A 288,358-nucleotide genomic window follows, 5' to 3' on the forward strand; every position below is an offset into this window, starting at 1 on the left:
AGCCACTGCACCATTTCTGGCTTTTTCTGTATATGTGACACCAAGGAATCGAACCCCAGTCTTTGTGCATGCTAGGCAAGCACTCTACCACTAGGTCATACCTAGTCCTGGCCCCTAAACAAGCTCTTTATCACAGTTACATTCTCCAGCCCTGTCAGCTGAAGAATTCTTTTTTGTTTTCTTTTCTTTCTTTGCCAGTCCTAGGCTTGAGCTCAGGGTCTAAGCACTGTCCTTGGGTTTTCTCAAGACTAGAATCCTACCACTTGAGTACCACTTCCAGCCTTTTCTATGTATATGGTTATCAAGGAATTGAACCTGAGTCTTTGTGCATGCTGGGTAAGCACTCCACCACTAGGCCAAACTCCCAGTCTTGTCATTTTTTTGATTGAGAAAAATCATGAAGTTTTTCTAGATAGTTATATATTCTACTACTATCTACTTTTTACCAATTGGGCCAATGCCTACAACCTGATTATTTTTAGAGACAGTCTCTTGGCTTGTTTTGGCCCAGGATGGCTTCACACCAGATCACAGTCTCTTGAGTAGTGAGGATTAGAGATTGGAGCCACTAGAATCTGGCTGTATTCCACTACGAGATAATTTTTAGTAGCTCCTTATAAGGAGGATAAGTACCCTATGAACTGCATACTTTATGTAATTAACCCTTAACTGTTGGATATTTAAACTGCTTCCATTTCTCACAAGCACGAAAAAGAAAAAAAAAAACATCCTTGTAGTAAAATATTTGTATTTTAAGGTTAATTCCTTAGGATAAGTTGCATAAATGGCAGCAAGTGAAATTGCTGGGTCAAAGAATATGAAGAAAGTAAATACTTTTCATGGCTAAATGATCCACTTAATATTATCACAATCCATCACCAATATGCATGATATTATTTTTGTAAATTATGTACATATTACTATTCCAATTGTAGGTGTGTGTATGTGTGCGTGTGTGTGTGTGTTTCAATATTCTAGGCTTCTAGGATTTAAAATGATTCAGGTGAGCTTGAGGGAATAATTCAGTGGTAAAGCACATTCTTAGCATGCAATAGGCTCTAGGTTTGGTCCAGGAACTGTAAAAAATAAAGATTCAGTGAAGTATATTGTTGTTAGAGGAGGCTTGAGAAATACATTCTGTTTTGTGTTTTAAGCTTTTGTAAAGCTCATTTACTTTTAGAGATTCTAGGAAATCCTACACTAAAGTAACCCATTTGTTTAGTCAAACATTCTCCATCCTTAACTAAGTTACATTTACCTTCCCTTTTGTCACTTACTAATTTCTGTGAAATTAACCAGGTTCAAGAAGTAATGCACCCTTACCTGACTAATGTACCTGTAATCCCTCTATACATTATCCCAACAATAAAATATAATTAAAAAAATCGATATCAAAGCTGGGAATGTGGCTTAGTTATAGACTGCTTGCCTAGCATGCTTCAAGACCAGCGTTCAATTCCTTGGTACCATCTGCCCACATACATAGAAAAAGCTGGAAATGGTGCTGTGGCCAAGGACAGTGTTCAGGCCCTGAGTTCAAGCCCCATGACTGGCAAAAAAAACAAAAAACAAAAACAAAAAAACTCAGAAAAAGCTGAAAGTGGAGCTGTTGCACAAGTGGTAGAGTGCCAGCCTTAAGCAAAAAAAAAGCTCAGATGGGCTGGGAGTTTGGCCTAGTGGTTAAAGTGCTTGCCTAGCATGCATGAAGACTCGGGTTCGATTCCTTGCTACCACATATATAGAAAAAAGCCAGAAGTGGTGCTGAGTAGAGCTCTAGCCTTGAGAAAGTCCAAGGACAGTGCTCAGGCCCTGAGCTCAAGCCCAGGACTGGCAAAAAAAAAAAAAAGAAAAAGAAAGCTCAGGGACAGTGCCCAGACCCTGATTTCAAGTCTTAGGACTGGCAAAAAAATCATATCAATCCAACTATAAAGAAAGACTCCAGCCAGGTGCCAATGCCCTAGTTACTCAGGAGGTTGAGATCTCATGATTGCAGTTTGAAGCCAGTCTTGGCAGATAAACCCATGAAACTCTCATCTCCAGTTGGTCAGCAAAAAGCCAGATAGGAGGTGTGGTTCAAATAGTAGAGTGCCAGCATCAAGTGAAAAAGCTGAGTGACAGCAAGGGTCCCTGAGTTCAAGCCCCAAGAACAGCATGTGTGTGCATGCACACACAGACACACACAGATACACACACACACACACACACACACACACACACGTAGAATTTGGAGTCAACCTGCCCCAATCCAGTCTCAGTTCCATTCCTTTGTAATAATCTTATATTAAGTAATGCTGGCCAATATTTAATAATAATATCCATAGTTTACAATTATGGAAAGAATAGAGCAATGCATACATATATAAATTGTAGGCACAGATTAAGCCCCAATGAATATTACCAAGAAAAATGAAAGCAACTGCAAAAACAAAAGTTTCCACAAAAAATACATATTAATGGCAGGGGGAAAAAAGCTTTTGCAGAAAATATCTGAGAGGTTTCCAGATGAACTTGACTATAAAGAAAATAGAAAATTATCATTTGCATCTAAATAGAAAACTCTCTCCGCTCAAGAAATGTTCTACTAAATTTTTGCATGTAAGCTTTCATTCCAATTCCCATTCTATCCTGGTGAGCTCCACTTGTTTTCATAAGATTACAAAAATGGCTGCTTCGACTGTGCCTCTTTCCCACATGCTGCCAGAGAGGCTTGGCTGGGGCAAATTAGCCTTATTTGACAAAGAGATGATTTAGCTGTGTCTTCTCTTAGCGATGCTCTATGCTGCTGCCTCAGCAATGTCTCAGAAGAATCCAACCCTGACAGCAAAAGCAATCAGCTAGGTGAGGGACCATTATAGCAAGACAAACACCAGATTGCAAATTGCAGATCACCCGGCTTTGTAGCAGAAGCTCTAGAAATTAAATAGTGGGTTGACTCCCTCCATCTCACCTAGAAACTACTGGATCAGAATTCTCAGATTTAGGTGCAGGAATATGTCTGTCAGTGTGTCTGTGCCCTACCCCTCCCCCCCCCATTCTTTTTCCTGTGTCAAAGCTTTCCAGGTGATTCCTCAGAATGAATCATGTAGGAATCTCAGAACCACCCCCCAGCCATTGCTTTTGCAGCTTAAGCTTAGAGAGCTAAAAATCTTTCATATTCCTTCCTTTGGGAGTATTTGCTGAGTGACTGAGTCACACTGTAGTAACAGAGACAAATGGTTGCTGTCTGCATTAAAGGCTAAGAAAATGGATGCTGAGGGTCAGGACCCAACCCAGAGAAAGAACTACAGTACCTCAGAAGAGACCCTGGGATGGAGCACTACCAGCTAGAACTCAACCATGGGAAGAGTGCTAAGGACAGCAAATGGAAAAGACAAACAAACCGCCAGAGGCTTGGGGGTGTTCTGGAATTTGACCTAAGGCTCTCATGCCTAAACTTTGTTAGGCAAGGAGGGTAGCAGGGTCTTTATGGCTGGAGTTCATCGGATTTCATTCTTAGTGTCCAGGAATCAATAGAGAGCTTTAAGCAAAATGTAACCGGACTGACACTTCTAGGAAATTCCTGGGCTAGAAACAGATTGATTAGAAAACAGATTGAAGAGATAGGGGACAGTCAAAAGTCAACTGAGGAGGTAAGAGAAGACCCTTGTCTTCTGACAGCCCTTCATGATAAGGATGATGTCTGAGATTTCCAGTGTTTTGCTGTTTCAGCCAAAAACAAAGCTTAAAAAGATGCAGCTTCCTAGCAAAGCTCTGATCTTTAGTGATTTCTGTGTCTTGCCACATCCCTCCTCTCCTCCACCAAATACCTGGGGCAGTTTTAATGCTAGAGAAAGAGATGTGGGAATGGGGCACAGGATTCTGACAGGAGGTCACTGCCAAAGAAGTATGACTTCTCACTAATCTCCACAACTGAGATATTCTAATAATATTTTTAAATAAACTGGGGAAAATGTTTCATATTCAGTGATTCATTTCTGGGCAGAGATTAATATTAAATAATATTAGCAACACATTTGTATAGAAAGGTACCATCTATGCATATTTATTTGAAAATACATGAAGTATCTCTGGCAAGATGTGCATAAAATAGTTGGTTACTGAAAAGGGGGATGGCAACAGGACAGATTTAAGAAACAATTTCCACCCAGATTCCCTACAACAGATGAGTAGATCAATGTAAAGTGGTATGTATATGTAGATATGTAGATATATACACAATGTAATTTTACTCAACCACTAGAAAGATTAATCATGTCATTTGCAGGGAAATGTTTGGACCTAGAACAAATCATGTTAAATGAGGTAAACCAAGGTCAGGGAGACAAATAACACATATTTTCTCTCCTCTGTGGAAACTAAATCTAAACTGAATATGATAACCTATACAGGACTCTATGCATTCACACACAGCCAGGCTGAAGGATACCTTTAGGGAAGGAACCCAAAGGTGTAGCTTCTCTGAACATTTAAAATACTATTTATCAAAACCAAATTCCAGGAAATGGAAATGTGATTTGATGTTGGTGGTGGTGGTGGTATATGTTTTTGCTTTTGAGGGTTTTTTTAAAGAGGGAAAAAAGGAGGGGTGCAGAAAGGCAAGAAGGAAGAGTAAACAAATGCAATCATGTTATTTAGTATACACTATGTGAAAAATGAACTATATAACTTGTGGGGAGGGATGACAGGAGAAAACTGAAGGAAAGCGAAGGAATGTGCTCATTACCTGACATAAAATGGTAACCCCTCTGTACTACACCTTAATAATTAAAATAAAATTATTTTTTAAAGAAACACTTTCCATTGATACCCTTTAGCACTGAAATGCTTTAACATCAACACCTTTTTGCCTTTGAGAAAAAAATAGCCTTTCCTCCCTCTAATTTTAGCCTATGGAGATACTCAGTGTGTGTGTGTGTGTGTGTGTGTGTGTGTGTGTGTGTGTGTGTGTGTGTGTGTGTGTGTATGTGGGGGGTATACAGTGGTACTGGGGTTTAAACTCAGGGCCTCTTGTTCTGGCTTTTTCAATTAAGGCCTGTGTTCTGCTATGTCAGCCACAGTTTCACTTTCCAGCATTTGGGGGTGGTTAGGACTTTAATTAATTAATTAATTAATTAATTTTTGCCGGTCCTGGATCTTGAACTCAGGGCCTGAATAGTGTCCTTGTGCTTTCTCAAGGCTAGACCTCTACCACTTGAGCCACAGCACCACTTCTGAATTTTTCTATGTATGTGATACCGAGGAATCAAACCTAGGTCTTCATGCTTGCTAGGCAAGCACTCTACCACTTGGCCAAATTCACAGCCGCAGGTCATGGACTTTCTACCCATATTAGCTTTGAGCCACAATCCTCAGACTCCAGCCTTCTGAGTAGTTAGGATTACAAACATGAGCCATGGTGCCTGCCCCCACACTCCCCACCAACAAAAATAATCACTGTTTTCCTGGATGTGCTTATTAATTCATTCGTTTTTGCAGTATGTGGAACTGAATCCAGGGCCTCAGACGTGGTTAGGATCCATTTATTTTTTCCATACTACACTGATCACCTCAAGGACTGTAGTTAGCCATCATGTTTTCCTTCTTCAGCCTTATCCCTTGGCTATAAATGGACTCAGCTTCTAGACTGGTTTCCACATACACTAAATAAATCTGGTCTGTCCTAGAAGTGGAATACTCTTCTCTTAAGCAACTGCATTTGGACCACAAGGCTCTGCTCACTGGCGGCAAATTGCCTGCAGATTTCATGAGTGCCATAGAAATGCTTGGCTCTCTCCTCAAATTTCCCTGAGCCATGGCTGCAATGCCTCAGGATGGGATTCTGACCTTATGGAACCAGAGTTTCAGTAAGCCAAAATACCTACCCTGTCTTGCTTTCCACAAATCCCGGGGTAGCTCAGGTTGGAAGAGGAAAACCATGATATCGCCTGTACTGTTTTGTATTCTTATTAAATTGGTTTCCGTGTGGTTGAATTTCAAAGGGAAAATAATGGTATAAACTTCTGAAGTATATGATGCTGTCACTGTGTTTCTACCAAGATGGCTACTATGTTAAATTCTTTGGTATGGGAACTGGTACTGGGACTTGAACTCAAAGCGTCTTGCTCTCATGTTTTTTAGGCTTATGACTGATGTTCTACCACTTGAGTCATATGTCAGTGTTTTGGCTCTTGTTGATTAATTGGAGATGAGTGTCTCACAGAAGTGTCTACTTGTACTGAGTTCAAACTATAAATCACTCTTCATATTTCAACCTCCTGAATAGCTAACATTATAGGCATGAACCATGGGTGCCTGGTAAGCTGTGAAATGAATGAAAATTCAAATTTGAATAAAAATAGGGTGGTTGGCCTATAATGCAATGGATTCACTGACTCTGAACTGCGCTTTTTTTTTTTTTTTTTTTTTTTTTTTTTTTTTTGCCAGTCCTGGGCTTGAGCTCAGGGCCTGAGCACTGTCCTTGGGCTTTCGCAAGGCTAGAGCTCTACCACTTGAGCCTCAGCACCACTTCCAGCTTTTTTCTATATATGTGGTACCAAGGAATCAAACCTGGGTCTTCGTGCATGCTAGACAAGCACTTTAACCACTAGGCCAAACTCCTGGCCCATGAACTGTGCTCTTAAAAGTCATCTGAAGCCAGGTATGGTGGCTCACACCTGTAGTCCTAGCTACTCAGGAGGCTGAGATCTGAGACTCATCACTCAGAGCCAGCCTGGGGAGAAAGTCTATGAGACTCTTCAATCCAGTCAGCCACCACCATCAAAAAGCCAGGTGTGGAGCTTTGGCTCAAGTGGTAGAGTGCCAGCTCAGGGACAAACCCTGATTTTAAGCCCCAGTACTAGCACACAGAGAAAAGCAATCTAGTAAATTTTATGTTACATGATACTTGACGACATTAAGGAATAGGTGTGGGTAATAAAATTCATTCAGCAACGTATTTTATTTGGAATAAGTCTCACAGTTTTAGACATTTAAACTGTGTTCACACATTGTTTATAGCAACCTGTTGGGCAACTTAATGTTGAGCAATGATTGGCTGATAAAGATACTTTATTCTGTTCTACAACTTAATACTACACATCATGTTTCTTAAAAAAAGAAAAAAAAACTGCTGGGTGCTGGTGGCTCACACCTGTAATCCTACTCAGGAGGCTGAGATCTGAGGACCAAGGTTCAAAGCCAATCTAGGCACAAAAGGACCTGAGACTCTTATCTCCAATTAACCTCTAGAAAACGGGAAATGGGGCTTGGCTCAAGGGTAAGGCCTTAGCCTTGAGCTGAAGAGCTCAGGGACAATGCCCAGGCCCAGGGGGAGGGGGTAGCCTTAAGCTGAAGAGCTCAGGGGCAGTGCCCAGGATGAGTTCAAGCCCCATGACCCACAAAAAAAAAAAAAATCAAAACCACAGTATAAAAGCAATAGCTGAAATTTAAGGGAGTTGACAATTAGCCTGACAGTCCTTACATTAAGGGTCATCAAAATATTTAAGTCCAGTATTTGTTTGGATCCGCATAACTTATTTGAATGTGTTACTTCCTTCCTTTATTCATGTCAGCAATTCTATATGATAAAAAAGCAACTTTTGCCTCCATATGTAAACAAAATGTGTCAACACGTAGGCTACTCACAGGTGGACACATGAGGACAAAAGTCAAAGGGCATTTCAGCTGATTGAAATGCAAGGGGAACTTTAGATCACACAATTTCGTTACTCTAGAAGCATTCACGACACTGGAGAAAAGGCCAGAGTTCCAAGAAACCTTAGCAGAGTAACCTGAAACTGTCTCAAGAATTTTATCAAATCTTGCCTAGGAACAAACAAGCTTTCTTTCTGGCTCCATTCCAAAGACATGACTGAAAAGTATGGCCACTGGAACAAGTTTATCCCTGTTTTTAAAAATAACTTTGATTTTAAAATATAGGTTATATGTGTCCATTATGTAAAAAGAGGGAGGGAATACAGAATAGCAGAAATGAAAAATAGGATACAAGTTAACATAAAAACACTTCCAATATGTATTGGAAGTTTTTCTTCTGCATCTTGTCATTTTTGATACTGGTCCTGGGGCTTGAACTCAGGGCTTGGGCACTGTTCCTGAATTTTCTTTTTGCTTGAGAAGTATCAGTTGAGCCTGAGCTCCACCCCCAAATGAGGATCCTCAGATCTCAGCCTCCTGAGTAGCATAAGCTACTGCCAGATCTTGGTTTTAGTGCTGTAATTTTTGTTTCTTAAGATCTTTTCAATCCTGTGATCTTGTGTTCATTTTGCAGAAGACTGTGGCTTATCTTTGTTGGGGAAAGAATTTGATCATGCATTTAACATTTATCCATGGTGTGATTTTAAAATGCTTTTCTCCCAAGATGGGGGAGGGGGTGGTGGTGGGGAGGGTAAAGGGTACCAAGACATGTGAAAGGGTATCAATGTATGTGAATTAATGCACCTTCTATATGACAAATATCATGTAACCCTTTAATTAATTACAGTAAAAAATATTTAAAAAATGCTTTTCTCAATCTAGATAAATCAATTGTTATCCAAGACAGTTTTGTACATATGTCTATGTTGTGACTGATGATTTGGTTATATGTCCTATAACTTTGAAAAAGATTTCTCCTAGGAATTTATTCTCAAATACAAAAAAAAAGTCCTGCTTTCTAGACTTGTGAATGCATGACTATAAATCATTGTAGAACTTATTGATTGGTGATTGATTGACTATCCTGAAGGTTTTTCTTAATGTCTCATTTCAACAAGTCCAGACTGCACCTATAATCCCAGCTACAAGAGAGGCATAGGTATGAGAATAAAGTCCAAGACTGACCCCAGGCAAAAGCATGAGGCTCTATCTGAAAAATAAGTAAAGGAGAAAAAGAGGCTCTATTTGAAAAATAACTAAAGTAGAAAAAGAAAAGCTGGAGCCAGGCACTGGTGGCTCACACTTGTAATCCTTGTTACTCAGCAAGCTGAGATCTGAGGATTGCAGTTCAAAGTCAGCCCAGGCACTAAAGTGGTGAGACTCTTATCGCCACTTAACCACCAGAAAACCAGAAGTGGTGCAGTAGCTTAAGTGGTAGAATGCTAATCTTGAACTGAAGAGCTCAGGGATAGCTCCCAGTCCCAGAGTTCAAGCCCAACTGGCTGGCTTTGAACTGTGATCCTCAGATCTCAGCCTCCTGAGTAGCTAGGATTACAGGTGTGAGCCAACAGCATCTGACTTTTTTGTTTTTTAAGTCACTGTGTCTAATCCTGTGACCAATGTCATTCTCCTAAGTGCTTCACATACTTCCTGGTTTGTATTTTTAAATAAATGAAAGTATTGTGTGCTAAATGCTTCAAAAACAAATTTTACACCCACTGGTTTCAGTCTTCCTCCTCCTCCGCCACCCCCTACCTCTTCCCTCCCTCAGCAGCTGATTTAATCATCTCTGTCTTTGTCTGGTTGCCATTCACTGACTTTGCCCAGTCAATGTTTCCATGTAACACAAACTAACATCACTCAAAAAAAAAAAATAGTTGTAGGCATGATAGAGGCTTCTAAAATTGAAAAAGAAAATTTATCTCTGTCCAGCTGCAATCTACTGAAATGTAATCTGGGGATTATAGAGTCAGATGGTGACTTTATAATAACAACCACCCAGCAACCAAAGGAATGTGGAGAGAGGCCCCAGGCAAGGTTAAGAGCCCTTGTATTTCAGTGCTTGCAGTAATATGGCATAGTGTGATTTCATGAGCTTACTCTCTTTTTTCAAAATGTATGCTTCAAGAAAGAAAAAAAACCTAAAAACTGTGGCTCATACCTGTAATCCTATCAATTCAGGAGGCTACAATCAGAGCATAGAGGTTCAGAGACAGTCCAGACAGTAAATCCACGGAACTCTTTTTTGTTGTTGTTCTTTCCAATTAACCAGCAAAAAAACAAAAAACAAAGAAGCTGGAAATGGAGGTGTGGTCAAAGTGGTAGAGTACCAGTTTGAGCAAAAAGTCAAAAAAGAGTGAGGCTGTGAATTCAAATTCCAATTATTAACCACTGTCCCTACCCATGAGAGAGAGAGAGAGAGAGAGAGAGAGAGAGAGAGAGAGAGAGAGAGAGAGAGAGAGAGAGAAAGCACTTCAAAGTTTCATTTTAATATGAAAGTAATGACTAGCATATTTTGATTTAATCTAAATCTATTTCTTGAATTTATCCTAGTAGATGATAATCACCTTTCTTGGAACCAGAACATAGATAAAAGGTTCAAAGTCCTTGTTAAGTGCTCAAATACATGCATACAATGTCACTAATCAATCCCTTGAAATTCATTTTGATTGGTACAAACATTAAGTGTTGTACATTGGGCAAGAAATATAAACAATACAACTGTCCAATGACTACCAAGCTAAACTGCCCCCTGCAGGCCACTTCAGGCACAGCCCAGTAGGACAACGCAACTACTACTAGGCTTCCATAACAGGCCAGGGATGACAAATAGTGGCACTTGCATTGTTACTCACTCCCCCTGTGACACAGATGGCAGGGACCCCCCCCCCCCCCGGGACACTTGGATGGGAGTTCAACGTGGTTAGAGCACTGTTAAATGAGCACCATTACTAATTAGCCTTTATTGTAAGCAACCCCTCTGACAGTTTGCTTTTCCATTAACTCTGCATTGATGTTAGGGCTGAGAAGACTTTAAATCCCTGACTGCCACTTCTATCTAGTAGATCCTCTCTGGATCTAGCTGCTTTGAACAAAGGGCCCCTAGGCAGGCAGCTGGACTGCTCTCATGCTAGCCACAATAGTTACTGTGGGACAAACTGAGGCATATTAACCAGACTTTAGTCACTACCAAAGCCATTTCAATCCAGGCCAGAGGGGGGAGCACTTCCTCCCCTAGGTGGACCAGCAAAAGACTTCTAATTACTGACAGGACTGTGCCACCATTGATGCAGACATGCTTGAGTCCCCTGCTCTTGTCCCCACCCTCTTTTTCTATCTACATAGGCTGATTGTTCAGCTCCCTTTGTGAGTAGTTCAAGACACCCATCCGTGTTCTTCTCTGATATAACTCAGGGACAGCTCCCAGGGCCCATACACAGAGCTTGAGAATGTACAATTAAGAGAACAGTTGCATTCAGGAACTGTTCCATTAGTGAACTGTGAGAAACAAACAGAATCATTTGTCTTTCCTAAAATTAACAAGCAGTACAAATATGCTGTTTAAAGTCATAGTCATAGAGACAAATGGAGCCAGGGACTGGTAGCTCACACCTGTAATCCTAGCTACTTAGGAGCTTAAGATCTGAGGCTTAAAGGCTTGAGGTCAACCCAAGCAGAAAAGTACGAGATAATTTTATCTCCCATTTATCACCAAAAAATCTGGAAGTATTGCTGTGGCTCAAGTGGTAGAGTGTTAGCCCTGAGTAAAAAAGCTAAGGGATAGGTTAAAAAGCTAAGGGATAGGCCTTGAGTGCAATAAAGTCCTAGTACAAGAGGTTTTTGAGTTTTTTTTTTTTTAAAGGATAAGCTGGGCACCATGGCTCACACCTGTAATCCTGGCTAGTCAGGAGGCTGAGATCTGAGGATCACGATTCAAAGGTAGTCCAGGTACTAAAGTTGGTGAGACTTTTATCTCCAATTAACCACAAAAAAACCAGAAGTGGTGCTATGACTCAAGGGGTAGGGCTATAGCCTTGAGCTGAAGAGCTCAGGCAGAGCCCAGGCCCAGAGTTCAAGTACCATGACTGCTTTTGCTTTTGATTCATAAATAGCATATGTTAGACAATGAGTAATGATAAATGATCAGAGATTGGACTAAATGTATTTATATATGTATACATAAAAACTCATATAGTTCTGTTAAGAGTTAACAGTAACATTATTAATGAATAAATTACTAATGAATGATTAAGAGGAGAAAGCTAGATTTGAGCCACAGTTCTACTTGTTAAAAATAGATTGTGATCAGAATCTTGAGGCTCTATGATTGGGTCTATTTTCTTTCTCTTCCAGAGTCTATCTGATTACCTTGTTGGTCTATGCCATGGTAGTTTTGATACTGTCCCCAAAGAGACACTGAGCTGAAGATGTCTTTAGCCCTAGAGATTCTTGGTAGATATCCAGTCCATACTTTATTCTTCTGTTTCAGACGATACCACACTAGAGTCAAATAAATATCAAGCTGACAACCTCTGAGAAGTAGGTTGAGCTTTGTTTGCTAACTCCAGCATTATTTAGGCATCATATTTGTGTATCAAGTCTATAAATTAGCATTTGGCTCTCCTAGCGTTTGTGTTCGCTGGAATCAGAATTTTAATTTTATTAAAGGCATGAATTCCATGTGGCTTTTCCAAATAGGACTTTAGCCAAAGACCCACTAGTTATTTAAGTAACCGAAGAGCATCATTAGAGACAGGGCTCATTTATAAAGTGGCCCAGTGGCATTAATCCCAGAGAGAGGAACCAGAGAGCATAGATCCTCTGTTCTGTTAGGCAGTGGGGATACACACCCAGCAATCAATCAGCTTACAAGTCCTCACTGGAAGAGTGAGGGAAAATGACCTCAGGCAAGCAGTATAAAAATGTATCAGCCTGTTCATGTACACAATGGAAACCATGGTGGTACCTACCTCAGGCTTGTGGTGTGGGGATTCAACCCCTGTAACAGCTTTACAACTCAGAGGCCACACACAGTGCTCCAAAGCCACTGTTCTCAAGATAGTATGTGGGGAGGAGATGGGGGGAGGGAACGATGGACAAAAACATGAGAAGGGGTGTCAAGGTTCAAGAAGTAATGCACCCCCTACCTGACGAATGTAACTCCTATAACCCCTCTATACATTCTCCCCACAATAAAATACAATTTTAAAAAAAGACCAAAAAAAAAAAGATAGTATGTGGTGTGCAAATGCGAGGAAGTCAGGTGTAGCACAGAAATGGACCTTTTCACATATAGCCTAAATGGAGCATTTCATTTCCAGATGCTTCTCCTAGTCCCCCCAAAATAATAAGAGAAAAAACCCCTACCACATCATGCTGTTCTCTAGCATGTTCCCTTCTAATTGTAAGAAAAAAATCATAGTTATTCCAGTCACGCTTGCATTACTTCAAGATATAGAGTCCCCTAGAGGAAGGGTGGCCCGGTGCTACAGGGTTTGGGCAGGAGCCCCTTGCATTGTCTGGTGACTTGCAATGTTAAACACCATGAACAGCTCTCTACTAACTAAGCTCTTAGGGAGCTATCACTCAGTACTGATACTTGGTGATGAGGAAGATGATAACAGTAAAACAAAAAAATTAACAAGAGCTGGATTCTGGTAGCTCATACCCTTAATCCTAGTTACTCGAGAGACTGAGCTGTGGCAGAATATGGTTCAAGAACAACCAGAGCAAAAATGTTCACTAGACTCCATCTCCAAAATAACTAGTAAATATCAAGAGCTGGAGGTGTGGCTCAAATGGTAAAGAACCAGCTGAGAAAGCAGGATTCCTGGAGTTTTTCAGTATCTTAGTACTGCCCTTCCCCTCCCCCCAAATTAACAAGAACAGCAATCATGGGTGTGGGCTTGTTTCATGAAAACAATCAGGATCAGGCCAAGAAAAGTGGGTGCTTTGGGCTTGTGGAGAAGGAATCACTGTCTCTCAAGGGTAGCTCAAAGTGATAGAACTCTAGCCTTGAGCAAAGGAGCTCAGAAATAGTGCCCAGGTCCTGGGTTCAAGCCCTGAGTTCAAGTCCCAGGGCTGTCAGGAAAAAAAAAAAGGAACTAAGGAAGAAAGTTCTGATGATAGCAAAGGTTCTGGCCTGGTGAACCACCCCTCTCCCAGCCCAGCTGTTCCCTCGGCAACATTAGGTGCATTCAGTATAATTAGCTACCACCCCCTTGTCCTGGGACAGCCCCCCAGGGCTATCACCACGCAGGCCAGCAAGGTTCCCCTGAACCTTACTGGTCCTATGGGTCACCTGAGATGATCAGGCCAGGATCATATAAGGTAGCAGGGCCCTCCCAATCCCTCCAGGTTATCTAGGTCAGCCCACACAAGAGTTGGCACTTCTCACTTGCATGAATCCCTTTTCCATCATTAAAATTCTTCCTTGTCCCCAGTACCTGGATATCTGCATGGTTTTTTTTCTTTTTGACAAAGTCTCCATATTATCTAACAGGGAGGAAGGAAAGAAGGAAGGAAAAAGAGGGAAAGGAAAGGAGAGAGAAAGGGAGGGAGAGGGGGAGAGAGGGGGGGAGAGGGAGAGAGAGGGAGAGAGAGGGAGACAGAGGGAGAGAGAGAGAGAAGCTCCTTACCAGCACACTCTGGGAGTTGAATTCACAGTCTGGCAGATGGAAAGGGGTGGTGATGTTCCTGATAAATAATGGAGGAAAGAAGGAAGCCATGTGTGGCCCGTTTGTCCTCGAGACTCTCGTAGAATTTCAGCCTCACCTAGGGACCTGAGATGCTTAGCACTTGGGTTCATCCTCAGCAGTTTCGGTTGCCCTGTGGGCTCTTTGTGTGGACAGACAATCACGGGAACTTTACAAAGCTTCCTGCACGGATGCAACTTGCACTGGTGTAGCTGCTGTGTCTCCTGGGATTGTGAGGTGTGGGGAGGAACAAGGTATTCCTCATTGAGGAGGAAAGGAGAGCAACCTTTTTTCTGGCTTGAGTGAGCCCCGTTGTCAGTTGGGGCTCCTGGGCACAGGCAGATTGTGAGTTACCAGTCTGGAAGATGCTATAGCAAGTAGCTTTCAGGTGGCATTCTTAGCGTTGGGTCCAGAGCCACAGGAGGGCAGCAAAGAGCAAGAGCAGGGTTTCCAGTAGACTTGGGAGGCCTCTGAACCATCTACTGAAATGCAACCCTGACTCTGACTCTTCTTTCTTCTTCTTCTTCTTCCTTTCTCCTCCTATCCTCAGATCTCATTCTTTTGAATAGCTGGGATTACAGGTGTGAGCCATACGCACCCAGCAGCAGTCTTCATTAACAGCCACTCCTCTGCAGGGAAGACCCCATTTCACAAACACTGGGGCTAGGGGATTCTGGGAACCTAATGAACATAGAAGGGAGGAATGCACCTTCTATCTGGTGAATATAATGTAACCCTTCTATTAATTACAATAAAAGTATATGGAAAAAAAGAAGGGAAGGAAAATATGAGTAATGTTCTTTGGGAGTGTTCCAACTATCTTTACTTATCATTGGAGTGATTTTGAGTGAGGATTTGCTTTCTCAAACTATTCCCTCAGAAATATGCTAAGCAGAGATTTTTCAAAACCATTAGATCCTATTAGTCTAGATTTTCAAATAAAACAATAACAACAATAAATGAGAACTTTATTCTCTCAGCATTCTATGAGGCCAGAAGTCTGAAGTGAGGATGATGGCAGGGTTGCTGGCTTCTAGAATCTTCAAAGGAAAATCTGATTCCATGACTCTCTTCTGGAATATCACTTCCCACAATCCTTTGTGTTCTTTGGCTTGAAGATGCCTGGTTCACATCCACCTCTGTGTCCTTTGTCATATTGTAATAACCTGGAAGGCTTAGCTGCCTTTTTGTTTTTGTTTTTGTAAAAATGCTTAACCTGCTTGGTCACCTGAGAGTGGCGACGACCACCTACGTGTGGTTTCAGCCTTGTGGTCGTTGACTATGGGCATCTTAAGGTGACGTCATAAGGTGACTACCACCTGCATGTGGTGTTTACCTTTGAAAGCTCAGCCCCAATGAAGGTGGAGCAGCTTCAGGCTGAGAGCAGCCACTGGGCTGCTGTTAAACTGACTCCTAGCTCCATTTACTGAGTGTTGGTGACTATTGCTGGGGGGGTTGTCCCCCCATAATGGCTGGCATATTACAATATGGCTGTCCTTCTGTGCTTTTGAACTTGTTAGTTTATAATTTGTCTTGTTGCACAACCTTGAATACAGGCCCTGAGTTCAAGCCCCAGGACTGGCAAAAAAAAAAAAAAAAGGCTTGTTGGAGTCTTAACCCCCAGTATTTCAGAACGTGACCTTATTTGGAAAAGAGGTCTTTGCAGAGACAATCACATTAACATGAGGTCATTAGGGTGTGCCATAGGCCAATATGATTATGTACATTCATAGCTAAATCTCAGTGCAAAGGCTACTGCCTGTAGCTTGCCCTGTGTAGGTGAATGCAGAGACTGGGGTGGGGCTTCTACAAGTCAAGGAAACCTAGAGGTGGCCAGTGAACCCACAGAAGGCACAGGTGTGGGATAGTTTCTTCCTCAGCCTTCAGGAGGAGCCAGTCCTGTCAGCACCTTGATCTCACACCCTGAACAAGTTTCTGTTTCTTGAGTCACTCCATTTATGATTCTTTGTTTACAACAGTGTTAGCAAACTCCTGCAATGTGTTTATAGTATGTGATTCCACAAGCTCTTGTTGGACACAGAATTGGCTTTACATTCAAAGTGGGACATGTTTAAAGAAAACTTGGTACCTTAGCCGGTAATCCTAGCTAGATCTGAGCTCTGAGGATCACGGTTCAAAGCCAGCCTGGGCACTAAAGTCTGTGAGACTCTTATCTCCAATTAACCACCAGAAAACAGGAAGTAGCATTGTGGCTCAAGGGGTAGGGCTGCAGCCGTGAGCTGATGAGCTCAGGGACAGCATCCAGGCCCAGAGCAGAGCCCATGACACTCTCTGTCTCTCTGTCTCTGTCTCTGTCTCTGTCTCTGTCTCTCTCTCTCTCTCTCTTTCTCTCTCTCTCTCTCTCTTTCTCTCTCTCTCACACACACACACACACACACACACACACACACACACACACACACACACACACACACATTTGGCATGTAATTTTTAAGATCCCATAGTTTAGGGAGGAGGAATGAAAACCTCTGTCTGTCTCTGTCTGTCTGTCTCTCTCTCTCTCTCTCACACACACACACACACAGACAGACAGACAGACAGACACACACACACACACACACACACACACACACACACACACATACACACACAGAGATGCAATCTTGAAATGGGTGCATGTATAAGTGCTCTGGGAAGAATCTGTTTATTTGGGAGGGACCAGAATGGGCAGGGGATGCAAGGGCTGTTCAAGATGTGCTCTCCTAAAAAAAAATCTACCAAACATGTTTTAATGCTTCATTCTTCCATAATTAAAGGCAACAACAACCCAGTTCTTCAAATTTTTCTGCAATGGTAGCTCATGTTCAGGTTAACCGTGAGTGATTTCTCCAGCCATCATCTGCATGCAGCAGCAGTTTTAGAAGAATACTGGCTGACAATATAGTCAATTTACAGAGCTCCAAGGGGTTGAAACTTGCTAGAACCTCATCTCCAGGTGGGCACCATGATTACTGGTATTTTTAAAGACTGAATTTCATGTGTCTTCAATCATTTTCATTACCCTGTGAATGGGAGCAAATCACTGGAGCTCAAATATTGTTCTACCAGGGAAATAACTTATGTTGCCCAGAGCTAGAGATCACAAAATAACAGATAACATTTGTAGTGCAGACAACACACAAGATCCACAGCATTTTATTTATTTCTTTTTCAACTCAGGCTTGTTATTTCTCACGCCAAAGCAACAGTCAGTTCCACAAAGGGGCTTTGGTAAAGCCTGCTAGAGTCTGGCCTGAGCCTTTGTCTTTAAGCCTAAAATACTAAGCTTTTTTTTTTTGCCTTTGTTATTCTATTAATGCCCTTTGTTATTCCTGATCCATGCTCAGTACAGAAATGGCAGGCCTAATCCAGCAAAGCCAGGCTATTTTGAAATTGTGAGATCTATTTATTAAAATGTCAGGTTCTCAGGGCAATGAAGCTGAGTTGGAGAGTTCAGTGAAATAAGAGACACACATGGGCCAGATATGCACTAAAAACTCTATTTCAAATAAAAATTGAGCCAGGCATTCTTTATTTGCTAAACATAGCGTCAGTAAACTCTAATATAATACCAGTAGAATTGCATCCTGAGATAGAACTTAGCCTGAATCATCTTATTAAGAAAGCATGAATAAGAGAAATGGGTAAAAATATGCATTTGAGGAAGCAGAGCTATGGCTCAAGTGATAGAGTACTAGTCTTGAGCAAAAAAAAGCTTAGGGACAATGCCTAGGCCCTGAGTTCAAGTCCCAGGACTGGCAAAGACCAAAATAATAAGAACAACAACAAAAAAAGCATGTACTTGAGGGCTGGGAGTGTAGCTCAGTGGTAGAGTGTTTGTCCAGCATGCATCAGGCCCTGGATAAACCCCCCGGGGGGGGGGGGACACTGTCCTCACAATCCTTTATAAAAGTGTGTGCTCCAAAAAATGGAATCACTCCAAAACTAATCTCCAAAGAAACAACCATCCCATTAAAAGATGGGCCAAAGACTTAAAGAGAGTCTTCTCTGAAGAAGAAACAAAAATAGCCTATAAACACACGAAGAAATGCTCAACATCTCTGGTCATAAAAGAAATGCAAATCAAAACAACTCTAAGATTCCACCTCTCTCCAGTGAGAATGGCCAGGATCAAGAAATCTAATAACAACAGATGCTGGGGGGGATGTGGCCAGGAGGGATCACTACTACCCTGTGGTGGGAGTGCAAACTCATTCAACCACTATAGAAAGCAGTATGGCAGTGCCTCAAAAGAGTAAACATAGAACTCTCCTATGACCCAGCAATTCCACTGTTTGGCATTTACCCAATCGTCCAGAAACAAGGACAGACTAAATCCACTAGCACAGTGATGTTCATTGCAGCTCTATTTACCATAGCAAAGATATGGAACCAACCCAGATGTCCCTCAGTTGATGAGTGGATCAACAAGATGTGTTATTTATACACAATGGAATTCTATGCTGCTGTCAGAAAGAATGACATCGCCCCATTTGTTCGGAAATGGAAAGACTTAGAAAAAATCATATTCAGTGAAGTAAGCCAGATTCAAAGGAACATAGGCCCAATAATCTCCCTCATTTGTCACAATCAGTAGAAACCTTAGGATCTCCTAGCAGAGATTTACAATAGAGCAAAACCTAGACACATAAGGCCATATAGTATGACACTAATTGAAAGGACCTTCAGGATATAGAAACAAAAGCCATATAATGAGTGATTATTGTCCTTAATGTACTATGTTATCTCTCATCTCTCTTGCTGTCCCTTGGTTATCTCATATTGTTACAATATTCTACCTTGTTATCTGATATATTGTACATGTGCTTATTTGGTTATTTGAAATCGGATAAGGGAAAACAAGATGAGGGGCCGGAGTGGGGGGAGGGAAATGGGGACCAAGAGATGAAAAAAGGGTATCAATGTTTGTGAAGTAATGTTCTTTCTCTATCTGGTGAATATAATGTAATCCTTCTATTAATTACAATAAAGAAAGGGGGGAAAAAAGTGTGAGCTCTACAAGCATTCTCATAAGGGTGTAGCCTGTGGCTAATTATGTGGTCTCTACCAGTGTATGAGAGCATTTCCTGGACTCTCTGTGTGCAGTGTTTGTTCTCTCCTGGTAGTTGAGTTAGCACAGAGCAAGACAATGCCAAGTCTGTGACAAAATCCTGTATAAAATTTGATAGCAGGCGGGCCAGCTTTAGAAAGCTAAGCGCCAGCGGGGGAAGATGGAGGCCACCGTGCCACAGCGGGCATGGACCATGGAACAGTTACTCAGCGAGCAGCTGCCCAAGAAGGACATTATCAAGTTTCTGCAGGATAACGGTTCAGATTCATTTCTGGCAGAGCATAAATTATTAGGAAACATTAAAAATGTAGCCGAGACAGCTAATAAAGACCATTTGGTTACAGCCTATAACCATTTTTTTGAAAGTAAGCGTTTCAAAGGTACTAGAAGTATAAGTGTCTGAGCAAGTGAAAAATGTGAAGCTTAATGAAAATAAACCCAAAGAAACCAAGTCTGAAGAGACTCTGGATGAGGGTCCACCAATATATACAAAATCTGTTCTAAAAAAGGGAGATAAAACGAACTTTCCCAAAAAGGGAGATGTTCACTGCTGGTATACGGGAACATTACAGGACAGAACTGTTTTTCATACTAATATTCAAACAAGTTCAAAGAAGAAGAAAAGGGCCAAACCATTAAGTTTTAAGGTTGGACTAGGTAAAGTTATCAGAGGGTGGGATGAAGCCCTTTTGAGTATGAATAAAGGAGAAAAGGCTCGACAGAAGATTGAACCAGAATGGGCCTATGGAAAGAAAGGACAGCCTGATGCCAAAATTCCACCAAATGCAAAACTCATTTTTGAAGTGGAATTAGTGGACATCGATTTAAAAACCAGTGCTTCAGCTCTGAAGAAATCAAGCAATGATGGGACTTGGCCTTAAAATTCAGGTTGGAATAGTCAACTGGAAAACCCAAGGAGTTAAGACATGTTTATACTTGAGAGCAGTTTTTGAGAAATGCAATCCCATGTATCTAAACTATTCTGGTATAGCTGTGTAAAATACTGGTTGAGTATTTTTTCCTTTTACTTCACATTGTAATCTAAAAGCCTCAATAAAAAGTTACCAACTGTCTTAAAAACGTTTTTGATATCAGTCACAATCTTGATGTTTTGTCTATCATGAATTTCATTTTGATGACTTGTTTTCCTAAAAGATGGCATTGTTGTTTATCTTGTCACATTGTTTTTCACCTTAAAAGGTACCTCCTTCCCTTTACATCAATCTTTTCTTTAATATTCAATGATGATTAAATATTAGTATGGCTGAGTGCCAGGTCCTCAGGAGTAGATAATTCTGTCTACTCAGGAAGCTGAGATTTGAGGATCACGACTCAAAGCCAGGAAAGTCTGTGAGACTCTTATCTCCAGTTAACCACCAATAAAACAAACCAAACAAGACACACACCAAAAAAAAAAAAAAGCCCAAAATTAAGCTGTGGCTTAAGTCTTGAGCAAAACAGCTCAGGGACAATGTCTAGCCACAGGACTGGTGCGCTCTCTCTCTCTCTCTCTCTCTCTCTCTCTCTCTCTCTCCCTCTCTCTCTCTCTCTCTCTCTCTCTCGTATTTACTTATTGTGGTGCAACTGTATGCTAGGAAAGAATCATTTTCCCAGTCCTATTTTTGAGATAGGGCCTCAGTTAATTTTGCCTAAACTGGCCCTGAACCAAAGCACTGTGAGCCTATTTTTACCTCCTCAATTACTGAAATATGTTATTAATACTTAAATATTATTAGCATATATATTTGGTATGTTAAATATTTTGTATTAACCCTCTATCTTCCTATTCTGCTTCCTTGTAGTACAATAATGACAAAATTTTTGAGGGGTTAGTGCCAGGGGTTGAACCTAGGCCTTTGTGTAGATTTTCAACCATTTGAGACATGACTCTAACCCCAGACACTGAAAATTTTTAAGGACTTTCTTTGTCTCTGGCATTGTGTTAAGCTCCTAAATAAAACAGGGAAGTGTACTGAATTCTCATAATTCCAAGTGATTGCTAGCATTATTTCTATCTTACTTACAATGTATATGATATTTGAATTATCACAAGGACTTTGCAAAATGTTTCAGCTCAATCAGACGGTGAGTACCATGCATCTCGATCAATGCCACCTTTTCCATCATTCTCCCCATCTCTTCTAACCCACCCGTAAAAATGGTATTTAATAATGTAAACTAACTCCTCAGGAAGACACCTGGTAAGTAGAATTGTTGGGAATTAGAAACTGACCTTTTTTTTTTTTTTGGTGGTGGGAAGTACAGAATACTAAAACTTGTTTGCTCAGGTAGTATTGAGGGTAAGTCATGATTTCAGCTGGGATCCTGCCTGTAATAACCCATGAAGGCCTCTAGGTGTCCTCATTAACTGGTATTCTAGGTCTGAGAACTCTAGCCTCTAGAAAACTGTAAGGAAGGTTTTCATAGGCAAGCTCTTCCATAACTTCAGCATATCTCGATTGCTTAACAGACCATGTCCTGTATTAAAGATTTTGTTTCATGTCCTGTTTGAATTTTGTTAAGGCTACCTTAAATGTCCTATATTCACTTCTTGAAAAATTACATGATTGTATGATTTGTGTGTGTGCATGCATGTGCGCGCATGCTGGGCTTGCACTAAGAGTCTGTGTGCTCTCCTTTAGCTTTTTCACTCTACCACTGAGCTACAGTTTCACTTTCTTATTTTGGAAATAAGAGTCTCATGGACCTTCCTGCTTAGACTAGTTTCAACTGGTAATCCTCAGATCTCAATCTCCTGATCATAGCTAGAATTTAGAAATGTATGAGCCACTGGCACAAAGCAATTATAGAGCTATTTTTCATATGTAACCCTTACCTTGCATTTTTCATTTGCTCAATCGGTTCACTGGCTGGCTTGTTTGTGTTCTTATGCACATTAAAAAAAAAGACAGGAACTTGTCTTTAAGCCAACAAGGGAGGAACCCAAAATACCCAATTTAAGGTAGTGTTTACTCTCAAGCTCTTAGAGTCAACCCTGTCCTGGCCTTGCTGAAGAACTATGGCTGGGGCCCCAGAAAAACACCCTCATCAGACTCTTTCAGGCACTGTAGAGAGGAAGGGATTCACATTTTACAATATATCTCTGCCTTGCACTCTTGAATGTGTGAATTGGAATCTAAGGCCTGCAGCTACAGATTCAGACAAAAAGACTTCATCTTCCTAAGCTTTTGTTGGGGTAGTTAATAATGGCAAACTTGGGAGAAAAAATCCTTGAGCCTTTTACAGTACCTAAGATGAGTCAGACCTAAGTGATGATACTTTTATTTCAGCACTGACATTTCCTTGGCTAAAGGAATACTGTGAGAATCCTTAGCACCTGGACTTTGGAGATCCTGAAGAGAGGTCCACATTTCTTACTCCCTTTCTCCCTGCAGGAAGTAGTTTCGTAGTTTCATAGGATCTTGGTGTTATATAGTGCTGTGCTGGTTGCATGTATAATCTTGCACAACCCACACAGGTTCATTGTGAGATGGAGACTAAGGAGAAAACGGAAGGCTGGAGGGGTTGTGTGTCAGGCAGGTTGCCCTAGTTTATATGAGCTATAAGTAGGAAGGCTGGACTTGTTTCAAGCCTGACAGTCTCCAGGTTGGCTGACTTCAAAGCTCATATCTTTAACCACTACTTTATGAAGAGGCCATGTCTTCCCAGACACCCACCACCAAAATCCCTATAAGGCTGAGCTGGTGGAAATTGAAAGGCTACTAGAAGTAACAGCGCTTTTTAGCCTGGAGCTGGAACCACCAGCTTCCCCAGCGAGAGCTTTCTCACACTCCGCCTTCCCAGCTTTTGATCTCACCAAGCCAAGGAGAAGGCAACAAAGAGAATGCTTCCACAGATCAGGGCTGTGTGTGTGTGTGTGTGTGTGTGTGTGTGTGTGTGTGTGTGTGTGTGTGTGCTGGCAAGGTCATTTGCTGCCTTGGGAAACTTCTAAGTACACACCGCAAATACTAAGGCTTGTTGCTGGCAAAGATAATCCCAGACCAGTGGCTGGTTCCTGGTCTTTCATCTGAGAAGCTGTCTCCAAGTCACACCCTGATAAGAAAGGCTGATTTCTGCAGCTCCCCCTTGCTTTAGGCTGTCTCCACTGCTCTTTTCTCCAGGCTTACTTCCACCCTTGTGACCTTTCAGCCCTTTCCAGAATTGCCCTTAGGCTCCTTTCCTCCCTCCCTCTCTTCTCCTTCTCTTCTTTCTTCCTCTCCTCTCCTTACCTCTTCTCTCCTCTCCTTGCCGCTCCTCTCTCTTCCCTTGTCTCTCCTTCCCTTCTTTTCCTGCCGGGGTTGGCTTTAAACCCTGATCCTTAGATCTCAGCCTTTTGAGCAGCTAGGATTGCAGTGTCCAGTCTGAGAGGCAAGTTCTACTTACCTCTCAAAGTTATACCTGCAATTCTGGGTATACCATTTTTTTTTTTGAACAAGAGAAGGTTATTTTCACGTAAGATATATGTATAGAAACATTCACTTAAGTTCTTCTACACATCACTTCCTGCCCTGTCCTTTCCACTAGACAGGATATTAAAAGATGGCAGATTACACAGATTGCTTGCCGGTCTGAGAAACCAGGATGAATTATTTGTTGCAAATAAGTAACATTCCCAAGATTAGGAAACCTAAAAAGTCTTTGCCAGTCATTCTCCACAAAGCAATAAAATGCTGTTTCATCTATTCTAGGACAACTATATTCTAGGACAAGGCATTGTTTTACTTATCACAAAGAAAGAAAACAATGCCAATTCAATGAAGACAGGCCATCAGTCAAAAGATAAAGCCCATTTTTAGATGAACATATAAATATGGTGCATCTTGGAATCAATAAAATATGGTGATACTATAAAAATTTGAAATCTTGTTCAACCTATTACTTGAAATAGAGTAGTAAGTCAACTGGCTTCATATGCGTGCTACACACAAACAAGAATACATAAACAGTTTCAGCAACACACCTTTAGTTTATTGACCTACGTAAAAAAATAATAGGTCTTAAAAAATCAGAACAGTAAAAGAATATGTAAAAGAGTATTTGTTTCCAAGACGCTATACAAATATGCAAAAAGGAATAAGTTATTTTTTTCCTTATGTTTTCTTTTCTCCAAATCCCCCCACTTCATTTCTAATGATACAAATGGCTAAGGACCAGTTTAACAAATCATTTTTATGGATATAGTACATGCTTTGGAATATAGATAGAAAATGTGCCAAAAAAGTTGGTCAGAAACTTCTCTATTCACAATATGAACAAGAAACTTGTACAAAAGGGTAAGGGAGAGAGCACCTTTCATAGAATTGTGAAGCAGAATAAAGATGACAGAGAACAATCTGGAAATCCTTTGTTCTAAAAGCAAGACCTGTAGCGAATTATTCTTCCAAGAAAAGTATGAGGTAGTTTTGGCCTCATAATTCAATCTATTGTAGCTTGAAGTCATTTTTTTTAAATGCCAATTTGTTGTTGTTTTTGTTTTTGTTACTTGGTCATTCAGAACTACAAGTAGAATCCAATGGGCTTAATTCCCTAGAGTTCACCATTGTAAGGCACAAAATTCTTCTACAATGAGGTGGCTTTGATTTTTGCTGTTGTTTGGGGTCTTTTGTGTCTTACCTCAAAAGACATTTTAAAACTCACTATTATAAAAAAAAAAAAAAAACAACTTTCAACATTAAGCTTATCGCGTGTGTGTGTGTGTGTGTGTGTGTGTGTGTGTGTGTGTGTGTGTGTGTGTGCGCGCGCGCGCGCGCGCGCGCATGTGCGCTGACACGGGCTTGAACTTAGGGTCTAGGTGCTATCCTTAAGCTTTGTTTCACTGAAGGCTGGTGACTTTTTTTGGTGGTTAATTGGAGATCAGACTCTCATCAACTTTCATGTTTAGTTTGGCTTTGAACCTCCATCTTTGGACATCTCACCCTCCTGTGTAACGAACATTACAGACAGAAGTCACCAGTGCCCAGCTAGCCTATCACTTTAAATGGCAAGCAAGGTGGAGAGTTATCAGCCTGAACAGTTGTTCATCACGCAAGCAACAGAGAAAGAAAACAGGAGCTCAGTGACCTTGTACCTTAGAGAGATCTGGAAGCAGAGTTTGTCTATTATTCAGTGGGCTGCTTCATTTTCCTATACGATTACCATAAAATTATATTACAGAATGCTACAGGACCAAATCTTGTCTAGAACCCATCTTACACTGTTTATTTTTTAAAAAATCACTCTTTGTCATATCCTAAAAACATTTACACTCATTCAGAATTTCATGAAAATCCAACTTCTCTTCAAGTAATTTTCCAATACTGTCTAAATTGTCACATCTGTGCAGAAATGCCCCCATGCTGTCCTTGGTCAGCTTAACAATTCAAACCTCGTGGGAGCTCCACATAGGAGCTTCTCATTTTCTTCCTTTCGCCACTCTCAGCTGTGCTCTGAACTCTCCGCTGTCTTCTTGTCCAGTGGGACCAACTCCCTGAATGACTGTTCACAGTTTTGAAGTTTGCCTTCAGCCATATTGATTTCCTTCCAAAGTGCTTGCTTTGGAGAAAGGTTTCCTGCCGAGTCCTCTCTTGACAATGGTCCCACATGGGGTCAGATCTTGGTGGTAAGTTGGTGCCTGGAGATGGAAAGTCAGGTCCTCATTCAGGGCCAATATGGGGCTTAGAGTGTGATTCCCTTCTAGGGCCATGTGAATCTCCTCTTCACACTTTGATACTTTTAGGGTGCTAAAGCCAACAGCCTTCTGGGAAGACAAATCCCTTGTGCAAGGCACACCAGTGTGAGAACGCAGTGTTTGGTCACGAGGTCTCATTGTATTCAGACCAATGTTCCAGGCTTTGAGTCTTCGTGCCAAAAGAGCCTCTGTTCACTACTCTCCAGGCTGTCTTCCAACTGGTTTCCATCTGTACTGTCCAGTTGACTGGCCTCTGTGTATTGTCTAGAAAAGGAAAGCAGACAAGTTACTTCTTGTGGCCATTCTTTTCTGCTTCATTACAAAGAGGTTAGTAGAAAGCACTGTTAAGAACAATTTTCCAAAATTTAAAGATGAAGCTAAAATTTAAAGATGAGTGCAGTCTTTTACCATGTCCTAATGTCTAAAGGGCCTAGAAAGGGATTGTCTTATTCATGTAATACTCCAAGGAAGAGGGGGTGGCCTTTGTGTATAACTGAACATACTTCTGGTGAGCCTAGATTATATTAAGTTCTATGCTAATTTTTGGGGGGGGGGGTCTTGAAGAAAAACCAAAGGACTTGTGAGAAACAGAAAAGGTTATAGGCTATAGTCCCGTTGCCCCATAAGACATTAAGCAGTTTGGTACCTAATTTAGTATTCCAACATTTTCTTTTTTCTTATCTGGAATTCTCTTTTAAATCAGCATAATCCAACTGTGACTTCCTTATTAGTATATGTACTAAATATTTTGACACAACGGTTTTTAAATTTGAGAATCTTGTAAAAATATTTGTTTTCCCATTTTGAGCCATAGTGTCACTTTGGATTTCTGGTTACCTAGTGATAAGAGTTTCATGGACTTTCCTGCCTGGGGCTGGCTTTGAACCACAATCTTCAGATCTCAGCCCCCTGACAAGGTGGGATTATAGAAGTAAGTCACTGGCATCCAGGAAGATGTATTCTTATGGCAGCATGTTAAGCATTATTCAAGGTAAGGGAATACATATGCTTTCCCCAGGGACAAGGGAAAGGGTTTAAAGGCAACACAGGCCCCTGGGTATCCCAAGGGCTTGTAGGTGAAGTATAAACATGCTATGACAGCACAGTTAAAAATGGCGAGCATACTTGGACGATCTATTCAAATGAGCATAACCTGTTATACAAACCAATTTGGTAAGCCAAATTGCATTACTATAACTATAGGTTAAAGTAGGTTAGATAGTTAGTAGATTCCTATTTTAAACTTCAAAAGCTTTTAGTAGAAGTGTTAAAGGGTCTTTAGGAGAAGAGCCAGGGAATAAATACTATAAAACTCCAGGGTTTTTAGCATTTTCATGGGACTCAAAAGTAAAGACAGATTTCCCAACTTCACAATGCAGTCAGAGCAAGCAAACTCCTGGTATGCAAGAAGCAACACACGAATCTGATGACTATACTTACTACAGCTGGCTACACTTAGCAAAAGGGAATTTAAAACTGATCTCATTTCTGGAGACACAACCATTCTCCTGGTCAGAAGCAGGTTCTGCCTAATAACCGGTAAAGTTAGAAGAGAAGAGGGAAGAGGAAAGGGAAAAGGAAACAGGAATTGAAAGAAAAAAAGTTATTTGAAAATAGATGTAGCAGAGCCAAGAATCTCACTGCATGGTATAACAACGTAAGAGACTTCAACATTTCTACTTTGGAAAAGTTCATTCCAATGGAAAATTGATTAATGGTCCTGGGGTGAAAATTTGATGCTGCTACAAATGTGTAGCTTGCCTAGTCACTTTGGAAAAGAGAATCTCTACATAATATATACTTGCTTTAGTTAATTCGGATAACACACTGACATGTAGCTGAAGATTTAAAACCTTTATCAGTATCCTGAAGCTTTTTTCTTCTTTAAAAGAATGTTTACATAAATACAATGGAAGCAATTTCTGAAAGAATTTCTCAAGATTTATAAGCAACTGATTCTATTTGTTAAGAAATTAAGTTAAAATGATCAGTCTGTATTATAATTAAATGAAATCTTCCAGAAGCAAATGGAAGAGGTTCTTCCATACTTCTGTGCCTGGGACAAATCTATCTGAAAGCAAGAACTTAAAATATTACACTTTGCAACTTCACCCATTGTCTACCTTTAGAATGTATTCTAAGCAAATAATCTGGAATTCAGACCAATATTGTCCACAGAGATGTAGCACTACTAACAGTTAAAAAAAAAAAAAAAAAAAAAGGAAAACCTGAACTCCATCAGTTGTTCATGCCTGGGGGAGCTTTTATACAAAGTCTGGGCTATATAAAGTAAGGTCTAAAGAGTAAAAAAAAAAAAAAAAAATGCTACAGAGCAATCTGTTATTGCCATGATATGGAAATTCAAAGATAAGGATATAGAATTTCATACACAATATAGAATATAAAAATTATATCTACACTATCATTATGACCATGTTAAAAATGGATATAGACAGCACGGCTCTGGTCGCCTCACACCTGTAATCCTAGCTACTTAATGAACCCCAGATTTGAAGATTGAGACAGACAAATACACGAGATTATTATCTGAAACTAACCCACCAAATGCTGAATGTGGAGGGGTCAAGTACCAACCTTGAGCAAAAAAGGCCAAATGAGAATGCAAAGCTCTAAGTTCAAGGCTCAGTACTGGACACACACAGACAAATGGGAGGAGAAATTCAAAGCATTAATAGTTGCTTTCTCTGGAGGAATTATGATTACACTGTCATCTTATGTATTTCTTTGTTATTTCTCAAATCTTCCACCATAATAGGCCTGTGCATGATCATACACATGTGTACACACTAGGGATCTTTAAAGAAAGTAGAACTTCTTGTACATGTTCCCACTGAAATCAGTCTATCAAGCTATCTTAGACTACCTTAAATATATAGGCAACCAAATTTTCTCAAAAAAAAAAGACTCGTTCATTAAACATGTCATTTGAAATATGATGTAAAAATCAATAATAAATTCTTTAATAAAAAATAAAAAAGAAGTTGAGCACTTCCTGAGTTCAATGAGAGCAGTGATAAGACCTGAGCATCTTATGTACTAGGCGACAAAAGGCAATGGAAAACTGTACCCACAGAAAGTTTACAAATGCACTGCACAAAATGACTAAACCTACTCAAAAGATCCAGCCCAGACTTGGGGGCCAGTCATTTGGGCACTTTTCTAATCTCATTTTCAAGCACTATTTACACAAGTCCAAACCATCTGACAATCTGAAGTGTATTTTCACTCCAAGTCTATTTTGAGAATACCCTTTGTGGAGTTGAGACAATTGGCTTAATATTTCCAGCCAAGAAAAACTCCCACTGAATGTGAGGAATGAAAACAAGGCTCTTTTTTTTTTTTTCCCCAATTTACTTGTCACCCTGCCAGCTTTCAGGACTGCTAATCTAACTGCTAATCTTTCCAATTCACCAGCCTAGACACCTGTGTCTCTGCTAGTCTCCTCTACCTGAAGGAGTCATCTGCGTTGAACAAGTCACAATTCAGTTTTCCTAAAAGAATACCAGAATGCTGTACTTCTTGGCAACATGGATGTTGCCAAGAACTTATTTTGTGAGAAAGGAAGAATGACCTCATGGAACTTAATTCTTCCTTTGCCTTAAGAAGAACTGGGGATGGTGGGGGGGGGGGTGTGATCCTGAAATATATAGCAATTCAGAGTTCGTCAGTTAAGAATTTCCCTTTAACACATTATTCCTGTAACGTTTACAAAGAAGTACTTATAAAGACAAGAAGGACAGCTGGCTGCGTTTGTTGCTTCTTAACAAACAAGGTCAGACACACAAGGTAGCACATGGCTGGATTGAGATCCACCAACTGTCCCTGAGCAGCTTTGGAATGAATGGTCTTGCAGGATAGACACTTTTTTTCCCCTCCAAGGTTGCAAAAAAAGAAGAAAAAGAAAAGAAACACTGAAATAGACATTATCAATAATACTGTATCAAGTACTGTCTCAAAAAGATGAAAGGAAGCACACAGAGAAAAGCCCCTTGGAGACAGAATTTAATGCAGACTCTGAAAACAGTGGAATTTGAATGTGCTAGATGAAACTTTTTCTTTAAGGCCATTCTATTTTGGGCTTTGCTGGATTTACTGCTGTCTCTCACTATTTAGCTTTGACTTCATAGCATAGAAACAGCCTGAACTAACATGTAGATGAGTGAGTGTGGACGTTTTCCAATGAAATTTTATTTCCCAAACCAGGAGGCAGCTGGGTTTGTCCTGAATGCTGTAGTTTGCCAACCTCTGAGCTAGAGATGGCTTAACATTCATAATTGAAGGGAGGATTTCTGAATTTTTTTTCTTTCCAGAGAAGACCAAGATTGTTAGAATTTGAGCACTGCTTCTCACCTGCTTGGAGAGGGTAGGGGATTATACAGAGTGCTGTAGCAGCCGGTGTAAGGAGAATATCCTGGGGGCTCATATTCAGACAGCCCTATGGTTAACTGAGTCCTCCAGTTCCCAGAAGCATTTGTAGAAGACACTAGAATAAAAACAGGAAGAAAAACGGAATTAGTTGAAATACCCAGAGCGAACACTGTATAGGTCATTTAGATATGTATTATAATCAGCAGGGCGTGGAGTAACTATTAAAGAGTTCAAGCTTAATTTTCTTGTTTGTTGGTGCTGGGGACAGAATCTAGTGCTTAAATTCTTAGAGCTACACTCCCAGCCAAGCTAAGATTTAGAATCCAGTGATAGCTTACTTCATCTAGTTTGGTTTAAGGCCCAAATTATCTTGGGCAGATAGGTAGCCAAAGGCAATCTTAGGATTAGAGCTTGGGCTCAAGTGATTGGGAATCTACCTAGCAAGCAAAAGATCCTGAGATCTAAGCCTTACACAACCTCCACTAACTAGCCAACAACAAAAATTCAAAAACAACCTATACAACATGGGTTCCTAGCGAGATGAAGGTTTCTTTCTTTCTTTTTTTTTTTTCTTTGTCTTAAAAACAAATGGGGGTGCGGCAGGGAGAAACAACTCAGGAAGAAGAGACTTAGTTTTACGGAAGGGCAGTTGTAGAGCAGGATAAGGGCAGAACTACAGGGCGCAAGTCTGATGAAAGCCACACTGGGCGTTTGCTGTCCCCTGTAAAACCAGTCCTGCTCCATGCCTGCAACACACCGATGGCAGCAATGCCATGAGAGTTGTCCAACAGTCACAAAACCAGCTCTGTTTCCAATCCTTCCTTCTTTGCTCCAGTTCCTGATTCTGGCCTCCAAAGCCCTTATCACCAGGGGCCACAGACTTCAAAAGTCAGCTGTGGTTCTGGGTACATGTGTTGTTTGTGAACAGATGAGGGACCCTGCTGAGCTCCAACAAGAGGCTCTGAGGCTGGGTGGATAAAATCAGAGCTGGGGCAGAATAACCACTCAACCACCTTCTAGTATTTCTCTGAGCCGGAGACACTTGGGTGGCAAAATGAGGATAATAACACATCTAAAGATGGTACTCACCCTATAGAACTGTCCCACACATGAGATGGGAGAATACATTAAGAACAAAAGATACCATGTAAGATATAGCCAGCTGCCAGTATCCATTGGTTGTCATCATTGCTAAAACGGAGTCACCAGGCAAGCCCTCAGTGACAGGGAGGGACTATAGAAACTTTAACTAAATTGACAAATAACCAGAATTGCAGCTCTTCAAGAGAAGGAGACGTGTCTGTTGTAGTACATTTCTGTGGCTACTAGTTGGAGGCAGGAATGAGGAACATTCCAGAATGGATTTCTGGGAGTACTAATTCCATCTACCTAACTCCTGACAAAAAAAGAGGCATTGAGTCTCTGGAGCTAAATAATGGTGGAGTTAAGGGAGCTCTGGCCAGCCTCGAACCAGGATGCATGAACTCCATCTTCACTTTTGTTTTTTTGGAGTGCTTTTTTTGTGGGGGGTTTTAGTGGGTCTTTAACTCCGGGTTTGGGTGCTGTCTCTGAGCTTGCTCAAGGCAAATACTCTACCACTTTGAGCCACATCACCACTTCCAGCTCTGGAGCACTTTTACATAGACAGAATATACCAATAAATAGGAATAGTTTCATAGCACTATTATGGAGCAATTTACTCTTTGCTAAATTGATTTCCTCTTAATAACTCAGTGTATTTCACTTCACAAAACTGTAAGTTTCATAACAGATTGGAATTTTTTAAACTCTTAGCATGGATAGTTGGAGAAAATAACCTAAACTTGTGCTCTGCCTTGGAGAAAGTCATTAGAAAGTTAAGAATTAATGTTGGAGAAAAACTTCTTAGAATCTGGACTCTGTATTGCTTATGCCACTGAAGCTCTTATGAATCAAGAAAGAATTTTGAAGAATTTCAGGTGGAGAAAGAAAACAGCAAGGAAGGAAGAGCCATTTGTAAAATCTACTTTGTAAAACATCTTTGTGAAGTAGGCATAGGTATCCATATAACATGAACCCCAAAATCTATTAGGCAACAAAACAAAACCCCTAAAAACAAACCAAAAGCAGTACTCAGGATATGATGCTAGATTTTGCATTAACTAGTATCATGTATAGAAAAACAACTAAACTGATATACAGTGGCATAACAATTGAGCCCTGTGGAAGTTCTATGTATGTGGTACTGAGGAATTGAACCTGGGTCTAGGCAAGCACTCTACCACTAGGCCAAACTCCTGGCCAGACCCTAGCTTCTTGAGTGGATAGATTACAGAAGTGAACTTCCAGTGCCTGGCTTCCATCTTTACTCTTGTCCCACACACTCAGCCCACCAGCAGTGATGTTGACAATTAGGTTACATCGGCTCCTCCCAGGACACATTTCCCCAACTCCAAGCCCATGCCACAACCACCACCAACAGGCACCTCTGCCCTCCTGTTTGTTCTGCAAAGAAATGTTCAGGCAACACCCTGAACTTGAAGAGGAAGAAAGGTGTTCTCTATGTGAGGCAAAAATAACAAGAAATAATGACAAGGGCCTTTTGTGTGTCAGATATGGGCATGGATGGGACAAGTTGAGAGGAAGTCCAAAGTCTTCCATAAACAGGAGAGAGCTTGAACCCAAATAGAAATCTCCATGGAAATAAGGCTGTCAACACACTTCTGAAACATTTACAGGTACAGGTCATGACTTGGGAATTCCCACACTGTGTCTCACTAAGGTGTCATGGTTAAGGGAGGAGGCAGGACTCATGACCTCAGGTCTCCGTGCAGTTTGAAAATTTGCTCATTTCTTAAGAGTTTGAAACTTGCTTAATTTTCATACATTCCTCTGGCCTCTGACAAGATGCTTCCTTCCAGCCAAGAACTCTTTAGCACTGAGAGCTAGGCTTCATGGGCATATGTGTTCAATTGCTGAATTCATGGGGCCCTAAGCAGGCCCTTCCCCAGGACCCCATTTCTTAAGTACTTAGAGCTGGCATGCAGTGAGTCATCACCAGATGTTGGCAGAGGTAGTGGCCAATCTCAATAGAAAGGCTATATAGAAAATATCTTTTCTAAACAAAATTCCTAGTTGGTCTGTGTGTGTGTGTGTGTGTGTGTGTGTGTGTGTGTGTGTGTGTGTGTGTTTAAGGAGAACAAACCTAAGGCTTCAAGCATGCTAGGCAAGTTCACAGGATTTAGCACTGAACTTACTCCCAGTACCCTTAATTGTTTAAATCATCCATATATATCCTATCTATATCTATGTGTATCTGTTTGTATAAAATTAACATATGCAAAGTATTTAGGAAAGTGTTTAATGTCAACTCCTATTATATATAGATATAGATATATCTATCTATGGAGACATAGATATAAAATTAAGATATACAAAGTACTTAGGAAAGTGCTTCATTAATGTCATCTCCTACCAAAATTACTGAAGCTTGATTTAGATACCTCAATATTCAAAACAATGTTTGATTAAGTTTTGCCCATCAATAGGAACACTGCATATAATTTATAATTCTATTTTTTTCCCTATGTGCCTATTGGATTGCCTTCCTTCTTTCAAAATGCCACAGCTCAGTGGCCTAAATAACATTTAAGAGATGTGGTGATCAACGTAAGACCTAGAAGCAACAAAGTTTGTGAAAGCCCCCAATAGGACAGCATAAAGAAAACTAAGTGTTCTACAAATTCAAGATAGGACTTGAATCTACCACATGCTCCATCAGTACTGCAGATATTCAAGTCGGCAGTTCTTACTGAGGATCCAACACATAGCTTCCATTGCTAATCAAATGGCTCAGGAGTGGGTGGGAAGGAAGAGGGGCATGGACCCCCAAGTTTCATATGCCTACCTGAAGAGTATGAGGATGCTCGGCTGCTTGGAGAACAGGGCACCTGTAGCCCGGCAAACCCCAGGCATCTCTGTGAACCCCTGTCTGAGTCAAAGCTGGTCTGCGGGCTGTGCCCCTGATCCTTTTGCCCTGAGGCCCGCTGGTACCAGCCCCGCAGGTGCTCAGCCACTAAGGCCTTGTGGATGTTTTTGGTGATGTGCTCGGGTTTCACAGCCGTCTTCCTGGGCAGCCGGAGGGTTGCGTAGGGGTTATGGGGCACATGGTCCACCTCGTCTTCATGGAAAGACCTGCTGTAGTCCCTCTGCCGGTCATACCCATAATGGGCAGAGGACCGGTAGGATGGGTTGACGGTGTACTGTCCCTCGGTGTCATTCTCATAGACGTAGCCACCACTGTAATAAAGGTCACACTCTGCATAGGGTGGATACCCAGCAATGTAGTAACTAGAAGACGGCGGCTCCTGGCTCTTGGAGTAGACACCATTCCTCATACTGTCTTTTGGGGCCAGGTTGGGCATGCTTCCTGAATTTGAAGTTGAGGCATTGTGCTTCTTTGACCTTCTCCGTCCCCGGGCACGGGTGTCCAGAGTCTGCGTGCTGTAGTAAGGGCCGGCGGTGGGCGGCACACAGTAGTACTCGGTGCTCGACTGGCTGGTGTAGGAAGACCCATCATCGAGGATCTCGGTGCTGCTGCTTCTTTGGGATTTGGAAAGGGAAAAGAATGGCTTATTGTTGTCCATCTCAGAGAGCAGATGGGACTGGGATTCCAGGCTTCCACTCCGCTGCCGGCAGTGCTGAGCTGAAGATTCAGGTCTGGAAGAAGAAGAAAAGGGCAAAGGGGACAGTAAGTCAGTGACTCCTGACTGTCCTAGCTACTCAGGAGGGTGAGGTCTGAGGATCTCACCAGTTCACAGCCAGCCCAGGCAGGGAAGTCTAGTGAGACACTTATCTCCAGATACCCACCAGAGAACTGGAGTTGGTGCTGTGGCTCACAAATGGCCAGGAAAGAGACCAGGCCCAGAGTTCAAGCCACATGGCTGGGGGTGGGAGTGGGGTGGAGAAAAAATAGAGAAAGAGAAGGAACAAAATAGAATATTACACTGATTGACTTAATAGCTCCCAAATTATAACAGGTGTTTTTGAGTCTCAAGATTGACCATAGGATAGAATCTGTTTGTTCAGATAACACTCTGGTTCACCCATAAGCTCATTGCCACGGGTAAAATGAGAAAGAGGTCATGTTTTGCTAAATCTTTCCTTGAGGGTAGGGCAGATATAAGTAATGATATACAACTTGACTAAAGCCTGAGGACACTCAACATGTCTTGGCTCTCAAAAGTTAAGATATGTTAGGCCAGGACGAGGTGGCATTGCATGACAGAGCAGAACCTGGCCTTGAAGGCACACTGAGTTAAGACATGGACAATTCTAAGCTGTATGAGCTTGGATAAGATATTTAAACTCTGTGACTCTTGCTAATGCCTTTGTAAAATTAGACAGAAACTATATCTGATACTCCCATTTCAGTTAGGCTTATTATTGGCCCTAATTAATCTAGTTTGAATAAAACATTTAACTCAGCTCCTGTCTCTACTTCAGAATACTACTGTTCAGAATACTGTTATCTTCACCCTCACCATGGAATAATGAATGGGTAATATCTGGTTGGGAAGATGATAGGAAAAATCTGGACCAATCCAGTTCCTTTCCTTTATTGACAGACTTGAAATTCTTAAGCAGAAAATGAGGAAGCAGGAACTAAGGCTCTATCGGAGGAAATCACTCAAAATGATGGAGATACACAAGCAAGCAAGACAAACACTCAAAAGGCAAAATGAACACAGCCCACACAATGGGAACAGAGCTCTTACTCCAAGTGGCTGCTGCTGTAGGCGTTTCGAGTCAGGACTGGTGTGCTGGGCATGCTCCGCCCGCCCTGAGGACGCCTCTCCAGAGTTTTGTAAGGGCTGCTGTGTGTCGACAGCATCTCTCTGTGACGATTTAAAAAAGAGAGAGGGAGCGAGAGAAATCAAGTTAAGGATGAGCTTCTCAACACCTCTGGCAGTATTGTCATGTACTGATGGAAACGTGCATTGGAAAGCTGGTGCTGTGTGGCTTACACTCGTCATCCTAGCTACTCATGAGGACTGAGGTTCAAAGCTAGGCCTGACAGACAAATCGGTGAGACTCTCATCTCCAATGACCTCATTAAAAAGCTGGAAGTGAGGGGCTAGGAGTTTTGCCTAGTGATAGAGTGCTTGCCTAGCATGCATGAAGATCTGGGTTCGATTCCTCATCCTCGGTGCCACATATGTAGCAAAAAGCCAGAAGTGGTGCTGTGGCTCAAGTGGTAGAGCCCTTACCTTGAGAAAATCCAGCGACAGTGCTCAGGCCCTGAGCCTAAGCCCAGGACTGGCAAAAAAAAAAAGCTGGAAGTGAAGATGCAGCCCAAGCCATCAGACTTGATCAAAAAAGCCAGGCAAAAATGGGGGGCCCTGAGTTCAAGACTGGGTAGTGGATCTTCAACAATAATAGCAGCAACAACAACAAAACAAAAACAAAGAAACAAAGCCAGCCTACTGGAAGCTGATGGAAAGGCAGTACAGGATAAGGATGGGAAGAGTTTCTCTATGGGTCAGTATCCTGGTAGACCCTAGGTGAGTTTTAGGGAAAAACCATGTGGTCTGATTCTGTGGGTCACAAATATGAATCGAAAGCCCTTTTTACAAAGAGAACACTGAGAAAAATTGACCAGAAACAAATTACAAGTTCAGGAAGTCTTTTCTCTGTGAATGGTCTAATAGGTACTTCTTGGCATTGTGGGCCAGGAAGTCTCTGCAGAGATTTCATCCTCTGTCCTTCTAATGCAATAGCAGCCACAGAGAAGAGATAAATGAATGGGTGTGGTTATATTCCAATAAAACTTAATTTGTGGGCAAGGAAATGACTTCATGTAATTTCCTTGCCACCAAATACTATTGTTGCTTTTGGTTTTCCTTCACACAATTATTTAAGCATTCCATAAACAAAAGCAAAAACAAGCAAAAAAAAAAAAAAAAAGAAGAAGAAAAAGAAAAAGAAGAAATATGGATAGCAGTGTGCTCTCGACCACAACTGTGGTCCGCTGACCCCCGGATTAGATGGCAACATCCTTAAATTGTTTTGGCCACAAGCTCATGTCTCTAATCCGAGCTTGTTCAGAAGAAAAAAAAATCTACTAGACTTCATGTTTAAAATAATTAGCACAACCTGAGCTGGTGGCATAGCTCAAGTGGTAGAGTACCTTACAGCAGGAAGCAATATGCCAAGCAAATATGGGGCCCTAAGTTCAAACCCTAGCATTGAAGGAAAAAAAAGGAACTTTTAAAGGAACTAGAGTATCGTTAGGCGCCTAGCTTCAAATGTCACCATCTAACACCGTAGTTTAGGATGACGGCATGTGGCACCACGCTTAGCCATTGCTCAAGGCTTTGGGGAGCTGCTGGAACCATTAAGAGGAAGATCAGCTTATTGGGGTATGCCCTGAATGGTGGTGCTGAGACCCAGCCTATTCTCTTTTTTTTTTTTTTTTTTTGCCAGTCCTGGGCTTGAGCTCAGGGCCTGAGCACTGTCCTTGGACTTTCTCAAGGCTAGAGCTCTACCACTTGAGCCTCAGCACCACTTCCGGCGTTTTTCTATGTATGTGGTACCGAGGAATTGAACCCGGGTCTTCATGCATGCTAGGCAAGCACTTTAACCACTAGGCCAAACTCCCTGCGCATCTTTTCTTTGCTTGACTATTATGAGGTGAGCAACTTTTCCCCATCACGTCTTCCTACCATGACATTCAGCTCCAAGTAAGAGAGAGGGCCAAGTGATCATGGACTGAAACTGTGAGCCCAAATAAACCTTCCCTACTTATGAGTTATTTATTTCAGGTATTCAGCACAGGGCCGACTAACACAATACCCAAACTAGATGAGATGGCTAAAAGCACTATAACTTAATATAAAACAGACTTTACTATCAAGGAAAGAGAACCAACATCTTTCTAAGAAGGCCATTTAAAAAGCACTTCCTCTTGCTGTCAACAATGAATGTCTGGGTGAGTTTCTATGCCTCTGTCTTATAGGAAAGCAACCTCTTCTGAAAGCGTAAATAATCATCACCACAACAAGAAACATATCACCCATGTGGAGGAAAGATTCCTTGGCTACAGGAAGTTAGTTAACTTACTGTGGTATGCTCTCACCTGGAATGCCTGTGATCCACAAATGGTTCATTGATGGATGACTTTCTGAAATGGATTCTTTCAATACCAAGAGACTTGGGGGGAAGAATTCTTGGAGAATGAGGAACTGAACTTGGTCGTTGCCCAGCAAGAGTGAAGGTGTCATTGGCTAAGTTAAGCAAATAAATGAATGAATGAATCAAGTAGGCAAATCATTAGTATCTTGCTAAGATTTCTAAACTACAAATGAAATTCCTATCTGATGAATAATACATTCTTCCAGAGACCATGTTTTTAGAAATACATCATTTTGAAGGCATTAATTTTTATATTATATCTAGCAGAAAAAGAGAAATGACTAAAGGATACTTAATCTCAACCAGCTTTGGCCATTTCCACAGATGGCATTCTGAGCAAGGAAATCACTCAGGTAGAAAAGGAATTATTCTACCTTTAAACTGTTTTACTTAAAAAATAATTTCCAGTGGGCAAGCAACCAAGGAATGGGATAGATCCTTTTTATTCAGCTTGGACATTCTTTTTGTGTGTGTGCGTGCCAGTTGTGGGGCTTGCACTAGGTGCCTAGGTGATGTCACTTAGCATTTTCAATCAGGGCTGGTGTTCTATCGGTTGAGCCACAGCAGCACTACCTCTGGCTTTTTGGTGATTAATTGCTGATAAGAGCCTGACACACTTCCTGCTCTGGCTACATTTGAACTATAACCTTCAGATCTCAACCTTCTGAAGCTAGGATTACAGACATGCACCACCAATGCCCAGTGCCCTTTAACATTTTTTTTTTTTTGGAGGGACATGGGGCTTGGACTCTGGGCCTGGATGTTTTCCCTGAGTTCTTCAGCACAAGGTTACCTCCCTATCCCTTGAGCCACAGCCCTACTTCTCATTTTCTAGTGGTTAACTAGTCTTTAGTGCCCGGGCTGGCTTTGAACCACAATCCTCGCATCTCAGCCTCCTGAGTAGCTAGAATTACAGGAATGAGCCACCACATCTGGCTCCCTTTAAGGCTGTGTGGCACCTTAAGGGGTTGTCTTTATCATTGAATATGATGAACATTGCATCAGTGGAGACTTGCTATGTCTACCATTGATATTTGCATTTTCAATGACGAATGGCATGTAAGACCAAACTTCAGTTCCAAGGAAGAATCCTCAAGTGGTGGAATGTTATGCACCGTAAAACTTATGGGAAGATTAAGCAAATGGGGATGAGTTGAGGGTAGTAACTTCCCAGAATTCTTCAAATTACATCAAACAGACAGTCAATCATCTAACTAAATACACAGGAACAATTCTCTAGGAAACAGTAATAATCAAAGAACACACTAGAATTTTCTAGTTTGGTCACTGGCTTCCTGAAATATGAAATGTCACCATTGGAAAAACTAGGTGAGGTGGTAGCTCACCTAAATGAGTTAGGATAGAACTCTGAATGATACATATACTTCTTTGTTTAAATTAAAAAGTTATCTCACGTGCATCAGTGATTCACACCTATAATCCTAGCTATGAGGGGAGGCTGGGACCTGAGATCAAGTTCAAAGTCACCTGGTTCAAGTGGTAGAATGCCAGCCTTGAGTGAAAAAGCTAAGGGACAGTGCCTAGGCCCTGAGTTCAAGCCCCAATACTAGTGCACACTGAGTTATCATATTATTTCAGAATATGTAATATTTTCAAAGAAAAAAGGAGCCACTTACAATCATCGTAGGTGGCAGAGTCTGACAAGGAGCTGCTCTCTGATGGGATGACATCTTCTGCGGATAAAAATAATGGCTTTTAGCACAACTGCATATTTACATAACCATAGTGAACTCACTGATGTGATTTTCAATGGAACATATTTTACTCTCATTTAGATAAATATGGCTAATAAAAGTACATTCATAATTAACTGTCCTACAAATTGACTCATTTACTACTGATGACAAAAGTATCTTGTGTTTTAGAGCAAGTGTCTAGCAGCCGTGAGGTACCAAGTTTAGTCTACAGTACCACAAACATGAGCTCCTCCCCCAAAATGATCTGTGCACTGTAAAGACAGCATAATGTATTATACTCATCCCTCAATATGTGTGGGAATCTGGCTCCAGGGCTGTGTAAGGACACCCAAATCTAAGAATGCTCAAGAACCTTGCTTTAAAAAGCACATGCTCTTCGGTGATTTAAAACACCTCTAGATTACTTGTAATATGCCTACGATGCAAAGGCTATATAGACACTCATGATACTGCATTGTTTAGGAAATAATGACAAGGAAAAATGATAAGACTATACACATAGTACAGAATTTTTTCTGATTTTTTTTTCTGATATTTTTTCTTTTTTTTTGGCCAATCCTGGGGCCTGAGCACTGTCCTTGGGCTTTCTCAAGACTAGAGCTCTACTACTTGAGCCACAGCACCACTTCTGGCTTTTTCTGTGTGTTACCAAGGAACCCAACTCAGGTCTTCCTGCCTGCTAGGCAAGGAATACGCCCCGACCAGGACAAGCCGAGAAAGGAGAGGGCCGACTGACCGCCCGCACCCAGCCCTCCCTCGCCAGAGGACAATCAGACGCATCAGGGAGACCTGTCAAGGCAGGAGCTCCTTTATTGAGGAAGTCCATTCAGCTAATATAGGGTGCAGGAGCCTATCAGCACAAAGGTGGGCAGGGCGTAGAAGGTCCACGTGTTTGCTCTCACTATAGGTCTCAGCAGAGAATGATAAAGCAATAAACATTCGTACCCAATGGTAATCAAGTCTCAGCAGAAAGTGATTCACAATACGGACGATATAGCTCAAAGTTAGGCATGGCGTTCATACATGACAGCTCATTTCTTTGTGTAGTTATCTTACTCAGTGATGCAGATTCATGGGCCAGCCTGACCCTGCACTCGGCTCCCAACATACCACCCTACCCCTTGAGCCATAGCCCCACTTCCCATTTTCTAATGGTTAATTAGAGATAAGAGTCTCATGGATTTTTGAACCTAGACTGGCTTTAAGCCATGATCCTCAGATCTCAGCCTCCTGAGTAGGTAGGATTACAGGCATGAGCCACAGCACTCTGGCTTCCTTCTGTTTTTTTTTTTTTTGTTCTTCCCTCCTCTCACCTTGGTCCTCTCCTCCTTTCCCATCCTCTTCTTTCCTGTTCTCTACCAATCCTGGGGTTTGAAGGCAGAGCCAAGCTCTAGCTTAGCATGTTTGCTAGGTTTGTACTCTACCACCTGAAACATGCCTCCAGTCCATTATTATCATGTCTTTTATTTTGGAGTTAGGGGTCTAGCAGACTTTTCTTCCCAGGCTGACTTCAATCTATGATCTTCCAGACCTCAGCCTCTTGAGTAGCTTGGATGACAGTTGTGAACCCTGCACTTTCTCTTATTGGAGTGCAGTCACTTGGTGGTTTTGGGAGCACTCCAATCAGACTACATTCTTCAACAGTAGTACCACTAATCATTTGGAAACTGTCTTTACATTGCAAGAGTTCCACCTCTACCTACTCCATCCCAACCCCCACTATCAATTTTTGTTTTCTTTTTTGCACTGCTGGGGCTCGAACATGGGTATGTATGAATGTCATGTGTTTTACTATTTGAATTATATCCTAGCCCACTAACGGCAATTCTGATAACCAAAAATGCCTGCAAACATCGTAAAATATTCCTAGTGGCTCTTCCTAATTGAGAACTACTAAATTGAGAGACCTGGATTCAAATCTTGGTTTTGTGCTTTATCAACTGTGAAACCTTGGGTACATGTCTTCACATTTCTTAGCATCATTTGACAGACTTTAAGATGACGATATCAGTGGGACCTATCACAAAATACTGAGTTAATTTAATGAAATCACCATGTAAAGATTTTAGCCTTCCTCCTAGCACATGCTAACTGCTCAGTAAATGTTAGTTACGTGTCTTCCTCTTACTATATTATAGAATTAGCAACCGTAACGTTCTCAGTATTGCTGGTACCCATTGACTATTCAATACTGTGTTTGGTAAGAAGAGACATCTCAGGTGCGTTAATCTACTTTACTAAATTGTTCTGTGCTCAGGGCGAGGTGTTTTGGCAAAAAGTTTCAAGGCAAGTACAGCAGCTCAGTGTCAGCTTTGAAGCTATTATAAGGGCCTAATGCCATCCAACCTCAAATGTTAGTCTTTATCACAGTCAGGCTCAGTCTCTCTTCATTAGACACACAGTGTAGCCTGACGGCAAGGTGCCAGTCTAGCCAGCTGTCAGACATACTTTAAAAACAATCTATCCAACGAATGCTTGGTCATTGGAACCATCTGCTGCCTACATGTCAGTTGCTATGAGGGAGAACAGTTGAACTTCGCAGTTTGAGGATGAATGGGTGACAACAAATGGCTAGGAAAGTGAAGTACACTGTTCATCACCCATCTCTGCAGGTCCAGAATGTAATCCATGCCAGACTGCTGGACTGCACATTTACAGGCTGAGATGCTGAAATTCTCCAGCTGTGGTTGGCTCACACTGGTACATTGATATCTGTGTATTTACTTCCCCAAAGCTTATCTCAGCTTAGATCTGATGCCTATTCTAAAACCTAATTACCCTACTTCATCAGTTCTAAAATGCACATGTTGTTTTAGAGCCCAGTGTGGCTCAAATCGTAGCACCTTGAATAGAAAAGCCAAGCAAGAGCGAGTGGTGATGAGTTCAAGCCCCAATACTACCACCAAAAGACTAAACCAAACCAAATCAAACAATCTACACACTATCAAGAGTAATGACTATGAGATTCGAGTTTACAAAAGGCTCTTCTACTCACCTGGTAAGATCGTTGTTGCTTTCTGGTTGGGTTTCTTTCCACAGCGAATCCGGTATTCGTTTATTGCATTTTCAATCTCCTGAAGCTTTCTGACTGCATCTGTGAAATCTTGCTTCCGTTTTTTCTTCACAGTTTTACACAGGTCTGGCTCATTGGCAAGTTTCTTTGCAGCTTCTACCAACTTCTGCTGTATTAGAAAATTACTCTCCAGTTCTTGTAAAGCCGGATCCTGCATTTATGCAATGATATTGTGTTATTTTTATGGGCACACCAAGTCTCTCTCTCATGCTAATAAATACATTTTGTGCATTCTTTTTTTTTTTTTCTTCCAGTCCTGGGCTTGGGCTCAGGGCATGAGCACTGTCCTTGGGTTTTCTCAAGGCTACCACTGAGCCACAGCGCCGCTTCCAGCTTTTTCTATGGACGTGGTACCCAGGAATCAAACTCGGGTCTTTGTGCATGCTAGGCAAGCACTCTACCACTAGGCCAAACTCCCAGCCCCACTTCGTGCATTCTTGAATGAGATGGACTTTGAGAATAAAAATCTTCCAAGTTTTGCCGGGGGGGGGGGAGTAGGGGGGTGGGGGGGGGCAGGGAGAGGGACGCAGTGGCACAGGCCTGTAATCCTAGTTACTCAGGAGGCTAAGATCTGAGGATTAAGGTTCAAAACCAGCCTGGGCACAAAAGAACCTGAGACTCTTTATCTCCAATTAACTTCTAGAAAATGGGAAGTGGGGTTTGGCTCAAAGGTAGGGTGGATACCTTGAGCTGAAGAGCTCAGGGACAACACCCAGGGATAGGGCAGTAGCCTTGAGCTGAAGAGCTCAGGGACAACACTAGAGACAGATAATTTGGGTTTGATTCTTTTTTCTGGTAGTTCCTGGCTGCATGATTCTACACTCTACTAGCAAAGATTATTCTATTAGGATTAGCTCTACTTTTCTTCTAAAACGAAGATGATTTTGTTTCTACAAGAAATATGAGGAGGGTCATTTTGACTGAGGACATGCAAATAAGAAATTACATTCTAGGGGCCAAGAGTTTAGTTTGATTCCTTAGTACTACATACACAACCTTAAAGGGAAAAAAAAAAAAAAAAGGCCTGAAGTGGCACTGTGGCTGAGCGTTAGCCTTGAGAAAGCCCAAAGACAGTGCCCAGGTCCTGAGTTTGAGCTCCAGGACTGGCAAAAAAAAAAAAAAAAAAGAAAAGAAAAACAAAGTATATTCTATCTTGCCTAACTTATCTTTACATGTTTAATTATATTAGATACTATACATGTAGTACCTCCTTTAATACTCACTGCCTCTCTCAGAGAGAAATTCCCTCAATATTCCCATTTTACAGAGGGAAAAACAGATACCTACAAAATGAAACTTTAAAAGCGTTAAACTATTTGCCAAAGGCTAGTTTTTTGGCTGCTATTATCATTTCTAATATATTATAAATTTATAAAACTCTTATCTCCAATTAATCAGCATAAAGCCAGAAGCAGAACTCTGGCTCCAGTGGTATACCTCAAGGACATTGCCAAGATCCTGAGTTCTAGCCCCAGGATCCACACAATAATACTATTTCCAGGTTGAGCAAGACCCTGCTATAGAGTTTCAAGCTGTCCTCCAACTTTGAATCCTCCTGCCTCAACCTCTCAAATTCTGGGATTGTCCTGCAAGAAATCAAATGCAGAAGGTCTTAATTCTAATAGTACTAGTACTGAGTTTATAAATATTTAGAGTTTATGCTGCCTCTGATTTGTGAAATAAACTCAATGCTAATGGGTAAGTGACTTAAAAACCAAGGGCACAGAAAGGCTTGGGATGGATGCTCCTACCTCTTCAGTTGGCAGTAAATTGTCATCTAACTTGAACGCAGTGCCCACTCGCCTCCTGACCTGAGGGGGCTTCTCGCCTGAGTTCAGTGGGTACTCCTTTGGCATTTTACCAGTAAGTTCCTGGAAAACAGGATGGGGCCAAGAGTGGGTAAGTGACACAGACCACAGCTGAGGACGGTAGGGAAAAAGCCCAGAGCTGAAGACACTCACAGCCTCACGCAAGCAGATCTTCTTCAGCTCTTCCACTTTCTTCAGGAGTTTTTCTTGCAACAGCTTCTCCTTCTTTTTGAGCTCCAGGATTTTCTCCCGCTTTTGCTCCTCACTGGCTTCTGAATCTTGAGAGCCTGGGTTGAGGGGAGGGGGAAGGGTGAGAGGGGTCAACACCAGCTGGCTTCCTTCCTTGCAGGAGGACAAAAGCCTGCCCAGCCATGAAAAGCCTGCTATGAAAAGCTAGTTTATTTCTTTTCTCCTTGTTTCTGAATATAATAAGAGGAAACCAGAGAACATTTTCTCAGGCTCTGGGCATCAGACAGAACCTGGTAAGAAAAATGTGCTTTTTGGGCTTGGTCATTTTAGAAGTGATGACAGAATGCTTCATGTTTCACACACACCCAAGAAATAATTTCTTTTCTATCTTTCTTTCTTTTTTTAAAGAAGAAAAGTAAGTTGTACCTTGAGATAGTTGTCAACTCTTTCTTTGAAAGGTAAGCAAAGGAATGCTCTAAGCAGTTTCAGAAACCACATACTAACAATGAGATGGAAGGGCCAAATCATTTAGTAAGTTGACAGACTAAGCGAGGAAAAATCCGCTGAGCACAACTCCAGAACTGCTAAGACATATACCACACAGTGTCTACTGAGGGCAGGGCACAGTGATTATGGTTTTATGGGGTGGGCACTTGTAATTGTGTTTGTAAAAATTTTATATTATGGAATATTGAATGATTATCACATCAAAAACTAGATAATGACAACAAAATAAAACTGAACACTGGGAGAAGTTGATAGAATTGATGGAGAGAAAAATGTCCCTAGGGCCCAGAGTTTGGCCTGCTGGTACAGTGCTTGCGTAGCATGCACAAAGACCTGGGTTCAATTCCTTGGCACCACATACATAGAAAAAGCCAAAAGCAGAACTGTGGCTCAAGTGGTAGAGCTCTAGCCTTGAGAAAGCCCAAGGACAGTGTGCTCAGACCCTGAGTTCAAGGCCCAGGACTGGCAAAAAAAAAAAAAAATGTTCATATCATTCAATGTATTTGCATTTTATGTTATTTATACAGTGTCACCATTTGTGATCTAACTTCATAGTTCTTTTTTCATTATTATCTTTAAGTAGGAGTATAAAGGAGTTGCAGTTGGAAGAGGTGACTCTGTTCAAAAAAATATACTCAATACCTGATTTTCATAATTGTAACCCCTCTGTAAATTAACTTTACAATAATTATTTTTTTGGTCATGGGGCTTGAACTCTGGGTCTGGATGCTGTCCCTGAGCTCTTCAGCTCAAGGCTACCACTCTACCTGTTGAGCCACTAAACCACTTTTGAATTTTTGGTGGTTAATTGGAGATAAGAGTCCCATGGACTATCATGCTAGCTCAGATCTCAGCCTTCTTATAATTTTTTTAAAAAGTAGTTTATGAATACAATGCATCTCATACTCAAAGTTGTCACATACTCTAGCTTCCTAAAGACTCCTTTGTTTCCTAAGCAATGGGGCAAACGATGAATTTGAAGATGATTTAGGACAGAAAAAAGATGGGGGTGAGAGACCAATAAAAACCAGAAAACCCACAAAAAATGTGGTTCAAAGCCAGCTGAGACAAATGTGAAGATTCCTATCTTCAATTAATCACCAAAAAGCCAGTGGTAGGATTGTGGTTCAAGTGGTGGAGCACCATTCTTGAGTCTAAAAAGCTAAGGGACAGTTCCCAGGCCCTGAGTTCAAGCCTCAGTACCAGCACAAAAAATTTTAAAAAACCAACCAAACAAACCATCAGCAAATCCCCACAACACCAAAGCTGTCTTTCCCCTTTCGGTTTCAAGGATTTACCTGAAGATATTAAGCTTCCATTGCTCGCCATGATGAGCTGGCTTTTTGCTTCCAGTGTCATCAGTTTAGAGACCCTCTGTGTTCCCGTCTCTGTCAAATCCATGGCAATATCGTCTAAACTTCTGGCAGAAGGAATTTTTGCCTATGGAGTGGAGCACATGGAATTATTAACAAAATGAAGCACATTCTACTTTAATCCAAACATTAAGTTAGCGTATTGTGAAAATACCCACACAAATAATTATTGAGCTGACAAGAGAAACAAAAAATCTTAATAAGCTTTGCATTCAAAATGTTTTGTTCACTATAAGTGATTTTCTTGTCACAAGAAACACCACCTGTGTGTCTATACGTATGCATGCCAGTGTTAGAACTTTTAAATTAACTGCATCTATTGCCTGTCTTTTAAATGAATGAAAGAAATGAAAACAATTGGTAATGCAGCTAACAACTAAAGGCAAAAATACTTCAAAGGACAAAATGCACCGGGCCTTGCATATTTGCTGAGAAAGTTTATTTCCTAAATAGATATAAGACTTGGTCTGTTCCCCCATGAAAACATGTCTAGTTACTTACTTTGCTCTGCTTCCGGTCCAGGTAGAACTGATGCTGACTAATAGCCATTATCCAGATGGATTTGATCAGAGAAGAGTTTGCATACCACGTTTGCACGTACAGGCCGCTTTGCCCAAAGGTCCTCCGAGACACTGAAATCCTGGAAGATGAAGGAAAGTGGTGGAATCTATAGCTGTGAACTCAAGGACCCCTGCTGTCCTCTTCCTCTTCCTTGTCCCTGCTGGTTACTAGGTGACTGACCCGCTCCTGATTTTTCCCCCTTTTATGATAAAACTACTCGGATCTAGGCAATCTTGCATATTTTCAAAACCACATATGCATAACACTCAAAAGTGGAATAGGCATCAGTCAAAGGAGAGGCTCCACAAAAGTCCTTTAGTTAGAAAAACGGGACCACCATAAGAAGTGGAGGATATGAGGTGATGATTTAAAGAGGACCACATGGCTGGGGGCTCGAGGGCCTGTCTCAGACGAAGAAAGAGCTTGTCTGATCTAGGTAGACCAAATCTACCTAGGATATGAATAGAACATTAGGACATGAATAGAATGATATAAACTGGAAATATCTTAGACTAGAGTATTGTTTGTGCATCTCACACAATAAGGAAAGACAAGAGGGAGAGACAGGAGGTGGTGGGGTGCAGAGGAGAGCTGTGTGTGTGTGTGTGTGTGTGTGTGTGTGTGTGTGTGTGTGTGAGGGGGGGGGGGAGGGGGGAGGGAGGAGGGGGTTACTAATGTTCCTGATAGAAATTTGGCTTATCTCCTCAGGTCATGGTTTCCTTTCTGCAGCTGTTTCCTCCCATCTCTCTGACCTCCAAACCATCCATAAACTTCTTTATCTTAAGAGCTAAGGGAGGGGGGAGGGTAATGGGTACCAAGACATGTGAAAGGGTATCAATGTAAGTGAATTAATGCACCTTCTATCTGGCAAATATCATGTAACCCTTTTATTAATTACAATAAAAATATATTAAAAAATAAATTAAAAAAAAATTTCACGGGCCAGGAGTTTGGCCTAGTGGTTAAAGTGCTTGCCTAGCATGCATGAAGACCAGGGTTCAATTCCTCGGTACCACATATAGAAAAAAAGCCGGAAATGGTGCTGAGGCTCAAGTGGTAGAGCTCTAGCCTTGAGAAAGTCCAAGGACAGTGCTCAGGCCCTGAGCTCAAGCCCAGGACTGGCAAAAAAAAAAAAAAAAAAAAAAAAAAAAATTTCACTACAGGAAAAAAAAAAAGAGCTAAGGGAACCTACATCCTGATTTTCATTCATGCTGATAACTTGACAACTATTTTTTTTAAGAACTAAATTAAGAATGATCAAAGGATTTGAATAGATTATTTCTCTTAATTTCTACCCATGGGCCAATAAACTCATGAAGAGAGACTCTGATCCTCATTAATCCTGTGGGAAATGCAAATCAATTTAAACCAGGAGATAACTTTTTCACACTACAAGGATGTCTTTAGCACTGCAGCGTGTGCAAGCACACACGTGCACACATAGCGGGTGGTAGTAAGGATGTATAGGAATTGGAATCTCCCATATTGCTGACAGGAATGCAAAGCTGTCCAATGTTTTGGAGAGTCTATCTTCCCTGAGGGTTAAAGACAGTTACCCTGTCACCCCCCCCCCCAATGTTAGGTGTAACCTCTAGAAAATAAAAGCATACATGCATACAAAAACCTACACACCAAATATCCACAGCAGTGTTATTCACAGGGAGTCTGGGGCCAGACAAAAAGGTTTGATTCTTACCTTCGTGGATCATGAACCTCAACGGCAAATTTTTTCTCACGGAAATATAAATTCTCCAGCTGCTTCCACTGAAATAACTAAAAAAGAAATAGTAATAAGAGAAAACAGAAAAGTCACACAGCTACTAATTACTCTTCTTTTTACAGAGTCCCCAAATCACCTTAATAAACAAAATGATTTTTAAGTTCTCAGGCATGTAGGCTGATAAAGTTAAGCCCAAATAAATGATTCATCAACTTTTTTTTTAAAACCCAAATCAACCACAACCTGAAAGTTTTTCATTCCTTCCTCTGACAGTTAACTTGTACCTTTTCAGCTTCATCTGACAAATCTTCTTTGAACAATAAAACCAAGCATGGGAACACACATAATATTTTTCCTCTGACTCAACTAAACAATAGGAAACCTGCACAGATTCCAGTAAGCCTAAACCTTCTTAAAGATGTTAATTTCCTACGTGAGTGGAAAGATACTGGATGGAGAATCTTTAAGATCAGAATTACTTTAAGATCGCAGATTACATTTCAGAGGAATGTGAAGTGAAAGTAAAAGAAAAGCCCGCCCTGTCCCCCTCTCCCCCCTCCCCACCCCTGCCCTCCCCTCTTCCTACCCCTAGGCACGAAAGACTCTCAGACTTGGTAGTTTCTCACCTAGCAGAAATGCCACAGTAGCTGATCCCCAGCAACTGGGGGCTGGTGGTAGGAGGGTGCCCAGTTTGTGAAGAGACCCCCCCCTTCCAACCCCTCCCCACAACTTTTCAAGTCTCATTCCTCTGCTGACTTTGTGGTGCTGGGTTCAGTGTGATGTGCCAGCTTGCCAAAATCAAACTTTGTCAGAAAAGTAAATAATTTGGTGCAAAAGAAAAGGAGGAATTAGAGCTGAGGGTGCTTGGCTGTCTCTTCCAGGCGCAAGCCATTCCCCTCTTCTAAGCTCAGGTAGCCTAAAGCCTCCTCAAGGTCTTCCCTTGAACTTAGTGCATGCCACTTCCATGACAGTGGGGGACGTGAGGGCGCAGGGCGCTTGCACAGGAGTCGGGCTGCATGTCTCAACTGTGGTCAGGGAATCTGAACAAGCACATTTTAAATGGCCTCAGTAAGGAGCGCTTCACATCTCTGCAACACACTCCCACCAGAACCATTTCCCGTAAGACAGGGAGACTGCATCAACATGTGACCCTCACAGAGATCAGCAGCACGAGCTGAAAGTTTCCAACCAAGTGCAGCCAGCCCTGGGACCCCAGCAGGAAAATCACCCACAACCCAAGGACGTGGGCTGTGATCAGAACACAGGGCTGTCGACAGCCGGGTTCAAGGAGGAGAGAGAGTAAAAGTTTACATCTACATACCCAGGTCCTCCAGTGTCTGTGGACTTGAGGCTGTCATTTCTTTCAATCCATAAATTCCCAAAGATGGGACAAAATAACGAGAAGGAAAGCCGTAGTGCTATGTACACCCCCCCTTCCGACGGCAGCTCCAGTGCCTTGTGAGCTGAGTTTCATAAGACTAGGTGTAACTTCATTTCACAAACCATGCCTCCCACGGCTGGTCCGCCCCTGACATCAGCAAGTCTGCCCAGCCACACCTCCCATCCAGAGAGGAGGGCGGAGGGCTGGCTTCCCCCACCACCACCCAAGAAGGGAGACTTCTGTCCGTGTGGCTGAGACGAGGGTGATACTTTCCGGGAAATGAGCCACTTGCAGTCCAGGCACCAATCTCACCGGAGACTGTGTTAAGAATTTTTTTTTTTCCATGCCCAAGTCTGCTCACCACCACATGAACAGGTTCTACCGGAAGGTTGAGAAGGTGGCTCAGCTGTGTTTTCCTTCCCCAGTCATTCCCACACACAGAAAAGCCGGGGCTCTGCTTGAAACTTGATCCCTGTTCGCCACCCCTCCCCCTCCAATCACTAGAGGGTAAATACTAGTGCAGCAGCACTAGTCTACATTCTGCATTAGCAAGCAGCCCATGCCGAGGGCTTACACTCCTCTGGAGAACTTAACATAAATTAGGTACATAGCTAATCAGGACAAACGGATGTTGGGGGAACTTGCACTAGAGAAGTTGCTTACCACTTCACACAATAAAGGCACACTGGAAGATGAAGAGGCTGTAAGGAAAACATTCTGCCTTTGAGGGAAGAGATATATGTTGGAAGTATGCTTTTTTCCATTTTCTACATTTTCTATTGGTTGGAGAAGTTATGTACCGTATGAAATCTTATAGGTCATTAACAGTATATATTCATGTACATACAAACACCCTTGAAATTTTCCTAGGAAGACAGAAAAAAAAAGCCTGTTGCTGGTATTAGAGTTGTAATCCTAGCTACTCAAAGAGGCTAAGGTCTGAATATCATGATTCAAAACCAGCCCAGGCACAAGGCTGTGAGGTTCTTATTTCCCACTAAATATCAAAAGGCCAGAAGCAGAGGTATAGTCCAAGTGGTAGAGCACCAGCATAAAGAAGGAAAGCTGAAGGATAGCACCCAGGCCCTGAGTTCAAGCCCTCATACTGGCATGTAGAAATAAAACAAATTCCTGGGCTGGGAGTTTGGCCTAGTGGATTCGATTCCTCAGTACCACATAGAAAAAGCTGGAAGTGGCACTGTGGCTCAAGTGGTAGAGCTCTAGCCTTGAGAAAGCTCAAGGACAGTGCCCAGGCCCTCAGTTCAAGCCCCAGGACTGGCAAAAATATAAAATAAACTAAAAATTTCTCTCTCTCTCTCTCTCTCTCTCTCTCTCTCTCTCTCTCTCTCTCTCTCTCTCTCTCTCTCTCTCTCTCTCTCTCATCAGACATGGGGCTTAAATTCAGGGTGTGAGTGTTATCCCTGAGCTTTTTTGCTCGAAGCTGGCACTCTACCACTTTGAACAGCTCTACTTCTGGTTTTTGGGTGGTTGGCTGGAGATAAGAGCATCATGATGGAATTTTGTACCCGAGATGGCTTTGATCGGTGAGCCTCAGGGCTCAGCCTCCTGAGTAGCTACAATTACTGGGGTGAGCTATCAGTAATTCCTTTGCGATCAACAAACATTTCTTGAACACCTTCAGTGGGCAGGTCCTCCTCCTGTTGTCAAATCATGAGTAAGTCCTTCCTTCTTCCTCCATCCCTCTCCACATGAGCCAAGTCCAGAACAGCAGACTGCCTAGGACTGGATCAGATTGTGCTATCTGGGCAGTTGTTTAACTCCCTTGAGCCTCACTTTTGTCTTCTCCAAAATGGACCAGCAATACCTGCATGCCAAGACAGTCCGAAATTTCAGTAAGACTGTACAGTGCTTAGCCCAGAATACATGTTTACTAAGTGGCAAAGCTAGGTGTACTGCTATGAAAGACTCTGCATCTACAGCTCTAATTTTATCTGATTTTTTTTTCTAATCTCTAATTTTCTAATCTAGTTGAGAACAACCACTTAACAGCAGAAAGAAACCTAGAAACAGCTATCTGAACCCCACATCTGTCTTTCCACTGACGGAAACTTCTGAGTTAATCTGTTGACATAGCTGTGTCACTCAGAACTCTGATTCTATGAGTTTCAGACTCTGTTGATTTCGGGGGTGGTTTCATGATAAACCCTGTAGGTAGGAAATCTGCTCACTGCCCTGCACCCTGGAGGTCACATATGAAGAGAGAGGGTGGGGTACAGACACTGCCCTATGGCAGATGCATCTAAGCAAGCTCCCACCTGTCTGGAGTAGCCAGACAAAAAGAATGGGTCTGAACAGGTAGGAGAATGCTGAGCATCTGGTACCTGTCCCCAGGCAGGGGAACCACTTGGAGGGTCATGAAAGACCCAGGGAAAGCTTTGGCAGAAAAGATTCAGATTAGCTCTTGACAGAAAGTAACAGTTACCCAAGCTAACCACTAAGCAGTAAAAAATAGCTGGGTACTGGTGGCTCACACCTATGATCCTAGCTATTCAGAAGGCTGAGTTCTAAGGAAGGCAGTTCAAAGTTAGCTCGGTAGGAAAGTCTGTGAGACTCATCTCCAAAACTGGAAGTGATGCTGTGACTCAAAATGGTTGAGCACTAACCTTGAGCAAAAGAGCTCAGGGATAGCACCCAGGTCCGGAGTTCAAGTCCCACTACAACCAACATAAAAGAAAAAAAAAAGAATAGTGAAGACGGTACAGTCACAGCAGCTTGGCATTGTAGTTGCACTTGTATTATAGGTTAATCATTTAACTGAGAATGCACCTGGAAATGACTACAGTCAGGAGACTCCCAGCTAAAGTACATCAAACAATGACTCACCTAAGGTGATCCCCTGCTGTAACCCAAAGCAAAACACCGTGATGAGGATTGGCCTATGTTTTTTCATGTTGAAAGGTTATATTTGCTGAACACACTACAACACATAAATATGAGAGTTTGTGTTATGTATAAAACAAATATACAGGGGCCAGGAGTTTGGCCTAGTGGTTGAGTGCTTGCCTAGCACGCATGAAGACCCTGGTTCGATTCCTCGGTACCACATACACATAGAAAAAAGCCAGAAATGGTACTGTAGTTCAAGTGGTAGAGTTCTAGCCTTGAGAAAACCCAAGAATGCTCAGACCCTGAGTTCAAGTCTCAGGACTGGCAAAACAAAACCAAACAAAAAATAAATATACATATATGTAAAGTATGTGTGTGTATATATGTGTGTGTGTGTGTGTGTGTGTGTGTGTGTGTGTGTCTTCATTTTTTACTTTCTGATGATACTTGGGATTGAACGCAGAGCCACAGCCTTGCTGAGCAATTACTCTGCAATTGGGACACAATTGCTCCACAACACCAGTCCTTTTGCTTTTAGTTTGTTTTTCAAATAGGGTCTCATGCTTTTCCTTGGGCTGGACTTGAACTGTGATCTTTCCTACCTTCTCCTTCCAGTTTAGTTGGGATTATAAGCAATGCATCACTATGTCGGGCCATGTGTGGTTGGGGGAGAGTCCTGGGATTTAAACTCAGTGCCTAGGTGCTATCCCTGAGGCTCAGTTGAGCCACAGCTCTGCTTCTAGCCTGTTAGGTGGTTAAATGGAGTTGAGTCTCATGGACTTTGCTGCTTTGGTTGGCTTCAAACCTTGATCCTGGGATCTCAGCCTCTTGAGTAGCTAGGATTACAGGAGTGAGCCACCAGCACTCAGCTTCATGATGGTTTTATTCCATCCACATGCCCCAGGATGCTAGGCATCCTACAGTGTGCAAGACAGATCTACAGCGAAAATGTCAACATTACTTTGATTGACAATTCCTCAGCCATACAGCACAGTATGTAGTGGTGTTACCCCTAGGCTTTCATTGCTAGAATACATTGACTCAGATGATAACACTTTTTGCTCTAAAATAATGAACTTTGGAGTTCTACTTCTCTAGACTAGATTATGTCATGAGGGGTAAATGGTTGTTTAGGCAGCTTCAGACCTTACAAAAGTCACCTGCCAGAGGAACTGACAACAATCAGTGAGCTACAAGTTCCTCACACCCCGGGGAATGACAATTGTCTTCAAATGTGATTTCATTACCTGATAGATGTAAAAGAGCACATCTGAAATGTAAGGAATAAAATACATTGGGTGTTTACAGCTTTAGAAGATACAGTTCTGGGTGTTGGAAAATGTGCATTATAAAAGCTGACATGTAAAGGTGTCATCTCACCCAAGGTTTCATCTGTGGCCAAATGTCTATCCTCCCAGAACTGAGCTAATGACTTCCTGTTAAAACTTGCATGCGACAGCAGACTGTGTGCCTTTGAGACAGCCAGGGCCGGCCTGCTGCACATAGCTGCCTGCATGGTTTGGGGGCTTTATGTTGAAAATCTCTATATCTAAATATATTTAGACATATATATTTATACATATATATTTCCAGATGAAATTCCAGGTCCTTGTTGTCAAAGACTATGGTTTTGTTTTGCTTTTCCTTAAAAAGAAATTAAAAAACAAACAAACAAAAACTAGTCGAGGGACCTTGCAAAAGCAACAGACTAATAAATGTTTTTCTTGGAAAACAAACAAACAAACAAACAAAGAGAAAGTCTAGTATAATATGCTATGTTGCTGTGTTATTAGAAACTTTTTTTTTTTTTGGTTGGTTGGAGCACTTGAACTCTGGGCCTGGGCACTCTCCCTGAGCTCTTCAGTTCCAGACTAGTAGTGTTTTACCACTTTGAGCCACAGTGCCACTTCCGGGTTTTTGGTGGCTAATTGGAGATAAGAGTCTCAAAGACTTTTGTGCCTAGGATGGCTTTGAACTGTAAATGTCAGATCTTAGCCTCCTGAGTAGCTAGGGCATAAGCCACCAGTGCCTCACTTTTTAGAAACTTATTAAAGCCAGATAAACTTTTAAAGCTAGGGGCCGGGAGTTTGGCCTAGTGGTAGAGTGCTTGCCTAGCATGCACGAAGACCCGGGTTCAATTCCTCGGTACCACATCCATAGAAAAAAGCTGGAAGTGGTGCTGAGGCTCAAGTGGTAGAGTGCTAAGCCTTGAGAAAGTCCAAGGACAGTGCTCAGGCCCTGAGCCCAAGCCCAGGACTGGCAAAAAAACAAAAAACAAAACAACTTTTAAAGCTAGATAAATCAAACTCTGCTACCTCTTCTCCCTTATCCCACCCCTTCAACAAAAAAAACAGAAAAAAGAAAAAAAATTCCAGGCCTATTAATCACTGGTCACAAGTATACAGTGAAGAAATCATTATTGTGTATGGCTCTTCATAGAATGATTTGTTGTAGTTGCTAATTGCTTTGCTCTGCATTCAGACTGGTCAGTTCTATTTAAGAGCTACCTTTCATTTTTCTTCATGTGTCAACCATCTGGTCTTTGTTCAATGCCTTGATACATCAAGTAACCGGATGATGAATGACATCTGATGGTTCTGCCTGTGTGCCATTTCCTCCTGCGCTAAGAGCATCTGTCATTACTGTGGGAGAGAAATGTTCTCACTTTGGAAGCTGTGGTTATATAGCAGGCTCTTCTCAGTTTTAAAATGAACTTACCTTCTTCCCGGCAACACACCCTGGGCTTTGACTAGAACCAGCCACTTACTTGATAAGCAGCTCACCTTCCGGTTCTCGGTTTAAATGTAGCCTTTCTCAGGGAAGCTTTCCCTACACATGCAAGTGCCCTCCCCCCACCCCACTAGTTTTCCTTGTCATCTTGTCTGTTTCCATCAGAAGCAAGTCAGAATTTTAAATTATGTTTTCATCTCTTTGCTTACATGTTCCTAATCCTACCCTGAAACACTTCAAAAGGAATAAATACAGGTCTATTTTGATACTTCCACTTGGCATCATGATACCTTAAGTTGTCTACAGCCTTGGCCTTCCAACTAGGGCCAATACTTCCCAGCCTCCTTTGCAGTGAGTCATGGTAGCCTTATGAATGAGAACATTCTCTTTCTATCTTCTCCAGCAATATCCAGTCAAATTCAGGGAAGTTCCTCAACTTAGACTTTTAACTTACAATACTACAATTCCTAAACTTCTTGTGAAGGAGAAAACACCACCCAATTCACTATACTTATAAATCAGAGGGGAGGCAAAACATTTGAACTCAGTGAAAACATTCCCTACTTCACTGCGTCTGAGAGACAGAGAGTAGACAGAATGATCTAAATGGGATGTACGAGAAAATAAAGGCCTAGAAATAATAAGTGTCCTCCAGGGTCAGCCACTGGCCAGTGAGAATGTAGAACTGGTTCTCATTTCAAATCCATGCTCTAGAGTTGGAGTTCTGCTTCCACAGGCTCTGCAGGTTTTAGTAACAATCAGATTGATTATTGGTGTGGCTGGAGCTTAATTATACCCTTTATGAACAGGATGGACAGGTCTCAGGATGACATCTTGTAATCCCAGCTTTCTCTTCCATACCATGCTTCATTTTGTCTTTATGTAGAAAGTGTGATTAGACAGGACATGTTTTCATCTTTCCCACAACTAATATCCTCTATAGTTAAGGCAGTATTAGAAGTAGCTTCTGATCAAGATTCCTGGTATGAAATTGGTGGTGGAAAGAGGAACGAGAGGCTGAAATAGTCAATATGACTAGCATGCATGAAGACCCGGGTTCGATTCCTGGGTACCACATACATAGAAAAAAGCCAGAAGTGGTGCTGAGGCTCAAGTGGTAGTGCTCAGGCCCTGAGCTCAAGCCCAGGACTGGCAAAAGAAAGAAAGAAAGAGGAAAAGAAAGGAAGGAAGGAAAGAAGGAAGGAAGGAAGGAAGGAAGGAAGGAAGGAAGGACAAAACCACTCTACTGTCTTGAAATAAAACAAGCCCTGTGTAGTTTTATGACAAGGGAAGAGGAAAGTCTTTGTGCTTATCCCTAACTCACCTGGCTGTAGGCACTAGAGAATCCCAACATTTTCTTTTTTAATCAGTTAATGACGGCCTAGAACTTTTTCCCACCTTCAATGAGGAAGTTCATCATCAGACTTTCTTGGCAATGCATAATACAAAAAGATGCCAATCTTGAAAGGCAATTTCCTCCTGGGATGGTCTAGTGATGACACCATGACTAGCATGCCATTTTATTCTCCCATCTCTGCCAGCTGACTGGCTCTGGTTTTCCCAGGTGAAATTCTTGCCAGAGGGATAGAAATTAGTCACAACCAATAGTTATACTCCATTCAGCCACTCCTTTCTGAAGAACAGACATTTGTTCTAGAAACACATGATACAATAAAAATGTAGTAGATCCTTAAGGGATTTCCCCCACTATTTTTCTTAAAGTAATCTTTTCTCTAAAGTAATATTTCTCTTCCATACCATGCTTCATTTTATCTTCATGTAGAAAGTGTGATTAGACAGGACATGTTTTCATCTTTCCCACAACTAATATCCTCTATAATTAGGGCAGTATTAGAAGTAGCTTCTGATCAAGATTCCTGGTGTGAAATCGGTGAATTGGTGAAATTGATGTGAAATTAAAAATTTTTAAATGCCCTACCACTTAGGATTTAGTCAAGTTCTGGTATAGTTGCACCATCTATAAGTGTTTGCAAAATACTTTATAGAGAAAGGAAGAATTGAACAATAAAACTGTTGATGAGCTGACACTTTAATGCTCTAAATTTTGTGATGAATTATGAGGAATTTAAATATTTCTCTTCATATGTTTCTCACCTTTGGGAATTATAGTTAATTGGGAACAGAAGGTCTTAGAAATCCCTTACAATAACTTCCTACTCCACCAGGACCATGAATCTGTAGCCATTATGGGTCCCTGTTCTAGCCAGTGACCTAAGAATATTTCTCATATATTCTGATCCTCTGCTTCTTTCATTACCAAATAATGACTGACTATAAGTCATTCACTGGTGACTGGATCAGGATAGTACTAAAGTAGAACTCCATTTAGTTCTTCCAGCCACCCTTTGTGGCAGGCAGTACCACCATACACCAATGAGAAAACCAGTTTGCAAGAAAGACTAAAGGACATGCTCAAGGTCACACAGCAGGCAGACATCCTGAACAAGGAAGGTCTGGGATGTCCCCTAAACTCTTGCCCTACATTATTTATTGTACTACATGGGAGGAAAACAAACCATTGGCCTCCTGGAGTGGCAGAAAAAAAAAAAGCTTTAAAGCTAAATTCCATGAAGAGGACCTACTGGGTTCTCTAGGAGGTAAAACACGGTGGACAGCACTCACAGGCAATAATTAACAGACACTTATCTAGAAAGTCTGGCAGGCCTCTGCTGGCGTGTCCTGAAACAACCTCTTTTTAAAACATCCGTTTGGGCTCAGTCTTTCTTTTGGTATATCTTTGTCCTAGCTTGCTGTTAAACCACGTTATAATAGTATAGTCATGTGGCTCAAGAGAATGAGTGTTTCAGGGCTTCCTTTACAACCTTTATTCAATGAGTGTCAGCATTCGGAAATGTTTAACTTATGCATTCATTTATTGGTTTAAGCTGGATGAGGAGAGGGACTTATAGAACACTCCGCACCCTTTTCAATGAACTCAAATTACTAGGGCATAAGAAAAACTAAGTATATGGAAGCAAAATTCTTTGTCAGATTTTAACAGAAGAAGAAAGCAGAAAGCAAAAGATGGTAGAGGGTAAACACATTCTGCAATAATTGAAAAGAGATTGCAATAAAAAAAAGAGCATAAAAACATAGGAAGTGTTTTTCTGTTTCCTTTAGAAGTGTGTGGCATGTCTTGAAATGACATAGGGAAACAGTGCAAATAAAAAAAAAAAAGGGAAGTGGCTTCTGACTTCAGAATGAATAAGCCAACCTGATTATCATCAGTGTCAGGCAATATTTACTAATTTTTATGAAGCTGTGAATGCAGAGAAGCTGTGAGTCATAAGTGCGCAAAAGAGGAAATTAAGTTAATATTTACTGTGTAGATTCTGACTCAACATTCTTTAGGGGAAAAAAATCTACTTGTTTTTGTTTGTTTGTTTTGCTTTTGTTTCTGTTTTTGTCAGTTGTGGGGCTTGAACTCTGGGCGTGGGCACTGTCCCTGAGCTCTTCAGCTCAAGGCTACTACCCTACCCCTTGAGCCACAGCAACACTTCCAGTTCTCTAGTGGTTAATTGGAGATAAGAGTCTCACAGACATTAGTGCTCGGGCTGGCTTTGAACTGTGCTCCTCAGATCTCAGCCTTCTGAGCTAGGATTATAGGCATGAGCCACCTCGCCGGGCTTGTTTTGTTTTGTTTTTTTCTTTGAGGCATTTCCATTCTGAGGGAATCTCAATCTTTTAAAGTATGTTAGTTGAGAAATTACAAGTTGATTTAAATTATGTGTGTTCTTTTAATTAATTGTTATTACTTTGTGTTAGTCCTAGGCTTAAACTCATGGCCAGAGAGCTCTCTTTTAAGCTGATGTTCTACTATTTGAGCCACATCCCACATATGGCTTTTTGCTGATTAACACATCAGAGATGTGTCTCACTGACTTTCTTGTCCTGTCTGGCTTCAAACCACAATCTGCACTGGATTAGGTTCAAGGGGTAGAGCACTTGTTCCATAAGTACAAGCCCAAGTTCAATCCCTTGTACTACTAATATATCTGATAAACACAATCCTGAGTAGCTAGCACTATAGGTGTGAGCTAGATTACGCACTGAAGTATAATGCCTACACCTGCTCAAATAGGAACATATATGCTCTCTTGATGTCTCTTATATAATTAATAATTTCTAGTAAGAAGCCTCAATGTCCAACTAGTCCGGTCCAAGAGCTTGGGAGGAGGTTGTGGGCAGCTCAAGGCTACTCTTACCTGTCACAACTCTCAGATGGTGACAAGGAGAGGAGGTATATTTTCATGACTCAAGGAAGACCGTGAGCATGGACCCTGAGAAGTTGCAGAGTGCTGTGGAATGATTCGGGGCTGCTTTATGAAGAGTAGAACATGAGACAGATGGGCAGGAGAGGACTGATTTAAGGCTGTGATGTTAGGTGGAAATGATGCAGGTTGATTGAACAGGATCTGCTGATAGAGGCATTGCTTTACTCTTGCATCTGCTTGTGATGGTGGCACAATCAATCAGATAGCATGAGCAAATCTTTTCTGTCCCTGTAAGGATGCTCAAAGGGTTGGAAGCAGCTGGATGAGGATCTATACATAGACTCATCAATTTTTACATAGGCAAAAAGTCTACTGGACACATGCTTTCAGCCAAGAGAGGCAGCTTCATAATCAAATAAGTGGCAACATCCCGGAAAATCCAAATCTCAAAGACTGTGACCTTTCATCTTCATATACAGTGTGGGTTTTTTTTTAAGCTTTCTTTACAAAAAGTAAACATGCTTATTTCAGAAAACTGTGAAATGGCAATAAGGGAAAAATAGAGGCTGGCACTGGTATGGCCTGTACCAATAATCTGACCTGCTCAGGAGGCAGACTGATGTCAAGGGCCAGCTCAGGCAGAAAAGTTTGCTAGACTCTATCTTTGAATTAACCAGCAAAGCGCTCTGCAGGAGTGGCTCAAGGGGTAGAACACCAGTCAAAACACAAGGCCTTGAGTTCAAACCTCAGCGCACACACACACACACACACACACACACACACACACACACACACACACAAAAGATAAGTACACAGTAGAAGCTGTTATAGCACAAAGATGACTATGACCATAGTATCCAGAAGTAACTGAATCCAAATTCTGGATTCAAAATATATTCATTCAGCTACCCAACCCTTCAAATACATGTTTAAATATGCATGTATGTACTCATGTATGTACATATACAAATATAAAATTTATAAAACACATGGCAACTTTCTGCTCATGCAAACAAAACAGAAACATATGCATAGGTGCAGTCTATATCCTGGTAACGAAGCCTCAGTGCATTACTCTGGAATAAATGAAGAGAATCAGGTAGACAGTGTACAAATGAGTTGTAGAAAACACTTCAGCGTTCATTTGAGTCTTTCTAGACCTATGGCTTCCCTAAGCACACTAGTGATTTGCCCAAGGCTCCTCAAGGTCTTCTTGACAAAGGCACAGCCAGCTCTCCATCAGTTCAAGGTCCTCCTGAGTTTATAAAATGAGTCACACTTACTTTCCGAGGCTTCACTTTATCCTGTACATCATACTGGCCGATTCCTTTATAGCTGATCCCAAGCCACCAGGGAAGTCCTTGTTTGTCCTAGAAGAAGGAAAATAGTGAGAAAGAACAAAGACCTAACTGTTAAGCCTTCTAGAGGGCCAGTAGTAGTCACCAGTCTCCTCTCTTCACAAGTATTAACAGGTCCAAGCCAAGTTGTCTTGACAAACCAAACACTACTTAAAAGACTTGTCGTTCAAATGTTATTATCTTTCTTCAAATATGTGTGTGTGTGTGTGTGTGTGTGTGTAAAGAGACCAATACTTTTTATCTCATCAAAAAGGATAAAATATTACTGTTTGGATTAAACAGTTGGATAGAGGCAAGATCTAAGTAATTCACCTGGGAATGTACCCCTTATGGAGCCAGTTATCCATTATTTTGTTATCCATTAATGGATAACAAAAAACCCTCTTGTTCTCTCAATTAGTAACCAGCCATAAAGTTTGGAGAAGTTCCCAAAGAATTACAACAACCAGAAAACTGGTTCCAAGCCCTGACTTTTACAACACAATTAACAATGGACATAACAACATCCCCAAACCCTTTTGGATAAGTGTATAACTCAACATCAGAATTGGTGAGTGATCATTTTGTGATAGAGATGAGGACGGGAACAGCACATTTTTCTTCATAAATCTATGTTCTAGTAGTTGTCAGAGGGAAGGACAAAATGAAAGGAAAATGCAGGCTCCAAAATACACATTCATACAAATTGAAAATCAGTAGAAATTAAATTATACATAGTTTTAGTACAGGGCATCTTCACTATGCAAATATTTATGATCTAATTTCCCAGCATCTTCAATTGTAAAAAATGATAACATTGTTGTAACATAAAAAAGTCACTCAAGGGCCAGGAGTTTGGCCTAGTGGTTAAAGTGCTTGCCTAGCATGCATGAAGACCCGGGTTCAATTCCTCGGTACCACATATAGAAAAAAGCCGGAAGTGGTGCTGAGGCTCAAGTGGTAGAGCTCTAGCCTTGAGAAAGTCCAAGGCCAGTGGTCAGGCCCTGAGCTCAAGCCCAGGACTGGCAAAAAAAAAAAAAAAAGTCACTCAAAAAGTCCCTTGGTTATCTCATAGTGTTACAATATTTCACCTTGTTATCTGATATATTTTATATATGCTTAATTGGTTATTTGAAATTGGATCGGAAAGGGGGGAAATCCAGATGAGCGGGGGGAGGGGAGGAAGGAAAATGGGACCATGTCATGAGAAAGGGTATCAATATTTGTGAAGTAATGCACCTTCTATCTAGTGAATATAATGTAACCCTTCTCTTAATTATGATAAAAAATATATGGAAAAAGAAGAAGGGAAGAAAGCAAGAAGTTAATGAGAGAGAAAAAAGGACAAAGATAAAAAGATAAATGATAACCAGAAGCTGTCTTTTTTCAAACATATGTTTTTGCTTTCTTGTCAAATATCAGATTATGTAAGTATAAGGGTTCATTTCTGGGTCTTCCAGTATCTTCCATCTGTCTTCAGGCCTACTTTTATGCCAGTAAAAAGTGGCTTTTGTTATTTTGTTATCTCTGTAGTAAAGTTTGAGATGTCTCATCAAAAAAAAAAAAAAAGTCACTCAAGCCAAGAGCTAAAGGTTCATACCAATAATCCTAGTTATTCAGTAGGCTGAGATCTAAGGATCAAGATTTAGAGCCAACCTGGGTAGACAAGTCCAAATCTCTGATTTATAAGCAAAAAGCTAGGAAGAAGGTCTGGCTCAAGTGGTACTGTACCAGCTTTAGTAAGTAAAACAGCCTTGAAAGGCCCTAGTAATCTCTCTCTGTCTCTGTCTTTCCCTCTCTCTTTCTTTCTCTCACCCACACATTTACTCAAGAATGAATCAATAAATGACTAATCTTTTAGACAAGACTCCTGACTTAAATATAATTCCTTACCATCAAAATATTTCTTAGTTAACCTCCTTTTGCTGATAAACTCTGAAAATACTATGCAAAATATCACACATATGGTATAATTCTCATACAGAAAAACGGTCAGATGAAAACGTAGTAACAATGGAGGCATGAACAATGGTTTGTGGGGAACATATACTTAGCATGTAAGAACACCTAGGTTCAACCCCTAGCACCAAAGAGGAATTAAATAAGAAAGAATGATCTCAGTACCTTACTGCTAAGAGAAGCCTTAGGAAAGCATCTAATAGGTGGCAAGTATTTGCAAAGAATAACATGATCTATAATTTGTTAAAAATAACAAAGGGAAAAAAACAAGACGAACAATGCCTTTTCCAAACAAAAAGATGAACAATGCCGTTTCCTGAAGATCATGTTTTTAGAATTATAAAATTTTAAAGAAATTAATTTTAATGTTGTATCCATTAGGAAAAAAAAAAGTGCCAGGCACTAGTAACTCATGCCTATAATCCTAGCTATTCAGGAGACTGAGATTGGAGATTCTTACTTGAAAACAGTCCAGGCAGGGAAATTCCATTACATTTTTTTTTTTTTAAACAAAGGTTAATTAGAAAAATTAACCACTAAAAAGCCAGAGTGGAACTGTGGCTCAAGTAGTAGAGGACTTCGGGCAAAACAGCAATAGGCCAGCACTCAGCCTTGAATTCATGTCCCAGAGCCAGCACATACACACACAATAAATTAATTAAGAATGTCAATCTTATAGGAAACTCCGCAATTTCTAAGATAGAATTTGTACATGCATGCATACTGATATATCTGATTTTAGAAAATTAGTATTACTTAGTCATTTTCATAAAAATAACAAGCATTATGAAAGCTTTATAATATAAAGTCTATTTACCTTTACTGCATAATAATGGACTCCATAAGTTGGTAGTGCTTCGACTATTTTCATATACCTAAAGAAAATGTACACATGTACACATCATAATCTCATTATAATAGTCAAAGGAAATGTTTTGGGAATAGTGATGGAAGTGAATACATTTTATTTTGACTTTCCACATTTTAATCAAGATTAATGTCTTTGACCTAAGTCTAAATAGAATAAACCATTCTAGATAGAAATAGAGTTTACACCTCATCTAAATGTTTGTTAGTTTCTAATAAAACCTCAGCTTCAAAAAGCTGTGTAGAAAATGTTGTTTTCTACACAATGAAAGTCTTCATGACTTCAGAATATACTGTCTTATAAACTGAAATTGCAATTTTTTAAAGTAAGCATATAATGATACCAGTAATAAGAATCAATTATTGGGTCATATTCATAAGAAGTAAAAATGAATAAAGTTTTTCCATGTATTGACAGTGATTGACAATATGTAATCCTTAGAAATATATACCTTAAAATAATGAAATTTTATGGTTGCAAATCTGACTTAAAAAGAATAATCCCCTGCAAAGAGACACAGTAATGATGGCATCACTGGCTAGTTTTAACTTACCTTTGACACTCCGTAATGGACTCTACCCTCAAAAAAACTGAGGCTCCTATTTAACTTAAGTCCACCACCTTCTTCCCTCCCTCCCTCCCTCCCTTCCTTTATTCCTTTCTTTCTTGGACTGAAGTTTAAACTCAGGGTCATACTCTTGCTTGGTCCACTTGCTTAGCTGGTAATCTATTGCTTGAGCCATTCCTCCAGTCTGGCATCTTGCTATTAACAGGAGATGGCATACTATAGACTTTTCTGTCTGGGCTGGTTTTGACCATACTCCTCTAGATCTAGCTGAGCAGCTAGAATTACAGATATGAGTCTCCACCACCTGGCTGTCTACCTCCAGCTCAGAGAAGGGGTAGAGAGTGAAAATGTCAAGATTCAACTTTAACTCCACTAACTTGTGATTTCTACCTTAAGGCTCAAAGGTTTTATGATAAAAATGAAATTAGGCCCAAGAAATATGCGCATGAGGAAAAATGAACCATATTTTTCTAACACCAATAGACTGTGCACCCTGCCCAAAGTAGACTTACAAAGGACTGCCCAGCTTGTCTGTGAAACGATCAGAGGGTGAAGCACCATGATGCCTGGGGAACTCTGAAGCTAAGTCTTCCTGCTTCAGCGTAGGCAGCCCTCACCATTCCCCATCCTCCCCAACATCTGGTCTACTTTTCTCCTTTTCAGTAGCTGGCAGGCATCTGAATTAGGGACCCCAAAATACATGGTAACCCAGTACATTTTCTATTTCATGTTAAGACATTTCTAACCTATCTATGTTTACAAAAAAAAAAAAGAATTCCAAATGACTTTTTTTAAAAACAGAAACATTACATTTCTATCAAAGCAAGAAGAACGGAAGATACTTACTGCACCACAGCTTGACCCCTAGTCAGACCTTTAATTTTCAAATAATGCTCTATCACTCTGTCCTCACTGCAAAGCAGAGATGTTAGATGTAAGATCACACATGACTTTAGCACAAGTGATACATGATTTTTTTTCTTTGGCAAGATGACATGATTTTCACATGGGGAACACATGGTTTTCTGAAAGCATATTCTATTTCCAGCTTCTCGGCCCTGCCTGGAAGCTTCAGAGGGCAAGCCCTCAGCAACACGGATGTTTCCCAACCACAGAGATTCCCATGCCCTGCCACATGATCAATTTCAGTAAGATCTTTCATTTCTAGTGTAGTTTTTTAAAAATATATAGATTCTTCCTTTCAAAACTGTCATTTCCTACAGAAGGAAATGACAACATCTCAAAAGGAAAACTAATTTTTATAGAACTGAATAAAATTGAAATAAAAAAGTATTAAACTTATGAATTTATGAACTGGAATTACCATTGAGGTAATTTTGAACCTAAGGCTAACCCTCCAGCCTTTAGTTAAAAGAAGGAAGATCAGGGGCTGGGAGTCTGGCCTAGTGGTAGAGTGCTTGCCTAGCATGCATGAAGACCTGGGTTTGATTCCTCAGTGCCACATACATAGAAAAAAAATCCAGAAGTGGTGCTGTGGCTCAAGTGGTAGAGCTCTAGCCTTGAGAAAACCCAAGGACAGTGGTCAGGCCCTGAGTTCAAGCACCAAGACTAGCAAAAAGAAAAAAAAAAGAAGGAAGATCAGCAACTACTAGGAATTAATGGCTTGCTCTTTAAATTATTCAGAGAAATTGAGAACAATGAAAACTGGCTAAAGTCTGGGTACAACCTGGGATACGCCTTTTATCACCACATTGCTTTAAGAGAAAACTCTTCATTATTGTCTGTGGGAGGTCCAGTAGCTTTTACCATCAAACAAGTCACCAGGGCCAATCAAGGTGCAGCTTTAGAAGACTAAATATTTCTCTCTATGTGACCATTAATAAGTGTATGGTGTGTGTGTGTGCACGCGTGCGCACACACATGTACTGTATACTAGGGGTTGAACTTGGGTCTTCATACTCTTGCCTAGCTTTCTATCATCATGTCCATTCAGTGGACTTTGATGAAATCCTCTCGGTGCAAGAATCAAGCGGCTGTGATACCTAAGATGGATACTTGCTCTTGTTCTCTTCTATATCACTTTTGATTTCCTGACAAGCACATAGAGGAGATGAGTGGAGTTGACGGAGGCCATGATGCCAGGCCAGGCCAGGCATTCCTCTTGGCTTACCAGTAAGCAAGTGAGGGGTGCTCCTGAAGGGTTTTGGTAGGAAAGGCTGGCAGTGTCTTCAAATCTTTCCTGGCATTTTCATCACTAAAAGAAACACAAGATGGTGATGTCAGGCAGTGTCACCAAGGGAATGACACCTGAAAAGTACTCACAGTGACATGGACTCAGCGACATACTGTAGTCATGGAACAACCAAGTCTAAGGACAATCCTTTACAGTTTATCGTGTTTTCTGCGTGGACCTACTTTATGAGCTAATGATTAGAATTGTGCCTTTTTTTTTTTACTGTATTTTTTACACAGCCTTCTTCACAATTTCACTATGTACCTCTCCACATTCCTATAGTATCCTCCTCATTATCTTTAGTGGCTGTGAAATATTCACCAGATCGGAATACTCACAATACCATTCTGTGGAATTCCCTGCAATAGAACAACACTGGAACAGGTATTGCTAGTAAACTGAAAGGATACCTCAAATACCACCATGTAAATTAAAATGTACCTTACAGAAGGCTGAGCCATTCTGATTACGAAATAGTAAAACTCCAATTGTCAAGAAAAAGGTGTGACCTTTGTGAAAGTTTAAAAAGGCTCATGCATGTAATCTTAGCAATTCAGGAGGCTGAGATCTGAGGACCCTGGTTCAAAGCCAGCCTAGAAGGAAAATTGATGAGACTCTTCTCTTCAATTAACCACCAGAAAACTGGAAGTGGTGTTGTGGCTCAAACTGGTAGAATGCTAGGTCTTGAATGAAACACCTCAGGGACAGCACCCGGGCCTGAGTTCAAGTCCCATGACTGACTTAAGAAAAGAGCCATTCATGGCCCGTCCTGCAAGTATTATACAAAACACCCTTTCATTGCCCCAAGTTTTATGTATGTAGGTATGTATGTCATGGGACTTGAACTCTTGGCTGGGCACTGTCTTTGAGCTCTTTTTGCTCAAGGCTAGTGCTTGGCTACTTTGAGCCACAGCACCACTTCTGTTTTTCTTGTGGTTCATTGGAGATTACCAGATCTTAGCCTCCTGAGTAGCTAGGATTACAGACATGGACCATCAGCGCCTGTCTGCTTCAAGTATTTAAGGATCTGGACTATAGAGAGGTCTGTGAATGCCTCAGCTGGGTACATGAAAACTGTTCATTGTTCTGCTCACACTGATACCCGCCCACAGCTTAGTGCCAACTCTTCCTCTCACTATTTCCCACCTCATCCTATTATCAACCACTGGCTACTGTATTTTTGGAAAATGTTCCAATACTAGGCAGCTTGTGGCACATTTATGGGCCTTATTTCCCTCATGGCAGGCTCACCACACGTCTTCCGTGTGTAACACATCAGTATTAGCAATGCTTTTCTAGAAAGTGTGAGGTTTAGAGAGATAAACACACTTGCTCCATTTCTGAAATTCCTCTGTGGCAACTGGAGTTTGCCATCAGGGCCTTACATTTGCCAGGCAGGCATTCTATTACTGAGTCATGTCTTTGAGCTGATTAGTTTTGAGATAGGGGCTTGCTTGCTTCCTGCCTAGGTGTATATTTTTTTTGCTATTTATCTATTGTAAGCTTTTCATCCTAGCAGAAAAGACAGGCAAATGTAACTATATACCTAGCATCTTTTCTGTTGAGATGGAGTCTTGTAGACTTTTCTGCGAAGGCTGCCCTATAACTATGATTCGCCCATATAGCTTTTGATGATAGGCAAGTCCCACAGAGCCAAGCTGTGTGTTGGAAAGGGGAATATCGTAAACTTTTCTGTCTTGGCTGCCCCCAAACCACAATCCTCCCATTCTCAGCCACTCAAGTAGCCAACAGCACCCATGGAAGCCAACAGCCAGAAGCACAAATCCATGCTGTGAACCATCCGTGATTATCTTCTGATTCTCAGAATTCCAGCTAGGGGCCAAGACTGGAACCCTGTCAACTCAGGAGGAGCATTCTTGCCTTTCAGCCCCACCCCCAGCTACAAAAGAAAATGCTGATAAGATTTGAATCCATCACTTGGGTGTCTTTACATGTAAAAGCTTCCTTGGAGATGTATGTACCTGGCCATACATACACACTGCTTATGTGGGTTTAGAAGCTGTTCTTTCCTGTTCTACTGTTGAAATGCTTCTCCTCCAGTACATAGGAAGTTTGTTTTCTAGTTTTGTCAACTCATTTCCTGATCATGCCACAGCCTCGCAAAGTGAACCCACTGAGCAGACATCACATAAATGTACTCTTCTTTTATAAGAAGAGATAATGAGACTTTCTGCCTAGCTTGGGGCCACTGCAATCGGAACTGGTTGATGTTACATTTCGAAACTAGGGTTGTGGCTCTTCTTAAAGAGGAAAGATCTTGCTTTCTAAATACTACAGGAAATCAAAATCACTTGGCTCTGTACTTATATAAGAATAAATCTCTCTATTCATTTGAAATCTGAATAGTGCAGCTTAATCATGCTGACAGTCTTGGGAAACTGGTTTGGGCTTCCGGAAAATCAAAATATATTATGACCCAATTTATTCATATTAAAGGTCAACTGTCACCTCACAGGGTTAACATTTATTTTTCTTGATTTCTTTTGATGCTCTGGCCTTCAAAGCCTACTGATTCTCCCTCCCCCACCACCCCCAGTGTTTAGGATTCAACTCAAGAGTCTCATATTATGGGAAACTAAACTAGGTGAGGGCTCTATCACTAAGCTACCTCCCTAGCCCTTCTTTCTCTTTCTTACTACAGCACTGAAGAAAGAATTCAGTGCCTGGCAGTTACTATGCAGGCGTTCTGCCTCTTGAGCCACACTTCCAGCCCTTTCTGCTTTATTTTTCAAACAATGTCTCACATTTTTGTCTAAGGGTAGGGGCTAGAACTGGATTCTGCTACATAGCTAGGATGACAGGTACATACCACGAGGCTTAGTTTATTAGCTGAAATGGAAACTTATTAACGTTTTGCCTGGGGTGACCTGATCTTTTCTGCTTCCTGAGTAGCTGGGATTACTTCAATGAGCCATTGTACGTTGGTTTTCCATTTTTTTATATTCTTAAGCTATCTATCCATCTATCATCCACGTATTTATCACCTGTTTTTTTTTTAAAGAATCAAATTTCTAACAACATTCTTTGCAATGAGACAAAAAAAGAAACAAGTATCCCGCAGCAGGAGAAATAATAAAAGTGTAGTGAACTCACATAGAATACGAGGCATTAAGAACAGATGACAGCTACATATGACATGGATGAGTCTCAAAAGGCAAGACCCTAAATAAACACATCACAGTTGGCTGGGGTGGCACTTGCCTGTAATCTCAGCTCTGGAGAGCCACAGGCAGGGGTTTGAGGCCAGCTTTTAAAAGGGAATTCTAGCCTGTGCTACAGACTAAGATCCTGTATCTGAATTAAACCCCAGTACAGAATATGTATTATAGTCAGAATATCTCCAAGGACAGAAAAGCCATTGTACTAGCATGGAGGAGGGGACACATGAAAGACAATGGCAGGGAAGGCGGCCTGCACTAAAGCTCTGGCAATATTCCTCTGGGCTGTGCACATTCTATTTCGTTCCTTTTCACTGTACATACATGTTAAAACTTGACAACTTACTGACCACCAAGTGTTTGTAACACTGGCACTTCATCCCAGAGGGCTAATTCCCATCATTCTTGGAGCTTAGGACCAAACAGAATTTCACGTTTCGATGGACAGCCAGTAGCTGACTGATTATCTGTTCTTCCTGGGGAATTTTCCCCGGGAGCCTGAGCACCACTGGATCTGTGGAGTTTGCAGAGGCAGCCAGGCCTGCTTTTAGCACCTTCCCTTCCCCCAACTGGCGGGACAGGCAATATGGTTTATATGAATCAAGATCAACCTCAGAGCCCAGAGGGAGGGCTCCTAAGCAGCTGGGAGGTGAATGGGTCTCCATTGGAGATGTCTCTGCCTTTCACTAGCAATAAATATACTCCTCCTGTCTGGACATTCCTGACCCCAGTGGCAAGGCATATGTTATTGCAAAGATACACTTGACCAGACTGCCAGGAAAGACTGCTTTCTCTAGGCCTTCGCCAGAGGGAATGCCCATAAATCTCCATCCCTGGCTACTACTCAGTGAACCAAAACTGCAACTGCTTTTCTCTATCACCTCAGCAGCAATCCAGATGTCACCTTAAGAGCATGCCTGCATTTTTACCTGATTTCCCAGGCTGAGCTCTGCCCTCAGGCATTCTGAAAAGAAGTAACTCTGACCCAGGATTCAGCCACTGCAACTATATTTTCAGGCACTGATTCCTTGGGGCCTTCTTAAGTGATCTTCCATAGGTTGTGTTTGTCTTCACTGACCTCAAAAGCCCTAAAGGAATGTGCCATCCCCACCCATTTGGGGGAAAGCTACATGGTTGGCAACACGAAGGCTATCCTTTGTATATGCTAGAGCACTTGTGTGGAAAAAGCCACCCACCCCCAGCAAATGTGTGCACCTGCTTGCTCAAAGCAACAACAATCAGCCACCTGCTATTTAGAGGCTGGAGTGGAAGGGAGCGTCAGCAATTAGCAAACTGCACTTGTTAGCAGAAAACACCACCATTGCTATCTAGTGTTGGGCTGTCGAAGGTTTCTGAGACAGTCTACATGGGAGGGGGGGAAAAAAAAGGCCAGGCTCATTCCCAATCTTTACTATCTTATCAATGCCAAGGATGTTTATTAACTGAAGCCCAAAGCAAAGATACAAAAACAGTGCACATTTATAACAAATAAAGTACTTTAAAAAGTTAATTCAGGGGTGGGGAACATAGTATAGTGGTAGAGTGCTCATCTAGCTCTGCATAAAGCTCTGGGTTCGATTCCTCCATATCATATACTCAGAAAAAGCCAGAAGTGGGGCTGTGGCACAAGTGGCAGAGTGTTAGCCTTGGGCATAAAGTATCCAAGGAGGGCCGAGAATCTGGCATAGTAGAGTGCATACACGAAGACCCAGGTTCAGTTCCTCAGTACCACATACACAGAAAAAAAGCCGGAAGTGGTGCTGTGGCTCAAGAGGTAGAGCTCTAGCCTTGAGAAAACCCAAGGACAGTGCTCAAGCACTGAGTTCAAGGCCTAGGATTGGCAAAAAAATAAAGTGTCCAAGGACAGTGCCCAAGTCCTGAGTTCAACAAAACAACAAAGCAACAACAACAACAACAACAAAAGTTAATTCAGGACAGGAGTATTGGGGTTTTTTATGTGTTTTTTTTGTTTGTTTTTTTAAAGTTATACACAGGTAAGACTCAAAACTCCTTATTTCAGAAAAATGTACCTGTAGATGTAAAAAAACTATGGTGGGGACCGGAGTTTGGTCTAGTGGTAAAGTGTTTGCCTAGCATGCACGAAGACTAGGGTTTGATTTCTTAGCATCACATACACAGAGAAAGCTAGGAGTGGTGCTATGGCTCAAGTGGTAGAGCTCTAGTCTTGAGAAAGCTCAAGGACTGTGTTCAGGCCCTGAGTTTAAGCCCCAAGACTGGGGAAAAAAAAAAAAGCTATGGTGAAGTGCCTGCTTTAGACAGCTTTAGGCTTATCACTGAATAGCCTAAATATTATCAGGAATGAATTGAAGGGTGCTAGGTGCAGTACACATGCCTACAATCTCAGCTACACTGAAGGCAGAGGTAGAATTATGGTCTGAGATTAGCCTGGGGAAACTTAGTACCAGACCTTATCTGAAAAATAAAGTAAAAGCAAAAGGATGGAGCTTGTGACTCAAGCATGGAACTTGAGCACTAGTCCAGCAAGAGAGAAATCCTGTGTTCAACTTCCAGTTCTGCCAAAATAAAGAAGGAATGAAAAGGGGGAAAAGGCTGGGAGTTTGGCCTAGTGGTAGAGTGCTTGCCTAGCATGCACAAAGACCCAGATTCGATTCCTCGGTACCACATACCTAGGGGAAAAAAAAGCCAGAAGTGGTGTTGTGGCTCAAGTGATAGAGCTCTAGCCTTGAGAAAGCCCAAGGACAGTGCTCAGGCCCTGACCTCAAGCCCACGACTGGCAAAAAAATAAAGAAAAAGAAAGAAAGAAAAGAAAAGGGGGGAAAAAGAGGGAGAAGGAAAAGAAAGAAGTGGGGAGGACAGGGAGGGGAATTAGAGTGGAAAAGGGGCCTGGAAGGACCAGGGCAAATTCTCATAGCTGGGAATTCCATTAAATCTGTTTCAAGTAAATGAAAAACTTGATTTCTGGTAGTTGTCTAACTTAGCTCTGATGCTCATCCACTTCCTTATCTATGCTTGCTAGAAACCTGTTTTCAACTATAACAGAGGGATAGGGGATTCATGTTCCTAAACAGAAAAGTCCATTTAATAACAACTTTTAATCCATTTGAACGGAATCCAGTATTTAAGGATGACAACTTGCCTAAACATATAATTAAGAAAAGTATCTGGATTACTATGTACAAACACCAGTTTCATTGATTATACTTCAGGTCTATTAACACCTGGGTGGTGAGCAATTTAAGACAGCCTACTTGTTTGCTCAGAGCAGTGTTTTATTTGTCAGATGCCAGATTAACTTCAACCTGCCCTTCCTTAAAAGAAAAAAAAAATCTGTTTTTTGAGTTACTGAACAGCAACTGCAAGGTCCAGTGTTTTCCATCAAAACTCTGTGCCTGCCAGTTATGGGGACTGAAACCAGATCTTAGCTCATTTGGCCACTCAGCACCACTAGCAAAGGCTCACCAGCCTTTGCAAGCCACAGCCAGGGGTTCCTTCAGGTGGGGACTGTGTATTTCTTTTTCAGGGCTAGTGATATGTGGTTGGATCTGTACTTGTGACACTGCACTGTTACAGATATCTCTATAGTCAGTCAGCCAGAGCCAACAATCCATGTTCCACTGTGAATGGCTATTTAGTAGGTTAGGAGTTTAGTAGGATGTTAGAACAGATGTTTAGTAGATTAGGAATGTTCAATACTTTCCTATCTTCTTTCTTTCTTTCCTTCCTTCCTATCTTTCTATCTTCCTTCCTTCCTACCTTCCTTCCTTCCTTCCTTCCTTTCTTTCTTTCCTTCCCTTCCCTCATCTTCTATCCCCTTCATTCCCCCCCTCTCTCTCCCTCTCTCTCTCTCTCTCTCCAGTAGAACTTTAACTTTGAACTCAGGGCCTTATGCTCAGTAAGCAGGTGCTCTACCACTTAAGTCATGCCTCCACCTTACTTGAGTCTTATCCTGTCAACTTATCATGGGTTTACAAGGCTATCACCCCATCCTCCCTGACCACCACCAGCAGTATCAGCATTAAATGAGAACCTATTAGAAATTCTGGCTCTCCAACTCCACTCCAGACCAAATGACTCAGAAAGGTGAAATGTATGTGCCAGCAATTTCTAGTTATCAAATGTTTTAAGAGCCATTATGATCGAATAAACAGAAATAAAAACAGCTCCCTTTCAACACAGAGACAAGAAACCATCATTTTAAATAGGAGAGGTAGTCAGGGAAGCAGGGGGGTGATGAGCTTTTTAGATGGGCAGTGAAGATCAGTTTCAGGAGACTAAGGAGACCTTGCTGTCACTTAATCAGCAAACAGGATGCGGGCATAGGACAATAGCTCACACTCCTGGGCTGTGACTGGGTGGCAGGGGCCATGTCTATTAGACATAGACATGCCTAATTCACAGATGTGAAAACCAACATTGAAACTCTACTGCAGGAAGTAGCCAACCCGTGCTTGAGAGACTTTGCCTCTTTTGTCCATGACTCTACCAATAGGGCGCAGAAGACAAGGAAGGCAGGAACAGAGGAAGCAAGAAGACAGACAGGCCAGCTTCACTTGAGGCTTCCGAAGCCATAATTTTGGTGCACTATAATTAATTCCATCAGAATACGTAGGCTTTTTGGGTGGTGACCATCTGCCTTTCAGAGTAAACTGGATTAACCCAAACTGGATTAGCTGCCTAAATAATGTGAACAGCAACAAGAAGTATCTCTCAGTATTTCTTGAACCAAACCAAACCAAACCAAACCTATGGTCTGTAGCCACCTTCTAGTAGCAAACATATCAAGTTTAGTTTAAAGAATAATATGTGAAAGTTGAGCCAGGGAACTTGAGAGTAGGAGTAGGGTTGGGAGAGATGGGGAGAGATGGGAAAGGATGGGGACGGATGAGGGAAGGACGACATCAACTGACATGCATTGTATTCATACTAATGTGTTGAACTGAAACCTCTTTGGATAACAACTAAAAAGATAATTTGACAAAACAAATAAAAATTGAAAAAAAAAAACTGTTTTAAAATGAGCTACCATACCAAACAGTTCCAATTACTTTAAGCAGAATAAACAGGGACCAAACTGCTTCCTACAGGAAGCTCATCACAGGATCTTTAAATCACAAAGGGCATCCCTGGTGTCCAACCTTCAGGCACAACTAAAGAAAGGAACAAAAAGCCAAACGTTTCCTGCTAAGATCTCTACCCCTCTGACCAGTTTCCATTACTGTTCTGGGACACCAAGCCTGTCACAGGGTACAGAGAGGAAGAAGTAAATTGGCATTTTCGTTTGCCATTGATATTGCCAAAAGCAGGAAGCCTGGGACTAATGCCAACTGATAATTGTCAACTGTGTAGCAATTGCTTGTAGACTGAACTAATTTCTTAACAGCTAAAACGACATACTCTCTTCACCTGCCACCTGTCCAGACAAAAATTTAACAATAGCAGCTGTAACTGGCCAATGCCTGAATTCACAGAGATTGGCCATCTGTGACACTCAGCCACGCCTGGAGATTTACCAAGGCCTGGTGGTAGCTGGTAAGAGGGCCACAAGGCCACTAGGAAGTGGAAAGGGAGAATTCTGGGAGAAATGATAGGGAGAGGAGGTGATGTGGGAAGAGCAACAACTAGAACCACTCAAAAAACCACACATGGTTCCACACGTGGAATTTTCTCCCCATGCTATTTAAACATTTCTTGGTCACAACTTAAGCCAAGTTCTAGGTATTTAAAGAGCACAAAAGAGAGAAGTGGAAGAAAATTACGAAGCCATTGTTGCTTGGCTAGCTAAAGTTACTTCCCCCACTACTACTTCTGGAAAGTCAAGGCTTCCCTTTCAGCTTTACACAAAAGTTCCTTTGGTAGAAGTTGGTTCAGTATGAACACACGAGGTTGCTATTAATCCCTGGCTGCTCAGGACCTCTTCAAAAAAGACACCTGGATAGGGCCGGGAGTTTGGCCTAGTGGTAGAGTGCTTGCCTAGCATGCACGAAGACCCGGGTTTGATTCCTCAGTACCACATACATAGAAAAAAGCTGGAAGTGGTGCTGAGGCTCAAGTGGTAGAGCTCTAGCCTTGAGAAAGTCCAAGGACAGTGCTCAGGCCCTGAGCTTAAGCCCAGGACTGGCAAAAAAAAAAAAAAAAAAAAAAAAAAAAAGACACCCTGGGCATGTGCTGTGTTGAACACATGTTCAGCATTGCACTTATATAAACTCATTTTGTCCTCTTATCAATCTGAGATACATATGTACACACACACATACATGCATGCATAAATACATACTGGAAGGAAGGAAGGAAAGAAGGAACTCAAGTTCCCACTGGCTCATCATCCCACTAGAAGCTAGCACACAGAAAGCTAGAACATACTATTAAAAATCAAAAGGTAACCAAACAGCTACCAACCTGTGATCTGCAGTAATAAGGTTTTGGGATTTAGAATGGATTTAGTTCTCATTTTTCTGTTCTTAGTTTTGTGGTGTTGGCTAAACTAAATCTTCAGGAGCTTGACTTCCATCTTGTAAAAACAGGAATATGTCTGATGGGATTCTTAGGAACAGACTTATGAAGACATCAGCAAATGTGTGCCATGCTTCCCCGTCACAGCACATCCAACCCTACATTCCCCTCCCCTCTCAAAGCAGGCTTCTGGAGGCTTTGACAAATGAGGACATGGCTCTGTGGATGACCAAGGCCAGAGTTTGCCAGAACAAATATGGAGCATATTCTCATACCAATGTATTATTTGTTGTTTATCTGAAATTCAAGTTTAACTCAGCAGTCTGTATTTTGATTTGCTACCATGTTGTAAGCAGTTTCAGAATTGGTTTGACAGACTCTCAGAGTTTATGATAAACAGTGGAAGAACAGCATCTTCCCATGTCATGATCAATGCATGCAGTTCCTCTCTCAGCATGAAGCAAACCTTGGTCCAGAAGCAGGAAATGGAATATTCTAGAAAATTCGGTGTTCTCAACCACAATGCCTGCCATTACATTTTTGTCAAAAGCCAAATTTGTAAAGGGAGATAAATTACTGACATCGTCATGCCTGATGGGAATCAACTGTCAAACTCTTTTTGTTGTTGTCCTTGAAGTCTAAAGAATGTCAACGTAGAATGAAAATGTGAGGAGAGATTTGCCCAAAATGTTAGCCAGCTTGTTGAAGACTTGGATCATTTTCTCCTTTGAAGCTTCAACTCTTTTAATATCTGCTAGAAGAAACACTGTAAGAACGATCTGGGCTAGGAAGCAAAGCAGGTGAATGTGAAAATCCATAAACACTGAACATAAAAATATTTACCTCATCAAATGGATAGGGAGAGAATGTGAACTAGGGATGACTAAGCTATTAAAAATATAAGGTTAAAGCCAGGCACTGATTGTTCATGCCTGTCATCCCGGCTATTCAGGAGACTGAACTCTGTGGACTGCCAGCCTGGGAGGGAATGTCCATGAGACAGAAAAAGCAGTAAGTGGCACTGAGGTTCAAGAGGTAGAACACTGGAGTACAAAGAGGCTCAGGGCCTGGGCGCTGCCCCTGAGTTCAAGTCCCACTACCAGCACTATATAAAAAATAAATAAAATCATTATATAACATTAATTAACAATGTAACATTAATTAAGGCAAGCTGAATTCCAGAGAGGCTGTTGCTTGTAGTTATCTATCAAGTGGCTGGGTCTGGATTTGAACCCAAGCAGTTAAACTGGCTTCCTCACCATTATTTTCTGGGTGATTTAAGTACAGCGCCTGGCCGCTGGAGATAATTATTTTTGTCTTGTTGTAATTGACTTTAAAGGCCATGAAAATGGAATTATACTCAAAAGCTGTTAAGTACTCTAGAGGTACAAAAAAACGAGGAGGGGGCAGATTTCTTGCAAGTCTCTGCTTTGTTTTTTCTTCTCCCTTCAGTAATTATTCTTGGGGACCAAAGAAGTTCCTTTCCCATGGGAATAGCTGTGGTTTTTTTTTGTTGTTGTTGTTGTTGTTTTTTTTTTTTATAGCATCGCTGTAAATTGAGAATACTTTCTTCTCATCTGAAGGTGGGTGTTCACAGTCTTATTCTGACCAAAGAGTGAAAATTGGACTCACTCATTTTGTTTTTCTTATAATCAGAAACACCCCTAATCACACAGACTACTTTCGTAACGTACACAGTTCAAAATCTTAGAAACAAAACTAAATAAAACCCCCTTTGCCGTTTACAGACTCACTAAGTGGCTGGAAGCTCAGTGATAAAGCCGGGTCTCTTTGCTGGGTCAGCTTGCAGGAATTCTCTCTTACTGCCAGGGTTGTGTTACCAGAGTAGCTCGTTATCTTTTGCATGGCAAGAGCTGGCTTGGAAATGCAGACTCTCAGCTATGTAAAGAAAATGGAAGTCCCCATTCCATGATTTTTAATTAATTTCCAGAGAGCAGAGCTTGCTACTGGTTAGGACGGTTAACTTAAAAAGATTGAAGGAAGTGTGGCTGGATGCCAAATGAGAAGCAGGGGGTGCGCGGGGGTGGGGTGAGGGGGCTGCTTGTTTGAACAGCAGTTTTGAAAGAAGAGTATGTATGAGCAAAGCCATGAAGGTAAAAACCGTCCAGGATGTGGTGGGGTAATGAGAGAGCCAGCCCGGACAGTGCAGGGGGCAAGTCAAACTGACAGGACGGGGTGTTGAGACTCAGGTTCCAGAAAACAAGGCTCGGGTGGGTCTTGGGAAGGGAGCCGGTGGTTAGGTTAGAGGACAAAGGAGTCAGAACTGGGATCTGGGCTATGGGGCCTAATCCCTAGGGGCCTGACCTTCACTGCTAACACTTGGTTAAAGGGGGAGGAGAGCTATTGTTGTAGGACTGAATGGGCTCAGGCACCAACGTTTAGATAATGTAAACACTCCCTTGTTCCTGTAAGCAATACTCGCACACTTACTCTCCCAGTCAGGTGGAAAGAAGAATGGGAGCTGAGCAAAACCAGGCTCCCGGGAAAGAGAAAGGAGAGCAGAGAGCTGTGAAAAGGGAGAGAGGGGAAATCCACTGGGAGGGTTCAAGACAGCAGGGTGATGTAAATGAAGGGAGGCCTGGGAATTGGTGAATGAGCTGAGCCTTGGAAATGTTAAATTTGAAAAAGAGAAGAGGTTGGGTGTGGTGGTATGCGCCTGTATAATCACAGAACCCCGCTAAGCTAAGCACTCAGACTGGGACTTCTCAGTGTGGAGAGTAGGCTAAGCTACTTAGTGAGACAAAGAAGGAAGGAAGGAAGGAAGGAAGGAAGGAAGGGAGGGAGGGAGGGAGGGAGGGAGGGAGGGAGGGAGGAAGGAAGGAAGGAAGGAAGGAAGGAAGGAAGGAAGGAAGGAAGGAAAGAAGGGTGAGACTTATTTACAAGGGGTGGATCCGGGGATGGTCCAAGAATTGGGTGTTTAATCACTGAATTGCAAAAGCTAAGTAAGATGTTTAGAGACCTATTTGGTCTAAGGTATTTGGAGATGTATTTTGGTAATGTGTATACCTCCAGGAGAAAACTTAGTGAAGTTGTAAAGTAGTTAAAGCCAAGAACTGCAGCCCCCACATATAAACTGACAGTAGAGAACAATCTGGAATTGCTGTTGAAGTAGTCAGGACCAGAAAATCTAGCTCCCTGGAAAGAGGGTCACTTTTGCATATAGTATGTATCTTCACATCCTCTGTGCCTGGTGCTGCCATAACTCAGGTTTCAGGAGAAGCTTACTGGATATGAAAGCAATCCATAATATAATTCAGTGCTATCAAGATAAATACATCTTATTGGGGGGTGGGGGAGGGAAAGGGGACAAAAAACGAGAAGGGGTATCAAGGTTTGAGAAATAATGTATCCATTACCTGATGAATATAACTGTAACCCCTCTATACATTATCCCAACAGTAAAATTTTTTTAAAAGAATAAATACATTTTATTCTACCACTTTGTCCCTTGAAGAATTTTTTTGGGGGGGAGGCTGGAGGCTGGGGACCAGTGGTTCACATGTATCATCCTAGCAACCAAGAGGCTGAGATCTGAGGATCACAGTTCAAAAACAGCGCATACATACAGTCCATAAGGCTGTTATCAACAATTAACCACCCCAAAAGCTAGAAGTAGAGCAGTGGCTCAAATGGTAGAGCATTAGGCTCAGAAAAAAAAAAAAAAAGGAAAAAAAATAGTGCACAATGCAAGTAAGTCCCCCACATTAAAAAAAAAAAAAAGGTTGCAGCAATTTCTGTATTCGTAAGAACAAGTGAATGATGAGTCCTGTCAATAAGTTTGATGGGATATTTCAGGTACAGCTTAAGGATCTGCTCCTTAAGGTACTACAGATATTATTGCCATTAAGCCTCACAGCAGTCCTGTGGCACAGAGTATGGACCAGTATTCGTACTATTACTCCTCATATGGACTACTACTTGGGGAAGCTGAGCCATTTGTTCTAGACTTGGGTTTTCAATGAGAAAATCATGCTGCAATGTCTCAGTTTTGATTTTTACCCCAGTTTACAGATGGGCAACTGAGGGCCAGACCAGCTAAATAAATGCTGTGTCCAGGTGAAGATGCTGGTTTGTGCAGTCCCCTATTGTTTCTACCATTCAGTGAAACTGGACAATTTCAACAGTGTGTGAAATTTCTTCAGCCAAACAATCCCTGAGGAAACTACCAGGAACCAGAAAAAGTTCAGGAATGGGTCTGGATTAGGCTGGGCCAGAGGTCACTAACCAAGCTTGAAATCCTAAGGCTGTAACTACAAAGGTCAGGTTCCCTCAAGGAAGGTTTCTGAAAGCCACCTTCTGCCCCAGGCAAGGGATGCTCTCTAAAGAATCCAGGTGAAATCAGCCTTTCCCTTTCTAGACTTTCTTCTTCCTACCCATTTTAGTTGTAACACTTCACAGATAGCCAAGAGACCAGCCAGGATTTTGCAAATGATGGTGATGAGGAATGTAATGATGTTAAATTAATGATAATAGACCAGGTGCAATCAGATCTTACTACATCCCAGATACTGCCCAGGGCGATGTTTATACACTTAATTCTTCCCAGTTTCTGAAGAGATGGAGGGTGAGATGTCTGTCACCTGTTTGATCACAAAATAGGGAAAGGAGGATTCGAAATCCACATATTTTAAGAGCCCTTGAGCCTTCAGACCTCATTTACAAGTGAGGTCTTACTAAGTGACATCAGAGTCACACCATCAATGGGGTGTTCCTTGCATGTCTAAGATTCCTGAAAGGGCTCAGTCCTGATCTAGAAACGAATGCATTCTTTCCCACCTTGCCACATTTCTTTTCTTCTTTTTCTCCTTTCCTTTTTCTTTCTTTTTTTTTTTTTTAAATATTTTCATTGGTTTTATTTTCAATTCTAGGATCAGATAATATTTTCCCCTATTTTATTAAATAGAATCTATATTCCTATTTTCTTTTCAATTAAAAATATCAATCAAGGTGTGTTCTTTGCATACATTGACATGTCTAGATCAAACCTCCTTCATAGTTTCATTATCATGTCCTGTCAAGATGAACTTAATTGATGCTAATTTACAAAAATGGGAGAACCAATGCCAGTGGCTCACAGTTGTAACCCTAGCTCCTCAGGAGGCTGAGATCTGAGGGTCACAGCTTTATTGGGTGCCTCCAAAGGGCAGGGTTACTTAAGAGGCTGGAAGCTATCAAACTAGAGGGCATCATTATCGGGTATGTTAAGGAACACTTTATGCACGATTAGAGTAGCAGGTGATATGGAAATCATCTCTGGGTCACAGTTATAGGAGTCTAGCTTTAACATGCTGGAGGTCAGGACTGCAATAAGTCATTAGTTTGTGTGCTGATTCTAATCAGAGATCACCCTTCCACCTTCAACCATTTCTACTTCAGCACCTACAACTAGGGCATTGCAGGGCAAAAATTCACTCATAAACACTCCATGATGTCTAGTTAAAGCAGTAAGTATCTGAGCAGAGACAATACAACTGTTAGGTCAAATGCAGGAAAGGCACTGCCCTGCAGGCAGCTGCAAAAGAAAGCCCTTATTAATCCCTTAACTAAGCAGCTGATGGATTTAATCTTTTTTTTATGCATACATTGTAACTTTGTAGACACAGGATCATTATAAGTTTTCTACAAATCAGCACAAGCTAAGGCAGAGTTTTTTTATTTCTTCACCTCACTAACATGACAAGAACCAGGACTTTGAAAAGGCTTCTGATTAGAATTCACTGTCACTTTGGGTTGAGAAATTCTGAGATTCATTCATTCACCCACAGAATAAGTCTCTTTTGAAGAGGAAGGGGTCTGAACCTCCAGTCTCAGAATCAACTTTCTTTTGCTTTTTTTTTTTTAACATCTATTGTTATTTAAAATAACACATACTTGGAGAGAGTTATTTTGCATAGTAATATCAGAAAAGGAAACATTACCTGGTATAATCTCCTTTAGCTTCCTGAAAATAAAAAAAGACAGACGATTACTATGTATTTATAAGCTCATAAAGTTTTATATGGAAAAACGTGGCTATCACCAAGAAAGTGGCAGTGATAAGAAGATATTACTATACATTAATATATACAAATAAAGGCATACGGAAAGGTATGTATTTCTAAAAATATTTCCATTTCTAAGATCACAAGATTAATATTTTTCCATTGAAGTGGCACTTTTTTTTTTTCTGGATAGACCTTTGAAATCATGACACAAGTAAATCAACATACACTATTTGTTTTCCCTTTACTTTTTAAACCAGTACAGAAATAGACTGCTTTTCCTACTAGTGCTTTTCAAAATTAAAGGGTTTTTTTATACAAACCTCAAGAAAATGTATACAAAAGTTACTAAATTTAAATGAAAATTACAGCTGTTCTAACAACTGCTGTCTTCCAAATTCAAGTAACTCAGAGCAGTCCCTCCAAATACAGTGTGAATTCTTTTCACTCAGAGCAGTCTAAATTTCATTTTTCTTTTGAGATATACAGTATCACACTATATAGCTCTGTAATGCCCAAGTCTCAGGACGACCACCAAGGAGACCACCGAGAGCCAGACGTGCCGAAATGCAAAAGCTCATGCAGATGACTTTAAGACAGAATTTAGTGGCTCACTTTTTTTTTTAAATTGGCAAGCAACTATAGATTTAAAAATCCACTGGATATTGGTACATGCAAAAGTTTCAGAGTTGCAGGCAGTCAGCAAAAAACAAGAAACAGGAAAAGGGCTAGTGAGAGCAGTCAGCTCATTCTTACCTGTAAGATGAGTGCTGCTAACTTGAAGATGGTTTCACTGTCCACTTCGATCTGCCCCTGTTGGTGGGAAAAGAAAACTTCATTGAATACAGCTCTGCCTTAGGCTGTACCAAATGGCTATGGAGTTGGGGAAACTATCACAGCTTGGCACCTCCAGGTTAAGATCAAATGTAGACTATACCACTGCAGAGGAAGAGGGGTGTTCAGAGAGACACGTTGTAAAGATCAGGGGAACTTGTACTCTGTGTGTGTGTGTGTGTGTGTGTGTGTGTGTGTGTGTGTGTGTGTGTGTGTGTGTGTGTGTGATGTTAGCTGTGGAGAATTTTGTTTAGAGAGCAGTACATGGGATGAAACACAATGACTTTAAGGCTGAAAATTCAGACTTCAAAATGAATCATCTTTATCTCTGGAAATTCATTTTTTAAGCTGGGCAGATTTTCTTTGTGAGGACTTCTTTTTTCTCTCTGTATCACAGCATGGCTGTTTCGAGACATAATGCAAATATTATTAACGCATAAATTCCCTTCTGTGCCAATGACACATTATTGAATTAGTATTTTTTTCATTCTAGATCAAATGGAAGGCCTAAAAATGAGTCACAATAAAAGCTTAGCAGACTGAAATTCTGTGGCTTTACACTGAGGAATAATGAACTCTTGTCACATTTTCATCATTTTATTTTATTTTATTTTTTAATCCTTCAAGATCCTAAATTAAAATTGGAGTTCTGGGCCTTAGTTAAGAAGAAAAAAAATATTTTTTCAGTAGCTTATAGGTGATGTATAAGTAGATGTATAAAGACATTTCCTCTATAAATAACATACCCACCTTTGTATCATTAAATACAGTGACATACATAAATATGGTTATTATTACAAATAATAAATTACTAAAGATTTTTTTTTTTGGCCAGTCCTGGGGCTTGAGCTCAGAGCCTGGGCACTGTCCATGACCTTTTTTTTTCTCTCAAGGCTAGCACTCTACTACTTGAGCCACAGCACTACTTCCAGATTTTTCTGTTTATGTGGTACTGAGGAATCAAACCCAAGGCTTCATGCCTGTGAGGCAATCACTAAGCCATTCAGAAATAAACCACTGAAGCTTTTCCTTGCTTGAGTGTAGCATAACTAACACTTGAAAGTGCATAGGATCCAGGGCCTGATGGTTCACACCTATATTCCTGGCTACTCGGGTAGCTGAGATCTGAGGATCAAAGTCCAAAGCCAGCACAGGCAGGAGAGTCTAGGAGACTCTTTAATCTCCAATGAAGTGACAAAACCCAAGAAGTTAAAGAACAATGCTCAGGACTTGAGTTCAAGACTCAGTATTGCTCCTTCCCCCAAGTATAGTACTAGAACTTAGAGCCAGGTACTGGTGGCTCATGATTATAATCCTAGCTACTCAGTAGGCTGAGATCTGAGGATCGAGGTTCAAAGCCAGCCCAGGCAGGAAAGTCTGAGAGACTCATCTCCAATTAACCACCCGAAAACCGGAAATGGTGTTGTGGCTTAAGTGATGGAGCACCAGTTCAAAGACAATGCCCAGGCTGAATTCAAGCCCCACCACCAAGAACTCAGGGTACCTAGTATACTTTCTTCCTCCCTCCTACCTGCTGAATCTGAGCTGAAATATTTCTACTTATCCCAAGTGAATCACTGGGGAGTGATTACAAAGTTTTAAGTAAGAAAGGATTTCTGAAAAGATTAAGCTTTTCTCTCAGGGTTCCAAGTGATTGATTAGAATTCTTAACAAACAAATCTTATAAAAGGCATAAAATGAAACCAAACCAAACCATCTGAGTGTTATAATAGTGTCATTTCCCTTGTGTTACAATGCTAAAACAAATTCTCTTCATTCTCCAGCTAACCAGCCTCCCTTCTGAGCCCTGAGTCAGAGGATCTAGTTCAAAGTTCTCTTTGTTTTAAAAACTGACAGACTTCCAAGCCTTGGAATACAGGGCTCATCTATAATCTCTAGAAACAGATTATAAAAATCAAAGAGAAGCCAGGTTGCTATGCCCATGGCCCCTGTCTTTCAACTAAGAAATGGTGGTTTGTTTTTTTTTTTTTAACCTGATAACAAAAGATGAAGTAGTTAATTCAACAGGAGAGGTAGGGTGTTGACTGGATTAAATTTTAGGACGGTTAAATTCCTTAAATTTCAACATCAACAAAAAAGGAACCAGGAGAGAAGAAGAAAAGAGAAGAGGGGAAACTAGAGAAACATCTGAAAAATATCATTAGTCTTGAAAATAGGTCAGACCTCCAAGTTAAATTTGCCTTGACATCTTATAGAAAACAAAAGGTGCATTTGGTGGGCTGTTGAAAAGTGAAAGACGAATCAAATAAATAGAAAGTTACTATCCCGGGGATGGGAGTTTGGCCTAGTGGTAAAGTGCTTGCCTTCCATGCACGGAGACCTGGGTTCAATCCCTTGGTACCACATATATAGAAAAAAGCCAGAAGTGATGCTGTGGCTCAAGTGGTAGAGCTCTAGCCTTGAGAAAGTCCAAGGACAGTGCTCAGGCCCTGAGCTCAAGCCCAGGACTGGCAAAAAAAAAAAAAAAGAAAGTTACTATCCCTACTTTCCATGCCCAGTAACCTTATTAGCCTCACTAGAACCTTAGATGAGTGCTTTGACAGAAGACATGGGCCTTTTAATTTAGTAAATGGAAGGTCACAGACAGATCAAGCAACCTAAAGCAGATACTCTTCAGAATGCTGCCTGGGAAGGTTCATTAAATATTAAGAGTGATGAAAGAAGGAAGAGAAACATGAACTGTACCAGGCTCAGACACTCCAAGATGATACAAATGTTCAGCTCACCTGTGGACTGGTGAATCTAACTGAAATACTTCTGGAGGAAGAAGCAGAAAATGGGGTGAAAGAGTGGAGTTTCTCAAAATCGTGTTCCAGGAAGACGCGAGACCATACTACTTAGCGGAGCCCCCACATTCTTTTATGGAGAGGGGCTTTCGTACCTCCTCCTCCATGTAACAACTACTGCTCAAGGAATTCAAGGTAGCTGGGCACTGGTGGCTCCTGCCTGTAATCCCAGCTACTCAGGAATCCAGCCTTGACAGGAAAGTCCATGAGACTCTTATTTCCAATTAACTACCAGAAAGCTGGAAGTGGAATAGTGTCACAAAGTCAGCTTTGAGCAAAAAAAAAAAAAAAAAACCCCAAGGACAGTGCAGAGGCCCTGAGTTCAAGCTCTAGTATTGGCATGAAAGGAAGAGAGGAAGAGGGAAGAAGGGAGGGAGGAAGGAATGGACAGAGACAGAGACAGAGATGGAGAGAGAGATGGAGAGAGAGGGGAGGAGAGGGAGATAGAGAAGGAGAGGGAAAGGAGTGGAGAGGAGAGGAGAGGGGGAGGGGGAGGGGAAGAGGAAGAGGGAGGGGGGGAGAGAGAGAGAGAGAGAGAGAGAGAGAGAGAGAGAGAGAGAGAGAGAGAGAGAGAGAGAGAAAAGAAATTCAAAGTAGCACACACTTGAATTCGAATATAGGTTGCCAATGATATCAAGTTGGTTCATGGAGTTCAATCAAGAATACTATTTGTCTGCAAATTCACTTGCTGATATTTAGTTAAGCCTTAGAAAGAACTCTAGAAGTTCAGGCTTGAAGTTTCTATGTTCTTTGGAAGGTACACACTGCCCAGGACAGAAGATTTCGTTTTTCCAACCATGGCAACAGATGTAACCTTATAGGTCCCGGACAAATGAATGCTTCACGGAGGGATCTCCTCAAAGAGAAAGGCAACCCGAGCTCCTCCAGTGGTTTCCACCACTCTTAGGGATGAACAAAGAGAACCAGAGAAGTGAGTCAGGTGATGTGGCTGAATGCACAAAGGTAACGTGAAACAGTGTCAAGTCTCCGTGCTTCACCCTCATGCCTACTTTAGCTGAATTCACTGACCAGGTCAGTGGGTGCAGGCTCCGCCCATAACACTTCATTTCTTTCCTTGTGTATTCAGCTCAGTGGACAGACACAACATGGGGAATTCTAGATTCTGATTCCCAAGCCAAAGAACCCACATAAAGTTCTAGAACTTGTAAGAGACTATGTAACAACATGACCCTTTGCTTTACAGATAGCTGGTGGTCTACACTGGGAAAACAAGAGGTGCTATCTATCATCCAATCTCCCTCCAAATGGCCACTTCAGACATCCTGTCTCCTGCTCTACCATGCACAGATACATGCCTACGATTCTCACCCGAATCTTCCAAATAGGCCATGACTGCACAATACTGACTAAACTGCCACCTCCCCTGGTAATGGGACAATATGCTATCAACAGACACTCTCATGGCCAATGGGACGATTCCTGAAGACTCATTCTGCTCATGCTCTATTGATGCTATACTCCATGGAAACTTACTGTATACAATGGCAATGCATGGCAACCTGCTACAGACTGTGTTTAGAACTACTTGATACACTTTTGGGAGATGACAGTGTGGTTTGGAATCTATCACTCCCTATTTTAGGATTAAGTTTATATATAAAAAATTCACTTGTAGACACCAAGGAAATACAAGAAATGAGTAAATCTGGGAGCTGGTGGCTCACACTTGTAATCCTAGCTACTTAGGAGGCTGAGATCTGAAGTGTATAATTTGAAGCCACCTGAGACAGGAAAGTCCATGAGACTCTTTCTAGAGTTAATCACACACACATACACACACACACACACACACACACACACACACACACACACACACACAAAGCTAGAAATGGAGCTATAGTTCGAGTGTTACAACATTAGCCTAACAACACAAAGGAACAAAGGAAGGAAGGAAAGGAGCAAGAGAAAGACAAAAAGGCAGGGAGGAGCATAAAAATTACCACTTTCAACTAGCACAGTACTAATTCATGCAGGCAACACTTCTATCACTGCTTTTTGTGGCATTGGGAATTGAACCTAGAGCTTCAGTACCACTGAGCGACAACCCTCCTTCTCAACCTTAAGCAATAATCTTTAATAAATAAAGCCACTGAGTGAAAATCTGATTGCATAAACAAATGTATATTCAAAATGCACCACTCCTCTCCATCAATTAATATTAATTATAAAGGGGAAAAGCCTTTCACCTTACATATGAGAAAATGCCCAGGCCTATAACTGGATAGTACAGTACCATGTACCTTCAGATGGCAGGCACCAAGAAGAACAAACATTCACATATGTATGCTGTTGGAATATTTTATCAGTTATATTATGTACAAATTATATAGCCCACATATTATTGTAATATGTTTCTATCATCTTATCTATCGATCTATCTATCTATCTATCTATCTATTGTGCTGGTAAATGGAAATATTTCACACTTGGAAACCAAGGGTGGAGGGAGCTCTGATTTACAGCCTTTAGTGCAAAACACTCGCACTATGCTTGATTTCAAGCTACCAGCAGAACTTCATAGAATGGAGAAGCTGGGAAGCGATGTGAGAATTGGCTCTCATAAGCTGATCTAGGCTGGCTCCAGCACTCTGCTGTGTAGAATTCCTGTGAAAAATAAATCACTCTTTCTACTCAGGAGGAACCACGAGACAAACTTGAACTGAGGGAGATAATCTGTGAAACATCTGTCTCCTATTCTTCAAAAGTGTCGGTGAAGTGAGTGCCAATAAAGCAAAGGAGGCAAAAAGGTCATTATGACTGAAGGCAATGTTTTATTTGGGAGTGGGGGAATGACAAGAGGGTGGGAATATTGAGTGGGTATTAGGCAACATCAGCATGGATTCAGGGTTACATTTTCTGAATATGATCACGGCAATATGGCTACCCAAGGGATCTCCTTGACTTTAAGAAAGTACAGCGAAATATTTAGGGGAAAATTGTTATGATTTCTTTCATATGTCCAGAAGAAAAATTACATATATGAAGGGAGAAAGGAAGTAAAAATGTGACAAAATGTTAAAAAGTGATGGGTTAAGTTTAACAGGCATACACTGACATTTGTGATACTATTCTAACCACTCTTCCATAAATTTGACATTATCTCTAAATAAAAAGTTCATCTTAAAAATAGACCTACTTTCTTCAAGTCGTGAATAATCTATTTTTTGTATGTGTTTTCTGACAAATCTCCCTCTCATTTTTTTTCTGGACAGAATATTATAGTCCTTTGGCAAATGGCTTTTTTTTTTTTTTGCCAGTCCTGGGCTTGAGCTCAGAGCATGAGCACTGTCCTTGGGCTTTCTCAAAGTCAGAGCTCTACCACTTGAGCCACAGCACCACTTCTGGCTTTTTTCTATGTATGTGGGACTGAGGAATCGAACCTGGGTCTTCATGCATGCTAGGCAAGCACTCTACCACTAGGCCAAACTCCTGGTCCCCTTTTTTTTTCTTTGTCAGTCCTGGGCCTTGAACTCAGGGCCTGAGCACTGTCCTTGGGATTTTTCCTCAAGGCTAGCATTCTACCACTCAACCCACAGCACCACTTCTGGCTTTTTTCTATGTATGTGGTACGGAGGGATTGAACCTGGGTCTTCGTGCATGCTAGGCAAGCAAGTATTCCACCACTAGGCCAAACTCCCAGCCTTTTTTTTTTTTTTGCCAGTCCTGTGGCTTGAACTCCAGGCCTGAGTATTGTCCTTGGACAGTATGTGGTACCAAGGAATCAAATCAGAGCTTTGCGCATGCTGGGTGAGCACTCTACCACTAGGCTATGCTCCCTATCCAGAATGATTTTTTTCCTCAGTTGACTCTACTCTAAACACAATCTCTGTTTTTTTTTAGGGGGGGGGAAGGGGCAAGTGATAGAAGCTGGTCCAAAGACTTTCCCTCAAATTGTTCCATATTAGAACTAAGGGAAAGATGTGTCTATGGTCTTTGGCAACAACGTTGGGAGGATGTGACCCAGAGGGGATCAATGACCACAGAAAGAGCCTTCTTGTCACCGTTAGTCATTTGATTCAACTACTGAGTGGGACCAGATTTCACAGTCTGGTTAAAATTCCCCAAGTGGCAAGACTGACAAGGTGGCTATTGCTTAGGATCATATGGATTTATCACAAAGTCAGAAAACAGTGCAACCCACAGATGCTGTAAAGACACAAATGAATGAGAGTATGAAGTCTCCTGGAGTTTCCCTAAGGACACGCCTACAGTAGGGAGGAATCTGCCACTGCAGAGAAGAGTGAGCTGCTTTGTCTAGCAGACAGGCTGGGACGGCCGTGAGAGCCAGGAGATACCATTGTTCAATATCTATTACAGGTAATGCCATGTAGGCAATAGAAACCATCTTCTCTGTGCTAGTTCCTATTTTCTAGAGATTACTACTATACCCTGACATGTCAGGTCATAGCATCTGGGTACATGAGTCAATACTCTCCCAGCCCCACTTTTGTTCCAAACTGGTTGTCCCATGTAGTATTTTAGTGTGATATTCTCAGGGCTCAATTATTTCTGCTAGACCAAGATTTTCAACTTCAGAGCACAAGGTATTTTGAATTAGACAATTCTTTGCTATGGGTGAACATCCTGTATATCACAGGAAGCTAGGCACAATCTCTGGTCTATTTATTATGTGGCAGTGGTCACCTCTCCTTGGCTGTGACAAACCTGTGTGAGTAGTCACAGTGCCCCCTTGACTTTGGCCATAAAGGAAGGCTGAATGCTTTCTTTTCTAGGAGCCATGTTTTATTCTGATGTTGCTCTTAGTAGCACCTGGCTGCTTTAACTTGATTATTCCTCACTTAAAAATAACCCCAAGCTGACACGGTGGCTCACACCTATAATCCTAGCTACTCAAGAGGCTGAAATCTGAGGATCAAGGTTCAAAGCCAGCACAGGGCTCTAAAAAGTCTGTAAGACTCTTATCTCTAATTAATCACCAGAAAACCCAGAAGTGGTACTGTGGCTCAAGGGGTAGGGCAGTAGCCTTGAGCTGAAGAGCTCAGGGACAGTGCCCAGGCCCAGAGTTTAAAGACCGACAACAGACAAAAAAAAAAAAAAGAAGGAATGCTTCTAGTGTTCCTTGGTTCACTATATACTCTATTTGCCTTGATTTTTCAACGCAAGAGTAAGAAATTCCTGTTTCTTGATAGATGATAATCGAGGCCCGTCTTCACTCTATAAGAATAGTAACCACAGTACCTAAACAGAAACTCTACAGGTGTGCGGTGTCAGAAAGTCATTTGCATCTCTGCCTGCATTCTCTGCTATACTTTTAAGAGGAAAGTCATAATCATATCTGTCCTACATTTGTTATGTACTTCCAGGGATGAAGAGAAAATGACACATGAAGATGCTTTGGAACAATGAGTAGCTGTACAAGGATATCAAACAAGTGTGGTACTTAGTGGGTGTGTGTCAGAGTTTCAAAGACATAAGCATAATAACCAAGCATCTGGGCAAACAGCTTCTCAGAAACTTGATCACAATCAGATAGGTGTTGGGAGAGAAAGAGAAAGTACAAGCGAGAGCATTTGTAGTATCTGCATAAATGCTTGGATTGGGAGAATAACACAGGTGAATATATGCATATAGAAATGAGAAAAAAAGGGGAACTTAACCAGAACATATACCCTTTGGTTCAGCCCATCCATGTTTGTGTCATGTGCCTTATTTTTAGGCAGCTAGAGGATGTGAATTATTATTATTATTTTTTGCCACTCCTGGGCTTGAGCTCAGGGCCTGAGCCCTGTCCTTGGACTTTCTCAAGGCTAAAGCTCTACCACTTGAGCCTCAGCACCACTTCTGGTTTTTTTTCTACGCATATGGTACCAAGGAATCGAACCCGGGTCTTTGTGCATGCTAAGCAAGCACTCTACCACTAGGCCAAACTCCTGGCCCAGGATGTGAAATTTTTTTATATATTTTTATTGTAATTAATAGAAGGGTTACATGATATTTGCCAGATAACTGGTGCATTAATTTCCATACATTAATACCCTTTCACATGTCTTGGTCCCCATTTCCCTTTCCCCCTCCCCCACCCCTCATCTTGTTTTCCCCCGTTCCCTATCCAATAGGATGTGAAATTTTTAAAATGGAATTCCAACTAATTTAAGACAGAACCAAATCTGAGTTTCTAGATACATTCTTCCCTCAAAGGAAAAATGGCTGACTTCAAAACTGTGGCCACAAAAGTACAAAGAGAGCCTGGACTTGTCTTCCTCCATCATAAAATGAAGCATTTAAAAGTGACGAGGGGGCCGGGAGCATGGCCTAGTGGTAGAGTGCTTGCTTAGCATGCATGAAGCCCCAGGTTCGATTCCTCAGTACCACATACATTAAAAAAAGCCAGAAGTGATGCTGTAGCTCAGGCCCACAAGGCTAGCTGTGAATGCTAGCCTTGAGGGGAATGTCCAAGGACAGTGCTCAGACCCTGAGTCCAAGACCCATGACTGGCAAAAAAAAACAAAAAAAAAAAAGTGATGAGGAAAGATGGGTGCCAGTGGCTCAGTAAGCAAGAGTTTCAGACCTGAGTTCAAATTCCAGTAATGCTACAACAAAACAACCAAACCCTAACAAAAAATGAACCAAGACAATAAAAACAACAAAAGTGATAGGGATAAGCCAAAGTGGATGCAATTTGATCACCAAAATGAATGACAGAGGACAAGTTAAGCGTCACACAAAACATATGGATACCGTACTCTACTTCTGAGACCCCCTGAGTGGGTCAAGATGCCATCTATGGAGCCATCCTGCAGTGAGGACAGAAGTAAACCACTGATTCTCAAACTTTAGTGGGGTACAGTGCCAGTGTTGAATAATAAAGTCTAGGGGACAGTGCCCAGGCCCTGAGTTCAAGTACCAGTACGGACACCGAAACAACAAGATATAAATAAAAACAAACAAATGAAAAGCCTTTTGATGAGAATGTCCTACAAGTGACACATCATCAGAACTCCAGTCCTCCTTTTCTCAACTCTACTTCCAGTTCTTCCCGCATCTGAGGTATTGAGGCTTTGTGTTTCCCCAGGAGGAAGAAATGGTCACACGGTCAAATGTCAGGGCTTAGCTCTTCTATTGTGCCAATAGCTGAGCCTTCTTTATAAACTCTTGTGCCAACACATTTTCAAAGCAAAAAGAGAGAATGTTTATGAGGCTGCCCTAGAAATTAGAGGTGTGGTGATCTACAGTCAAATTGTTATGCCATGCAAGAGAGGGAGGGATCCCAAATAGGTCAGCCTTGCTAATAAGCTTGGAGGTTCCTGGGTGCTCTCATCTGATACACATGAGGGCGACAAGTGGAGAAGAGACAAAACCCATTATTAAACAAACACTTAGAACCCAGCTCTGCGCTTCTGTACTCATCCTTGCACATTATAAGATTACATACCCAGCAGACTTTAATTACAGTGTTCTAATTGCTTAAATGCACACTGGCACCAATTTACAAGTACAATTTCAATTTGTAGCAGCAGCAGCAGTGCATTCTGATGGAAAAAGTCATTTAAAAAAAAAGGAAAGAGGGCCGGGAGTTTGGCCTAGTGGTTAAAGTGCTTGCCTAGCATGCATGAAGACCCGGGTTCGATTCCTCGGTACCACATACATAGAAAAAAGCTGGAAGTGGTGCTGAGGCTCAAGTGGTAGAGCTCTAGCCTTGAGAAAGTCCAAGGACAGTGCTCAGGCCCTGAGCTCAAGCCCAGGACTGGCAAAAAAAAAAAAAAAAAAAAAAAAAAAAGGAAAGAAAAAGGGGCTGGGAGTTTGGCCTAGTGGTAGAGTGCTGGCCTACCATGCTCGAAGACCAGGGTTCAATTCCTTGGTACCACATACATAGAAAAGCCACAAGTGGTGCTGTGGCGCAAGTGGTAGAGCTATAGCCTTGAGGGAAAAACCCAAGGACAGTGCTCAAGCCGAGTTCAAGCCCTAGGAGTGGCAAACAAACAAACAAACGAAGGGGGAAAAGTACAAGATGCTCACAAAATAATCAAGGATGATTAGAGGGAGAAGAGGATGAAAGAAGAAGCCCTTGGAGTAAAGAAGTCTCACTCAGGTTAGTCTGCTACCTGTACCTTCAACATAAAAATGTAGAGATACTTTGATTTTCTGGATTATTATCTGATGAAGCCTCGTACTTACTAATTTTTTTTTCTAGTAGTACATACCAGGATAAAACTTTTTACTAGCATCTTCCTTTGTGTTGTCAATGTAATTAGTATGCTTAAGAATTTCTAACAGACACAATTTGGTAGATGGCTATAAAACATATAGACATGGAGAGATAGGATGTAAATAAGTCTTAAAGACAGCAGTCAATTAAAAGCAAGAAGCATTTCATGGGACTGGATTTCTAATAAACAGGAAAAACAAAAACAAAAACCTTTCATCTACTGACAATCCAAAGTCCTAGATTTAAATCTTCTCTCCTTTCTAGGACTTATCATAGTATTTCTTTTTTTTTTTTTTTTTTGCCAGTCCTGGGTTTGGGCTCAGGGCTTGAGCACTGTCCTTGGATTTTCTCAAGGCTAGCACTCTACCACTTGAGCCTCAGCACCACTTCCGGCTTTTTTCTATGTATGTGGTACTGAGGAATCGAACCCGGGTCTTCATGCATGCTAGGCAAGCACTTTAACCACTAGGCCAAACTCCCGGCCCTCATAGTATTTCTTTATGAGTTTATTTCTGAACCACAATTTAGCTGTAAAAGCACGTATATAGCTCATTTCTCATAGGCTCACTTATCTAGCTCATTTCTCTTAACATACCAGAAAAACATGAAAACCATTAAATATTTTAGGAGGATTCATATTAGATCACACTACCATGAAATACAAGCCTTTCAACTGGGTTTTTAGAAGCTTTGTCAAGGTAGTCAACAAATATTTAAAGTCTGTTCCTGCTGGTGATACACTAGTAAGCAAATAATTCAGACTTTGTAAATGCACCCTAGCTAAGGCAACTAGAGGGTATTTTTCTTCTTCTACTGTATGATTGGCTTCTTTCACATTGTTGGGCTTCAGGGTTTTATCTATTTCCTTTTGCACAACTCAGGGAAGTGATAAAGACAAATGACCCTGCACAGATGAAAAGGCCCTGAGGAGACAGGGTTCAAGATGGCGTGTGTCAGAAGCTATTATTCTGGAAACTTCTGTTCCCACAAGTGTACAAAGTAGTGTGTATCTGAATGCTTACCACTGAACAAATACAGTTTCAATGTCAGGAAAACATAAAGGGGAAAACCACATGAAACAAGAAAAGGTGAGATCTTTATGACAAAACTTTGAACAGCCCTTGCAAATAGAGTATTAGATTTCTTTGTTCCTTGTAGACTGGCTAGTCTTTAAACCAACTCTGATGTTTCATTTAGTGACTTCACATGGTAAATACAGGTCTCTGGATGACTGGTTATTATTGGCCTTCAGGATTAACTAGATTTCTTGCCCATCATCCCTCTGTTCTGGAGGCACTCAAAAGCTGAAGTCTTCTTTTCTTGGAATGCTAAGGAAAATGGTTTGAATCTAAGAGCAGAGAAGACTATCAGCCTATTTTCTTGTAGCTGATTTTCACAGTGACTCTTTTGAATGTCTCCAAAAGATACTGCTAGTGAGTAAATCAGCAAAGGGTATGGCAAACATGGTGAGATGCCAGCACCTTACAAGCTGGTCATGCAATTTCAAAATTATATTTAGATAAGTTCCATGTATTAAATTTCAAGGTTGAAAGTACAATAGCAACCCTGGAAAATTGAATTGAGGACCAGTAGCTCAATCTTCAGTAGTAAAATCAAAATAAGATTGAAAGCCAAACATGATTCATTTTATCGTTGTTTCTCAGAATTGATTTTCAGTTTGCTTGATTCTTTTCACATGCTCATTGTACAAAATTTGATCCGTTTAGTTGCTAGTGTAAACTACATTTATTTTGTTCACTTGACAAATAGTTACCAAAGGGCCAAATTGTGATGCCAGGCTCCAGGCCAGCAAGAGAGAAATAAAGAAGAACCCTAATCTCAGGAGTTAATCAAGAAAGCAGGGCACAGAACAGTACTCACTAGAACCATTGTCACTGAGCAGGCGCTTCAGTTAGTGGGCTGAAACACTTCCACACTACATTCGCCTGACTTATTCCAGTAGGTTTTTATAATTGGGCCCTTATGTTATTAGTTTCTATTGCTAAAGGATGTAGAGGCATGGGGTAAGCATGGATAATACAGGGGAGGTACCACTGAGTTCTGAGGTATGAGCAGATGTGTAAGAAGGAAAGGAAAGGACAGGGTGTATTGGGTACAGACATTCCCTCCTAAGGGGTCATTGTCCAGGGATTCTTGTGCCCACAGTCAAGTGTAAAAGTCTTAAATAGAAAATTCTAGCAATAATGATTAAGCTTTATTTGAATTTATTTTTGTGATACTAGGGCCTCACACTTGCAAAAACAAATGTCACTTTCTACTTGAATACCAATGCCATTCCTTTTTGTGTCCATTTGTTGACTTCTCAAGATAGGGATTCATTTTGTGCCCGGGGCAGTCTGGGTCCTTACATTTCTGCTTTGCTTTGTCATTAGGATGAGGGGGACACAGCCCCACACAGCTCTGGGTTGAGGTGAAGTCTCATGAACTTTTATGCCTAGGCTGGTCTCAAACTATGATCTCTTGACTCTGTACCACTGTGTTGTAGAGCTCCTCTGGCAGACTGCAGAACAGCTGCATGCAGGCAGAGGTATGAAGCTTTGCAAATTTAATTTTTCTTGGTTTTGGATTTTGGGGATTAAACCCGCAGTCTTGCCAGGTACTCGTAGCTCATATCTGTAATCTTAGATACTCAGGCGTCTGAGGGTCTAAGAATTTTTGGTTTGAAGACAGGCAAAGAAGAAAAAAAACACAAAATAAAATGAAACAAAAAACAACCCCCCCCCCCACAAAACCTCAGTAAGACATTTATGTCTAACTAACCAGCACAAAGTAGGAAGTGGAGTTGTGGCTCAAGTGGTAAAGTGCCAGGCTCAGACAAAAACCCAAGCAAGAGCACGAGGCCCCAAGTTCACCTCCTACTACCACCTCAAAAGGAATAAAGAAAGAAACAGCCCTAACAACATTTTTAACAATAGTAATAAAGTTCTATGCCAGGTGTCTGTTAATAGTGGATCTTTTGCCTTTCAAGAAAAATAGAAATTTCCAACTCTTGCTGACTTTTGACAGTGGCTAAGGTGATAAAATATTGTTCGAAGGAAAAATAGCATTATTTTTATTTTTTTCCATGCATGCTTGAAGAGGTAAGGTAAAGTTTAAAGAATATCCTGATTTTTTTTTTCTGATTTGAACAAATCCCAACTTCCTGCTTACCACACTGGAAAAGCAGGAAGGGACACAGCTCAGTGGGAGAAGGCTTCGTTGTTCTGCTTTAGCAAGGCTTTTCCTACATTTGATCTCCAGAACACACACACACACACACACACACACACACACACACACACACACACACACTTTACAAAGCATTACTTAGGGAGTGAAAGCTTTTTCATTAAACTCATTGTTCTCAATAATAGACGTTTCTACCATCCTACGCCTTTCTCTATTTGTTCTGAGTACATTTTATATTCAGAAATAAATAATGAAGTTACAGCAAAATATGCTATGCTCACTGTTCTGTAGCCTGATCTTATTTAAATGGAACACCAGAATTTAGAAAGGTTTTCATTTCATGTGAGGAAGAGCAGCCACCATTCTTTATTATAGCTACACAATATCCCACCACATGAATGAAGCTTAATCTAAATCATTCATTCTAATGTGCGTCTATGCAGTGTCCAATTTCCTATTCCTAGAAACAGAAGTATGAAGGACTTTTTATTTTTATTTTTTAGAAATGTTTTGCAAATCATTTTTATATGGGTCTTTTCATATCTCAATGAATATCCTGCAAGGAATAGATTCATAGATTTGGTGTAATGCTGAGTGAAAAGATGGACTCTTGCATTTGAATGGAAATAACCAAATTGCCCTCCAAAGCTGCGCAAGCTTTTAAACCAGCTTTGAAGCCTCCAGATTCACACGCTTAAATGCAAATGGCATTAAGATTCTAAGGGCATTATGCAATGCTCCTATCGCTCTAACAGTGGTGAGAGTCTGTGCAGGGATGGCAGGCTCTGTCTCTCACCCAGTCTGCTAATGAAAGGGCACACCTAATAAGAAAAGGGGTAAAAGAGAGGCTAAAGCTAAATGTGATCCCTTAGTCTTGCAATAACTCTGTCTTTTAATAGGGTTACTAATGTTTGCTCACTTGTATTTCAACATTTAGTCAAAGTACAAAGAGATGAACACTAAAGATGTGTGTGTGCGTGTGTGTGTGAGAGAGAGAGAGAGAGAGAGAGATTACAAAGTCATAATTCTGTTTGTGAGATTTCTCATACTGCAGAGCAAAGAAAATGTTCTCACCTTCTTCTGTCATTTTAGGAAAGTAGTATTGGGGGAGACTCAGCCTCTGTAAGGTCTTTGGCATCTTTCAGAAATATTATGTCTTAGAATTTGGATGCACTGCCTTTAAAATAATTATTATACATAAACATACAAGTTTAAAAATCCATATGCCAGGATTTTTAGACAGTCAGAAGGTGTGTTAAACATTATAATGATAAGACAAAGTTCTAAGTCGTCTGATGAGTATTTTAGGTAAGCTATAATTATTTGAATAAATGAATAGTTTCTGGAGCCAGAATGCCTAGGTCTTCTGACTTCATTAGTAGGCCATATAACTTTGGCTATGTATATATTAATGTCTTCATTTCCTCATGTGTCCAAGTAGTAATAAATAACAGTATGAGTGGTTGAGAGGGTAGAGTCATAGTGAGGGTAAAATCAGCTGCATTTGTACCTACTACTTACATAGTGAATTCTCAGTAGTAGTCAATTTTCCACACCTATAACAAAATAGTGAAGAGAATCATATAATAATGAGAAAGGGCTTATTTAAGCTCATAGTTTTGGAGATTCTAGTCCATGACTGACTGGGTTTGTATAAGGCAGCACTTCGTGGCAGAGTAAAACTACTCTCCTTATGGCCAGGAAGGAGAAATGGAGTAGGGGAAGAGGGAGAAAAAGAGAAGAGAGAGGAAAAAAGAGAGAGGGAGAGAGGAAGGGGAGGAAGGAAAGAAGGAGAGAAGAAAAGGGAAGGAGGTGTTGAGGGGAGCAAGGAGTGTTAAGGGGAGCAGGGACTGGCGCCATCCGGAATGCCTGAGTTCTCCGCCCCATTGTGGAAGGTCGACAATGATACAGCCCAGCCACCTTTGCCCTTCCAGGGATGGGCGACCTTGACCTTCTCCCCACCCTCCATGAGGAGGGATATCCGCTTGGATGGGGGTGGGCCTGCTTTGTGTGGTGACCTTCCCAATTTGTGCACCAACTCCAACTAAGGTGATAGGTAAATTCAAACTCTGGGCTGTAACCCTATTGGCTACCTGCGTGTGGCCGGAGCTGGCTATGGTCCCTCTGTGTATGTAACTATCCCATTGGCCACCTATGTGGCAGGCTCCACCGCATGGGTTTGGCCCTTAAAAACCCAGCGTGAGCACTGCTCAGGGTCACAGGGTCAGCTCCCGAGTCTGCAGTTTGTCTCTGGCCGGTCAGTTCACCATCTACTTCCCAATAAATTCACCTTTTTCTATGAGACTGTCTCTGTGTGGTGGACTCTGGTGGGACGTGGAGGGATGTGGAATCCCCTCCTCTTGACCCCATAACAGAGGGAAGAAGAGACAGGAGAGAAAGAAAAAGGAGAGAATGCTGGTGTTTCACAATCCCCATTCAAGGACATGCTTTAACACACAGACCTTTGGGAGTCCAGGGAGTTCTGCCATCCTCTGGGATTTCGCGTCTCTGCAGGAGAGGGGGCCTCGGCTGTGCCCTGGTCTCTACCACAGAGCACCTCATGAGACCTACTTGTTTGTTTCCATTTTCTATCTTTTCGCCATTATCAGAATTTTGTACACACCAAAAGGAAGAAGGTGGCCAATATCCATCCTGTGTTCTGATGATGGATTTAAAGAAAAAAACAAAAATGGTGAGGGCTGCCAGGGTGCCTCTAGGTCAGTCTTAGCATTTCCACCTCATCCCCACCTGGCAGAGGTGGTTGTTTGCGAAGGCAAGGTGTGCCCCGTGCACTCTCACTGGGGAAGCCAAACAGGTGCAAGGGCTGGCACTTGAATGACAGCTCAGACAAGAGCCTGGTTCCTCTGAGGAAGGTTGGTCACTAGGGGCAGTTTCTTCTTTTCCTGTAGATTCTGTGTGAGCAAGAGTGCGAATGCCCCCCTTAACTGCCACTGCAGTGGTGCACTGTCCTGTGGTCTGGCCTAGAGAAGCCCTCTGAGGCCTGATGTACAGAAGCACCATGGACTAAGAGCATAGATGAGAACAATGTTTGCACTGCACCCAGGAAGACAGGGAGCCCAAATTCAAGATGCCATGTGCCTCTCCATGGGGCAGACAATTATTATCCACCAAGAGGCAGGGCGTCTGTCAGCTTAGTGGTTAGTGTCCCTAATCCTAGCCACTCAGGTGGTTGAGATCGGAGAATCACAGTTCTACTGCCTAACAGTACAGAAGAAAATAGGAGAGACTCTTATCTCCCACTGATGAGCAAACTGTGGAGAAACAGTGCCTAGGCCTAGGGTTCATGCCTTAATATCAGCACAGAAAGAAAGAAAAGCAGAAAAAAGATGGAGGAGAGGTTATCTGTCTCATAAGAAGAAGTGTATATAGGGGCTATAAGAGGACTTGGACATCTTCTGGAGGTAAAAACGTCTCCTGAGAAATGTGGGAATGTCCCCGTTCAATCTCATATGTAATAGTCATCCTGAATCCAGAGCGCCTACTACCATCAGTGAGTCACCTTATCATCAATAAATCCACCTACATCTTCTACTGCTGAGCTATGTTCTCATAAAACTTATTTACTCCTATGGCCATTGTTGAGATTACACACACACACACACACACACACACACACACACACACACTTTTTTTCATGCCTGGGGCTGGCTTTGAACCACCATCTTCAAATCTCAGCCTCCTGAATAACTAGGATTACAGGCATAAGCCACTGGCATTGGACAGATGGTATTCTTTATATGGAATATCAGTACATCATTAAAATTTCTTCTAAGCATCCCTGAATAATAGCTGCCTACCTCTGTTATCATTTACCTGATTCTCTAGGATCTGTTTGGATTTTCTGTGGACTGCTGTGTGTTGGGTATAGATAAACTATACCCAACCCTGAGTTCCTAGTACTAAATTCAAAATTTATATTAGCAAGCAATGTGTCTCACAACACTGATGTAGGACAAAAGTAATGTTTTGCGAAATTTGCTGGGCAAAAATTCCATTTATTTTTTGTTTTATGCCAGTCCTGAGGCTTGAACTCAGGATACTGTCCCTGAGCTCTTTTGCTCGATTAGTGCTCTACAACTTAAACCACAGCTCTATTTCCAGTTTGTTTGGTTTTTTTTTTTCCTGGTTAGTTGGACTTAATTGGAGCTCTTAGTCGTACTGACTTTCCTCTGCTTCAATCATGGATCATCAGATCTCTGCTTCCTGAGTAGCTAGGAACTACAGGCCGGAGTCCCCAATGCTTCACATAAATTCTTTTGACATAGGCACCAGATGTTTCTGTTTAGAAAGGAGTTCCTCACAATTAACATTCATAAGAAGAACTAAGAGTTAAAAGGCTGGCTTTTCATTGCTTCCTCCAGGCACAGTTTAGGACATAGAGCTCTAAGAGAAATAGTTAAAAATTTGCCTGCTAACTTTCTTTGTATTTGCAACAAAGCAAACACGCAACCAGGAAGCAATTTTATTGGACCATAGCCCACTACAAAGTGAAAAATACCACAGGGAGGTATTGTATTCCTCTTCATAGGAAAACCTACTCTGGTTGAGGAAATGTTTTCCTGACTCAGAAAGTGTTGCAGCTATGTTGGAATATATTCATCCATCGACCCTTTTAGTTCTTAGGGAAACTTGGCTCTCAAAAGAGTGGGCTATAGGGACCAGGACTGTGGTGTAGGGGTAGAGTGCTTGCTTAGTATGCATGAAGCCCTGCGTTTGATTCCCCAGTACCACATAAACAAAAAAAGCCAGAAGTGGTGCTGTGCCTCAAGTGGTAGAGCACTAGCTTTCAGCAAAAGAAGCACAGGGATAGTGCCCAGGCCCTGAGTTCAAGCCCCAGGCAAAAAAAAGAAAAAAACAGTGGACTATAGTGAAGGCATTGGTGTCTAGAACATTTCCTTTCTCCTTAGAGTAAACTGAAGATTCTGTTTCTGCTGTGGCTAAGATGGAGTAGCAGGGATTAGATATCTTTGCTCATAGGAACATCAAAAAACAAAAAACGAACAACTTATAAATATTCAGGACTGTGAACCCCACAATCCCCCCCACTTACTGTTCCAAGAGGGTTCTAGACTGTGGATGGGAAAAGACAGAGAGGATCAAAAAGAAAAGACAAAAATGAACAGAAATAGGAGAATGTGCAGCACCAAGTATCAAACTGAGAACCTCCAGAGAGAGAACCCTACGTGTCTGGAGAAAGTTTCCTACCTTGTGCACACAGGCCTTGGCATTCAGGAAGAACAGCTCCACCGTGCTCTTCTCTTTTAGAAATGATATGCTCTCAATGTAAAACCTGGAAGACAGTACAGGAGTTTGTAGTGTCCCATTTATCTCTTTCCCAAATGTGAGACATTTTATAATCCTTAATAATTCCTCATAACTAACAGTCCCTTCTTCCCTCCCTTCTGGTCCTATAGCTCTTTTGTGCAATGTAGCACTTTACCACTTGAATACCAGCTCTCCTTCCAATCTTTTGCTGGTGAATTGAACCTAAGGGTCTCACTGACTTTCCTATCCAGGCTGGCTTTGGGTCTCATTCTCTTAAGTAGCTAGGGTTACAGGTGTGAGCCACCAGAGCCTAGCAAGAATGCTTTCTTTTCCTTACATGCATTTCCTCAGGGTCTCTGCTACTTACCTGCACATAAAAGCTCATATAGAATTTTGTGCGTGTGCACGCTCACGCACGTGTACATATGTGTGTTGAATGGTGAGTTAGAAGGGCACTTAAAATAGGTTCAGGGATAGGAGTAGTGATTGAAGTGGTAGAGTGCGTGTCTAACAAACACAAGGCCCTGAGTTCAAATCTTGCATCATCCCAAAGTACAAAATTACTAAATTAAAAAAAATGCTCCTATGAAACATGAATGTATCAGCGTGGCTCATACTCTCACATTCTGGGGACTCTATAACACCCCACACAGCTCAGCCTGGGTGAGCACTCTGAGTTAAAAGCTTTAGGCTGTTGAGCCAGCCTAGCCGGGCCTAGCAGAACTTGGAGCCCTGCTGCTAGCCTAGCACTCTCCAGACTTCTAGGGCTCTTCTGCATCTAACACCTACTTCCCACCTCCTGGGGAATTTCTGTTAAACCATTCCAGCATCCCCTTTTTTCCATAAGCTGTGGGGTTTTCCCAGGCAGGAAGCCAAGTTCTCAGGAGAGAGCCCTGTCTTTCTCATGCAAATCAGAGTATGGGGTAGGGGCTTCCTCCCTTATTCCCCTTGCGGGTTCTTTGGCTGGTCCAGCCTCTGAGTTCACAGGCTGCCAGCCTCTGCTTAAGCACAACTCTGATCCTCTCTCTGGGGTCAGAAAAAACGAGGAGCCTGGGTGTATGACGGCATCTATTTTCCATGGCGGGGGGGGGGGGGGGGGGAGGGGGGGGGAAGCGGGCGGGGGGGGGGGGAGCTTTTTCCTCAGATTCTAGATCCTCCTAATGAATAATTCATGAATAGAAAGAAGGGTGTCAGCCCACAGCTCCCAATTTGCTTTCTTGCTAGTGAGAGTCAGAGTACTCCAGAGCTTGGGTGGAGGACTCTCCACAAACTCACCCCAAGGCTCTGGCATTCTTTCTTTTCTCTTTCCTCAACAACGATATGTTTGGTATGCAAATTGAGCTGATAAGGCTTTGGGAGATTTTTATCTCAGATGAGAAAAAAACATTTGAAGAATTCCACCCCATTAAATGTTGCATCATTAAGGCAATTCTAGAAGTAGAATTCATCATACATATGATTATATATTATATATGTAAATATATATACTTATACAAGGGTTTATCTCCTATATATATATGTGTGTTTTTTTTAACTTACAAGGGTTTATCTCAGTGATAAAGATTAGTGAAGGTGGTAGAAGGTTAGGTATTGAGAAATACAAAATTAGGGAAGGAAATGAGCTGGGTGAATATAGGCTGTGGAATTAGAAAGATCTAGAATGTGAAAGACTATCTTTACCACTTATTAGTAGCTAAATAACTTGTAACATGGGCAAGTTACTTAGCTACAAAGATGAGTGCCATAACTGCACTCAAGAAATAGTAATAGGGGGGCCGGGAGTTTGGCCTAGTGGTTAAAGTGCTTGCCTAGCATGCACGAAGACCCGGGTTCGATTCCTTGGTACCACATACATAGAAAAAAGCCGGAAGTGGTGCTGTGGCTCAAATGGTAGAGCTCTAGCCTTGAGAAAGTCCAAGGACAGTGCTCAAACCCTGAGCTCAAGCCCAGGACTGGCAAAAAAAAAAAAAATAGTAATAGGATTTTGGAAGGATTAACTTAGATAGCATATGTAAAAGGCTTTTCTCTCCTGGAATTCATCAATGACATAGGAAATGTTACTCTTTTTGTACCAAAGGTCTTTTGCTTACAAATTGTAGATAATGTTTACCTAGGAGGTCTATAATGAATTTAATTAATACAAGTTAAATGAATTGTGTTATAAATAAAGTACCAGGTACAATGCCTGGAATATGAAGGAATCCACTAAGTTTTAGCCAGAGACTCAGCAAACCTTACATTTTGTCACAAAGGCTTATAGGTAGGATATAGTAAAATTTGAATTGTAGCTGGAGCTTAGGGTTCTGCTGAATAAAAAGGAATCCAGTTGGTACAAATATTGCAGATAAACAGCATTTGCTTTTTTCCTTTTTTACAGTGGGATAAACAGTTGGCTTTCACTACGACAGAACTTATAATCTCTCATCAGTTGAGGTTGCTTCTACTTTGACTTGGGGTACCATGACCAAAGATAGTTTGTTCAAAGGCAGCCAATAAGCTGCTGGGAGAAGGTGCTATCTAACAAGATGCTTTGGGCATTGGGAGATGAATGGGAAACCAGTCATGTGTGATCTCTTAGAAAGATGGAGAGACAGGTCAAGAGGAACTCAGAGGAAGCAGAGAGGGGCACTAAACAGAATCCACGAAGCAGCAGAGAAAGAGAAGAGCCAAGAAGAGGAACTGATAGAGAAGACTGGAGCGTGGCCAAGCCCTGGTGATATTAGATGCCAAAGGCAGAGGACCAGGGACAAGTTGCCACTTGCATGTGATAGAATGTTCTAGTACAATCTGAAAGTGATGGCTGCTTCTTGCTTCACTTTCTTGCTTCCCCTGTGATTTTTTTTTTTAATTCCCATCCCTGCAGCCTCTCCATGATGTCAACAAACAGGCAAAGAAGTAGACTAGAGTGATCTGCAGTTGCAGGATGACATGTCATGTCATGTATGAAGCATGAGAATAACTTTGATGAAGCTGGAGTAGACGTAGAAGGACAAAGCTTCCCCAGTGGATAGGCCAGAGTTCCCAGCCAGAGTTTGCTTTCTTCTTTTCCTTCTCTTCTTTTTCCTTCTCCTTCTTTTCCTATGTATGGTCTCACTTGGTGGCGCAGGCTGGCCTTGAATTTGTGATCCTCTTGTCTCTGAGATTACATGCACATGCCATCATATGCCTCTTTTCTACTTTGTATGCTTTTTATTTATTTATTTATTTATTTATTTTTTTGTGCCAGTCTTGGGCTTGGGCTCAGGGCCTGAGCACTGTCCTTGGACTTTCTCAAGGCTAGAGCTCTACCACTTGAGCCTCAGCACCACTTCCGGCTTTTTTCTATGTATGTGGTACCGAGGAATCGAACCCCGGGTCTTCATGCATGCTAGGCAAGCACTTTAACCACTAGGCCAAACTTTTTATTTTTGTAGATTTCTTTCTCTATTCAATATTTAATGAATACTTGCTATTTGAAAAAAATGATCTTAGACATGGTTGGGAGTACATCAATAAATATGATAGAATGAACAGACTACTCAATTAATCTAATTATACATGATTATATATAATGTACTCATTCATCAAACATTTACTGACTACCTAATAGGACTCAGATATTGAGATACCAAGAGCATGAGATCCTGAGTTCAAGCCCCAGTACACACACACACACACACACACACACACACACACACAAACACACACCAATGACACACAAATGTACTAGAAAATAAATTAAGAACCCTTTCTCCAAATGACAAGTATTATAAGCCAAGATGGTACAATGCCACCATCACCTATACCCAATACCGTGGGTACCAACCACTGGGCTGGGATGAACTCAAGAGAGCAAATATTGCCCAGATGAAATCCACCACACTGAGTGGTACAGGAGAGAGGAAAACTGAGCTGAGTCTTAAAGAATGCATGAGTTCACCAGGTGACAAAGGTAGGGAGGCCATGCCAGGCAAAGGACCTATCAGTCTGACTAATTCTTTGGCTAATCTTTGAGACAAAACCACATGGGGGTTGCTAGGTGGCCCAGCATCAAAGCCAGTTCATGACTCATCCAATCCTAAACAGATGTCTGGCAAGCAGACTCAGGGTCTACCTGGGTTCTGAAGTCTAGGCCTCTGGCTGTTTCCCAGTTCCAGCAAACAGGTCCCTATCTCATTCCCCGCTATCCTCTGGCCATCCGTCCTGGAGTTTACTTCTGCCTAGGCATCTGATTACAGGCTCTCCGAACCTGCCATTCCATCCCAGAGTCCAGGGGCATGACCTCAAGTTTACTGGGAGTATGTCCACAGACTGAGGCTCTCAGGCCACACCTCTCCATAGGCTTCTGAGTTAAAAGTAGCCCAGGGCTTCTCAAGGAGACATCCCAGGCTCACAAAAGAAAGTCCTTGTGTTTCAGTCTTTTACCAAAGGCACTTTCTTTGGAAAGTGCTTACTTATTGTGAGCATTTTCACTAAGATGCCCTGAGTTAAATCTTCTGCAGCTAACCAGATGTTGGTGGCTCACACCTAGAATCCTAGCTACTCAGAAGCTTGAAATCTGAGGATCAAAGTTTGAAGCCAGATGGGGCAGGAAAGTTCATGAGACTCTTATCTCCAATTAACTACCAGAACAACGGAAGTGGTGATATGGCTCAACATGGTAGAGTGCCAGCAAAAAAAAAAAAAAAAAAAGCCAAACAAACTCAGGGATAGTGCCCAGGCCCTGAGTTCAAGCCCTACAACTGAGCAAAAAGAAAGAAAAGAAAAGGAAGTAGGATCAGAGTTGAGAATGGCTTTTAGAGGATTTGTGTGTCTTCCTTTGAACTCCCATGATCCTTAGGGTAATGAGTTCTCATAGGCGATGCCTCCCCCTGCCCCCACACACTGGGTCATGGCTGACTTACAGCTGCACTTTCTGAGACATTGTGCATCCATCCAGATGGGAGTGTGGTGGGTGGGTAAGGTCTTGGCTGACTCACAGGCCCAGTCCTGTCAAGCAGTCTCTGAGGGGTCCGAGTAGGAGGAATGGGTTATTACTCTGGGCTTTTAAATCACATTCCTCCCTGAAAAGATGAGCTCCTCTGTCTTCTTCTTATTGTAAATCAGCTAAGTTTTGAGGGCTTTAAAATAACTCATGCTTTCCTATCACAGGCATGTGATGGCCTCTTGCTTTTATGGATCTTCATAGCTGCATTCAAAGAAGATTTACTCAAGTAATATGTTCATTTCAGGGGGGAAAAAAGAAGCAAGGAAAAATAGAAAGAAAGAAAACTCATTCCTACAGTCATTCTACTCAGAGATTAATTCGTGTTAACTCTGTAAAGAATTTTTTTTCTCGGCGTTCAAGTGTTTGATGATGGGGTTTTCATGATGGGCACATCATTCTTTCACCTAGCTTTCCACAACAGCTCTCCATTCAATTCTTTACATGTTGCTTGGATTTGGTTCTCTTAAGAAAAATGATGGTAAAGATTGGGGAGAAGGATGGAGGGGCAACCAAGCAAAATGTACTATCCTCATAACTGACATGTGAAACTGAAGGCCTTCATACAACTACTTGAAAATCCTGAGCAAAATGTTCCTAAAAAGGAAAAGTGGTGGAATATGAGGCCTAATTAGTTGTAGTCATGATGTTTCTTTGAGTTAGTCAATTCTCTTATTTTTCCCTCCCTCCTCCCCCCCCCCCCCCCCCCCCCCCCGTCTTTGTTTTTGATTCTTTGTTTATTTTTTGGACAAGGTCTCATATAATCCAGGCTGCTCTTGAATTTAGAACTCATGAATCCTGCCTCAAGCTTCAAGGGCTGGGATTACAGGCAATTACTACATACACGCCCAAGTTAAACTCAGTGTTGCATCCTTCCAGGCCATGGGGATGATGAGAAGAAATTCACTGTTTTCAAAGGCTCCTCACTTTTAGGAACCCCAACAAAAAGGCAGCAATCTGCCTGGTGCTGGAGGCTCCCACCTACAATCCCAGCAACTCAGAAGGCTGAGATGTGAGGATCAAGGCTCCAAGCCTGCTAGGTCAGGACAGTCCATGAGATTCTTATCTTTAAAAAAATTACTCAGAGAAAGCCCAAAGTAGTGCTGTGACTCAAGTGGCAGAGAGCTAGCCTTAAGCAAAAAGAAGCTCAGGGACAGCATCCAGATCCAGAGTTCAAGCCCCAGGACTAGCAAAACTCCAAAACCAAAACAAAACAAAATCCCACAGCACCAAGTATCATAGTGTTTTAGAGGCACCACGGGGTACGGGGTGGACATCTACAGTTCAAGAGCATAGAAATGTGGCCGGCCCAGTGTGAGGAAGAAATGGAAGGAGAAGGAAAACCAAAGGGGGAGAGAATGGCTGAGCTCCTGGGGGATGGAACTGAGTGGTACCAGGCTGAGCCACCCCTGGCTGCCCTCCCAGTGGGAATGGAGCATTTCCAGTGGGGTCAGGCCAAGTCCTGGCACTCATAAGTGTCTGTTTGCTTCCTCACTATCAGGCTTTAAAAATGCTCACATCTGGGCTGCATTACCAAAGAGGCCCATGTGTTTGGTGAAGATAATTTAGAGCTGTGAGACAGCCAACTCCCCCAGCCTGGAGCAGTCCCTAGAACCACGGGGGAGGCGTGGACTCCTAGGAAAATGAACAACTGACTAAGTGAGGGTACAGAAGTGAATTATTGCCTTTATGCACAGATAGCCCTCACAAGTATTTACTGTGTATCTCAGAGATTTTGTAACTGGGGAAAAGGCTGATGTCAAGGTTATAAAGGGAAGGAAGGCATGGCTTCATCTTCAAGGGTTTCCCCCCCCCCCCGCATTGTGCATAAAAGTGCTTGTGTTTCAGAGCTGAAGCCTGTATTATGGGACCAACCACACACTTATTTACCCCTTAGAACAGTAGTATAGTAGATATAGCTCAAAAACTGTCAAACATTCAGTCCAGTACATATTACCATTATTCTACATTAAAGTAGATAGCAAACTTCTTTTTCTTTTTTTTTTTGCCAGTCCTGGGCTTGAGCTCAGGGCCTGAGCACTGTCCTTGGACTTTCTCAAGACTAGAGCTCTACCACTTGGGCCTCAGCACCACTTCTGGCTTTTTTCTATGTATGTGGTACCGAGGAATCGAACCCGGGTCTTCATGCATGCTAGGCAAGCACTTTAACCACTAGGCCAAACTCCCGGCCCCTCCTGGCTTTTTCATTCCAGGCTGAGCCTCTACTATATTAAGCTACAGTTCTACTCTGCCTTTATTTTGGGTCAGTTGTGGGGCTTGAACTCTGGGCCTGGGCACTGCCCCTGAGCTCTTCAGCTCAAGACTACTGACCTACCCCTGGAGCCACAGCTCTACGTCTGGTTTTCTGGTGGTTAATTGGAGATAAGAGTCTCTGGTTCTTTAGTGCCTGGACTGGCTTTGAATCTTGATCCTCAGATCTCAGCCTCCTGAGTAGCTACGATTACAGGTGTGAGCCACCTCACCGGGATACTTCTGCTTTTTTTATGCTTAGTTGGAGCTAAGAGTCTCACAGACTTTCCTGCCCTGGATGACTTAAAACTGAAACTTCACATCTCAGACACATGAGTAGCTAGGGTTTGCAGATGTGAGCGCCACTGGTGCCTAACTTATTTTTGATTTTTGAGCTTGAGCTGTCTTAAACTCCCTTATCCCAGCCTGACCTTCCTAAGTGCTAGAATTACCGGTGTGTGCCTCCATGCCTGGCTTTCACCAATTTATTTTCCTGGGCCATTCCAACAGCTTCCTATCTAGTCTTATAGTTGTCCTCCCATGCCTGTTCCATGCTGTCCTCAGTGTTGAAGTCAGAATGAGTCTGTTTCAAATGCCAACCTGATTACTATCCCCATCTCAAAGCCCTCGTGCTCTGCAGTCCAACCCCACAGTACCACGCTCCTCTTTTACAGATTCTCTCCAGACACATGATTCCTTCCAGGGGCTACTTTGTGCCAGGCCTGGTTCTGCCCCATAACCTGTGCAGGTGCACTGGCTCCTCAGCTACCTCACCTCCTTGTCTTTGACCAGGTCAACTTCTCCATTAATATTTCTGGGACCACTCTACTTAAAATGCCACCCTGGCTCATTTCCTTTCCCAGAAGTCCTTCTTTCCTTGGAATCCCTTCCATACGGCACCTTGTATGTTTATTTCACGTCAGCGAGCCCTCCACAGACTATAAGAAGGATGGGATTCTGTCACTCTCTCATCACTGCTGTGTCCCCAACAGCTACCAGGGGACTAGACATGATCGGATCAGATCCCATTAACTATTTAGCAGATGAATGGATAAACTGAAAGGATAGAAGTTGTGGATTTAGTTGTCCATTTGCTGACTATGAAACAGAGACTTTTGCCTGGTTCCCTATAGATCTGGGACAATGCAGAGATGTAGGTGTCTGATAAGGAATGAAAAAAGGAAGTGAGGAAAGTGAGGGAGAAGTTGTTTTTTTGTGTTTTGTGTAACTTGTTCTAGACATTTTCTCTGCTTTTATAGGTTTATATAGACTTACAAAGCCCCTCAACTTGCTGGGCACTGGTGGCTTACTACTGCAATCTGAGTACTCAGTAGACTGGGTGTGGGTAGCTCTGCCTATTATCCTAGATGCTCAGGAGGCTGATATCTGAGGATCATGGTTTAAAGCCATCTAGGACAGGAAAGTCCATGAGACTCTCACTTCTCCCCAAGCCCCCCAAATAACTCCTACAACCCCCAAAACTACCAAAATCAAAACACATAAACCTCAAAACCCAAACCAAAAAACAACTTGCAAGTGGAGCTGTGACTCAAGGGGTAGAGGCCTGGAGCACAAAAGCTCAAAGACAGCGCCCAGGCCCTGTGTTCAAGCCCCAGGACTGGCACGTGTGCACACACACATACACATCCTCAGTCTCAGCAGTGCATATTCTTGAACCTTGCGACCATGGGAAGGAATCCTTTCTCATTGTGCAGGAAGTACAGGGTGACCGCACGCCTCAGTTGTCCACCAAGGAGATGGACACACATGTGACCCAGCACACTGGGAAATGCTGTACTGCCGCAAGAGGGATGGTGACCACATCTAAAGTAAGTCCTCCAGGCTCCCTGACCAAAGTCAAGACAGTACCCCCATAGGACATGTTTGTAGCTCTTTTCAGCCCATGCAACATGGAGGGTGAAGTTTCCTGACATAGAGGAATCCCTGCAACTTTGTTTCTCCAAGTCAGCTGTGTAAGACCTAGAGAGACGAGGGATTGCACCAGGGTATGTGACAAGCCTAGAACGACTGTCCACTCGCTGACTTGTCAGGTCACTCAGTTCTTTGGTGTGTACTTTTGCTTTATCATATCATTTTATTTAATTGGAGTAACAACAACTGCTTAATTGAAATAATAAAGACTATAATGGACTCACAATCCAGTTGGGAGGAGGAATTAAGAAAATAATTAAAAATAAACTGATAAGGATTTCAAACAGGCAAGCAGTTAAGGGACAGTAATGCCAGTGATGAGGATTGCTGTGGGCATGAGGCTTGGAGGAGGAAATGAAGCTTCTGGGCCAACAGCAGGTTACCCTGGAATTCCTGGAACCTACTAGAAAGATCTAGGGGCTCTGGGAATGTCTTCAGAGATGGAAGACTGGGTTCTATCCCTTAGTATTTCCAAGATTTGAGACAGACCTGACAGCAGCTGTCCAAGAATTAGTTGTAAATCTGGTTGCGAAATCAATGGGCAGGGTTAGTGTTTCAAGGACATACTGCTTTCAAGGAGTCATTCCATGATGGGCAGAGCACACGTGTGCACAAAGATGAAAGACACAGGTCTGGTTCTGTTGACCGAGTTAGCCTTCAACTCACATCCTCCTGCCTCAGCCTCCTGAGGGCCACTTCCAGCTCTTTCTGAGTAATGTATAGGAGATGAACATCTCACAGACTTTCCTGCCCAGCCTGGCTTCAAACTTGTAATCCTCAGATCTTAGCCTCCTGAGTAGCTGGGATTACAGGTTTGAGCCACTTCTACTTCCAGCTTTTTGGTGGTTAAGTGAAGACAAAAGTTTCATGGCCTTTTCTGTCCAAGTTTGCTTGAAACTATGATTCTTAGAACTTAGCCTGAGAAGCTAGCATTATAGGTGTGAGCTACCAGTGTTGGTTTCAGCTTATTTTTTTAAAAAAAATCCTTTGTCTTTAGAGGGTACAGAACTATCACATGAGGAGTTCTCAGCTCAATTGTTAATATTTTGTAATGACTTACTTCTAATATTCTATTTATCTCAGATTACTACTACTAATAAGAAGTACACATGCTGGGTAGACTCAGAAATCACTGATTTAGTTACACACACTCATATTAAAAGGCAAAGGAGTTATATGATCTGAAGAGAAGCCAGAGTATGTACACATTCATTTTAGGATAGAGTTAAGTGACTCCCCAGCAGAGCTCAGAGCCTAAGTCAAAATGAACTCCAAGAATTGGAAACAAGAGGTTATTATGTTTGCAGTTCTTACTGTGTTGGCAGTTATTTCTATTTTTTCTTTCTGTTTTAGTTTTCTGTATCCTTTGTCTTGTATATACGCTTATCTGATCCATGGAAGGGAAAAGGGATCACAGAAACAGCAGGACAAAGGATGAACTAATACAACAAGGATACAAGACACTACATTGGAAATGAGCTTTACAACTTGGGTGGGGGGAGGCCTGGGGAGGGGTTAACAGGAGAAAATGAGGGAGGGATATCAGTGTTTAAAAGAATTATACTCATTAACTTATATAACTGTAATCCCCTGTCCATCACCTTTACAATATTTTTTTAAAGGAGAGCTTGCATTGTGCTTAGATCTCTGAGCTGTTAAGATAATACATTCCCTGATTATTTGTTTACACTGTCTCTTCCTTTCCAGTGAAGACAGTGTGCAAAATTCCATTATTCCCAAGTCTCTAACGAAGTGTTATTCCAATATAAAATGTCATAACAAATGTCTGTCCAATTTCAAACACTTAGCATCCTCCGAATATACTGAATAAGCAACAGGCTTATATATTAAAATGTATTGCTCAGATATTTTAGCCTTAAATTGATGTAAGAGGCACTGAGAAATAAGTGTTTCAATCTTTCATCTTCAAAGAAAATAGCTCCATGTGGTGTCTATGGTAACAGGATCAAGAAAGTAAAGTCTCTTTTACATGATAATGTTTGAACAGGTCTCTTTCTTTTTTTGGGTGGTGGGCTCATGGGGCTTGAACTCTGGACCCGAGTGCTGTCACTGAACTCTTCAGTGGTAAGGCTACTGCCTTACCATTGAGCCCCTCTTTCCATTTTCTAGTGATTAATTGGAGATAAGAGTCTTATGGCTTTGTAGTGCCAGGGCTGGCTTTGAACCACAATTCTCAGATCTCATACTCCTGAGTAACTAGGATTACAGGCGTGAGCCACCAAGCCTGGCTCCTTCCTTCCTTCCTTTCTTTCTTTCTTTCTTTCTTTCTTTCTTTCTTTCTTTCTTTCTTTCTTTCTTTCTCTCTCTCTCTCTCTTTCTCTCTCTCTCTCTCTCTTTCTCTCTCTCTCTCTCTCCTTCCTTCCCCCTTTCTTTCTTTCTTTCTTTCTTTCTTTCTTTCTTTCTTTCTTTCTTTTTCTTTCTTTTGTTCTCTCCCCCTCCTCTTCCTCCTCCTCCTCCTCCTTTTTCTGTTGGTCCTGGGACTTGAACTCTGGGCCTTGGCCCTGAACCACTTTGTGCTCAAGGCTAGCACTCTACCACTTGCGCCACAGTGCCACTTCCAGCTTTTTATTGAGTAGTTTGTTGGAGATAAGAGTATCATAGACTTTTCTATCCGGGCTGCCTTTGAACTGTAATCCTCAGATCTCAGCTTCCTGAAAGCTAGAATTACAGGTGTGAGCCACTAGTACCTGGCTTCTCCTCTCTTTTTAATTCTCTCTCTCTCCCTCCCCTCTCCCCAACTCTGATCACTAGAAATGTAAAAAAAGAAAACTCCGCACAAACTAAAACAAGGAAAAGAAAACAATGAAATGCGAGTCCCAGCACACACCTGACTTCAAAGGACAAAGCGGCTGGGCCAGGCTTCTTGGGCAAGTCGTGGTCAAGAACTCGGTGATCCAGCTGGAGCCAGTTCTGCTGACCTCTGTGGAGCAAAGCAGACATTGAAACCCCAAAACCAGTAACACACAGCTCTGGCAGAGCTTCGGGGTCAGGGAGGGGAGCGGAACCCAAGGAATGGAGGGGCTGCACCCCCCCAAACTGAAGGCAGGAGTTGAACCTGGGACCATCCCTTCTAAGATGCATCTTACAATTTCCATCAGAACTACCTCTGCCTCTGAACCACCACTTCCAAGCGTGTACACCGTAAAAATGATCTTTAGATCAAGTTTCTCACTATTAACTACTAAAGCAGAAAGAGTAGAAATAACCCAAGTGTCTTTCTGTAGGGTATTATCAAAATAATTGGATTAAAAGCTAGACAGGGAAGTACAGTGCAGCCATAAAATAGTCTAGAGAACCTGCTTCAAACATACTTTGGACAATTTGTAAGATGCAATGTTAACATTTAAAAAGTGTAGTATAAGCCGGATACCAGCAGTTTATAGGAAGGAATGTTGTAGAATACCACACACAGCACACCCCAGTTAGGTTAGGCACAGAGCACAGTACTAGTAATATATACAGTACTAGTTTTAGAGAGCAGAAGTAACCCAAAGGATAGGTCTCAACCATGATAATGCTTTTCTAAAGAGATCTTCATGTGTATGTAACATGGTGTTATGTTATAGATGTGATTATCACATGTATTATATTACGTAATATTATCTGTATATACAATACACACTCATATACATATTAGTATGTGTGACACAGGGAGGGTCTCATTGTATAGCCTAGGCTTGTCTCATGTTCTCCATCTTGCTTTCACCTCTCAAGTGCTGGCATCACAGTTATGCATTACTACAATCAGCATAAAGTAACTGTGTATGTATGTGTGTGTGTTTGCTGGTCCTAAAACTTGAACTCTGGGTCTGAGCTTCTTTTGCTCATGGCTAGTGCTCTTCCACTTATGCCACAGTGCCTCTGGCTTTTGAGTAGTTTATTGATGATAAGAGTCTCAGGGACTTTCTTGCCCAGACTGGTTTTGAACCTTGATCCTCAGAACTCAGCCTTCTGAGTGGTTTCATTACAGGCATGAGCCAAGGGACCCTAGCTAACTTTTAAAATTCTCTAATTAAAAAATAGTTTTCAAGGGCCGGGAGTTTGGCCTAGTGGTTGAGTACTTGCCTAGAATGCATGAAGACCTGGGTTCAATTCCTTGGTACCACATACATAGAAAAAGGCCAGAAGTGGTGCTGAGGCTCAAGTGGTAGAGCTCTAGCCTTGAGAAAGTCCAAGGACAGTGCTCAGGCCCTGAGCTCAAGCCCAGGACTGGCAAAAAAAAAAAAAAAAAAAAAAAAGTTTTCAAAATGCCAATAATCAATAGGAGCAAATTCTGAAGAATAGTGAAATAAAAATGGTCCATAATTGAATTATGGTGATAACATGACTGCTAACTGCTCATAATCTGTTTTTTTTTTCATGTATTTTCATTAGCAAATACAAGCATTAATCAATTTGGAAAGATAGGCATATCTACACCAAGCAGGCTAGGCAGATTAATTATAAGCCAAAGTTTTCTTTCTGGCCAGAATTCTATCATCTCCAGCCCGTCAGATGTTGACCCAAAGTCACAGTTGCTGTAAATTCTGTTTGTTATTTCTTCATCAACAAAGCTTGCTCAGTGATGTCTTTCAATGCATAGGAAGGGGGAAGATGAACTTGGGCACAGAGGGGAGTGAGTGTGTGTGTGTGTGTGTGTGTGTGTGTGTGTGTGTGTGTGTGAACTACTGTTGGACAACTAACAGCCCCTGACATAGGAGGGCCAAGACTGCCCTCTAGGGGAGAACTACAGCACTGCATGTAGAAATGAAAATGGTTGGAACCTCTTATTGCATGTGTGTGACCCTCAATTATTTGATTCCTCTCTGTCCAGCAAGGCCATGGATGTTTCCCCCACATTGGTAATCAACAGGACTTTCATTATGTAACTGCAATCTAGTTGTCCACTTCTCTTCTTGCTCAGAGGACTGGGGTGCAGACAGTAGTGAGTCTCATTGTCAAAACATTCTCTTTGCCTTTCTCTGTTTACCGAAGTTCACCCAGAGCGCAGGCTGGAAAATGCAAGTCAGCCAGCACTCTGCCCAGTGCAGAGTGTGTGTGTGTGTGTGTGTGTGTGTGTGTGTGTGTGTGTGTGTGTGTGTGTGTGTGTGTGCGCACATGCATGTGGTGGTGGGGTGTTATACAGAAAGAAAAAACTTTCTAAAAATATTTATCAGACAAAGAAAGAGAACTAAGCTTGTGCCAAAGACATTCCAAGGCGACAAACTTAGAAGCAATTCTGCAGGCTTGTGCTTGAGAAAGGTGGAAATGGCCTAGTTCTTCCATTCCGTCCTCCTCCCCACCAACAGCTCAACTCATATATTTTCTGAAAATAAATGCAGCCAATACCAGAAGGTATCTTTGCCAACTGCTCATCATTCTGAGACAGGCAGTGGAGTCACATAAAGAGGAACACAAGGCAGGACAATCCTCAGATCTCAGCTTCCTGAGTAGCTAGGATTGCTAGCGATGGCTGGCAAGTCACTGGCACCTGGCTGGTTATTTTCTTTTTATAGAAACCAAAAAAAAGTCAAGGGAAGTTCGGCCTCATGCCCTCTGCATGGGCATTCATTAGGATTGGTTTCCCCAAACTTTGTAGAGCTGGTTCTGGCTTTTCACTAGAGAAAGCCATCCTGACTCACCCTGCCTAGAACTGTGCCCACCCAACAAGCTTTTCTTCATATGATCCCTCACTTAGGCTCTGCAGTACACCTATAATTTCCTCTATTTTGTCATTTAGCATTTGTTTGCTATGCTGTGCTAGACAATACCATTGCAATATGGATCCAAGTCGGCCAGGATCTTGTCTGAGTTCTGCAAAGATGAAATGCTGGGACATACAACAGCATCTGGCATTTAGTGGGCATTCACGGAATATTTTTGGACAGATAAAATTACTCCATTATTCATGCTTTTAGTTTTAAATCTATGTGACCTCCTAAATTATAGTGATTATAGCAATTTGAGTTTATACCATATAACTTAGCCATTATGCATTTATGGTTTGATGTTATATATTGCTTGCTATTCTTTGATTTATATCCAGATTCATTGTGTGTGTGTGTGTGTGTGTGTGTGTGTGTGTGTGTGTGTGTGTTTCATATAAACTGTGGCTGTTTCTTGGACAGAACTTGTGGCCAGAGGGCACTTGCATTTCCTGTTCTGTCCAGTAGAGGGCAGATAGAGGAGTCTCTTGTTTCTCAAAGAGTCTGTAAGTGATTCAGAGGTAGGTGGCATGCCCAGTGTATTTTTTTCCTCCTCTGTTGAATCCTTGGAAGCAAACTGAATCTAGACTATCTATGGGCTTTTCTATAATTCCTGACAATTCCTGAGTTTTACCCAGCTCAGGCCTTAAGGATTTGTCCAGCCAGCTTGGAGGTCCCAGGCTGTTTACTCAGTTGAAAAATCACTTTAAGGCACAAAATGTAAAAAAAAAAAAAAAATTCCTTCTTGAGATTATTTTCCACTGGTTGAATTGAAGAACTGAATAAAAACCCCATTTAAACAGAGTTATGGAGAGAATGCTGGATGGTTGGCCAATATGTTTTTGTGTCTGGAGAATATTTTCTTAAATTTAAATATTTAAGGAACAGTTGGGAAGTTTTCTTCAGAAAGAGTAAATGATTTCTCTAATGAAAATAGGCTGCATATAATGTAAACAAATTAGACTGACATAAAACAGATAGATACCTATACACATACATGCACAGAGAAAGAGAGAGAAGAGCTCATAATTCCAGATATATTTACCTATGTAGTTTTAAATGATCATTAATTTATTTTTATATACTGTGCTTATTTCATTTCAGAAAGTGCCTTGCTGACAAAATAAACACCTAACACTCTACTACAACTTAGCACAAAAATAGAAGTAAAAGAAAACAAAATGGAAGCTTAAAGGCTTTCAACCTACGTTGAAATTATAAAGTTCATTCTATAATAACTGATGTATCTTTCACATAGATCACAGATTTGTCCTGAAACTTTCTTTCTACCCACCCCAAATCATAAATTCAGTTTCAAGATATAAACAAAGAGTATTTTTTTTTTTATCATTGACACGGAGCTATAAGTTAGCCAAGCAAGTATAAAAGACAAACTGCAATTAAGAGAAAGGAATTCCTTACCCTTAGGTTTCTGAAACACAAAGAACAATATTTTAAGTTATTCAAACAGTCAGAATTCCTTTTCTTCTTCCTTTTGCAATACTCACAGGAAAAGTACAGAGACACCATGAATTAATAAGCAGGACACACTCAGATAGCTTCCTTTTTGGTTAATCATATAAAGCAACAAGCAGGGAGTTTAAGTAAAAAGGCAAAGAAATAAAAACTATGAACACTTACGTGTCATCTATAAATGTTATCCCAAAGTATTCCTTTTCCTTCAGGTTGAAATGTGAAGCCACCAGGTCCAGCAACTCTCTTGATAAGAGTTTGGGCTGTCAAAATAAAACCCTGATTAACCGTGATACGGCGGATCCTTTCTCTGTTACCCTTTTCAGCCCTCAATAGTTTCTAGTGGCTCTGGTTTGTTCGGAACAACTCTTAAGACCACTCTCTATGAGTTTTGGGAAGGAGAGGAAACAGGAATAGAAGCATCAACAAGATATTTTCACTTTCACATATTATTAATTTTGTGAAATACCTTACATTTTCCTCATGTGTGCTTACTAAGATGTGGATGTTTCAGGAAAGAAAATAATTATATGGATCATAATGCTAGTGGCCAAGAATAGAATATTAACTATCTCACTGCCTAATGGCCTAGGAAACTCTAAAAGATTATGGGAATCATTTTGGTTGGTGGTGACCAGTGGACGAGGCTCAAGGCAGGAGGATGAGAGATAGAATGAACATTAGCACTTAGTATTTACTGTTAACAAATCCTTGCAATAAGTCTATGCAAAGGAGCTTTAGGTTTCTACCTTAATGCACCAACCAAGGAGACATGAAGGGCTCGTGATCACTGGGGTGGTCATTTGTTCTGGGGTTTTCAGAATCCAGTGCTATCCATTTCTCCCTAAGGTTCATTGCTGTGCCTGTCCCATCAACACTCCAGAGGATCTTTTTATGTCTAGGACCTTTGGGGAAGTTCTGGGATTGGTGAGAAGTGTGGCTTAGAATGTCCAGAGAGCTGAGGGATGCTGGATTTGCTAGAAGTGAGGAAGAAACGGGGAGCTGCAGGAGGGTTCTTTCTAAATTGAATCTAGTAATTTAGGATACAAGGTAGAGGTTGGCTACTGGAGAAGGAGAGAGGAAAGGAGGAAAGAAAAGAAGAAGGAAAAGAAAAAGAGAAAAGCAGCAGGCAGAATGGGGCTAAAAGCTGTAGTCTTGTGGAACTCGTAGAGCCCGATCTATTTTCATTCTAATTGAAGCCTAAGCTTAGTGGGCCAGGCACAAGTCTCAGGAGGAAGAATGCAGGTTGGTCTAGAAGTGAAGTCTAGCCTGGCTGGTTTCCGGCCTGAGAGAGGTGTGGTCTGTCTGCAGGGATTGCCATTTCTGACACTTGGTCTGGGGGTGTTGGGGAAATAGAAAATCAAGCAACAAGAGCTAAATCACCATGGTTCCTCCAGTCCCACAATCTAACAATGGAACTGCACTCACAAAGACAATCCAGCTTGACTTTCTTCTCTATGAGAAAGACTAAGGATACTTACTTAGTCCCAGTTCTGCCATGCAGCAGGAAAGTGGTAGACTACAAGGTCTAGCCTCACCACAACCAGCTTTACCAGCCCAGGTTGCCCACAAGGGAGAGCCAGGATGGCTCTACCTACCTGAACCAGCAGCTCCAGTCTTCTGTCATCTGGGAGGTGCACCTGGCAGTGCCGGCCTTCTGTCATCTGTGGGGACAAGGGGAGAGCAGTGTCAGGGCTAGGTACGACAGCCACTTTATTATTTATTGGACTACTTTATTATTTATTGTCTATGAAATGTGTTCAGCCTAAAAATGTCTTCGCTGAGTTCACCAATAGGCATGACAAGAACTAGTCACCGATATGTAAAAGAAGAGAGCGAAAAGCAAAGCCCTCCATACCTTGAAAATAAAATAAAATAGAGCCTATACAGACTGCCAAGTTCAAGCAACACTCACTTGTTTACTCTAGGAAAAATAGGTTTCCTTCCAGAAAAATCAGAAAAAGAAAGCATCATGTTTTCCTTTGAATTAGTATTTAAGAAATATATTGAATTAGTATTTAAAAATACATTTTTGCATTTGATGTTTTAATTTAGTATGAATATATTAGATAAAATGGATGTTCAAATAAACTGTTCATATTTTTTTGTGCAAGTGACCATCCAAAAACACAAGACACATGTGTGCAATACTTGTCTGTTCAGTGTGTGTCTTTTCAATTTAAGCAGGGCCATATTCCATTCACCATTTTGCTTTCTGCATATTTACTTCAGGATTTCTTGGAGCTCTTTTCCATGCCAACACATACCAATGGAGCTCATTCCTTCAAAGGTTCTAGAGCGTCGGCCTTGAGGTTCTATAACGTCAACCCAATGGCTGAACCATAATGCAGTGAGTCATCTGCTGAGAGTCACCTGCTGAGAAACACCTAGCTTGTCTCCCGTGCTGTTCACCCGGCACTCTGAACTCTAAACTCCACCCATGAGCATGAGCTTCGCCCATGATGTGGCAGGCAGGGTCACGAATACACAGCCACTGGACAGTTCACACAGAAGAGAGACACATGCTTGAGTGTGCCCTGATGGTGGCTGGAGGATCATTTTAGCCCAAGAGTCGGAGAGCCCGGTGTCCCCTGAACCTGTCCACTGCAGGGTTCTGGGGATGCTTTGATTGTCACCAGCAACAGAAAAGCTGCCTTTGTTACTTCTTCAAACCAGAGGTTGAAGAGTGGTGGATACATTTTATTCTTTTTTTTTTTTTTTGCCAGTCCTGGGCTTTAGCTCAGGGCCTGAGCACTGTCCTTGGACTTTCTCAAGGCTAGTGCTCTACCACTTGAGCCTCAGCACCACTTCTGGCTTTTTTTTCTATGTATGTGGTACCAAGGAATCAAACCTGGGTCTTCGTGCATGCTAGGCAAGCACTTTAACCACTAGGCCAAACTCCCGGCCCTATATTTTGTTCATTAAACAAAACCTATAAACTGCAGTTGATGATATCAGAAATCAGGAGATTCCACATAATAAAGACTTAGATAAAGAGCTTAAAAAAATTTTTTTTGAATAATGAGACCCCAGATTGTGGGCCTTGATTTTCTCCAGAGCAACATTTGGCCAAGGTTAAAGCAGGAAGGGCCCTGCTTTGATTTCTGAATCCGGGCCATCCTGGCTGTCTAAGCTAATATGTGTGAAGTCTGATAACTACCAATAGCTAAACTTTTCTATAATTTGCATGCTCTTATTAAGACAAACAACAAAAAAAGGCTTTTTCATAGGAAGGATGTAACGCATTGTAAACAAGACGAATGAAAGAAAGTTATAAGCTGGTTACCTAACACATACATACCAGAAAAGTTCTCCAGAGTTGAGGGAATACACACACACACACACACAAAGAGAGAGAGAGAGAAAGAGAGAGAGGAGAGAGAGAGAGAGAGAGAGAGAGAGAGAGAGAGAGAGAGAGAGAGAGAGAGAGAGAGAGAGAGAGAGAGAGAGAGAGAACCTGCTGCTTCCCACCAACCCTCCATGATTCCAATGCTGTGTTGGACACTTTAATAACATTAATAGCAGGCACCCTCTGAAGTCCATGAATGCTCATAGTACTTGTAAACAACGATGGGAAAGCATTTGCACCCTCTTATCTTCGATCTGGCCCAAAGCTACACAAGTTAATGCTGGACCTGGCCTTGAAACTCACAACTCCGTCTCCTGGATCATAGCATGGACAATGTATACAAGGTTACTGCACAAGTAAATACTATCTAATTCAAAGGAACCAATTCTTAAGATGTTCAGCTAAAATTTTTGTTGAAATGATCTTAACAAAGAGCTGGGCACTGGTGGCCTGTAATCCTGGCTATTCAAGAGGCTGAGATCTGAGGATCACGATTCAAAGATAGTTCCAGGCAGAAAAGTCTAGGAGACTCTTATCTTCAATTAACCCTTTCCACAAAAATATCCCCCCCCAAACTGGAAGTAGAGTTGTATTTCAAGAGCACAAGGCCCTGAGTTCAAGTTGCAGTACCAGCACAAACCAAAACAAAATCCTGACTCTCACCCATGCCTTCTCCTCTAGTGCCACACCAGAGTTTCTTCTCCTCAGGGGCCTAGAATGATCACAAGTCTAAACACAACGTAATGTTTGAGTCCCATAGAAACCACAGCAAATTTCATTCCGACCCCTTCCCAGTGCCAGTTTACAGCAGCAACACCTGCACGAAATCGTGTAAAAAGACCCCGCGGGAAAGTTGATTGCACACACCTTCTGCTAGCACTTTTCCAGGGTGGCGGCTGCTGAGGGTTAGGGCTCCCACCTCAGTCTGGGATTTCCCTGCGCTCTTTCTCTGCAGCTGACCAGAGCAGGTCCTCAGAGAGCCAGTCCTGATGGCGGCTGGCACAACTGTGTCCAGCTGGTCAGCTGTCAGATGAGGAAATGCTACAGGGAAGTGACAATTCGGGTTCCTAGAGCTTGTCAATGCAACAACTTACAGTGCAGTTCAAGTTTGCACCCCACCCCCTACCCCTGACCCCAATCCCACCACCTGACTTAGAAGATGGAAGAGGAAAGAATGGGTAGGTGAGAAACCCAAAGGAAATTCCACATCCGAGTGGAACTGGGCCATTCATTAGAATAATGACAGTCTAGTGACAAACAACTGTAAATAAAGACTGAAACCCCCCAGCTTCAGTCATGTCTTGGGAAGAAAGTGGGAAGCTGTAAGTCCTTTTTATATGCCATATTCCCATTTGACTTTCCTGGAAACTCAGCACACGTGGGCCTGCCTGTGAAAAGTGACTCTTCAAGACTTTCTGGGCTGACCCATCCTGAGGTCTCGCACCCATCTTGTGCCAGGTCTCCATCCAGGTCTGTTCGTCCCACAGAACCTGACTGTGGTCCTTCTCACTGCAAGGCCACGCAGAGTGGTGCCTTCCCGACACAGAAAGGGCCCCTTCCCTGTTCTGCTTACGATCTCCAGATCACAGAACCCATCTCCTCATTCTGCGGGCAGACAGTACCCGCATGCACTTCCTGACTGTACTTCACTCTGCTTTTCCTCTCACACAGCTGACCTCTTCTTCTTCCTCAAAATTAAACTGGGTTCCTACTTTGAGAATTTGCATATGCTGTCCCTTCTGACTGGGGACCTTCCCCCTCCTCCCTCCCCCCGCCCCAGATCGCTGTGTGGTTGGATTCTTTCACCTCTTTCAGACTTGACATCCAGTGTCACCATCTTAGGGAAAACAATGGGATAAATCTGGCACTCTGCTACAGCAAACTGCTTGCTTCTGTGAGTAGTATTCTTCATTTGCATTTATATGCCTATCGGCCTCTGTTATAGCCATGAGAATGTGATTCTTCAGGACAAGAGCCCTTGATTGTTTACCATCCCCAGATCTAGGTAGGAATAGGTACTACAAATACCTGTGTGAAGGAATGCCTTTGCCATTCAGAGTCTGGATGTGCACACACCCCAATGACTTAAATTACAGAACAGAGTCCAAAGACAGCCTATCCCAAAGCCCTGGCCCAGAAAAAAAAATCAAGCTATCCACCCAGAGAACAAGGTGAGCTATTAAAGTCCTCATCAGATGTGGAGTTCTGTAGGAACTGGAAGGAGAGGGGATGTATCTAGGCCAGCCTCACTTAGGAATCTATTGAGGGGATGGTTTTATATTTCATTCAAATGATGTCAGCCTGGGCTGAACAGGGCCCTTTTATATCATCTCTGGGTGGTGACTAAGGATGAGCTGTTGTTACCCCCAGACAGAGAATGGCCTAGACTGACACAGATGTCGCCAGATGAGCCAGCTGTGATTTTCCCTCCAGTTCTCTCAAGACGATGCCTGCCCTCCCAGCATGCAATGGACCACTTGGAGTCACGTGAGACCTGGGTGTTTCATGTTTAGTTTCTTCTCGAAGGCCATTCATAGGCTGCTGAGGTAGGAAGCATTAAAGTTAGTTTTCACAGATGGCAAAACCAAGAGGGAGAAAGGTTAACATGAGTCAGAACTCTAATTGTTGAGTAGTTTAGGATTATGGGCATGAGCCATTGGTACCAGCTCCTAATGCTGTCTTTTACATACTTACTCATTTATTTAGTGCTGGTTCTAGGGTTTGAACTTAGGGCCTGTGCTTTTTCTCTTAAGGCTGGCATTCAACCAACTGAGTCATACCTCCACTTCTGACTTTTTGCTGGTTAATTAGAGCTAAGAGTCTCAGATTTGTCTGCCCCGGCTGCCTATGACAATTCTCAGATGTCAGTCTCCTAGCTCTCCAGTGTCCAGCTCTTTCATTTATAGGATCCATTGAAATGAATTTTCACAACAACCTTAGAAGGTGCATTACATTTCTAGCTTCAATCTGTGGATGAGAGAATTCATCAGTAAAGGTTATTATTCGCTCTAGTCACTCTGTGGGGTCACAGAGCTAGGAAGAAATGAAGTAGGATTTTGACTACAGAATCTGTGGCTCTTATTTGCTACATGCCATGACTTGTTTTACAACCTATTTTTCTAGCTATGACATCCCCAATGTATCCCACAAAGCATCTTCATTGTAAGTAGAATACGGCTCTGGAAACTAATATAGACTGAACCATGTTGAGCTGCTTCAGGCTACTCTGGAAATGAGGCCAGAGGAGGCATACAGTTTTTTTTTTGTGTTGTTGTTTTTGTTGTTGTTGTTTTTTTTTTTTTTGCAGTCACTGTTCACTGCTATCTCACGGCCCCACTTTGATAATGCAACAGCTCCAGAAATTGGAGCCTATGTTTGACAGTGGTTTCCACCGAGCAGTTTACGATGAACTAATCTCCACTGGATGGCTGCCTCCCTGGCTCTGTCACACTTACACGGACACACAGGAAGCAGGATGGGGCTTGTGATGTGGCCCCCTGAGTTTGTCCACATTAACCTGGGCTGACAACGTGGCCTAGCACACACACCATTTATAGCACCTGGGAAAGCTCTTTGTCAGGTGCTCTCTCAGTCACTCCACAGAGATCACAAGTAAAAGCCGTTCTAAGTGCTAATGCAGATCAACTGACAAGCCCTACCTACATGTTCACTGGTTCTGGAACTTTTCAAGTTCTCAGTCTCAACATGAAGGACACTTGTGGCTGGGTGATTCTTTGCTGTTCTATGCTTGGTAGGGTGCAATACAATGCTCATGACAGCCATTCATTAGATGCCAGTGGCTAACCTTTCCAGCAATGTGACACCACATACATCAGCCAACATTGCCAAGTGCTCCCTAGGGGGTAGAATCATCCCTCTTAGAAGCAACCTCTCCACGGATAAAGAAAAGAGAAACAATGAAAAAGCAGGCTCCACTCAGTGTGTGGTGGTGCAGGCCTGTGGGTTCAGTACTCAGAAGCAGGATCTTGAGTTGTACACCTTTCTGGAAGATGAAGTGAGACCCTGTCTCAGACAAACAAATGAAAGCGGTCTTCAGATATAACAATGACTATGAATTGGAGTTCCCTGGAAATGAGTTCTTCCTCAGAAGGCACAGGGAAGGGTACCATTGGAGAGAACAGTTAGCGGCCCACTGCGCTTGGTAAGTGGCTACCGGAAGAGCTAACCCTACATTGGGGACATTGGCATTAGATTGTAAGCTTCTTCCTGCCTAGCAGAGGGTGGGACAAGACACATAAAAAAAGGTGGCCAGGCAGGGAATGGTCACTTCTCCTACCAGCATCAACCAGGGAAGCAATTCCAGCCAGCTTCAAGCAGATGCGGTCTGGAGGGGTGATCTCATAAAAGATAGCTCCTTATCAGATAAGATTGGCAAAAAGAAAAGCCATGTATGAGAGGAAGGAGAAAAGGAAGAAGCCAAACTTATTAACTCCAGAGCTAAAGCCCATTTGGCAAGGTCAGGTTGCTGACATAGGAGGATGGCTAAGATTTAGTCAGGGGGATTGAGTTCATCCACTCATCTGAAAGTATGGCCTGGCCTATCAAAGTATCTTTCCAGCTCTCAGTTTCTACCCCAGCAAAAATGGGGATGTTAAGAATCAGTGTCATAAAGCTTTCTGTTGTTTTCTGTGATCACAGAAATTGAACCCAGGATCTTTTTTTTTTTTTTGCCAGTCCTGGGCTTGAGCTCAGGGCCTGAGCACTGTCCTTGGACTTTCTCAAGGCTAGAGCTCTACCACTTAAGCCTCAGCACCACTTCTGGCTTTTTTCTATATGTGGTACGGAGGACTCGAACCCGGGTGTTCATGCATGCTAGGCAAGCACTTGAACCACTAGGCCAAACTCCTGGCCCAAGAACCCAAGATCTTAAGTATACATTCTACCACCAATCTCATTTCTGGCCCATGCCTTTTCTTTCCTTTCTTTCTTTCTTTCTTTCTTTCTTTCTTTCTTTCTTTCTTTCTTTCTTTCTTTCTTTCCGTCCATCCATCCATCTATCTATCTATCTATCTATCTATCTATCTATCTATCTATCTATCTATCTATCTATCTATTTGCCAGTCCTGGGGCTTGAACTCATATCCTTGGCCCTGCCTAGGATTTCTCAAGGCTAGAGTTCTATTACTTGAGCCACAATACCACTTCCAGTTTTTTCTGGATATGTGGTACCGAGGAATCCAACCCAGGGCTTCATGCATACTAGACAAGCACTCTACCACTAGTGTACACTCCCGGCCACTTCTGGCCCCTTTAGGTTTTTCTCCTCTCATAGGAAAATAAACTGGACCTAAAATTAACCAAATACATGAATAATAATCAGATCACTGGTAAGATCCTTAAGTTATGGAGCCCTGCTCAGTGAAACTCAGTGGCAGCCATCCTTATCCACATCATCAGTATATGAGTGCTACGAGCTCTGTTGCTAGTGGAGATGAACTGTAAACTGTTGAGTTTCTTCCCCTTCACCCTGAACAGTTCCATTACTAAAATGCCCCCTCCCTTCCTCCCACCCAAAGGTTTCTTCTGGATCAGAAAGATGCCAGAAAGATGTCACCTTTAGCTGGAAATCAATCCGCCAATTACTCTGAAGAAGACGAGCCAACAGCTGAAGATTCTTTCCATTCTGATTTCCCAGTAATAATCCATGGACAGACAGGAAAGCACTATTTATAGCTGTCTCCATGCTCCAGGTCAGGGAAGGAGACATCAAACTCTTGTTTCTTATCTATTTAGGACAAGATTGCGTCTGCAGCCAGGTGACTGTTACTCTCACCAATAAGAAATGACTATTAATTGAGACAGCTTCGTTATACTATAGGTGCTTGTTTATATATTTTTCATACAGCCACCCCAGGAGATAGACAGTTTTCATTGTCCATTTAAAATGGAAGCACCTGAGCTTCTAAGAGGTTGAGAGTAATTCACTGGAAGTTCTGTTGGTAATGAGCATTTGGCCAATCCCAGCAGGGGCAGGAAGGCATGAGAGGTACAAAAACTCTGGGTAACTTTCTGGAAGAAATTGCAGTGAAAACCAAATATAAAAAAAATACTCTTTTTGTTTGGTTCACTAATGAAAATTGTAAGTGATGTAAAGTCCTAGTCAATCTCACTGAATTCTGTGGTTGAGTTTATCAAATGATTAGGAAAATAGGGATTTTTTTAATGCATTCAGTAAACATTCACGTCTTATCTCAGGAAAATTGTCTTTTCAGTCAATTGTCTATATTTTGTACTTTTGTTCATATTTTTCTCTTTGTTGACTTACAGAATTTTTTTTGTGTGTATCATGGGGCTTGAACTGGGCCTGGGCGCTGTCCCTGAGCTTTTCAGCTCAAGACAACCCCTACTCTGGCCTGGGTGTTGTCCCTGAGCTCTTCAGCTCAAGGCTACCACCTACCCTTGAGCCAAGCCCCACTTTCGTTTTCTAGAGGTTAGTTGGAGATAGGCGTCTCAGCTCCTTTTGTGTCTGGGCTGGCTTTGAACTGGGATCCTCAGATCTCAGCCTCCCAAGTAGCTAGGATTATAGGCATGAGCCACCATGCCCGACCAACTTACAGAATTAAAAAAAATACATTTTACCAATCTATTACATATGTATTTCAGTTTTTTTATCCTGACGCTTGACAAAGACTTAAATGAACAGAATTAATTCATTCAAAACTATTCTATATATTTTTCCTTTTGTTACTTGGGGTGTTAGTGTTATATATTTTAAGACAATTGATAATAACTATGTTGTTATGTTTTAAACCATTTTTCTTCCAAATATTTTATGCTTTGTTTTTATGTTATATCTTGTATTTATTTTAATTTTCAAATATATTGTTAGAACAAAAAAATACTCTATACTTGTTGGGTGCCTGTGGCTCATGCCTATAATCCTAGCTATTCAGGAGGCTGAGATTTGAAGTGTGAGGTTCAAAGCCAGTGTGGGCACCAAAGTCCAGGAGACTTTCATCTGAAATTCATCACCAAAAAGCAGGAAGTAGAGCCATGATTCAACCATTATGCTAGTCTAGCCTTAGCAAAACAAACAAAGAAACAGTACCCAGGTCCTGTGTTCAAGCATGCAAGTGCGTGTGTGAGTGTGTGTGGGGGGGGCGCACCATTCCAAAACAAAACAACAACAAAAAAACAAAGCAAAACAAAACCTCCTAAGTTTTCCAGTTAGCAACACATTCAAATGAATGAATGTCAAACGTACTTTTGTTTGTTTGGTTTTACAAAGCCATGCAGAATATTTCTGCTGCTTCTTTCCAGAAAGAAACATCCTTTTTCTTTCTCCTAAAAACCAGTTGTTAGGTTGTATTTTTAGACATCACAGTACAGTATCAATGAGTCACTCCAAATAAGGAAAGGTATAAATACTGTCAACAAGAAAAGCCATTTAAAAAGAAAAAGTATGACTGAGGATCTGTGGATTGTTAGGTCTTTTCTATTTTTTGCCTGTAGATGGGCTAGTCAGAAATCATGTTTTCCAGTCAACGTGGAGAAAATGGAAATTTTGGCTTAGGTCATTATGGAAGTAACAGACGCCCTGTGGTTTGGAAACTTTCTGCTTTGCCAACTGTCCGTTTTCGCTTTTCCTGTGAAAAGCAGCCTAGAGAAAGGAATAGAAGTGCTGTGTCTTTCAAAAAATTAAAAGTTAAAGACAAGAACAGATTGGACGATGGGATTTTTGAAATAAATTGCAGTAGTTTATAATTTAACGGTATCCTGGATACTATTTCTGAATGGTTGGAAATCCTGAATAGGAGTCACCACAGAGTAAACACATTCATTGCTCTGGGAACTGAAAATGTTAATTTTTTAAACCAACAGATGTTCACCAGAAAACTGGAGTCAACGTAACATGGATTTTGGAGTACATGTGTGCTTGTTGTCAGATTTTTAGTTTTCTATTCTTAATCAACCCCATCGATGTCTCTGATTTATGCTCTTCTCCATGTCTGCTGCATTTTGAGCCCTATGTAACTGGAGGCTGCAAAGGTCTTCAGAGATGATAGGCTGTATTAGGATGAGAGTCTAATTAAAAATGGACATCTATCTTTAATTGATTGGTAGAAATGACATATTTGGGTGAAGGGGTAGATTTAGAAAAACATGACCAAATTATGAGAAGAAGTCAGACTTCGGATATAAAGTCAAATGGTTTAGGGGTGTGTGTGTGTGTGTGTGTGTAATTTTTCTTGATATACTGAGGACTGACTCTGTGGTCTTGTGGGATGGTAAACCCTTTGCAACTGAGCTACATCCCCAGTCTAGAAAGTTCCTGACCTTCATATCTAGCACGTGTCACCATAGAAGAGTCTCCCCTCTCAATCAGTATATTTCTAATATGTGGTCCTGAAGATTCTTCTCCCCCATGTATATTTTATATTTTTGAACACAATTCAAGAATATATGTGCCTTCTGTGTTCCGAGAAGGCACAGGACATGGAGAAGAAGTATGAAAAGGTTAAAAAACAAACAAACATAAAAGGATTCCCTCTTTATCCTCAATTCTATGCTAAGGACCCAGTCTCCTACCAGAAGGACCAAATCCTTTGAGGAGAAAAGAGTGTGAAAAGGCGTCCACACAGCAGCTCCAGTGAGCCCAGCATAGTAGTTTCAAGGTGTCTCCTCTCCCCCAGTGAGATATAATCCATTCTAAGAATTAAGGACTTACAATGATATTACACTTCATTTAAAACAGTCTAGGGGCTGGGAGTTTGGCATAGTGGTATAGTGCTTGCCTAGCATGCATGAAGACCCAGGTTTGATTCCCGGTACCATATACATAGAAAAAAGCTGAAAGTGGTGCTGAGGCTCAAGTGGTAGAGCTCTAGTTTTGAGAAAGCCCAAGGACAGTGCTCAGGCCCTGAGCTCAAGCCCATGACAGGCAAAAAACAAAAAACAAAAAACAAAACAACAACAACAAAACCCAAAGTCTAGTACTTCATACTATTATGTCTGATCATGTCTGTTCATTCTCTCTCTCTGTCTCTCTGTCTCTCTCTGTCTCTCTGTCTCTCTGTCTCTGTTTACGTGCTTATAAACACATGCTTGTGCTTACATGCTAGCTTACATGCTAGCATTCTACCAATTGAGCCACATCTTCAGTTCTGGCTTTTTGGTGGTTAACTGGAGATCAGACTCTCTCAGATTTTTCCCCCCCTCAGGCTGGCTTTGAACCTAGATCCTCCAGTCTCAGCCTCCTGATTAGCTAAGATGGCAAGCTGTTCTCTCTGTTCTTGAAGGTATTTATGTGTACTGAATTGGCATGGAAGCAACAAGTAGACTCAGTACTGAGGGATGTTCTGCTTCAATACTGAGTTCCAAGATGGAAGGATGCTCATCTCTTCCCCACACAGGGGATGAACTGGTAAAGATGAAGCAATCTCATCACAAAAAAGGACTGATACCACAGTCTGTGGCCTGCCCACATACCACTAGAGAAGTTCAGTGGAATCTCTTGAGTCTGGGGACATGCAAGATGCTGGAGCCACTAAGGGGCCATGTGACAGAGATGGAAGATCAGGGGCCTCAGATTTGGGCAAAGCTTATATGTTCAAGTCCTGGCTTACTTTATTTTTTGCAAAGCTTACTGCATTTACATCTTTAAAACTGGGTTAGTAAAAACTATGAGCAGGACTGTTGTGTTCATATATGGCAGGCACATAGCATGGCAAGCAGAGGTTATCCTAAAAAATGAACCAGTATTGGGTTGGGAACATAGCCTGCTGGTAAAATGCTCGCCTAGCATGCATGAAACTCTGGGTTTGATTCCTCGGTACCACATACTCAGAAAAAGCTGAAAGTGGCCCTGGGGCTCAAGTGGCAGAGCACCAGCCTTGAGCAAAATGTATCCAAGGGCAGTTCCCAGGCCCTGAATTCAAGCCCTAGGACTGGCAAAACAAACAAATAAACAAACAAACAAACAAAACCAAGCCATTATCTTGTTTTGTCATACTCAAGAAGGTCACTGACCTAGGGCTCTTCCTTGCATAGCAAATTTTGTGTTTGTCCTTTGGATTCTCCTGCCACTGAAACAAATGTAAATTGTTAGAAGATAAGAATCTATCTTATTTGCTGGGGTATACCTAGGTCCTAGTCCTGGGTGGTAGTAAATACTTTTCTAGTGAATGAATAAATTTCCTATCTATCTCCTGCTTCTCGTCTGAGTTTTCTATTCCTTCTTACAGTTCAAGTCACACTGTGAACTCAGCACTTCTGCTGGTAGCTCACACCTGTAATTCCAGCCACTGAAATCTGGAGGATCACAGCTTAAGGCCAGCTCAGGCAGACAAGCCCATGAAATTCTATCTCCAAAATCATCAGTTAAAAAGCCACACTAGAGGCATCACGTTAAGTAGTAAGCATGTCTATCCAGCAAGTCTGAGGTATGAACTTAAAACTAATATATACCTGCCTCCCCATCCCCAAACAAATTGTAGGTAATCAAGGTAGACAATATTAATAGCTCAATTCCTTTGGCTTGAATGGTCAGAACCCTCCCAGCTGTGCTTCTCCTTCAAAATCCTTCCCTGGCTATCCAAGGCTTTTGTGACCTTGAATAAACTGTGGAAGATGTTTCCAGGTTTTTCATTTGGAAGCAGAATTGAGCATGTGCTATACTGCTCCATCAGCAAGTCTCCCCCACTTCAGTTCTGCCCTGCTCTAGTCTCAGTTCTGCTATGTCTCTGTCAAAGGGACTCATCTTGTGAAAGGAAGTCTCACCCGACACTTGGGGTTGTATCCAGGGAACCAAATATTGTCCCCGTGGCCTGGCCTCAGCTGGGGCAGAGTGTCCTGGATAGAACAGTTATGTAAGAGCACTGCAAACTCAATTCTAGAGTCAGAGTTTTGATCCCACTTGAGGCAGGTTCTTTGGTCAACTTGACCAATTCAGTGGGAGGCTAGTAAATCTGTAACATGTTTCCAAGAGTAAAGATCCGTGGTTATTTGGTCTGTTTATATTCTTCCCCCCCTCTTTCTCTCTCTCGTCCCTCCTTCCCTCCCTCCCTCCCCCTTCTATCTCTCCCTCTCCTTTTTTCTCCCATTTCCCTCCCATCCCTTGCTCTCTTCCTTCTCCTTTCCCTCTCCCTTTTTCTTTCTTAGAAAGATTTCACTGGTAGTCTAGAAAATGAAATTCAGGGAGTACACGGTAATGTAAAACTCAAGTTTAGGGTTAGTGCCATTATTAATTGTGGCCAGATGTGACATCTAGAGACAGGGGACATGTGCTTACAGTTAGGGGTAAGTGTGGGGTTTGGCTTACTGGTGCCTGTGAGCCAGCCACACTCTGTCTTGAGCAGCTGGGACCTTGCTCAAGTCACTAGATCCTTTGAGATCTGTTCTTTATCTGACAAATATAAACACTGTTTCTTCATTTACAGCAGCTGCGATGGGAGATCTTGGGTACTGTATCCAGCCTGCTGTCAGCCATTCAATGTCAGCCTTAATAATTATGATAAATAATAAATAAATAAATATTGATGACTCAATCTGCTGTAGGAAAAATAGCTACATAAACCAGTAAGGAAAATACAGTTTTGCAGGTCTCAATACACACACACACACACAAACACACACACACACACACACACACACACACACACTAGCTTTGAGAAAGAAAGATACAACAGACCAAACACCCCCAGATTAGCATCTCTTTGAATACAGGGTATTAAACTAATCTAAAATAACCTCAGCCATCCTGAGAGAACAACCTTGAATGTCTCCATATCACAGGCACACAGCCTGCTGAGAGCCTCCTTTTGACAAGGGGGCATGGTTAGCTTCAGAACTTAACTTCATCCACTGTGAGCACAGCTGCCATCCCAAATCCACCCTGCCAAGCCTGGCCATGCTGCATCGGATTCCCCTTCATCCCTAGGGTCTTCTTCTATCCTCTTTCCTATAGTAACTCACGCCAGCTAGGGGAGATGCCTAGCTAACCTTATTTATTCTTTTTATTTTTTCCAGTCCTGGGCTTGAGCTCAGGGCTGAGCACTGTCCTTGGACTTTCTCAAGGCTAGAGCTCTACCACTTGAACCTCAGCACCACTTCCGGCTTTTTTCTATGTATATGGTACTGAGGAATCAAACCCGGGTCTTCGTGCGTGCTAGGCAAGCCCTCTACCACTAGGCCAAACTACTGGCCCCTTATTCTTAATCCTTAAAAGTCATTTTCTGGGCTGGGAGTGTGGCCTGGTGGTAGAGTGCTTGCCTAGCATGCACAAATCCCTGAGTTTGATGCCTTGGTATCACATATACAGAAAAAGTCGGAAATGGTGCTGTGGCTCAAGTGGTAGAGTACTGGCCTTGAGAAAGCTCAAGTACCTGAGTTCAAGCCACAGGACTGGTAAAAAAAAAATCATCTCCTTAGAGATACCATTATGGAGTGCTGGTAGATGAAGATTGAAGTCTGATCACCAGCTTCAAATCCTGACTGAGACATGTTGCTGAAGTCACCACAATGAGAAAACTATATCCTCTTTTTGTTTCTTTGTTTCCTAATCTGCTTAACAGAAGTAAAAGTCAGGGAAGTTTAAGTGCTGGAAGACCTTGGGACTCCCTAATTCTCTTTAGGGCTGTTAGGATTTGTTCTCCCTCCCTCCCTCTCTCTCTCTCTCTCTGCTTCTATTATACAACACTGTTTACAACTGTAATAAAATAATGATGTGTTTTGTTTATTTAATATCTGCTTCCAGGTATAAATGCACCCCTAGCTTGTAGCTTGTGCTTTGCAAAAGAGAGACTCAGTAAATACATGTGGGAGGAAAAAAAAATGGCAGTTGCTTATTCTATGTAAATTGGGAAAGTAATGAAATACTCCTCTGACATAAAAATATTTTCAAGTATCACTAGTTGATTTAGTCATTTCTTTTAAAAGGAAGGGAAATAGAATAACATAAGAAAGAGAAATGGTGTTACATCTTTAGTTTGTGTCTAATAATGAAAAGTGCTTAACTGAGCATAATAGTGCATACTTAGAATCCCAGCTACTTTGAAGGAGAGGCAGAAACATGTCCAGATAAACACTACAACAAACAAATAAAATGGGGACCTGGCTCAGTTGGTAAGAATGCTTGCTTAGCAGGATGGAGGTCCAATCTCAAATTCTACAAAACAACAACAACAAAAAAGTACTTTCATCTTGATGGGGCACTTAGGGACTGCATAATTACCATGAACAATCTCCTATTCTTCCCACTCAAATACAAATGCAACAGTTCCTGAGGAAACTCTGCAGGTTCACAGGTTATTCCCCGAAGTAGAAGATGGCTATTTTAGTGCAGAACAGAGCAATTACTTTCAGGTCCCACTAGAGTGACCTTACTCTCAACTCAACACAAGGCCAGGTACCAAGAGAGAACCTGCCTCAGCCTCTCTACCTGGTTACTGCTAAAGGAATGGTTCGGGCTCCCAGAGGTACAGCATAAATAGTTACAGAAGGGAGGAGACAGGGCTTACTGTGAGGTTCCAGATCAGTACTGAGATGCACATTTCTAGCAGGTATGAATAAGCATAGGTGTTGGCTTTCCAGAAAACCCTCATTTCTACGCTTTGCTATGGTTTGAAGGTGTTCTCTCTGCTTTCCAGATGTTGTCCTTGTGGTGAAGGAACAGGTAGCATCTTTAAGAGAGGAACAAGCCATGAGGGCTGGTCACCTCACAGAGTGCCCCTTTGACCTCTTCCATGTAAGGATGCACTGAGCTATTTGTCCTATCATGTGCTTGCCACCTTGACCTTGGCTTCTCAGCCTCCAGAACCAAAAGAAATCCATTTCTTGTCTTTATAAATTACCCAGTTTCAAAGCTGGGTGCTGGTGGTTCATGCCTGTAATCCTAGCTACTCAGGAGGCTGAGCTCTGAAGATCGTGGTTTGAAGCCAGACGGGGCAGGAAAGTCCATGAGACTCTTATCTCTAATTAGCCACCAGAAAACTAAGTTTCAAAGTGGTAGAGTGCTCAAAGTGGTAGAGTACTAGCCTTTCGGGGAAAAAAATGCCCAGGCCTTCACTGACAAAAAATAATAATAAATTACCCAATTTCAAGTATTTTGTTGTACTACAACAAAAGGAATTAAGAAAGGCTTCACACAAAAGTTAAGCAATTACTCATTGTTTTCTGGAAGAGAGATACAGTTTAGTTAAGATTAATTTTCTTTTTCTTTTTTTGTTGGTCATAGGGCTTGAACTCAGAGCCTGAATGCTGTCTCTGAGCTTTTCTACTCAAGGCTACTGTATGACTTTAAGCTCCACTTCCAGTTTTTTGGTAGTTAATTGGAGATAAGAGTCTGATGGACTTTTCTACCTGGGCTGTCTTTGAACCTCAGCATTCTCAGGAGCTAGGATTAGGTATGAGCCACCAATGCCTGGCCTGGACAAAAGTTTTGGCTAGGTGTTGTGGTACGTGCCTGTATTTCTAGCCTATGCAGGAGGCAGAGGTAGGAGAATTACAGGATGAGTTTGACACAGGCAAAAACACAACATCTAGCCTGTAAAATAAATGAAAGCAAAAAGGGTTGGGGGGCATGGCTCAAATGGTAGAACTAGCAAACTCCTGCTAAGTGTGATGCCCTGAGTTCAAATACCAGTACCATTAAGAAAAAAGAAAGCAAGAGAAAGGAAAAGAAATAAAGGAAGAGAGAGGAAAGAAAAGGAAGGAAGAGAAAAGAAAGAAGGGAAGGGGAAAGGGAAGAAGGAAAGACAGAAAGAAGAAACAAAGAAAAAGAAGGAAGGGAGGGGACAGGGAAGAAAGGGGAAAGAAAGAAGAAAGAGAGAGGGAAAGAAAAGAAAGAAAGATAGAGAAAGAGGGAGGAAGGGAGGGAAGGAAGGAAGGACAAACTTCAGTTCTTAAGCTGAGAGTTTTTTCTTATCTATTAAAGAGATTATAACAGTTTGCAACACTCTGCCTTCTCCTGAAACAGAAACAAAACATGCTGGTAGAACTCCTTCCAGGACAGTTTTTTTTTTTTAAATAATCTTCATCAAATTTCTTTTGGTTTCATGTTACTCAAATGGCTGGGAACAGATCTTTAAAACATAAACACCTGACTCAATCCAGGATTGAAGACTGCAAAGGACATAGCCATCACTGGTGAGTGACTTCTGCCCAGTGAATCCATGTGTGTGGGATCAAGCGTCACATGTGTTTCAACTACCAAAGGCTGATGGAGATGAGAGACCTCCAAGATGAGAGACCACAGTCCTGTAAGAGCCACTGGTCCCTATTCATATTCTGTGGACAGTGTGTGGCCTGGAAACAAACCACCTGCTCATCAGATGCTCAGTCTTAGTATGTAAATGTTTTCACGATGTCACTGTCTTCATTTGGTATATTCTGTGAATGTGTGCATGTATATAGGTGTCCTGGGGCTTGAACTCAAGGGAGCTGTCACTGAGCTGTCTTTGTTCAAGGCTAGTGCTCTACCACTTGAGCCATAGCTCCACTTCCAGCTCTTAAGTGGTTAATTAGAGATTGAGTCTCATAGATTTTCCTGTGCAGGCTAACTTTGAACTGCAATTCTCAGATCTCAGACTCTTGAATACTTAGGATTATAGGCATGAGCTAGTGGTGCCCAGGCTTGTTTTGACACTTACACAATCTGGAATTGAAAGTGAACTAATATGAGTCATATCTCCCACTCACACCCTGCTTTCTTTCTAGAGGACATCTCAGCCTCTGGTTGCAGTGAGTAGGTAATCACAGTCATGTCTCCATCCCCAGCCCTGCCTGACTCAGCCTGCTCCTAGCCACACTATGTCATTAGCTCTGAGTCCTGATGGTCCTCACCCTTTCTAGGTGAAAAGGAAAGTCAATGAAAAGGAAGAAAGACAGGAAGAGGTTAAACAAAAAAGAAATGATAGAGATGAAGGTAACACAGAGACAGACCCAGCTGCAATTTAGAGGGTTACCAGCATTTCTAAGCTAAAAATGAACCTTGGCATTTAGTGTAACCTCTACATACATGTGCAAGATGGAGATTGAGTAGGAAAATGCAGCACCTATCTGCGGTATGTGGTAGCACCACACAATTCTCTCTCTCTCTTGTGTGCTGTGTCACAACTTCACAGGATGAATATCCCCCAAGAGGTCAGCTTCTGGACCACTGTGGAAATGCCCGAATCCAAAACTTCTGTCTTAGTCTGTTTTCTGCTGCTATAATGGTTATCTGAGAAATAAGTATATCTGACAGTTCTACTTTACAAGTGGTATCTCTTTCCTCAACCCCTCATGCAAACTCTCTCTGCATTCTTTATGTCAATTGGGGGATGAAGTTCATTGTAACAGAGTGTAACCTAGAATAGCTAGCAGGTTTGAGACTATTTTAGACCCTCTGGAAAGGGATACATCACAAGATGTCTTATGCTAAAGAGACAAAGCCACTCAGAGCTCCAGGGTCACAGTAATTCTTAAGAGTCTAGGCCACAGGACTGCATTATGGAAAAGACTCTACTCCTCTCCATACCTGCAGGTATTAGATTCTTTAGGTAGGACTGACCGAAATACGAGTTCATTTTTCATTTCTCAGGCCTCTTTTCTTTGCCAGTCTTGGGGCTTGAACTCAGGGCCTGAACACTGTCCTCAAGGCTAGCGCTCTACCACTAGAGCCACAGCACCACTTCCAGTATGTGGTACCAAGGAATCAAACCTGGGTCTTCATGCATGCTAGGCAAGCACTGCACTACTAGGCTAAACTCCTAGCCCCTTGGGCCTCTTTTTTGTGTAACTGTAGTGGTGAATTCTGTCCCAGTGTCCACTGCAATGCATATTTATTTCCTTGACCCTCTGTTCTCTTCTAACCCACTTCCTCACAGACTTCCTTCCATCTCCAAGAGTTCTGAGTCCACTCGATGAGACAATTTCCTTTATTTCCTGCAGTCGATACAGATTTCTTTCCCTTCCCCCTTGGCCGACATCTACTGATCAGTAAAGAAAAAGATGGACACCCGGCATTGGACTTAATGAGGTTACCACGACCATATTACAAGGGCGGAAGGAACAAAAAGCTTCCCTTTAATAAGGATGTTGGACTTCCTCAGACTAATCATAAAAGTTTTATTCATTAATTGGGAGCTATTCCCCCAAATGGTATTTCCGAGTCTCTACCTCAAGTGCTACTGAATTGTCCTCACACAGACACTTCACAGCGAGCTAGATCAGCAGCCAGAACTCCGTCTCCCTGTTTTCCCGAGCAAAACAGGGTCGCACATTCTAGAGTCCCCCAGGAAAACTACTAATCAGTTCTGGTACATCAGATCTTGCTGCCAAGCACACACAAGAATGGAGGCAGTTCCTAGGCTGCAAACTTTGCTAATGTGATTAAGAAGTACAAGTCTAAAAGCAATTTAAAAATGTTTGCTACTTACTGATAGCCTTCTCAGATTCCTTTCCACATTTGTAAAGGAGCTGTGTCTTTTCAATTAAAAGAAAAATAATTGAAAAGAAAGAACTAATAGGGGGAAAAGGTGTAGAGGGGTGGTGAGTGAGATTATACACTTCAACAGTAACCGCCAAAGTTCTAAAGTACATCAACAAACCACTTTACTACCTTTAAAAGAGCAAAACTAGCACTTCAGACAATAGCAGGAAACCCCATCCAAGAGATGGGTGTGAAGAAGAACCCCATCTAGGCACCCATCTGTACTTTATCCAACTCTGTTTGGGAAACACAGAAAATAAACATTTCTTGTAACTTCCTTGTTTGAAATATGGTTTCTGAAATAGTAGGCTGAGTTTAGTCCATCTCAGCATAATGTTAAAAACCCGTCCTAGATTTTGCTATGAAATGCCAGTAAAAGCTCCCACAGTCTCGTAAATACAAGATGAAGAAGATAAATTATTCTTACCTCCAAACCATGATGAAAGCTCATTTAAAGGGATGAGAGAGAGACTGTGCAGGACAAAGGATGCATGCAGCAAGCACCATGGCATGTGTGTGTGCTGTGCCTGGGTGTTTTCCAACTCCAAGCTGGTGGAAGTTGGGATCTAAACCCCCTGACGCCTTCCGCTGCCATATAATCTCAAGGAAATGACCTTACTGTTTGTTGCTTTGATTAGAAACAAAAGCCTTCAACATGAGTCAGGGAACCAATGCAGGGATAGGGGAGGGAGGGAGAAAAGCAACTAAAAATGTATTGCTTTTGGTCCCTCAAACTCTTCCTTGATTACCCATTTAAATGCATGATGAAATTATTTGCTGTTTTCTCAGCTTCATTGATTAATGCATGGGAACAACAGGGCAATAATTCACAGGTGGGCTGTGACCTGTACCAATTCTAAGTCTAATGCTGGCTCTTCATTCAATGCATACTCTAGATAGGGATGGGAATTTAGTGCATGGAAATAAATGTAATATTTAACTCAAATTTGTGCCTCACAGACATTTCCTGTCACTAGCTTTTCCACTCAGCAATAAGGTCTGAATCCCATGGGGCCACCTTAGGAAAAAGAGTTAGTACTGTGATGCCAGGCATAACAAAACATTGTGGTGGGATGGCTAGAGGCAGACAGGATTTATTTCATCATTTGCATTTTGCAAAATCATCTACGATTGGAATTACTTGATGGTTTGAAAATTATCTAAATATATTACACTTAGAGGCAGAGTAGAAAAAAAAACAGGGAATTCAGGAGAAACAAAACATTCACTTGTTTTTGTGTTTTGCTAGGCAGGCATTCTACCACATGAGCCCTCCTCACCCCCCCCCCCCCAGCCCTTTTTACTTTTAGAATGGTTAAGAGTGAACTAGCTTTCTTTTGCTTGAAATTAAGAACCTCCTAAAATTTTGCACAAAGAGATGGAATAGGTACAAAGGCATGAGTTCTAGACTAAGCAAAATATGGTATCTTGTAGGTTGTGGTCTTTAAGAAAGTTACTTAATCTTTCTAAGAATTCATTTTCTCCTGTGTGAACTGAAGGAAAAAAATCCCTATTAAGTGAGATCATAAATACAAACACGAGGCACTTGGTGGGTGGCACATAAGCATCTACTGTCTAAAATCCCTAAAACTTATCCATTAGAAATGAAGGAGTGGCTTTATCTTCCAGTCCCTTTCAAAGAATTAAAATACTCCAAAGCACAACCCAGTGTCTGGGAAGATGTGGTCTAAACAGCTTTAATCAATGCAAGGCTGGATACAGACAGAGGCCACGGGGTGAGAGCAGTAAAAAGAATTGAATCCAGGTTTAATTTAATTTAGTAGGAAGAATTTAATCCAGGTTTAGTAATCAAGTGTGTGTCTGTGTCACCACAAGTGCAAGAATGGCTGCTAAGAAACAAGTTGCTTATACACCTAAGGGCTACACAGTGTGGCTGAGCAGTGGAGACCATGCACTTAGAGAAGCCATGAGATATGGTACACAGTACTGTGTGTGTATTTCCAGTGAATCTCCCTCACATGGGCTTCCAAAGTGGTTTGGCTCAAAAGGGCTTGGAACAAGGGTTCTGGTGGGGGGAATTAAAACTCCCTTATAGGTAGGCACTGGTAGCTTGCTCCTGAAATCCCAACTCCCAGCCCTAAATATGTATTAATTATTTGTTCATTTGTTGCCAGTACAGGGGTTTAAACTTAGGGCCTGGGTGCCACCTCTTCACTTCCAGCCTTTTGCTGTTTAACTAGAGATTAGACTTTCCAGACTTTCCTACCCAGGCTGGCTCTGCAGACATCAATCTCTTGAGTAGACAGGATTATATGGCATCTAGTTCTTCTTATTTTTTTTCTTTGCCAGTCTTGAGGCTTGAACTCAGGGCTGGAGCACTGTCCTTGGGCTTTCTCAAGGCTAGAACTCTACTACTTGAACCATAGCACCATCTTCAGTTTTTTTTCTATGTATGTGGTAGCAAAGAATCGAACCTGGGTCTTCATGCATGCTAGACAAGCACTCTACCACTAGGCCAAACTCCCAGCCCGGCCCAGGCACCTAGTTCTTCTTAGCATGCGTGATAATTCCAAACAAGGAGCCCTACATTTTCATTTTGCATGGGGTCTTATGAATGAGATGCTGGACTCTGCTTGGTATTGCTCTAGGTAGTGCTGGGTTCACAGTGATAAACAGGAGAACGAAAAAAAAAAAAAAAAACAAACAAACCCAGAGAGTGCCAAGAAATCATTAAAAAAATAAGTAACACACCAGATAAATTGAGATGAGAGTTGATCTAGGAAGCAAACGAAGGAAGATGTTATGATACAAAAGAGTCCCGGATGGATGCTGGGTGGTTGTAGGAAGATTCGGGGCTGAAATCATTCAGGAAAGATGAAGGTGACCAGTTTAGGGCTGAGCTCAGGGCAATGCTTTGCTTTGTTCATTGAACACCTGCGACACCTGGAAAGCTCCAGCAACTCTTAGGATGAATAGAACTTCTGTTTTAAAAAGAAAACCCACCAATCCAGAAGATTAATTCATCCTTTACTAGGAACTGGGACTCCATGATAAGGGACACTGTAAGCTTATTTCCGGTCTCCTTGCCATTGCATGGCTCAGCAGCTGGATGGGGGACATGATGTCCAGGAAAAACAGCCCACGGAAAAGTCCATTACTCATGGCCCCTGCAGGCAGAAGAAGAGGGAAGTGTCTTGTGCAGGCTGGATTCTCCTGATTCTCTCTCTTTCTGTGTTTGGTGGGTCATGGAGCTTGAACATGGCCTGGATACTGTTCCTGAGCTCTTCAGCTCAAGGCTACCACCCTACCCTTGAGCCAACCCCCACTTCCATGTTTTCTAGAGGTTAATTGGAAATAAGAGTCTCAGGTCCTTCTGTGCCTGGGCTGGCTTTGAAGCTTGATCCTCAGATCTCAGCCTCCTGAGTAGCTAGGATTACAGGCGCGAGCCACCATGCCTGGCTTTCTCTTGCTTTCTTAAACACAAATAGAAAGAGCAAAATGAAAAGATGCTGGGGACAGAGGTGGGGGTGGGGGTGGGGTGTTACAGGGTCAGTGCCTGACTTTTCATTGGCTTCACTATATGCAAGTGTAGCTTCTTGGGTGATGGATACAACTCTATAATCTCTTTCCTGTGTTTAGAAACATAAATGCCAAACTTTTTTTTTTTTTTTTGACGCGGGCTGGGAGGGTGGTGGGTACCAGTTTGGGGCTTGAACTCAGGAACGCTATTCCTGAACTGTTTTGTTCAAGGTGAGTTTTCTATCAGATTTTCCTGCTGGGGCTGGCTTTGAACCATGATCCCCAGGTCTCAGCTTCTTGAATAGCTAGGATTACAGGTATGAGTCACTGGCACCTAGCTGAAGTACATTTTTGAAGTTCATCATATATACAAGACATTGGTTGTAGTGTCTGGTTGTCGTGCCAGGGAGAGGATTAGAAGACTAGGATTTGAACTCAGAACAATGTCTGTCTTTCAGGCAGAGCCTTTGTATTTGGTTGCTGGGGACAGTGTGAAATGCATCATAGGGTTAACACTCAGACATGCGTCAGATTTCCTTCCTGTCTCTCTGTACACTCTGTTGGTTGTTTCATTTCCCTCTGTTTCCCTTTGCATTTCTTTAAAAACAAAGTGAAACCTTCCATGAAGGAAAATTTCCACTACACACAGAAACACAGAGCGGTGTCAGGAACGCAAAGTTACTTTTCACCATGTTAACTCTGCCCGCCTGCATTCCTCTACTCTCCTCCTCTAGGAGGAGCTGTTCTGAAGAAAAGCTAAGACTTCAGGTAATTGTTATAAACATTTCAATCTAAATCATATGAACTTGTTTTTGAAAGACGTAACTCCAAGGTTAATTGGAGATAAGAGTGTCACAGACTTTTGGTTCCTAGGGCTGGCTATGAACCGTAATCTTCAGATCTCAGCCTCCCGACTAGCTAGGATTACAGGCCTGAGCCACCAGCACCTGCTTAACTCCAAATATTTTTTTAAAAGAATACTCTTCCTATCTTCAGGTATATAGGGTTCAGCTTTACCACTGGATTGTTGTCTCTTTTTACATCCAAGTATTATCGATTGATTGACTGATTGATTGTCAGTTGTGGGGCTTGAGCTCAGGACCTGGGCACAGTCTCTGAGCTTTTCCACTCAAGATTAGCCCTCTACCACCTGGTGCCACAGCTACACTTCACGACAGCTCTACCTTTGGTTCCCTGGTGGTTAACTGGAGGGAAGAGTCTCACAAACTGTGCTGCCCAGGCTGGCTTTGAACAGTGATCCCCATATCTCATCCTCCTGAGTAGCTAGGCACTGCTCAGACACTAGAATCCGCTTCCCCAAAATATTGTTTTTTAAAAATGGAATTGGATTCTGAAGTTTATTAAAAGGAAAAACACATTCACTAAGAAAATTAATTAAAGAAGCGAATAGCAAAATCTTATGAGGCTCTGTTGAAACTGTATCTGGCATTAGGACCTAGAAAGTTTAACAGATAAGCCAGGTAAGGTAGCTCACGCCTGTAGTCATAGCTATTCAGGAGGTTGAGATTTGAGGATCATGATTCAAGGCCATCCTGTGCACCAAAGACCTCCAATTAACCACCAGAAAACCGGAAGTGGTACTGTGGTTTGGTACTGTGGCTCAAGGGGTAAGGTGGTAGCCTTGAGCTGAGGAGCTCAGGGACAAATCCCAGGCCCAGAGTAAAAGTCCTATGACTGACCAAAAAAGAAAGTAAGTAAGAAAGTTTAACATGTGAAAGAAGCTTCATATAAGAAAGGGTTTCCTGTGGTAAGCATGAGTTGACAGGTTCAATGCATGCGAAAACGGATGCTAGCTTGTTCATGAAAAGTACATGTAGGGCTGAGGATGTGACTCAGTAGTAGAGTACTTGCCTATCATGCTCAAGGCCCCACGTTCTATCCCCTGCACTGTAAGAAAATAAAGTGATGTATGAACTGTGAAATCTCAACAGTAGTCTAGTAAAACAAAATAACCAAAAGAAAAAACAACTTCATATGAAAGCACATGTATTTCCTCTTCAGCGGGATATGCAGTATAACAGTTTGTTCTAGGGTGTATAATTCCGCCATTATTTGAGGTTGATAATTAAACACAGTAACTCCAAGGGGTCAAGCTCTCTTCATACTGTCTATGCTTGCAGAATTTCAAAGAGCCTTGATGAAGCCAAAGAATTGGGAAAATTAATTAAACACTAATCAAGACCAGAAGAAAAGAGGGTTTGTTTTTGTTTGTAAGATTTCATGCAAATCAAATCAACCGAGTCCTGCAACTCTTTTAACTTTAGGAAATGGGAATGGCTTGAGACAAGGTTTGTATGATAAGCAATGTCCATCAAGTTTACAACCCCCCCCCCAAAAAAAAAAACAACCCAAGAAAAGAAAGCAATGCCTGTCAGCATTGGTTAGGAAAAACACAGCACTTCCAGAGCCTAACCACAGGGCCTTGTCAGGAAATAGTGATCACCTGACATTAAGAGCCCACAAGATCTGCACGACCCACCAATTGTCCTGTCCTGGCCTCGACATGGTGGTTTCTTGCAGCTGACAACATACAAAAGCTGAGGTCCTTGGGTGAGCCCACTTTTAAGAGGACTGAGAATATTCTGCTCAGATAGCTAACTGAGAAGCCCAGCACCTTGCTATTTACAATAATAAAGAGGAATAAACACATAGGCGAGTATAAGTATTTTAATATGCATGACATTTTTCCGGTTTGAGAAAATGCAAATGTTCCCTTTGGACAGAGTCTCATTAATGCAGCTTCTTCCTCCAGCAAATGCTCAGTGTCTTGCTGTACTGTCTGGGCTCTCCAGTTTCCATGTCTCCCACCTGGTTTGAAGAAAGTTTCCTAACTGCTTTCACCCCTCCCGGGCTATCCATCACTGTCTACCAGTGTAAAGCAGGTGAATTCATTTGTTCACTTCGGCCACAAGTATGTCTGCAGATCACAGATGGACACTGTGTTAGGTACTGAGGAGACCATGGCAAAGTTATCCACCTTCCACTAACAGTTTGGCCTGAGAGAGGTACAAACATTCCTATGAACAAAAATATTCATAGTATCAGCTATTCTTAGGGTTACAGAAAACATATAATATGCCAGGAGAAGCGTCATGGATTCACTGTGACCTTGAGACCTTCAGGAAGCAGGGGGAGCGCTTTGTCCATCAAGCTACCTATTATCACACCAACCATCCATCTACCCCACACCCAGCCAGCCAGCTAGCCATAGGCTATGCATCCATCCATGCCCAAGCACCTATCCATATGTCTATTTATTATCTATCCATTACCATTTACCCATCCATCCAACATTATTTCCAGTGTTTGAAGTGTCCATCCATTAAATTCTTATAATGATTTCAGGAAAATAAGTCTTTAAGGTAGATACTATTACTGTCCACATTTCACAGTAGAAAAACAAGTGAGTTTCAGAGAACTCAAATGGCACACTGCAGCTGAATTAGGATTTGAGCTCTTGAAGTATGAATTCACACATACCATTTTTAAGCCAGAGGCTGTTTTCTCCAATGTCTATTGAGTGTGCTTTACACAGGTGGCCCAAGTTTTTCTTAATGTTAATACTGTTACACATGTACTTGGTATAAGTACTAATATAGAGTATTTGCCTAATAATTAGCAGTATTAGTCAAGTTCAGACAGGACAGATCCAGGAAAGCATAAAGAGAAAATAGCTATTTAAGCAAAAAGCCTTCCCAAACACAAAATTCAACAAATGATGAGAACGTGAGGAGAAAATGGAACTATATAATTTGCCATATTTGCTAGCTTCTTTCATAGCAAAAGTTTATTCCAAGGATAGCTTTATGTAATGTGTATGTGTGTACAGTATGTGTGTACATATAAAACACACTGCATACACACATACCTATACACTGAACACACAGTCACATATGGATGCTAGTTTTATTTTTTTCCATAATGGCTTACTTTTTTCCCCCCATCTTTCTACTCTGTAAGTCATATGATCTTGTTTAGAAAATTTAGAACTGCAGATTTTATTCCTCATTCAAATCAAGCTTTTTCCACAACAACCAACCAAGATACCAAAATATAACATTCAGAATAAACCTAAGTAGAGGATGAACAAGGAAACTATTTTATGCTGCAGCTGCACCAAGAAGAAATGGAATGAGCATGCATTCACATTTGAACCATCAGGAGACTCTGCCCTTAACCTAGTGGTTTACCATGTTATGCAACAAAGGTTCAAAAATGCTTTTCAAAGATCCAGAGACTCATCTTGCTAACCCTACATATAACATGGTTCCTTGAGAAATGTATTTATGTCAAGTTATGGCATAAAAAAATAAGATGGGGCTGCTTTTTGGTGTTTGGTATTTGAGTATCTTAGTTCTTTATGATAAAAATCCCAATCTCTAGTCGCCAGTGCACTCTGCTTTCACATTGTAGTCATGTCTTCTGACTTCTCTACTAATTTGTAGCTGATGTCTTATAGGCCTCTCCTCAACCAGAGGGTTGGATGCAGCCAGGTAGGTGACCACTCAGGGTGGTGCCATTGTTTCCAGCTGAATTTAACATCATCCAAACAACATGGTCTCATTCCTCACTCCCTTCCGGTTGGTCTGATTTTTATTGGTCTAGCACCTGCCTGCTGCTGGCTGGCTTTTGTAGAAGATGCTGGGATGAACTGTTCAGAGCAATACCCTCTGCTGTTGGCAGAGATATGAGCTGACAGTGGTCCTCTCTGAGAACTGCCCTTCCTTAAACAGAGCTGTCCCCTCCAAGGTCACCCCTGCCTTTAAGTGCAGCATACCTCTAGAATGGGTTGATGAAAGAGAGCAAGGGCTTCACATTTGCCTTTGGAGTCTGCTGTGGCCTTTGCTGAACCCGAGCTACAGCTGAACTTATGTTATTTATTCTCACTCATCTCTCTTCTGGTGTGCAGGGCCTCTGATGTACTTCCTGCTTGTCGGCCCCTATTTCAGAGTTAGTTTCCTAAGGAGCCAGTCTGCCATTCTATAACAGGTAGAATTGTTTCTCCAAGTCCCTGTGGGTGATGGATGGCTCTGAGAAGTGACACGAGCCCATTAGAACTTGAAGAGCTCTTCGCTTTCTGTTTTCATTTTTATTTTGCTGGTCATGGGGCTTGAACTCATGGCCTGGAGCTCTTTTTGCTCAAGGCTAGCACTCTACCACTTTGACCTATTGTGCTACTTCTGGTTTTCTGGTGGTTAATTGGAGATAAGGGTTTCATGGACTTTTCTGCCCAGGCTGGCTTTGAACGAAGATCCTCAGATCTCAGCCTCCTGAGCAGCTAGGATTACAGGTGTGAGCCATCCATTCCCACCCTGTTGTACTTTAACTTTCAAACTGTCGATGTTCTGGAACATTCTGTGAAACCGAGAGAGGTTGATGAAACAAACTTGCAGCCAACCTGTGATTGCCTCTGTAATATGGGTGAAAACTAAGTGCCTTAACCCACTATGACTCTGAGGCTGTTTGCTGGCATGGCTGAACTGTGCCTAACCTGACTGATACACCATCATCACTGGCACAGCTCACTAACTTCTTTTCCACTTTGGCCTGTGCTATGGCTCTTTTTGGCAAAAGTAAATCGGTTCATCTCACTACTGCCAGAAATGGTCAAAATCAACTTCTCTTCCCAAAGGTCTGAAGTAAAACATTGTAGTTGTATAGGAGTCAAGTGAGTGGGCCCCATGTCTATAATCTCAGCTGTTTTGGAGAATAGGGAGGATTGAGGATTGAGGCCAACCTGGGTATAAAGTTAGTGAGACTCCATCTCAACCAATTAAACAGCTGGGAATGGTGACCCTCACCTGTGACTCCAGCTACACAGGAGGCATAAATGGGAAAGCAAAGTCTATGACTCCTTAGGCATAAACTCAAGAATCTGTTTGAAAAGTAACTAAAGCAAAAGGGCCATAGCTCAAGTGGCCCTGAATGCCACTCTTTGTACTTACAGAAAAATATTTTAAAAATATTCAAAAAGTACAGGCGTCATTCTCTTTCCGAATTGCTACCTATCTCTTTCTCTTCACCAAGTTATTTTATTCTTTTAAACTCTACTCATGTGACAAAAGTCATGCTGTTCCATGGCTGAAATACCCCTTTGCTTCTCTTCAGCTAGGTAGCTCCTACTTGTCCTTCAAAGATCTGCCAGAGAGTCACCTTTTTCTAGAGGCCTCCTTGGCTTTCTCCTTCTTTTTTTTTTTTTTTTTGCCAGTCCTGGGCTTGAGCTCGGGCCTGAGCACTGTCCTTGGACTTTCTCAAGGCTAGTACTCTACCACTTGAGCCTCAGCACCATTTCCGGCTTTTTGCTATGTACGTGGGGTACCGAGGAATCGAACCCGGGTCTTCGTGCATGCTAGGCAAGCACTCTACCACTAGGCCAAACTCCTGGCCCGGCTTTCTCCTTCTTTGTTTCCCTTCCATCTGCTGTAGACTCTGTGTGAGCATAGCATGAAGGTCAGTACTTTCCTAGGTATGGTTTTCTTAACCCTTCTTGACAGTCTATCTGTTCAGAGCAAACTCTTTGACTTGCTAACATGGTGCCACACTAACTGGGATATGATGAATAGCTGAAAGATGTTTTAGGCATGAATGAGTGAGCAAATGAACAAACCAGCCCAGACCAGGAGCCATTAGGCTTGCTGTACAATGAAGGGCTGAGTAAGCTGAATTCTTATCACGAATGTTTGCTTCTCAGTGTCCTCCTAAGTTTTTAATGAAAGAATCCTTCCATGTTTCAAGTTCTGTTCATCTATGACAGAATTGTAGATTTCTCTTCCTCTAACATTCTCTATTCCATTGCCTTTTTTTTTCCTTGTCTAGTCTAGTGGTTGGCAAACATTTTCTAGAAAGTGCAGAGCCGCAAAGGTTTTCAGGTTGGTATCAACAATTCAACTTTAAATGGCTGAGTAGCAATGTTGCGCCTTTCTGAACTGGCAGCATGAAAGCTGCCAGAGATATGTAAATGCATGTGCATGGCGGTGTGCCAATAAAACTTTATTTACAAAAGCTGGAGTCAGGCCAGATCTCAATGAAGAGTCATACTAAGCAAAGTGGATATGCTTTGAGATATTCACAGATCACTGAACAATGAATGGGAAATTGGCTTTTGGGCACATGGCCTCTGCCATCCAAGCTGGTAAGGTATGAAGGTCACATGAGATATGAAGGTCATGTATTACCAGTTTGCAAATCATCACAGACTATCTTCTCACAGCCAAGGGGAAGGTGTTTGAGGAGTTCTAGAGTAAGGCATAAATTAATTAAAAGAAGATATGGGTCTACTGAGATGAACACAGTCCAAATACCCAAGGCCTCAAAGGTCCATTCACAGATGTGGAAGTCAACATGTCTCTCAATCACCATCTGCCCATGGGAAAATGGGAATTTATTTTCCAGGGAGTTGGTTAGTCTCATTTATAGAAACAGCCAGGTGCTGGTGGCTCTTGTCTGTAATCCTAGCTATTCGGGAGGCAGAGATCTGAGGATGGTGATTCAAAGCCAGCTCGGGCAGGAAATTCCATCAGATTTTTATCTCCAATTAACTATCAGAAACCAGAAGTGGCACTGTGGCTCAAAGTGATAGAGCACCAATCTTGAACAAAAGAACTCAGTTCAAGCCCCACCATCCACCAAAACAAACAAACAATAATGATACCCTTAGCTACCATTATCACACACATGTCCTCTGAGCTCAGTGTCAAGGACTTTCCATAACCAAGAGCTAATGTTTATTGAGCATGTATTTGCTTTGTGCTCACAAGATTTCAAGTGTTGCCTGTATTGTCTCATGAATCCCTCACTCCATCCCACAATGCAGCTGTTACTTCTTTCCTCCCCTATCCAGAAGAAAAATGAGGCTCAGAGAAGGCAAGTGATTTGCCCAAGGTCAAAGGTCAATGTCTTTTGGATTGAGACTTCAGACTCTCCTAACTACCAGAGACTTGCAACGAGTACTCTGCCTTTGGTGCCAGCTGCCTGCCTCAGGGGAGCTGACCCAGCCTCTTCTGGTCCCTTAAGCATTCCAGATTCTGCCTCTTGCTGGAGACAATTCAGGGTTTATAGGTAATTCTCTTTCAGACAACGAGGATAAGAAAACACAACCCCAATAACAAACTGAGTACTTTATTATAACTTAATACACCCCCCCAATAATGATCTTTGGGAATAACATCCCCCCCCACACATCATTTTCTACTTCTTTTCTGTGTTAAATCCCATGAATTACTATAATGCCGCTCACCCAGAAAAGATCTAAATAGGATAGGTGCATGGCTAACAAATCAGCTTTAAGAATTCAGCTTCAATTAAAAAATGTGTTCTCATGTCAGCTACTTGGACCAAACTCTTTCATTGTAAATTAAGTCTTTGTTAGAGGCAACCCCAATACAGCCTCTATCTGCCTTTGATTTAGTCGCTTTGCTACAGAAAATACCTTATAGCAAGTACCTTAATTATTAATGGTTTGTTGGCAAATGAAATCACTTGCTGTTCCAATATCTAGGAGGGGAGGAAGAGTTCCATTCCAGAGAAATGAGGCCTTCCCAGCTTTGTTAGCCAGGCTGCCAACATGCCAGACACCTCGTGAATGGGTAGGAGATATTCTTTCACTTATCGTATATGAACAAACAAAATACCTCCCAGGGACTGCCAGGGATTGCGTGTAATCAATACCTCCTGCCCCGCCCTGGCTTCTCTCCAGAGTCCTGGAGCTTTAGATTTCCTTACAACCAAGACTATGCAGAATCCAGAAAAATGACACCTTGGAAAATTTTTCAATAAAATGACAAAAGACTGAACTCAGGAAAATATGTAATTCTCTTGTGTGTGCTTCTAGAGCATCACGTGCTGGGCAGTGGACTGTTCCCTCTGGTGGTTTAATATCCAGAGTCTGGGACAGCAGTATGGTTGTTTTCAGGCTGAGCCTTATACCTGAAACCTGAATTTCTGTGGCAAACCATAAAACAAAACAGTAACACAAAATTTACAATGGCACTTGGGCATTTAGTGGTTGCATTTACCTTGGAAAATAACTATTTATTTAGAATGCTAGATTTGAGATTCTGACATGATTGGTGGCATTATTATTATTATTTTTTTGGTAGGGGGCCAATACTGGTGGTTTGAACCTCCGAATCTGGGCCCTGCCCCTGAGCTTTTTCACATAAGACTAGTCCTCTATCACTTGTGCCACAGCTTCACTTCTGGCTGTTTGGGGGTTAAGTGGACATTGGAATCTCAAACTTTTCTGCTCTGGCTGGCTTTGAACTCTCAGATCTCAGACTCTCAGATTCTCACATCCCAGCCCTCTGAGAAGAAAGGATTACAGGTGTGAGCCAGTATCTGGCTTAGTTGCCTTTTATACCCAGCTTTCATATGCTTCTTCCTTTATTAAGCAGGAAGTTGTGGGGGGTTACTCTCCCTTTCCAAATCATTTTTTGCTCCTATCAGACCTTACCTCTTCCTTAGAGAATAATACACAGAACCTAAAATGCAAGGCCTAAGTTATTCTCTGTGAATTTATCTGGGAAATTTTCTCCATGATCGATAAACATAAAAAATTCTTTCTTTATATATGATAATATATAGATCTATTGTATACATGAGAGATGATACCATGCAAGGATAAAGCGAACAAATAAAAATAGGGCTGAAGCCGGGTGCAGTGGCTCATGCCTATAACCCTAGCTCCACAGGAGGCTGTGATCTGTGGATTGTGGTTCAAAGCCAGCCTGGGCACTAAAGACCTGAGACTTTTATTCCAATTAACCACTAGAAAACTGGAAGTGGTGCTATGGCTCAAGGGGTAGGGTGGTAGCCTTAAGCTGAAAAGCTCAGGGATGGCGCCCAGGCCCAGAGTTCAAGCCCCATGAAAGGAAAAAAAATAGAGCTGAAAGAATTATAGGAAATAAACACATCCTGATCAAACTACACCTATCACCCTAGATGACAAAAATGATAAAACATTAATTGAATACTTTCTAAGATCCAAGTTGTATGCTAATTATTTTGAGTGCCAATGAATCCTGTTAACCTCTGTGATTAGTATTATTATATTCCCCACTTTATAAATGATGTAATAGAAGCATAGTAAAATATTAATTTCCCCATGGTCATATTTTGGAAAAGGGTGGATTCACTCACTTGTCCACAGCTCACATACATTTACTGCCTTTTTAGTTTTATATAACTAAAGCCACTATTTCCTTACTCAGTACTTTTTTTTTTTTTTTCCGGTCATGAGGCTGAACTCGGCCTGGGTGCTGTCCCTGAGCTCTTCAGCTCAAGGCCACCACCCTGCCAAGTCCCACTTCCCACTTATTAGAGGTTAATTGGAAATAAGAGTCTCAGGTGCTTTTGTTCTCGAGCTGGCCTTGTACCTGGATCCTCAGATTTCAGCCTCCTGAGTAGCTACTTACTCAGTACTTTTTTAATGAAAGAATTTATTAACATTGATTTTTACATCATAATTCAAATGACGTATTTAACAAACAGGTATTCAAGAAGGAAATCTCTATATTCAATCACTGGCCTTACTCAGTACTTTTAAGTACTTTTTAAAATAATTTTTTTGGGCTGGGAATATAGCTCTGTGGTGGAGTGATGGTCTAGAAAGTGCCACATCCTGCATCCCATCCCCAGCACCAAAAAAGAAAAAAGTAAAAGTAAACAAAAAACCCCAAACAGATACAAGCACATACACACACTCATATGAACACATATAAACATGCACACACACAAATATATATATATACAAGGATCTTGCACATTTAAGATTATTATTGTTCTTTTATAGCTAAAAAGGTTTCTCCAATTTTTAGAGATTCATTTTCTTCTCCTCATGACTCAGTACCCAAACAAGACATCATGTTAGATGTTCTTTCTCATGACAATGAAAGGGCATGACTCAGTCACCACCCATTTTACAGAAGAGAAAAGGTATTTTAGTAGCTGACTCCTTTCAAACTATTGCTTAAAACAATTACTGATCAACCTTATGATGCCCTCACAGGACCTCCCTCTGTTTTTTGAGAACCTAAAATCTCTGAATTGGCTACTAACAACATTAGAGATAAGCCACAAATCCTCTGAACCCTTGGTGGGGGGAGCAGGGGGAGGTCCCCAGCTGTTCTGGTTGATTATGATATTTGTGTTTTCTTTTTGAAAATTTCTCCAACATGAAGAAGAAAAAGCAAAGTGATACATTATACTATATCCTATAAACCCAACTAAGAGGTGACTTGTCAACAGAAAAAGGCTTAGAAGGCTGACATATCTGTGCTTCCTAAGAACCAGAGGAGCTGTGTCCTATAGCCAGATGGGATGCATCCACACTGCCCTAATCTCCTCCTTCCCCCGAAGGCTGCTGCTCTCGACGTGGCTTTTGGATTCCATTTCAAAAAATGCACGATATGGCAGATGTGTTATACAAAGCAGGAACTATGTAAAAGCAGAAGTTAAAATGTTATAGTTTAACAAGGGTGACAAGAAGACATAGATACTTTAGACTTCTGATAGTCCAGCCTTAGGTTGGATTTTTCATTTTGCTAGATCGATGAAAAAAATAATCAAGCACCGCACTAGTGTGGGTCACAGTATAATGCCATGTACATTCTGCCACGTACATTCTACCACGTCAGGAATGGGGTTGGGGGGTGGGGGAAGACAGGGAGGAGAGCCTGGAACTTCAACAAACCTATTCTGCATCACAAGAATGATAGTGTATTTCCACAAACCCCTGGTATAGTCTTCCTACTTTAACAATGCAATTAGAAACCTCTCAAAGATTTTAAATCAACGCACAGTACTTTCTGCATGTGTACTGGCACTAGGGTTGATTTCAAGCTTTTTCCACTCAATGCTAGCTAGCACACTACCACTTGAATCACAATCCCATTTCTGGCTTTTTGTTTGTTTATTTTTGGTGGTTAATTGGAGATAAGAATCTTGTACACTCTCTTGCCTGAGCTGGCTTCAAACTTTGATCCACATATCTCAACCTCCTGAGTAGCTAGGGTTTACCAGCACTCAGCTAGCATAGTGCTTTTAAGTCTATCAAGTAGTGTTGAGGAAAACAACCCGGGTAAAGTTGCAGCCTCAGAGGGCAGAGGGGGTTAATGTCACCTAGCTGAGGGAAGTAGCCACACTGTTTGGCCTGTAAGATGGGACCCTCCCCCCCTCCCCCCCCCCCCGCCCCCGCCCCCCGCACAGAAAGAGGTCAAGCAAATGGAAAGGTAAGCACACTGCTGCTCTGCCAAGCCACCCTTCCCATCAGCCAGTTAAGAAACGGTCACCAATTGCGGTGGCTCCTTCCAACCCCCCCCCCCCCCCCCCCCCGCCCACACACAATCACATTTTCCTGGCTCTGCCTTTGCAAGTGGAGGCTACCTGACGGAACACTGAAATCAAAGGGGATGAGGAAGAAGGCACCTCAGGAAGAGTCGCTCTGACAGCCAGCGGGGGTGAACTAGCTTTCCTTGCTCAAATGCCACCCCCACTGCCAGGAAATAAAGGAAGAAGCAATCTCCAAATGCCACAGGCAGTCTCTGCAGCAGGGTCTCTAGGGCACAGCTCCAGGCGCCCCCCGGACCCTGTAATCACTGGGTGGAGGGGTCTTCCAGGGCTGGGCGCCCCTGGCATCCCACCATCACTGGATGGGGGGGTCTTCCAGGACTGGGCACCCCCCAGCACCCCACCATCACCGGGTGGGGGGGTCTTCCAGGACTGGACACCCCCAGCACCCCACCATCACCGGGTGGGGGGGGTCTTCCAGGGCTGGGCACCCCCCAGCACCCCACCATCACTGGGTGGGGGGGGGTCTTCCAGGACTGGGCACCCCCCAGCACCCCACCATCACCGGATGGGGGTGTCTTCCAGGGCTGGGCACCACTAGGTAAGCCCTCTTCCCCGGGCGCAGCCACAGGCGCTTGGACCCAGCAGTCCAGGGCGCAGTGGAGCCATCTCCCCCCCCACCTCGGCCCCCGCCCCCTGCCCAGACACCTGAGCGGAGTTGAACGAGCGATGGGGGAGGGGAGCGAGCCGTGCAATCCTACAGGTGGAGCCGGCTTCCCACCAACCCCGCCAGGGCCCCCTGGGCGCGCCGCGCCCCGCTCACCTGGTACACATCCCGCAGCCCGCACCACGTCCGCAGCACCTGGTGGCACGCCCGCAGCCTCTCCGTGTACCATCTCCGCAGCGTGGACACCGTCAAGTTCCACACGAAGCGGCTGCCGCCGAACACCAGGTCCTCCACGCCGCACATGAACACAGAAGCCATGCCTCCTTCCCTCCCAGCCTGGCAGGGGAGCGGAGGGGAAGGGAAGGGAAAGGAAGGGAAGGGGAGGGGAGGGGAGGGGTCCTCAGGCGATCCCAGCAGCTGCAGCCCCAGCCACCCAGCCACCCTCGATCCCCCCCACCAGGCGACGGACGACGCCGGCTGCTGCCTCCGTCCCCGGCTTTCAGGGTGTGCGCTGGCCGGGCGCGGGCGGCAAGCCCTGGGATTGGGCGGCCGCCAGCCAACGGCTGCGCCTGGCACTGGAGCCCGGTGTCCACCCCGCCCGCCCGCCAGCCCGGGGCCTGGAATGCCCTGGACCCTGGACGGCGCGGACTCCCCCGTGGCGCTCCGAGGCGGGGCGGGGGCGGGGAGCCCGGCAACTCCTCGCAGGCAAAAGACTGGAGCTGCATTTCAGTGCACTTGGCTTGCACGTCCCGCGTGCACGCACACACACACACACACATCCTTAGCCACTTAGGAAATCCCCCTAATTTTACCCTACACAGTCTTTGCTTGCCATCTTGCTCCGTCCACATTGGTGAAACACCTCTGGGGATGCCACCGATGCAAAAGGAAAAGGAAAGAAAAGAAAAAATCCTCCAGAGCATCCCTGAGGACTCCCGGCCCCCGGGGAGCTGCGGCGCACGTCGTCTCCTTGGTTCTGCCAAAGCCAGCAGCTAGAGACAGACGCCAGCCTCAAAGCAACAGGGCACTGCAGCAGCCAGAACTTGTCTTGGCGCCTAACTTGGGGGTCTGCGGAGGTGGCCAGGGGAAGACACGACCCTCACATCCCCACCACTGGAGCTCTGGATCTTTTAGCAAACCGCTTGAGGTCCTCATTTGAGACTGTCTGGTTTGTGTCTGAAAAAAAAATTACTAATCCAGCTTCTGGATAAAGCTTGGCTTCCATCAGCTGTCATGACAGACAAACATAAGCAGGTAGTTCCCTGTCCTTAAAAAACCCAACGTGTGGCTCCTCAGAAGGCTGATATCAGAGGATGGTGGTTCAAAGCCAGTCCAGACAGGAAAGTCCAGGAGACTCTTATCTCCAATGAACTAGCAAATAAAGCTGGGAGGTTTGGTTCAAGTAGTGGAGTGCCATGCCAGACTTTAGTTAAAAAGCTAAGGGACAGCATTCAGACCAAGTCCCAGGATCCATACCAAAGAAAACAATGTACCTCAATGTACCAACAAAACACAAAAACATCAACAAGTACGGAGTGGGGGTTGGGGTACAGGTTGGGGGAGGAAGGAGGGGAAGGAGCTGTTTCAAATAACTCAAGAAATTTTCAAGTCCTGCAAGGATCTTAGAGTCTGTCTCCCCCATCCCCTGCTACTTTACTTCTTAGCACTTTTTAGTTCCATGCAAACCAGTGCCATTTCTCAGGAAAAGCACAGTAGGGGATTTCAGGATGGAGCTTCTCCCAAAACCATCTCTAAAACAACTGTTTGGATTTTATTGTTGGTCGCACACCTGTGTTGTTATCTTTGTTATTAATGGTAGAAAGGGAAAGTACCAAAGCCTTTCTCTTTCTAAGTAGCTTGAGAGACTGCAGGACAGAAAAGCAACAAGTCAATCAGGTTTATTTCAGGTTTCAAATGTGCCTTTAGAATATGAATTCTGTCAAAGGGTGAAGGACACACAATCTGTTGTCAAAGTGCCTGTTGTTTTTTTAAAGTGAAGGTAACCAGAATACTTAAATGACGTTTCTTTTACAAGTAAAAAAAAATATTGCTGCCAGAAGTAGGTGGTACAAAAAAAATTCCTAAGAGTTCTTGCTGGATTAGTTTTCAAGCACAAGTTTGGTCAATCTTTCTTTTCAGTAAATCTACTCTACATGCACTTTTAGTACTAGCAGTCGAATGGCATTTTCCAAGACAGAATTATGGCATTTACATAAAATCTAAATACACAAAGTTTTACTGCTTCAAAGGAAAATGAATGATGGTTTGAATAAGAAATGCCATCATGTGGATGGAAAATTACTGAATTCCAAAACGGCTGCTAGGGAGAGCAAGCGGTGGTGGGTACATAGATGGTTTTTAATGATAACATTCTCGGAAGTGTCAGGCAGCCATGGAAATACCAGAATAACACCTCCAACAGGCCAATTATCTGTGTCTCATGGCACCGTTCTCTGAGCAGAGATGCTCAAGAAACACATTGGCAGGACCCCAAGGGGTTTGGGTGTAGTGTGTGAGTGGTCATTTCTAATCTCAGTCAGACACAGGACAGTTCCAGTATCTGTGTTGTACTGTTATGTAGAAAATGGGATAGAGCCAGCAGATCAGTACCTCCTGGGAACTAGAGCATCAAGCCCCCAGGATACTCCAGAATCAGAAACAGTGAAGCTAGGGAAGTTAGCAAGCTGAGTTTTCATGGGACTTGGGAGGATTCTGACTCGCTCCCAAACTGGAGAGCCAGGGAGGTACAAGAAGGAGGCAAGAAGGTCAATCTCCTCACAGAGACACATGTGTTTTCAGTGGCTCCTCAGGACCCATGGGCTCTCAAATACTACTGGGAGGAGGCAGTTTGATGGTACTTTTTAGGCAAGTATTCTGCCACTTGAACTATGTGACTAGTCCTTCCCCCCACCTCCCCAGTTCTGGGCTTGAGCTCAGAGTCTGAACACTGTCCTTGGACTTTCTCAAGGCTAGAGCTCTACCACTTGAGCCTCAGCACCATTTCTGGCTTTTTTCTATGTATGTGGTACCGAGGGATCGAACCTGGGTTTTCATGCATACTAGGCAAGCACTCTACTACTAGGTCAAACTCCTGGCCCAAGTCCTTTTGCTTTTAGTTTGTTTTTCAAATAAGGTCTCATGGTTTTGCTTGGACAAGACATCTCTCAAATAGCAGGGATTACAGACATGCCCTATTACTTCCAAACCCTTGAATACAATTCTTAAATCATCAAAGTCTCAGTGACAATATTGACAAAATCTCAGGGACACTATTAAAACCTCCTACTGGCTTGGAGTTTGGCCTAGTGGTAAAGCGCTTGCGTAGCATGCACAAAGACCAGGGTTGAATTCCTTGGTACCACATACATAGAAAAAGCTCAAGGATAGGGTTCTAGCCTTGAGAAAAAAACCCAAGGACAGTGCTCAAGCTCTGAGCTCAAGCCCTAAGATTGGCAAACAAAACCAAACCAAACACCTTCTACCTTGGTTCAGAAGAAGATAAGGTGAAATTCTTTGAGCCAGATGTTGTGCATGGCTATTAGCAAGAATCAGCCTTCAAGGGAAACCAGCCTCTTGTAACTACTGACATTAGGAATTGTTTCTGCTCCTTGAATTCAGATAAAACAGCAGAAGTAAAACATTTTGTTAAATTCTACATGTTATATAGATCTGTTTTTCTTATCCCTTTCTGTGTGATGGGGGACAAACAATTATTTGGCAGAACTTTAGCTGGTCTTTTTTGAGTTCCCATAAGGCTTTTAGAAGCTCCGTCTTCCTCCCTGGATTCAGACTTTCCTAAGCATTCAGAAAAGCAAAGCTGGATGCAAGACAATTCACCTCAAATCCCCAGGAACCTACATATGGATGCATCTTATCAAATGTCTCTCCTCTCTGGCAGAAGCAGAGGTCTGGGTTTCAAGGGCCAGAGGTTGGAGCAAGTTCAGGCTCTTTCACTCTAGGAACTGCCATGTGTGGCAGGTGCACACAGATGGTCAGCTTGAAGAAGCCAGCACCCTGAGTGTGTATCACCCTTATAGTAGAGGAGTCATAGAGACGAACCAGATCCCCCCACCACAGCTTGAAGCATATGTGAAATTTTCCTTGCAAAGAGAGCAACATGAAGCCAATTGTAAATTGCAAAATCATTAGCACTGTGTTTTTAGAAGAGGATTTCCCTTCTTGCCAGTCTAAGCAGCCTGCAATACACTGTAATTTCCTGCAGATTTCTCTCTCCCTCTCTCTTGATAGATGCTTCAGGTGGCAGCATTACTCATCCACCTGGGAGCTACACTCTGGCTGTCAAAGAGAAACCATCACTCTCCCTGAGGCTCCTGCTGGTTCTTCTTTGGGATCAGCAGAACTGAGAACACTGTGTCAGGAAGGCAGCACGGCCTAGAGCCCCTGGCTCTAGAAAGAGGCAGCGAAGAGACAGCATACAACTTCCAGTGGTTCCCTCTGTCTGTGCCTGTGGTGATGCATGTCTGTCATCTCAGCTCTCAGGAGAATGAAGCCAGAGGATCATGAGTTCAAGGCTAGCCTAGGCTATATGGCAAGACCCTGATAAAATAAAACAACAGACTCCTTCCAATATCTATGGATATTTTTCACCTGTACTGTTGACATGCTTTGAAAACCTGTGAGACTGAATTCTGACAGGCCACAAGCAAGGGCAGCAGGCAGTGGAAAGGGAGGTCTATCTGAATGGTTCCCAGGCAGGAGTACTTCCTGACCTCCAGCCTCCAGCCATTTTGCAATGCAGGAGACATGTTTTGGCTGTCACAACTGAAGGGCGCTACTGGTCGCTCAGGTAGAGGTGGGTGTGGGGTAGTTCTGAATATGGGCAGCACACAGGATAGACACACAGCAAAGGACCCATCTGCCATAAGTGTTGCTGGGCTATAAAGTTCAGGTTTAGTTCATCCAGACACCTCCCTCCTTTCCCTACGACTTCCATCGTGAGAAACACCATTCCCTTCGCCATATCTTTTCTTCCAAAGACACACTGGAGAAGGACTGAACGACTCCCCACCAATGCCTGGTTCTCAGGTTTTCCTGCCCTCACAAAGGACAGGGAATGTTGAGATTTTCCACATGCATTTGCTATTCTCCTCTCTGGGTGCAAGGATTTCCATTGTAAGGTAGTTATAGTTTCATGTTTACTTTTAGCTTTCTCATTTCACATAAAAAGTCCATAGTAGGGCCGAAGTCTTTCTTTGGCATATTTTATGTGTTATTATTTTTTTTTGCCAGTCCTGGGCTTGAGCTCAGGGTCTGAGCACTGTCCTTGGACTTTCTCAAGGCTAGAGCTCTACCACTTGAGCCTCAGCACCACTTCTGGCTTTTTTCTATGTATATGGTACCGAGGAATCGAACCCGGGTCTTCATGCATGCTAGGCAAGCACTTTAACCACCAGGCCAAACTCCCGGCCCCTTTATGTGTTATTTTTATTTTCTCTTCTTTGGTTTTTGTTTTGAGAAGGGGACTCCCTATGTAGCTCAGGCTGGCCTAGAACTCATAATCTGCCTCCCGCTGCCTCCCAAGGACTGGGAGGATAGGTATCCATTACTACGTTTGGTATGTTTGAAAAATACCAAGTCCCTCTATCCTGGCCTAAGGTAGAGTGCTAGTGTCTCCTGCATCCATGCAAGGCTACAAAAGTTCCTTGTGAGGCAGATGAAAGAACATAGCTAGACATGACAGCCCACTTTTCCCCTCACCCCACTTCTCTATCTTAAACAGCAAGCTCTATGCAGAACCCCAAAACATCCCAGAGATGGGGTTGCCTGACATTTATAAAAAAGATTACAAGTCAAGATACAGCAAAGACTCATGTATAGCCATGCTCATTGCTGTACTACTCACCATAGCCAAATCATGGAAAGAGCCGGATGCTCCTCCTGGATGATTCCATCAAAGAAAAGTGATGTGATATGTGATGTGATGTGTGTGTGTGTGTGTGTGCGTGTGCACGTGTATGTGTACATGTACATATATACACATGGAATTTTGCTCATCCCTAAGGAAGAATGGTTTTAATGCCATTTTCAGGGAAATGGACTGACCTGAAGAAATTCATGTTAAAGCAGGTTCAGGGTGACCAAGGATACATGTTTTCTCTCATATGTAGAAGTTAGATCAAAATTATAAATACACATGTAGACATATACAGGGTCATATGCATATATATATGTAAACATTAACTAAAATACAGTCTATTCAGGGGAGAATTCCAATGGTATAACCTCTTTGAACGACTTACAATTTAACAAAACAAAAACCAAGAGGCTGGAAGAGGTCAAGGGGAGGAGAGTCCACGAGTGGAAATGGGGAAGGTAAGGGAAATGTAGTCATTACAGACAGTGAAAATGGAACCAGGTAACTTAAGTGGGTGGGGTGGGGGAGGAAGAGATGAGGAGAATGATGGAAGGGGTGGTATTGATCAAGATGCATTCTCCTCATCAATTGACAAGTTGAATCAAAACCCTTTCTACAACTACTTAAGGGAGATGGGGTTTCTAGGACAGTCCCTCCGCTGGAATGCATCGCATGCAGCAGGCATGTTCCATGACCTGTGCTCTGTTCAGTAAATGCCTGGCTGCCCAGACATGATGCCAAAGGCAACAAAAGGCCCCTCCACCCATTTCTAAGGAATGCCAGATGGGGGAGCCAGCCCTATTCAGAAACCAGTGGTGGAAGTTGGGAGAGGGTCTTAGTCACTCTGTGTGTGGCTGGCACCTCGCAGGCAATCAATAACTACTGATTGCGCCGGACAATGAATGGCTGTGTCTCCGTGGCGAATACAGAAAGTAGTCATCCATTCCTGAGCACACTGGTTTGTTCATGAAAGACGAGGCTCTGTGCTGCAGTGTGCATGGGGCGGGGGTGAAGCGCTCGGGGCTCACTGTGACAACACTGAGCTTGATCTCTATCAAAGTGGGGAAGTCACATGTGGGGAGGGGGCAGTGTCACGGGAGTTATAACAGAGACATGTGATGGAGAACAGACTCAAAGAATGCCCACCCCCCTAGGATGTGATACGTTAAGCTGAGACTTGAGGACTGGATTTAGGTGGGGAAATGACAGAAGAAAGGGAGACTTGAGGGGCAATTCAGGACACAGGAAGCTAGAAGGACTAAGGTCCTGTGGCAGGAAAGATCCCGTGTTTGTGGAATTTCAGGTAAAGGGGAACAGGGGTCATTAGAGGGCGGAGGCCTGGGAGGAGAGTTGGGAGTTTTACAGCTGCAAAGAACAGGCTTGTGGTGAGTTAAGGAAATGTCCCCATACCCGAGTCCACCTGCTTCCAGCCTGAGTGGTTCTACCACGGGCACTCAACCTGAAGAATGGAGGAATGCACTAGTGGGAGGTTCTGTTTCAACTCCCTGCTGCCAGTGGCTACGTGGGCTTGTCCTTCCCTTCCCCTTACAGAGCGCCCGTCAGGACTGGACACAGGCAGGCCAGAGGAAGGAAGAAGGGAAGAGGAGTGGGACCCTGAGGTGAGGGGATGCAATCATCAAGCCCCACAAGCTGAGGCTGGTTCACTTCTGCAGCCACACTCAGGCTTTTGCAGCTTTTGGTCATCACAAAGGGTTCAAAATATCAGGCGCTAAATAATAATATCGGGCCTCGAGGCAGCTATTCAGCTTCTAATATTTGGTAAATTCATTCTACTACTAGAAGCAACAACAGCAACAAAAAGATCAAAAAACAAAAACCAAAAAGAAAGCAAAAGTTCCTTCACTGCTCAACAACTTCATCTGTTATTCTGCCAAAGCAACAGCTTTTTTTATTGCAGGAAGAAGTGCAAAAGGGAGCAGGGGTGTTAGGCTCTGCACTGAATCCATTTTTACCTTGTTTTTTCCTTTGTGTGTGGGGGAAGATGCCGAAGTTTGAACTCAGGGCCTGGGCACTGACCCTTAGTGTTTTGTTTGTTTGTTTTTCCTCCTCTCTCTCTCAAGGCTGATGCTCTAGGACTTGAGCCACAGCTCTACTTTCAATGGATAATTGGAGAGAAGAGTCGAATGGGCTTTCCTGTCTGAGATAGCTCTGAATCTTGATCCTTCTATCTCAGCCTCCTGAGTAGCTAGGATTGTAAGTATATGACCCACCAGTGTCCAGCTTTCTTTACTCCTAGTCTACTGAGCAGACAGTGCAAATTCTGGTCAGGTTCAGGTTTAGAATCCATTTGTATAGATGGAAAGGCATTTGAAGGGGTGTTGATATTCTGGAAGTCAGAGAGGTCGGGCCTTCCTCCAAAAGGAATGGGAACAACTTGTGACCCACCTCTCATCCCTACAATTTGTCGCCTTTAATTCTCACCTAATCTACGAGCACATCCACGATGATAAAAATAAAGCTGCAATGAATTAATCCAGGTAGCACCTATTTCCTAAATAAATAAAAGTGGTTTCACTTACTGATTCCCCTGTCAATATTCATAATATTTTCCCTAGGTCAAGTTGAGAAACTGATTTTGGTCCCATTTCAAGATAAAATGACACATTCAAGGTCCTGAAATGAAGAAGAAAAACAAATGTATACCCCCCCAACCTTTATTTTTCTATTACGCTGGTGTGAAAAATTATAGGTAAATAGATAACAGAAATCAGCCAATGACAAAGGTTTGAAAAGTGTCATGAAACTCACCAGGCCAGGTGTATCTGGCCTTCAAACAAATACGTCAATAGGTCATAAAAAACAGGCTATTTTTTTTTCTATGATTGCTAAAATTGCAGAATGGTTTGGTGAGATGATTGCTAGGAATTTCAAATATTTGGCTCTCAGCAGTCAGAGCCAAAGCAAAGCAAAGCCTATCCAAAAGAAAAAAGACATGAAAGTATTTCTTGTATTGTGCTCTCCTAAAATTAACTTTAGAGTGGATGGTAGCAACCTGCTGTTCTTAAGTAAACACTGGTTTGTCTACAAGAAAAAAAAAAGCAGCAGTACACAGCTGGGCACGGGCCTTGAGGGCCATGGATAGTTTATAAACTTTTGTCCTCCAGCCCCAGTGATCAGGCAGCTACAGACAGTCTTTGAGCCCATGGAAAGGAAGAACCATGCAATCTGATTTTGAGTCAATTACAGAGCGGGAACAGAGATTTCACTTCTGAAGGAGCTAGCAGCTAAGGAATCTAAGATAGGCTTTTGTGATGATTCCAGTCTGATGAGCTAACACATGGTGGTGGGTTACTCCTTGTGTGCTTAAGAGGCTTGGCAGATAACATTGGTTGTGTATCCACTGGCCATTTCCTCTTTTGTAAACCATCTCATCTTGGGGGTGGCCATTTTCTGTGCCAGTGGGGTGAATAATGGCGTATCTAAGGAAGATGTGGTATACTGCTGGGGGAATCAGATACAATGTAAAACTTTTCCAGAGTTCTGGAAAAGATGACCCTCTTTGAGGGGATGGAACAAAACAAGAATTCCTCATGACATGAAGGGAAACAGAATATCACCCGTCATTAGAGCAATGCAAATCAAAATCAGAAGAATGCACTGCTTTGTGCCCATTAGAAAGACTATGAGAGAAACATGAACAATAACAGTTGGCAGAGATGTGGGCAAATGAAAACCACCTACATTGTTGGTGGGAATGTCAAATGGTTACAGGCATGATAAACTGGGACCCCTGAGAAAATTCCATAGGCCCCAGTTATTTCATTCTTAGAAACAAACTATAAGAAGTAAAAAGAGACAGGTGCGGTGGCTCACTCCTGCAATCCTAGCTAATCAGTCTCAGGAGGCTGAGATCTGAGGATGCAGATTCAAAACCAGCCTGGGCACTAAAGGGCCTGAGACTATTAGCTCCAATTAACCTCTAGAAAACGGGAAGTGGGGCTTCAGCTCAAGGGTAGGGTGGTAGCCTTGAGCTGAAGAGCTCAGAGACAATGACCACGCTGCGTTCAAGCCCCATGACCCACAGAAAAGAAGTAAAAAGAGGTGTTTAAAAACACCTATACAGAAAAGCTCGTGGTCCCACTATTCACAGTAGCCTAAAAGTAAAATTAAACTGCTTATCTTCTAGCTTATGAGTACAGTAAAATAGGTGGCATAACCATACAATGGAATATTGTTTAGCAATAAAAAAGGATATGGCATTTACAAAAGAGAGCTGAAAACATGTTTATATAAGAACTTGGACATGCATGCTCACTGCAACATTACTCTTAGTAGCCAAAAAGTAGACAAGTCAAGTGTCTATCACCTGGTGAGTGAACATGACATGTCTATACCATGGAATATTATTCAACCATAAAAAGAATGAAATATTGGTAAGTGTTCAACAGGAATGAAGCACTGATAGTACAGTATTTATAAATTTTTGAAGCACCATGTTACATAAAAGAGACTAGACAAAGCTAAGGGCCTATGGTTTATGCCTCTGATCCTAGCTACTCAAAAGGCTATGATATGGATCAAAGCAAGCCCAGTGAGGGAAGTCCATGAGATTCTTATCTCAAATTAACTACCAAAAAGTCAGAAGTGGAGTTGTGACTTAAGTGGTCAAGTGCTAGCTTTGCATAAATATGCCCAGGTCCTGAGTTCAAGTCTCAGTACTGGTACTGGTGTGCCTTCACACACAGGCACAAAACAAACAGACAACAAAAACCTAGACAAACCCCATATATCCATAAAGACAGAAAATAGAGGGAGGTGGCTGGGAGTTTGGCCTAGGGGCAGAGTGTTTGCTTAGCATGCAGGAAAACCTGGGTTCGATTCCTTTGTACCACCTACACAGAAAAAAACAACCAGAAGTGGTACTGTGGATCAAGTGGTAGACCACTAGCCTTGAGAAAGCCCAAGGACCATACTAAGCCTAAGCCCCAGGACTGGCAAAAGAAAAGAAAAGAAAATAGAGGGAGGTACTCTATTAGGGTTGGGGGACTGGGTGAAACTGATGAAGAATGACCACTAATGGATAAGCTCAGAGCACTCTACTAACTCTGCCCTAACATCTTTATATGTGCACACAGGATAGGCTGAGGTTTTTCTTGTGCATTTCCTGTTTGCACCAAGAAATGAATCAAGTAAGTGAGACATAACTTTGAATAACTTTGAAAGCTTGATTGTCTATGCTTCTGTATCACGTTTGGCTTCATAATCGAAGATTCTACAACTATTCTTTGGGGTCTTAACCCTTCTCCAAGCCGGTTCTTCATCCCAAGATTTTATGTGGTGAACTTACGTTTTCCATTCAAGTCTCAGCTTTCAGGTTGATCACCCGAAGCAGGTGAGCACCCTTCTGGGCTGCCTGAACTTGCCATCACAGGTAGCTTGTTATGTGGCCACCGAATTGTCACAGTGACAATGATCACTGTGGCATGGTGCCTAGCTCCTTGTAAGTACCCATGAAAAGGGCAATTTGAGTAAATGCAAATGGAAAACCTGTTACAAAAAAATTGTTGGCTCTACAACACAACAATGGGTGCATTTAAAGAGAGAGCTTAGAACAGACTGAATGTCAGGAATAAGAAAGCCTGAGAATCACACCTTAGGCCTGGAAGTATTTGCTAAGGAAGAAAGGAATAGAAACCTGAGGCTGCTGCTGCTGCTGTGGGAAAGACAAATGCCCGGATGAACACAGAGTTGAAGTAGTAAAGACCCAGAACACTGACCAGAGATGGCTTTTGTGCTATGTTTCTAGTTAGATGGGCACACGAGGTGCCGAGAATGAAGATGGTGGACCAGATGTGCGGGTCTGAACCACGTTAATCTTAATGTGACCTTGTTCTCATGTAACTTGGTGCTGGCAGCGAGGATTAGCAGAGGCATACTCATCTCCCTAAGTAGCTTAGTTCTACAAAGCATCTTTCCAGAATGCTTTGGGACATGCACTTATTAGATTTGTTTCTATTAAAAGTTGTACTAGGTACAGAATGAGATGGGGTGAACATATTTGCCTTATGGATTTGCTCCTTGTTTTGATTCCTAAAGTAGAATCTGCAAGCCTGTTAACTCATTACAGGAGTGACAAGAACACATGCAGTTAGTGGCATTGTTGACTTTGATTTTCCTTCCTTTTTTCTTTTTCTCCTTTTTTTTTTTTAAAAATGTGTTGGTACTAGAGTTTGAATTCAGGGACTAGCATTTGCTAGATAGGTGCTCTACCACTTTAGTCACATTCCTAACCGTGTGTTTTGCTTGTCTTCTTTTTCTCTTTCAGGTAGAGTCTTGTATTTATGCTTGGGCTGTCCTGGACCACAGTCTTCCTACGTATGCTTCCGGGGTATCTAAGGTGACAAATGAGTATCTGTCATTGGTTGAGATGGGATTTTTAAGGTTTATTTATTTATTGGCCAGGGATGGCTTAGAAATGTAATCTTTTCCATCCCTGTTTCCTAAGTAGCTATTATCACAGGCTTGAACCATTGCCTCTGGTCTGTCTTCCTGTCTATGGTCTCCACAGATGCCAGTTGAGCTTTCAACTTGCTTAAAAGAAAATTCTTGTCTTCCCTAACAAATAGTTATGTCTACATATGACTCTCTGTGCACAGGCAATCCTTCTACAGTCTTCCCTGTGTGACGCTCACCTCCTAGCACTGCACACCACACTGCAGTGACATTTGCATCTTTCATGTCTGTCCATTTTGGTGGCCATAGGTGATGTGCAACTTTCATTCTACTCAAAAAGGTGATCTCAGTCAGTGAGGGCAACCCTGGGTTTCCCAGCCATGTGTCCAGCATAAGGGCCTGCGAGCTGGTCTTTGCTGGTGATACTTAATGGAAAATTTAGTGTGTGGGCTTCACACTTTGAATCTGGTGGAGACATGTTGGAAGCCTGAGTATGAAGCCAATACAGAGCAATGGAGGAGCCAAACAGGCCAGTCTCCAGGAAGGGAGACCCAAGACTTCAAGTCCTGAGTGAAGCATCTGTACCTCAGGCTCCCCTGACACCCTAACTGATCAACCTTGATTGCAGACTCTGTGGCAGGAAGGCTGGTGAGGATTGCAGGTGTCAGGAGACAGTACTACAATGGACCTCAATATATCATTCATTTCCTATTATATGGTGAGCAGAAATCAAAGGGGAAGAAACCAGTGAGTCCCATGCATGAATCTCACTGGCTAAGGAATGATTGAAAAAAAAAAAACAAAACCCACACAGTGATGATTTAGGTTGAAAGAAGTACAGCTCTACAGTTCTGGGATTATGTAACCATTATTCAAATACAAAATGTAGAGGGAAAGAAAAGGGGGCAGTGTGGAGTCTGTGCAACATCCCATGGGTGTGACCCAGTGAGAAGCGGACCCTGAAAGGCTCTGCAGCCCCCCGACAAGGCTCAAAGACTACACACCATCTCCAACACTTACTTCATTTGTAAGACCAGCTCAGAATACGGTGGTGCTCTTGAGCCTTTGCCTGAGTTCAACACTTTCCAATGGGCCCTATATATTTCTCAGAAAAGGAAGATTTCTTACTTCCTTAGCAGCCAGAGCCTCATGTTTATAATCCTAGCTACTCAGGTGGCTGAGATACATTAGACTGCATGATGATGATGCCAGCCCAGGTGGAAAAGTCGCAGAGACTCCATCAAGTGATAGAACACCAGCTAAGCAAGCAAGATGAACCTGGGTGCAAATCTCTGAGTTCAAGCTATCTGAGGGGTGCATGTGCATGCGTGCACATGCACACAGGTGCACACACCAAGAAAAGAAAGAAAGAAAGGAAAAGAAAAGAAAAGAAAAAAGGGAGGAAGGAAGGGAGAGAAGGGAAGAAAGAAAGGAAGGAGGGAGGGAAGGAGAAGAGAGGAAGAGAGAGATGGAAGAAGGGAGAAAAGAAAGGAAGTAGGGAGGGAAGGAGGGAAGGAAAAGAGGGAGGGAGGGGGAGAAGAGAGGAAGGGGAGATAGATCAGGGAGAAAGGAGAGGAGGAGGAGGAGGAAGGAACAAACTGTGTCAGTATTGCCATAAGGGGTTTCATGCCACCGATCCATCTTAATGTTCTTATCAACTCAGTCTAATTGAGTAGTTACTTCCCTGAACTAAGGCATTCAATTAAAGATTAATTCATGGGAGATCAGTTAAAATAGCATTCTAACAGGATCCCACGCTGGCAAAGTAAATGAGTTGGATGATAGGGAGATTTTAGTGAGGAAAGAGAAAGCCCTTCTCATCAGGTGAGTGGAGAAATCTACCCACACCCCACCATTGCTGTTCACTCTTGAGACTTAGAAATGTCACACAGTATTCAAACACGGTCACGGGCTCCTTCCCAGAGAGGAGAAACAGGCCAGGTGAGTTTGCAAGTACACAAACTTTAAACATGTGACCAATGTCATTTCTAACGTCATTTCACCTTGAAAATAAGAAACAAGTGTCTTAAATTTCCTCCACTTGTGAAGTGAGGGCCAGCATTCTCTTTGCAGATTCCAAATGTGTGCATGCGTGTTCCTGTGTATCTTGTTCATAGGTATACACACACACACACACACACACACACACACCCTTTAATATCTTTGATAGAACTCTCTTGGATTGCAAATGATCGAAACTTAACTTTAACTAGTTTACGTGAACTGCCTTGGCTTGCATGGCCAAATGAGGGGACAGGGAAGGTCTAGCTGGCCTTAGGATGTCAAGAGCGCTCTCCCGCCCCTTTTTCTTGCTACTGCAGAGGCATGGCTCATGAACTCTGAGGGTAAGCCTCTAAGTGAAGGACCTCACAGACTCAGCAAAGAAAGGAAATGCCTCCCTGCCAGCTGCTGGGGTTAAGGCCAGGGGAAAGGACCCTGTCTGGCCATCATAAGCGTATGGCCAGATGGAAAAGATGGGGATGTATGTAGTGATTGGCTCATCGAGACACAGGAGCCACCCAAGGGTGCAGGAATGGGTCCTGCAGGACAACTTGGTACGTAGTACGAAAAGGGACATTTCCCCCAGTAGGGCAAGCTCCAGTTCTTAGAAGAGGATGAAAAGAGGTGGAAGGAACAGTCAGTGCTCTTGAATTTGAAGCATTATATGAAGCAACCCCTGCCCCCTTCCCCCCCAGCTCTGGGACACTCACAGCAACTCACTCAGACACCATGTTTCCCCATTTGCACCAGTAATTAAATAACCCAGTGATCAGCTTTCTGATTGGCAGAAAAGGCTTTCTAATTCCTTAGAAGCCCACCCAAACGAAATTTCCATTGGATGTGGTTCTTCTTAGCCAAGCGATACACACGAACAGCAAAAGCCATTTTATTAATATGACTTCAAGTCATTAATCTTCGCATTTTCAGTAAGTTGGCTCTGTGGCACATTGGGTATAATGCTTATTAAGTTCTGTCTAGAACAAGGCCAAAGGATCTTTTTGTCCCAGAGAATGTCAATAACACCATCTGAATTAATTTTATTCGAGTTCCATGAATTATAAAACTTCAAACATAACTTCAAAAGGTGTGCATTTCACTCCACTAGGCAGGGCACATCTTACTCTTTTTTTTTCTCTCCCCCATCAATCCAGCCCCCAAAAGACAGAAGACACTAATAGCCAATGCCTGTTGGGGTCCTTCATCCCCAGTCCCTCTTGAGGAGGAATGGGAAAAACACACCCCCATCAGTCCAAGCCACGAGAGGAAAGGGCCCACTGTCCTCCCGCACTCAGCCTTGCTTTTCCGGAGCACGAACAGAAACGCCACGCAGCTTCATCAAGGCAGGAATCTCTCTCTCGCTAAAACTCCCCTCCTTATATTGGGTGCCGGAGCCTATCAGCACAACAGGTGGGCAGGATAAAGAGGTCCACTTGTTTACCCCTACTACAGGTCACAGCAGAAAGTTATTAGAATGGCGTTACTCGGCCCCCAACAAATGCCTTTTTTTTTTTTTTTTTTTGCCAGTCCTGGGCTTGAGCTCAGGGCTTGAGCACTGTCAGACTTTCTCAAGGCTGGAGCTCTACCACTTGAGCCTCAGCACCACTTCTGGCTTTTTTGTATGTATGTGGTACCAAGGAATCGAACCCAGGTATTTGTGCATGCTAGGCAAGCACTTTAACTACTAGACCAAACTCCCAGCCCCTAGCCAATGCCTTTTGCCAAGATTAGCTTATTGTTTTTAAATGGCCACAGCACGCGCATGTGAGCACATGTGGGTGTGCAGACACACACACACACACACACACACACACACACACACACACACACAAATTTCTAGAGCTCCAGGTTGGATGAACAATTGCTTGGAAAGATCCCTGCTGGATTCGAGCCCACAGTCCCAGCCTGACAACTTGGTTGCCAAGACAGCAACTGCACAAGTCTCCTACCAGGACTCATAGTGCAGCTGGCTCCTCCGTGTCAGAAGTTACCCAACCTGTAGGCAGAGGAGCTCCGAAGGCAGGAAGAGTGCATCTGACTATCCTTGAAAAAGCCTGGATCTATCTCCTTAGTACAACATTTCTTTCTGGAGGAAAAAGGAGCCCCAACTGCTAAGTGAAGCCGCCTCCTCATTCACAGCTCCCCATCACTTCCTCCTCAAAGGAAGCTGTTCTGTCAGCTTTGCAGCAACAAACATGGCCCTGGCAGGACTGTCTCTGTGACTGTCAGTGTGTGCTGGGTCTAGTGAGTTCTTACCTACCACTTTAGTCAAGTTTTAGAGCAAGCATCTGCACCCGTTATTGAGATATGTCTTGGGGTTTGCATAAAGCAGAACAGAGGATGAGAGTGGCTTGGTTTATGAAGGATGGGTGTCCCATGGGGGCTTCCACCCTTAGTTATGCCATGAGCATGTCTTTTATCTGATATGCATGTGACTTCAGCTGTGTGGCTAATTAAAAGGAGGAAGGGCTAGCTAGGAGGAAGGACAGAACACCACCAGTGATCCCGCCTGCGAGTGAGCATTGGTTGGGACTCTAGAGCACTCTTGGTGAGGCAGACATGTGGTCCCAGATCACAAGGCAACTACTTTGTTACGGAAGAAGCAGAAACAGTAAATTAGGTTTTATTGACCGGACTTTACAAGTCTTGACAAACCCAAAGGTTGCATTAAACATGGCTGTTGGCATATGTGATTTTTTCTGGTGTCAGAGTGTCTGCTGGGCCAAGAAGGAAAGGTGATTTTGCACTCAGGTGCCAAGGCCAGTTGCTGGGTAGCAGCTGTTTTGAGGAAGGAATGGAAGGCTTGAGGGGCAGGGGCTGTGGCTGGGGAGAGTCATCTACATGTTTGCTTTGCAGGTGAGCAGAGACTGAGATGGTGATTTCCTCTCCAAACCTCAGGGTTTTATTTCTGGCCAAGTGGAGGTAGAGTAGGAAGGGAGACAACCGGTCATAGAGGAGCAGATATGGAGCTACTGACCTAGAACAAGGATCATCCTACCTTTTTATTCAATAGGTCTGTGAGAAAATATCTTGGGATCGGATGGACTTAAGGTCCCAGTTGTAACCATTCAACTCTGATATTGTGGTAGGAAGGTATCGAAAGATAGTTAAGTACATATAGATGGGCATGGGTGTGTGCCAATAAAACTTTATTTATATATAAAGAAACAGGCTACAGCACATCTCTGATCAAAATTATGGGATATTATACAGATGTAATAGGCAGGTGACATCAGCCAAGCATTTCTGCCTGAAAAGGAACTTAGGAATAACTATGGAAAATGTCTTTTGAAGTGACATAGAGAACCCTGTCATTCTGGGACCTAAAATAATCCTTCCAGCTCACAGTGAGTAATGCAATCCTGGACTCCGCCACATGCACAAAAAGGCTATTGCCCATCAACTGTGATTCAAGGGTTGCCAGTTTGAAATTTCCTCCATTGAGCAAGACTCTTTAGAAAGTCTTTATTGGAAAGTAAACCTGTCTCTGTGGAACTTTCTTAATACTGCAACCTGTCCACTCTTGGAGCAACCTAACAGTTAAGAGAGGGCAGGGCTATGACAGAATCAAATATGGGAGAGAAAATGCTAGAAAACAGCAGACAAAATCTTGTGAGAGTCGCTGCTTGTTGCCTTGGCTGGACCAGTAGGTCTGGATGGAGCACAGATAAATCAGCTGTCTTGTGAAGGGTCAGCAGCATAGGAGAAATCTGGGTGAGTTCCTGGAATGAGGACAGAATTGCTCGTGGAGCAAGAGCGAATAGGTGGCCATAAAGAGGAAAGATTGGATTGGAAAGACAAGAAGACTGAGTCCCAATTTCGTTCCAGCTAAACACCACCGAGTGGAATATATGGATGCAGAAAGACACCAATCAGTGAGTCCAGCATGGTGGCTCATGCCTGTAATCTTAGCTACTCAGGAGGCTGAGATCTGAGGATCAAAGTTCAAAGCCAACTCAGGCACTAAAGAATGTGAGACCCTTTATCTCCAATAAATCACTAGAAAACGGGAAGTGGGGCTGTGGCTTAGGGGTTGGGCAGTAGCCTTGAACTGAAGAGCTCAGGGACAGTGCCCAGGCCCAGAGTTTAAGCCCCATGACACTCCCCCCCCCCCCCCCGCCACACAAAAAAGGCACCAGCGAGGAACTCAAGTTCAAAGATAGACACTGCTTTACTTAAGGCAAAATCCCTCTTCCGTCCTTTCCTGCTTTATGACCTTGACGAAATGACTGAACCCCTGTGAGTTCTCAATAAAATGGAAGAGCAAATACATCCTGTTGTTGGGGTTGTTGGGCTGTGTCTCAGGGGCAGCTCTTGGAGGAACGGTGGGTTCTCCGTAAAGCTTGCCTGTGATATTTGCACTAACACTGAAGCTGTTTCAGCAGGAGGTTCATGTTTACTTGGCTCAGCAATTCTTGGTGGAAGCAGAGTCCACAAGAAAGAGGCAGGTGTAGGCTACTCACAAATTCTGGCTTGATCTTTACCCTGGAGCTACATGAATGAACTCTGCTTCTTAAGTCAGAGAGACAAATCCACGGGGCTGTGCAGACATTTCAAAGGGGATTTCACAGAGGTTGTGACAATGCAGAAGCAGGGGCATTAGCTTGCCATTGACCTGCCCTAACAGGGCAGATGATCCGGAGGAGCTATTATCTCATCTTCTTTGGACAACCAAAGAATGGACCCGGTGACCTCCACCTCCCTTCTAGATGCTTAACATTTCCTATCTTGTCCCTACGAAGTCATGCGCTAACCCACCCCTCATGTCAAGAGCAATCGTCGCTGGCATGAACCAACTGGTTCATGAGTGAACCAAGTCAATGCTTGGGATTAGGCTAAGGGTGCGTCCTCTGCCCTGTGAAGCGCAGGAATGTGAACAGATCTATGGTAGCCACTCTTGCTGTTATAAAGGAAGGCACTCTGATGGCAAAGGCCACAGTGGGACCGACAGAATTAAGAGAACCTAGCTTTTTGATCAAACCTCCCTTGACACTGGGACCGGATTTCATCGTTCTATGAGGCAATAGCCACTACTGTGGAAACCAGTTTGAATTAGGATTTCCATCATATGCATGGGTCCTCCCACTTTCAGGATTCCCAGAATCCTGTACAGTGCCAAGAGCCCCAACCCTCTCCTCAAAAGGGATCACAGTTTTCCCAATACCCAGAGCACACTCCAGCTTGCTGACCTCAAATGACACAGCCAAAAGACATGGGGAAGTTTCCCACCTTCCTCTCCTGCCTATTCCTCTCTGTCTGGACACTTTGGGAACAATTTGCCATCTACCAAGTCTACAACCCCAACTTCCAAAAGCAGGTATGGAGCAGCTTGGAAATTCTGGAAATTCCTATGCTACTGTGTCCATGTTCCTGTGTAGAAGAGTGGGTATGTGGATCTGTGAATGTGAGTGCATGTGCCAACATGTGGTGTGCATGAGTGGGTGAGCGATATGTGCTCTCTCACACTCGAACTCAAGCAAGTGGGAGTGTATGTGTGTGTGAGCACTGGAGTGCATGTGGATGGACAAATGTGTAGTGAACAAGCTGTTTCTGGAAAAGTGCTCCCCCTACTGTCAGTCTGACAAACCGCTGCCTTGTCAAGTGTGGAAGTAGGTAGCACTTGAAATAGCCCATGGAGAAGGTAATAACATCACCTAGCATTTTACAGGGCTCAACATCTTCTTATAATAAGGGTAAAGCATGAAAGATAACAGAATGAAGGAATAACATTTTAAAATAATTATTGAAAACACTGAGCACTTGTTTGAAAAATATGTACTTGGCTTATAGAAAAGGCTGGGTTCTCCCCCTGACAAGCTGGAAGTAGCATTCTTTATGCAAGTCATCAATCTGCAACCTCTGTCTATACAGATCTGCCATTACTTCATTTGCTTCTGTAAAGTTCAACCCAGGACTCATTTTAATTCTCACCATGCTGAGAGTTCTGTCAGATGACTCAACTCTTGCAAAGTACCCTTTGAACACTCTTCACGTTGCCACAAAGTGAGCATCTAGACAATTATAAATGAGCCAAGGCAACATTTCTACCTGGTGCGGAGAATGAGGGTTGGACACCTTTGAACTCCATTTTTCAGCCCACAGAATATGAATCACCCCAGAGCTGATTCCTCAGCAGGGTAAATATCTTTTCAGAAACATAAGGAGGCAGAAATGTTGTCATGTCATGAAAAAAGATCAAGTCCAAAGTAGACCTTGTACACTCTCTTCAGGGGAGCTCTCTCAAAAAAAAAGAAAGAAAAGAAAAAATTCCACTGAATAAAGGAGTGAGCAGTTTTTAATACCCATTTGGGGACATGGTTATAATATAATTTATACTGGAATTAATAACAGACCAACCTCAAATCAAGTTGGGAGATTTCTAAGTGCAGGCTTTGGCAAATTACGTCTATGAAATCAGAACAAACCCCGGATGGACTGATTTTTAAAATTTCATTGTTTTCAATCTGAGTCACAGAAACAGGATGAAATACAAAGTTCAGAAATACAGCAGAAACATCACTCCCTGGTGAGAACTCACATTTCCCTTCAGATGACATTGACAAAGAACGTCTCTGGGGGCCTACACGTACCTGTCTAGCACTAGTTCTAGCCCTTCTCTACTATGCTGTTTTGTAAATTTTTGCCATCTATTATGTTGCCAACATTCTCCTCAACCTTAGTATGTGGGTGCCATACTGTCTCCACTTTCCAAATGTGGCAAAGAGAGATGAAGGAAATCACACAGAGACTGTCTAGTGGGTACATGAAGATACCAGGTTCAAAGTCCTGAATCCTATTTTAAACTCTTTCCAACCTTTTTCCTGGGTGGAGGCACAAGTCAAACCACCTTTGGAGTCAGAACAAAAGTAGATCCAAGGGCAGATGACATCGCAGGCAAGCGCTGCCTAGAAGATGGAAGAAGTCATTAGAGTTAGAGTCCATGCTGGACTCGTTAGCTTTCAGGAGGCTAATTTTATTTTTTATAGATTTCTATTATATTGTTAACTACAGATTTATCAAAAGTTATCCTTCCCGGGCCGAGAGTTTGGCCTAGTGGTAGAGTGCTTGCCCAGGATGCATGAAAACCTGGGTTCGATTCCTTGGTACCACATACATAGAAAAAAAAGCCAGAAGTGGTGCTGTGGTTCAAGTGGTAGAGCTCTAGCCTTGAAAAAGCCCCAAAACAGTGCTCAGGCCCTGAGCTCATGCCCCAAGACTGGCACACATAACACAAAAATGTTATCCTTCCCAGACCCTGTAAGTGAAATGGTAAAGCTTCATACTCAATAGCTAGCGAGCTATGAAGTTCTCAGGGTACCAGCTCAGATGCCACTGTTGTAGTCTCCTGGTATTTCTAGCATAGAAACTCGAATTCCCCTGCCTATCAAAGTGGTCTTGGATACATTCTCATCATTTTTTGTTTGTTTCATTTTTTTCCTGTCTTTGTAGGACTAAGCTCTGAGCTTGCTAGGCAGCTGCTCCACCACTTGGAATGTCTGATATGAAAGGGTCTTTATGATTCCCAGGCTGGATTTGTATTGTGATCCTCTGACTCTCTGCTTCCTGAGTAGCTGGGATGAGAGCCATGAACTATTGTGTTTGGCCAATGCCATATCCTTGAATCCTTACAGTGCCTAATACACACTGGGCACAGGAATCATTTGTTGAATGGCTGCACCTGGTTAGATCAAAAGGTGATACTAGTCAATAATATTATCAAAATGAATTGCTACTATTTACTGAGTACCAATGAGCATACAATAATAGTTATCATGATATGCATTATTATTTCATTTACCATCTCAGTGACTCTATACTGTGGACATTTTTAATATCTTCATTTTACAGTGAAAGAAACTGAGGCCCAGAGAAGTGAAGTAACCTACTCAAGGTTACTTTGCCCAGACTTGACCCCAGGTAACCCCAAGTTACAGTCAGTGATAGCCTCATACTGTCTCTGTGAGTGCGGTGGCTCACGCCTGTAATCCTAGCTACTCAGGAGACTGAGATCTCAGGATCAAGGTTCAAAGCCAGCCAGTGAGACTCTTATCTCCAATTAACCTCTAGAAAACCGGAAGTGACTCTGTGGCTCAAGGGGTAGGGTAGTAGCCTTGAGCTGAAGAGCTCAGGGACAGTCCTCAGGCCCAGAGTCCAAGCCCCACAACCGACAAAAAAAAAATTATTGTCCCGTATGAAGGCTATTAGACATGTGCTCTCACTAATCCTTCTCACATCCTCCCCAAGAACCTGTCGTGGTAGATCCCACTTATAATCTTAGAGCTTCATGAGGCAGAAGTAGGATGGTGGGCTTAGAGTGGCCTATTTGAAACACAAACCAAAAGAATGGAGAGCATGGCTCAAGTGGTAGTGCTTACCTAGTATACATGAGACATGTACTGAAACCCTACTGCTACACACAGACACACACACACACACACACACACACACACACACACACACACACACACACACACACACGATGCTTGAAGTAACAAAGGCTCTCCTCCTCTTCCCCTAGCCTAGGAGTCTCACTTGATTTCTTCATTAAACTGAAGGGATTGTGATAAATGTGCCTTACATCCCGAACCTGCAGAGCCTTCTGAGAAGCAGAAGAATGAAGACATCAAAACCCTGCTTGCCATTGAGCTGCTCAGGAAAGAAAAGAAACTGCTGTAAACTACTCAGAAAAAGGAGAAAATACTGTACTCGCTAGATTCCTGTTCTCCCTGGCTTTGTTAGGATTGCCATAACATTGTCCTTGAGGGTGGCTTCCCTTCAGTAGGGATGCTGTGGACCTGGGAGAAAGGCATGTGTATGGAATGGTGCCAACTATAGTTCTTCCAGACATACGCTTCCATCATCAGAGAGACTAGAAAACATTGTACAGCCGCCTTCCATCTATGCACAGAGCTTCCGGAGGAGCAAAGCAATGGCATACCAAAGACGCCTATCTAAAAGTCCCCACTGGATCTTGTGCAGTCCACCCAGGACTATCCTCTCATACTCCAATGCTTCAGCAATGGAGAGATTCATAGCAGATCAAGATTGCCCAGGAAGCAGACGAGTCGAAAGAAGCAGACTTGTGAAGAGGGGAGGGCATCATAGTTCGGAGCTACAGAAGAGATTGCTCACCCTCCCCTCCAGTGGCTTTCTATTACATCTTAGAAAATAGATGGTTCTTTCCTTCTGGAGGTGGAAATAAGGCTTCCTTTTAATTAGAAGGTGTTCCTCTAGTAAAGAGCAGTGGTGCATGGGCAGAGAAAGTCAATGGGAATTGTAGATCTCCAGCAGGACTGAGTTGATAGATAGTATTTATTGCTGCAGGGGAGCAGTGTCACGAAGCTGGGTTTGATGGTGGGGCATGTCACCCTATTCCAGGTGCTACCTGAGGAACTGGGCTCAGGCAGCTGAGCGCAGCCAGGGACACCTGTGGGAAGCTCTCTTTCTAACCTTGTCTTTTATATGTGTTGAGGTGCTCTGAACGTTGCCTTGTGAGAAAGGACTATTTGACATACTATTATTATTATTATTATTATTATTATTATTATTATTATTTTGTGGGTAATGGGGCTTAAACTGGCCTGGGTGCTGTCCCTGAGCTGGGGTAGCTGACCCTACCCCTGGGTCTGGGCATAGTCCCTAGCTCTTCAGCTCAAGGCTACCACCCTACTCTTGATCCAACCCTACTCTTGATCCAAGCCCCACTTCCTGTTTTCTAGAGGTTAACTGGAGATAAGAGTCTCAGGTCCTTTTGTGCCCAGGCTGGCTTTGAACCTTGATCCTCAGATCTCAGCCTCCTGAGTAGCTAGGATTACAGACGTGAGCCACCGCCCCAGCCCATCCATATTTTTTGTTTGTTAGTTTTGCTGATAGTACCAGAGCTTGAATTCAGGGCCTAGATGCCATCCCTTAGCTTTTTCTCTCAAGATGCTCTACCACTTGAGCCACACTTCCACTGTCTTTTTCTTTTTGGTGGTTAAGAATCTCATGATTTTCCTGCCCAGGCTGGTCTTGAACTGTGACTCAGATCTCAGCTTCCTAAGTAGCCAGGATTATAGACTTGAGCTATTGATGTCTGGTTGGTCTTCCATTTCAGTCTCGTATACCTGGACTTCGAGAATGTTCTGTCCTGTCATCACATCATCATCTCTTTTCTCTTTTCCTCCTGTCCCAGCTGCCTCCACTCACTTCCCACTCCTTTTTTCTTTTCCTCCTCCTCTGCCTCCTCTTCCCCCTCCTCTCTATCTCCTATTCCTTCTCCCTTTCCCTCCGACGCTCTCTCAGGCAGGACCCATCTAGATAAAATAGAGTAATCTCATCATTTTTAAGTGTCTCATTTAGTCACAATCTGCCAAATCTTTGTTCCATAGGGCAATATTTAGAGATTCCAGGAATTAGGATCTGCTATTTATGTGCTTGTTATTCAGACTACTACAGTCTCTACTGATATATAACACAGACATAACTTTAGTATACATACAGGAAACTGTACTAATCAATAAATCACCATATTACCCTTACTAGTGACTCAGGACAGCTATTAGGGAGTTTTTGAATTCAGTTTGGACCATTTATGAGGACAAGGGGAGGCAATAAGCAGAATTCCAAATGGGCCCAAAATCAGTGCAGCCCTGCACACCCTTGCTTCTAAGCAGAGAAGACAGCGGAGATGGTGGATGGCCACTGTCCTGACAAAGGGGAGGGCTTCCTACCTCCATGATGATTCCATCACAGCAGCCTGGGAGAAAGGTGATCTTTTTTTTTTTTTTTTTGTAATTAGTAAAAGGGTTACATGATATTTGTCAGATAGAAAGTGCATTAATTTGCATACATTGATACCCTTTCACATGTCTTGGTACCGAGAAAGGTGATCTTATAGTCACCATGTCATGCGGAGAGAGACCCAGAGGGACTCCAGGTTTACCTCCAGCAGCCGCGGGCCTCCACTCTAGACTCACAGTGAAGCCCATTCTACCAACAGCTGGTGAACTTGGAAGAGGACTCAGGGTGTTAAATGAAATTGCAATCCCTTGGCACCTAAATTTCAGCTTGGTATGACCCAGGGATGAGGACCCAATTAAGCTATGCCAGACCCTCAGCCATGGTGGGATAGTATAGAAGTATGGGTTGATGAAGGTATCAAATTCCTGTGATATGTCATGGCAACCATAAAATTTGAATGCACTTGGTTTGCAAAGCGTTAGTTGTACAGATGGGAGGGAGAGGATGAATAAGGGCAGAGAGCCCAAGGGAAGAATCAAGCACACCAATTGCTCAGACAAAGCACTGGGGAAGAAAACAGTATGGCCTCAGTGAGATGGTTCAGAGCCAAGAGAGGAATTTACATTAACTAGAAAATATACTGGGAAGACAGATGTGAGGGAACTTTAGAAATGAAAAAAGGGAGAGTGTGAGCCAACCCTGTCAGTTACAGAGACAGAAATCCAACTCAAACAGGCTGAAGCCAGCATCAATCACCAAATCCAATGAAAGTCAACAAAGAAGGCCCTGGCTTCAGGCACCACAACCTCTCCATCTCTATCTCTCTCTGTCTCTCGGGGTTTTCCTCACTGATCATTTCTCAAGAGGACGCATCTGACTGAGCCAGGTCCGGGATGACAGCTGGTTCATTATACAACCCATGTGGGAAGAAACTCTCTTTCCCCAAAATTATAGCAAGAGTCCCTTGGTTATCCTTCATTTTCTCTGACTGGCCATATCCTAAGTCAAACCTTGACACCATGAAGGCAGGCAACAGCCTCACCTATGCCCAAAGGAAGAGCTGAAGTCCTCTTCCTTTATCCTGGATAGGATAAAACTGGGATGCCAGTTCTATGCTTGGGAAAATGATGGAAGAGGCATCTTAGGTCAAGAACCCAAGAATTCAGCAGTCAATGAAAATTCCTGCTTGCAATGCTCACAGCAGGATTTGTAGAGCCTGTTTAGAGGTGTAGAGGTAATGGATATGCTGTAATTGATAAAACAAGATTTTTCCTTAGGAGACTTTCTGAATGAATGTGGCCTGATTAAAATGGCAGAGTCTGTTACTAGCAAAGACCCATAAAATCCAGGGAAAGAGAGCTTGGCACCAACACAAACTCAGCCTCCTGAGATCTGAGGATCAAGGTTCAAAGCCAGCCTAGGCAGGAGAGTCCATGAAACTCTTACTGATTATTAACAAGCAAAAAGCTAGAAATGGACCAGAAAAATTCAGAGACAGCTTCCAGGTCTTGAGTTCAAGCCCCAGGACTGACACACACCCCCAAAATTACATGGAAAGGGATGCCCTAAAGAAAACATGAACTCTTCTACCATCTACAAAGCAATTATTAAATCCAGGGCACGGAGTCATCTTACATTCAGGATTACATATATTCCATGCCAATAAGTAGCCCTATGTCATAGGTTGTTTTTGTTTTTTGACATTTGAAGAAACTCACGCTCAGGAGGTTAAGTGATTTTGCTGAGGTCACAGACTGAGCAACTAAAAGAGCAAGAACTCAAATCCACACAAACCGGTCTCTGGAGCTGCAGGAGTTCAACTTCCTCTTTCTGAATTAGTCCTGACCTGAACAGGATACGACAATGGCACAATGCCCAATCAAATTGAATGCCCTTACTGTGAAAGACTATTTCAAAGATCCTTTTGTGGTTTTTAAGGAAGTAGCCTCCTTTTATTTGGACCCAACATTTCACTGCCTTCAGAAGCAAGGCAGAAAGCTTTTTGGAAATAAGAAAAGTAGATGTCAATGAGCAAAGCCACAGCCTCAAGCAAGATGCCGGAGGAAACAGCCAGCAGTGGACCATCAGATGCTCTGTCACCCAGAACAGACGGGAGGTAAACAAAGCACGAGAGGAAGTCAGAGAGGAAAAGGAGTTCAGGACTCTCTCCTTCTCACGCCCTTACTCCTCTTGTGGCTGTCACTGAGTCAGCCCAGAGAGGAAGAAAACACCCCCCAACCAGCCTTGACCAGGAAGTAGGGAGGGGTGAAACTCAGAAGCATAGCTTAGGCACACCTACCTACTCCACCTTCATACCACAGAGATTTTAGCCGCGTTCCTAGGGAGAGAAGGGTCTGTCAGGGACCTGGATACTGGTGCCAGCCTAAGTGTTACAGCCTAGACACTTAATATCTCTTACCTCATGTTTAACGTTGAATTAGATCAGCAGTTGTACATGCACTGGTGGGGAGACCAAGGCAGGTAAATGAAAATATAGCTGGCTACGTATATGCCAACAAGAAGCAGTGGAGAGCAGAGATAACACATCTGGTCTGTTCCAAACATTCCAGGGGATTCTAAATATGCTAGATGCCCACAATTAACTCAAATGCAGACCTTTATAGAAATATCTAAATACTGGGGACAAATCACGATTTCAGGTTAGTTTACGACTTTGAGTTTGTGACCTGTCTAAATAGGTAGCTCCTAGGCCTATGTGGCTCAATGTAGCAAAAACTGAATGGAACTTGTTTTATAAAAATAATTCTGTTCCTCATTTACACAAGGGTAGAACATACTCATGACAGCCATACTGGGAATGAAGTAATATACCGATCTTGATCATTTTCAGCTCCACAGGAAATTCTCTTGAGTAACTCCGGTCTAAAGGATATCTGAGATGAAACGTGAAAACAAACATTGCGATCTTGATTGACAGGAGATCAAGTCCTGGCATTTCACAGAATAATCCCAAGACAAGCAGACAAGGTATCATGGTTTCTACCTGCATGCAGAGGACTTCTATCTGGTTACATTTAAATTGGTTTCTAGATTTGTCAACAGAAACAGTCTGATGCTTTGTCATCTGTTTCAACACACAGAGTATATTACAGGGTCTTTTTTGTGGGGGGATTAAACACCTAAAATTATATTGGGATTTGAAAACCTAAGCTTATGTTAAAAGGGAGAGGTGGAGGGTAGAACATGGAGAAGCCCTGTTTCATATTGCCAAAATTTTGCCCATCGCTCCCTGTGAGGCAAGGTATGACTCCTGCACCATCTTCACCGCAGTCACATGCCTTCAGGGATGTGTGTTTTAGATTGGAAGTCATCAACTTTTTTTAAAAAATATTTTCAGCTCTGTGAGCCCCTAAAAGGTATCTATGACAACGACTTGTCTTAACCTAATTCAACCCCAGGGCTGCATGCAAGCAGCCACTGAAAATAGGAAAACAGATGGGTGTGGGTATGTGCTAATAAAACTCAGTCAAAATTTGAATAGCTATTAGAACCTCCCCTCCCCATCATCTGTAGATGCCCCAAAGTTCTCTGCTGGAGGCAAGAAGTCTTGGCTGAGGTGTGTGATACCTGGGTGATGGCCCAGTATAAATTCTCTACCTAATGCATGTGCTCAAGAATGGAGGAGAAGGATAACCAGGATTTGTGTATATGATGACATTATTGACATAAAAAAATCCTCACCACTTTTAGGTTTTGAATACTTGCTCAAGTTCACTTGTGACTCCAAAATCAATCCTGGAGATCTTTCTCTTATGTATAATATATTAAGCTGTGAAAAATCAGTCTCCTAATACATGAGCTCTCAACTGAGGTATAACAAGGTCACTCTGCCTTTTTGTTTCAACGTTCCTGCTGGATCTGCTTACTCTCACAGTCTATTTAGTGCATAGTTTCTAGCATACTTTTTTTTGCTGGTGATTTTGCTGGCTGTACTTAGGACCCTTAGTCAAGATCATCCCAAAATATGGCACCAGTGCTAAATTAGCGAGGATTTGAATGGTCACGACGCTCTCTCCCCAGTGCATATGCTGGAATCTGATCACCAAAGTGAAGATTGGGTTGAAAATTACTGACCAATGAGGTCATGGGGACAGAGATTTGAGGAATGACATTAATGCCTTCAGAAAGGATGCCAGAGAGTTCCCTTGCCCCTTCTTACAAGAACATTACTGGTGAAGTGCCATCTATGAATGTGGTCCCTTGCCAGACATCACATCAGCTGATACCTTGATCTTGGATTTGTCAGTCTCTAGGACTATGAGAAATCCATTTCTATTGTTCTTAAACCTTCCTTCCAGTTTATGGCATACTGAGTATCCTAAGTGACTTTCTGTGTAAAAGGCCATGACATGCTTGCAAAGAAGGAAGGAAGGAAGGGAGGGAGGCAGGGAGGGAAGGAAGGAAGAAACAACAAAGATCATCCTGGATAATTCTCATTCAGTCATAAGTCATAGTGCCACTTCCTAGTTCAGTGAATAACAATTCAGGTTACCGAGTAAGTTTGAGGCCAGCCTAGATTATAGGTAGCGCTACAACCACAAAAATCAAAACAAAAAACAATTCACTGCATTATACATCTCCACCTTCTGCCTTATAAGTTGCACTTTAAATGTAGTGAGACAGGTTGGAGATATTTTAAGTGAGGTGTTTCGATTCTTTGATGATATTCAGTCTCCATAACTTCCTTGTTCTGGCCTGTTGTCTGGAATCTGACATCAGAAGTTGTTTTCAAACATATTCTTTATGTATAAGAAATGTAGTTGCCCATTCACAAACTCCACTCTGAATAGTGGAACACCTCAGGCTCAAAATATCAGCAAGCTGCTGCTCGAGACATGAGCACGCAGCACTTTGCCCTGCTCTAAATATTCAACAGCTTTGCAGGCCATCAGAATGGCATTGGACACCAATCAAATGTAAGGAGTTGTGGCATTCATCACTCTGAGTTTACAGGGGAGCTGTCCTCTTTCTTATGTCCTTGGGTTCCGTTTTCACTGGCAAACACAGCATGAAATGTACTAGCTTTGTCTTTGGGGAGTCATCCTGTGGGGATGGCCCAGCAGGGGAAGTGATTTGGAAACGGAAAAGGATGTTGGGGAACTGACACATCTGGAACTGAGGTCCAACCAGAGGAAAAAAACAAAACAAAACAAGACAACAAAAAACATGCTTCAAAAGGCATCTAGCAGCCTGATATCTAAGGATCAGAGTTCGAAGCCAGCCCAGGCAGGAAAGTCTATGAGACTCTATCTCCAATTAACTATCAAAAAAGCTAGAAGCTACTCGGGAGGCTGAGATATGAGGATCCCAGTTCAAAGCCAGCCCAGGCATAAGAGGACCTGAGACTCTTATCTCCAATTAACCTCTAGAAAATGGGAAGTGGTGCTTGGCTAAAGGGTAGGGCGGTAGCCTTGAGCTGAAGAGCTCAGGGACAGGGCCCAAGCCAGTTCAAGAAGCTAGAAGTAGCTGGGCATGGCAGCTCATGCCTGTAATCTTAGCTACTCAGGAGGAGTAGAGAGATCTGAGGATTGAGGTTCAAAGCCAGCACTGGCACTAAAGAACACTAAAGACTGTAAGACTCTTATCTCCAATTAACCTCTAGAAAACGGAAAGTGGGGCTGTGGCTCCAGGGATAGGGTGGTAGCCTTGAGCTGAAGAGCCCAGGAACACTGCCCAGGCCCACAGTTCAAGCCCCACAACCCCCCCCCCCACACACAAAAAGGCATCTATCAAAATATTAGCAAGATAAATGAGTTGAGGTGCTTTGGGACATACACACTCATCCTGTCTTTATCAGCAACTAAATTCTCTTGACCAAGGACTCATTTTCTATGACTACTGATGCAATCTCTGACATTGAGATTTGCATCATGGCCTTGACTCTTTCCCCAAGCTTAATCTTAGATGATATTACAGGTCCTCTTATGTGCTGGGCACTATTTCTTTTTTTCTCCTTCCTTCCTTCCTTCCTTCCTTCCTTCCTTCCTTCCTTCCTTCCTTCCTTCCTTCTTTCCCTTCCTCCCTCAATCCCTCCCTCTTTCCTTCATCATTCTCTTGGCTCTCTTTTTTCCTTCCTTCTCTCCTTCCCCTTCCTTCTCCCCTCCCTCCCCTTCTTCCACCCCTCTTTCCCTTTTTCTTTCCTTCCTTTTTCTTTTCTAAGTATTTAGGACCAATATTATCCCAAATCTTATTAGGTAACATGATGAAGATCATCATCATTTTATAGATAACAGAATTAAGGCACAGAGATGGCATGTAATTTTTTTTCTGGGTCACACAGCATATAGATGGCAGAGCCAAAGACTTGTTTCCAAACCTTTTCACTAAATGCCTATTGATGCATGACTCAGTAAAGCACTAACTGTGCAAGAAGTTTGGCTCTAGAATAACAGGGGTTCAGGGGTTCAGGGGCTGCTCCATTTGCTGCAATAGGTAACACATCACTTTCTCAGCCTTTCCATAATTCTTTTAGAATGAAGCCTAATTTACATGCATCAAGATTCACCCTTTTGTGTGCAATCTTGAAGTGTTTGGCAAATGTATACACCATCACCATACTTAAGATGGGATAGTTGGGTCACCTTGAAAATTTCCTCCATGCCCTTCCATAGCCAATCCTGGTCTCCACTCCAGCCCAGAGAACACAGGGTTTCAGCTAGGCATCCATGACTTCTGCAGGATCCTTGTGTAAAAATTCAAAAACGGCACTTGGAATGTAGGAGGCAATCACATTTTATGTTATTTTTATTTTTTGTTAATAATTTCAAGTTGAAATCTAGCACTCTTTCAACTACAAGTGTGGGTTACAAACCACAGGAATATTGATCTGTCTGTGACCTGATCACCAATAGAAAGCATATTACTGTGCATAACTGGATTGAAAAATATGGTTTATGCTTCTGGTAACTCTGACATTACAGTTAGGGGAACCATTGCCAGAAGAGGCATTTTACCATGTGAGTAAACAAAAGTACTGCTTGTTTTATGCAGTACTGAGGATTGAACTCAGGGCTGGAAGTGCTTTCTAGGCAAGCACTCTACCCCCTGGCCCATGCCTCCCCAAACTAGTACTTTTGTTTTCTATGAGTGATATTCAAGCTCAGTGTTAAAATGTTCTTTAACATTTAATTAATTAACTGGATGGATTGTAAAGGTGATGTACACAGGGGTTACAGTTAAATAAACCAGGTAATGAGTACCTTTTTTTCTTGAACGGTGTCACTTTTCTTGTTCTCTCTGTGTTTTTTTTTCCCTCCTGATCCCTCCTCTACCAAAAGTTGTATACCTCACTTTCAACATAGTGAATATGTTATCCTGAAAAGTGATCCATAGCTTTCCAGAGCCAGCAAGTTTGGGTAAAGTAAGTCATGGGTAATGTAACCTATCAACAACAAAGAAACAAAATATGCAAGCAAGTGGAAAAAAATCACTTCTTCAATTCATCAAGGCAGCATGTCTGCTGAGTGAAACCTAAGTGATGAGTAAGACTCAGTTAATTCCTAGATGCATGTAGGAATTAAAGACTCCTCCCTGCCCCCCTCTTAAAACTGACCATTGGAGTTGGAGTTGTTCAGTGCTGCAGCGCCAGGCTTGGCCCTCAGCGCACATTGTTCCACAGCGCCACCTGCCGTCTCCCCGGCAATCTGCACAGATTACAGTCCACGCTCTTCCAACCCTTAGCAACTGCCACAGGGTTTGACAAACTCAGAGAAGAAACGGCCACCTGGGAAGTACAAGACCTACACACCTGCCTAGCAAGCATGCAGCCCTGAGTACAAAGGCCAAAGCACTGCAAAAAGTAGCAAGTAAATGACTAAAAAATTGCCAAAGGGGACTGGGTTAAGTTCTGCAGCAACTGTCACAAGGCAATACTGGAAGGACAAGTGCAAGATTCTAAGTCACAAATTACAGCGAGGGAACATAAATTATATATAAGCAATATATATAATACTATATAAATATATCTTATATAATAAATATAATGCTATATATATGTATATATCAGAGACGTTGTGGATATCTTTCGGCAATCAGGCCTTTCATTTCTATCATCAGTCCTGGGTGTTCCTGTACCTTTGTTCCCATCTGTCCCTCTACCACCTGCCAAGGTGATGGCGTGAGCAAGCAGTGAAAACGTGGGATGTACTATTGCTGTAGAAGGCTTCCATCCTCTTCTCTACTTTCTCAGCATTATTGTCTCCTGCCCACAGGTAACCTCGAAATGGAGACCTTCCCACAGTACTTTCTGCATAATAATCCAGTGTCCCACACCACCACATCTCCTTACATGTAAATTCCTCAAGCTCCTCTTTTCACTCTCCTGAGATGAAGAGCTACAGCCACCTGAGCCAGCCTTGGGAGTAGCCTGGTCTCATCGCGCCCCCTGCTGGCCACGGGGAAAGTTCACGCCCACTGCACAATTTAAAATATTAAAAGATTGAATTCCATACCTTTAGGTAATATCATTACAAGATTTGCAATGCAAGAACACACACAGATTTCTTTTGGCCCCACAGTGCACAATGGCTTCAACTGAGACATTAAGCAACCTTTAAAAGACTGGTAAGTATGCTATCATTTCAATATCAAGCGACTTAAATGCTGGATTCTAAGTCTTGTCCTCATCATATTGTCCTCATGAAGATTGATGTCATCAGTATTCTGGGATGGCATCAGAGCTCAAGCAATAAATTGTCACAGATCCAAAGCAAGTCAGTGGGGATCCGAGAGTGAACCCCAGAGGATACACTCAGTTGGTCTCAACAAACCATGCTGCCCTCTCATTCTATGATCCTGGAAAGTGGGGGGGGGGGGAGCCTATCAGCTGTTCATTAGTTTCAAAGGATGTTAGGATTTTTATATCTGCACAGCTTTTTCTGAAGTATGAACATAGGCTGTTTTCCTGAGCCTTGCACAGAAAGACAGTTCCAAGGGCTTGATAATTAAAATGGGACCCTATCATGCTAAAATAGACTTTTAAAAGTGTGACTGCATGCACGCATTCATGTGAATGCATGGGTTTATTTGGTAGAAGATTAGAGCCATTACATTCTTCTAAGGGATTGAACAGAGAAAGCTCTAGAATTGGAAAAGAGAATGTCCCCCCCACCCCCGCCACCACACACACGAACAGTAATCTATTGGTAATGCCTGTCAGGAACATCATTCAGCTTGTTGTGAATTCCAGTCAGTTGTCAATTCTTTTCTGATTAATAATGTCTGTCTTAGGATAGGAAATGAAGGAGACATGTTTATTGGATTATTTGCTGTCTCTAGGATCAGAGTATTCAGGGAGCATCACATCCAGTTATCAGCACTGAGGTGCCTCAGAGCTATAGCAGTTGGGGCTGAGGAGAGATCCTGTCTTAGACCTCAGAAATTTAAACTAGAGAGGACAGAGCTGTGACAATACATTGGCCCATGAGATTCTTCCTCAGCAGTGAAAGGATAAGGAGCTTCACAGAGTCAAGGGAAAGGATGGGGAAAAGACAAGAGACTGGGCCAGAGCTGGGAAGGTTTACTTCAACTTCACCTCAGATGCATGGATATTGAAAATGGGACCATTTATAAGATTTCTCATTTTTCTTCTTCTACTCAATTCTTGAATATTTTGTCTATTAGCAAAGTCTGCCTTAAAATGTCAGTCTGTCTCAGGTGTGTGGAGGGAGAATAAAGTTTTGCTCCATGTTTAGGGAGAATAGAAGGGGGTGGGAATGGACATGGTGGGGGGGAAGCATTGAAAAATTCCCACTTCTAGGAGGCCCCAAATCTTTGGTTAATACCAGAAAGCACTAACTTCCTGTGATTTCCCTGGGAGAAGTTATCTGGGATAAAATAAGTATTGGAATACACTGCATACTATACAATATATTATTATCTATTAGGTAATTCATTATATACATCGTATACCTTTCTTGGCAATCCAGTATTATCTGAGTCTCTAAGAACTCCTGCTATAAAGGAACTCTTATCTCACTTTAACTCAACCTCTCCTAAATTTGAACATAGGCTTTTTTTTCATGATGAACGTTTTGGAAAACAGGAGTGTTAGGATGAAGGAAAGAATAGGAGGTTATGTTTTTCCTTTCCGTTTGGAGATTTCCATTGCAGAGCTCATCCCTGCTTTGGAAGCTTGCATGTTTGGTAAATAGCATTCTTTTTCTTCTTCATTATGGTAGTTAGCAAAAAGGCTAGGTAAACGTTAAAAATTTATTTCTCAGCTATAAGCAAATTATTTATATAGTGCAGATCACAACGCTTGTAATGAAGAAATGAGAGTTGTTTTTATCAATATTCTCAAATCCTTCAGCATTAACTATGTAGTAGAAATGCAAGAAATGGGGCCAGCACACCTAAAATACCTAAAATACCAGTAGTGGATACCCAAGAAGGCAATAACAATTCCAAGCGAAGGACAGATTCTGGTGGGGAATGCATGCAATCCTTGCTGCATGAAAGATGGCAGGAGGATCACCGTTTGAGGCCAGCCTAAGCATATAGTCGAGACCACTTCGCAGCCAGTAGTTGAGCATGTGCCTGTCATCTCAGCTGTGTTATTGGTGGCTGAGATTGTGGGGGCTGAGGATCCTGGTTCCAGGACTGTCATGTCGAAAAGTCCTCGAGACCCCATCTCAACAGAAGTTAGGTGCGGTGCTGCACACTTCTCAGCCTAGACTAGAATGGAAAGCCTAAAATGGTAGATTGTGGTATTCAGGTGCATGGTATGGAAAGTGAGACCCTATTTCAAAAAAAAAATAACTGGTGCAAAGAAAAAGAAAGAAAGAAAAAGGAGGAAATAAATAAAGTAAATAATGTGCATGCAACTGACAAGACAACACTTGTTTTCAAGGTCTTCAGAATCTGTAAGTGATAAGATATAGTGGCTCAAAGTAGCAGGGCTCTGGGCCTATTCTTTCCCTTCTGATAACTCGCTCGGCTTCTCTGTAACTTGTACCTTGAACATGTTACAAACCCCTCTGTGCTCAATAGCCTCAGTGGAGATAACAATATCTCCTGTTTCTATGAAGGCTTAAATAAGGTGCTGAACCAAGTACCTGGAAGTTGGCTGGGGATCTTTCAGTTCTTTAAAAGTCCAGAGCATGCAGGATCATGTAAAATGAAAACCTAGGTTTTATTTGCCACCCACTCCCTTTTAAAAAGTGTTTTACTTTTTGCTACAGGCTAGGAAATCATCAAGGAAATTTTGCTATCACTAAAATGCATTAAAATGACATTTTAAACTTCTAGTATGTTTTCTTTGGGGAAAAAAAACTAGGAAGTTTCTCTTCTGGACATTTAAACAGTACACACACACATAACAAACTTACTATTTAAGCCAGTGTGAAGTGAGCATTTTGTTGGTATTAAGTACACACGTATTTTGTACAACCACTACGCAGCAGAATTTCCCCTCCCTTCATTGTGTACTCACAAAAATCTCCTTTTCCCCTTACTTTCCCCCAACAAATCTCACCACACCCAAAGAAGTGGAATCATAGAGTGCCTGCCTGCTAATGCCTGGCTCATTTCTCTTAGCATCTTGCCCTCATATTTTACCCCCATAGTGGCACGGGTAAGAATTTCACTTGTTGGGCTGGGAGTTTTGCCTAGTGGTAGAGTGCTTGCCTAGCATGCACAAAGACGCGGGTTCAATTCCTCGGCACCACATACATAGAAAAAAGCCGGAAGTGGTGCTGAGGCTCAAGTGGTAGAGCTCTAGCCTTGAGAAAGTCCAAGGACAGTGCTCAGACCCTGAGCTCAAGCCCAGGACTGGCAAAAAAAAAAAAAAGAATTTCACTTGTTTTAAAGGCTAAACAACATTTCACTGTATTCTTTATTGTTGGATGTTTTACTTATGACCAGGTTATAGTGTGGCACACTGTACGTATATTTCCTACAGTGGGTTGTCTATTAAATACAGTGGGTTCCTGCAGTATTACCATCACAACCCACAACCATCCAAATCTACCATGTTCTTCCTCTCTACTGTATCCCAAAGCACTGGGAAATAGAGAAAGTAGGAACTGATGTTATGCATATGAAGCAGAATACAGTGAAGCTAAGAGTGTAAATCCTGCATAGGTCAGCTTTGATCATCTGTCTACTGGACTTAAGCTGCATAAATGTTCAACAGAGAACCAAGAGGAAATAGTTCTACAAACAGACAAAATGTATAAAATATGGCACTGTAGGGAATATATCTCAGAACAGTACAGTTAATACTCCTGTTCTTTCTTCTTTTTCTTTTTCTTCTGGTTTTGGGAAGAAAACTTCTATAAAGTAGAAGTCTATCTTTCCACTTTGGAATAGATAACTTTTATTTTAATGTTGGGGACTTCGTGTCATCACTAATTTTCTTCACTGTCAGTTACATAGCTTTGAATTTTGGTGGTGCTAGAGTTTCCTCTTAGGGCTTCACACTTGCTAGGCAGAGCCCTTTTGCATTTTCATTATTTGTGAGATTGAGGGGGGAGTCCCCTTCTTGTCAGAGCTGGTCTATACTGGTCTATTCTTGTCAGAGCTGGTCTATTTATGCTACCCACTGTATCATAAATAGGATTATAGGAAAAAACATTTTTCCCAGGCTGACCTTGAACTGCAATTTTATCTCAGCTGTCTAACTAACTATGATTAGAGATAGGAGCTGATGACAGGCCCAGGTTTTGAAAATATGTAATAGGATATACCCCATCCCCTCTCCACCTGACCAGTCAATGTGAATTTACATAAACATGCAGAAAACCCAGATGCAATTACCTTTCACTAGTAGGTATTCTCTTGTCCTTCTTCGGAGTGCACTGAAATGATCCTCAGGTTCTGCAGGCTCTGTGCGGACATCATCTTTTTCTTTCCCACATTCTTTCTTCTGGATTCTTCATGCAAGCCTGGAACATAGAGCAGAGCAGTTCCTTCACTTTTGTGGCCAAAAGGCAGCAAGAATTCAAAAGCACATGGCCTAAACATCACATGTATCTTCAAATGACTGTAACGAGGATGGTACCCTTTGGTCTGGTTTGCAACAGATGCAGCTGTGATGAGAATGCAACACATGGTGAATACTGCTGAAATTTAGGTTGTGCACCACACTGTATGACATCTTTATGTATCTGTATTTGTCATTCTCTCTTTGAGAGAACATCAACCCAGAAGCTATGCTTCAGTCAATAAGCAAATTGCCCCCTTGTCAATAGCAAGGCCAAACTGTTGTACATACACCAGATTGTAAAAACTGGAGAAGGAATAGGTGGGACATTCATTGGAGCTAGTGCTTTATCACTTTGAGCCACAACCACTTCCGGTTTTCTGGTGCTTAATTAGAGATAAGAGTCTCATAAACTTTCATGCCCTGGCTGGCTTTGAACCACAATCTTCATATCTCAGCTGCCTGAATAGATAGGATTACAAGCATGAGCCAGTGGCTCTCAGGATTGTCCTCTCTTAACCATGCAATATTCTAAGGGGTGAACTACAAATCAAAGCCTTGTGGAGATTCAAATCTTCTCACAGGGCATTTTTTTCAGTATACTTTCATAGGAAATTCAGATTGCTTTAGGAAATAAAATAGTTTATTTGCCTTCAACTTCCAAGGTAGGCATATTTCATTATACATCAACATGGCAACAGAATTTAGCTTTTTCTTGATATGTAGAGCTTGAATTCAGGGCCTTGTGTTCTCACTTTTTCTCTCTCTCAAGGCTGGAGCTCTACTACTCGAGCCATACCTCTACTTCAGCTTTTTGTTGGTTAATTGGAGGTAAGAGTATCATTGACTTTTCTGCCTGCATTGGCTGCTTTGACTTGTGTTCCTCTGATCTCTTCTTGAGTACCTAAGAGTAGAGTATAAGCTACCAGTCTAGCTCAGAATTAGATTTAAATAGAGATAGCTAGTGTCTATAGCTTTCATGATGAGTAGGGAAGTGATAATGGTTTGGGCAGTACCAAAATCACAACGCAGAATCCTCCAGTTATTCTCTTGATCCTCCTGGATGTTTATTCATCTAGCAGTTATTCCTATCTTTCTACGTGGCACAGATGGAACATTTGAGAAGAAGGCAGTACTGAAGCTTGAACTCAAAGCTTTATGCTTGCTCAACTACTTCACCAGTTATCCCTGATTAGATATTCTTGAATTTTATTTTACTGCTTTTTTTTTGGAAATGGGTCTAAATTTGTTTAATTAGGAAGATTGAGAGTCCTACCTAGAAGGCTCTGATCCTATGAACTTGGGTCACTGCCTGAGAGGTCTCACTTCCAATAAGCATTCTTGATCATTCTAGCATTGGTGGTTCACAATCTGTTCTTCCAGCGACACTCACCTAAGTCAAAACAAGTTAAAGCCATTTTTATTTAAGACCACAAAGCCTCCCAAACACCGAGGGGTGGATGGAACTCCCTGTGTGGCTCAGTGAGACTAGATACATCACAGTCCTCTGTTGATAGCTGGTTCGTGTCCCTTCGCCAACACCCTGGGAATCTGCATGTTTGTGAAGTCACATAAGCAACCAGGCAAATGTTTACAACCAGCAGTGAAGACAGTAAAGTCCTGGGGGTACTTTATACCCCTGTTTCTTCCTAGGCAAGATGAGAAACTGGGCCAGTGTGATGATGTGTGTTATCATACCAATCTATGTTGTCTCTTTCTCCCAAGTTCCTGGCACTGAGCTTCTAAAAATTCTTGTCACTTGCGTAGTGATTGGAATATCTTTTGTTAATAAGCCCCTTTCAAAACATTTCTGAGCTGACGGTAGTTAATGAGCTGCCTGGTGGCTGGGAGCCAGTAGACAGCTTTCAGGAGAGGGCCAGCTGCCAGGGGAAGCAGCCATGGGATGGATTAAAGGGGGACAATTTCAGCTCCATCCTCTAAGCTGATGAGAAAGGGCTGCAGTGCAACTCACTCACCAATGTCTAAGATTTACTCAGTCATGTCCACTTAATGGAGTCTCCATTAAACCTGTAGACAATGGGTTGGAAATAGCATCTTCCTGCCAGGAGTCTGGCACCCCAACACTCAACTAGAACTGAAGCTCCTACTCTTAGGGCCCCTCTAGATTTCCCTCTTGTTACCACTTTCATCTAGCTAGCCATTGTGGTCTCTCTACCAAACTGGTAATAGTATATAAAGTGTTCCTCTGAGTTCTCCAAGCCATTATAGCCAATTGTCAAACCCAAGTTGGCAAACTAGAGAACCCTCTGTTTGTAATCGAGTCAGTGAGGAGTACAGGGGGAACAGGTTATACAATTGGTTTCAAGTGGGCAGGAAACATTCCACTGTGGGCTTAATGCTACCTCCAGACAGTGTCTGGACTAAATGAATGGGTTAAACTAAATGGTGGACATCCAGCTTGTGTTGAGAGTCCAAGAACTGATTGTTTGGTGTAGGAAAAAAAAAAAAACTACTCATTGCCTTTTAGAAATGTTTTGTGTATTGGAATTTTTTTTTCTTTCAGGAGGTAATTATAACAGTCCATTCCAGTTCTAAGGTTTTAAACAAAACTAGCAATGTCTGGCTTTCTTTGTGACTGGCTCATTTTTCTTCTCTACATTCCAGTTCTTCTAGGGTGAGCTTTTATTATTTCTGTAGTGAAAAAGAAAAAAACCAAAAAATACCTTTAAAAAAAAAAAGGACAACATTTCCTATTGTACCGGCCAAAGAAAAATTCTGACATGACCTAAATTTAAATATAAGAGCCAAAAAAGATAGAGAAGAGGAGGGATACAAAGATGAAGCTACAAGCCAGACCCAGGTTCTGGGATATACGTTGAAACTTCGGCTCAGTGAGTAACACAGCATAATGCTGATCGATCACCTAGCCCCTAAGCTTGGTACTTCTCTTCTGGACTCTCCATCCATCTCAAATTTCCCTGTTCTACATTATCATCCCCTTCCTATCTCAGTGAATGTTGGCCCAATAAAATTAATTTTATATGGCTTCCCCCCCATCAAATGTCATGGCTTTTAACTCTAACATATATTTCTAGCTAGTATCTAGCTGTGCTCCCACTCTGTTATGATTATAGGCACTGATCCTTCTCTCTCAGACTTCTTGGGTTTCACATGGCACAAGCCAGGATAAGCAGAAGCCAAGCTGCTGTGGCTGTTCCAGTACTGGGCTTAAAATTCTCAAGAAATAAAGAAACAACAAAATCTCCAAGTCCACCCATCCAGCAATCTGTTTGCAAATTTCCTTCCACAGGTAGAAGTGTGTCTATAACCCTATAAACAAGAATGCAAAAAGCTCAAGAATCTAATGGTAGCTAGTCTCACACCATACAGAGAAATTAAGCAGATCTTAAATATTTAATAATACCTGTAATTTTTTCCGACTCCCAGGCTCCAAAATTATTGACAAAGTGATTCCTAAGCTACAATGAACAATAACAACAACAACAACAAAAAGACAAGCTTCCAAAAAGTCTCCCAATGCCAAATAACTTCCAGCAGGCCTCCCCCCTCCACAGCCAGCATGCACTGATAAGTGACACAGCCACAGTGAACAACAGAAGCCCAAGGGTTGGGAACCTGCTCTGAACTGAAGTCCTTCGAAAGAGACTGCAGGAAGAAGGCTATGATTAGAAAAGCCTGACCACTTATTAGCTCTGCTGGAGAATAACAGAGTGAGTGGGGGTACAGCGGGGACTACTGTGGTCTTTCTAAGCAGAGTACCCTGTCTGGGATATTTATAAATTCTGATTAATTAGCATTTCCATCCAACATTATCATTCTATGGGTTGGGACCTTTAAACCCCTCTCCTTACCAGTTATTTTAAGAAGCATAGTGAGTTATTAAAGCTACAGCCATCCTCTTGCTCATCAAAATGCCTTTGAGATTTATTTTTCCATTATAAGGCATCAGGACTTTAGAGGGCTTTTTGTTTGTTTCTTTCTTTTTCTCTGCTGGGAATCAAAATTGGGGCCTTGTATATGGTAGGAAATTGTCATTCCATTAAACTACAACCCCAGTTCATTATTCCATTGTCCTTTAAGGTTGTGTCATTTTATGTTGTTCTGCAGTACAGTTTCCATACCAATCATGTATCCATTCACCTGTGCCGAATGATGGATATTTGGCTTGGATTCCATTTGGCGTTATCATAATGTGGCTGCTGTGAACATTCTAGTTTAAATGTTCATATAATTATATATATATATGGACACACACATACATACTTTTTTTGTGTGTGTGTGTTTGTTGTTTTTGCCAGTCCTGGGCTTGAGCTCAGGGCCTTCTCACTGGCCTTGGACTTTCTCAAGGCTAGAGCTCTACCACTTGAGCCTCAGCACCACTTCCGGCTTTTTTCTATGTATGTGGTACTGAGGAATCGAACCCGGGTCTTCGTGCATGCTAGGCAAGCACTCTACCACTAGGCCAAACTCCCAGCCCACACATACATACTTTTTTCCTTTGGCAAATACCTTTTAGTGGAACTACCAAGTTTTATGATAAAGTTTTTTTTTTTAAATTAAAGAAATATGAAAACTGTGTTCCAAAATGTGCTCCCCATTTTCCACTTCCAACAGCAGAGAATGAAAGTTCCGGTTGTTTCATACCCTGCCAACACGTGGTATTCTCCATCGTAAAGTTTTAGCCATCTTAGCAAGCATGAGGGGGGATCACATTGTGATCTGATCATCACTTTAAGTGTTCTTTATTCGCTTGCGTAGCTTCTGAAAAGGGTAAGCTGAGAGGCAGGATATAACTCTGTACTGTAGATGTAAGAACTTGCTTTATTTAATAAAATTTTGAAAAAAAATGTAACTTGGGAAAGGATTTGTAAAATATTCATATGATAAACATAAAAAACTCTAAACTAAAAGTAATGAAATTAATCATGTTTGGCAAAAACAAAAAAGGTATTACATTTTAGACAAGAGTAGGGGCACACAGGTGTAATGCCAGTTCTGTGGAGACTAAGGTCAGGGGATCACAGATTTAAGTATCTCCTGGGGAGATACTGTCTCAACACCATCCCCCCACATTTTGCTTTTTCTTTAGTATACATTCTTTGTACTCTTTGGCACATTCAGCCTTCCATATATGCAGGTTCTGCATTCATAGATTCAACCAAATGCACACTGAAAATATTTTTTAATTGCTCATGTACAGATTTTCTTTCTTGTCATTATCTCCTAGAAATATGGTATAACAACCGTTTACATAGCATTTATATTGTATTAAGCATTGTAAGTAATCCACCAATGATTTAAAGTAGATGCTATGGTGTGTAATTACTATGCCACTTAATATAAGGAAATTGTGACCCTACAGATGTTGAATTCATAGAAGCCCCTGGAACCAATCTCTTGGGAATACTAAGAGGTGACTGTATACATTTATGTAATCCCAAGTGATCAGGGGGCTGAATTTTGCAAGATGGGACTGGGACTGAATTATCTTGATCTTAGCAAAGACAGAAAAAGCTTTGCTCACTCGACTTCATTTTATAGACCATGGGTTCAATTATTCACACCATCTTTTTATATCCAGCCTCATAAAACTGTAAGGTGAATCATTACAAAATTAATATTCAACAGGCTTTATATAACTCTGCTTAATGCAATGCATAACTCAGATTTTTATCACCCTGAGGCCTCTCAAGATCTGTAACCGTAACCAACTTAAGATACCACATATTTTAACTCTTAACATCACCACTGCAACCAAACTGCTAAACGGAAACAAACCAAGCCAAGCTGTGATGACAGAAATGGGTGGTACAAGAAAGGTTCAAGGTCTTCATGGAGGAAGACTCACATGGCAAACTAATTTAGTATCTCTTTTCAGAAACTCACAGCTTTAATAAAAAGCAGCTTTGTTTCCTTCCAGAACATTCCACATAAGAACTACTACCAATTTTTATGCCCCACCCAGCACCCAAGTGTCTGACTCAAGTTATCATCACTTCACAGTAGGAAAAAATGCTAATGAGTATCCAAGGCCACAGAAATACATGCATAATGCCTTATATAATGGAGTTTTTAGATCCTTTAATACCACAGTCATACTTCAAGGGAAACTAAGACCAAGTGCCATCTTCCCCTAAAATGAAATTACCACGGAGACATTCACTCAGTTAAATACTGCTAGAAGATGAGGTATGGCATGGAGGGTAAAAGCAAATGAGAATTGAGCCTTAACTTCAACAAAATGGTGGTGATCCTGACAATTTCTAATTGAAATATAAGGAGATAACTGCTTTTTCATTACTATTTATTAATGTGTGTGTGTTACAATCTCAGTCTCTCACGTCTACTAAACTCAGAATTACAGCCAAAGTAGCCATCCATAATAAACAAACCAATGGGTAGAGTGTGATCCAATCGAAATTTCATGGTTTGAAAATAAAATCAGACCATTGACTGGATTTGGAAATAAACATGGAATTGCCCTGGGAGCTGGTGGCTCACATCTGGAATCCTAGCAACTCAGGAAGCTGAGATCTATGGATCATGATTCAAAGCCAGCCCAAGGCAAGGGCAATCCATGAAACCTATCTCCAATTAACCACCAGAAAACTGGAAGTGCACTGTGGCTCAAAGTGATAAAGTGCTAACCTTGAGGAAAAAGAGCTCAGGCATGAGCCACTGTGCCCAGCTCCCTGAGAAACTAGACGATGACAACAAGACAGGAGGGAAAAACTAGGAGAGAGTGAGGGAAGGAGTGACATTATCCCCAAAGAAATGTATTCTTAGTGGGGTGCAGTGGCTCACGCCTGTAATCCTAGCTACTCAGGAGGCTGAGATCTGAGGATCAAGGTTCAAAGCCAGCCTGGGCACAAAGGGACCTGAGACTCTTTATCTCCAATTAATCTCCAGAAAACGGAACTGGGGCTTGGCTCGAGTAGGGTGGTAGCCTTGGGCTGAAAAGCTCAGGGACAGCGCACAAGCCGAGTACAAACGCCCCCCACACACAAAAGAAATGTACTCTTTATCTGACTTATATAACTGTAACCCCTCTGCACATCACTTTTAAAAGAAAAATGAAAAGATTTTTCAAAAACGAAACTTAACCCTAATCCTATCCAAATCATAATTCCCTAGCATAGGGACTGAAAGTTCCACCGGGGGTTTCTGTCACCTCAGCGACACCTCAGTGTCACCTCAGGAACCGGGAGCACCCAGTTGCTTTCCCACTCTAGAGTCTTCTCACAGGGATATCATCGTCAACAAGCTAGTGATGTCTCGGTGAAACAGGGAAGGTTTTTGAGAACAAAAAAAAAATTATAGTGTTGTAATATCTTTTCTCCCTGCCTTACACCAAAATGAACAAATAAACCCATTGCTACCTACATCCGTGAGACTCCAGAAAGAACTCTAGATTTGGTAATGATCAATTTGGTAGGTGAAAGCTGTAGGAAGTGCTGTGCTAAGGTTTGTGAGACAATGCCCTAGATGAGTGGGAAAAATACTTTGTGATTGATTAGTAATGTCTGTGATGGACTACATCAACAACAAAGTGATACACATGTTGCATATTGTTGTTTTTTCCTCATCTCTTTTAATGTCTTCACTTTATAGAAATGAACATTGAGGCTCAAGGCAAATGAAGAATCATGGCTCATCCAAAATTGCACAGACACTACGTGGCAAAGCTAAAATTAGTAACTACATCTTATGGTGTGTAGCTCAGCATTCCTCTCTGCATGTCTGGCTGCCTTTCTTCTCTGGTGGGCTGGACATTTTCCTGTCTTATAACCATTAGGTGGTCCTGGCATGTTACAACCCATCTAGCTTGCTTCTGTAATGAATAAATTATGCCAAGACAATTAAAGAAACCCACAACTCGTAGCTTTGTACCAAAGTCCTGGCAACAGCCACCATACAGCTGCTGCGAGGATGTGGATTCACTTTTGACGAAAGACAGGTGGCTGCTCCTGTCTGTTGGTCTGAGAAACCATAATATGCAAAAGTGAGAAAAGCAGGAAAGGAGAAATGTCTTTCCAAAACTTTTATATAAAGTGGAGTTCTTTATATAATGGAGCCCCATATTAATATAAAACAAAATGTGGTTTTAGTATATTACAGAGATTGAGAAATGGCTATAGGATTCTATTGTGATTTGTTCTAGTCTTCTGTAGGAAAATAGAATCCAGCATGAATCTCTATAAGATGGGAAAAGGGGAGATCACTGCCATTGAATTATAAGTATTTACTAAGTGTGAGGCATGTGCAAAGCTCTGGAATGGAAATAATAATCAGAAGAGACATAGTTTCTATCCTCAATGAAATCTATTAGAAAGACAGACTGTTAAACCTTGTAGTAAGTTCATATACAAAGGAGATGGCAGAATTTAGGAATCAAATGGGTGGAGTCAATGAATCCTAAGAATAAACATGCTTAGGTAGAAAAGCATATGAATCCAAGCCAGACAAAGAGTACTAACATTCTCTTTCCTTACCAGCCCCAAGACTGGTAATTTAAAATGCAGGGCTGGGAGTGTGGCCTAGTGGTAGAGTGCTTGCCTAGCATGCATAAAGCCCTGGGTTTGAGTCCTTGGTACCACATTCACAGAGAATGCCAGAAGTGGTACTGTGGCTTAAGTGGTAGAGCACTAGCCATGAGAAAGCTCAAGGACAGTGCCCAGGCCCTGAATTTGAGCTCACGACTGGTGCGAGAGACAGAGACACAGAGATACAGAGATAGACAGACAGACAGACAGAGACAGAGAGAAACACAAAGAGAGAGACAGAGAAACGGAGAGAGATAAAGAAAGGGAGATACACACACACACACACACACACACAGAGCGAGAGCGAGAGAGAGAGAGAGCGAGAGAGAGAGAGCGAGAGAGAGAGAGCGAGAGAGAGAGAGCGAGAGAGAGAGAGAGAGAGAGAGAGAGAGAGAGAGAGAGAGAGAGAGAGAGAGAGGAGAGACAGATCCTTCAAAGGCAGGTTCTTGCCAAGATTGGGGTATGTTGGGGAAGGGGGGTTCTAGGGCTTAAGCTCAGGGCCTGAGCCCTGTCCTTTAGCTATTTCAGTTCAGATCGGCACTGTACCACTTGACCCACTGCTCCATTTTCAGCTTTTTGGTGGCTAATTGGAGAGAAGAGTATCACAGGCAATTCAGTTCCCTCTCTTGAATGGCAATCCTCAGATCTCAGCTTCCTGAATAGCTAGTGTTACAAGTATGAGCCACAAGCACCTGGCCCAGTCTGGCTTCTTAGAAGTCAAGGAAATGGAGTAGGAAATTCACATGGGAAGAAGTAGGCAGTGGCAGATAAACAAAAGAAATTTACTTGATGAATAAAGGATGGATGAAAAAGATGGATTAGAGAGGAGGACATCTGGAAACAGAGTCTCTACACAGCTTGATCTACCTTCTCATAGGCAATCATAATCCCTGATTGATTACTGGATTGGCTAGACCTCTTCCATTCTGCCATCTAGGTATTAATACCAGAACAACAAACTCAGGCAAGCAAAAAAGATTTCATGAGGAATCATGATACTCATTCTCCCCACATCTCCCTGCTCCTTCACCACCGATCCCAATTGCAGTGGAGGAGGATGAATTTCTGAGTGTGATTTCTGATCTGAACTTGACAGCATCATCACCAGAAGCAAGTCCTGTGGGGAAGGAGCCACCCACTGGATCCACCCAACTGTTAGCAAGTTAAGATGCAACTCAGTGCATCTAGGCCTTGTAATTGTCTTAAAGTCTTAAGTATAGATATTAAATGTCCATATCACATAAGCTGAAAGAAAATAGACTATAGGGGTGCCAGCTTGAGGCTTCTACCCTAGACTCAAGAAGACAGGGTCCTGTTCCCTATTATCTGGCTATTTGGAGTTATCACAGTTCCATTTTGTTCTGATTCTTATAACAGAGGCATCTGACATCACTTGCATTTGAGGCTCAACTCAGATTATGCCCATGAGGTATTTAACATAGCTTCTGGCACATGATGAAGGCAGTTCATAAGTGGTGTCAGTTAACCGTGGAGAACTTCTGAGCTTCATATCTAATCAGTACACAGGGATCAAATCAGGGGATGCTCTCTGGGATAACACATGGCAAACAGAGCTCTTCTCCCACAAATGACTCCGATCTTCTCTATCTCTGAGACAGTATGGATGGATTTCCATATTTCTATTCATGAAACTCTAAGGGGAGGAAGAGGGAGGAAGGAAGATTGAGAAGAAGGGGAGGGAAGAAGAGGGAGGGGAAGGGGACTGATTGAAATGGAAGTACAGTTAGCTTAAATTTTCTAGAAAGCAGTTTAGCGATGGTAAGGACATAACTGAAACAATGTGTATATTTATCAGCTCTTACACTTGAAGGCATTTACCCTAAAGGAAAAAATGATGTTTTTTTTTCCATAAAATTTAGCCTTAGAAAGTTGATGATCATGTAGTCTGTAATAGAAATAATGAGGGGCATTACACACCCACCCATAGAGATTGGTTGTCGAGCTACACTACACTGGAATGTTGATTTTCCTCCCATGATTCTCAGAATACTTATTATGTTAATCACATCTCCTGAAGTAATGTCCACAAAAGCCAGAACCTCGTCTGTCTTGTTCAACACTGTCTACACTGATACATATGAGCTGGCACAGCACAGATGTCAATAAATATTTAAATAAGCAAGGCAGCTTATGTAGTGTGAGTCTTTATTCCTTTGTGGGGAAAAATGCATGTATTTCTGGAAGTATGCTCTTAGTGTTCTTCTACAGATCAGAGGGCAGAAAATGACAGTCCCTGTGCTGGCTAGATAAAATGGGTTAAGCTGGGCTCCAGGGCTCACACCTGTAATCCTAGCTACTCAAGAGGCTGACATCTGACGATCACTGTTCAAAGCCACCCAGGGAACTAAAGACTGTGAGATTCTTAGCTCCAATTAACCACTAGAAAACTGGAAGTGGCATTCTGGCTCAAGGTGTAGGGTGGTAGCCTTGAACTGAAGAGCTCAGGGACAGAGCCCAGGCCCAGATTCAAGCCCCATAACTGTCAAAAATAAAGGGTTTAGTTTAGGTTGCTTCAGTATTGGGGCTTGAACTCGGGGTCTGGGTGCTGTCTCCCATCTTAGTTTAGTATAGTTTAGCATTTCTACCTAGATTAGAAAAGTTCTCTGCCTTAATAGCTGACATGCCTGTGTCTCCTGTACCAGTCCTGATAGAAAGCATCTTCTAAAGGCCTAGGCCTTAACGTCTTCATCCCCAATACAATGCTGTCAAGAGATAGTGAAACCTTTAAACATTGGGGCCCAGTGAAAGCTCTTCCTGTTGGAAGAGTACGCTTGTAAAGGTGACACGGGGGCCCCAGTTCCCTCCTGCTCCTTTGGCCTTTAGGCCATAAGGTGAACATCTCAGATTCACCACTCTCTCGTTGCCATGATGTGCTGGGAAAGTCTAATCCCTGATTAGACTTCATGCCCTGAAACCTCCCATACTGTGCCTCCAGGCAAATCTGTGCTCTCTAAGTTGATTTATCCCCTGTGTTTTGGACAGTAAGGAAGCTACCACACTTGCTCACTCATCATTCCCTGACTTCAATCTTAGCCAACGTAGAGCACTTAGGGGATATTAACAATAACCATCTACCACATCCACCACATGTCTGCCTCACTATGGGGCAGGAAAGCATAACCCTGCAGGTAATTCACCAACAATGAGGGAACAGTGGATAAATGCCCCGACTTCTGGGCCTGGGAGTCCTGGTAGATAGAAAAGCCTAGAATTCCTTTTTTCTTTATCAGACGTGGGGATTGAACTCAGGATCTGGGTGCTGTCCCTGAGCTCTTTTGCTTGAGGCTAGCACTCTACCACTTTGAGCCACAGCTCCACTTCCAGTTTTCTGGTGGTTAACTAGAGATGAGTTTCATAGACTATCTTCCCTGAGCTGACAGCATCCTGAGTAGCTAGGATTACCATATCCAGTGAAGCCTGGCATTTTTGACATGTTATCCTTGGCCTTTCCCTTTCCCATGTTCACTGTCTCCTGCACTCTTCCCTGCTGCTATGGATTCTCCTCCCAAGTGTTTCCCATACTCAAAGTATCATTTTAGGATTTGCTTTGCAGAAACTCAAAACTAAGGCAAGACATAATAAAACACCAAGCATGACAAGAATTACCCAACATAGTTCTGTTTCTGGTGCGAAATAGAACTCATTATTAGGGCATATCATTTATTGTATGACTATTAGATGTCTACCCTGGGCCACATACATGTCAGATATGTGACAGCAAACTAGACAAAGTTTATACACAGAGAGTAGAAGACATTAGGCAATGACTTGCATAAGATATACTAAAAGACAGGAAACTACAGGAAAAGCTTAGGGTTTTTTTTTTTTTTGCCAGTCCTGGGCTGGAGCTCAGGGCCTGAGCACTGTCCTTGGACTTTCTCAAGGCTAGAGCTCTACCACTTGAGCCTCAGCACCACTTCCGGCTTTTTTCTATGTATGTGGTACCAAGGAATCGAACCTGGGTCTTCATGCATGCTAGGCAAGAACTCTACCACTAGGCCAAACTCCTGGCCCCAAAGCTTAGGTTTTATGAGAAGAGAATACTTAACCTGAGCCCTCCAATAGCAACCAGCTAAAGAGTGGGTCAAGGCTATCATAGTTCTTGAATGTACAAAGGCTGAACAAGTGAACTGATTAACCCTGTCTGGGGGTCTGAAAAACTGCAAAATATATGTACAGCCAGCAAATATTCTTCCCTTTCATTTCACATGTGTTCAAGATCCCAAAAGCTGAGCAAGTGTTTGGGTATGTGCAAGGTTTTAATTACTGAGAGGATTAAAGTTGTCATTAAGATTTAAACATGACCTAGAGAAACATCCTTGAAGTGAGGAGGCAGAATACGTGGTAGTCTCTTCTGCTAACTGAAGACACTGTGGATCCACAAAGTGGCAAATAGCAAAAAAAAAAAAAAGTGGTGAAAAAAAGGGCCATTCTAACTTGCTTCAAAAACCCACAGCCAGCTCCAGGTTCAAAAAGACATCCCTTAAAATTGGTTTGAAGAGCAATTTTCTGCTGATTAAGCCTGAAGTAGTCACAGAAGAATCTACTCTTCACAAACCTCCAGGAACATGCACACTCTCTGGGACTTTGTAACGGCTTAACACATGTCCTTTTGCTCCATGCTTCCTGTTTTAAGAAATTGACATAAATAAGTCTTTGGCATTTTTGTGTTTATGATTGATTGCCTTTTTCCTTGCAGCAATCTTGTGAGAGTTTTATTCTGTATTTTTTCATTATTATTCTCACTGCATACTAATTCTTCAAACATTTTAGCAAATTATGGTTCTCTAGTTCCTACTTCAGCATCATTTAACTGATTTAATGAGCTCTGTCTAATTACTGTATTTCACCTTCCATGTACAAGTGCGGCAGTGTTGAGGCGGCAATAGCTCAAACACATAGAAAGGGAAGATAATGACGAGTAATGCAGAGCCCAGAACGACTCATTTTATATCGGATATCATTCTTCAGAAGATGTGGATATCGATTGTGTATATGTCTTCATTCATTCCCTCATTACATATTTATAAGCTATTTGCATGTGCCAGACATTAGTGATTTTTGAGCAGAATGTCCCTCTATTGGGCATGAAAAATGATTTTTAAGACCTCTGGAGACCTGCTGTGCAGAGCTGTCCCTCAATATCCATAGGCTTGCTTCTAGGACCCCCTGAAATACCAAAACACACAGATACTCAAGTTGCCTATATAAAATAGTGTGGCAGTTGTATGTAGACTATACACTTTAATAATAAATTATCTTGAAATATGTCTCTCTGTATTACCCAGCCTGGCCTTAAATGCGTGGATCAAGTGTTTCTCCTGCCTCAGCCTCTTGAGAAGCTGGGACTGTCGGCATCACTCACCTAGCTTTAAGCACACTTTATCTCTAAATTATTTACAATACTTCACACTATGTCAGTACAATATAACATTGGTTGGTAACAGCCAACGGCTGTTATATTGTACTAGGTAGGGAATATTGACAAAAATGGAAAGTCTGTACATGTTCTAACTTTCATTCCTTCTTCCTCTACCTTCTGATAAGGCTGGGATCATGTACATGAAACACTACTATTAGTTTCTCTTTAGTTTTTACAATTTATTGTTTGTCCCTTGAACACAGACTCCATGCTCAAGCATCCTGTCTCTTATTTGATGCATGCACACGCATGCATGCACATGCATACACACACAGACACAAGTACTAGTAAATGTTTGCTCAGTGAACAAATGAACAAATAAATGGTCCTATGTTAAGATGCATAGCCCTGCTCATTCTCCACAGCTTTCCACTGCAGACGTTTTCATTACACGTGTCCATCAAATGCCATTTGTTGGAAATTCCACATGGCTTTATGTCCAGATGGTGTCATGACAAAGGGAAGACGTTCTGGCATGCGTGAGAGTTACGATGCCAGATGACAAGCCAACTCACTGCATTATTCATCATCAAATGTTGTTGGCCTGCAAACTGACTGCTGTCTGCTGTCTGCTGAGCTCCACAATGGTCAAGTGAAGAAGAAAAAAAAAAAAAGCAGAAGCCAAGCCAGGACCATCATGACAGGGACAGAGATATAATAAGATGACAGATTAAAAGTAAGATATTTCTAACACTGGGGAAAAAAACCATTGTCTCCAGGCCTTGGTTTATTGCTCATGTAAGTGAAGTCTACAGATTGTCACCAGTAACTCCCAAACCTGATTGTGCTTCAAAATCTTCTGGGAGGCATTTAAAAATAGATTCCTCTAATCCAATGATCAACAAACTTTTTTTTTCAAATGGCTAGCCTCTTGTCACAGCTACTCATACACAATTCAAACAGAGCACCTACAGACTTTAGAATGAATGAACATGTCAGGATCAGGCTAGCTTACTCATAGCCCAGAGATGGCTCAGCATTTGCCTAGGCCATCTGTAGCCTCTCACGCTAAGGACCTCTTCTGTGCATATTTACAAAAGCTGTTTCAGGTGGTTTGGGCTAGCAGATTTGGGAACTTTCAGGCTAAGACCCCTTCTGGCTCTAACTGTAGCTGAGATTCTACAATTCTCATTTTCACATTGAGAAATGACTGCACTCACTCAACACTCTGTAGACCATCACTGTGATTGATGTTCTTTCAAATGCACTGCATTTAGATATTATCTTTTCTATGTCTGATGGTTTTTTGCTGTACCAGAGTTCAGGTCTCGCCTGTTCAAGATGTTCAAGTAGTTATTTTCATTGTGTTCAGACCAAAAGTACTCCTGTGTGTGGTATCCTGTCGTATTTTGTAAGTGACAATTTCCTCAGCTGCAAATTAGAAGTTTCAGGTTATATTTTTTTCAGGCAAGCTTCCACTTCAAGAGAGTATATAAAAACAGGTAATTATGAAATAGGATAAAAGGTGTTGTCGTGTCTGGACTGGAATGTTCGTTGCAGAGATGACTTGTATGCTATTGAAAACCATGATTGTTGGCTGACGATACATCCTGCTTCTTTAGGACAGCTCTGGTTTTCCCTTGTTCCAGGGTAATTCTACACACTATCCAGAGTCGCATTTGTATAATAACAAGGCCATCCTTCCTACGGGCAATCGTGCTGGAAAAGTCAAAATGATTTTCCACTTAGTTTATAGTTGCTAGAGGCACACACTGCTTCCAGAATCTTGAATAAGTGCTTTCCCCCAAGTAGTCTTCCAGAATATGTTCCTGATAGAAGACCATGCTTAGGTTGGGCTTCCTCTGAGACAAGGAATTAGGGGAAATGACTTTGGAAGCAATGTTCTCATGAAAAACTGGTAGGAGAGTGAGGAACAAAGGAGGGAAGTCAGTGAGAACACCAGGCAATCATGAAATTATGGGCACGAGTGACAAGGGCTCCATCTCACTGGGAACCCTGAAAGACATCATGGGAGCATGAGTCAAGAGCTTCCCATGGAGACACAAGGCAACGGCGGTGTCATTCCACAGTTCCTGGCCCTCAGTGGTCGAGGTTGCCCCTCTTTCTGGCCCCGTCATCAGGAGCCTACTTCTGTGGCTAGATAATGTCCTCAAGCAGAAGGCATGCAGAGCCTTCTAAATGTGCACGGAAAACTGTCTACAGAAAACCTCCAACCTGTGCCCAGAAACACCTACAATCAGCCACAGGGAGACAGAGGCTTAGACAGATTAAGTGTCTCACCCACAATGGTATAATGAGTGAGTGGTAGAGACAACACTGACACATGCATGGCCTACCTTTAACCGCAGCACAGACCTTTCCATACTGAGTCAGTTGTGGGCCACTCAGGATTTAGACATAGGTCTTACTTTGTGGTATGAGAGGCTGCAAAGACACTAAATTTCAGCCAGGTAATGGTCTATGTCCCCAGCTAGTGAGTAACTAAGGGTTCTGTGGTAGAAGATGCTTCCTGATCTAAAAAGGTAAGACACATAAACTTTGATTCCTCTCTCTCCCCTGGTACTCTTCAGAGCCACAGTGATTTCATGCAGCCCCTTCCTAAGACATCCCATGAAATCAGCAGTCAACATGTCACAAAGCAATGGACAGTTGCTTATATATGACACACTTCCGTCACCTTCTGGTCTTTCCTGCCTCACTCCTGGCTTCACTGGGATTGAGATGAAAAAAAGCATTAAAAGTACCCACGCTTTTCTAACAGAACATGATTTACATGGGGTAAGTTTCCATAAATACTAATACCTGTTAACCCACCCCTATATCCAATTATATATCAAAATCATTAAGTCCTGAAAGTTTTCCAGTGTCTCCCTTCCCAGTAAATCCACACTTCTCATCCCCAACACAACGAATATTCTCATTCTTTAATCTATGGACCTTTGGCCATTTCAGAACATCATATAAATGGAATTATAGTCTGACATATGAGCATTTGCCTATTGCTGTACTCCCTAGAGAACCTAGAAATTGACCTTCCTTAATGCATTTTGAATCTTTATCATATTTCTAGTCCACTGGTGTACAAAGATAACCTCTGGGGAGAGGAAGGAACCAACAGGATTACAGATATTGGTATTTAAAGTTCATTATCAAATTGTTTCCACTAAATGGATGGCATGTGAGACAATGACCTAAGTAGAATCCCTTTAGGTTAAGTGGTGACTTGAAATGACTAACCTAAAAGAAGCAAAACTGATTTTTGGAATAGATTACATGTAACCCCAGTCTTAGGCTTTTCCATAAAATTATCTACTTAGAATTTATCAGACCATAAATAACTGACCAAGACTCTACGGAAGCACAGAAGAAAATACTGGCTCACAAAGGAAGTATAAACTGAAGGAGCTAGGAAATGCCTCCAAGAAGAGAAATTTCTTCTCAAAGAAATATCTAAATATCTTGCCTCCGAAATGCAATCTCGGAAGGCTACAAGAGGTTTGTAACATAGAAAAAAAATTTCACGAGAGAGTGCTGTGAATAGGCAAAACCTCACGCAGGCTCATTTAGAAATGGACGCTAACATCCAAAAGTATTTATTGGGCAACTACCATGAATGGATCCTTCTGTTCTTGATTCTGAGGTTACAAATAGGGAACAAAGCTGATGTTCCAAATAAACAATTACCTGTGGCTGGTAGTAATTCCACATATATGCTGGTAATCATTTTTTGCAATATCTATCTGGATGCGTATGGAAGAGAGACAGTATCCAGCCGGTTCTCTGATTACAAAACAGAGGTGTTGACTGTTACCGATCATTTAGAGAGTATCTCAATGTCTGTGGGCTTGGTTCGTGGATAATATAACATTATCAGTGTAGTTGTATACCAGCCGGAGGCCACAAAGTAAATTGTCACCTGTGTGTGACTTTCAAGGATAGGCAGACCTAGAAAAGGTGCTTCTTTTTATCTTTTCTATAAAGCACGGAACTGAGACTAAATATTAAGGAAAGACCAAACAACTCCTCAGGAGTCAAAAGAGAGGCACAATGGAAGCTGCCTGCCAATACAGGAAGGAGGAAGTGTAGACTTAGAATGTTATTGTTTGGCAACCTTCAGTGAATTAATGGACCCATCACTGTTTGCCAGTATCACACACTGACTGAGCCACGCAGTGCAGTTTTTAAGGGAACAACACAACATGGAGAATTTTGACTTGAGAAAAAAAAATTGACTCTAAGTCAGATTAAAATCCCAGATCTAATTACTAATAGCCAACATGCAGAAGAACACAAAAAATTACATTAGGCGAATGAAATTAAGAAAAATCAAGATCTTGAGAAATTCTACAGGCCAAGAAACCTGTAAACATCTAAATGATAACGGGAAAAGGAAAGGAGACAGAGCTTCTAACTTAAAAGTCTGGGAATGCGGCTTAGTGGTAGTATGCTTGCCTAGCATCCATGAAGACTTGGGTTGATTCGTCAGCACCACATAAACAGAAAAAGTGGGAAGTGATGAGGCAAAAGTGGTAGAGTGCTAACCTTGAGCAAAAGAAGCTCAGGGACAGTGTCCAGTCCCTGAGTTCAAGCCCTAGGACTGACAAAAATAAGAATAAGAGATTTCACAGATGTGAAGCCAGGTGCGGTGGCTCACACCTGGAATCCTAGCTACTCAGGAGGCTGAGATCTGAGGATCGTGGTTCAAAGCCAGCCCCCGGCACTAAAGACCCTAAGACTCTTATCCCCAGTTAACCTCTAGAACACTGGAAGTGGAGCTGAGGCTCAAGGGGTAGGGCAGTAAGTAGCTTTGAGCTGAAGAGCTCAGGGACAGCGCCCAGGCCCAGAGGCCTAGCCCCATGACTGACAAAAAAAAAAAAGGTAGAGTAGGCAAGGAACACACTAGCCTACGTTTGACAGAAATGGCCATTGATAAAATATTTCTATTGTTAAGGTGTAAGCAAGACTTTGATTTAGCAGCAGCAGGTTTTAAATGTTGCATGAGAAGCTACCAAGGCAAATTCCTTTCTCCATGGTCCCCTCAGGGTCAAGTACCATGTTTCAATTATAATTCCACCAAATTGCTGTGTTGCTGAGAATGCTTCGGATGAATAGCAATACAGTGCAGTTCTTTGTGGAACAGGATCAGAAAATTCAGCTCAGAGGTTTGTTGAAAGATGCCCCCAAGACACCCAGCTGCAAAACACATTAAAGACTCCACAATGATGGGAATATTTCTGATCAGTATTCCCCAAAGAAGCTACTTCTGCAGAAAACAAGTTTATTATTTATAGGAGCAAATATGATTTCTCAGCTCAGCCAAGGCAGCTCTTGGCCATTACATCAAGAAGGCACCGTCCTGCAGCCCATTATAAAAATCATATTTACATTAATGGGAAAAGTGAATGTTGGGCCAAATGTGTATTTCTTTCTAGGGCATAGGCCTCAGGAGCTTGTAAGGAGATGCTAAAATGTTTGATTTGACTTCTCATTTCTCACAATGCTATTCCTTGGGAAAAGATTTATATAGGAAGATACTATTTGTAAGTTCTACTTCAAACTACCTGTCTAGTTTTCAGAGGGTATCTTATAGGCTTTTTGTGGGTCCAGGGGCCATGACACTTTCCTATTAGCAGAGAATGCCAAAGGACTGAAAGCTTTACTGAGACTAGTGATTATATTAGATTATCAAGCAAGGAAGTGAGTTTATTCTTCTTGTTGGAGAATTACATTCTCAGCTATTTCACTCTACATGCATTATTCTAAAAGAGCAAGAGCAATTTTCAAATTGGGTATGACAGTTGCTGAGTGATTCTTAATGATTCTAACTAGAAAAAAAAAAAGGAAGACCTTTTCCAACAGGGATGAAGGCTAATAGAGAGCCATTATTTCTTTTCTCTAAGAATAAATAATCTAATCAGAATAAGAAAAGACCAATCACTAAGATGTAGCCTTCACTTTCTTTGGTTTTTTCCCTCTCCCCGTATTGCACTCTTACACCAAGTATGCACATTCCCCTTCTGCTCTGTTCTTTGGGGTTTGGCTGTCAGAAGAGCTGCGAGGTAAGCTGAAGTCTTCCATCTAATGTATGCCTGTGTGTCTACTCTAGCCAGGGAACTTTTCCTAAATCTTCAAACTCTATTCTCAAGGTTGGAAAATAATGGAAAGATAATCTGCATTTCAGTCCCAGCTGTGATTTGGTGTCAGCAGCAGTGCAACTGGTAAATAGATTCCTATGTTACCTTGCATACTGAATTTGGAGAATTATCTCCAGGTATGACTAACCCTCATGTCCAACATGTCATATGGCTTTCCCAGAACCATCCTGCACTTGACCTGAACTTTCTTTCCTCTTCTGCCACATCTATTTTCTACGCTAGCCACTAGCTGTGTACAATTCCATTTCCCAGCATTCTTCTGCTTCTATGTCAGTTGAATACTTACAACCCAACTGCATAGGCATGCATTTGTAAATAGAGATTACTACAACTCATGCAATTTGGGAAGATTTATTATAGCTAAACATGATATGGAAATTTAAGCAAGTAAAAAAAGTTAGCCTTCAGTAAGGAGTTTGAAGGAGTGATCTTTCTGCCCTTAGGCAGAAAGGGCAGAATGCACCTACTAGTTCCACTGCTCACAAAACTGTCACTTTAAACTTCAGCTCTAAGGGTCCCATTTCTACCCAGCCTTATCTCATATTGCCAAGTAACTTCTCATGGTTCTCTGATACTCCCTACACAAAGAAAGAAAAATTAGAGACTCACTCTGGTCAACAAAGCCATCTTCTATTATAGTAACCAAGGACAGAACCCAGTCAAATCTAAAATGCAAATGTCCAAGAGAAATGCCCATTGGTGATTCACACATTGGTCTGACTCTTGCTCTCCTCTCTAGAGTACTATTAATTTGCTCACTGCTAAGGTAAGGATTCTTTCATTCATATGACAGAAACCTCATCTAGCAAACTGATGTCAATACAAAAAGAAGACTTTTGGTAGCTCTCAGAATTAAAGGCAGAGCATGTTGTGTCATCTCTGGTATGAGAGGAACCAGGGAGCCCATAGGAAACTGAGCAACATTTATTCCAGAAACTACCATCTGATGACCTTGAGATAACTTTGAGTCTAGTTGCTGGGTACTACTGCTGTTTCTGGAGTCTCATTTTTCTATTGGGTGCTCAATGGAGATAAGGGTGGGGAATTATTTTTTATTTTTATTAATCTTATTTTTGTTATTTTAAATGAAAACATTTTATCTTTAAGTAGTTGTACAAAGGAGCTGCCAATTTCAAAGCAGTTTATGGATATACTATATCTTCCTCATTCATCTCTCCCCTACCCAGTCTTTCCCTCATTCTTTTAAATTTTGTAAAATATACATTGGATTTTAACTGTATTCTCCCTAGCCCTCCTTTTCATTTGTCTTCTTCTTCCTCCTTGAATCATCTCTCTTTATTGCTTTTATACCTACCCATTACCCTTAGCTAATATCCATGACTATTTTTTTTTCTGGGGGAGAAGAATAGTTATATAACTGCTAGTTTATTAAACCCCCAGACCAAAGGAGAAGAGGCCAGAGTCCTGATCCCAGGGAAGAATTCCAGTTGGTCCAGCTGGAATCAGGTGACCATCCCTGGGCCAACCAGCAGTAAGCAGAGGACATGGCATCCTGAGAAGTGACTTCCTCCATTGGCATGCAGGGGAATAGGGCTTCCCTGCACAATTCCCAAAAAGAGGAGGCCCAGAGAAAGCAGAGCAAAAAATCCCCCACATTTTGGTTCGATTTCTCCATGCAAGTTTTCTTCCTAAAAGAATGCAAAAATCACAAATAATGGAAGAGATGAAACAAATTCTTCTGAGAGGTGAAACTGTGCATTGTGGGAAGGACACAACATTTGGATTTCAGAAATAGCGGAGCCCAGGGTCACTTGAGCTGCTCAGGGAAAGGTTTGCTCATAGAACTGTCACTGACTAACCCAAGTTCAAACTTCTTGACTTTAGTTTGTGCTCAGGATAAAAGTACACTGGGACACAGTATTAAAAAATATTCACAACTGCTAGGAGTGTCTCTGTGGCCATAACTAAGAATATCTCAGAGCTGGGTAACTGGGAATTAGGGTCCATGCCCTGGAGACTTCTGGAGCGTGTCTGCTTTCACACTTAATGATCAAAACACTCCCATTGGTAGAGTCCTGAGAAAGTAAATAACAAGGAGAAGGAGAAAGAGGAGAGGAAGAAAAATTGGAGTAATGGGAAGGAAGAAGAGAAATAAACAGAAACAGAAAAACTAAAGATAGATGATCTAGAACATTGCTAAAATATTATTCCTTCCTTCCTTCCTTCCTTCCTTCCTTCCTTCCTTCCTTCCTTCCTTCCTTCCTTCCTTCCTTCCTTCCTTCCTTCCTCTGTCACCTTCCTCCCCCCCTTCTCTCTCTCTCTCTCTCTCTCTCTCTCTCTCTCTCTCTCTCTCTCTCTCTCTCTCTCAAACAGCCTTTAGCCAGGCATGGTGGCCACTATAATCTCAGCTACTCCATAGGTAAAGGTAGGAAGATCAAAGCTCAGGCCAGATCAGGAAGAAACGTATCTATCTGAAAACAAAAACCACCAAAAAGCACAGAAAGGGGAACGAAGGGTACAAAACAAGACTCAAGTGGTTAAGTCCCTTGTCAATCAAGTAGTAGGTCCCTGAGACAAAAAAAGAAAAAGAATTTTTGTTTTAAAAGTAATTTTTGTGCAAACATTTCAAACAATGGAGATTTTTCTGGAAGTTCACTTATCACAGAGTAATCTCACTGGTAACCCTTTTCCTGAGATACATTATATCCCCTGTCTAGGGATGCTCCAGATACAAGTCTTCTGCTAATATCTGAGATACCTACAAGTGGTTTCTAAATAACAGTGTGTTCTAGGGTAAAATATATTCCTTTTTCTTTCTTTTAATCCCTATAAATACTCCTCAGAGGATCTTGGTTTGGTGCTTTTAAATACGTAGCATCTCTATAGCATCAACTACTGTATATTCCAGCACAGAAAAGGAAAGCAAGGATTTGGGTTGAAAGACAGAGCATAATAACACCATTGTGCTTTCACTGCACTGAACATCTTAGTACGGTTCAAGTTGAGGCAGGAATATTACTCTTCCTTTGAAAGTAGGCATGCAAATACTAAAATATTTATTTTAGTTTAAAAAGACAGTACAGTTGCCTGGTTCACATCTGTAACCTTAGCTACTTGGCAGGCTGACAGAAAAGGATCAGTTTGAAGCTAGTCTGGGCAGAAAAGTCCTTGAGATTCTTATTTCTAATTAAACATCAGAAAGCTGGAAGTGAGAGCCTGGCTTAAGAGGTAGAGCACTAGCCTTGAGCTAAAAAAGCCAAGAAAGGGTGGGAGGCCAGGAGCTCAAGCCTTCGGACCAGCAAACACAGAAAAGAAATCAGATTCGAAGGAAAAGCATGATGACCCAAGTTCAAACTCCCATTCTGCTCCAATGGGTCTCCAATGAAGGGAAAATAAGCCAAGATTTTGTATTTGATTGTGGAGCCACCTCCCCTCATGTGAATGAGGAAGTACTGGAAACTTTGGCACACATTGGAAGGGTCATCAATTAGACACTTTCCTACATTCCATGCCGGGAAACTTCATGAGGAGGAGAAGACATAGAAAACCTGGATGCTGTTGGTGGAAAAAGGATGACAGATACTCTTTGCCAACTCCTAAAAATAAAAGTAAGAAATGCTAACCAACCGTGGACCCATATAGTTATTTTTAGGACCAACAGAAATAAAATGGAAGACTTACTTTCCATGATGATGACCTTATCGAAAGCCCTGAGTAATTTTATTTGAAAGGAAATGTCATTTGCAAATAAAAGCCCGAAGGAAAAAGTTATACTAAAAGCCCATCATTTAGTACAATTAATAAATAAAAATTCAAATAAATGCCACTTATATAAATCACTAATGAGATCACAACTCTGCTAGATAACACTTTTTTTTTTTTTTGCCAGTCCTAGGGCTTGAACTCAGGGCCTGAGCACTGTCCTTGGGCTTTCTCAAGGTTAGTACTCTACTACTTGAGCCACAGCGCCACTTTGGCATTTTCTGTGTATGTGGTAGCAAGGAATCGAATCCAGGGCTTCATGCATGCTAGGCAAGCACTCTACCACTAGGCCAAACTCCTGGCCCCTAGACAACACTTTTGTAGACTCACTTTACCTATGTGGATCTCCTTACCTCAATTGAGCTTACCTCTTTGGACTTCCTTGAAATAAAACTTAGGTTATCTTTCTGTTCCTTTACACAAAATATCAAGACAATCACATTTATTTTATACTTCTTATTTCTTTGGCCTGGTACTTTATTTTCATTTCACTTTAATTTCTTTATGGAACTGGCATATTATCCCAGCCAGGTGCTGGTGGTTCAAACCTGTAGTCCTAGTTACTCAGAAAGCTGAGATATAAGGACTGCAGTTCAAAACCAGCTCTGGCAGAAAAGTCCTTGAGACTAATATGCCCAATAAATCATCAAAAGGCTGGGAGTGGAGCTGTGGCTCAAGTGGTAGAGTGCTAGCCTTGAGTACAAAAGTTCATGTATTTGATTTTGGTACCCCGTGTCTTGTATATATGTTTATCTGAATTGAAAAAGAGAAGGAGCAAAGGGTGAACCAATGCTACAGCGATACTCACAAGACAGTATGTTGGAAATAAACTTTGGAACTTGGTGGGGGTGGGGGGAGCAGTTAGGAGTAAGGGAAAGTGGGAGAAAAATGAGGGAGCAGGTAACAAGGCTTGACAAGAAATGTACTCATTACCTTACATATGCAACTGTAACCTCTCTGTACATGAGCTTGACAATAAAATAAAATAAAAAAAAAAAGCTCATGAAATAGTATTCAGGCCCTGAGTTCAAGACCTAGCACCAGCACACACAAAAAAGAAAATTCATATAGAAGAAGATGGCTATAAGGCCTGAAAAACAAATGAAGGGAAAGAATATTAAGCAGAATATTAAGCAGAGAAATCTGTCTTATCCCATAAGCAGTGGAGATTTCAAGGTCTGAAAACTGATATAAGCAAGAGAGTTTTCAATAAAGCTAACCTGGAGGAGAAAAGGCTGACAGGGAAGAGAGTAGACGAAATGGGGCTGTGTAGGGATGCTAACACAGTTTAGAATACTATCTGTACAAGGATAGCCCCTCAAAAAAACAGCACAAGTGCAAAGTCTTAAAGAGAGAAAAAAATGTGAATCTTGGAGAAATAAGTACCTAGTATCTTTGCTTCTTATAGCTTGCTTAAAATGCTGATAAAATGCAAAATCATTAATGAATCATTGATTCATGAGATAAAGGCTCTCAAGTAGAAACAGTCTGCATTCTATATACATTACTGTATGTACCAACTATATTTAAGTACATCCATTGTATCTTGCCTATAAAGCTCATCTCTTTAATCCAATGTATATTTTAATTGTAAAAGAGAAAATAGCTTTAGAGTAGATATTGCCTTGTCAAGATAGTTATGATTAAACCCCATTAAAAGTCTGAGAAGGCCCTAAAGGCTCCTTTCAGATCTGTAAGTAGATAATACTAGATCCTTTGTCTAAACACTCATTTTATAGCCAAAGAACACTAAAAGGCCCTCAATACAGGTTCACCTGACAGATATCAGCTGCTTTACTATGCAACCAGAGACTGGCTTTCTGAAGGCCTTCACACAATGTTAGAAAGACATCAAATTAGAAATGCATTCAGCCAAGAGCCCAGAAACAAGCTCTGACTTTAGGTCAATTGATTTTCTACGAAGGAGCCGACATAATTCAATATAGAAAGAACATTCTTTTCAATAAGCCATCCTAAAACAGCTCTCATGAAAAACTATTATCTCACACCATACCACCATCACAATGCGTAGTATATTGTAGACTTAACTATGAAAGTGGGACATAGGAAACTCTTAGAAGAAAGTTCTATAGTAAACTTTTGTCACCTTGGATTAGGCAACAATTTCTTGAATATGCCACCAAAACTGTGACCAATAAAGATGGATAAATCAGATTTCATGGAAAAAATTTAAAAAGATTTATATCTCAAAGGATGCCATCAGGAATGTGAAAAGATAGTCCACTGATAGGGAGAAATATTTACAAATCATATTTCTAAGAAGGAACTTATAATCATAATGTTTTTTTTAAAATCCTCCTGTGACTTAATATTTTGAAAACTTGAAAAATCAGCAAGAGAGTTGAGCAGATATTTCTTCATATAAAATGTATAAGTGACATTGGGTGCTATTGGCATATGCCTATAATCCTAGCTACTCAGGAGGCTGAAATCTGAGGATCACAGTTTGATCACAGTCTAGGCATGGGGCTCTTATCTCCAATTAACTACCAAAAAGCCCAAAGTAGAGCTGTGGCTTAAATGGTAGAATGCTATCCTTGAGCAGAAAAGCTCAGGAAGAGTGTCCAGGTCTTCAGTTCAAGTCCCAGGGACCAGCACAAAAAGCAAGCAAAGAATGTGTAAATTATTACTAAATATGTGAAGAGATGTTGAACATCGTTAGTCATCAGAGAAATATAAATCAAAACCATAATGAGATTGCCACTTCACTCCCGGGATGAAGGTCATAATAAAAAAAAAAAAAGACGATATCAAGGGCTGGTAAGACGATATCAAGGGAGAACAAGAACTCTCACACATTGCGGGTGTGAATGTAAAATGGGGTAATAGCTACACTGGAAAACTGCTGAGTAGTTTCTCAAAATGTTAAACATAAGAGCTTCCAATAAGTCTCAAAAATTCCACTTACTAGTACTCAAAAAGAGGAATGTTCACGCAAAGACTTGTACAAAAATGTTCTCAGAATCATTATTCATTAAAGCCAGCAAATGAAATGTGCCCACATGTCTATAAGCTGATAAATGGACAAATAAAAGATAATAGACATACATACCATCACAGAATAAACGACTATTATTCTTGACAATAAAAGGAATGAAGGATGTTATTGTTTGAATTTAAATGTCCCCCAAAGCCCATGTTTTAAAGGTTCCTCATCCGCCTGTGGTTATACTGGGAGGTGATGGGAACTTTAGATGGTCTTGGTTAGAATGGAGCATGCCGTGGCATGGTGTACACAGTGAATGTTAGGTTAATATGGGTGTTTACTTCCAAGGAGACATCACTGAAGAAAAACTATGAATGCTCAGAACACCGAGTGCCATACTGGACTGTGAATACTCTGTTCATTTTCCCCATAATGAAACCCAGCTTTCACTAAAGCCACGACTTGGAACAAATCTACATTTTTCACTTTATCACTTCAATTAAGCATATTAATTTTTATCTCATTTTTTAGGTACTGTTTGCCTTTTGGGAAGCAGATTCTCACAAAATCCTTGCCCTGAGGCAAGGAAACAGTCAGCAGATCTCACAATGGTTTGATGAATGCCATGAGCCTGACTGGAAAGCTTCTCTGAATCAGCTAAGCTGAGTAATACATACATGGGAATTTTATATTTCTGATTTAAAATTTATTGGAATTTAAAAGTTTTAGTCCTTGAATTAATGCACCTTCTATCTGGCAAATATCATGTAACCCTTTTACTAATTACAATAAAAAAATAAAAGTTTTAGTCCTTTTGACCATGGTTAGTCAAAACCATGTGTAATAAAATCTCAAATAAAGCAGACTTATTTGACTGCAGCTCTGGCTCCTTTATTTCTTTCTGCTTTTTTGACATCATGAAGTAAGCAGGTCTCCACAGTGACATAGGATGTGGCACAGGCCAGAGATGAGAGGGTTGAGCCACAGTAGGTTCAATTCTCTGAAACCATGAGCCAATCTATAAACCTTTCTTACTTTTAAGATGTTTGGCTCAGGTATTTTGTTGTAGTAACACAAATCTGACAAACATAAAGTACTGATGGAGCTGTAATATAGAAAAGTCAGGCTGGGAATGTGGCTCAGTGGTTCAGTGCTGGCCTTGCATGCATGCGGGTTCTATTCCTCAGTACTACATACACAAAAAAAGCCAGAAGTGGTGCTGTGGCCCAGGTAGTAGGGTGCTAATCTTGAGCAAAAGAAGCTCAAAACATATTTTTTGGAGTCGTCAGTTCAAAACAACTACAAACCATATGATTTCATGAATGTGAAATGTGCAGAAAAGGCAAATTTACAGTCAGGAAGAAGGGCATTGAGCCAGCCTCGATGTGAAATAACTGCTGCTAATGGCTCTGATGAGGTTTTTCTTGGGGAGGGGATAATGAAAACATGTCTGATCAACTAAGGAATTTACCCTTGAGAGTCAAGTTCTTCTACTGTGATAACCTCTTACAGGTCAAATTTAATTTTACATTTTTTAGTGGTTTTATTTGTGAGGTAATTTTCACTTCCTATCTCCCAGTAGATAGATGCCTATTTCAAGATACAGTGAAGAACTATTATTGCCAAGCCTCTCAGCCATTAGCTGGTCTATTTTAGCAAAATCCAACATTCCTCTGAGAATCCAACTTCATCTCCTATTCTTGTAGTCTGGGAAAATTACAGAGAAAGCTGCTGCTGCTATTACTGAAATTCTGGCCCATTTCTATGGTCAAGAGGTAAAAATCTCTGTCTCAAAGTATACATGGACTATTTTGCAGTATTAGTGGTGGCCCAGGACTTGACTTGCTTAATAGATGAGTTCTCTTTTAATCCCCAACTATGACTGTCTTTCATCACTGAGAGGCAACTCCAAAGTTGGTCTGGTACTTAGCAGTCCCTAAAAGGATCTCCCACTCACTGTGTGATGTCATGGTACCACCTATACCTAACAGTGGCTCGGTACTTCTGCCCCCCTCATATCTGTATCTATATCCCAGTGTCAGCTCACTCATTAAAACCTAACTTAACTAGAACAAACTCTTCCTACGGGCAGGACAGGAACTGGGTTGCTATTCTACCACCTCAGGTCTACAGCCTTTTAGGTTGTACAGAACACAAAGAAAAGGGTGCCAGCCCCTCCCCTGTAACAGGATAGAAAAGAAGGAAGTTTTAGTGGCTAGGAGTGTGACTCAGTGATTAGTCCAGCAAATCAAAGGTTATGAGTTCCAGTCCCAGGACCACACATAAAGAAAGAGATTTAAAAACAGTGGAGAAAAAGAAAAATCCTATTTAAATAGAGATTTTTAAATCTCTAGTCTCATTCACCTCCACCGAGAGAGAGAGAGAGAGAGAGAGAGAGAGAGAGAGAGAGAGAGAGAGAGAGAGAGAGAGAGAGAGAGACAGAGAGAGAGACAGAGAGAGAGACAGAGAGAGAGACAGAGAGAGAGACAGAGAGAGAGACAGAGACAGAGAGAGACAGAGAGACACAGACACAGACCCAGACCCAGACACAGACAGACAGACACAGACACAGAGAGAGACACAGAGAGACACACAGAGAGACACACAGAGAGAACATGTATTTTCTCAACAACAATGCAGATGCCAAATTCAAATTCCTTCCCTCAAGAGACTGATTTCAGGAAAATAGATTCTTCTTCATCTGAAGACCTAGCTTCGGCTTTATGAAAATTGCTTCAGGAAAAGTTGAGTGTCAAGCGCAATCAACAAGAGGAAAGGAATAAAAAAAGCAAGGGACAAAACCTAGCTGACATCCTGATGAATGAAAATCAAAGCAGAGCCTGTCAGGGAGAAGCTCAAACAAAGGTGTCATGGAGCCCGCTGTGATTCTCCTTTCAACACAGCAGAACCAGCCAGAGACCCCCTAACAAAGCAGGGGTCACTCAGGGCAAACAGAAAGAACAAGAGGAGCTTACTTGGGAGAGAGTTAGTCCTCCTTTATTGGGGCTGGTGTTAGGAGGGAAGCAGAGCTCTCAGCACTAACTATCACATAGGCACTCAGAGACAGACGGGTAGACAGAAAGGCAGGCAGACAGGCACAGAGACAGAGAGGGAATGAAGTTGGGAAAAGAGGCAGAGGAGGTGAGGAGAGGACAGAAGGAGAGAGGAGAGGAGAGAAGGGAAGAGAGGGGGAAGGGAAGATGAAGGAGGGAAGGAGGAAGGAAAGATGAGACAAATCTTTTAAAACTAAGACAAGCAAGAGAATATCCTTACCTAATATTTTTCCAGATAAAAGACTTAATGATAGAATAAAAAGAACATTGATTCCTATTTGATGCCTATTTGGAATTAAAGAAAATTTTACCTTATTCTTTTTCTTGAACTTTTCTTCAAGAGAAGAAAGGTAAGAGGAAGTAGAAGAGGAGCTAGAGAGACAGACAGACACACAGATAAGATAGAGATTGGTAGACCAATTATGAATATAAAGTAATTGGACTGATTTCCCATTGCTTTGCAAACCTAAGATCGCACTAGTGAACAACATACAATTTCAAAAAAAAAATGTCCAAACGCCTTCACAATTTACCTGTTAGAGCATGAGAGAAATCACGTCCACATAACTTCCTGATACACAGTTACTCCAGCCAGCCTGACAAGAGCAATGAAGACTGAGGCCACACACAGCACAGCCACTGCCTCTGATAGAACTGTGTCACCAGTGTGACCAGCAGAGACCAGCATCCTACCCTGGAGACCACTAAATATTTAGGCCCATCATGAGGGAATTATTCTCAGGTTCAAACAACAGAGATTACAGAAGGATCCTTGTATCTAAGCTTCCACCTCCTCTCCCTCTCCCCCTCCTCCTCCTCCTCTTCCTCCTCTCCTCACATGTCCCCAAAGGTTCTGCCAAGAACAAGTTTGGTATCAGCTTATCCTAGGCTCTAGTCTTAGCCCTGCAATTACATCCTGCTCTGGCAGGAAGCTGAACCTGGTAATCAAGCCTGTCTCTCAGCTATGCTTTCCACATCTGTCTTTGGAGAGGTAGTGACCACGTGGAGAAATGAGTGGGTGCATGCCCCATGTTGAGGCCAGGATTGGCACCTGCCTTGTGAGAATCTGGAAGCTCCCTGAACCTTCCTGTGCCAGTAAAGTCCTGTTGGAGAAGGTATGAGCAGTTTACAATGGCTGGCACTCAGTAGCTGCTCAGTGCTCTTTACATAAAGCTTCGGAGTGTTTCCAGTATTACACAAGCTCCTACCACCTCAAATGCAAGCGGGCAGATACCCACAGGATTAGTTAAGTGACAGCTGTGTATCTGGGACTCGTTTGGCGGAATTCATCTTGTCAGGCCTCAAGACCTCGTACTGCTTAGGTTTTCCATAATGATTCACTCCCAGCCCCTGGACAGAATGGAAAAATTGAGAAAGGTGGTCACACTTGGTTCTATGCACACTTCTGCATAGTACAACACAGGACTTGTTGGCAAATATTCCTCAAGAGGACATGGTGCAAGATGGCTGTTATTACAGGTACGGAACGAGAAAACAGGGCTCAGAGTGGACATCGTTGAAGGGATATGATAGGAAGAGCCAGGATTTCCCCATGACTCAGTTTCCTTGTGCCACTGAGCTTGACCTGGAGAACCAACAACCCTGAAGCACGACTGTGGAGAAGGTGCACACGGCTGCTGCAAAGGGTTATGAGACATGGGAATCATCTCCAGCTTGCCTGGTAGAGAGGAAAGCACAAACAAACCCTCACTTTCCTGCAGGTGACTCAGCTTAGTCCGGTGGTGCACACACCTGCAATCCCAGCTATGTGTGTGTGGGGGGGGGTGAGGATGGTGGGAAGAAGATCAAGGTCCTAGGCCAGTCCAGGCAAGGACTCAATCTGAAAGAAACTAAAATGTTAAAATTAAAACAAAACAAGCCATGCGCAGTGGCTCACACCTGGAATCCTAGCTACTCAGGAAGCTGAGATCTGAGAATCAAGGTTCAGAGCCAGCCTGGGCTATACAAAGCCAATTTAATCACCAGAAAATGGGAAGTAGGGCTGTGGCTCAAGAGTAGGGCAGTAGCCTTGAGCTGAAGAGCTCAGGGACAGGGCCCAGGCCAGAGTTCAAGCCCCATGCTCCCCCCCGCCAAAAAAAACCATAGTCTAAAGAATAAAGCTATCTCTGGATTTGGGCAAGGCAAAAATAATGAGTTTGAATCCTACCTCTACAGCATCGTAGCTATGGGGCCTTATTAAGGGCTACAGGTAAAGGGCTTGCTTCAGTCTGGTGACAGCTATGGCAGATGGTAGCTGGAATGAATGACTCCATACTGCCACTGTCTTTCAGAAAATATAATTATATATATAGATAGATATATTTAAATTTCTGTATGTCCCAATCAGAATCTGACCACAAGAAAATTTTCCCAACCTGCTCTGAGATTGAACCCTATCGATAAAAACTGACTTTAAACATATGTGTGTGAGTACAAAGAGTACAAAGTAATAATGTTTCAGCACTTACTTTAAAAGACTTTGGTCGCCTCAAGGTATACTATACCATCTCCAACTGAGGGGAAAGAAGTGAGGTGCACAATGAACCATATTTATTCTTAGGAATTAATGTACTTCCTAACAGTAAACACACATTTACTATATGTAATAAGTATGTGCATGTGTTAGAAGTCTTGCTTATTTAGTGGGTTCGTAGGGTTCAAACCCAGGGCTTTCATGTGGAGTGGGGAAGTGTTCTACCATGAAGCCATATCCTCAACCTTCTCTTATCAAAGTGCCTCTTATAACTGACAGGTAAGAAGAGTAACTCTTATTAGTGCCCACTAGACTTGCTTTTTACTCTACTGTTGCCAAGACTTGGCAGAGCAGAGATGAAGCCAAGTGCATGTGCAGTGCCGGGGGCCCCAGGAAGCCTCAGGATGAGCAGAGGAGCACTGGATGATGACAGTGCAAGTTAGCTGGGCTGGAGGAAGAGAGGAGGAAGAGTCTCAGGGCTGAGGGTGGAGACACAATGAGCCATCCTGTTCACCATCATTTAGAAACAGTTTTAAGGCCTGGGAAAGATTAGAAGCAGCTGTATGGGAGGCCGCCCCCCTTATCTACTGTTGGTTGGTTGCTGCAGAGACCATTCTATTTGTAAACACGATCCAGGACCCACACTGTGGCTTAAGCTTGGTACTTATCCGCCAGCTGCCCTCCCCACAGGATCCCTGCAGAAAATAAAGAAAGAGTGTGAGTAGATTTTACCCAGGAGCCCTTTCCCCAGACTTTCACAGTTCTGTCAGATGAAAAGTCACAGCATGAAGAAAACAAATGTTCACTTATCTTCAGATTCTTAAGAAGGGGCAGTCGGTTTGTTGATAACACATTTTTAAATACCTAAGATGTTAAGTCTAATGATACTTAGAGTCCTCTCTGCTGTGAAGCCTTGGGTCAAAATTTCCGCCTACATATGAGGTGATTTTTCTGGATATTAGCCACTTTGGGGAAGTCATTAGTGTAAAAAAGGCATCTAATAAGATAGAATGAGACGGGGCCGGGAGTTTGGCCTAGTGGTTAAAGTGCTTGCCTAGCATGCATGAAGACCCGGGTTCGATTCCTCGGCACCACATACATACAAAAAAGCCGGAAGTGGTGCTGAGGCTCAAGTGGTAGAGCTCTAGCCTTGAGAAAGTCCAAGGACAGTGCTCAGGCCCTGAGCTCAAGCCCAGGACTGGTAAAAAAAAAAAAAAAAAAAAAAAAAAGATAGAATGAGACAATTTAAAGAGACTATCTGGGCTGGGAGTTTGGCTTAGTGGTAGAGTGCTTACTTAGCATGCACAAAGACTTGGGTTCTATTCCTCTATATCACATACATAAAAATAGCTGGAAGTGGTGCTGTGGCTCAAGAGGAAGCGCTGTAACCCAAAGACAGTGCTCAGACACTGAATTCAAGCCCCAGGATTGGAGAGAAAGGGGGGGGGCACTATCTGCCACTGATAACTCTCCACAGTAGTATCAGACTATCAGACTACAGGAAGTCTCTAAAGGAAAATGGTAAAGAGTGATCTAAACCCCTAAACATGTCCTGTTCCCTGGGGACTCTCACCACCCACCAGAACCTAGGGCAGTCTTGAGGGATGGGTTTCAGAGGTTGGGTATTGCAAATGTCAAGATCACAATAGTTTCCTGATTTATGAAATGGAAAACATTAGCCCTTTAACTACAAAAGGAAATAATGAAGTGAAAGGCTAATGAATATTAGATTGAGAGTATTGGATATTCCAATGGCAAGATATTTTGTGCACAATCATCATGGACCTAGCTTTTTTAAGTCTAAGAAGAATGCATTTAAAATAATTAATTAAGATGTGCATAAAGATGAATCTCTAAAAATTATTTTGGAAGTCACCCAAATATCTTATCTACTTAGCCTGATGGATAACTAAATAACAGGTGGTGTATCTCAAAGGAATAAGAAGGAAAGAAGTTCTGAGAGAGCTACAACGACGAACCTCAAACTTGAGTGCAGACACAAAGTTCCAGTACCAAATCTCACTTCCCTGATTTCACCTGGATACGTAAACTAGAGTAAAGATTGGTAGTTGATTGGATGGTCTGAGACAGGGAGTGGTGGGAATAACTATAATGGCTCATGTATGTTTGGAGACTGGCAAAAAGCAGTTAAAGTTAGATTCTGGTGATGGTTGTACCATTTTAAATACAATGAAAAACATTGAGTTGTAGACTTTACATGGGTGAGCTGTAAATTAAATTCCAGTAAGGCTATTGCAAAAAGATTATCCATCCCGATGTTTCTTAAAATGGACAAAAGTAACAGGGGCAAATAAGTTATTCTGAGATTCTGATAACTTACACGTACTAATCACTGAAAAGATGCCTCAGAGTGAGGTGTGAGGGTACACTCTGTAATTTCAGCCCTCAGGAGGATAAGGAAGGAGGATCTTGAGTTCAAAGCCAGCCTGGGCCACATAGGACAACCCCCATCTCAAATAAACAAAACAGAAGTCTGTACCAGAATACATAACATGATCTCAGTTACATGCAAAAGAAGCAAGTATGTGCATAGAAATGCTAGAAAACTGACTCAAAGTATGGATCAATATTTCTTATAAATGATCATAAATGTTGGATTTTGTACATTTTTTCCTCTTTGTTGGCTTTAGCACAACGATGCTCATTACTTACTTTCTGTAACAATAATCCTGAATTAACATTTGAATAGGTACTAAGGAAGTGCCTGGCAGCACCTGGCCTAAGTTTTTAATGGATTGTGAAACATTAAACCTCCAATTTCCCTGCCAGATTGGACTGTGAGACTGGGTAGGAGAGTGAACTGACCCCAGGAAGCAGAGGCGGGGAGGAGGAGCCTTGAAAAGGAGCCTTGAAAAGCCAAGCTGATCCTGTGACTTGCAGACAATGACTTTCCCTCTTGAGTGGCGATGGTCCTGTGTCTCTTCTGACCTTCCTCTCTGGGGGTGGAAGGGAAGGCAAGTCCTTTCTAGATCTGTCCCATAGCCTGGCTGTAGCTTTCCTGTGTGATCTCAGCTCTGCCAGACATACATCCGGCTGAATTCTAGCTGTCAACTTTCTCAGGAAGCCTTGAGTTCCTTGCTTTTGCCCTGGTCCATCAGCTTGAGGTGCTATAACAGCTTGCCCCTCATTTCTTGTTAGTTTCCTGGTTTCCCACCCATACCTGTGCAGTTAGATCACTCTTTAGTCATGCAAACCATCAGAGATGAGTCTCATTTCCTGTCAGGATCCTGACTAGATTGGTGACCCATTTGATGCCCAAATGAGAGACAAAGTTTTATTTTTTATTTTAATTTTTTATTGTTATTATAAAGGTGATATACAGAGGGGTTATAGTTATATAAATCATGTAAAGAGTATATTTCTTCCCTCACTCTCTCCAAGATTTTCCTTCCCAGTCCCACCCACAAGTTGTATAGTTGGTTTTTCTTTTGGGGGTGAGGGGGTCATGGGGCTTGAACTCTGGGCCTGGGCGCTGCCCCTGAACTCTTCAGCTCAAGGCTAGTGATCTACCACTTGAGCCACAGCACCACTTGTATAGTTCTTTTTCTTTTCTTTTTTTAAATATTTATTTATTTATTTTGCTCATATTGTTACAGTATTTCACCTTGTTATCTGATATATTGTATACATGCTTGATGGGTTATTTGAAATTGGATAGGGAAAGGGGGAAAACAACATGTATAGTTCTTTTTCAACATAGCTTTTTCTTTTTTTAAAATACATTTTCAACATAGTATCTAGTGAATACCACTCCTGCATTTGTTCACACTTTGTCCCTCCATTTATGTGCCTCCCCTTACATTCCCAAGGACATATAAACAAACAAGACAAAAAGAAAACAAAACAAAAATTCAAAAAAAAAGGAAGCAAGACAGAAAGAACTGTTCGTTTCCTGGAGTTCATTTCAATACACATTATTTTATATGACCACATACACATAGGCATTGTGCCTTTGTGTTCCTTTCTTTAGAGGTCTCCCTGTGTGGGAGTGCGTAGAGAGAGACCTGTATAATTGATCAGGTCCTGGTATATTTTAGATCTAGCTTTGGCATATGAGAGAAAATATGTGCTATTTGGGGAGACTAAACTTTTAAGTAGTAAGAATTACCCACACAGGGTAGTATTCCTTTTTCATCCTCAACAAGAAAATATCCTGGGGACCCTCCATGCATCTTCAACCAAAAGACTGCCAATACCATGTACAGCTGAGGTTATAAAATCTATTTCCATAAGCTTTGATATGAGTTCTGCCAGAAACACATGTGTAATTTCAACCACATGCCTGACCTTAGTCTTTTGACCAGAGCCAACTCCAGGACAGCCTGGGGACAGCTCACCCTATCCTGATCTCCATCTAAACCACAATGGTGACCCAGCACCTCCGGCTCTGAATCCTAGGGCTTGGCCTGCTTTGACTAAAAAAGGCAGGAAGCCAAAGGGGCCAGGCGCCTCTGGGACCCATCAAATTGTCCTTGACCTCCATCCAGATTCCCCTCTGGAACACAACCTATCATCACATGTGCAAAATTTTCTTGGCCAAGTCATGAAGCCAGATCCAGGAAGTTGGTAGCAGGCAAAAGTCAGCAGTGGGCAATAAGTGGGCTAATATTGTCACATTCCCTGTCTTCTGTAGATCTAAGGAAATGACAGGAAGACAGGCAGGGTGGTTGACTGAGCCAGTGCTCATAAGGCAGTTGGCCCACAGCTGTCACCACTCTCATCAGAGAGCATGAAGCAGGCACGCTGTAATTGAACGTACAAAAATCTATAAGATGAATTCTCTCCCTCCCCCTCCTTCTCTCTCTTGCAGATGGAAATTAAATTACTGAAGGTTTTTCACACTGGTCTGCTTTTGTCTCCATTACTACCATTACTAACTATATCCCACCTAAACTAGCTAAAGTAGCTACTAGTAAAAAACAGCACAAGCATGAAAAGTGAACTTTATTGGTTTGGGTTAATGAAAAACCAATGAAGCCTCGAGTATGGCTTGTCTTAGACATTTAAGTGATCTATCTATCCAACCATCCATCCAACCATCCATCCAACCCTCTATCCATCCATCCATCCATCATCCATCCATCTATCTCATTTCTTTCCCTCCTTCCCTCCCCTCTCCTCTTTCTCTCTCCTTTTCTCCTTCCCCTCTGCCTCCCTGTCTCCCAATCCCAGTCCCCCTCTCCCAGTTTCCCTTTATTATCTTCTTGTTATCTTCATTCTTAAGTAACATGGCTGTCCCTAGCTCATGGCTTACTGACTTTTAGCTTCAAATCAACAAAAGAGGGAGGCATGTATCCTCAGTCCAATTCTGCATCAGTCCCAGAACTGGTCTTCATTTGATGAACTTGGGTAACCAGCTATCTCTGTCAATCAACACAACTAGAAGGTTCAAGTACATGCGACAGTGGGGTGCACATAGAGCCAGAAGTGGATCATCTTAAGCATGCTACTCAGTTGACTCACTCCTGGAAAAACCAAAATCCCTAAAGAATTTCAAAATGAACGAATTTCAAAGCATTCACAGCAACTTGCATAAATCGTCAAGCAGATTTGAGAGTCTGGCGTTTTTACAATATTGACTATTGCTACCATCTGTAACAAATTTTCCCCTCCTGTTTTTCAGAGAGAACTTGTGTTCATTACAAACAATAGCTAGTAAGATAATGTGGAAGAGTAATATTTACCGAATAAAACAGAACACTACAAATAAACCGTTTCTTTTTTAATTTGAAACACAATGTACCCTACTTTATTTAGATCGGATCCAAAATATTTTCTGCCCTGGATGCAAACTAAATACCCAGAGTCTATTTCCATGTCATTAAAAAAAAATCACTGTATACTGATGTGCATGGTGGATTTTGTTAAGGAAATTTGTACTGTGGATTACTAGGAATTTTAAATTAAAACCATAGTCCTCAATTTATATACACATACACACACACACACACACACACACACACACACACACACACCAGCCTAGGCAGACAGCCATACATTTTAATATATGCTCATTTCACCAACAACATAGTTATAATCCCTTGAGCCTGTCCCTGATTTTGTTACTAGAAGTAAGACTAGCTGCTATAACAAACAGGCCCAAGATGTCAATGGCTGAATACAACACAAGTATATTTGCCATCCCGATAACTCCCTAAGGTGGGTACCCCAGGTTCCCTCCACACAATGATTCAGCCACGCAGGACTCTTCTGCCTCTCAGCCTATGGCTCCTCCCTCAGGACAACAGCTGCTTTCCACCTCAGACAAGACATGCTTAGCCTGCCAGTTCTCTTCTTAGTAGACATTAGTGTTGTTCCTTCTCCTATATTGGACAAGCAAAGCTGTCCTTGGACTTTTCCTAACATCCACCCCCACTGGGGCATTACCCATCTAATACCAGGCCTGGCATTCATTCTATTACTATTTCCAGGTGATTTCCACTGTGTGGTAAAAATTGAGACTTAAGACCTTCCTCAGTAACTCCACACCCAGGAAAGCGTGTATTGAAAATACATTTTCTAAAAGCCTTAGAATGATTTCGTTTCAGGTCCATTCTTCCCACCCAGGATATGAGCAAACACCACTCACAGGAGGCCCTCCATTCTGCTCAAGGACGGCTGGAAGCTTTGCCTCTGCCTGAGCTACTACTTCATACAGAAAGGGAGCACAGACTCTGGTGGACAGAGGCATCTCTGCTTCATCTCTTAAGTTTTCTCCTTCTTTACGGCATCCCGCCCCTCCTGAGGCCTGTACCTGTGTCATCGGTTGAGCCAACAAGAATCCTTCCAGATGTTGTCCATCCCAGAACTGGAGTGACTCCTTTACTCTCCTAAGCAACAACTTCTGTCTACCAGTGCCAACAGCTTCCTACCTATCAATCACTACTCAAAGTGCTTTGCCGACACTTATACCATCTAAGAGGTAGATGCTACTAATTTTGCCCATTTTGTAGATTAAGAATGTTCCCAGGGTCAAAGGACAGCGATAGGATTCCAACACAGGCGAGAGGACTATCAAATTCATGTTGTTGATCACCAGAAAGTGTGGCTTCTCCAGGGACAAGTCTGCCTTGATAGACAAGACTGAAACCAAGAAGAGAGGGGCAGATGGAGGGCAGAGGCTGTGAATCCAGCCCCTTTAACCTTGGCATAGTGTGTTCATGCAAGTTAACACATTCCTCTGTGTTCGTGAAGGTAGCCTGAAGCATCCTTCTTGGTTATCTGTTTCTAGACCTGTTAGTAAGGCACTTGAATGATGAATCTACACAGGTTCTCCTGTTCTAAAAGTCAATTATTCTTGGGTCATAGTTATTGGGGACCAAGGAAGGATGGAAAGTTCTTCACCTGACAGAGCAGAGGATTAAGCTCCTCAGAAACTAGCCTTCACTGCTCATTAGTGGAGGTAGAAATCAGGAGTTCAATCCACCGCAGCCCCACATCTGCTCCTTACATCCCATTTTGGAATTTAAGGATCATGAATGTGAGGATCCTTTCTCAGCATCTTCTCCATTATGATGCTTTCCCTACCCTCTTCCTCGTCTCTGTGTGTGTGTGTGTGTGTGTGTGTGTGTGTGAGAGAGAGAGAGAGACAGAGAGAGAGAGAGAGAGAGAGAGAGAGAGAGAGAGAGAGAGAGAGAGAGAGAGAGAGAGAGAGAGAGAGAGAGAGGGAGAGAGAGAGAGATGGGCCTTCAGTTCCTGTGGCTTCAGTTCGGTTATCAGTTGCTTATTCCTTTCCTGGAGTCCCTATTTTTAGCCATCATCAGACATCCTGATGCCAGCAACTTGCTTCAATTCCTGGTCATGCCCTATTAACCTCCTGACAGCTTGTTCTTTTCTGTCTCAATGTACTTCCTGGCAGCAGTGGGTCTCATGCACAAGCCTGTCCTGAAGCCAATGACCACTTCTATTTCTAGACCTTAGCCCCACCCAACGTTAACTACCTCCCAGTGGTTGGCTCTCTGTGGTAGACCATGATCATCAAAACTTTCAGCCAACAAATACTCAGCATCATTGTACTAAGGGAGGGGGATAATAAGACGCATAAGGCATGCCACATTCCTGGCTTCATATACTCAATAATATTGGTGTGGGGGGGGTGCGGGAGTACTGGGCTTTGAACTCAGAGCCTTGCTCAGCTTGCTTGCTCACTACCAGTTGAGCCATTCTCTAGCATAGCTTTTGGAAATGAAATCTCATGGATTCTTGGGTTACCCATGCTGGGTTCAACCTGTGGTCCTTCAGATCTCAATCTCCTGAGTAGTTAGGGATACAAGTGTACCCCTCAATTTTTATAAGGACCAATTATAAGTCTGTCCTGGCAGATGGTCATATCTTCTAGCAAGATTAATAGACTTCATGAAGCTTATAGGTGAGAGAGACACAAACAAGGAAACAAAAAAGAGAAATTTGAAGTACAAGCAAGGAGAATACAGGGGGAGAATTAGAGACTGCATTTATTTGGATAAAGTAATCAAACCTAAAACGGTACAACGTTTTCCTACTTTATAATCAACTTTCCGCCAGGTACCAGTGGCTCATGCCTGGAATTCTAGCTACTCAGGAGACTGAGAGCTGAGGATTACAGTTCAAAGCCAGTTCAGACAGGAAAGTCTGTGAGATTCTTTTTTTTTTTTTTTTGCCAGTCCTGGGCTTGAGCTCGGGGCCTGAGCACTGTCCTTGGACTTTCTCAAGGCTAGAGCTCTACCACTTGAGCCTCAGCACCACTTCCAGCTTTTTTTTCTATATATGTGGTAGTGAGGAATTGAACCCCGGTCTTTGTGTATGCTAGGCAAGCACTCTACCACCAGGCCAAACTCCCAGCCTGTCTGTGAGATTTTTATCTCCAACTGACTACCAAAAATCTAGAAGTAGAGCTATGGTGCAATTGATGAAACTCTTAGACTTGAAAAAAAAAATCACAGGGACAGTGGGCAGGGCCTGATTTCAAGCCCCATGACTGGCACACACTACATGCAAAAAGTTATAACCAACCTTCCATTCTACGAAACAGGAGTTTTCAAATGGCAGCAAGTCATGGTCTTGATAATGACGTCAGCCAGTCATTCAACAATCCTAATGTAGCATGTGAACCAGAAAGTACAGAGGTGGTTGTTTAAAAAGAAGAAAAAAAATCCCAAATCTTGGAAATACTCACACATAGCACACAAAATTGATGTCAAAGTCAGGGGGGACAAGGGCACTAAAGTGGCACTGGGAATATTTATAGGCATGTAGGGCAAAGGTCAATAGACACCAACTAAGCACACATAACAAGCCATTCCAGGCACGCAAGAATATGACATTACCTACCAGGTATCAGATTTGTCAAGATCATGGCCACTTAAATGGAGCACTCCGGAGTAATTACAATGGAACCCTCACTTGCTGTAACCCTAAAATTATAAATCAGGTAAATTAGGGAACAGTGATTCCAAGACAAATGGTTTCTTGCAGGGTTACAGAAGGGCAGACGGTGGGATTTATTCAGAAAGGAAACTTCTACTGTCTTCTAGCATGTCAGTTGATTTTTGGATGTACCTGATAGCTTATAAAAGAAGTGTTTACAAACAGTCTGTAGTAATCCAATGAAGTACAATCAGGGAATCTGAGATAAAGCTTTTCTTTCTTCTTAAATCAGAGAGAGCTGCCAGGTTCAGCCATCCATTTTTCATTTAGTTAACATATATTCATCCCATTCATTTTTTCCCCTAGTATTCTTCCAGAACAATTTCCACTTCAAGAGGAGATTGTGGAATTATACGATCCCTACAAAAAATTCAGTACACTGATGACAATAACAATAGCTACTTTTGTAATTAGATCTAAAGCCTTAAAAAGTAGAGATGTCAATATTATACCACCCAATGATGATGAGAGGAACAATGGCTGAACAGAATCAGTCCTGAAGGCAGCCCAAAAGCCAACAATACCAAAAACGAAGCAACCTGTTTCATGATTTGGAGGTGTCTTATTCCCCTTAATATGTAATTAGCTTACATTCTTTTTATTATCAGACAAAAATAATAAAGAGAAAAAAGAACTTCAATAAAGTTGGGGGCATTTCTGAAATTACAAACCATAGTCAAGGCTGCATTCAACTTTTAAGTACTAGATTTCCCTGAAGCTTCTTAGGAAACAAACCCAGCTCCAAGTGTAATTACAAATCTAAATTTACACATGTAGGGTGACAAAACACAAGGAGACAACAGAAGGAAAAGGTGTTGATGACCCCAGTAGGCAGGATCACACCTAGTAATGCCACCTGGGCTCAACTTGCTCCTTGTTTCTCCTTAGTCTATAAGCAAAACGCCTTCCAGACCACCCACACCTCAGCCTAAGAGTCTGGCACACAAGCGAGGACACACCTCCATTCTGTTCTCATGCCAGCCTGTCATAGTGTCCCATTTCCTGTTCTCTTCTCAATCTTGAGGACACTTCCTTTTTTCCCAACTTCAAAAGCAGTAAGCATGAGACACATCTATCTTTTCATAGCTGGTCAATACATGTGACCTTTTTGTTTTTCCCTACAGACTCATTGTTTACATGTGAGGTCATTTATAAATAGAGCACTTTATTAAGCGTTTTAAAGATGTCTCATAACAAAAATGATCTTTCCAGAGTACAATTTAGTGAATTCTCAGATTTAAGATTTGCTTGAGATGAGACATTTCTAGGGTTTGGGCACTGATCAGTCGCCACAAGTCACTGGTTCATTCCATTTTATTCACAAGAAATTTTATATACATTCCCGAAATCTGCCCAATGATCACTGCAGATTCTGTGTGTGTGTGTGTGTGTGTGTGTGTGTGTGTGTGTGTGTTCACTCAAAATCAGTCCTCTACTGCTTGAGCCACACCTCTACTTCTGGCTTTTTGCTGGATAAAGGGAGAGATGAATTTCACAGAATTCCCTGCCCAAGCTGGCTTCAAACTTCTATCTCAGCTTCCTGAGTAGCTAGGATTACAAGTTGTCACCAGTGCCTGGCTGATTCTGTTCATTTTTTTTTTTAAATCCCTTTCCAGAAGAAAAAACATCAACATTAACTTAAAATGTTTAAAAAAAAAACTTCAAGTCCATTTAAAAATATGTTCTGGTGGCCTTTGTTTAAAATGTGCCAGACAGACATTGTACCATGCCCTGGGGATATTGTGAAAAAAATTGCACATCCCTCCAGGTTCAGAGCAGAGAAGGGAAGTAGAATAAAGAATAAATGCCTGTAGTATCACATAGGACACACAGTACCACATTCATGCGCTCTTAGGGGACGTAAAAAAACAGCACGTGCGTTTCTAGCTGCAGTGCACAGCTGACTGGCAGTCAGTGCTCTGCTCTTGATCATTCTAGCACTCCTAGACAGAGGTTCCTACCCTGCAGGCAGTAGACTCCTTCTTCAAAAGGAAAACTTGGACTCTGACCTCTCCTTCCCACCCCTCACCTCCCCATCCCTGCTTTGGCTTTGCTGAATCATTTTTAAGAGCTAAAACAGAGTCTGAGTTTCCCACCACCCCTCCTCCTTCCCCTTCTTTCTCAAGGACCAGGCCTGCATTGTTGTCTGCAGGGCTCACTGTAGTCCATTCTTGCTCCTCTCACCCCTGCTAGGATGGTGAATCTTGGTTGTCAACTTGACTGGATTGAGAGGTGTGTAGAAAACTGATAGAGTGCCTTCTGGGTGAGCCCTTGAGGAGGCTTTAGAGATGATTTATATGAGTAAGCCAGTTGGGGGATTGGATTAAATCCACCCCAAGCATGAGCATGAGCTGCCCGATCCCAAGGGCCAAAGGCCCTAGTGAAAGAAAAGAGGAAAGCTCACTGTGCCTGTTCAAACTTACTTTTTCTTGAGTAAGTGTGTGTGTGTTGTGTGTGTGTGAGGGGGGGTTGTTTTTTGTTTTTCCCTATCACTGTGTCCATAGGGCTCCAGATTTTTCTGCCTTTGAAAGAAGACTTACACCAGTGACTCACACCAGACTCATACCAGTGACTCATTCCAGACTCACACCAAGAGCAAGGAGCATCTAGGCCTTCAGCTTTAGCTTTGGCCTCTCTTATTTGGAGATCTCTGGCTTATTGGACTAGTTTTCTTGGCTCTCCAGCCTAAGCACGGTCACTGAAGGACTGTAAGCCAACCCTCTTACAATTCTACATTCTCTTTGCTCTGTTTCCCTAGAAAGTCCTAAGAGACCTGATCTTAATCCTGTTTCCCTCATACAGCCCTATGCAGCTACTGCTACTTGGGCACTAAAAGTCCTGCCCAAAACAATCAGGCAAGAAAATAAAATAATAAATGGCATCCAAATTGGAAAGGAAGGAGTAAAATATTAATTCTTCATGGATAACATCCTCTTTCATGCAGATAATGCTAAAATTCCCAGTCAACTGTTAGAATTGATAGATATCTTAAGCAAACTAACAGGATACAAAAATCAACAATGAGAAAAAGAATCAATAGAATCTGTTTTACACACAATGAACAATTCTAAAAAGAAATGGAAAAAGCAACTCCATTTATGAAAGCCAGCCATGGAGGGGAAAGACTCCTATGCTGAACTGAATTAAAGGTGGCGTAAGTGGAATGATACTTGTGTTCCTGGATTTGAAGACGATTTAATATTGTTGAGATGTTATAAATTACTCAAAATTATCGACACTCAATCTCCATCAAAATCTCAGTGGATCGTTAGAATAAACAGAAAAAAATCCAACCTAAATTTTATATAAACTTCCAAGGGACTCTGAATAACCAAAACAATTTTGAAAAAACAATGTTGGAAGACTCTTGTGTCCTGATTTCAAAACATCTGACAAAACTCTCGTGATCAAACTAATGTAGTACTGACATAAACACATTCAAATAAACCAACTGAAGAGAATTAAATGTCTTAGGAATAAATGCTCACATGTATAAACAATAAATAAAATCGTATAAAACCACGTCTAAACAATAAATAAAACAACGTATAAACAATAAATAAAATTGTACAAAACCATGTATAAACAATAAATAAAACAATGTATAAACAATAAAACAATGTATAAATAAAAATCCTAAATTATAATTAAGCCTCTAGAAGAAAATGCAAAATGTTAAGTATAAGCCTGAAGACAGCAGACTTGACAATGATTTCTTGACAATGATGAATCTGACCTTCACCATCAGCCTGACCAAAAATCACATCAGACTTAAAAACAAAAGAGCTAGGATTAGAGCCCCAGTTCCCTGACTCACAAAGTCCATAGTATTAGCCAGTATAAAAGAGCAATAAAAGGCCAAGCATCAGGCTCAACAGCTCTGGAATCTGGATGTGAGAGGTAAATCCTAGCTCCATCTCTTATTAGCTCCATTTCTTATTGAATCTTGGAGATTCAAAAAATCTATCTATCTATCTATCTATCTATCTATCTATCTATATATTTTTTTTTTTCAGCATGAGAAGTACAATCCAGGGAAATCTAGGATGCTATGAAACTTCCATTTTCTCCATTTCATTGATAAAACTGAGCATGATAATAATAGCACTCTAAAATTAGTGGCTGTAATTATAACTGTTACTATTAGACTTTTTCCTCCCCTAAATATCTCAAAGATAAACTACTAGAAAGGAAGGGAAAGGCAAAAAAAAAAGATGAGTATCAGTTGTTTAGAGTTCCACAGAAAAGCAATGCTTCTCTGAGGAGTTGGAAATCTTGATTCCATCACTAATTTAACTAACCAATCATCTGGTAGAAGGTAGGTTTAATTGTGAATAAGTGAGGTTTCTATACCTGAGTAACTGAAAACACGCCACTGTAGTACGCATCTAGAAGTGTAAGAAAACAGGGAATGATATTACACACTTGTAATCCCAGTACTGGGGAAAATGGAGTAGGAGGACTTTGGGTTCAAGGCCAGCTTACAGGGTAAAACACCTGTCTCAAAACAAACAAACAAACAAACAAGAAAAGCCTCATAATGAGAATCAAGATGCTGTGAAAGTAAAAAGCTTTGCAACAAACTGAGAGAACGGGGGTCCCAGGGCTAGAAGGAAAGGAAGCCATCCTCCTTTCATAAAAACATCTGTCCAGGAGTTTAGCCTTAGTGGTAGATTGCTTGCCTAGCATGCACAAAGACCCGGATTTGATTCCTCAGTACCACATATATAGAAAAAAGCCAGAAGTGGTGCTGTGGCCAAGGACAGTGCTCAGGCCCTGAGCTCAAGCTCTGGACTGGCAAAACAAAAACAAAAACCCAGCCATGTCCCTGCTGATCCTGCCCCCTTACTCTTCCTGCTCTCAGCCAGTGAATGGGGCTAAAACCTTTTTGTTTTCAAACTCCCCTTCCCGGGAGTTAATGGTGCAAATAGGTTTTAGGTTGGGCAACATGGGGAAAGAGCAGTGGGTCTTTATACTCCCTTCTAGACTCAGGTCCACCAACAGTAGCCGTGTTCAAGGTCACTTTGATGGACACAACCACTGCTGAAAAAAATGTTACAAGAAACAGGCCTAAGTGGAGGGTCAAAGAAGTTCATGCTACACACTGAAAGTGTGGCCTCACTTAGGCCTGGATGCTGGAGCACCTCTAAGGGAGTCAGGCCTCACAAAGTCGTCCCACTGCTAATTATCTGTGCAATCACAGCAGACCTTCTGTCAGTGGTGGCCCCACGTCTGCCACTGTCCCGGCGGTCTCTAATTCTCATTACCATCACAGTAGGTGCTACCTACTCTCCTCACCGTGTTTCCTCTCCTTATCATTTCAGGGCTCACTGCCTGCTTCTACATGCCAGCACCTGTATTCTGCACTAAGAATTTTCTCATGTCAAGCACAAGATACAAGCTACTGTCCTAGAAACCAGAAGTTGACTGGCGGCTCATTTAGGAGTTGTGCAAGTGGCACGGCTCCTGTACCTCCTCAGATGGCACAATCTTGAGGCACATGTACTAGGCTGGTACCCAGAGTTCTCTGGCCCATGTTGACCTATAGCAGCCCACTGCAGTTGTGAGAGTGATCACACACTTTCTGGAAGAGCTACCTCACATTTCTTACATCTCTGGAGTCAGATTCAATCAGAATTGGATTCATCACCGACCAGCTTCGTGAGGATGAGAACATGACCAAACTTTTTAAAGCCTACATGGAAACTGATTATTCCCACCTTGGGAGACTGGAATACTTTCTGAGTGCCTCTGGCCTTGGCCCAAGAAGAAAAGTTAGCTTCCTGAACCATCTCCTTTACAAATGAAGACACAGGCCCAAGAACTCACACAATCATTATAATGTTTAAATGAGAGACTCTGAATCCAAACAACAAGTTATTTGTGGTTCTAAACAGACTTCAACTTTTTTCTAAGCCTCACCTGTCTACCTCAGAGCCTACACTGTCTGGTGTGAAACATAAAAATAATTCCAAACCTCCTTTCCAGGTTTTCCTTTTACTTCCTGCTGTGCAGGCAACACATCTAGCTCTCGGTTCTTAGAGCCTCCCATTCGCTGCCATTTTCATCCTGTGATATTTCTGCCATCAGCCCTGGGGCATGGCTCTTGCTCTCCTCATTTAGCTATGACACACACTTCTAATTGGGGCGGGAGGAAGGCTTTTGTGCAGGCTGGTCTCTGCAGAAGATACAGTGTCACTAAAAATAGAGGAACCTACAGCAGAAGAGAGAGAGATGGCAGGTAACCCGGGCAAATGCACATCTAAGGTGTTTGCCTTTGGAGTCCTTTTTCTGTTCACTTTTTGATGGATGTTCAGGGATAGGACAGGAAACTTCCACCTGCCTAAAGGGAAAGAGGAACCCAATGTCCCTCAAAATTTGGTCCCTCAGCAATTGGAGCACTGTGTTAGCCCAAGCCAGGCCAAGTCAATCAAACAGCAAGCAAACCAGACACTCCCTGTGAAACCTGCCCTTCATTCTCTGCAGTTAGAAACCTAAGAAGAGCTGGGCACGGTGGCTCATGTCTGTAATCATAACGGCTCAGGAGGCAGAGCTCTGAGGATCATGGTCTGAAGCCAGTTGTGGGGAGGAAAGTCCAGTTGAGACTGGTATCTCCAATGAACCACCAGAAAACTGGAAGTGGAGCTGTGGCTCAAAGTAGTAGAGCATTAACTTTGAGCAGAAAAGCTCAAGGACAGGGCCCCGGCACTGATTTCAAGCCCCATGACAGACAAAAAGAAAGGAAGGAAGGAAGGAAAGAAAGAAAGAAAGAAATATAGGGAGAGAATATCAAGGTGAAAACACTAAAATATATTGTACCTGTGAATGAAAACAGCAAAGCCAAACCCACCCACTGTGGAGTCAGAGGGGACAGTGGCAAGGGGAAGAATAAATTCTTCAATCAATCTGATTGAAATACTGAACACGCATGTGTGAAATAATTAACCAACACAACAGAAATGAAGGACAGGAAAATAAAACAGGTGCTGTGGGGAGCATATGACTGTGGGGGAGGCAGACAGAGAGGGCAAAGTGGGAATATTTCCTGTACATGATTGGAAATAGAGCAAGGAAACTGTGGAGACTGGTTTGGGAAAGGAAGTGAGGGGAATGAGAATAGGTCACATCAAGGTGCATAGAGGCATACACAGACATCAAAATGACCTTGTGGGACTAGTGCATGCTAGCTAGCAAAAATGTGGGGTGGGAGACATCTAGAAAGAAGCAGTAAGTGTATAATAATAAATACTATATTACATATGTTAATGTACTATAGTAGATTAGTTAATTATACACATTTGTTATCATTAGTTATTATCATGCAGCCAGTGTTGCTACAGTTTGGGAATTTTTAAAAGAAAGAAATAATAGTTATTTCTTAAATAATAAGACACAAAAGTTGAAGTTACTCCTTGACCCCTGGGCTGCACAATAGATGTCATATTAGTAGGCATTAAAAAACAACAGCAACAACAACATTAGAGCTGGGCACTGGTGTTTCACGTCTGTAATCCTAGCTACTCAGGAGAATGAGATCTAAGGATCATGGTTCAAAGCCAGCCCAGGCACATCTCACCTCCAATTAACCACTAGAAAACCAGACATGGCATTGTGGCTCAAGGGATAGGGAAGTAGCCTTGAGCTGAAGAGCTCAGGGACAACACCCAGGTTCAAGGCCTACTACTGACAAAACAAAATATTAATTTCCTGGCACAATTCTGAGGTAACCAGTTTGGGGTGAGGGGTGGACAGGAATAACTGGCTGGCAGGAAAGACAGAGTCAAAACCCAGACTACATTTTGTAGATCAAGCTTGCCACCTGAGATATTGACCAGAAGTTCATGAAGAATCACTGATGGCTGGATACTGTAATCCTAAACCCTCAAGAGGCTGAGATGAGGATCATGATTGGAAGCCAGTCTAGTCAGAAAAGTTTTTACCACACTTATCACTAACAAATCAGCAAGAAGTAGGAAGTGGAATTGTAGCTCAAGTGATAAAAGCACTAACCTTGAGTATAAATGCTCAGGAGCAGCATCCAGGCCCCAAGTTTAAGCCCTAGGCCTGGCACACCTTCTCCACTGCCACCCCCTCCCCCCAAACCTCCCCTGACACAATCACTAACATACCCAGTGAAAAGGTTTGAAATACTGAAATAGTGTGAGAATTACCACAATGTGGCATGGAGACATGGAGAATTAGGTACACACAGCTGGAAAAATGGCACCCATGTCCATACATCTTCAATTTGGTTTTGCACAATAGCATTCCATCTATAAAAATGCCATAGGGTGAGCATACTTGTATGCCTTTGTCCTCAGCAATGCACAACCACCCAAGATGGTGCACACCAAGGAGAAAGTGATGAAGTCTGAGACCTTAGGATCTCGTTCCAAGCCAGCCCATGCAGGAAAGTCCATGAAACTCTATCTGCAATTAACCACCAAAAAGCTGGAAGGAGAGCTACGGTTAAAGTAGAATGCTAGCCTTAAAACCTCAGTGAGAGCCCTGTGGCCTTGAGTTCAAGCTTCAGTACCCACGAGAGGACAATGATGACTTTAAAGGAGGAAGAAAAGGAGGAGGAGGAGGAAGAGGAGGAGGAGGAGGAGGAGGAGGAGAAGAAGAAGGAGAAGGAGAAGGAGAAGGAGAAGGAGAAGGAGAAGAAGGAGAAGAAGAAGAAGAAGAAGAAAGCTTCCTTAAGTAACTGACCCATGCCATTTAGCTTTCTCTAACGGCACTCTAGGCTGTTCGATTTCTTGGTACCACATATATAGAAAAGAAGCTGGAAGTGGTACTGTGGCTCAAGAGGTAGAGAGCTAGCCTTGAGAAAGCCAATGACAGTGCCCAGGCCCTGAGTTCAAGCCCCAGGACTGGCAACGAAATAAAGAAATAAAGAAAGAAAGAAAGAAAGAAAGAAAGAAAGAAAGAAAGAAAGAAAGAAAGAAAGAAAGAAAAACTAGGCACCAAAGGGTTAAAGTACTAACTTGGAGTAGTGATAGAACCAATCCAGGCAGTGTCTCTGCCCTGCCTCTAGACAGCCTGCCTATTTAAACTTCTTTAATACCCTGATTGATCCTCATATTATCAAGGAATTGGCACAGTTTGGCCCCCTGGGCCAATTCCTGCCCACAGCTTGATTTCTATAAATAAAGGATTACTAGACTACAGTCACAGCCATCATTATCTGTATTGTCTGTGGTTGAGTTGAGTAATTCCAACACAGGATATATGGGTAGCAAAACTATTTTTAGGATCTGGCCCTTTGCAGATCAGGTTTGCCAAATTCTGCATTACAGATTCACCAAGCCAAAGATCCCTGATTGCGGGCTTCTTAAATATGGTGTTTAATCATAATGCACACAATCCTATAATCCTTCCCAAAGCCTTAGCATATGCAATGACGAATTCACAGGTTAGACTTCCAGAAACATGCAACTGTGCAGAAATCAGCAAAACTACCCTCAGAACTCCACGTATGGAAACACATACCAAAACAAAACCAAAAACAAAAAATAAATGCTGCGAAATGAGATTCAGATTTTCATCTGGGGTCCTCATCAGAACAAAAGTTTTTAAAGGGAAGGAAAGAAAAGGAGTATTCAGAGAGGTACAGAGAAGAAAGGGAAAGAGAGGAAAGTGATATCAGGTGACCAGCTGGCAAAAAGTACCCTGCAGGTAGAGAGACCTGAGTTCGAATTCTGGCTCTATCAACACCAATCCTTCCACATCAGTCTCCTCACTTGTAAAATACAAGGGATAAAAATGTTCATTGTTGCCAGGCACTGGTAGCTCACACCTGTAATCCTAACTATTCAGGAGTCTGAGATCTGAGGATTGTGGTTCAAAGCCAAGCAGGACAGGAAAGTCCCCTTGAGATTCTGATCTCCAATTAACCATCAAAAAAGCAGAAATGGAGCTGTGACACAAAGTGTTAGGGCCCTAGCCTTGAGCCAAAAAAAAAAAAAAAAGCTCAGGGACAGCACCCAGACCCTGAGTTCAAGCCCCATGACCTGTCTAAAAAAAAAAAAGAAAAAAAAGCTCATTTTCTGGGGTGATAGGCCAATTACCCAAGATTATTGAATCTACAAACTCCTTGGCTAGCTGGGGTTTTCTAAGGACTCCACAGGGCTCTATTAGTAGCAATAATAGGAGCTTTACAAGAATTAGTCTCCGATAACTTGTATAAAGAAGATTTTGATTCCACCCCTCTGGCTGCCACATAGAATTTTAGAAAGCATCAATAGGTGATAATTTGTCACAACAAACCCACACACAAGAAAAAAATACTCCAACTTAGCCGAGTGTGGTGGCTCATGCCTGTTATCCTAGCTACTCAAGAGGCTGACATCTGATGATCATGGTTCAAAGCCATGGACTAAAAAGTCCATGAGACTCTTATCTTCAATTAATCACCAGAAAACCAGAAGTGGGGCTGTGGCTCAAGGGGTAGGGCAGTCCTTGAGCTGAAAAGCACGGGGACAGCACCCAGGCCCAGAGTTCAAGCCCCACGACTAACAACAACAACAAAATACTCCAACTTAAAAAACAAATGTGTATATTTTCAGAAAAAATTCCAACAACAGGAAAATAAGGGCACGAATTTTAATCAAAGGGGAGAAAAAATCTCATAAGTGAAACATATATTACTTATTCCTCAACAATGCTGTATGGATGAAACGACCTGCAGCATATGGAAGAGCGTGATCATCATATACTCTCAATGCAGACAGCTCCATTTCTCTCTTATTGTGCAGTTAAAGCACTCACTGAATAGCACAAAAGCTTGTTCACAAGCTGTCTGTGTTTAAATATCCCTTATCATTATTTTCACAGCTTTTCCCTGAGATCTACAAAAGGATCTAGCAAAGGACCAACGGTAGGTTTCAGAATGCCTTTCCCCTTGTGATTAAGCTCATTGCTACAAAGTACAATGCAAAGCACTCGGAGTGCTAACTGCCTCCAGCCACTGAATCATTGCTAAAACAATGTCTTGAATCCTACATTCGACACAGAGTAAACTGGACACCCATTCTTATAGACCATGAGCACAACTAAACTGGGAGAGGGGGAGTAGACACAACCCGTACCCTCTCCCCTTCCAAATACAAATTGAATTAATTGAACACAGTTGGAGCAAATGGCTATGCTATGTCCTCAATTTAGGGCTTACAGCTCCACTGGACAGGGATCTGTGTTTGCAACTTGGGGCCACATGGTTTTCGTTAGTTTATCAGAACCTTGCTTTCCAGTTTGCACATTTAACTGGATGCAATTAGTTCATCTGTGACCCAGGCTTGGAGAACCTTTATCTCTTCCAATTTATTAAATAAGCCACACTCTCCTGTTTTGAGATTTATCTAAATGCTTACAGGTTATTTGATATGACAAACTACACTAGATATAATTTAGGTAGAAAAGGGTGTGCGTTATCTGCTCTGAAAGACAATTCCATCTCTCTCTTGTATAGTGACCACCATGAATACTTAATCATAAACTGTTGGTGTTTAAATATCCTCCCTTTATTTTGCATGCCAGCACTGGGACTTAACTCAGGTCCTAGACCTGTCTCTAGGTTTTTTCACTCAAGGCTAGTCCTCTATCACTCTACTTCTGGGTTTTTGTTTTGTTTTTTAGTGGTTAGTTAGAGATCATAATCTTACAGACTTTCCTGTCCAAGCTGGCTTTGATCACAGCCTCCTAAGTAGCAAGGCCTATAGGCATGAACCACCCAGGCCCAAGTCTAAATTACTATTTATCACCAATATTTGCACAGCTTTTCTTTGAGACGTACAAAAGGCCTCATGGTAGTTTTTAACTGTACAGAAAATAATTTTGTTGAAAATTTCCTTGGATACTCTATTGTTAAGAAAACCCTTTAAGTAACTATCTGGAATCTTTTGAAAATGATTATTGTAATGGTGATTTACAGAGGGGTTGTATCTGGAATCGCCCCCACAAAAAAAGTTCACTGCTGCAAATATGCAGATAAAGGGTAAGGCAGGGTACTCACTGCCAACTCAAAGATTTCAAGAGCAAAGGATCTCAAATGACACCACCATGGGACAAATCAAAAGAATTCATACACCTTACATAAGTCTGCAGTCAAGGCTGGGAGAGAAGTCTGCCTTCCTTATCCAGGAAGGGTGTATATGTGTGTGTGCAGGCGTGTACACATGTGCCGAGAACCAAACCCAGATCTTTGCATCTACCAGGCAAATGCTTGACCAGTGATGTCCCTCTCCAGTCCTAATTCTTCACTCAGGGACAGTTCCAGTTCTGACCACAGCTGACCTCCTTTCTTCCCAGCTCCATCTCCTGGAGGAATTCTGCTCCATCATTAAACTCACAGAAAGCAGGAGCTGAGTTGATGGGGTAAGCTTTGTGCCTGAGGATGCCTGGTGTTCAGATTACATATGGCCCCTTCTGGTCTCTTGCAATGACTAAATTGATGGGCTGGGCTCAGTCAGGTGCAACATGGCAAGCCCCATTGCACACCTCAGTCTGCTTCACAGCAGCCTTCCCCTCCCCCACCAACGCTGTGGCTGTTACAAGCACCAGCTGGAAGATAGATGCTGGTATTTCCAGAAAGGCCCTTTGAATCAGAAGCGGCTGTGACTGGCCCCATGCTGTGGCAGTGGCATAATTATTTCCAATAACTGTCTGGGCCACATGGTGATTTCCAATGCCAAAGGCGTCCTCATCTTAATAAAATATTAGTACTGCTAGGTGCTGATGGCTCATACCTATAATCCTAGTTACTAAAAAAAGCTGAGATCTGAGGATCATGATTCAAAACCAACCCAGGAAAGAAAATCCATGAAACCCTTATCTCCAAACAAACCACCAAGAAACAAAAACAAAAGCCCCCCCCCCACTACACACACACAAAGAAGGCTGGAAATGAGCTGTAATTCAAGTGGGGGAGCAACCAGTCTTGAGAGAAAAAGCAAAGGGACAGTGTCTAGGCCCTGAGCTCTAGAACCCTGAGTTCTAGCTAACAACAACAACAAATCTATCTATCTATCTATCTATCTATCTATCTATCTATCTATCTATCTATCTATAGTATTAATTCAGAAGGCAGTAAGGTTATAAAACTGCAATGCAAAAATTCTACTCTTCAATGGTTTATGCAGCATGAGAGAAAGGAATGGGTTTTATAAATAAATGATGAAGGACAAACACTTGACTAATTTGCAGGTTTGCTCAGGATTCCAATTAGGAGAAACAGATGAGATGGGCCATTAGAAACTGCAATCCACCATGCTCTCTGGAGGGGACAGCTAGACTCTTAGGCTGGCACTGCTGAGGACAGCAGAGTGGAATCTCTTGCAGACTGGCTGCAGAGCACAGAAATGCCCTCCAAGTTGGACCTGGGTCTGTTACTTCCCAACTGTGAGAGTATAAACAAGTCACCAGGCCTTCCAAGCCTAGATTTTCCTCCTCTATGAAATGGAGGCCATGGCGGGGCTTTGTAGAGATGAATGGAATATTATGCGGGCAGCACTTGGCAAGCACCCAGCATCCACAGCTGAGTAAATGCTGTCTGTCAGCAGCTGGCAGGGAGACTCACCCTTTGAAGAGCAGTGCAATTCTGATCCAATGATCCACATTGCTTCCCTATGTGGATCAGGTGGTTTCTGAAATCTCCACTTAGACCACTGCAGACTTAAGCTTTTCCTCCTGGTTTCTGTATTGCAGCAGCCTGAGGCAGACTACACTTTTTCTCCTGGTGTCCCGCATTGGATGGAGAGAGGCACTCACTTTCCAGGATCATTTCATTTTCTCTGGGTTGGGAGGGGATTGCTTTGTATGCCTACCATCCTCTGTACTGCCCAGCAGGAGCCTGAAGTCCTCTCAGGCTCTCAGACCCCTGGCTACACACAGCCAGGTCCTGGAACAGTATTGTTCCAGAGGTGTTAGAAATGCTGTCTCAGGCTTTGCTCCTTATCTACTGAATCACAATCCTGATCTCCAGGTGATCTGTGTTCACAACGTTCAAGAAACACTCCCCTCCTCTGGCATTTCCCACACTTTAGCCATCCCTTCCTTTCCTTGATTGCAATTCTCAATGCCATCAATGCCATGTTTTACTTAAAGCACATTCAGTGTGTGTGTGTGTGTGTGTGTGTGTGTGTGTGTGTGTGTGTGTGATTACTAGGATATGAACTAAGGACTTTGGTACTATTTCCTAGCTTTTTCACTCAATACTGGAACTCTTATCACTTGAGTCACAGGTCTACTTCTAGTGTTCTGATGGTTAGAGACAAGAACATTACAAACTTTACAGCTCAAGCTGGCTTTGCATCCTGATCCTCAGATCTCAGCCTTCTGAGTAGCTAGGATTGCAGGTGTGAGCTATGGCACCCAGTTTCTAAACACACACACACACACACACACACTTTCATGATCTTGGGGCTTGAACTCAGAACCTGGGCATTGTCTTTTTCTCAGGACTAACTAGCACTTAAGCTACAGTGCTAACTGCAGTTTGTCCTGAGTAGTTTATTGGAGATCAGAATCTTATGCACTTTCTTGCCCAGTTTGGCTTTGAATCATAATCTTCAGATCCCAGCCTCCTGGGTAGCTAGGATTACAGGCCTGAGCCACCAGCGGCCAGGCTTAATATATATTGTTTTTTAAGAACTTAGCATGGACCTTATTTTTTTATTTGGTTCATCCTATACAATGCTATCTAGCCTTAATACTATCCTTGTTCATCTGTTCAATAGGTAAGAAAGGAATATTTTCTCTTGGAAGGTTTGAAGGGCTTGGGTGAAAGTTTTTTTTTTCTGGGACACACCAGAATAACAGTTAAAATGAAACATTTCTCCATGCATCTGCTGGGCTTACTTGTCACTGGGTATGCCTATTCCACTCTGCTGTAGATGACTGGAGCTGGAGTAGAAGACATCTCCATACGTCCTGACCCTGTGTTCCTGACCTGTGTCCACTCGTCCCAGCAGCACACCCGCCTGCTGAGGGGGTACATTTGTCCTCAGAGATTGTCACAAGACGCAGTGGGAGGTGATCTCCCTAACAACCAGCCAATTGCATCCTCACAGAAGCTCAGTGTAGGCCCTATGGCTACTGCAGGCTCCCTTTCCACATCAAACAATAATCACATGATAAATGAGAATGTAGACTTCAGAGTCACGGTGACCTAGGGTTGAAATTCAGATCGCCTTCCTTGCTCATTTCATTAAATCTCCTTTTCCCTCATCTGCAAAGCAGAGGTCACAATAATAAATGGTGGTCACAAGCATCACACAAGGCTCCTCAGAAGAAAACAAGAACTGGGGAACGCTTGCATGGAAATCCAGCACACAGGTGGTGTCTAACCAATCCCATAGCTGGCATTATCTGCCCTTGTCTCGATGAGGCACACATAGTAAAACAGGCCCTGTGAAATGATTTCTCTGTTGCCATTGACTCCTCATAGCAACCTGATAAAGGAGAAGCTCTCCTTATGCCCATTTTACAGATGCTGAAATCAAGGCAGTCACTTGCTGAAAATACACATGTAGGAAGTGCCATAGTTGGAGCTGAGAGGGGGTCAGGTGAAGCTAGTCAGTCACATGACTTTACAGTGTTCCTGACAATGACCTGACTTTCTTCCTCACAGATCACTACTTTACCGACAGACTTCTCTAGTTTAATGAACACTGTATGACTTTGGCCATGTGGCAACCTCAGAATCCATTTCCTTGGCTGCTCAGGATGGGGATGTGCCATGTTTTAAGCTCCTGTGTTGGAAGCTTGGTCCTCGAGGAGATGAGGGCTGATGGGAGGCAGTTAGGTTATTGGGGGCAAACACCCTTGGAAGGGTTTAGTGCCAGTCTTGAGACATGAGTCCCTTCAAGAATGAGTTATAGATGAACACTGGTGGCTCAGTCCTAGCTACTCAGGAGGCTTAGATCTGAGGACTGCAGTTCAAGACCAGCGTAGGCAGTGAAGTCTGTGAGACTCTTATCTCCAATTAACTACCAGAAAACCAGAAGTGAAACTATGCCTCAAAATGGCAGAGCCCTTACTCTGAGCAAAAGAGCTTAAGGACAATGCCCAGGCCCTGGTTCAAGCCCCATGTCTGAATAAAAAAGAAAAGAATACGTTTTAGAAAGGGACAAGACTACCCCACTCTGTGTTCTCTGGGTTTGTCAAACAACGTGCTCTATCCTTACTCATATATATTCCTGCCACAATGTCATGCTCCCTGAGTACCTCATCTGAGCTCAACAGAAACCTACGCCATATTCTTGAAACTCAGGAGCTACGAGTCAAATCTTTTCCTTTGTGGTATCTTTGTCAAAGCATCAGAAAATATAGTCCTATACAGGGTAATCTCCCCACCTCATGGGATGAGGAATGCTGAATGATGGTGCTGCAGAGATGTCACAGAGTGAGGGGGAGAGGGGAGGTACGTTCTTAGAGCCCAGGCATTGCTATTGTCAGTTTTAGGATTCATTACATCTGCAGAAGACAACACCAGACCTGGGAACCTGGGGAGTTTGGGTCCTTCCATGATGAAAGGACATGAAGTAGAAATGTGATTGAAAAGGAGACACAAAATATTGATACACCGCTCAAAGTGAACATCCACGTAGCATTCTGCCAGGGGAAATTACAAATCCTTCCTCCCTTCCCTTTCAAGACTCTTCTGCTCAGCACCATAGGCATTTGATAGTGGGTGACTGACTCTTTGGGTTCTTTTGGTTTTTCTTTACCACATGTGCATTCTGCAACGTTATCGTCTAGGTTTTCCTGGTGAAAGGAAATACCGTCATTGTTGTTGTTGTTATTATTATCATTATTATTAGTGTTACTGGGGTTTGACCTCAGGGTCTCATGCTTGCCAGGCAAGCACTCTACCACTTATGACACTGACTTGTTTCTTAGGCTGGCTTGAACTACAATCCTCTTATTTATACTTCCCCTCATAGCTGGGGAGACATATGACACCATACCCAGCTTATTGACTGAGATGAAGTCTCACAAAGAACTCTGTGCCTCAAACCATGATTGCAGGCTTCTGCATAGCTAGAATTATAGGTGTGAGCTACTATGGCCAGTTGAAAGCAATTCTGTATCAGTTTAATATAAGGGGGAAATAATGGCATTTTCTATTGCAACAATATAATATATTGTATATAGACACATATGTGTGTATACATGTAATCCCATATGTAGAAATGACTCAGTCTTATTAAATTATGGAATCTTTTCCAATATATAATGATGCCAGTATCTCTTTCTTGTTATATATTGGCTTTGACCCACTAAATGGATTTTATGACCTTCATTTCGGGGCAAAAAAAAAACCTACCCTATGACAGACAGTAGTTCAAACATTGATTTCTCTAGGAAGAATGAGTTAAAACAAAAGACCTGGAGCTGTGAATGTGGTTTAGTGGTAGAGTTCTTGCCTAGCATGTATAAAGCCCTAGATTCAATTCCTCAATACTACATAAACAGAAAAAGCCAGAAGTGGCACTGTGGCTCAAGTGGTAGTGTGCTAGCATTGAGCAAGAGAAGCACAGGGACAGTACCCAGGCCTGAGTTCAAGCTCTAGGACATGCAAAAACAATTCCCCCCCCCCATAAATCAGGCTACTGAGGAAATTTCATAGATGGAATTTTTATCAAATATCTAGCAACAGAAAATTACTATTTCATTGATTCTTTCTGACCACCTAGAACCTATATTGACTAGAAGAAGAGAAGAAATCTAAATAACTGAGAAATTTATTACAAAAAAATGGTATCCCTCTTCTAAAACAAAAGAAAAACTTTGTATGGTATGAGAGGAAGAGAGACAGGGAGGGAGGGAGAAAGGAGAGAAGGTAAAGGCGAAAGAGTGGGACCCTTAAAACCCAGCTCTGAGTCACATAATTTATCTAAAGGCTGAAGTCAGTCATGTCAGTAAACATCAGTAATGGATGAACAAGGAAAAGTTCTGACTTCACCATAGGATCTCTAGGGGCAGATCTAGAGAGAAGAAAGGAGAGAGAGGAAAGAGAAAGGGAAGGGGAGAAAAAGGGAAGGAGGGAGGGAGGATAGGGGAGACAGAGAGAGAGAGAGAGAGATAGTCACATGCAATGTGAGCCCCAAGCTTTTACATAAAATAACTATGGGAGAGATGAGGGAGAAGGATGGAAGAGGGCATATTCATTGCTCAAGGTGCGTTCCACTCGAAACTGACATGCTGAATTGAAATCCCTTTGCACAACTACTTACAGAGAACTTTTTTAAAATTTAAAAAGTAACTGGAACTCTAGGGAAAAAAGTGCAGATTGGATAAGACAATCTAAGTATTTCAAACTGCTTTCCATGTGCCCTATGTGTGCTGTCATGCAGCCAAAACTTCCTTTTGTCCTTTTCATAAGTAGTTCAGAGCGTTAAGTCTGTAGGATCAAGATGAGAAGGTTCTGGAGCACTGTTGAAACTGGCTGGATACAGCAAATATGACCGAGACCCTCAGCATTCTGGAGCGCTGGGGAAATTTACACTTCCCACACTTTTCTAGACTGTTCTACTCAAGTGTCCGCCTGAGACAGAAGCCCATTAACTTTCCTGCTGCTAAGAGGGAAACATAAATTTCCAGAGTAAAGTTTAAGGACAAGCACTCCTGCCCTGGAAAGTTATCCTCTGAGAACTTACCCCGCAGTTATGAAAATCACAACTTATCAGGATGGTGTTTTAGACAGATTTCTTCATGTTTCCATCAGAATAGTATCAAGTGCATTCCAGCTGCATTCCTGTTCTGTTTGTTTTATTTTTTGGCCAGTCCTGAGGCTTGAACTCAGGGCCTGGACACCATCCTTGGACACTTTTTGCTCAAAGCTAAGGCTCTGCAACTTGAGCCACAGCACCACTTTTGGCTTTTTCTGTGTATTTGATACCAAGGAACCAGACCCAGGGCTTTGTGCATGCTAGGTGAGCATGCTACCACTAGACTATACTCCTGGCCTGCATTCCTGTTTTAAGCAAATAAAATGTTCCTTAATACATGCAAAAGGTCTTATAGAAATAATAAACACTTTCTCTTCAAAAAGGGTCCAGTTGTATTCCTACCTCCTCAGAAGACTGAAATATGAGATCACAATTCCAAGACAACCCCAGTAAGAAAGTTGATGCAGTTGTAATCTCCATTTAGCCAGCAGAAAGCAGTGACTCAAGTGAGCAGCCTTGAGGAAAAACCTAACAGACAGTGTCCAGGCCCTAAGTTCAAGTCCCACTACTGGGACAAAAAAGTGTCAAATGTATTGTTTCAAAAGTGTCTCTCCCCCCCCCCCTCTCTCTCCCTCTCCCTCTCCCTCTCTCCCTCTCTCCCTCTCTCCCTTCTCCCCCCCCTCTCTCTCCTCCCCTGCCCCCAGGAAAAAACTCTAATATACACCACCAAGGCTATCTGTTTTGTAAGACCAAAAATACATAGTGCCTGTAATCCTAGCTACCTAGGAGGCTAAGATCTATGGATCGTGTTCAAAACCAGCCCAGGCAGGAAAGTCTGTGAGACCCTTATCTCCAATTAATCACCAGAAAACCGGAAGCAGAGCTATGTGGTAGAGAGATAGCCTAGAGCAAAAAGAGCTCAGGAACTGCGCCCAGGCTCTGACTGATTTCAAGCCCCATGGCAGATAAATAATTAACAAGAATAATAAGAATACATAGTGCTCGCTGAGTCTCTGTCTCAGTTAAATCATCTTATTTATGAAAATACAGCAGGTAGTTATCGCTGTTGTTTACTACTGTCTTCTTCACTCACTAATAGCAACACGTCATTGTTGGCCCTTCCAGAGCCAGGCCAGTGTCCAGCTGAAGAACCTGACATCTGAAATAAACCACGGGGTTCCTGGTGGGACTGATGACAAGTTTCCTAACTACCTCGAGGGCTTGATTTCCCTCATTCTGGGTTATTACTGATTCTCCCCAAAGTGTCTGCAAGATGCCAGATGCACAGAGAGGTCTCTTTCCCACCAGTGTGTGTCTGACACAGGAAAATGCAGCTCCAGGAGGTTAAATAAGGCCAAGCCGCTGTTCTTCCAGGCACACATTAGATTGGGAAGCAGATCCATCCCCGTTAGGACAGGAAACAGCATGTCCAGGGATTGCCCTATCATCTCGTCCACACCCTCCGAATTGCCTGGGGGCGCAAACAGGAGCTCACCCTGAGGGGGGGGATCCACCAGCCTTCCTGAAAGACTGCTGCTGTCAGCACTTTCTACCGTCCCCCCCTCCCCCCAGGGAGCCAGCCTTCCAGACAGGGGCTGCCTGGGGTACCAGCGAAGCCAGCGAGTCAGTCCGCAGAGTTCCCGGGAGTTGGCTCCGGTATGTTTACATGTCCTAGCAGATCGCAAGAATGTTCAGGATCATTTCCACCCCACCCAGAAACCCAGCCCAGCCCAACCCGCGCACATCTGCAAGGAAGCGGTCACACAAAGGGAGAATGAGACAGAGGGAGAGAAAGAGGGAAGAGAGAGAGGGGGGAGAGGGAGGGAGACAGAGAGAATGAGAGACAGACAGACTGAGGGAAACACCTCACCTTGCCTTTTCAGGGCTAGAAGATCCACACCAAGCCCTCTCTCCCTTTTGTGCGCTGGAGCCCGAGCACTGTTCCGTGGTGGCTCCCAGAGCACTGGACACCCCAAAGGAGGAGCCTGTCCTGCCGTGCGCACGAAATGACACTTTGCAAAATATCTGGACTCTATCTCCTCTTTATTTGTCAGTCTCCAACCAAGAATAAAAAGTATTTCACTCCAGAGAGAGAGAGAGAGAGAGAGAGAGAGAGAGAGAGAGAGAGGGAGAGAGAGAGAGAGAGAGAGAGAGAGAGAGAGAGAGAGAGAGAGAGAGAGAGAGAGAGAGAGATCCTCTCCAATCTAGAAGCAGCGAGTACTTGGCACGCCTATTTTAATTGAGCGGCTCAGGCGAACCCCCAGTTATCATGGGGGATTCCCCGCCCCCCCCAGCTCCGTCTCGGTTCCTCCTCGACGTATCTGCGGGTGGCAGGATCTGGGGTTCACCCGTCCCTCTTCCCCACCTCCTCCGCTCCCCCCTCCCGCAGCGCGGCCACCGCAGCGCAGGCTCCCCAGAGGCGCGCCGACGCCCCGAACCCCCCGACCTCGCCGTCTCCGCGCCCCGGGAGCGCCCCGCGAGTGCTGTCAAGTGCTCCGGAGTCTCGGGGCGGGGCTTGCTGCGGGAGGAGGGGGGGAGACCCGCACCTTGGGTCTCCAAACCTGCGTGCCCCCACGGAGGGCGTCCCCACGGTCACCGCACCCCCGCCGTGCGCCCCGGGCGCCCCCGGAGGCCGTCGCCTACCTGCTCGGCCGCCCCCGCCCCGCCGCGCAGGGCCGTCGGCGGCTACTTTATTGTCTGGGCTGCGTGCGCACCGCGCGGGACCCGCTCCCCGCCAGTCCTGCAACTCCGCACCGCGCCTTTACCCGGCGGCGGCCTTCCCCTTCCTCCTCCTCCTCGTCTTCCTCGTCCTCCTGGTCCACTGCCTCCTCCTCCCCGCGGCTCCCGCTCAGCACGTGAGCGAGGCTGCCCCGACCTCGCGACTCGCAGGGCAGCCAGCGCCTGGCCGCCGCATCCCCTATCCCCCGGGCCGCGCTCGCTCACCGCCGGTCCTCGCGGCCATCTGCGCGGTGCCCCGGGCCTCCTCCCTCCTAGGCAGGTCTCCCGCGATCTGTCCGTCCGTCCTGCCGGCCTCCCCGCGCCTGTCAGTCCGTCCGCCCGCTCCTTTCTCCCCCGCTGCCCCCGCCCGCCCGCCTCTCCAGGGACTGGAGCGGCTGCTGCCAATGAGACGCGGCTGCGGCGCTGTTCCGGCCCAGTCATTGTATGGGGAGGGGAGGGGGAGGGCGGAGGAGGGGGAGGAAGGAGGGGGAGCAGAAGTGGGAGGGGGCGCGCTGGTTCCCGCGGCGCGCGGCGGAGGCTCGCCTTCCCCAGCACCGAAAGGGGGCGAGGGGCGGTTGCCAACCCAAGGATAGGCGAGAAAGACGGGGGGGCCGCGCCTCCCCACCACCCGACCCCCCGCTAAGCTGCGGGAGGGACCCGATCCCGCCTTCCCGGCTTCAAGCATCCCGGGACCTTGGAATAAAGGAAAGGGGAGCCGGCAGCAGCTGCGTGAGGCTCAGGGGACCCTCGGGCACCCGAGTGCGCCTAGAGAGCGGATTGGATCTGAGATTCCCGCAAATCCTGTGGTCCAGGATAAAACGGAGAGGGACGGACAGACAGACACAGACGAAAAGAGGAACCCATGGCAAGCATGCATGCATGCATTCATTCATTCATTCATTCTGACTCGGGACTATTGCATTGTGCTTTCTTACTGTGGAAAAACTCCAAGGCTGGCTGGGGTTACAAATGATCCACTGCTCGACGCACCAGGATCCCGACCTGCTCTGATGCAGGGTGACTGTCAGACAGCAGATGGGAAGCAGGAGCCGCCATGGAGGACGATCTGTGGAGGGTCCTGTGCTAAGACTGCCTCAGATTGTCTCCAAATGAGGTGACAGCCCAGCGCCCCTCCCCACAATGCGTCGACCAGGCTGGGGGAAACTTGGGCTCAGAACACTTTCAATGTCTGTCCCATTCCCAGATCGAATTCGCTCCTACTTCAGAGGAAAATCCATTTCTAAGAATAATTAACGTGCAACACAGGTTATACAGCTTTGTGTTCTGTTGATTTATCCAATGTCAATGTTTTAAATAGACCACAGACTCTAATCTGATTCACCTTTTGTTTCTTTGTCTTGGGATTTGAACACAAGACCACATCACTAGTCCCACAATCCTGGTTTTTGCTTTGTCTCTTTCTTCTTCCCTGCTCCCATTCTCTTTCATCTTCCTCTTCTTCTTCCTTCCCCTCTCCATTCTCCTTCGTCTTCTCCCTCCTCTTCTTTCCCCTCTTTATTTTTGGTGCAGGTACTGGGGCTCAAACTCAGGAGCTGGGCACTGGCCCTTAGCTTTTTCACTCAGGACTGGTACTCTAGTTCTTGAGCCACAGCTCCGTGTCAGGTCTTTTGTGTGTTAATTGGCAATAAGTCTAATGGACTTTGCCACTGAGGTTAACTTCAAACTGCAAACCTCAGGTCTTAGCCTCGTAAGCAATCAGGGTCATAGATGTGAGCCATCATGCATCTATGCTTGGATTCCTCATCCTTTTTTTTTTTTTTTTGTCAGTTCCGGGCTTGAACTCAGAGTCGGAGCACTGTCCTTGGACTTTTCTCAAGGCTAGAGCTCTACCACTTGAGCCACAACATCACTTCTGGCTTTTTCTACATATGTGGTACCAAGGAATCGAACCCAGGTCTTCATGCATGCTAGGCAGGTACTCTACCACTAGGCCACTAGGCCCGTATTCCTCATTCTTGTAAAGAGATGCCAACTTACCAATAAGATTAGAAATAAGATGAGTATCTTCCCAGGCTTTGGTGTAAAAGATAAACGCTTGGGTGGCATGCTATGTGATCATACATATGCAGTATGGGGTTTAATTACATTCTTTTTCTGGTATTGAACCGACTGTTTGCTTTCAATTAAAATATTGGGTGAAAAGCTAACATTTGTTGAGTGGTAACTACAAGTTGCTCACCCAGACCTGAGCTCTGTGAATACTGCGCTTGATGCCAACTCATCTCCTTTCCACAGGAGACATGGCTCAGACTGGAAGTTTTACTGAGATCAGTTGAACTCCCCAAGCGTATAAGATTAGAAAGAGGCTATGCCAGGCTCGGTGGTTCATACCTGTAATGCCAGCTACTTAGAAGGCTGAGATCTGAGGATCAAAGTTCAAAGCCAGCCCAGGTACAAAAGGACCTGAGACTCTTATCTCCAATTAACCTCTAGAAAATGGAAAGTGGGGCTTGGCTCAAGGGTAGGGTGGTTGCTTTGAGCTGAAGAGCTAGGGAACAGCACACAGACCAGGTTCAAGCCCTTTTACACCGCCCCCCCACAAAAAGATTAGAAAGAGGCTATAGTGTCTATCTTTAATTCAGATCTAACAATATACCATTGCACAAAACTACAGAGTCAATATGCACAGGAGCCTAAAAGAAAAAAAAAAAGCAACTCGTGAAAGGAGCAACACAGGCAATAATGGCTGTTTGGTAAAAAGGAAAACATATACATTTTCTTTGGACAGAGAAAACAAGTACACATAGCAGAGTTGCCAGAGGACAGTGTGAAAAATGAAGCAATGCAGATGAGCTGCATTGTATTGCACAAGGCCAGCCAAGCAGGGGAGGAAAACAAATCTAGATGCAGACTACAGCAGTAAAAAAAAAAAAAGATCTGGCGTCGGAGCATTGCCTAGTGGTATAGTGTTTGCCTAGCATGCATGAAGACCTGGATTCAATTTCTCAGGACCACCTACACAGAAAAAGTCAGAAGTGGTGCTGTGGTTCGCATGGTAGCCCTGAGGAAAACCCAAGGACAGTGTTCCGGCTCTGAGTACAAGCCTCAGACTGGCAAAATAATAATAATAATAATAATAATAATAATAATAATAATAATAATAAATCCAAGTTTGAGGTCCAGCTTTTCCAACCTCTCAAACTTGGAGATTTCATTTGCTTTTCTGTTGAACAGGAAGAACAATAATGCAAAACCTATAGCATTGTTGTGAGGACCAAATTTGTTCCTTCCTGGAAAGCATTTGGAATAATGCTGGCTCAGGAAATCCTTAGTAATTATTACCCATTACTAAAGGAGAGACACAGTGTTTTTTTTTTAACCTTCATTTTCTGATAAATAAACATGAAACACCAAACAACACAATTCAAACCACAAGAGAACTCACAAAATATTTTCCTTTAATTTTTACTGACTGCATAGTAGAGGGTTTTTGGGGAGAGGAAGTCTCTTGCAAAACTTATGCCTGTGTGTTTATAGTGACCCACATCTGTAACCCTAGATACTCAGGAGATTGAAATCTGAGGATCCGTTTTTAAGCCAGACTGAGCAGAAAAGTTTATGAGACTCTTATCTCCAATTAACCAGCAAAGAGATGGAAGAGGAGGTGTGACTCAAGGGGTAGAGCACCAGCCTTGAACAAAATAAGCCAAGCAAGGGGCCGGGAGTCTGGCCTAGTGGTAGAGTGCTTGCCTAGCATGCATGAAGACCCGGGTTCGATTCCGCACTACCACATACACAGGAAAAAAAAAAAACAAGAAGTGGTGCTGAGGCTCAATTGGTAGAGCTCTAGCCTTGAGAAAGTCCAAGGACAGTGCTCAGGCCCTGAGTTCAAGCCCGGGACTGGCAAAAAAAAAATAAATAAATAAGCCAAGCAAGAGTGAAAGGCCCTAAGTTCAAGCCTCAGTACTAGCATGCACACGTGTGCATGGACACACACACAAACACACATGCATGCACACACACACACACACACACACACACACACACACACACACACTGAACCATTTGTATTAGAATCCCTGGGTATGCTGTTGGAGCAACCACACATCTTCAACTCTCTAAGTAAAATTCATGTACGGTTAATGGTGAGCATCATAGGTGCAGCCAGTGAAGCAATGGGAAGTTGGGCTAGTGAGGCATCCATTTGCATTCTTGGTTATAAGCTTGACTACAGCACCCACACCTCCAGAGAGAAAATAATATGGACCTTCTGCCTTCTTGTCCTCTTTGTATGATTAATAAATATCTCACTACATTGGGCAGCATGGAGAAATGACACAAAATCCATGAGCCTTGCCCTTCAGAATCTCAGGTTTTCATTGCTATGAGACAAATATATATGGAGAAAATAAATGACAGCAATATTGAGCACCAAGTGGAAACACTTCTATATTGAAATGTAGAATTTCCACATGAAAAATTAGCCTTTCAACTGCTCTGTACTCACACATACAAAAAGAATGCTTCCGATGCAAGAATATGCTAGTGATTTTCAGGCAGCCAGTTTCAAGCTCTTTATAACAATTCTGAATAGAGACACTGAAGTGTGTTGTGTACATGTCACACAAAACTCAGCTATTGTGTTCAGAAGAGCATATATCATAATATTCCTTCCTATGATTTTTTTTTGTATAGCTGAGATTACAGAGTCGCACCAATCTGATTTACTGATTGAAATGGATGTCTCACTATTTTCCCAAGTTGACCTCAAATTGCAATCTTCCCATCTCTGTCTCCTAAGCAGCTAAGACTAGAGGCCTGAGCCATTATATCCAAGTTGATTTTATTCCTTCTTAAAGATTACCAGGTATCACTAATTTCTATGTAACTTTGAGGCACATTCTGTACCCTGGAGAGACTTAACACCACTATACTTATCAAAAGGGGGGAGGGACTGTTATTTCATTCCTTCCTAGGGGTGCTTGTCAGGCTGACTCTTCATCCTTCCTTCTAACCCCAGGGCCTTTTCACTTACAGTGAGATGAAAGTTAAGGCCTCTTCTCTCACTAACTTTACCAAACAGTTGTGTTTTATATTCAAAAGTACCACAAATTCAGATCACCATCCCCCATCACTGAATGTGTCACAGATACAATCCTGATACCCTGAAGCAACAGGAAAAAAAGAGAAAACTAAATAAAACTGAAACCCAGGCTTCTCTTAGGTGAACTCATAGATCATCTTTCTGGGGGTTGAAGAGCAAGGAGTGACAATTTCATAATGCCTAGCTTACTATGAAACTCCTGCTGCTGGTTTGCTGTGAACATGAATACGAGGTCATATCACTCTCTCCGAGTTATATAAGTGCGGTAACTGAATGTGCCAATAATAAGAAGATAACTGTCTTTCTTACGTGTTAAAATGCTTTTTTAATAATGTTCTTTGGCACTTAACTGGCTAAAATGTCTTGGAGCGATTCCAGTACAACAATCCATCCTCTGAGTGGGTCACCTGAGTGCTAGGGTCCAGTGAAATCTTAAATCAGAGCTCTCAGCCACTATCAGCTTTCCTTCCAAAGACAAGAACTCCTACCAGACAGCAAACATGTCTGCAGCCATGTTTACCAACCAGAAAGACCACACACTGGAGTGGATAATGGAAACACTTCATATGCATCTATGAAAGTAGGCTCATGTATGGCTCAAGTCATAGAGCACTGCCTGGAAAGCACAAGGCCCTGAATTTAAATCTCAGTAACACAAACAAAGGAGAAAAAAGGGGAGGAGGAGGAGGAGGAGGATTTGTTATAAAAAGAGGATGAAGAAGAAAGAGTCTTGGAAGAGTGATTTGGATCACAATCCATTGTACACATATATGGAAATACACAATTCAGTATTGTTTTAAAAATTATTTACCCTACTATGCAATAGAAAATCAGAATAAACAATCCCAGATACTCTGGAAATAGAGATTTGGATCATAGTTCAAAGCCAGCCCAAGCAAAATATTTGCAAGACTCTCATTGAGACAAATTAGCCAGACATAGTATTTCATACCGGTAATTCCAGCTATACAAGACACATAGGTAGAAGTATCTCAGTCCAGGGCAATCTCAGGCAAAAAATGACCCTATCTAAAAAATAGCTATAGCTGGCCTGGGAGTTTGGCCTAGTGGAGTGCTTGCCTAGCATGCACAAAGACCCGGGTTCGATTCCTTGGTACTACATACATAGAAAAAAGCTACAAGTGGTGCTGAGGCTCAAGTGGTAGAGCTCTAGCCTTGAGAAAAGCCAAGGACAGTGCTCAAGCCCTGAGCTCAAGCTCAGGACTGGCAAAACCAAACCAAACCAAAACAACAACAAAAAATGAAAGCTAAAAAGATTGTAGTTGAGTAGTAGACTGCCTATCTAACAAGAACAAGGCCCTGAGTTCAAATACCAGCATTGGAAAAGGAGGGGAAGGGGAGAGAAGAGGAGGAGAGGAAGAGAGGGGAGGGGGCAAAGGGTGGGAAGGGAAGGAGAAGATTGAGGAGACAAATGTAAATGAGAGTGCATCTTAGTACCCAATAATCGACCTTTCTCCCTGCTTCCCCAGTCTTTAGTAACAAATATTATACCCTGTACTTCAATGAAATCACTTTCTAGCTTTTTATTCAATTCTGGGATTGGACTCACGGCTTTGTACATTACACAAATGCTCTACCACTAAGCTGTACCCCAGGCCTGGACTCCTTAGCTTCCACCTTCAGGTGTGCTCATGTAGCCTTTGTCCTGTGCCTGGGTTATCTCACTTAACGTTGACCCCTTATGGTTAGTTGTGTTATTGTGTGTGATGGGTGGATTAATTACGAAAGCATGGCAGGCAGGGTTAGAAAATAAATGTAGTGGTTTTCCAGATATGCTATTTTTCTACAAACTGTATCACTCTCGATAAAATGACATTTTATCTTTCTAGGATTATTTCATCGACAAGCCCTCAAAATTTCCATTAAAAATGGATAAAACATGTCAGTTTTCCTTTACTTTCAGACATGAACAGGAAAAGGATTCTTCTATTTGCTGGTGTTTTTGCTGCTTGGATCCTTAGGCTAGTTTCACTACTTGCTGTTACACCTTCTTCTTAGCATCAAGAACTAAAATCAAGAGTCTCTGAAGGATTTTTGAGACTTGGGTTACACATGCAGATTCTCAGAGAGGCCAAGCACAAACACAAACACAGCGTCCATGACACCACAACAGGAAAGAAGTAGCAAGTGTGGCAAAGTAGAAAGTTATGTGCTTAGCCACAATGGGCCTATCTACAGCAGCCTTTGCGACTCAGTGACAACCTGTGGAGACAATAGTGTTTCTGATTTACTCATAAAGATGAGCCAGAAGCTGAGTACTAGTGACTCATACCTGTAACCCTAGCGATTCAGAAGGCTGAGATCTGAGGATCTAAGGTCTGAAGCCAGCCCAGGCAGGAAAGTCCATGGGACTTTGTTTTGTTTTGGTGAATCATAGGGCTTGAACTCTAGGCCTGGGCACTGCCTCTGAGCTTTTCAGCTCAAGGCTGATTTTCTAGTGATTAACTGGAGGTAAGAGTCTCATGGTCTTTAGTGCCCAGGCTGGTTTTGGACCATGATCTTCAGATCTCAGCCTTATGAGTAGCTAGGATTATAGGTGTGAGCCACTGCGCCTGGCAAAACAAACTTTTTTTGTTGTTGTTTTGCCACTCTGGGGCTTCAACTCAGAACCTGAGTACTGCCCTTGGGCTTTCTCAAGGCTAGAGCTCTATCTACCACTTGAACCACAGCACCATTTCTGGCTTTTTCTACATATGTAGCACCAAGGAATTGAACCTGGGTCTTCGTGCATGCACTCTTCCACTAGTCCTAACTCCTGGCCCCAGTCCATGGGACTTTTATCTCTAATTAACCATCAGAAAAACCAAAGTGGTGCTGTAACTCGAAGTGGTAGAGCACTAGCTTTAAGCAAAAGAACTCAGAAACAGTGTCCAGGCCCTGAGTTTAAGCCCTATTGGGGGTGGAGAGGGGAGTGGGAGAGGGAGAGGGAAGAGAGAGAGAGAGAGAGATCTAAAATGTTTTCTGAAAATGTCTTGATTATAAAATGTTGACAACTGATTTGAAATGTTTAGCCAAATAATAACCCCTTTGTACAACTACTTAACGATGATCAAGTTATTTTAGAAAAGAGGCTTGGTATGACTCACAGTCCCCCAATTTGGACTGCTGATCCATTCCAACTCATGCCAGTAAACTGAGGCTGGAGAACAAAGGTGATCTGCCTAAATGTACAAAATAATAGCACAGGAAATGGAAGCATGGTTATTTGGCTTTTAGCCTACAGCTTTTCTAATACAAACATCTGCTTCTGTTTTCTTGCTAAGATTTAAGTGCTATTCCTAATTATTTTTTAACCTTGTATATTTTTTTAAATGATGACAGCATTCATTTGCTTTGGAGCACATCATTTACAATAAATGACTTTTCAGTCACATGATTGTTTAATCTAAATTCGTTCTAACATTTATAAGGCTGATGGAGTTCTACATCTACTCATGTTCCCAGAAAACTTTGTGCTCCCCTTCTCTACATTCCTAAATCTGACCAAGTTAAGAGAAATGGAAAACAAATAAGAGGTACCATGTTAACTCGTCTCTGAGGAATAAGAGCTAGATGGACAGAATTAAAAAAAAAAAGCACATCATGAATCAGCAACTATAAAAACTAAATCATGCATACAAAATATTTTGAGGCAGTTTGCTTGTTTTGCCAAAGCAAATAAAATACATAGTACACTTTCAAATACATGGTACATTATTACAACCTGGAGATAGAGCAGACATTTTTTTCTACAAGATTCAGTAAGAGAAAACTTGCTGTCTCTCTTGCCTGCCCCCCCCTCTCTGTTATGGGGCGTGAACTTGGGGCCTGGGTGCCATCTCTGAGCTTTCTCACTCAAGGCTAGTGCTCTCCTTTGAGGCACAGCACCACTTCTGATTTTCTGGTGGTTAATTGGAGGTAAGAGTCTCATGGGCTTTCTTGCCCAGGCTGACTTTGAATCTCAGCCTTCTTGAGTAGCTAGGATTACAGATATGAGCCACCAATATCTGGATGTCCTTTATTTTTAATCAGACAAAAATTTATAGAAAAGTGGATGTTGCCTTTGACCGTTTGACTCCTGATTGTATTCTTCCAGTTCCAGCAATGACCATGGAATTGTGGGCATCCCGGTATCATTATCTGCCTTTAAGTTGATGTCTCACACCATAGAGAAGGCACTACAATCTGTTTCATTAATTACCAAGTTTATAAACATCTACCCAACCTGGTAGGTGGAAACCTAGTTTATAGCTTTTAATCACTCTACGATACTTTTCTTCACTTCATTTTAATAGATGGATAAGCAATTTCCAATATTTGAATTTTTTTGTTTTAAAAACATTTAAAGTAAGAGCAAATTTGTTATCTCAATCAACTTGTTTGCTCACAGCTGGTTTTCTACCACTTGATCTACATCTTTAGTCCAGCATTTTGTTGGTTATTTTTGGACATGGGAGGGGTCTCTCAGATTTACCTTCTAGGCTGCTTTAGAGGTCCCAACCTCAGCTAAGATTACAGACATGAGACATTTTTGCCTGGCTAATAACCAGTTTTAAGCCTCTGGTTTACTATACTATGCAATAGATCAGGTGAAAAAGTTTCTAGTCTTTCTTCAAGGCCCAGGACACTTGACCCTTGTGGTATCACAGGCCTAGCATGTGGAAAAAGAAATCTGTTGCAAATGCCATTTTTCTTTATGAGTTGCTCATAGCTCTTGTGAGATTCCTTGGAGCTATTTTGCCATTCAAAAGGATGAAGAATGGCCATTTTTCAAGGCACTGGTAATGCATGCTTATAGCTACTTAGGAAGCTCTCGGTTTGAGGCCAGCCTGGGCAGACATGTCTGTGACATCCTTATCTCCAATTATCTAGCAAATGGCTGGAAATATAGCTATGGATCAAGTGTTAGAGGGCCAGATTGGAGTGAAAAAGCTAAGAATGCAACAAACCCCACACAATACTGCCTCTCTTCACACACACACACACACACACACACACACACACACACACACGTACCTTTTTTTATTCAGTTATTGTGGTTCTCATCACCACTTTTGGAAGGAATTTCCAGTTTTGACGGTGGCTAACAACTAAATTGAATCCCACAGTTTCGTAATGAGAATGCCCCAAGTAGCAGCAGGTGGGACAGGTTACGTGGAGCAGAGACAAGAAGGAAAATCCCAGCCCCCACTAACTTGAAAGCCCAGCGAGGGCAGAAATAATAAAGTCAGGAGAATGTCTCCAACCTGACACAATTCACGATGTCACTGCATAAATCTGCTTTATGAAAATGATGTGTGGACATCTGACAATATCCCCTGGTTTTTCCCGATTACGTGGACACTGTCAAATGGTCCCTGGGAATCGGTTGGTCATCTGTGGCTTAGGGAGGCCAGAAACATCGAGGGAAGCATGAAGCTGGGTATGTAGCTTCTTTCTTTTCTTTTGCTTGCCAGCCCTGGGGCTTGAATTCAGGGCTTGGACATGTCCTTGAGCTTTCTCAAGGCTAGAGCTCTACCACTTGAGCCACAGCACCACTTGTTGCTTTTTCTATGTATGTGGTACGGAGGAATCAAATCCAGGGTTTCTTGAATAATAGGCAAGAACTCTACTCCTAGGCCACTCTCCCATCCCTGTAGCCATCTCTACACAACAAAAGGCTTGAGTTCAAGTCCCCAAGAAGGATATTCTTTTTTCTTTTTTTCTTTTATTTTTGGCCAGTTCTAAAGCTTCAACTCAGGGTCTGGGTACTTGTCGTTGAGCTTTCTCAAGGCTAACGCTCTACCACTTGAGCCACAGCACCACTTCCAGCTTTTTGTGTGTGTGAATATACTAAAGAATTGAACCCAGGGCTTCGTGCATGCTAGGCAAGCATTCTACCACTAGGCCTAACTCCTGGTCCCCAAGCTGGGACTTGCCAATGTCATAAATTATTTTATGACCTTGGGCAAACCATTCACTATTTCTTAGCCTCAGTCCATCTGCTTGTGCTTTAGAATACTTGAACATTTCTACCCCGAAATTCACCAGTATCTTTGACGCTTACATTCTTCTGAATTCCCAGGATATGTAAAATAGGTACAATGGGCTTGTACAATAAGCACGTGGAAGCTGCTAGTAATTTGGGGAAAAATAAACACAGGGAAGCATTCTAGTAAATATTCAATGTCATGTAAAGCAGCAACCTTTTTTGTTGTTCACAAAATGCAGCCTCTGGATGTGTTTTTCATATTGCTTCTTTTTAAATGGTTGTGACAATTGCCTTTCTCATTATAAAGTAATCTCGTAGACTCTATCAACAGGAATTGCAGGCTGTTTATCTTGGGTGTAAATTTGATCTAGAAAGTGGGTCCGATTTATAGCCAATGACGTTTGCAATGTTCTTTCTTTATACCCACAGAACAAGCAGTGCCAAATAAAATGTCTCTAGACCTTTCGATCTATGCGACATTAGGTAGTTGTCCGGAAAGGCACAGAAGTGTTAGCTCCGTTAATGATTTATTGCTGACTTATGAGCTGTGGGCATGGCCCAGTTGGTAGAGCATTTGACTAGAAAGCACAAGGTCCTGAGTTCAAACCCAACCCTAACAAACACACACGCGTGCGTGCAAGCACATACACACAATTTCTGTTGTGTCAGTGATGGTACTGGCATGAGTCCATTTGTACCTTAGATGGATTCCAAAACAGGTGTCATCAATTCAACTTTTTAGCCATCAAGTTTTGAATCTTAGTTTTGAATCTTGTGGTCAGGATTTCTGATACATGGTACTGGTAGCATGGACTGTACCAGGTGATCATGAACTCTCCCTGAAGGTAGCTGATGTATATATTACCATTGCTGGCTCCAGCTGAAATCCATTTCTCCCAAGGCTTTGCAGAGTTGGCTGTCTTTATTGAGACCAGCCAAATGATCAACTTTTCAAAGTAGGTTTACCTGTCCCCCTTAGCATAAGAGCTCTGTCATTCCCTTCCTTGTTCATCTGTTTTCCAACTGTCTTCTCCAGTCAACTAAGCAGGCTCTTCTTTTATTTCATTGCTGTAGAACCAGCTAGAACAGAATTCCCATGAGTAAGGAATTCACTAAGAATTTGTTTTGTTTTTCTTTCATTTTTTTTCTGTTTTATTTTTCCTCCTTGGCAGTTTGGGGGTTTGAAGTTATGGCTTCATGGTTGCTAGGCGGTGCTTTACCACTTGAGGCATACCCTAGTTCTTTTTGCTTGAGCTATTTTTCAGGTAGTTTTGAATTTTTGTGCTCCAGTTAGCCTCAGACCTCCATCCTTCAACCTCACATCTTCCAGAGAGCTGAGAAGACAGGTACACCCCCACCTGACCTAGTTTATTGATTGACACGGAAATCTCTCACCAACTTTTTGCCCAAACGAGCCTCTAACTTCAATTCTTCCATCTCTGCCTCCTGAGTGGTGGGGATTAGAGGTGTGAGCGACCTTGACTGGCTCACAGATGACACCATGAATGAATAAATTAAATGAATTAGTCCTTTTCCTCTTGGCTTAGTTAACTCTAATTAATCATTAGGACCTCCACTCAGATCACAGTCTCAGGGAAATCTTCCCTGGTGATTCAGGCTGTGTCAAATCACTTGTCTTTATCTCACTTCTCTGGATGCTTTCTTGGGTTTTATTTGTTTTAATTTTTCCATTTGACATTATCTGCAGACAATTTGGGGTTCCACTTTGGGAGGGGGGTGCAGTGGTTGCTACTGTCACCTCATAGAAGCTGAAAATGCTATGGCACACATAATCATGTGTGGGATAGTTGCTCAACACAAAGAATCACCCAGAGCAAAGACAATGGGGCTGAGGCAAAGGAGCCCTAATCTAAGCAGACTCTCGTCTGTGTAACACTGTGCTATTTGACAAAGTTGACTAGGAAATAGGGATTAGAGTGTAACTCAGACAACCAACAGTGAGAATTGCTTGGGTGCTCATTTGGCATTTAGATCAAATTGATAATGAGTCATATTCAAATGGAGCCAAACATTAGTCCTTTTTGATAGAAGCAAAGTGTAGTGGAGAAACCATTTAATCATGCATAACCAAATCCAATGAGCCAAGCACTAGAGAGCATTCTGACATCAATATACAAAATGATCAATCACAGAAACACAAGACAGACTTTTTCAGTAGCCTTCTAGCTAGTAAGATATGCATAGTTATGGTTTTATATATCTGGATGGGAATAAGCAAGTTAACTCCATCGCAAAGGTGATTAAATACACATTAAAAACATCAGTTAAGTGAGGCTCTGATGATTCACATTTGTCATCCTAGTTAGTTGAGAGACTAAGATTAGGAGAATCACAGTTCTAAGCCAACTAAGTTAGCAAAGTCCATGAAACTCCATTTTAACCATTGAAGCTGGACATGGTAGGCTATATGTATCATTCTAGCTACTTTAGAGGCCTAAGATAGACAGATCATAGTCCAGGCACCCAGGCAGAAAATAAGACTTGATCTCAAAAATAATCAGTCCAAAGTCAACACCTAAGGAACAAAAGGCGCATGGTATCCTTAATATGTGGCTATTAAATCCAAAGAGTACAAGAGCGAGGACTCAATAACTGCATACCCAAAGCTATGGACATGGTAATGGAAATATAAACATAACTATATAGACATAAAAACCTATGACTCTATAGACATAATGTTTTATTTCATAAATCAATATGTTTCTATGACATACAAACCCTTAGCCTAATTTTGATTAAGTTCTAAATACTAAGTCCCAGTGATTGTAAATAGAGATTCCCCCCTTGAACACTTGTTTGTTAAACTTGTCATTTAAAATATGATGTAAAAATCAATGTTAATAAATTCTTTAATAAAAAAAGGAAGAAAAAAAAACCAGTCCAAAAAGGGATTAAGATGTGGCTCAGAGGTACAACATCTGCTTAGTCAGGAAGACACTTGAGTTCAAATACCAGAACCATTAAATAAATAATTGGGAGGAAGAAATACCCCACAACTAGGCATTCCCTCCATCCAAGAGAACCCTTGCTAGGAAATAGTAGCTCCTTAACACAGCTCTGTTATGACAAACATTCCTCTTCTTTAATTTCTGTGACCTTGTTTCCTTTTTACATCACCAAATAGGTCCCAGTAAAATAAGGAAAGATCACATGCCCTTCAGATTGTTTCTTGAAAATTTTATGAAGAATCTAAGATATCCCCTTGGTTTACGTTTTGGATTCTATGCTACATATTCTCCTCTAAGTTTCCAAAGTGGCTTATATCTCATGAGCCATTTTTCAGCCAATGAATGTCACTCAAATCTACACATCAACCAAGAGATCATGACACATGCTTTGAATCAGATTTTAGGAAAAGATTTAGTTTTAAGTCTCACTGCCTTTGCAATGACCCCCAACGGCCTCTTTATGGGCTTCCTCTAGGAATATAAAAGACTTCTAACTTTCCCTCTCTCCAAAATACAATCATTTGAATTGAGACCATCAGGAAACAGATGGTGAGAGAAACTTGTTTATTTTCTTCGTATTTTTGATTTTCATCTTTTCAAGTTTCCAAGGACTCAAAACAGATGTTTGGGAACTGCCTTTTTTTTTTCCAGTCAAGAGAAGCTGACCTATCTGTGATAGGGAGAAATTTGTTGTTAATCAGCCATTTGATTTCCCAAATGCCCAGTTGATGTTTTTTTCTTTTTCTGTAATCATTCCAGGTAAATCAAGTCACGTATTTCAAGCACTTTGTTATACTTTCCTGTTCTGTGAAGGAGGATATTTTGACCAGGTGGAGTTTTGGTCTTAGAGTAGACTTTTATAGTTTCTAGAAGGTTCCATTTATAATTTCCAGGATCTAGGTGGCATTAAGTTCAATTAAAGGAACAGAATTACCCTCCCTCTATCCAGGGCAATTTTGTCCCCATGAGACATTTGACAGGGCCTGCAGATACTTGGATGACCACAACTGTCAGGTGCAGGGGTACTGCTGCCATTTACTAGGTGGATGCATGAACATTCCCACAGGGGTGGGATAGTCTCCACAAAAATGTACCTGGCTCAAAATGCCCACAGTGTCAAGGCTGAAGAATCAAAACTTGGAGTCCTCTTTTAATTAATTAATTAATTTATTTATTTATTTTGTCAGTCGTAGGGCTTGAACTCTGGACTTGGGTGCTGTTCCTGAACAATTTGCTCAAAGCTACCGCCCTACTCCTTGAGCCACAGTGCCACTTCCAGTTTTCTGGTGGTTAATTGGAGATGTGTCTCATGGACTTTAGTGCCAGGGCTGGCTTTGAACTACAGTCCTTGGATCTCAGCCTTCTGAGTAGCTAGGATCACAGGCATGTGCCACCATGCTCAGCTTTCCTTTTATTTTTAATCCCTAGTCTGAACCGAAGCAAATGTGTACCCGCAAGACAAAGGGTTTTTAGCCAAGTATTTTTAAAACTACATTAGCCTTTACTCTCTTATCATTCAAGTAGGTTAAAATATTAATAGGGAAATCAATGGCTTCCTCAATTAGGCCTCCCAGTCTCAAGACTCCATTATTGACCTTCCAAAATAACGCCTCTATTTTGGTACCTGGAAATACCATGTAATTATAAAAGTTCCACCGGAAGAGTTAGTGAGGAAATCCTGAACTGGAACCTTTGTTGGGACTTCTGAGAAAAAGTTATTGATTTCCCATAGTACCTCTCTCTCTCTCTCTCTTAAATGAGGTTACACATTGCTGTGGTAAGTTTTTATTTTAAAAATGCCCAAAAGACAAGTGCTATCTCTGATGGTATCACTGAAGCCAATATTATTAGAACAAGTGCTCTTGGACCAACATGACGAAAGAAGGCATGCCAGCCTGTGCAGAGTACCTGCTCTTGATGCAAAGTGCAGTATTCCCGAGGATACCATCACTTTGGAACTTTCCAAGGATCAATGAGGGTCAACCATCTTGCCTGAAGAGGAGACACTTGACCAATGGGATTGCATCATAATGAGCAGTTTGTGCATAGCAAAGGCCATAGTTCTTAAACTAGAAAGACAGCCAACAGACTGGGAGGTGATTTTTACCAACAATACATCACCTAATATCCACAATATATAAGGAAGTTCAAAAAATTAATCCTTCCTCCCCCCCTCTAAATGTAGTGAATCAAATGAATAAAGGGGAAAAGGAGCTGAAGAAAGACTTCTTAGAAGAGGAGGTCAGAATGGCAAAGAAACAGTTGAGGAAATGTTTATCATCTCTGGTCATGAAGGAAATACAAATCAAAACAACTCTGAGATTCTATCTCACCCCAGTTAGATGGGCCAACATGGAGAAATCAAAGGACAAAAAAAAAACATGCTGATAGGGATGAGGGGATAAAGAAAATACATTCTACTATTGCTACAACCAGAAGGGTACTGTGGAGATTTCTCAAAACAACTACACACAACTTCCTGTGATGGAGCCATATTACATTTGGGCATCTACATTTGAGCAATCTCCAAAATAACTACATGTAGAACTTCCCTATGACTGAGCCATACTACATTTGGGCATCTACCCAGAATATTATGAGTAAGGGACAGTGAAGACATTGCCACTTCCAGTTTCACTGGTGCACTATTCACAGTAACCATGTTATGGAAACAATCCACATGCCCTCCAATAGATAAATAAACTAATATCTATTTATTTGGGGGTCATGGGACTTGAACTCGGCCTGGGCATTGTCCCTGAGCTCTTCGGCTCCACATTACCAACCTACCCTTGAGCCAAGCCCCACTTCCTGTTTTCTAGAGGTCCTTTTGTGCTGGCTATGGACCTCGATCCTCAGATCTTAGCCTCCTGAGTAGTTAGGATTACAAGTGTGAGCCAGTGCATCCAGCTTGTCTTGCATTTTAGATTGGAAGAATGGGCTCAGCCAGTGGACCAGAAGTTATGAGTAGGGAATTATTGCCAGATGCAAGAGATAATCTTAAGCAGAAATAAGGAGGTGAATGTATTCTGCATAACCTGCCACTCACTGCTTAGGAGACAAAGGGCAAGCATGGCCAGCTAGCATGGGGTAGGGGTCAAGGGCAAGGTCTTAAAGAACCTCTGTTAGTGCTGGCCATTAACACACAGCTATTGGGTCTTGGCAGAAGGGCTGGAGCAGTTGTGGGCAGGAGTGGACATGGGGGAGTGGAAGACAATAGTCTTTGCCAGCTTGTCTAGGAGTTTCCCTCTATTAAGCAGCAGAAGGGACCTAGAAGTATGTGCCATCCACATATTAAATGAATGAAGGGAGATGGCTATGAAAGTGTTTTAAAGAGCTGAGTTGTGGATTCATTTCCATTCCTGTTTTTTGCTTTGGATAAGAACATGGGTGCAGGAGGTATTTTGATTTTCTGTGATAAAGAAGTTATACTATTCTAATAATAAACCTAATATTGCTGCACAAGCAGCAGAAGTAACTATTACAATAATGTTTCTACATATAATGTAAATGTAACAAAGATAAACAGCAGTGAGTACCTGGGACTATGGAGAAGTGGACATTCGTAGCTAGGCATCTAAAGGAGTTAGGAGCTCACACCTGACATCCTAGTTACTCAACAGGCTGAGCTCTAAAGATTGAGGTTTGAAGCCAGCCTGAGCAGGAAAGTCCATGAGACTCTTATCTCCAATAGCCATCCAAAAACAGAAGTGGAGGTGTCATTCAAGTGTTAGAGTGCCAGCCTTGAGTAAAAAAGCTTAAGGGACAGTGCCCAGTCCTTGAGTTTAAGCCCAGTACTGGTAACCCTTCCCCCACCTCCACATAGATGCAGTGCCAATCCTTGTGTTTACCTCTTTCAGAAGCCTGAGGTCTTATATGGGAAACTAATGGATTTCCAAGAGAAATATTGAACGTGCATGGTTTTGTCTTAACTTCCCAACTTTCAAGAATGTTTACCTATTAAATGAAACTTACTGATAATTATTAAAACGATTATCATGATCACAATCATGAATCTAGTTCTTCTGTATTTCAAGTACATGAGTGTATCATAGGTATGGTGCACAGGCACTGACTGAATCCTCCTGGCCATTATTTTATTATTATTATTATTATTATTATTATTATTATTATTATTATTCCCATGCTACAGTAAGGCTCAGGACGCGTAATGAGTCTAAGCTGGTGATAAGTGACACAGCCAACTCAAACTCCTTCCATCTGATCTAAAAGTTCCCATGTTTTTAGTGAGCATATTAATGTCTTATCCTCTTTGTGGTGAAGACTTATTATTTGTTTAATAATAACAAGCCATTACAAATGACTGTGTGCCAGACTATGAACCAACTAAATGTAAAATCTAGTCAGACCACCTTGAGGCTTCTAGGTGGTTGAGAACAAAACAATAATGATAGATGTACAAAATGGAAGCTGTATCAGATATCTCCCCCAAATAATCACAGCTCTCCGCCTCCCATGAAACACACCTCTCTCTAATATCTTTCCCATGAGCGACCCTCAGTTTTCAGCCATTAGACCAGTTGCGAAGGCCCAGGTACCTCCTCAGATTTATGGATAGAGATTTCAGTGCTATACCTCTGGGCAAGTCAGGTAGCATCTACTTACCCTTCTTAATTAGTTTTCCTGAGCTTGTTAATAATCGTGAAGTCTGCAGCTTTTAATACCTAATTGTTCTGACATCATCCGTAGATATTTCCTCCTGGGGCAGGATTTCCTCACATCCAAACACAGTTCAACTTTTGTTACTGAGAAGTCTGCCAAGCATTAGGCAATCTTCAAACCACTATGAGGCTACAAGGACAATGGGTTTTTTCCTCTGGAGTCTGGCTGATGGTCTAATAAACGAAAGTAGCCTGGAAGGAGAGGTGCCATGAAAACCCTGCAGTAGACTGATGCTCAGCACAGAAACTTTCCCACATGTTCTCAGGCTTTAGGGCTTCCATGATGGTAAGCTTGAGATAAAGATGGACCCTTGGCTGCAGATCAGTAAGAGTTTATCCCTGACTGCTGTGGTTTTCACATCACTTCAAACTTCATGTGCCTAAGCTGATGGTATTGGAGTTGATTAGTATCCTTACAAAGGACCCCAGAGAGCTGCTCCTTCTCTTCTACCATGCCAAAGCAGAGCTGACCAGTGCCATCTATGAGCCAAAAAACAGGCCTTTAACCAGACAAAGGATTTGTCAGTATCTTGATGTTGGATTTCCCAGATCTAGTCTTCCCCCACCTCCATCCCAAACCAGAAGAAACCAAATTTTGTGGCTGACAAGGCATTCAGTGTGGTGTTTTGTTATTATAACAGCCTGAGTGGGATACTGACAAAGATTTTTTAAAAAGTGAAACGGTTCTTCTATGTGCTGAGGATATGTTCACCTTGCATTTTATAAACAGAGTACTACATGGGAAATTAGCCATCCTGCTAAATATTATCTGGAGAATATGACTTCTCCAGAGATAGGACCACAAAGTTTCTGATCTTTTGTAAAATCACCTCATAAAGACCCAAAAACAGAGCAAAAAGTCATAGAAAGGTTGTATGCTCATGGACTTCCAGGACCATCCATGCAGCAGAATTATCTGCTCATGGCTCCAGATGTCCTATTACCATTTACTGTTCCAAAAGCTGCCATTTATTCTTGTATGCCTGTAATTCTAACTTCTCAGGAGGCCTAGGTCAAGAAGATGGAGGTTGAAAGCTACCTCAGGCAGAAAGTTAGCAAGCCTTTACTTCACTCAATAAGCTGAGTGTAGTAACACTCACCTGTAGTTCCAGCCATAGATCAGAGAGGATCACTGAGTGTAGCCTCAGGCAAAAATGTGAGACCTTACCTGAAAAATAACTAAAACAAATAAGAAGTAATGGAGGTAGTAGTTCAAATCCTAGAAAACCTGCCTAGCAAATACAAAGTCCTGGGTTCAAACTCCAGTAGCATCTCCTTAAATGCCCCCCCCCCCAAAAGCTATCATTTTTTGAGTATCAACTCTCAGCAAGGTAGTACAAATGGGATTTATATCTGTTATCTGTATTGGAAAAGACAGGTTCTCACTGAGAATGAGACTGTTCCAAATTGGTTCATGATAGTGGTGGGGGTAGAGGAAGTAAGGGAAAGCTATGTTTAGTCTTATTGTGTATAAACCCCAAATATCCACACCATACCTAAACAGATATACAGTGAATCTGTAATGTTAAATTTTTATAAGGCAGTAAGAGAATGAATAGAGGGGACTTTATCCAAGAGATCTCCTGGGGGAAAGGGCAGGAGCGGGAGTGAGTAAAAAAGGTTGAGAAACACAAGCTGGCCCCATCAAATGATCAATTCCCAGTTTTTGGATGACTCTCCTTGTTTTTACTTTCTAACACAAGTTTTTGAGCTGTTTTTATTGTTACGCATTAAATCTTGAGCTGAAAGTTTCAATTTGGATAGCTTATTATCTATCTGTGTGTGCGCGTGTGTGTGTGTGTGTGTGTGTGTGTGTGTGTGTGTGTGTGTGTGTTGTGGGGCTTGAACTCTGGGCCTAAGCACTTGCTGAGCTCTTCAGCTCAAGGCTAGCACTCTACCACTTGAACCACCTCTGGTTTTCTGGTGATTAATTGGAGATAAGAGATTGGAAATCCAAACATTCTCATGTTAGGATATCTCAGTGTTTTGTTTTGTGCCACTCTTAGGGATTGAACTCAGGGCCTGGGCACTGTCCTTGAAATTCTAATGCTCAAAGCTAGCTACCACTTGAGCCACAGCTCCATAGCTGGCTATTTAGTGTGTAATCAGAGATAAGAATCTCTGGGACTTGAGCCCAGCGCTGGTGGCTCATACCAGTAGTCCTAGCTACTCAGGGGGCTGGTGAGATATCCTAACATGTGAATGTTTGGATTTCCAACCTCTTTTTTGAAAGATCAGAGATACTGTGTAGTATAGAATTAACTGAAATTGAGTAGTGGCTCATTTGAGGGGCATTTTCATTTTTGTTTGGAGACATTTATTTTTGTTATAGCCCCAGGCTGGCATTCAGTTCAGTGTATAGCCTGGACTTGGCCCCCAAATCACAATTTTCTCACCTCCAGCTCTCAAGTGCTGGGATGACAGGTGTGTTCCAGGTTGTATAAAAAATGATGGATAATTTTTTAAAAGAAGGCATGCTCATTGCAGTCTTCCTAAGTCCTTGTCCCTTCTTACACCTTACGCTGAAATCTTTCACTGAAGGGACATTCATCTCTGTCCACAGATGTGTGCTGGGTCTGGTTCTGTGGACCCCAATGTTTTCTGACACTTTTATGTATCTCTGCAGTATCTTTACTTTTCACTCATTTTTCACTCTTTTAACTATTTTTAAAATTTTACTTTATATTTTATTTTTCCAAGCTAAAGCTTAAGCCTGAGCCTTGCACAGGCCAGGCAAGCATTCTACCATAGAGCTACATTCCTAGCCTTTAATCCATGAAATAATTTTAAGTGACATTTGTGAATCAAATTTAATTTATATTTTATTTTTCCTTATTTTCTTGCTCTTTTGAGTAGACCAACTTGCTTAGCTATTTTCAATAAAATGAAGCCACATTTCTCTTTCTTCTTCTGATAGCTACATTATATTTCATTTGAAAAGCCTTTTAATTCATGGCTGATTTCCTTAGGGTCTCTATGTCTGAAATTCATATGCTGCTAAAGCCTTAAAATATTCGACTCTTTCCAGCCTACAGTTTGAGCCCCAGCAAAGGCATAGCCATTTTACTTCACACTTCAGACTTTTAATTAGTGACACTGTAAGGACTTTTCTTCCACTGACCTTTTATGGGTTAAAAGAAAAAAAGCAAGCAGATAAGTCTATATAAAGCTCTTCCCTCTTACATTCTTTCCTTGCAAATGTCTTTATTTTTGACTTGTGGTTACTTGTGTGTTACTTGACATGCTTGAAAAAAGAAGTGGTCCGCATGCCAATTGTAAATGAACTTCCAGCACTTGCTCAGGATGAAGGAGGAAACACTCAAGCAGTAGTGTGGGTTGGAGCATTCCTGTCTGTCAACAGCTCTGTGCCTCAGAAGGTGCAAGAACCCCGAACTGAGCACAGCGTAATATAGCAGAAGATAAGAGGAGGCATTTCTCTCCTCAAAGCAAATGCTTGTGTGCTCGCCTGGCTGTTTTGAACAGTTCTCTTGTTACTGTGGCAATGAACTTTGCACCAGCAACACCTGGCTCTCTGGAAATGGTCTAATTCACTACAGAAAACAATGATCTAACTAACTGCAGAAAATGTAATTGTCCCCAGAAAACAAGCAGATGTAGTTTGGTGTCTCCAACCTAACCCTTTCTTTCATGCTGTCTGTCGCTTTAAATATTTTATGTGTGTGAATTTGCTTTTAAAACATGAATTCTAGAGTACAAAAATGAACATTTCTTTTGCTTCGATTTGTTGTGGAAGCATTGAATTCCTTCTAGTATTCCCTCATGTATTCATCGGTTCATTTATTCACACATTTATTCATTCTATAAATATTGGATGAATTCTTTTTATCTTCCGCTGTGAAGTTTTAATAAACACAAAATAAAAGGGCCCTGGGCTCAAAGATTTTCATTTAGTTATTCTCCAATGGGATCCAAGTATTAGCAAGTTTAAAAAATCCCTCCAGGTTGCCACTTACTAGTAAATAGGCAGTCTTTAAATGGGAACCTAGATATTTTTGTCCCTAGTAGAAGTGGTTATCTGATCTAAGGATATGGTTCAAAGCCAGCCCAGGCAGAAAAATCTGTGAGACTCTTATCTCCAATTAATCACCAGAAAACTGAAAATGGAGCTCTGGCTCAAAGTGGAAGAGCACTAGCCTTGAGCAAAACAGCTCAGGGACAGCGCCCAGAATCTAAGTTTAAGCCCCTTGAGTGACAAAAGAAAAAAGAAAAAAAGAAAGAAAGAAAAGAAGTGATTATCTGAAACAACACAGTAGTTGCTTTGTAAGACTAAAGTTGAGCTTGATTTTAGCATAAAAAGAATAATCTAACAATGTTGACAGGTAATATTTACTGAGTACTGAACTAAGTATGGCATGTTTGACAAGTTATTTGGTTTGTATAAGTTAGATGCTATTTTATGTTGAAGAATAGATACTCAGAGGGCGTTCCTAACATCACACAGGTAGATGTGGGTCAGCGATTGGGCTTTCAAGGTTCTTCCTCTGACTTCTTACAATTTTGCAACTCTGCACACTCACTAGAAGTTTTGCTTTGACATGGCTATTTGGAGAGCATCTTCAGTGTTTGATCTCCTTCCATCATTCTATTGGCAGAGTTTATGCATGGTTGAAAGGAGTCCTAGGCCTCTGAAAAAGGGAAAACAACTGAAAAGTACTGAGCTCAATGCACCTGGGATTTGAGAGGCAAACCCTGGGATTTTCTGTATCATGTTCTCCCTTGACCTTATGAGTGAGCCACCGAGCTGGAAACATTGTTCCGTAGCTACAGCTGACGGAGTCAAAGTGGACACCTGTTGTATGTTAAGCCACGTCCATTCTCTTCCATCCATTTACCACCCTTTTCCTCCTTTCCTTCCTTTCTGGCTCGACTGGGGCTTGACCTCAGAGCACTGCACTTACTGGAAAGGTGCTTTACCACTTGAGCCATGTCCCTAGCTATCTTTGTTTTGTTTGTTTTTCTATAGGATCTCAAATGTATCATCACCCGAGGATGATCTCCTGTATACTTCCGGAGTACCTGGGATGGCAGGTGTGCACTACTGCACCCAGATATTTATGTGTTGGGATACGCCCACAGATTGTGCTATGGCTCAAAGTGGTAGATCACTAGCTTTGAGCATAAAGGCTCGAGGACAGTTCCCAGGCCTTGAGTTCAAGCCCTAAGACTGTACACGTGCATGCATGCACACAAACACCACCACCAGCAACAACCATAACAAAATAGAGAAAGGGGATATTTCCAGTCTTGGACTCCTGAGAAGCTAAGATTATAAGCATGAACCACTGTATCTATTTCTATTATTTTGTAATTTTCAAAAAATTGTGCTTTAGATAAATCATACTATCTTTATTTGAAGTGGCTATTACATATATTAGGACACTAATTTTAGCATTGATTCCAATATAATAATCCAAGTCCTTGATCTGTTCACTAGTCCAGTACAGTGGTATTCTTTGAACATTTCTCATAAATGACAGTGAATAAATTCCACAAGTTACTTCAGGAACCCAGGCAGACATTTCAGGGAAACTTTCATCTAATCTTTTCCCCTAGGACATCACAGAAAATCCTGCAACTTTACAAAGGAATCATCCCATCAGCCAAATTCAAAGTACTTTTGTTCAATTCTTAACCATTTGGTTATTGCTCTCTGAAAACATTTGTTTGGTCACCTTTCTTTTGACTTTTTTTTTTTGGTCGGTCATGGGACTTGAACTCTGGGCCTGGGCACCACCCTGAGCTCTTCAGCTCAAGGCTACTGCCTTACCTCTGGAGCCACAGCTCTACTTCCCATTTTCTAGGGGTTAACTGGAGATAAGAGACTCACATCCTTTAGTGCCTGGGCTAGCTTTGAACTGCAATCCTCAGAACTAAGCCTCCTGAGTAGCAAGGATCACAGTCAAGAACCACTGCGCCTGGCTATTTTGACATTTTTCAAACTGTACCTGGTTCTTCTACATCTCTGGCCAATCATTTTCTGCCTTCTTTGCAATTTTCTAATGCACTAATAGTGTGGTTCCTCAACTCTCCCACAGAATCCAGTTAGTTTTGCCCACTTACTTATTTCTAGTCCCACCTCTTTACTGAGGCCCCTTAGGACCAGAGCTCAGCCTGGTCTCTCAGTTAAAGTAGCAAATAGTAGCTATTTGAGGCTTAGTAGGTCAAGAGGCAATGCTGAAGATACAATGTAGATACTCCTATCAACACTTTAAAGATAGCTATTTAAAATGATAAGGATGCATGAAACTCATTTTTGAAAACGAGTGCAGGCCAGATTTAGTCTGTGGGCCTTGATTAGAACCTCTGGGTGGTCCTATATGGTCACCCCTCTTTAATCCCACTGTTCGCCTTTCTTCGCCTCTCGTTTAGGCAGCACCAAAGCTCAGGGCTGAGTAGATGGTTCCTAGTTTCTTGACCTTTTACCATTACCCATTTCACTTCCTTTGCCTCAGGTCCTTCCCCTTTCCCCTCACTCCTCTACTAAACCAACCCCTACCCAGTTCTTCCTGCTCAACTCAACCATCTTCCTCTTGGAAGAATTCATATGCTGTTGATAAATCTCTTGGTAATACAGGGATTGGCCTTTCTGGGCCACCATATTTCTTGTTTCCATTCCTAATGTCCCCTGGTCACAGGGCAGAATACTTTACCGAGTTCTATGCACCACACTGCGAGTCCTTCAGTAAACAAAACTGGGCCCTATCCATCCTATAACTTCAGTAATTAGCACAGGTATGCCTCAAAGCACACATTCAGTAAATGCCAACCGACACTTAACTCTGGGTTCTATCGTTTCTTCATTAGTAGTAAAAGAGTACTGTTTCATAAAAACATGTTCTCGGAGATATCTGTATTCCCTTTTAACCACTTCTCTCTTTTAAGAAAGGCGTTTATGGACAGCCAGTGTCTTTGGGTGGTGCATAGCTCAAATAACATCAAGGCTAGGGATTCAATAGCTATTGAGTTGAGAGTGCTGTGCTTTGCCCAGTGACCATAGGCTATCACTCTGACCCAGCTGGCTACTTTTCACATTTCTGCTATTTGTTTCAAGGAGCTATGATTGACGGACACAGAAATCCATCACCCATGGCTGGGGAAAAGCATTCGGTGCACAGTCCTCTGATGAGAGGACATAGCACGGGTCTTCGTAGGAGATGGATGGCATATACAAAGGGAGCTTCAAGGTACAGAAACATAGAAAAAAATCAACACAGAAACGAATTCTGCCATCAAATGAAAAGTCTTCTCTCACCTAAACAAATTGCTTTCCTGAAAAAAAAAAAAAAACACCAAAATATGCCAGGTGCCAGTGGCTCATGCCTATAATCCTAGCTACTCAGGAGGCTGAGATCTGAGGATCAAGGTTCAAAGCCAGCCTGGGCACAAAAGGACTTGAGACTTTTATCTCTAATTAACCTCTAGAAAATGCAAAGTGGGGCTTGGCTCAAGGGTAGGGTGGTAGCCTTGAGCTGAAGAGCTCAGGGACAGTGCCCATGACCCACAACAAACAAACAAACAAAACCAAGAAAAAGAAAACAAAAAAAATCACCAAAATTCTAGATATATTTTTTCCTTCAGATACGGATGTGTTTACATATACACATACTACCCACTATGTAAAGTGCTTTTGTTTATTTAGTAGTGTTGGAGTTTGAGCTCAGAGCCTTGTGCTTGCTAGACAAGTATTGTACCATTTGAACCTTGCCTCTAGTTCCTTTAACGCTTTTTAGATCATTTTTTTCAGGTAGGCTCTCAAGGTTTGCCTAAAGCTAGCCTTGAACTGCAATCCTTTTAACTATGCCTCCAGTATTGCTGGGATTACAGTCTTGAGCCACACTGCTTGACTCTCTGGGACCTTCTTAATAATTTTGTTTGTTTTTCGTCAGTCCTGGGATTTGAACTTGGAGTTTGGGCACTGTCTTTGAGCTTTCTCAAGGCTAGTGCTCTACCATATGAGCCACATTACCACTTCTGGCTTTTTTCTGTGTACGTGGTATTGAGGGCTTCATGCATGCTAGGCAAGCACTGTACCACTAGGCCACACTCCCTGCCCCTTTTTAATAATTTTAATTTTATATAGATGGATTTATCTTATGCCAACTGCTCTGTTCCTTGCTCATTTTTTTGATGTATGGATATCTTTCCCAGGTAATATGTACTATTGCCTCATTCTTTTTTTACTTAGCCAGTGTGTTTTGTGAAATAGAGTTAAGTTCTAACTAGCATATATCATATTCTCCTTTTCCCCTTGCCTGTCAAACATTCACACCAGCTTCCTAGAAAGAATGCAGCGTCTGAAGTTCTTGAAAATGAGCGCTCATCTATTTCTTCTCCTGCTGTACCTGTAGTGGAGTCATTTTTCTCTTGTATATATTTTATTACCTGAAGAACCTCATTTATTCCTGCCTGGAACCCATTTCCAGGGTTCAAGAAGCTTTTTGGTACTGATTATTCAACTCAAGGAAAAAAAGGTGATGTTGCCAGATGGATATATGTCTTATAGCAAAGTCTCTCAAAACTGCTGTCTTTGCGATCACATTCATCAATAAGATTATCATAAGATGAACAGGAAATCTGAGTTGGGGGTCTTCCCTCTCCAAGCTTTGTGGGTGTAAAGGAATGTCATGAACAAGCAGATTTGTGTTTAATACACTAATCTGTATGAGGTTCTTCTCAAGGAAGCTTTAATTATTTAAATGGTCTTGAAGGCAGCAAATGTGCTTAATATACTACTGTGGGAAATGTGTAAATCACCAGAGCAAGGGAAATTACAAGTCAAAGGAAAATGAATGGTCAGCTCAGGGGTAGAACCTACTGAGCCCTTTCTTCCTCTACAATGCCGCTTAATTTCCAGCTGAATAATTTCTGGGAGGTGGGGGATGGGACAGCCACCTTCAGGCTTTGAGCTTTGCACTGGCAAAGGGGGGAGATGGGTTTTAGAAATCATTAATTTAAAAAATGATCTCCAGCATTTCATTCGAAAGATCCCCTTGGGGAATGACTTGTGTGAGCCTGACTCAACTGAGGTGTTCAGGTTCAAGACGGGCTATGGAGAGTGGGCCACGCACCAAGCTCTCAGAACCTCCCCCCGCCCCGGGGGACTTAAGTCTTTGGGGACCACACCAGCTGAGGCTTTCTGTCACGCTTCCAGGACGAATAACTCCCACAACTCATTAAGGTGGTCATGAATAATTAACATCTCTGCATCCAGACAGCTCTGACTCCGGGGCTGGTGGAGGCACAAATCTGAAAGGGAATGATACCCAGTGAGAGATGGGAGGCACCGAGGAAGAGGGGTTCGGGTTCCTGCTGCTCCCTCTCCCAGGGCGGACCACTGCAGGTGTATTTTTCTGGTTCACGACTGAGCACACAGGACTGGTGAAGACATTCGTACTTTATGTCCCTTTTTTGCTCCAATTAGCCAGTGTTCCCCCCTGTTCATGGAGAACTATAAATACGTTAAATGTTAAAGACAGGTACATAGAAAATAAATACAAAATAGACACCATGTGTAAAATACGAAAGTATATATTCTAGTGTCCCTGTGGAAAGAACATGTAAGAAAGCTGCCTGGGTTTGTTCTTCCCTAGACGAGGCAGGGAAGCAGCTTGGTCCTCTCAGACAGACATAAACAGAGCTGATTGTCTACTTCAAGCACTCCTGCATCTTTCAGTTACATGTTACACCCCGCCCCCCAATGAACTAACAATGCATTTGGTAACAATAATGCATCCTCACATGAAGTTATTTGTGGATTGTTTTCCAGTCATCTAGGTTAGAGTTGTTTAGTTTTGCTTTGGGTGGCAGCCATTTGCTGGTCAGGTCCTCTACCACTGAGCCATGCCCTCTAGCTACCTTTCCCATTTCACTGGTTATTTTCCAGATAGGGTTTCACTTCCTGCCCTGCATGCTCATGGACTGTGATCCTCCTATTGTTCCCTTCCTATTTCAGCTAGGATAACAAGAATATCCTACCATGTCTAGCTTCTTCTATGGAGATGGAGTCTCACTGCTCAAGCCAACCTAGAATTGTGGCCCTCCCCATGTCGGTGTCCCAAGGAACTAGGATTACAGGTGTGAGCCACCAGTGCCCAGCTAAGTTAGCTTTTGTTACTTTTAGGTACAGAGTGATTGATTTTAGGTTCGATGTTGCCTAGTCCTACTGCTGATTCTAAATTTGCCCTTACAATAATAATGCAGAATAGGACAAGACATACATATATGCCATAGATGTGTGCATGTATATCACATATATCAGATATAAAATTAAAACACACGTACATATATTCCTGCTTGTACATTCTGCATTTTTATCTTTTTTTTCTGAAATAGTAGTATAATTTATAGATTGCTGTCTTCATTTTTAGAAGGTATCTTGGTTAATTTTACTTTGGTAGTAAAGAATTTAAATATGCTTCAAACTAACATAAACCAAAGGCAGATACTTTATTCAGAAATACTGAGATGCCTCCTGGAAGTGAATGTAAATAGAAAACTTTCTGAAAACTTTGTGAAAGCAAATAGGAAACTTTCTGTGGACTTACAAGGCAAAGGTTTGCATCTTGCTCACTTCTTGAGCCCAGGTTCCTGCATGCTGTGATCCAGGGGCTTGGGCTTCTTTTAGCTAATGGCTCCCCTGGGCTTGAATCCTCTGCTAGATGCTTTCCACTGGCCAGTCAATGAACAAAGAAAGAAAGAGCCTGGAAGAGCCCACGGGAGAACAGAAAACCATATTTGGAGCCGTTTCCGTCCATAGTCAGGAACTTGTCATATGGTATCACTTAACTGCAGGGATGCTGATCATTCAGGGCAGCTCTGTGTCCAGAAAGAAGAGGAGAAGGCGGGGGAGGTTGTGTGGCCTCTGCCCTATGAGCAAATGTAAGTTGGCCTAAACAAAATAGAAGATAATATTTAGCAGCCCTAAAAATGGTGCTTTCTCTCCTTTTCTATCTCTCTGTACCATCTGCCTTTGCTTTTTCCTGAAGAACTAAATCATGTCATCTTCCCTCTCCCACTTCCCCTTTATCCCCTCCTCTCTCTGTCTCTCTCTGTCTCTCTGTCTCTCTGTCTCTCTGTCTCTCTCTCTCTGTCTCTCTCTCTCTCTCTCTCTCTCTCTCTCTCTCTCTCTCTGACTTAAGAGAAGGTCTGTTATTTTGTCTGCCAAACAAGAGTGCCGGAAGTATCTAATTCTAGTTCTAAATGGCACCAAAGTATGATTTGCTGCGAGAGCCTATGGTGAGGGTTTGGCCTTAGGGGAGGACGGCTTCTCTGGAGAGTGACACTGAAGCTGAAATGTAAGGACTAGAAGGACGTGGGAGAGGAAACAGTGCAGTGTTCCTTACTCATTACTGTGATTGTCAAAGGCAAGTAACTGTTGCTTCCCCTACTGGGCACTGGGTGATGAGTCTCCAGCTTGTAGATTCTGGTTAAGAATCTTTC

The 288,358-nt window shown here is 42.3% G+C and overlaps 1 protein-coding gene and 1 pseudogene across 1 annotated transcript; one reads left to right on the forward strand and one right to left on the reverse strand.

The window, feature by feature from the left end:
• The first annotated feature begins 19,558 nt into the window (after window positions 1-19,558).
• LOC150066673 (peptidyl-prolyl cis-trans isomerase FKBP3 pseudogene) lies at window positions 19,559-20,279 on the forward strand (annotated as a pseudogene).
• Window positions 20,280-25,188: 4,909 nt separating this feature from the next.
• Window positions 25,189-157,496, reverse strand: Frmd4b (FERM domain containing 4B). Its single transcript, XM_090323916.1, has 23 exons — window positions 157,324-157,496; window positions 121,533-121,598; window positions 120,103-120,197; window positions 115,605-115,697; window positions 103,552-103,636; window positions 84,064-84,120; window positions 83,245-83,267; window positions 67,632-67,715; window positions 66,347-66,412; window positions 64,882-64,939; window positions 62,052-62,138; window positions 49,552-49,628; window positions 47,796-47,934; window positions 47,220-47,361; window positions 45,379-45,512; window positions 45,169-45,288; window positions 43,340-43,568; window positions 40,264-40,320; window positions 38,571-38,718; window positions 36,211-36,330; window positions 34,341-35,152; window positions 30,437-30,569; window positions 25,189-26,329 (listed from the first exon to the last, which is right to left on the reverse strand). Exons 1-23 carry the CDS (start codon window positions 157,483-157,485, stop codon window positions 26,209-26,211), a joined length of 3,108 nt encoding a protein of 1,035 aa, XP_090180042.1. The 5' UTR covers window positions 157,486-157,496; the 3' UTR covers window positions 25,189-26,208.
• Between the last annotated feature and the right edge of the window lie 130,862 nt (window positions 157,497-288,358).

This window comes from Megascapheus bottae, chromosome 2 (genome assembly GCF_031878675.1).
Source record: "Megascapheus bottae isolate mThoBot1 chromosome 2, mThoBot2.hap1, whole genome shotgun sequence".
Taxonomy (NCBI): Eukaryota; Metazoa; Chordata; class Mammalia; order Rodentia; family Geomyidae; genus Megascapheus; species Megascapheus bottae.

Coding starts and splice junctions, on each gene's coding strand:
- Frmd4b (XM_090323916.1), bottom strand. CDS start 157,485: ATGGCTTCTGTGTTCATGTGCGGCGTGGAGGACCTGGTGTTCGGCGGC. Junction 47,935..49,551: donor GAGGTTCATGATCCACGAAG/GTAAGAATCAAA, acceptor TTCATCTTCCAG/GATTTCAGTGTCTCGGAGGA. Junction 45,289..45,378: donor AGATCTGCTTGCGTGAGGCT/GTGAGTGTCTTC, acceptor CCTGTTTTCCAG/GAACTTACTGGTAAAATGCC.